At 38.3% G+C, this 288,358-nt stretch overlaps 5 protein-coding genes and 1 non-coding gene across 12 annotated transcripts; 2 read left to right on the top strand and 4 right to left on the bottom strand.

The window, feature by feature from the left end:
• Nucleotides 1–14,130: 14,130 nt before the first annotated feature.
• LOC118709335 (SNRPN upstream reading frame protein-like) lies at nt 14,131–16,955 on the bottom strand. Its single transcript, XM_036421323.2, is given in 3 exon segments — nt 14,131–14,210; nt 14,213–14,364; nt 16,921–16,955. Coding segments are annotated over 3 exon segments (267 nt in total).
• A 16,632-nt stretch (nt 16,956–33,587) lies between these two features.
• Nucleotides 33,588–45,839, bottom strand: SIX4 (SIX homeobox 4). The gene is made up of 3 exons (XM_036434869.2): nt 44,902–45,839; nt 41,556–42,241; nt 33,588–38,019 (listed from the first exon to the last, which is right to left on the bottom strand). Exons 1-3 carry the CDS (start codon nt 45,765–45,767, stop codon nt 37,229–37,231), a joined length of 2,343 nt encoding a protein of 780 aa, XP_036290762.1. The 5' UTR covers nt 45,768–45,839; the 3' UTR covers nt 33,588–37,228.
• Nucleotides 45,840–53,924: 8,085 nt separating this feature from the next.
• On the top strand, nt 53,925–208,170 carry MNAT1 (MNAT1 component of CDK activating kinase). Of its 3 annotated transcripts, none has more exons than XM_036434833.2 (8): nt 53,925–54,143; nt 99,129–99,281; nt 101,452–101,525; nt 112,299–112,402; nt 118,636–118,776; nt 125,280–125,405; nt 147,948–148,069; nt 195,552–195,648. In XM_036434833.2, exons 1-8 carry the CDS (start codon nt 54,055–54,057, stop codon nt 195,631–195,633), a joined length of 891 nt encoding a protein of 296 aa, XP_036290726.1. In that variant the 5' UTR covers nt 53,925–54,054; the 3' UTR covers nt 195,634–195,648. The 3 variants fall into 3 exon arrangements, with proteins under 3 accessions (XP_036290726.1, XP_036290717.1, XP_045435959.1); XM_036434824.2 differs by lacking the exon at nt 195,552–195,648 and adding an exon at nt 207,720–208,170 and having other exon boundaries at nt 53,926–54,143; XM_045580003.1 differs by lacking the exon at nt 195,552–195,648 and adding an exon at nt 177,529–177,579 and having other exon boundaries at nt 53,926–54,143.
• Nucleotides 170,905–171,010, bottom strand: LOC118709805. Its single transcript, XR_004985143.1, has one exon. It is a non-coding gene; the product is annotated as a U6 spliceosomal RNA (small nuclear RNA).
• A 3,696-nt stretch (nt 208,171–211,866) lies between the features above and the next one.
• Nucleotides 211,867–220,222, bottom strand: TRMT5 (tRNA methyltransferase 5). 2 transcript variants are annotated; one of them, XM_045579978.1, is made up of 5 exons: nt 220,082–220,222; nt 218,163–218,812; nt 216,089–216,213; nt 212,467–213,146; nt 211,867–212,146 (listed from the first exon to the last, which is right to left on the bottom strand). In XM_045579978.1, exons 1-4 carry the CDS (start codon nt 220,084–220,086, stop codon nt 212,469–212,471), a joined length of 1,458 nt encoding a protein of 485 aa, XP_045435934.1. In that variant the 5' UTR covers nt 220,087–220,222; the 3' UTR covers nt 211,867–212,146; nt 212,467–212,468. The 2 variants fall into 2 exon arrangements, with proteins under 2 accessions (XP_045435934.1, XP_036290678.1); XM_036434785.2 differs by having other exon boundaries at nt 212,492–213,146; nt 220,082–220,220.
• Nucleotides 220,223–220,252: 30 nt separating this feature from the next.
• Nucleotides 220,253–281,986, top strand: SLC38A6 (solute carrier family 38 member 6). 4 transcript variants are annotated; one of them, XM_045579989.1, is made up of 16 exons: nt 220,253–220,371; nt 221,738–221,868; nt 224,273–224,346; nt 237,826–237,878; nt 242,388–242,427; nt 257,113–257,191; nt 267,853–267,935; nt 268,403–268,461; nt 271,953–272,018; nt 272,264–272,317; nt 274,107–274,186; nt 274,519–274,619; nt 279,511–279,635; nt 280,791–280,935; nt 281,042–281,136; nt 281,320–281,986. In XM_045579989.1, the coding sequence occupies exons 2-16, from the start codon at nt 221,795–221,797 to the stop codon at nt 281,401–281,403; spliced, it is 1,212 nt and encodes a 403-aa protein (XP_045435945.1). In that variant the 5' UTR covers nt 220,253–220,371; nt 221,738–221,794; the 3' UTR covers nt 281,404–281,986. The 4 variants fall into 4 exon arrangements, with proteins under 4 accessions (XP_045435945.1, XP_036290692.1, XP_045435943.1 ...); XM_036434799.2 differs by having other exon boundaries at nt 220,310–220,447; XM_036434809.2 differs by lacking the exon at nt 220,253–220,371 and adding an exon at nt 220,871–221,027.
• The last annotated feature ends 6,372 nt before the right edge of the window (nt 281,987–288,358 follow it).

Genomic DNA, 288,358 nt, shown 5'->3' with positions numbered 1-288,358 from the left:
ACTGCCCGCCCCCTTCCCCCCTCCCCCCAAAAAATCAGGCTTCATGAAATTTTAGATGCAATTAGATTTATTGCTTTCGTGATTCACTGACTATCCGGTTTCTTCAGGTAAGCCTTGCACTTACATATAAATCCTAGTAACTTAAAACGCCTCCCTCCCCACTTTGCTTCCCCCCTCCCTCCCCCCTTCCCTCCCTCCCGCCCCCACCGCGCCACATACTGATATTAATAATCCCCGGCTGCCCCTCTTTCCGGGTCATTACGGTACTGCTGGTCTCTAATCAATCCTAATGCGATGGCAATTGGAGTCCCTGATGACTGCGGCTCGGGTTTCTTGTAATGGCTCTACCACATTTTCCTGGACTTCTTTCTTTAACCTGAGATGCCAGGGGGACGAGTCCCTTCTCTGCTGTTGATTACTTCAAGATGTGGGGGCTGCTCCGAGCAGGAGGGGAGAGAGACACACACGCACCGCTCGGCTACCATTGCGGGCTGGGCGGCTGGGGAGAGCGCCCGCACCCCAACGTCTCTCGCTCCTTCTCGTTTCTTTCCTCCCCATTTTCCAGGCCCAACCCCAGGCCCGCAGACCGAGATGAAGATTCTGAGCGCACTTTGCCCCCGCCCCCTCCTCCCTCGGTGCAGAGATGCCTCGTGGTCCCTTGGCCTCTCCAGTTCTCTCGGGTTCCAACCCTGAGGCATCCACCCGCCCGGGCCCCCAGACCTAGGCCTCTCCCCACTCCTCCGAGCCGACTCCCCTTTTGGGTTAGTTTCTCCCAGGACCACCCACCCTCCCCAATGCCAGTGCAGTTGTCACCGCGTTCCCCTCGCAGTGCTGGATGCTCCCAACTAATTCCTGACCCAACGCCGGGGGCCCAAGCGTGGCCGGGTCGTATCTGGATGTGACCACGTCTTGCCCGGCCTTTAGGGACAAAAGCCCGCGCTCCTTTCTGCCATGGCCTCCGGGAGAGGGGACTGGGAGTGGGAACCCCCCGCCGCGATCTTCTCGCTTCCCAGCCCGGGGTGCAGGCCCGCGGCGAGGCGGGCGGCTGTTCGCGGCATCGGTGTCGTTGCGCGTCTCAGGCCAACGCCATTTAGCGTAACCCGAGCCCGGGATAATTGCCACGTTTCTGCCGCGATACTTAAAAAAAAAAAAAAATACACAAAAAACAAGATAATGCGTCTGAATTGCGGAAGAAAGTGCTTCAGACAAATTGGGCGAAGAGCTGACGGGATGGATCGCTTTGTTCGGGGCTGGCGGGCGGTTTGTGACTCAATTAGCCAGTTTCTGGGAGCCGCCAGCGCTGCGCAGCCGGGTCGGCGGGAGGCGAACTCCCCCCTGGCGCTCCGAGGCAGCGGGAGGGGCTGGGGTTGGGGTTGGGGTTGCGGATGGCTGGGAACACTTCAGGCCTGCACCTATGTCGAGGCAAATCCACGCTATGGGGGATGTTTTCCATTCCCATTGGAGCACATTGGGTTCTAAAGGACCCAGGTTTTGTGGATCCCCTGCATCCGACTGGGCCACGCGGCGTTTGTCGGAAGCAGCAGCCCTCGGAGCTGCGGGGAAAGGCGCCCTGGGTGGGCCGTGCTGGGGAGGTGCCCACTCACCCATGCCTCTCCGCACGTCTGGCCAGTTACTGAAATTTTGCAACCGCGTCCCCAACGCCGCCGCCGTGCTGGGCGCAGCCCTCCTGCAAGCCGGACCGCGAGGGGCGCTTCGGGGGCTGCTCAAGGCCTTACCAGATTTCCCGGCCTCTCCCGCAGCCCGCCCGCCACCCCCACCTATCCACCCACCCGCATGCAAGCCCGGGACCACCTTTTGCAGGTCCGTCCCGCGGTCCCGGGTGCGTCGCTGTGCCAGGTGCGCGCGGGGCCGGAGCCGGGGTGGGGAGCTCGCCCCCCGCGTGCACCGGCCCCGCCCCCCGCGGGCTGTGCGGGGCCCCGGGCCGCCAGGCCTCGCCCCGCGCCCGGCCGCCCGCACCGGGAACCCCTCCCGGGGGCCGCGCTGAGCTCTCCGGGGCCGAGGACGGCTCCGCCCCACCCCGCAGCCGGCAGTCCGCGTCCCCGCCGGCCCGGCCCGGCCCAGCCCAGGGGTCGGGCTAGAGCAGGCTGCGGGCCCCGCCGCGCTCCCGGCCGGTCCCCCGGGCTGTTCTTGGGGCGCCAGTAAGGAGGGGACGGGGCGGGGGCGGGCGGAGGCGAGAGCGCGGCTCTGAGAGGTCCGCGGAGGCGGGAGGGGAGACGCAGGCCCGCGGCTGGAGCGGCTGGAGGAGAGAGGGCGCTGTCCTCCTGGACAAGGATTCCGACCGGCTGGAACTGAAACGAAACAAAAGGAAAAGGAGAGGAGATCTGCCCGGGAGAGCCTCCGGGGTGAGGGGCGCGCGGCGGCGAGGGGCCAGGATGGCCAGCGGGTCCTCAGCCCGCAGCCCGGGGAACGCCTGCCCCGCCGCGGCCCTGCCGGCCCGGGCAGCCCCGCGTGGGGAGCCTCCTTTCTCTCTCCGCACAGTTACTGCCTTCTGCAGGGCCGTCCCTCCCTCGCTCTCCCCCTCGGAGAATTGGAGGCCCAGCGGGGAGGTGGGCGACGCGCCCCGGGCGGTGGAGGTGCTCCCGTTTGCCCGAGGCCAGCGGGAGGGGACTTGGAACCCCAACGCCCTTTCCGGGAGCGAAGCCCTCTTCTTTTTCAGTTTCCTGCGGAAGGAAACGGCGACGCCAGCCAGCGTTGTTTTGTGTGGTTTGTGTGTGTGTGTGTGTGTGTGTGTGTGTGTGTGTGTGTGTGTGTGTTTCCTCACATCCAAGCACCGAAGCAGGTGGCCTCACCTGGGTTGGCGGCACTTTGCCCAGGAACCACGAAGGGATAGAAAACCCTCTTAGTTACTGTCACCAATTGGCCGGACCAGAGGGTCCCGAAGACGATCACCTAGTCCACATCCAAACAAACCAATCTAAAAACGGAATTTATATTAATTCCGGAGATACTGCTATCTCCCTCCATTCCAAAAGCACATACTCATCTGTCATCTACAAAGAGTGATGAGTTTTTGTCTTCCCATGCTTATACTAAACCAGGCAAACAAAACAAAAGGAGCCCAAACTCACTCCTGGTCCGCCTGGAAAGGTCCCTCTGTGTTAACGCAGGTAGTTAAAGGGCCTCCTGATTTGTAAATAGATACTGGACCCCATCCTCTCATCACAGGTCGGCCACCTGAGAGCCTCAAGCTCCAGCCTCTTTCCCTGGGAATTTCCTGGAGAGTCGTGCCTCTTCCCGGCCCTTTCAGCAGAATCCAGGTGGCCCCGCAGTTCCGCCTTTGGCAAGGGAGCTATTTCCTAGGAGTAACTGGGTGGGCTTCCATCGGCCTGCCTTTTCACGTGGAGAACCGCTCCTCTTGTGGGAACGTCTGTTTCTATTCATCCGATTTTGTAATTTCTTTGATCAGCCTAAATATTTTCTTGGCAAACGGAAATTGACCATGCCATGAATATGATAACAACCTGCTTGGAGGGGAAAAAAAAAAAAAAAAAAAAAGCTATTTTGTTTCCAAGCAGCAGAAAAGAAAGGGGTGGGGGCGGGGAGGAGCTGGCTGGTAGGAATGCCTGGTAACAGATTCCCTGCATACATCGTTTTGCAAGTCTCTAAAGCAGCTTTTGCAGTCTCTAAAGCTGCCTTCCCCACCTAATACGGTTTCTTCCCTTTCTTCTCTCCTCCCCTCAGATAAACACACACCTGGTTTCCTAAAAGTCTTTGATTCTCTTTATAAAAAAAATAAAAAAAAAATAGAACTTCAATGGATGCCCCTGGAGAATTTCCCTTTAAAACATAGATGAAAGGCAAGGTTAATACAATGTTCTCTTAATCCCTTTGCCTTCTGAGTCAAAATAAATATTTTCTTCTGCATGTGATTGTACATCCTGCCATTTGGCGGTGGCTATAAGCAAGTTGACTGGTAATAAAAGCGTTTTGAGGCTGCGTATTAAAGGCAGTTCTCTTGGAATAGAGGCGGGTGGGGGGAGTGAGGGGGGAGTCTTACTTCACAGGCAAGAGTTGGTGGGTTTCTGAAAAAGCTGCAAGAAAAGGACCTTTCACCTCTCATTAGTGATGCCATCGGTGCTCCGGCAGAGTGGAGCTGAGGTCATGTTACATATGGCACACAGTCTGCTCAGCACTTGAAACGTCAGCTTTGAAATTTTAGAGAGGGGAAAGGTCATCTTTAATAAGCTAAAGTCTGGGGCTCCCATTGCCCTCCTTGCAAACTGGGTGGGTGTCCATATGCTTCAAACCTTCTGGGTAGGTTTTTTTTTTTTTTTTTAATTTGCAGTTTTAAGCTGATTTTTGTTTCACATCTTCATTGTAGCTGTAATGTTTTCAGCTGTTAATACTCCAAAGGCCTTTCATTTTTTATAGCAATTCTGTCATCTTTCCTTTTTTTTTTTTTTTTTTCATGAATCGTAAAATGGTCTGTTCTGAGTGATAGCTTTTTAGAACTCTGCTTCCCAGGAGAAATGAAGTGTATCTGTCCATCTGCATACATGGATCCAGACATGTGGGCTATAAGGTTACCCTTCTGAGTGGGTAATTTAGACCTCACTCTTGTACACTACATAATTTACTGATCTTTCAAAACATGAAAATTTTCATATTATGTAAAAGCTCTAGTTTCTGAAAACTTCCTGAGTACTACTAACATTTTTTTCATGCCAGTTACTGAAATTTCAAATTTTATTTTTACCACGTGGGGGGGAACTCTCAAATCAAAATACATTGCTTCTTTCATCAGGCTTCAAGGTAAGGCTAACTGACAATGCTATCATGGTAGCTACAACACTGGTGTGTGTGTGTGTGTGTGTGTGTGTGTGTGTGTGTATGGGTGCTAATATCTCACTTCCTTGTTCACAAAATATTAGGGAGATTTGTAAATGTTTACTCCTCAAATTTGTTCAAGAATTGAAGTCAACCAAACCCATGCTGCTAGACCTATTTTTAGCCACTGTCAAGATGGACATAATATTTTTCTTTCATGAAACTCTGCAAGAAAATTCTCAATAGTTGCCGAAACCGGTTTGCTCAGTGGATAGAGCATCGGTCTGCGGGTTGAAAGGTCCCAGGTTCTATTCCGGTCAAGGGCCTGTACATTGGTTGTGGGCATATCTCCGGTAGGGGGTGTGCAGGAGGCAGCTGGTCGATGTTTCTCTCTCATCGATGGTTCTAGCTCCCTATCCCTCTCCCTTTCTCCCTGTAAAAAATTATATATATATATATATATATATATATATATATATATATATATATATATATCTCAATAGTGGTTTGTCATTTACTCAGTTCCAGAAACTTTTTTTTTATATGGATCTACTGTACAAGAGAGGCAGCCTCGCCAAACTTGACATGCATCCCTCCCTTATTTTTCTCTATATCTGTCAACCCATCTTATCTCTTTATCGTATATCCCAGATTTTAATTGTTCCTTCTTTTACATAAAAGTTACACGTTTTGTCCCTGTAAAATAAACTTTAGAAAACAAGGCAATTGTGTATGTAGTCATATTCAAGCAGTAAACTCAATGATATTTAAAAACTCCCTTCTCCTCCTGCAAATGGAACAATCTTCAAACATCCTCTGGAGCCAAGTAGGGGTTCCTCATACTAAAGAACTTAATGATTGTAATATGCAGATAGGTGTTGGTTTTATTTCTAGTCAGAGTCTCAAAAAATTCTTAATTTGAGATGAGCAAAAATGTAAAACAGTCTGCACAATAGCACTGGAGCTATAAATAGATGGATGATTTCACAACCAAAAATGGCATCAAGTAAATGATTTATTCTAATCATTTTCCTACATTAGGGCTTACTGCTCATAAGCTAGTGGACTTTATGATATTTTACCTAACCCAAAGACTCGAGGCTTGGATGTCTCAAATGGTTTAGTAAGTCCAATCAATCTAGTCAATACAAAGTGAGATAAAGATGCAGACACTCTCGTCTTAGGAGTGCATGTATGCTTGGGGGGAAACTAGTGTTGCTTTATTTTTGTTTTTTGACTAAATTTTAAAGCTCCCCAAAATATTCCAGGAAAATTTAAGAGCAGATCGTGTCATTCCAGTAAGTCTGAAAAACAGGAGGTGGAATATTTCAAGAGGCAGGTTCATCATTGACAGGTCGATAATTCATTGAAGGCCTATAAAAGGAATACCAATAATTTACACGTTTTATAGGATCCCTCACTCAAGAACCTTTAACATTTTACAAGGCTGATCGCATTCATCTTCTTGCAACTTTGGGAGGCATTATCCTTATTATAGAGTGGTTACCCCTATTACAAAAATATGGCAAAGAGATTGTATAATTTGCCCATGAAATTATAAGTCAGAAGCAGCTTGCAGATAAGAGCTATTTATCCAAGATCCTTCCCAATTTATCTAAAAAGCAATTTTCCATAAAGAAATCAATGATTAAAGTGATTTGGATTCCGTGAGCCCTCGTAAAATGTTGTTCTCCTTAATTTAGAGTCTGTAATTCAAGTCCAAGATTGTGAGAAATGTCATAAATATCTTCAAATTACCAAGAAAAAAAGAAAACGTAACATAAAGTGCCTCAGTCCACAAAGCTGGTAGTTCTTCCATCCTGGAAATAAGCCATAGGCTTAGTTGGTGCAAATGTCATGTGGGAGGAGACACACAGATTACAGAACCCTGAGGTAATTACTACAGCTTAACTGTCCCATGGAGAAGCTGCTCTGTGTTCATAAACAGGGTTACCATAGAGTACAGATTCTACGACAAGGTTTGGCCTGTACCTTCAATGCTTACAATTCTCTCTTTGGCTTATTTAGAAGAAGAAATACTAGACATTCCAGAAAATTAAGATTTGTTTAATCCTGAGGGCAGTGCTTCACAAATTTTAAGGGGCACGCAAATGACCTGGGGCACTTGTAAAAATGCAGCTAACTGGGCCCTGCACCTAGGTTTGGATTCCCTAGGTTCAAAGTGGTACCCAGGCATCTGCATTTTAACAAGCACCCCAGATGATTTTATTGCACTCTGTCACTGGGCTACTCTTTGAGAACAATCGGTCACTTTGCATGAGGTAGAAGCATAAAAAAAAAAAAAAAAAGGTTCTATCAGCAAGAATAAAGTTTAGCTCCAAACATTGACCTAACCAGAATTTACTTTGCTTTATATGATTATTGAAAAAGGACTTTTAGGTTAGGTTTTTACTAAGAAGGAGGCTGTTGGATTTCTGAAGAATTTTATGGGAATTATAGTGTTTCTAGCTTGTAATTAGGTAGGAAATTATTTGTCCTCCTTAAGTAATTAAATAGGAAATTATTTGTCCTCCTGAATGGCTTAGCAGGGAAGTGACACCAGACCAGGGAAATTAAACAAGAAAGGAAAATCTCTGAAGAAAATCCAAGCACCAGTCAAAAAAATTAAGCCTATGAACCAGGATGTCCCGGTTTGATTCCTGATCAGGGCACATGCTGGATCTCCAGTAGGGGGTGTGCAGGAGGCAGCCGATCAATGATTTTCATCATTGATGTTTCTACCTCTCTCTTCCTCTTCCTTCCTCTCTAAAATCAATATATATATATATATATATATATATATATATATATATATATATATATATATATATATATATTTTTTTAAGTAAGTAAAGCTCGTTGGCCAAACAACAGTGAATAGGAACATGAGGGAAAACAAGGATCCAGTATTGCCTTCTGAATGCCACTTAAACAACCAAACAATTTTTAAACATCTCTCAATGTACATGACCCCTTTAGAAGAGTGTAACCAAGTTTAGTTATCTTTCCCCAAGATTTGCAAGAAATGAAAATGCTCTGGAGAGTTGCCAATATATGATAAAAGGAGTAGAATATAAAGTCTAAGAGGAAGTTACAAGTGATTTTCTATGCTACAAATATGCTTATAAAGGTATAGAAAGGGTTTTTATAATAACGCAACCACATAAATCACAGCTCCTTGCTTTTAAGAGGGAGATTAAACAACGGAAAGGTTCATAATCATAATTTATTCTTTTCTTCTCCCTTTAAAAAAAAATGCCATTTGAAAATGAGATCATGGGAATATAGACACCAGACTCTTTGCTGTTGGAAGAGGCCAAGAAGTTATTAGTTGAACCTGCCACTCTAAGTAGAATCCCTCAGAAAACATTCTTGATGAGACAGCCCCCAGCTCTGCTTGAACACACATGCATTGGAGAACTCACTACTTCACATCTGTTTTGCATGTTCGCCAAAACAAGAAAGATATTCCTGGTGGTAACAAAATCACATGAAATCCATGATCCTGTACAAACTAGATAAAATGTGAGAGAAACATGTTGGGAATCTTCTAATTACCTGTTGGTCAAGTTAGGAAGTTAGAGTAAACTACTAGCTAAACTGCTTTCTCAAGTTTCCATTTTAGGCATGTCTACTGTTTGCCCACTGCTTGTAGGCTGCTGGAGTTCACTATAGGAGAAGTAAATATTGTCATTTCAAATAAAGAGCTGTTTATTATATAACAGAACAGAAGTTGCCTTCTATTTTTGAGACTCTGGTAAGTTAATTGGGGACAGTAGCCAAAGCAGCTGCCCAGGAGATGGTGTTTTCCAACAGCTACAGTCCTTGAGCTAAACTGGGTTCATGTTTGTCTACAAAACTGGCAATCACATTGTTCTTTTCATTGAATGTTCTTTGGCTCCAGTTGGGGTTGAGTAAGTGGGGACATCCTTTGTACTGCTTTACCAGCCCATTTGTCTCCTGCAGTGAGGGGAAACCATAAGCCAAGACAGATCAAAGCCAAATCTGATGGCCTGCTACCATTAATGGGATTCAGCCCACACTTTTCCCCATGAAAGGGGAAATGTTGACTTAATACCTATTTCTATCTGAATCAGGGGTTCCAAACTTTTGATTGGTTGGGGACTGAGCTTAGTGAGGAAGGAAGAAGGAGAGAGAGAGAAACATCAATGAGGAGAGAAAATCATTGATTGGCTGCCCCCTGCATGAACCTAGTGGGGATTGAGCATGCAACCTGGGCATGTGCCTTCAACTGGAATCGAACCCAGGACCCTTCAGTCCACAGGCCAATGCTCTATCCACTGATCCAAACCAGCTAGAGCTTCAACTGGTTTCTTACATTTGATTCTCACTTTTGAGATGAGTGAGGAGGAATAATATTATTAACTCCATTTTACTAATAAAGAAACAGTGCTAAAGAGTGTATAAGTGATTGGATATGTGATAGAATGGAGGCCATAAGCCTGAGCTTGCCTATCTCTGTTTACCCAGTTCTTAGTCTCATTTCTAGTAGATGAAAATACATCATGTACCTCAAGCTTTTTAATAGCTATAAAATATTTCATGGATTTAAAAAAAATTATCTAGCCGAAACCAGTTTGGCTCAGTGGATAGAGCGTTGGCCTGCTGACTGAAAGGTCCCAGGTTCGATTCCAGTCAAGGGCACGTACCTTGGTTGCAGGCACATCCCCAGTAGGGAGTGTGCAGGAAGCAGCTGATCAATGTTTCTAACTCTCTATCTCTCTCCCTTCCTCTCTGTAAAAAAAAATCAATAAAATATATACATTTTAAAATTATCTAACTATTCTCTTATTGATGAACATGTCTTTCCCCCCCCAATCTTTTTCTTTTATAATGATTCTTTGACTGTCTTCCACATATATCTCTGAGTACTCATGTGACTATTCTAATTGGGTAAGTTGCTAAGAGTTAAATTACTGAGTCAAAGTATATGTATCTTAAGATTCTGATCAATGTTGTCAAATTGTCCTTCAAAATTTGTACTGTTTTCCATTCCACTATCTTTCCCTAAATGTCTATCTATGTTATTTAATCTTTGCCAGTCTGATTAGGAAAATATGGCTAATTAAAATTTTTTTTTAAAGTTTAGCATCATATCTCTAAAATAGGTATGAGGAAAACATATAAATTTGGTGTACAGTTCAATGATTTTTACAAATGTACTGCTATACATCTGAGTAACCATCATCCAGATCAAGGTATAAAACATTTTCATTTCCTCAGAAAGTTCTTTCTTACCACTTTACCCACCCATCCCAGGGGTCATCACTCTGACTTCTGTCAACATTAATTAATTTAGTCTATTCTTGAATGTAGTGTAAGTGAAATCAAACTATTTATGTCTTTCTTTGCTTAACCTAATATCTGCATTCATTCATATTGTTGTGCATATCAGTTAATTCTTTTTTATTATTGCTTTGAATTACATTACATGAATATGCAACAGATTATAGTCCATTCTCCTGTTGATGGACATTAATCTTTCTAGTTATTTTACAGCAATGAATAACATTGCTATAACATTCTTGTATATGTCTTTCATTGGGCATACATACTCATTTCTTTTGGTCATACACCTAGAGAATTGCTGAGTCATAGAGTAGGTATATGTTTAGCTTTCATAGATACTGCTTAATAGTTTTCTAAAGTTGCACTCCCACCAGCAATTGCATGAGAGTTCTACCTGCTTCCCATCCTTCCCAATACTCAGTGCTTTTAGTCTTTTACATTTTAGACTTTTTGGTAGATAATGATAGTTTCTTGTGGTTTTAATTTTTGTTTTCCAGATGAATAATGATATTGACCATCTTTATTTTCCTGATAAATAATGATATTGACCATCTTTATTTTCCTGATGAATAATGATATTGACCATCCATATGCTTATTAGCTATTTGGATATTGTCTTTTGTGTGATACTTGTCAAGCCTTTTGCCCGATCTTTAAATTGTTTCTGTGTGGTTTTTTATTTTATCTGATTTGCATGAGTTCTTTATACATTCTTTACCTATCTTTGTCATAGATAGATAGATAAAATATTTCCTAGTCTGTGACTTGTCTGTTTATTTTAAAAGATTTTTAATAAAAGTTCTTAATTTAAATTAAATCCAATTATATTTTTATTCTTTTATGGTTATTATTTTTCTGTTCTAGTTAAGAAATCTTTATCCTAAGATCAGGAAGGTGTTCCCCTATGTTTTCTTCTAGAAATTAAAATATTTCAATTTAACATTTACACTTAAGAGCCACCTTCAATTAATTTTTTAATACGTTGTCAAGGTAGGAAATCAACTTTTTGAGGATTTTTTTTTCTATATGGATATACAATAGTCCTACACTCATAGGTTGGGGGGGAAAAAACAACTTTCTTCCACAGAGTTGCAGTGGCACCATAGGGGGCAAGTATTCAGTATTTCACCATTAAATATGCCAGCTATAGGCATATTTAATGTTCTTTTTTTTTTAGATACCTTTTGTAAGATTAATAAAGTTTCCTTCTATTTTAAATTTGTTGAGAATTTTTTGAATGCATGTTATGTTTTATTAAATGCATTTTATGTGTCTATTAAGATTATTATATGGTTTTTCTCTCCCCCCCCCCCTTTTCATGTACTGAATTACATTGATTATTTTAGAATGTTAAAACAAACTTGCATTCCTGGTATAAACCATAATGTATTTTTATCTCTATATTCAATTTGCTAGTGTTTTATTTTGAAATTTTGTCTCCATATACAGACAGGACTTTGTCTTGGGCTCAGATTTATGCTAACCTCATAAAACAAGTAGGTAAGTGTTCCCTTTTTTGCTAATTTCTGAAAGTATTTGAGAGAGAATATCATTATTTAATATTTGTCAGAATTTCCCTTGGAAGGCACCTAGTCCTGGATTATTATTATTGTAGGGCAGCTTTCTCCCAGACAAAAGTGCTGGCAGAGGCTATTGTATCTATGCTGAGTCCTCCCCTCATTGCAGAGCTCACTGGTAACCATATCTGAGTTTCCATCAGCCTGTCTCAAACTATTGGCTCCACCTTGGTGATTTCCTGAGATCCCAGCCCAGCCCAATTTGCAGCCCCATCCAAGCTGTTTCCATGTTTGACTCAGGCTTTAAACTTTCCTGAAATCTCTCAGAACAAGCAGCAGCTGGCATCAGTGTGCCCCATTCCTCTCAATAGGGCCAAGGCCTGGCAATAGCAGTAGCTTGCCTTGTTTCACATCTTGGCTTCTCCTGGGTGCTTCCAAGCTCAACACAAGTAGCAACCATCTGCAAATCGCTCTGTAACAGGTGGTCCCAAGAAGGGCACAGGCAATGGCTGACTTTGGCCTCCTAGGAGGCCCCAACTATTGGTATTTTACTGTAAAACTTCAGACCACACCAAATTACACTGTACACTTCCATGAGTGCCATACTAACACCAAAGCCAAGTCCAGCTGCATAGGAATATTTTCTGCATAGCAATTAATCCACTGTAGTTACAGCTGGTTTTCCCAGCCAATTGGCCTGGAGGTCAATTCCTCCCAGTGACACCAACAGCAATCAAGGCTCAACTACAAGACACAGCCCACACAAGGATGCACCTAGAGTGCCCAGCTCAAGTGATTGGGAAAACTAAGTCACTGGACCCTACAGGACACCTATTGTATAAGGCCGTTCTACCAATTCCAGGAGACATAGCATCTCTATCTAATTCATTAAACACACACACACACACACACACACACACACACACAACCTACAGCCAAATGTGGAGACAATGAAACATGTCACAAATGAAAGAACAGAAGAAATCTCCAGAAAAAGAACTAAATGAAGTAGAAGCAAAGCAAACTACTAGATACAGAGTTCAAAACAATAGATATAAGGATGCTCAAAGATCTTAATGAGAGCTTTGAGGGACTTAGTGAGACTTTCAAAGATCTTGGTGAGAATTTCAAGGAAATTAGTGAGAACATCAAAGACATGAAAAAGGACCAGTCAAGAATGAAGAATACAATAACTGAAATGAAGAATAAGTTACAGGGAATCAACAGTAGAGTAAATGATGCTAAGAGTCAAATCAGTGATTTGGAATATGAGGAAGCAAAAAATACCCAATCAGGAGAGCTAAAAGCAAAAAGAATCCAAAAATATGAAGATAGTATAAAGAGCCTCTAAGACAACTTCAAAAGTACCAATATTCACATTATGGGGGTGGGTGCAAGAAGGAGAAGAGAGAGAGAAAGCAAGATATTGAAAACCTATTTGAAGAAATAATGACAGGAAAATTTTCCCACCTGGTGAAAGTAGACTTACAAGTCCAGGAAGCACAGAGAGTCCCAAGCAAGAGGAACTCAAAAAGGCTCACACCAAGACACATCATAATTAAAAGGTAAAAGCCAAAGGTAAAAGACAATGAGAGAATCTTAAAACAAGCAAGAAAAAAGCAAATAGTTACCTACTATGGAGTACCCATAGGACTGCGAGCTGATTTCTCAACAGAAATTTTGCAGGCCAGAAGGGAATGACAAGAAATATTCAAAATGATGAACAGCAAGGACTTATAACCAAGATTACTGAACCCAGCAAAGCTATCATTTAGAATTGAAGGTCAGATAAAGAGCTTCACAGACAAGAAAAAGCTAAAGGAGTTCAAAAATATGAACAACAAAATGGCAATAAATACATAGCTATCAACAATTAAATATAAAAATAAACTAGCAAGGAACTTAATGAACAAAATAAACTGATGAATAAAATAGAACCAGCGGCATGGAAACATGGAACAGTCTGACGAATCTCAGAGGGAATGGGAAATGGGTGGGAAGAGATTAACCAAAGAACATAGCATATATGCATTACCTATGGACACAAAAGATACAGTGGTGAAGGCCTGGGGCAGGATGGGAACCAGGTGGAGGGAGAAGAAAAGGTGGGGGAGGGGAACATCTTAAATACTCTTGACAATAAATATTTAAATATATTTTTTAAAAAGAGAAAGAAAAAGGAGCGAGAGAGAGAGAGAGAGAGAGAGAGAAGAGAGAGAGGAGAGAGAGAGAGAGAGAGAGAGAGAGAGAGAGAGGAGAGAGAGAGAGAGAGAGAGAGAGAGAGAGAGAGAGAGAGAGATACATCAGTTTGTTGTTCCACTTATTGATGCATTCATTGGTTGATTCTTATATGTGCCTGACCTAAGACTGAACTTGCAATTTTGGTCTCTTGGGACAATGCTGTAACTAACTAAAGCATTCAGTTTGCAGTGAATTATTAGAGCAGCCTTGGAAAACTAAGACAAAGCTCTTTAGAAACATTGATGTTTCAATACTTCTTTATCTTGATACTGCTTTAACCACCTCTTGGTGTCTCAGCTAAGCATGCCTGTCCCAGTTCCACCTGAAAATTCTCCACATGTATTTGCAAATGCTAGACTACCTCGGGTACAACTGACACTCTTCATAGTTCAGTGAGGCTGTCCTTCTGTCCGTCTGTGTTTGACCTGGATTTCCACCTCTGATGTGCTGTTCTGCAGTCTGTCTCAGGTGTAAGCGGTCCCTGGCTGCTCCATTGCACCACTGGCCACTTCTCCGGCCAGAACGTCAGACATTTTCCACAGCTGCTTTGCTCTACCCCATTGCTTTCTTACATTCCAGGTGGCAATGGATCCCTAAAATTGTAATTTGTTTGTAGTAACCTGTTCCTCCTAGCCCCTCCTCCCAAAAGCTTTTAGTGTGTTGTCTTTATCCATGTGTGTTCTGAAATTTCACAATGTGTCTAGGTATGAATCTTTTTTAATCCTGTTTTGTATTTAACAGGTTCTTTCAGTCTGAAATTTTATATCTCATATCAACTCTGGGGGATGTTCTTCTAATATTTTTATGTTTTTTTCCATCAGTTCTCTATTCCTGGGTGTCCTGTTGGACAGATATAGGTTCTTTTGGTTGGTTCTATCTCTCTTGAAATTTTTCTCTTGTGTTTTTCATTTTTTGCTCTATGTGCCAAGAGATTCCCTTAGATTTCTTAGATTTTATTATTTTTATTTTGTTATTTTTAATCTCCATTAACTCTTCATTGTATTCCTTTGCTCCTTTTTAAAATATATTTCATTGATTTTTTACAGAGAGGAAGGGAGAAAGATAGAGAGCTAGAAACAATGATGAGAGAGAAACATCAACCAGTGCCTCTTGCACATCCCTCACCAGGGATGTGCCTGCAACCAATGTACATGCCCTTGACTGGAATTGAACATGGAATCCTTCAGTCTGCAGACCAATGCTCTATCCACTGAGCCAAACCTGTTTTCGGCTCTTTTTTCATTAGTAGTCTCTTCTCAGATACAATATTTTCTCTTTTTGGACACAAAATGGGACTTCTTTGTAGTTTCTTATGTTTTATTTTTAATAGATTTTATTGATTTTTTTTACAGAGCGGGATAGAGAGTTAGAAACATCGATGAGAGAGAATCATCGATCAGCTGCCTCTTGCACACCCCCTACTGGGGATGTGCCCGAAACCAAGGTACATGCCCTTGACTAGAATCGAATCTGGGACCTTTCAGTCCGTAGGCCGATGCTCTATCCACTGAGCCTAACCGGTTTCAGCAGTTTCTTATGTTTTATGAATCATCTTTATTTCTGCTGTTTGTGCCAGTTTTTTTTTTCTTAAATATTTGTTTTGGTGATGTTCACTTTAGCTACAGAATTTCCTCTCGGTCTATGTTTTTTTTAATATATCGAAGTCAAATTTGATTGATATACGTAGCTTGGATGGGGTTTTCTTTGTTCGGATCCTGACTTAGAGCTAGGTTTTGCGTTTGGGGGTGAGAATGTGAGTGATAGGATTCACATTAAAATGCTGGGGCAGGTGTTCAGGTTGAGCTTGTCCTCAAATACCTCAACAAAGTGGGTCCTCTCTGGTGCTCCAGACCTGTACTCTGAGTTGTTATTGCATGAATACAATACATATACCACCCAAATTTCTTTGGAGATAATATTTCCAACTTGGCTTAGTGCAAAAGTCATTGCCGTATAGTATGATAGGAGCAGGGATCAAAGACCAAGGGCAGCAGGACTCCATGCTTTGGCTCCCTCAGTCATGATCCATGTACCCATCTTTAGAGTTGAGGCTGAGGGCAACAGCATTTATGGGTTGAGTAGGGAAACTGTAGTCCTTAGAGGTGATTCAAATGCTTTTATCTGAAGATTAAGATGAAAGCCATAACTGTCCACCATAATAGGCAAATGTGATTAATCCCATTTTATGAGTGCATTCGGTGAAATATTATGAAGGAATCATGGAGATTAGGAATGGGGAGCAATATGATTTACTAAATCAATCTAATATAAATACCACCATTGTTGAACATTGTGTTGATCATTGTACGAAAAGCTAGAGGAAATGGTTAAGCATTTCCATCAATGTAATCTTGGTCCAGTTCACACCAGTTGGGGGTGGAAAGGAAGCTGTCTGAGGAGGGAGAAGCTCTAAAAATCACTAACATTATAACAAATATGCTGTAGGCTTCACTAGAGACCAACTTCCAGTTTCTGATTTACTGAATATCTTTCCACTAAAGTGAGTATAGAGTAATCATGGGAGGAGAATGTAGCTGTGGAAAAGACATTTGGAATTTCACAGAATGTTTTGGGCCTGTTTTACAACCCACTTGTATTCCGTTCCTATCCATTTCAAAGGCTTTTCTGAGTGCTGACAAGGAAGAAAGTTCTGCTAAATTTGAACCTTTTAAATAGATCAAGATTTTCAAACATGGTCAGATTTGATGCAGATAAATCTCCACCACAACGCAATGTTGATGGGATCATTCATTTACTTTTTTTTTTTAAAAGCAGAGTAACTGACAATTCCAAATATGGATCAGGCATTTAGCCTTAACAAATGTAGTAATCAACATAGAGAGTGATCAGCTTATCCAGTTTCCCATCTATGTTTTAGCTGAGATGTTTAATTTTCATTTTCTCCTTTCCACTGACATTCTAACCTAGTGAGGGAGGTCTGATAGCCCTTTCCAGGGATGTTGTTACTTCCTCTTTCTTACATAAGAACCGGAATTCCATTTGGAAAAGGAAATTACATTGGGCTTGATCAATAACCTCAAAGAACTAAAAGAAAAAAAAGTACCTGTTATTTGATTTTAATATGTACTTGATGTCCATGATTTGTGTTCATGTGTTAATTGTTGGGTCACTAGCAATTAGATTAGCCATTGTTAACGTCTAAAATGGATTTAAATGCAAAGAGAATCGATACTTGAGCTAAATGTTTAAATATCACAATACTAACAAGAGAGGAGTCTTCCCAATTGAACTACTTTTTCGTTTTCTGCATTTTACAACACTGAGCGTATCTAGGAGAGGTGAAATTTACCACTTTGTAAAGGACAATATAAACATCTTGCTGTGGTAATAGAAACGATGAAAGTGGCACGTGCATGAGCAGTAAGTAGTAAGTACAGCTTGTGAAACTAAAATATCTTAGCATTTAATTAGACAAGAGATTATAGTAATTACTATGGCTGATGTTTTTAAGCACTTGCTGGGTGCTTGACGCTGTTTTGTTTTGTTTTTCATTTAAACTTCACAACGATTTTATGAAGCATGTGCTAAGTGAGTCTGGGAGGATCCACCTCCATGAAGTTACAAATAGGGTTGAAGCTTAGTTCTGCTGACTACGGATCCAAAAACCCATATAACCTATCTGCTATTTTTAGCCAATTGTGATTCTAGATATTTTAAACAAATGGAGCTTTAAAGGTAGAAAGTCCAAAGGACTGATATATTCAGAAAGATATTGGAGTTTACCATTACTTGCTCCTATAGTCCACTAAATAAGGTCTCAGAAACTATCTTGTTAGATTTTGATACCCCCATAACCCTAAATTTTGTTTGTTGAATTAGATTCTACAATTGTAATAGTGAAATTCACACAAAAATGTAACTACTTAAAAAATTTTTTTAATTTAAAAATTTTAAATGTTCAAATATTCTTTTGACTTTGGCAAATTCTGTAAGAACTATTAGAGTGTATACAATCATAGAACATAGAAACTTTCTGAGACTTTATTTAGTGGACTATAGGAGCAAGTAATGGTAAACTCCAATATCTTTCTGAATATATCAGTCTTTTGGACTTTCTACATTTATGGATTTGAATTGGGGAACTAAACCTGTGTGTGTGTGTGTGTGTGTGTGTGTGTGTGTGTGTGTGTACCCACATATGTGTATGTATATACACCTATGTGAATACCTGACCGGTGTTAGTGGTGAATTTCCCTAATTAGAAATAATTTTAGTCAAATACATTAGCCATTGTTTAAATTGCATTTAAATATTGGCTCTGTTTAAAAACAGCAAGACCCTTTGGTGCAGATTCTCCTAGTTTTTTGTTCTCCAGTATTACTTGAGAAGCTAAACATAGTTATGTAAATGTATGTCAAGTAGGCCCCCTGGGATTTGGGGAAAAGATATAACAGGATCTTTTGTGGCTCCACAAAGGCTATTTATATGGAGCCCTTGGTTTGCAGAGTTGGACCCTGGAGAGGGGAGGTAGGGGTGAGATGAGTAAATGTGCCCAAATTATGAAGAACCAACATGTTCTTTTTTTGTGGTTCAATATTATTAGAACATCTCTGAAGGACTGACATAAATGTTTAAAAATATTTTTTTAGCCGAAACCGGTTTGGCTCAGTGGATAGAGCGTCGGCCTAAGGACTGAAGGATCCTAGTTTCGATTCCAGTCAAGGGCATGTACCTTGGTTGCGGGCACATTCCCCCAGTGGGGGTTGTGCAAGAGGCAGCTGATCGATGACTCTCTCTCATCGATATTTCTAACTCTCTGTCCCTGTCTCTTCCTCTCTGTAAAAAAATCAATAAAATATATTTTTAAAAAATATATTTTTAAAATTTATTTCAGAGAAGAAGGCAGAGGGATAGGTAGAAACATCAATGATGACAGAAAATTATTGATTGGCTGCCTCCTGCATGTCCCCTTTTGGGGATCAAGCCCATAACCCAGGCATGTGTCTTGACCAGGAATGGAACCTGACCTCCTGGTTCATAGGTCGATGCTATCACTGAGCCACACATAATCTTGAGGGCAACAAATCAGTATGTAAGGACACCAACAGCCTCCAGATGTAAGTTACCTCAAGGCAAGGAAAGTCTTGGCCTGGTGACCTGGTACTCAGAGGGTCTGGGTGGTCCTGGTACAGTGTTGGTGAGGTTGGATGTCCCTCCTGACATTGTCACCTCAGCATAGAAGGTGTGCCTTAGAAGCAAATGATTTGAGCATGTGAAGTGATAGCAACACAATTGATACCCCAAGCCTGCAATGTTCTGGGCTGAATTCAGCATTGGAAGGAGTGGTTCATTCTTTCTTGGTTCAATGATTTTAAAATGAGGTAAGTTAGCTATACTCCAACCTATTGAAGTGTAAATTACAGCAATATTTTAACATACTCCAATTTTACCAAATCTGATATTCAACCTCAAAACTTCAGGTTTTGACTACATTGACAATTATATTTTGAATAAGTTTTACGTTAGATAAACGTATGCTTTATTTGAGAATGTATATTTAAAAAAAATTATTGATTGGTTTTTTTTAGAAAGAGAAAGGGATGGAGAGAGAGAGAGAGAGGTCCATTTGTTGTTCCACTTCTTTATGAATTCATTGGTTGAATGTGTCCTGACTGGGGATTAAACCCACAACCTTTTCGTGTTGGGATGATTCCCTAATCAACTGAGCTACCCAGCCAGGACTATTTGGAAATATATGAATAGTCTGAACATATCTTTCTTTTAAACTCAATTTGCTTTGGAAAATACTATTTCAAATTTGGACCACTAATTCCCACTATTTTGTCAAAACTGTTTGTGTTGGATCTGTGAAGGACCTCAAACAGTTCTGTTTCTATCTCTGCTGCCATGGGAAAGGAGTTTTTGCAGAAGCATGTCTGTAGAAGTGTTTGGGTTGTACGAATCACACTTTGAGGTAAACAGGACATGGACCACTCCTCCAATTTCTGGTTGAGAAAAATGAGATAGGTTGTGTGAGTTGAGGATCTCACAGCCGGCTAGCAGCAGCCCTGGGATATGCATGGGCTATTACTGACTTTTAAAGCAACAGGCCCTCTCCACTCACTGTTATGTGCTAATGATCCTTATGAATAGTTTTCTAGCCTAAAAAGTGCTTTTTAAAAAGGAGGCAGATTTGACTTCAAATCCAAAAGCTTCCACTTCTCATCTTTGGTTGGGCAAGGTACCTAAACTTTGAGCCCTAGTGTCCTCATGTAGAGAATGGGAAAAATAATATAAACTTAGCAGGGTTGTTATTTAATGAACTACAGATTTTAAGTGCCTGGTACTGTAGTATTAATAAAAGAAATACTACACAGTGAATTGAGTCATAAGAGAATAGAGCAGATTATATAAATTTTTTCAAACCATTGAAATAATAAATTAAGAAAGGCATTTAGTGATGTATACAGAAAGAGCAAAGTGGATTTCAAGTTCTAATGAGAAGATGGATATAATTCCCCCCCCTCCCCCCCAAGTAATCAGAAGGCCTGTAAGGAAGTATTCCAGAGGCATTACTAAACCTCAGTAAAGAGGGAGAAAGAAATGATGTTATTTTTTTTACTTTACAACTTTTTCCCCCCTGATTATCCAAGATAACACACTCATTGCAATTCTCAGTGCAATGGGCAGTTGCTATTTTGATGGCTCAGCATCTAGCTTTCTTCCAGGTATATCACATGCCTCATCACTCTATCTAGCCAGAGTGGGTGCTGCTATTTTGCTTTGTTTTTAAATTCTTGTACAGCATGAGGAATGTGAGAGACCCCGAGACTAGCCACAAACATAAGCAGAACAGATCCTGTGACCTCCCCTTGGTGCTGTCTTCTTTCATAAGTCTACTTCCCTCTTCACAGTGATTGGTTTAAGAATAGATACCTGACCCACGTTGACCAATCACAGTGTCTCACTACCGCCCTGTTACCGTGATTGGGTAATGGTTGGGCATGTGATCTAAAATGAGCCAGTAAGCCTGGTTGGTGTGGTTCTGCGGTTGAAGCTCAACCTGTGAACCAGGAAGTCAGGGTTTGATTCCTAGTCAGGGCACATGTCCAGGTTGAGGGCTTGGTCCCCAGTAGGGGGCATGCAGGAAGCAACCAATCTATGATTCCCTCTCATCATTGATATTCCTATCTCTCTCTCCCTTTCCCTTCCTCTCTGAAATCAATAAAACTTTATTTTAATAGAATGGGCCAATGAGAATTTTTCATTTGGATTATTTTAGCTGGATCTGCCCCTAGCCTGTCCAAAAGAATGGAGAACATTTTTTTGCTTCTTTAGTGGCAAAACCCTAACGGGCAAATCCAGGAGCTACTGACAACAGAGTTACAATGCACGTGGAGGTCTACCACAGCAGACACTGACCCCAATGTGCAGTTCTAGTAACTGATTCACTGAGCCAATAAACATCCTTTTAATTAAACTAGTTTGATTTGGATTTCTGTCACTTATAATCAGAAACCTTGACTGATATTAAACAAAGAAATATAAAGAAGCAGAATAATACACATTCATAGTGCTACTCCCCAGTGGCAACAACTATTATGTGTACTTGTTGCCTTTTTACTAAGTTTATTTTGTTGTTGTTTGTTTTTCATTATATCAATTTCTGGTACAATTGAAGGTATTAATAATTATAGTTTCCACAATTGTTTCCATAATAGAGGGCATTTAGGTTATATCCAAGTTTTTGATGCATTATGGGCATATATTTTTGTTTGTCTCTCAGGTTATTTCTTTGGGATATATTGCTAGAAAGATAAGTACAGAATCATAGAGTATTAATAGTGATTTTTAAAGTTTTTCAGTTTTGTTGAAAAAGTGATATATGTGCCCTAACCGATTTGGCTCAGTGGATAGAGCGTCAGCCTTCGCCTGTGGAAGGGTCCTGGGTTCGATTCTGGTCAAGGGCATGTACCTTGGTTGTGGGCACATTCCCAGTGGGAGGTGTGCAGGAGGCAGCTGATCGATGTTTCCCTCTCATCAATGTTTCTGACTATTCCTCTCCCTCCTCTCTGTAAAAAATCAATGAAATATATTTTTTTAAAAAGAAAAGAAAAAGTGATATATGATAAAAAGAATTAAACAATTTAAAAGGATATAAAAGGGCCCTAACCGGTTTGGCTCAATGGGTAGAGCATAGGTTTGTAGCCTGAAGGGTCCCAGATTCAATTCTGGTCAAGGGCACATGCTGGGGTTGTGGGCTTCACTCCCAGTAGGGGGTGTGCAGGACACACCTGACCAATGTTCTCTTATCATTGATGTTTCTCTCTCTCCCTCTCCCTTCCTTTCTGAAATCAATAAAAAATATTTTTTTAAATAAAAGGATATAAAAGGGAACAAGTTATCCTTCTTTCTTCAATCATGTTTCATCATGTAGCTTCTTCCCCAGACTCTCTGTGCATGTGTGTGTGTATCTGTGTATCTTTTTGTCACCTATAAAGAAACCCATTAAATTATGGTTTTGTAGCAATAAATCTTGTGTACTTTGATTTTCAGAATTTTAACAATATATTCATTTAGTTGCCACCTTCCAAAGATAAACATCTAAGCCCTTTCCAATCTTTTGCCACTACAAACAAGTCTGCATTGAATACTCTTCTGTGTAGAAATATCACAGATGTGCACTTTTATAGGGATGGGCTAAAGTGGGTTTGGAGTTCTTCGTAGGGAAAATAATATAATAATTAATAAATAATAATACAAGAGTAAACTGTGTTTTGCATACTCATAACTATAAACCTACTTTTGTCCACCCCATATATGTAAGACAGATCTCTAGAGAGAAATACTGAGTCAGAGTATGTGCATTTTTGTGTGTGTGTGTGTGTGTGTGCTAGGCATTCCCCACACTGCTTATTACAATTATACTCCCACCAATAATATATGAAAGAACATGCTTTCTGATATCTCACTAAGATAATGTACTAACAAATTTTTACATTTTTGCCCAGGCAATCAATAAAAGTTTGTTGTTGTTGTTGTTGTTGTTGTATTTGTAATTTGGCAATTTGTCCTCTGGAAAGGTTATATGAATTTATATTTAATCTGTAATATGTGAAATGGTCTGCCTTATTGCATCTTCATCAGCATTTAGCATCATCATTAATTTTATTTTATTATTATTTTTTAAATTTAGTAAAGCTTTATTGTTCAGATTATTACAATTGTTCCTCTTTCCCCCCCCATAGCTCCCCCACCCTCTGCCCTTACCTCCCCACCCAACTGTCCTCATTCATAGGTGTACGATTTTTGTCCAATCTCTTCCCGCACCCCACACCCCTTTTCCCTTGAGAATTGTCATTCCACTCCCTTGCTGTGCCCCTGATTCTATTATATTCACTAGTTTATTCTGTTCATCAGATTTTTTTACTCACTTGATTTTTAGACTCACTTGTTGATAGATATATATTTATTGTTCATAATTTTTATTTTTACCTTTTTCTTCTTCCTCTTCTTAAAGAATACCTTTCAGCATTTCATATAGTACTGGTTTGGTGGTGATGAACTTCTTTAGCTTTTTCTTATCTGTGAAGCTCTTTTTTTTAAAAAAAAATATATTTTATTGATTTTTTACAGAGAGGAAGGAAGAGAGATAGAGAGCTAGAAATGTCGATGAGAGAGAAACATCGACCAGCTGCCCTCTGCACACCGCCTTACCGGGGATGTGCCCACAACCAAGGTACATGCCCTTGACCAGAATCGAACCCGGGACCTTTCAGTCCGCAGACTGATGCTCTACCACTGAGCCAAACTGGTTTCAGCAATCTGTGAAGCTCTTTATCTGCCCTTCAATTCTGAATGATAGCTTTGCTGGGTAGAATAATATTGGTTGTAGGTTCTTGCTATTCATCACTTTGAATATTTCTTGCCACTCCCTTCTGGCCTGCATAGTTTCTGTTGAGAAATTAGCTGACAGTCGTATGGGTACTCCCTTGTAGGTAATTAACTGTTTTTCTCTTGCTGCTTTTAATATTCTCTCTTTGTCTTTTGCTCTTGGCATTTTAATTATGATGTGTCTTGGTGTGTTCCTCTTTGGATTCCTCCTGTTTGGGGTCCTGTGTGCTTCCTGAACTTGTAGGTCTTTTTCTTTCACCAGGTAGGGGAAGTTTTCTGTCATTACTTCTTCAAATAGGTTTCAGTGTTTTGCTCTCTCTTTTCTTCTGTCACCCCCATAATTCTGATATTGGTACGCTTGAAGTTGTCCCAGAGCCTCCTTACACTATCTTCATATTTTTGGATTCTTTTTTTCTTTTTGCTTTTCCGGTTGTGTTTTTTACTTCTTTGTATTTCAAATCTTTGACTTGATTCTTGCGATCATCTAGTCTGCTTTTGGATCTCTGTATATTATTCTTTATTTCAGTCAATGTTTACTTAATTTCTAGTTGGTTCTTTTTTCTTTTTTTCTTTTTTTTTTAAAAATATGTTTTTTATTGATTTTATACAGAGAGGAAGGGAGAGAGATAGAAAGTTAGAAACATCGATGAGAGAGAGTCATTGATCAGCTGCCTCTTGCACACCCCCTACTGGGGATATGCCCGCAACCAAGGTACATGCCCTTGACCGGAATCGAACCTGGGACCTTTCAGTCCCCAAGCCGACACTCTATCCATTGAGCCAAACCGGTTTCGGAGATAGAGTGGCTTTGTGTGCTAGGTGTCCTATATGGCCTTGTGGGTCAGCCTCCCCAGTTACCTGAGGTGGACACTCGTGGTGCACCCCTTTGTGGGCTGTGTGCACAGTCTTGTTGTAGTTAAGCTTGACTGTTGTTATCACTGGGAGGAATTGACCTCCAGGCCAAATGGATGCGAGTATCAGCTGTGTCTACACCAGGATACCTTCTGTATTGAAGACAGTCTTATAGGATCAGACTTGTGAAATTGCAAAAACCTCTACTCAGCTTGGATGGGGCGGAGTTTCAGGGTGGAGCCTACAGTCGCCCCCAACTGCTCCCCTTGCCAGCCTGGTCACCCCCAACTGCCCCTCTGCAAGCCTGGTTACCCCAACACCCAACTGCCCCCCTGCCGGCTTGGTTGCTTCATGCAGCCTGCTGTTCAGTCGTTTGATCATCCCTCACCAACCCCCCCGTCTGCCTGGTTGTCCCATGCAGCCTGCTATTTGGTTGTCCATCTGGTTGTTTCGGTCAAGACAGCCCCTGGCTTTTTATATATTAGAATAAGTTTGAACATCACAAAATGAGCAGTTTCTATTATTACCAATAGACCTTACATTTCTTATATTACTAATTAGAGGCCCGGTGCATAAATTTGTGCATGGATGGGGTCCAGTCGCCCCGGATTGGAACCCACTGAGCCAGGCCTGTTGCGGGGGAGGGGCCATGGGCGATTGGGATGCTGGGAGCTGATCAGGGGCCAGGTCAGCCAGGGATAGGGTAGTTGATCAGGACCTGGATCAGGCTAGTTGGCTGCTGCAGTGCATGTCATAGCCACCAGTCATTCTGGTCATTCTGATCATTCTACCATTCCAGTCACTGGGCTTTTATATGTTTAGACTAGGGGCCCAGTGGACAAATTCATGCACCTTGAAAGGAACTGTGGACCGCAAGGCTGCGGTAGGCACAGGGATGAGTCTTGGCTCATCCTCCATGCCCCCGCCTGTCCCCTCCCACCATGGTCCCCAGTTCCATGTCTGCCAGCAGCCCCAACTCCTTCTGCTCCTGCTCCCACATGCTGACAGTGCCAGCCCCGCTTGCACCCACTGATGGCACAGAGTGATTGGGGCCAGCACCAGCAGTGGGTACAAGTGATGGCGGCTGCCCTGATCGCCCCTCAGGAGCAGGGGGACGTGGAGAAGCCCTCAGAGGCAATCAGGGCCAGCAGCCACCACATGCACCCAATGATGGCGCCAAATAATTGGGACTGACATGGGGCACTGACATCGGGTGTGAGCAGCAGCTCTGGCTGCGGGTGCGAATGAGACTGGCACTGGCAGTAGGTGTGATCAGGGGCTCTGGCATCAATAGTGGGTGTGAGAGACAGCTTCCAGCCTTGATTTCCCCTCAGGAACAGGGGGAGGTGGAGAAGCTTTCAGGGGCAATCAGGGCTGGCGCTGGGTGCCAGGAGTAGGTGTGAGCAGCAGCTTTGGCGCCTGCAGCAGGTGCGAGCAGGGCTGGTGCCAGTAGTAGGTACAAGCACTGGGTGGGGCTATGGCATGCAGGAGCAAAGAATTTTTAGTAACCACCAGAGGTTTGCCTCAGATGACAGCAACCAGTGCCCTGCCTTGGTCTGGTGCCCCTGCTCACCTGCTCCACCCTCCTGCCACGGCCAACTGTTGGTCATGTTCCATGCATGCTGCCTGGTGGTCAGTGCATGTCATAGCAACCGGTTGTTCAATTTTTCAGCCATTCGGTCTATTTGCATATTAGGCTTTTATTATATAGGATAAGTTTGAACATTACAAAATAAGCTATCGTCTATAATGCTGGTATGAACATAGGATGCATATATTCTTTCTGACTGGTGTTTCAGGATTCTTAGGATATACTAGATGAATGAATTTGTGCATGGGTGGGGTCCCTTGGCCTTACCAGCAATTGGGGCCAATTGGAGCTGGCTAGCTTTGGGAAGGGACCACGGGAGGTTGGCCACTAGCCCTGCCCCTAATCAGGCCCATTGGATGTGGGACCAGGTTGTTCAGAGGGAGGGGCCTTGAAACATAAAGTGACTGGCTGGTCCCCCATCGGCTCAATGGGGGTGGGGGGGGAAGGCACGTTGGCTGGTTGAGGGAAGGGACCAGGGGATATTGGCTGGCTGTGAAAGGTCGGCTGTGGGAGCACACTGAACACCAGGGGGTAGCTCCTGCATTAAATGTCTGCCCCCTTGTGGTCAGTGCACATCATAGTAATTGGTCAACTGGTTGTTTGATTGTAAAAGTCCCTTAGGCTTTTATATATATAGGTTCCTGGAAGTGAGATGGCTGAGTCAAACGGCAGTTCCATAATTAATTTTTTGAGGAAACTCCATACTGGTTTCCACAGTGGCTGTACCAGTCTGCATTCCCAGCCTTTCTACAGTATGGATGGACATGGAGATTATTTTGCTAAGCAAAATAAGCCAGCTAGAGAAAGACAAATATCACATGATCTCACTTATAAGTAGAACCTAATGAACAAAATAAATTGACAAGCAAAGTAAGTCTAGAAGCATGGATTCGTGGAAGAGATGGACACACCTCAGAGGGGAAAGGTGAGGGGGGACGGGAAGAGATTAACCAAAGAACATGGACATAACCAAAGAACATAGCCCATGGACACAGACAATAATGTGGTGAAGGCCTAGGGTGGGACAGGAGCTGGATGAGGGGAGGGGGAATAGGGACATCTGTAATGTTGTCAACAATTTAAAAAAATTTATATATTTTTTTTATATATATTTCAAGTTGTATTTTAAACTAGAAATTATGCATTGCCTCAAAGTTTTCTTTTTAATCCTCACCCAAAAATATCATTTCATTGATCTTAGAGAGAGAGAGAAAGAGAGGAAGGCAGGTGGGAATGAGAAAAAGAGAACAAGAGAGAGAGAGTGAGAGAGAGAAACATTGATGTGAGAGATAAACATTGATCAATTGCCTCCCATATGCACACTGACCAGGGATCAAACCTGCAACCTAGTTATGTCCCCTGAGTAGGATCTGAACCTGCAACACTCCAGTCAACTGAACCACCTGGCCAGGGCTATTGCCTCAAACTTTTTAAGGAGACAGGAGATTATAGTAATTTAAAGATGATGTTTATCATTCTAATGGGAAAGTGAATCTTTAGATCTGTAGTGGGAAAATGGCACTTTCTGACCCCTTTATATGACTACTTTCAATCTGTTATCTAGAAGGGATAGTCCAGTGATTGGCAAACCACATGCAGCTCTTTGGCCCCTTGAGTGTGGCTCTTCCACAAAATACTGCCTGGCAATTCTATTTTGAAGAAATGTCGTTAGAAGAAGTTTAAGTTTAAAAAATTTGGCTCTCAAAAGAAATTTCAATCATTGTACTGTTGATATTTGGCTCTGTTGACTAATGAGTTTGCCGACCACTGGGATAGTTCGTAGGCTTCAAGAAAGTAGGCAGATACCACTAATTGACCCCCAGTGTATATTGTCCCCTTCTTCCTTTTAGGAATAGAATTATTCTGCCTTGTAGCAGGGCGTATGGCCATTCAGATAAAGGCTATAGTTCTCTTAGAGCCAATAGAAGGACATCCATTGTTTAAATTACACAGTAAAAGGTACTTATTAAATAAATAAAAAGAAATACAAAAAGGTGTTATATTTCCTAATTTTCAATCAAATGTATACTTTGGGTTTCTCTTTGGCACATCTCCTATGTGATGCACATCTTAAAAAGCAAAGCAAAACAAAGCAAAATCCCAGAACAACCTTTGTTTTTCTATAGATAATTCTTTTTTTTTTTATTTTTATAAATTTAACTCTTAATTGTCATTACTTTTTTTAAAAATATATTTTAATAATTTTTTACAGAGAGGAAGGGAGATGTATAGAGAGCTAGAAACATTGATGAGAGAGAAACATCGACCAGCAGCCTCCTACACACCCACTACCGGGGATGTGCCCACAACCAAGGTACATGCCTTTGACAGATATCAAACCTGGGACCTTTCAGTACGCAGGCTGATGCTCTATCCACTGAGCTAAACTGGTTTCAGCTATAGCTAATTTTTATGGTTTTATTATAGCTAATGATTTTTCAACTCAGGAATCCTCTTGAAGGAAAATTTGCAGGCTCTGGATAAGATGGGTGTGGGGAAAGCTACACTGTTTATTGTTTTCAGAGGATCCAACAGCTCAGATTCCATTGGCTGATCCTTGATATCCAGCAGGAAAGGGGGGCACACCAAGAAGGGGAAAATGAAGACATTCTCTCTTTTTCTCTGCTCATACACACACACACACACACACACACACACACACACACACACACACACTACTTGCTGCACTTAGAAATAGGGAACACTTTGCTTAGTTTAATTCATCTGTAACTTATCATCCACGATTACAGCTTCATACTTTTGAGTCTTCAAAGGTGTTCCCTGATATGCCAGTTCCCCAGGATAAAGGGCTGAGCTCATTATACCTTAAGCTATTAACCACCAACATCATGATTATCAGCTAAGGCTCTTAGGGCAGTAGGGCATTGCCTGAGAGAAAGGCAGACCAATGAGGGAGCAAAGTAGATACGTGTAAGAAGGCGAAAGAGTACAAAGCTAGACCTGCCTCACCTAGGTCTACATCTCTAAATAATTTGAGAGTACAGGTTGTTGACTCATTATCAGTTATTTTATCTTTTATATTTGTAGCTCTTGGTAGGTCATAGCGTCCTTTCACTCTGTAATTGATCTGATCTTCTTAATCTGTGGGTAGGGAGAGGGAATGCATTTTATTAACTCCTTTTTTTCCTTTTTTAAAATAACTGAATAGATCTCAAGTATAATAATATCCAACATACCCATTTGAATGGGGGGAAAAATTAGGCCCAGAGAAGTACATTGATATTTTCCATATCTAAAGACTAATTAGAATCCAGATTTCCTGATGCTGAAACTCTACGTCCCATTTTCAATTCCTCATAGACGCTTTAGACATCTGCTCAGTTCAAATAATATCTCCACAGAGAGAATATTTTTAGAAAGCATATCTATATATATAATTATAAATAACTTTTCTGTACACCACCGCTATTTTAAAACATTGATCTAAAAAAGCTTAATGAGTACATTTCTGCTTATGAAATTGTCTGGCAAACTTATGCCAATCTCTATCAACTGGAACCATTTGGAAGTAAGTGGAAGAAAACCTTGGAGCAGTAAGGAAAAGAATTATTATAAAGACCATCCAATAATGCTATAAGATTCACATAACCACTTTCTGGCCTTACCCCCAGAAGTATTTACTTTTGTCTTTTAATATATTTTATTGGTTTTTTACAGAGAGGAAGGGAGAGAGAGATCGACCAGCTGCCTCTTGCACACCCCCTACTGGGGATGTGCCCGCAACCAACGTACATGCCCTTGACCGGAATCGAACCTGGGACCTTTCAGTCCGCAGACGGACGCTCTACCGCTGAGCCAAACCGGTTTCGGCTGCTTTTGTCTTTTAAATAGGGATAATACTTGAACCAGTTTAGCCATACAGATCCCTAATCCATAGCAAGTGAAATGATTTAAAGGGATAAATGACTGTTAAAGTTACTATGCATTTAACAAATAATTTTTAAGACCCTACTATGCTCTACTACAGCGTTTTTCAACCGCTGTTCCGCGGCACACTAGTGTGCCGCGAGATGTTGCCTGGTGTGCCGTAGGTGCAGACAAGACAAGAATTTTATAATTTTTCACTATTTTGTTTACTTAATATTTCATAATAAAGTAATTATAAAATACTTTCTTCGTGTTTATTTGATTCCTATTCAAGAGAATTACTTTATATATAGTCAATATAGGCACAGAGTTAAATTTTTTAACATTTTCTAATGGTGGTGTGCCTCGTGATTTTTTTCATGAAACAAGTGTGCCTTTGCCCAAAAAAGGTTGAAAAACACTGCTCTACTATACTAAATGTCAGAGAAACAAAGATGAAAGTGTAGCAAGGCAGACATATTAATATAATGACAGTGATATGATAAGCACCACACTAAAGAAGGATATTAATCCCCACCTATTCACAGACTGGGCCATGGCTATGAGGGTGAACTTCCTGAAGTATTACATGTAGTGAGTCTTGAAGATTGGGTGGTAAGAAAAGACCTGGTCCTTTTGGGACATAGTTTCATATGGTTACAGATGTGACTAATCATAGGTAGGGCCTGGGCTTTGTATGTTAGGGAGTTTAAATGGTATTTCATAGGCAATGGAGGGCCATTAAAGTTTTAAACTGGAAAGCAAGGCTCAGATAATAAGTCTTGAATTCTGAAAGTTCCATCTGAATATACTTATAATGTAGCCTGAAATGAGGAGCAGACATCAAAATACCAGATAGGAGGTAGTGTGATCGTATAGCTGAGAAGTTGTAAGTGCCAAACCTATAGCAGTAACCTTAGAAATAGAGGGGAAGGAATTGATTCAAGAGACAATGAAAGAGAAGATATGGATACACGTAGTGATCTGATGGAGGTGAGACGAAAGAGAAGACTCCAGAGAGAATCCCAGATTTTTAAAAATATATATTTTTTATTGATTTCAGATAAGAAGGAAGCAGGAGAGAGAGATAGAAACATCAATGATGAGAAAGAATCATTGATCAGCTGCCTTCCGCATGCCCCACACTGGGAATTGAGACCACAACCTGGGCATCGATCCGTGACCTCCTGGTTCATAGGTTGACATTCAACCACTGAGCCCCTCTGGCTGGGCATGAATCCCAGATTTTATATATATACATATATAATCTTTATTGATTTCAGAGAGGAAGGGAGGAGAGATAGAAACATCAATGATGAGAGAGAATCATTGATTGGCTGCCTCCTGCAACTCCCCCCCTCCCTCCCCCCTCAACACACACACTGGGGATCAAGCCCACAATCTGGGCATATGCCCTTGGCTGGAATCGAACCAGGGACCCTTCAGTCTACAGGCTGACACACCATCCACTGAGCCAAACTGGCTAGGGTAAATCCCAGATTTTTATGTGGCCAATTGGTTAATGAATGCTATGAAAATGAGAAACAGAGATTGGGGAATAGACTTAAGAGCAAAGACAACAGTTTAAAAATTCCTATATGGAATCAAGGTTGACTGGGACATTCTGAAAATATCCACTAGGGAACTGGATCTACCAGCCTGGAGTTCAGGGAACCGGTTCAGGCTGGGACAATCCCAGCAGGAAGCTGGCAGCTTTGGTTAGCTGCAGGAGGCAGAGTAGACAGTAAGCTTGGAGAGCTCCAAATTCTGGATCCACTTGGGGATAAACTGCTATACATGCTTCAAGTATTTCCTGTCCAACAGCTTAGGACAACCTGTCATAGTTTAGAAATTCCTGCCTTCACTCTTGCCTCCTACAATTCCATTCTCCAAGGAATAGGCCTGGTGATATTTTAGTGTAAATCATGTTATATCGTTCTCTTGCTTCTCAGAGGCAAATCCAAACTATTTGGTACAGAATAATGAAGCACTACCTGTGATGAGACTTGCCTATCTCTCTGACTGGATCTCCTATCACACGACTCCGAGAATTAACACTGTGATCTGGCCGTTCTGCTCCCGCCTCCGGCCCTGCTGTTCCCTACATCTGGAATGCTCTTTTCTAGGTCTGGCTGGCTGGCTTCCTTTCATCATTCATGCTTCTCTGCTGAAATATTACTTCCTCAGAGGCTTTCCTTGACCAATCTAATGTGTAGTCCACCTCTTACCATTTTCCATTCTTAACCCCATTACACCCTGTTGTTGACTTTGTAGCACTGACCATTATCTGAATGTATCTTATTTACTTTACTAGCTCTTGTATTGGCAATGGTGAGGTCCAAAGGTAAATTTCCACATTTATTATTTCTTAAGAGAAACTGGAAAAGTGAGATACAATCATACAGCTGAAAGTCTTGAATTCCCATTGAGGGATTTTATTTGACTTGCCAGTTAGTTTTCCAGGAGCCAAAAAATGTTTGAAGGTCAGTGACCTTGTCAAATGTTTTGAAATACTTGTTTGGTTAAGATGTTATAAAATGTAATCACTTCACAATACTCTGACCCTGTACTCACTTACTGAGACACTATTCACTTTAACTGGATTAACTACATAGAAAATTGCTGAACTAAATAAATGAACTGAATGGCAAGAATATAAAAAAAAAAAAATCTAGGCATAATATCTGAAATTAACTTGATGGCTTGAACTATTTTTGTAATTGAATTTTACAGTTCTACTTATTAGTCTCCTCTTCATTTCAGTGTGGGAGGCACACACAATCAGATACCACATAATTTTAAAATTAGGACCAAACTGTACCAAGGCTGGGCTTCTATACACTCAGAAACACAGTTATCTCCATAACTATGTCAAACCACTGGTGGACCCAACCATGGTATAAGCAGACTTTGGAGTGCTGTAAAAGGTGGGTTATAGCCCAGCTATAACCAAGAGGTCAGGGTTCAATTCTGGTCAAGGGGATATGCCTGGATTATGGCTCAATCCCCAGTGGGGAGCATGCAGGAGGCAGCCAATCAATGACTCCTTCATCATTGATTGTTTCCAACTCCCTCTCTGAAATTAATGTATCATATATATAGTTTATATATATAACTATATATATATATATAGTTATATATATAGTTATATGTAGTTACATATATAATTATATATATAGTTATATGTATAGTTATATATATAATTATATATATAGTTTTATTGAGCCCTTTCAATAGGATTGGGAATGGAACGATCTTTGGACCTTTCAACTTAATTTCATTAAACCTTCTATAGTGCCAGATTCAGGTTTTGGGAACCCAAATGAGTAAGAAACATTCCTTTCCTTAAAGGAAAGAAGACATATAACCATTTAATTCTGAGTATGCAGTATTGTTAAGTAAATTGCATAATTTTGTAGAGATCAACAAATTCTGTTTTTCCAAAATGACATCGTTTGTTCTTCTATTTGCCAGCCTATGAAATGTTTGTGTGGGCTCTTTTTTATTTTCTTATTTCCTTCTTTGCTTTATCAGGGAAAAATAACTTTCAACATATGGTATGTATAAATATAAAGTTTATTTAGCATAGTGTTTAGAAAAATAAGTTCACATCATTTCAGAAAACAAATAAAACACTTAATTGTCCAGGCATAAACCCCTATTACAGTACAACATACATACTTTAGAGCTCTTTGGTTGGGTAATTAAGCACAGAAATGTTCCGGGCCATGCTCTGTGTGCCATCACCTAACAGTGCAGTAAAGACTCAGTTACCCCATCCCATGATATACATTCTGTGTAGATTTTCTCTTTGTGTAAGGCACAGGAAAACCATATCGAGTATATAACTGGTTGCCTCTAAACATACAGTACATGCAACTAAAGAATAAATTTCTTTTTGATAACCCTGAAAGCCAAGAGTCACATGCTATATAATTCTGAGTAATAATAAATTGTATGGTGGTAATATTAAATCAACAATGATGTATCCGTTAGATACAAAACAAATGTTAGGCTCTAATCATCTAAGTTCTAGGAAGGCTTTGAAACATCTTTTTTTTTGTAAAATGTAAAAGTCTTTCCCCCAGTTTTCCTGAATTATTTATATTTGTATGAGATGATCTGTCAAGAACATTTTAAAGAATGAACCTCTGGCGATGTACTAATGCACACTTGTCTAAGATGTAAGCAGGGCAGGCTGCAACACATGCCCAATAATCCAACGTTTACCATGCAAGATGTAACGGCATATACAAGGTGATTTAAGGTCAGTGTGCATTTTAACTACAGATATTTATCTATGGCTATGATGTCTACCTGCCTTTCGTAACACAAGAAAGGCACTGAAACGTGTACAATTCAGTCTTTTCATTGCTATAAATATACACGAGCTATAAAGCAGTACAACACAGGTGCTCTTGCTTGATTGAGGAACAAATGCACCTTCTCTTTAAACAATAGACTGTCCTTTACTGGACAACAGACTGTCCTTTACTAGATGTAACTAAGAGCTATAACGCCAAGTTCTGGCTGATAAGAGTGCATAGTTAGGCTCACATCAAAAATCCCACAGCCAGCCGCAGGGGTTGGGGTTTGCAGGGAGAGTTATTTACCCCTATTCTGATTCCTCCGTGGGGATCATTAGAGGGTCATTTGCAGCATCTTCAAGCATTGGTTTATGTAGGAAAGAAATTCTGCCACATGAACTCCAAGGGTTCTGAGGTCTGGCCCTTGGCATTGCAAAAGACATTTGCAATTCTGTGCGTGGAGATCATGGGATTTATCTTATTTCATTCACATATACACGGGCTACATACCAGCCGGCCCATAATTTACTGAAAGAACAGAAAAGAACAGTACGCTCTTTATAATGTGCATTGATTCTTACCTGGTATATTGTGTAGCTACCTGGAGTAATTGTAGGGTTATAATTACATCACGTTGGGAGTATGAACGGGTTTCTTAGGTAAGTCTTAAGTTTTGTGCTATCTTTTCTTTTTCTTATGGGAAAAAAAGAGGAAGAACTATGAATAAAAGAGGCTTGTTACATTTTTGGAAGACAGAGAATCTTTCCAGTTATATATATAACATATACAACTTTTAAAACCTTCCCATCTCCCTTATTGGATGGTGATTTTTAAATAATTAATAAACTCTTGATATCTGCAGCAATCAAGTGGAAAACATCATTTTCATGTAAACTACACCATGTAATTAATCTCAGTAACATGATCAGCGCACACCCAAAGAAGAAACAAGCTGTACAAGTAGTGGTGGAGTGGAAGAGAACTCTAAATCACCTGACTTTGTAAAAAACAAAATGAAAAACGTGTAAGTTCCAACAGTTTAGAAACATTAATCCGTTTTATAAAAAAAAAAAAAAAAAAAAAAGGGATCTAAGTTCTTTATCAAAATGATGGAAGAGGAATTCTTCCTAGGGCTCTTCGTCTATGCCTGCCAAGTTCCACTTGCAGTAACTTCCAATTGTCAGAAGTTAAGTCCTCTATGGCCCTTATTCAACACGCTGGGCCTGCAATGATCTGGAGTGGACCCTTTGTTCTGATCTTAAAGAAAGCGAGTTGCGGTGACATGTTTATATGTTCAACAACGTTAAGTCGTCTCTGAAGAGATCATTTTCCCACTTTTGTTGCTTTTCAGAGATCAGAGATTACTCACTACAGAAAGGTTATTTGCATTATTACAACTTGTGTTCAGAGTCCTGATAAAAACTGTACCCACAGCTCACATTATCAAACAAGCTTCTGATAGAAACGCCAAAAGGTTTACTTTTAAAGAAGACGTGACAATATAGTGCAAACAACAGTCATATGTCATAAGTCATAATGTAAGATCTGATTCAAAACAGTCAGAACTAAGTTTCAACAGGATAGAATTTTGCTCAATAGGATCTACATATTCTCTCTTTACTTTAAAATGGTTGTTTTCATAGCCTACAGAATTGATTCTACATGGTAGTCTAAACTGTTATTTTCATTGAAATGAAAAGCATTAACAGTAATTGATTGTTCACCCATTTGCATCATAAACATTATACATTATAATAAAAGCAAAACTTAAGTTCTTCGATTTAAAGCAATTCTGTGGTGAAATTATCCCTGTTAGAATAGTAGAAAAGAGCCATCAGTGCTTCCGTTGACACTTCCGTACCTTAGTAAGAATAATAAAAAGGCCACAAGGTAAAAAGGCACATAGAATTCTATATAAAACATATTTAAATGAACCAGAGAGCTGCTAAATAAAGAACAAGGATGTGAAAAAAAGTACCAAATTCCAAAATTGGGAGTTGGATTTCCTGTTTCAGTGTTATTAATATTGACCTTAATAGATTCCTGATAAAAATCATTACTTTTAAAATTCTACAAAAAGTAAAACTTTGTTGGAAATAACTATGTTCACTTCCTGTTCAAACAATAAAAATAAATTAAACAGTAAGAAAACATCTTTTTTAGTTCATAGTGTCTGAAGTATCAGAGAAACATATACAGCATAAATAAAATTCACTGTACTTACTCAAATCCTTGCTTATAGGACTAATATATTTACACTCATACTGAAATTTGTTTCAGAGTTTTTAGTGGAGTTGCAAACTTTCTCAGCCACACAGAACTATTAGCAATCACATTTGGAAACATGTAGAGACAAACCAAGACTTTCACAAAAATGTTGAAAAACAGAAATGCATATATTCAAAAATATACCCTTCGAATAGTGGAGTACCGTTTATGCTACTTAAACCTTATCAATGCCCATGGAGTAAAAGTAAACAAAAAAATTGTATTGTTTCTAATGCTCTGTAGTGACATTTAATTTTGTTAGGTGCATACATTTTTAATTTAAAAAACTATCAAGTTCCATTTGACCTCAGAATTATATTGAGTCAACCAAATGATACACTTTGACTTGATATATTCCATCTTGTTCCTTTGTCTCCATCTATTTAAAAGAGAACATATGTGAAGAAAAAGACTGCAGTAATGCAGTCCTACTTCTGTGTATTTAACTGTGATCTTCAGGCAGATCAATCCAGTCTTTTGAATGCATTTACTTGCAAAACTAGTGTTTCCCTTTAAATGGGAAAATGCTTTATGTCCTCAGGGCTTTGTGAAAAGATTTGCTGTCTGATGCCAGGAGAAAAAAAAAAAAAAAGAAAAGAAAAGGGTGGGGGGTGGGGAAAGGGAGATAAAGTTTATAAGTCTTGCATATCTTCATCCAATTGGACAGTTTGGAGCTTGGCAAGCTCTTTTTTGTCTGTTTCCAGGTCTTCACAGACAGTCTCAACCATGCCCTCTAGGACATACTTGGATTTGGAGTCCAGCATCATTAAGTTGCTTGTGGCTTTGCTCTCTGAATTTGTTAAGAAATTCTCTTTTATGTTAGCTACTGATTGCAGAACCAACCGATGTTCTCTGACAAAATCCTGGTGCACTGTGGGGGATGGGTGACCCACCTGATCTTCAGGAACTATTTCCCCAAGGGCAGCCTGGGTCATGGGGACGGACAATAGATCTTGACCAGTAATAAGGGAGCAGTTCTGAAGAGTTGCATAGTTAGTGTTGCTGACAGACGTCACAGTAGATTTGCTTGCCACAGGTGCAGACATTGGCTGGCTCTCAGCAATGTCAGGGTTTAGTTCAGTGGGATTGAGTAGGGTAGGGGGAGTCAGGGAAAAACTGTGAGTTGGGGATACATTAACTAGTGAGGAGGCCAGTGGGTGGAGGCCACTCCCCGAGATATTTTCAGAAGAAATACTTGCATTTACTTGTGCATTCTGATTGACAGGCATCAACTGAGAAAACACCAGGCTCCTCTCCAAGCCCTCTTGTTTAACAGACCCTATAGTCTGGCCTGAATTAGGAACAGTGTATACCACGGCACTGGGAGCAAGAGAGCTCAAGAAAACCTTTCCTTGCTGGACTGTGGTAGACTCACTTGTAAATGTGCTCCCATCTGAAGTGCTTGAATTTACTGAAACATTACCTAAAAAAAAAACAAACAAAAAACAGTACAGATGATCACTGATTAAACTGATAAGGGGGGAAAAGTTACCTTTTTACATGCATGATTTTCCTCGAGTTCAGTAGAATCACCCTGAGCACTTCAAACTACAGAGTCACAGGCTCCACTCCTAAGAATCTGGCTCAGTAAGTTCTAGAACAGGTGTATTTTTAACTCCCCGAGGAATTCTGATGACCAAGTGGGAGTGAGAACGACTGGTTTAGAAACCAAATGTGAAAACCAATCTTTTCCAAGTTCTAATTTTAGTCAAGTTTTTTGGTTCAGAAAAAAAATATTCATTACTTTCCATATAGATCCCAACTTGTTATCTTTCATTTAGCTGATAGTTATTGCTAACTGTGTCAGTCAGAACTAGAAAACACAAATGCAAAATAAAATGCCTTTGTTCAGGACAAGCTCAGTAACTCACATAACATATAAATGGAAGTGGAGAAAATGCCACATAAAATGAGTTACCCTGGGGCTTAATGTTAACCATGTAAACCTGTACAGACAAGTTGCAGACTTTCACTAAACTAGCCATAAAATAATGTCAAGTCAACAAAACATTCAGTAAGATATGTTTTTCTTTTCTTGTGTCAGTTCGGAATTTTCGGTGTTGCAGTGGTAGGAAAAATTAATGATAATAATGAAATGGAATGTAAAAAATATAGATTAATATAAAGAACTAGAGCTTATGCTTCTATTTTCAGTTTGAATCTTTTGAGACTCTTGTTATGATAGTCTGCAGAGACCAGAAGTAGAAAAAAGAAATGTAAGTAGAAAGCTGAGGAAATGTTCAAATCAGGTAACTCAGATAATGTAGATGAATCAGATCTTTGCCCCACTCCGTCAAATAAAACTTTTCTTTCTGACTCTTTACATAGGCCTAGTGAAATGATGGCAATGATCTTGCCACAGAAGGAAAGGTAGACGTGGGGGAGTTTTGTGACAGAATAGTTTCAGAAGGGCCATTTACCCTGATCTTCAATTAGATGTTCAGTAAACTTTTTATCATTTTGAGAAAACAGTAATTCAAGTAAAACATTTGTCTTCTTGAATTACTACAATAATTTTGTGATTATCAAAATTATTAATCACTACTTCTATTGATAAATCAATGCCACAGAGCTATGTATGTCTACCAAACATTTTAAATTATCCTAAATGCAAAGGAATGTCTTTAAAATGAAGAAAAAAAAGAAAGAAAAAGAAAACAAACACACTATATTTGAACTTAAAAAATTAACCACTTGAAAATATTCATCATGGAAATACTTGTGTTAAGAAAAACATTTCTATGTATGTTTGGGCTCTTTCCTAATGTTAATGTTTGTTCTAGGCTGAATGAATAAAAAAGGTTTTTTATTTGAAAAAGTTTAACTTCAACTTAAGTATGCCTTAAAATTCCTGTTGGCTGCTAAACTGTAGCAAAAAATACCTGAAATAGATGTTTATTTTCTTGTGTTATGTGGTTGTGAAATTGATTGCCAGTGCATATGTGAACAAAATAATCAGTTACTTTTGATAGTGCCATAAATAATATAATAAATGTGACATTTCTCCAACTGCTATCAAATAAAAATAATGTTTTTGAATGCATATAAATTATAACGTATCAATGAAGGGGGAAAAGCAGATGTAATCTAAAACTTGACATTTAATATAACTGCAATTAAATGATAAATTGAACAATATTTTCAAAATCAGCTAAAGAAATCCAATTGAAAAATGATACAGGTACAAAGTATAACTTTGTAATGATGGTAAAATAAGAAAAAAAACAAAACAAAAACCAACCCTTATTTTCTCAGAATATAAAGCGAGAAAAATATGTAGATATTCTGCTTTCCCATATAAATGCCAACCATAGAAAGATTATCTACCTTGTCCAGGTATTTTTAAGAAAGGCTCAGGTAACTCTTTTTGAGAAAGGCTGAATCCCCAAATGCTTTACTAAGAACTGCAATACAGAACTACAATGAAGAAACATTGCTTCCTGGCCCCATCTGGTTAAACGTAAGCCTTCCAATCACCCAGACAGCCTAAGGATTGACAGCTCTGTCATTTGAGTTTAACTTTTTAGACTGAAAGTGCTATTTTTATTCATATTAAAGACCCCATTAAAAAATTAGTCATTAGTTTGCAATACTTTTCTATGGTAGCATTTTACCAGATTTACATGTGAAAAGTATTTCTGTTTTTTCTCCTCGCTCAATCTATATATACCAAGCTTTTTGGCCAAATATGTTCTCTAAAATGTTACAGACGGTTTGGAAATTTCCTAAAGTGAGACAAGGGATTAGATCCACATTAAAATATTATAAAACTAAGCACTTTGGCTTTCCCTGTGGTTTTCATATTTCTGCCCTCTGTTGGATAGTGACTTAGCGTAATCCTTTCCATAACCTGGAACAATGAAAAAATAAATAATATGCTGCAGGTCTGTTGTGTTTTACTACCATTTTACCTAAAGAGAAACAAATGTACCAAAAGGAATTTTTTTCCAATAATGCCTCAAATAAGCTGAAGTAGATCACAGTTGTTATAAATAGATCTTTTTTTTTTTTTTTGATAAAGCCATTTTATAGGAAGCTGACCTTTAAGGCAAACAATTACTTATTTTGTGTTGATAAAACAATTTGGACTTTCAGACTTGCTTGTAGGAAGGCAACCATGCATTAATATCATGCTGTCCTGAATGCAATGGGATTTGCAACCTTCACGGCCATTCTGACCATTCCTGTTTCTATATTAAAAAAAAAAAAAAAAAAAAAAAAAAAAAAAAAAAAGACATAGAGCCATCCAGAATTGGTTAAAATCAGTGAAGAATTGGCATATCAACTTCTAGTTTCCCCAATTTTAGATCAGTGCTTCCTTTAGCAGATTGTTAGTAAAGCCACAAACGTATAAAATAAGGCTTATAGTTGCCCTCACTAATAAACTGCACTTTGGAGGTGAGTACACGTGCAGAGCAATAGACAGCCAATCACATGTTCTTCCGGTTTTCCTTTAGATCTGTTAGTCTTATTTAAAGGAGGAACAGGAATCAAACACAATTGATCCAATCTTGCTCTTCTAAAAACACTTTATAGTCGAATAAATAATGCTTAGGTAAAGTGTACACATTCTTATCAACTGCTTCACTAACTAGTGCTCTTGGCGGTGTTATTAATTTTTAATCTTAAAATGTCAAACAATGGGTTGTTTTGTAAGCACCGATTGACTTATCATATTTCTATCATCGTAGACCTGACAAGACTTGCTATGAACTGTATTTTTCCATTCAGTGGTGAGGAAAATAAAAGCCCATCTCCATGATGCCAGGGACGCAGGCAAGCTGCAGATTACACGGGTATTGTGAAGAAGGAGAAACAAATCAGGGCTATATCCTGCAGCTGTGGCTGCCAATAGGGTACCTGAACAGTCACATCAATCCATAGCTCTCACCACATGTGTCACTTACAGCAGCTGGCTAAACACGCCGGGCACATTATCAGACCAAATGAGCATTTTACCTTGTGAAGCTGCCCCTGAAACAGGAGGCAGCTGCAGTGGAGAGAATCCAATGCTTCCATTAAGAAACTGGCTGTTGGCTCCGGAATTGGGGATCTGGACGATGCCGTACTGGTTAATCTGCACGGGTGTGGTAAAAGTCATGACAGAGCCTCCGTCCTGGGAAGCCACGGTCTGAATGCCTTCTCTTTTCACCTCCGTGCTGGGGATCAGCCCCGGGAAGGACACGGGGGCGCTGGGGCTGTAGGAGCTGGTGGCTGCCGAGTTAGCCGGAGAACTCTGGAGGACTTTGAATTCCTTCACATCCTGGGAGGCGGAGCCCAGGATGTCACCCATGGACATGCCATTGCTCACAATGTTGGATGCCATTTTGGACGGGTTCAACGACACTGTCTGCGTATTCCCCACATTTAATCCGTTTAGGATAACTCCGTTGGGTCCCTGAAGGAAAGAATTACCATTGAGGAAGACCGGTGAAGTACTTGCGGGTACCAAGCTTCCATTCAACAAGACTCCAGAGGAGCTTAGGATCTTAGCATTTCCGAGTTGTTGCATGTATACTGGCTCCATGTGACCGGAAAGGCTGAGGTTGGTGACACCGTCAGAGGAACCGGAGAGTGGATGAGGAGACAGATCCTCATGACCCTTGCTGGATTCATCTTCAGTGCTGGGATTGCCATCCGACTCACTGCATGGAGAGGGAAACCAAGGCATGAAGGAGGTCAGAGCTGGCATTCCACAGAGTGCCGTTTGTTTGGAGAACCAGCTTCTAACCCCATTAATGGTAGCATTCAAGGGAAGCACAGCAGGAAATCTTTTAGTGCTGCTTCAACTAGGAGGCCTCTCAGACTAGACAGAAAACCTGGGAAGATGTCAATGCAACTAACAGAATTTACAGGAGAATTATGTGTATAGCATTAAAGTTTTTCCTTTCTGTTAAATATGCTACTATCTACACCATAGAAAAAACTCATTCATTAACCTGGTCAGTCTCCCCTTCAAGCCAATTCAGATGAGTGTAAATGTTGAAGGTAAATGAAAGTGCAAAAGGAGCAGGAGGTGGGAGGGGTCCTGTTTTGCTTGTCAGGTAGTTAACAAGATATCGTTTTTTTCTCACCTGCTCCCAAAGTTCTACTCCACCAGACTGACAACTCTTTCATTCAACAAAGTGGCTGGCCTTGTGGCAAAGGCACTTTCAACCCAAGAACTGTTATGTGTGGTCGCCCTTGAATCCAAAGGAAGCCATAGGGGCCTAGTTACACACACCATCCAGTGCCCTGGTGAGGTGGGAGGGAAAGGGTGGGTCACTCAGCTGCCTGGCAGCTACCAGGCCCCTCCCCAGCCAGCACTCTTGGTCCTTCTGTTCCAGACAGGACTGTTTCTCAACTCCCCAATTTGGGGGTAGGGGGAGAGAAAAGAAATCCAGGGAAGGGTAATAGTGAGGGTTCCCCACTTGGTCCGAGGGTAGGTAGGTGGCGAGTAGGACATGGCTCGGTGGGACTCGGCCCATAAGAAGATCTGACATCCCTGCAGTGGCCAGCGGCCTGTCCGCTTTCATGCCCAGGGAGGGGATTACTGTGGCTTTGGGCTGCGGGGCCAGGAGCGCAGAAAGCGCTTTGATTTACGAGCTGAGGCTGAGCCGCCGTCGCCGTCTGCGAGGGTGACTCACCGGGGGTGCGGGTGGGAGGTAGATCCGGAGAGGGGCCTAAACCAGGCAACTGGGCCCGGGACGGGGGTGTAGGATTGTGGAGGGTGGGGGAGTGGGGGAAGCAGGTAGAATGTGGTGGAGGAGACCCGGAGGACGCGCCCCGCCCCGGGAGCGGAGGCTGCAGGGCAGCTGGCCTGCGCCCGGCACCCGCTCTCCACCCTCGGCCTCCAGCTCCCGGGATTCTGTCGGGGCTGGAGCCACGGGACCCGTGGCCTCAAACGGGTGTGGGAGCAGGTTCTGGGCCTCCGGCAGGCTGGAGGGTGCAGGCCGGTGTCAGGGAGCGTTTTGTTTTGGTTACCGCGGGCCGGCCCCGGGCCAGCGCCCCCTCCCCGCGGGGGCGAGGAGCTCGGGCCGTCGGGCAGGGCGGGCGCTGCGGGCTCCGGAATGCGCCGGGCGGTCACCTTTGCCCGGCCGGGCGGGCTCCGGGGCCCCCAGATTCCTTCCCGGAGCATAGCCTGGGGGCTAGAGACACCGTCTCTCCAGGCCACCTTATTACTTTACTTCGCTACACACACACACACACACACACACACACACACACTCACACACCCCAGGTGTCTGACTCTCAAAAGAGGTGGGAACCCATTACAGCCTACCAGTCGAAGGGGGAAAAAAAAACAACACAAAAAACCCCAGCTAGTCCAAAAATTCAAACCCGCCAGGGTGGGCTCTTGGGAGGTGCGGCGTGGAGAGCACCCCCACTCCTCCCTGCGCCCCTCCTTAAGCCAGCCATTAACCTGGCCAGTCTCTCCTGCCCAGGGACCAGGCGGGAGCCACGCCGCGTCCCGGGGCCCAGCAGGCAGCCCTCGGCCCCACCGCCCCAGCCAGGCGGCGCTGAAACCCGAGCCGCAGGAGCTCAGAATCAGGTTTCAAAACACCGCAGCGCCGGGGCGCACCGGCACCCCGCGTTGGCGCGGCCGCGGAGGGGACCAGGCGGGTGGGGTGAATGATTAACTCTGTCATATAAAAACCTCGACGGCCCGGGACCCCCTTCTGCGCAGCCAGCCCTCACCACCAGCACCCTTCTCCCCCAGCAGCCGCCGCCGCCGCCGCCGCTACCCCCGGCGCGCGGGGCAGGCGGGTGGGGCGCGCCGTGGGCAGGGGCTCCCGGGGGTCCGGGAGCGCGCGCGGTGCGCCCCCCGGAGGCGCGGACCCCGCCGGCGCTGGTCACCTCCCCTCCGCCGCCTCGGGCAGCAGGAGCGACCTCTCGGGCGCCTACACCCGCTCCTGCGCCCCGCCAGACGCGGGGAGAGAGTGGTAACTTCAAAGCCACAGGGAGGGAAGGGGGTGGGAAGCCGGGGCAGCAGTGACCAGCCGGGTGGGGGCGGGGACTGAGCCCCAGGCGGGCGACGAGAAACTTCTGGGGGTTGGGGGGGGGGGGGGAGGGAAAGGAGAGAGGTTCTCCCGCCCCTCGTCACCGCCGCGCGCCCCCCTCCCCTTTCTCGGTCCGGTGGGGGAGCGGAGGGGGGCGGGGAGAGGTGGGCAGCCGGACCAGGCTGGTGGGGAAGGTAAGCGCCATGTTTGCGAGCGCCAGGAGGAAAAGAAAGCTGGGAAGGGGGTGGGGGAGAGGAAGGGGGAGGAGGACGAGGAGGACGAGGAGGAGGAGAAGGAGGAGGAGGGGGAGGAAAGTTGGCGCTCACCTTTTGGACTGGGTCTCCGAGGGGTTCCGATCGCGCTGCCGGCGGTTCTTGAACCAGTTGCTGACCTGGGTGAGGGACAGGCCGGTGATCTTGGCCAGGTGCCGCTTCTCGGCGGGCGACGGGTAGCGATTCTGCTTGTAGAGCTCCTTGAGCGCGTTGCGCGACTTCTCCTTGAAACAATACACCGTCTCCTCGCCGTCCCAGATGGTGCGGGGCAGCGGGAACTTCCTGCGCAGCCGGTACTTGTCCACGGCGCCCAGCGGCCGGCCGCGGGCGCGCTCGGCCTCGGTGTAGCGCGCCTTGTACCAGAGCTGCTGCAGCAGCGGGTGGTTGGCCGACTCGAAGCTGTGGCTCTCGAGGATGCTGTAGAGCTCGGGGTAGACGCCCTGGTGGAAGGCCACCAGCGCCCGCGCCTTCAGCAGGCTCTCGTTGCCACGTAGCAGGTCGCTCTGGGGCAGCGACCACAGGAAGCGGGCCAGGCGGTCCAGGTTGCCCCCCTGCTGCAGCGCCTCGCACACGCAGGCGACATGGTCGGGCGAGAAGGCCAGGGTGGTGTGCGCCGCGGCGGCGTGGTGGTGCCTGCCCACAAGTTCCGAGTGGAGTTGTACCTGATCCGCCGCCGCTGCCCCTTCCTCTCCGCTCACCCCGGCGGCTGCAGCGGCGGCGGCGGCGGCGGCGGCCCCGGGCTCCAGGGGAAAAGGGGCTGGAGCCGGGGGGCTCAGCCCCGCCGCCGCCGCCGCCGCCGCCGCCGCGCCCCCCGCCACTTCGCCAGGCGCCTCCTGCCCTTCCGAGGCGCTTTCCATCCCATCCTCCTGCTTGATGTCCGCCGCACTTGCGATCTGCCCGGTGGGGGAGGAAGAGGACATTTTTTTGGTGGTGTTTATTTCCCTCCCTCGCACTCTTCTCCCCTCTTTCTTTCCCCCCCTCTTACTCCTCCTCCTCCTCCTCCTCCTCCTCCTGCTCCTGCTGCGTCTCCCTCCCCCCTCCCTTCCCCCCCTCCGGAAAGCCCACTCCCTCCCTCCCGGTTTCGGCTGGATCTGGCCGATCAGGTTTCCCCCCCGACCACGCAGTCACCATGAAGATAGCTGCGAGAGAGCAAAGTGGTGTAAAAGGATAGCCGCCTGCCCGCCGCCGCTCCCCCAACGGGACTCCGCGGGCTGCTGCACGCTATATGGCACCGGCGGCCCGGCCGGCCGGGCGGCGCCGCCTCATTGGCTCCTGCGCGCTCCGCTCCGAGGGGGGAGGAGACACCGCTCCTATCCCCGCCGATCACCCGCCTCCCACTCCACCCCTCGCCGTTCCCTCTCCCCCTGACCCCCGGGCACCTACCTATACCTGGAGGAAAACACCGGCATTCTTGGCAGGCCACGTTCCCCCCGGGTGGGAAGTTACCGAAGGTGGCCTGAGAACTGGACAACAGACTCTTTGCAAAGACAAGTCTTCACGGTTCCAGAGGGGAATAATAATGGTGTGTGTGGCCTAAAGGTCCGGATGAGAAACTCTTTAACAAAGAGATACACCCCCCGCCCCTCTCCGCCCCGGCCTCCCCTTCTCAGCATATTCAGATGACAGAATTTCAAAGAGGACAAACTCAGAAACTTCCCTAGCGGTTACTCTCTTTGACCCCGCTTTCTGACCTCTTTATTATGAAGGGTATTCAAAAGGGTCAATAATGGGATGGCACTAGGGAATGTTCTAAGGGGGAAAGCATTTACAGTAAGTTAAAATTCCAAAGAGAAAAATGCTTGGAACCTTAACGTAAGGAGTATAAGAAGCCCAATGAGAAGACAAAAAAACAAAACAAAACAAACAAAACAAAACAAAACAAAAAAACAAAACAAAACAAAAAGCCTTAAAAATGTGTTCAATGTTAAATCATCTGAAGGGCTGGCAATCCAACTGAGTTTAACGTGAGCATATAGAATATTTAACCATGTTTATTCAGGGTGAGTAGATTTATCTAAATCTAAGTCCAAGCTTTAGATTTAGATAACAGTAGGTAAACTTAAGTCTTCTGTATGAACATTTAAAAAAAATGTAAGTGTATGAATAGCTCTTAAAGATGACATTCCTGGCAGAAACATCATCTCTGTGTGCAGGTGTCTTGAGGAGATCAGTGCAGGATCAGCAGCTCTTCCCACAACACAGACAGATGGGAGACTGCCCTCTGGTTTGAGGTGAAGTGCCTAGGGGTGGAGTCTGCTGCTCTTTGCAGTTATGTGTCTTTCCTTCATGGCTTTGTGTAAGGTCGTAAGTCAAAAGAGGATGACCCCATCTCTGATTCTCTGATTTTTGTGAGTCAGTTGGGTCCATTTGTTGATGCTTTTTCTTAAAATCCTGCATTTTAATGACGTCATCTTAACCTTTATGTCAGGGTGGCCTTATGCTGTTTCTGCTTCCCAATTACCCATAACTGCCTACTTCAGCATATCATAGAGCAGCTGTGTAGGTCACCTGCTGTCAGGATGAACTTGGTGAAGTTTTCTTTTTCATTGGACAGCCTGCACTTTATGGATGGTCAACCAAGATGTCATTTGATTTTGTACTTAATTTTCTTTTGTACAACCCTAAGGAAGCCAGCACTGATCTCTCCGGTAGATTTAAAATTCATAATCAAGGAAAAGACCATGTGTTTCTACCCCATTGTAAGTGCCTAGTTAGATATTGAGCTTCAGGACAATATCTGAAATCAATATCTTCCTTGATTTTTTAAGAAAAAAAAAAATTAGAATAAATTATTACAAAAAGAGTACAGAGGACCTGGCCGGGTAGCTCAGTTGGCTAGAGAGTTATCCCAATACGCCAACATTGCAAGTTTGATGTCCATCTCTGGTCAGGAGACATACAAGAAGCAACCAATGAATGCATAAATTAGTAGAAAAACAAATCTATGTGTCTGTCTCTATCTCTGTAAAAAAAAAAAAAAAAAGTACAGAGAGTTCCCATATACTTTCTTCATAATGTTAACATTTTACATTGTAATAATACATTTATCCAGCCCTAACTGGTTTGGCTCAGTGGATAGAGCATCAGCCTGAGGACTGAAAGGTCCCTGGTTCGATTCTGGTCAAAGGCGTGTACCTTGGATGTTGGCATATCTCCGGTAGGAGGTGTGCAAGAGGCAGCAGATCGATGTTTCTCTCTCATCGATGTTTCTAACTCTCCATCCCTCTGCCTTCCTTCCTATATAAAAAAAAAAATCAATAAAAATCTATTTTAAAAATACATTTACCCAAACAAATTAACATTGGTGCAATACTATTAACTACTTAAACTCTACACTTTATTTATTTATTTATTTATTTTTAAATATTATATATTTTATTGATTTTTTTACAGAGAGGAAGGGAGAGAGAGAGAGCTAGAAACGTCGATGAGAGAGAAACATCGACCAGCTGCCTCTTGCACACCCCCTACCCGGGATGTGCCCGCAACCAACGTACATGCCCCAGACCGGAATCGAACCTGGGACCTTTCAGTCCTCAGACCGACGCTCTACCACTGAGCCAAACCGGTTTCAGCATAACTCTACACTTTATTTAGATTTACCAGTTACTCCACTGATGTCTGTCTCCTGAACCATGATCCAATGCAGGATACCACATTGCATTTAGTTACTTGAATTTTAAAAGCATACTTATCAAAGCAAAGTAGACAGGAGATAATGTGGTTTAGTGGAAAGGATGTGGATTTGGGGATCAGCTAGCTAGACATAGGATTAATCCTAGCTCTGCCGTTTATTAGCTATTTAACTATAAAAAGTGGACAGCATTGTTGTGAGGATTAAATGAGATAAGATGTGCCAAAAAGCACCTGGCACACAATTAATCTTTGTTAAATGTTTGCTCTCTTCCTCCTGATAGTACAAAGTAGGAAACTTTTCAGTTGTATATGCCTAAGAGAAATTAATTTGTTGATATTACGGGGCTATCCAAGTTTAGGTCCCAGAAGTCTTATTCAGGTGAATTATCTATCAAATATAATGCAGTGACATGGAAAACCATGTATTGGGTTTCTCTGGATGTCTTCTGTACGGCGCCTCCAGAGCACCAAGTTCAACATGATATAGAAACAAGTGACCTTTTGCTGATGTGAGTAGCCTGAGCTACACTGGTATTCTATAGCTCCAGGAGGAGATTCCTGTAGGACCAGAATGAAATCCAACACCAGCCTTTGGATTCCTTTAGCTGGCTTATTCTGGCAGCAATTTAAAGTAGACTGGAAGTCCTCGACTCCAACATGGTCAGTTACAATGGGACACCAGACTTGAGGGTGTGTAGGGTTCACCTTAGAGCACTAGTTTTGCCAAAATGATTTGTAAAATTGATGAATACTTTTGCCTCTCCTTTTATGCCTGCCATGCTGTGAACATTGAGTCTGCTGTGCTGCCATAGAGTCTAAAGCTGTGTTGCAATTTGGGAAAACAAAGTTGAGGCTGGGATTGTGTGAGAGTGAAAATCAAGCTTCTTGTTTCTGTATCTTTTCCTTCCTGCCTGAAGAGAGTGATGCGAGTGCCTGGAAATGTTTTGCCACTTTAGTGTTCAAGAAAATCTGGTCCAGCACAGAATGCTACACTTTGCTTGACTATATTTAATGGTTTTGCTACCAAGAGTGGAGATTTCTTTCTCAAGGCTGACTTTGCAGGTCTGAAAGATAGAGGAAAGGCCAGATAACCATATCTTGGCACACTCTTACTATTTCAGAAAGCTTATGTACTTGAACCATTAAGAAAGCTAGGTTCGCCCAGCCAGGTATAGCTCAACAGTTGAGCGTTGATGAGCGTTGACCCAGGAACCGAGAGGTCACCTGTTTGATTCCTGGTCAGGGCACATACCCAGGTTGCAGGCTCAATCCCCAGTGCAGGGGTGGGGGGTGGGGCGCAACCTGCAAGAAGCCAATCAATATTCTCTCTCATCATCTATGTTTCTATCTCTCTCTCCCTTTCCCTTTCTCTCTGAAATCAATATATATATACATATATATATATATATATATATATATATATATATATATATATAAAAGAAAAGAAATGTAGGTTCTAAAGTTATCTTCCAGGCAGAGGAGGTGTTCTATTGGGTTGATGATATGCATTTCTAAAGGATCATTTATTTGCCAAACACTTATTGAGTTCTCATTAAGTACAAAGTGTTGCATCAGGTACTGAAAGACAGAAAGATGAATAGATTGGGGTCTCTGATCCTGAGTATAAAAGCCAGTGGGAGAGACAAAACATTCATAAGTAAATACAGGGTGTGGGAGTGGTCAGGGTAAAGAGACTAATTTTGAATGCAGGAAGGGCAACGAGGAGTGGCTCTTACTTTGAATTTTGAGAAAAAGGAGAGAGCTCATTAGAAGTAGAGGGAACAGAATGAGTAAAAGCACAGAGCCATGAAGTTATGTAAAAATACTGAGTATTCCAGTGTGTCTGAAATGTGTTTTACGTAAGTGTGTGGTGGGAGATTAGCTTAGAAGGCATGCTGGGGAAAAATGATGAAGGACTGTGATTGAAATGCTCAGTTTGCTGTGGTGTAGTGGACAGAGAAGTCCTTGTACAATGGTTAAATCTACATAATATCATGGCCATAGTGGATAGGTGCAGGGATGGCCACTTGCCCCAAACTAGAACAGTCAGAATATTTTCCTGGGGTTTTAAAAACTTGCATGAGGAGATTCGTTAAGACTGATAGAGGGAGCCTTGCATGTATTGCCTGAGAGTTCTCAGTGACCAAGCGACCAGCCTGTGGCATGGGAAAGAGGAGGATGACTTAGTGGAATTCATGGGTAATAATAGTGGAGGAAGAAGATCCGGGCAGAGAGGGAATGAGTGTCAGGTTCTAGTGGTCTCGTAGGGAGAGCAGCTTTCTTGTGGTGATATGAATTTTCCCAGGGGCTGGGGAAACCCTACTTGAACTGGCCTCCGACAAAATATGAATTTATTGGATCCTGATACCAAACAATGTGAAGAGGAGGTCAGTGAAATGAAGACCCATGGTGTCATTTCACTCGTCTTCGCCTTTCTCAAATTAGTTTTAATCTTCCAAAGGGCGTTCCCCAGAAGGTGTAGAACCAGGGCTCTCAGTAGTTGTTCCTGGCTCACATTCTCTCACTTCATTAAAGAGGCGGTGCTGTTTTTCCCTTCCTGCCAATTTGAAAAATTCTAGGGAAGATTTATATTGGTCCATTAAGGGTTTATGTCAACCCGTAGGCCAGCGGATCAGCAATGCGTTAACAGGCACTTTGAAACTCCAGAGGCCTGTGGGAGAGGATCTGTTTTCCGTAAGCTGTTGGTTGGGGGGAGAGGAGGATGATATCTAAATATGCTCTTCAGATGAAGAAAACCCAGCCTGGAGTCCTGGGATTGAAAAGGAGAGTCTGCATTTGAGAAAAACACTGCCCCAGAGAGGTAGAATCTACTCTTAACTGAGAGAGGAATGCTAGAGGGTGAGCAGACTTGGGAAGAGTGGTCCAGGTGCATGTCTCTTCAAAAATGGAGGAAACTTGATAATTTGGTGGTTTTAACATACACTGAGGCTCTGTTTGATTCAGCAATCTGTTGCTATTAGTGCTTTCCTTCTCAAAGTTTTCTGACTATTCTGTGTTAATAACCCCTACCAGTAATAATGGTGTACATTTCAGAGTTTCTATTATGCATGAGGCATTGTAGTAGGGCCTTTGTATATATACATGTCACGAAATTTAATCATTATAGCACTCCTGTGCAGTATATTATATAGAGGAAGGAAACAGGTAAGGGATAATAATAAATTTGGTTCAAATACAGGTCTGTCTGGCATGGTGAAGGCCTGGGGTAGGAGGTAGGGGGTAGCGGGCAGGATAGAAGTACTCAATGGAGATTAAAAGGGGACATATGTAATACTTTTAACAATAAAGATTTAGAAAAAATAGATCTGTCTGATTTCAAAGTATAGGCTCCTCCCCATTACATTGCCTCTTTTAGAGACTATTGCTAATAATACTTATACTACTTTATTATTATTATTATTATTATTTTTAATAATCTTATGGCACTTTTTAAAAAATATATTTTATTGATTTTTTACAGAGAGGAAGGGAGAGAGAGAGTTAGAAACATCAATGAGAGAGAGTCATCGATCAGCTGCCTCATGCACACCCCCTACTGGGGATATGCCCACAACCAAGGTACATGCCCTTGACCGGAATCGAACCCGGGACCCTTCAGTTCCCAAGCTGACGCTCTATCCATTGAGCCAAACCGGTCTCAGCAATATTTATACTACTTTAATAATGGCTAACAGTTATTGAGCTCTTACTCTGTGTTAAGCACTTAAAATGAAATATCTCATTTAATCTTTACAAGTGTTATCCTCAACTTATAGTTGGGAAAACTGAGGCTGAGGTCATATAGCCACTGAGTGATGAAGCTCACATTTGAATTCAGCCAAATCTGTTTCTACTGTCTCTAGCTCTATGATGGTTGTAGCAATGGCTAAAAGTTGTATTTGCTCACTGATCATATTCACCCTTTCACCAGAAGTTTCCTGCTCTGTTAAAATATAAAGACCCTAAAGTTGCCTTTATTCTTAGAGAGCTTCACTGAGTCAGGTAACTGGTTTGGATGTGTTCTCTTTCAGTAAGACAATAGCAGCATAATAAGCCTCCAGGTTAGCACAGCATTTGGTATTGTCTAACAAACAATATTATGATCAAGCAGATGACAGGACTTATTTATGTCTATATACCAATATAAAAGCCCTGTGCTGTCATGGTCAGCTTTGATCTGCTGTTTCCCAGATGTGGTATTCAGTTGTTTGTTAGGTTTTCTCTTCATATCCTGTGGTAATCTAAACTGTATTTCCACCCTTTGGGTTGCCTACTGGGTTCACTGTTAAAAAATGTGGGAGTTGGAATATCCCTTTTAATGTAAAAGTGCAAAAACTGCTATGAAAAATTTATTTACTGATTTTTCTTTAAAGAAAAAGGAAAGGGAGGGAGAGAGGGAGGGAGGAAGGGAGAGAGGGAGGGAGATATATTTGTTGTTCTACTTATTTATGCATTCATTGGTTAATTCTTGTATGTGCCCTGACCAGGAATTGAACCTGCAATCTTGGTGTATTCCAGATGATGCTCTAACCAACTGAGCTACCTGGTGGCCAGGGCAAAAACTTTAAATTACTTCGAGTGTATAAAGCTAGTATTCATTGTATGGGTTATGAAAAGTTTTGTATTATTGTCCATTTCTCCTGATGGAATTTGGGTCCGAGTACAAAATAATGCTTGGCATAACATTTTTTTCACATTACACTACTGATAGTCATTCCCTCATTTTTCATTTACTCTACATATTGAGGAAATATCAGCACATCCTTGTTATGGAGATAAGATGTGTCCATTACAATGGGAGGAGTTTATTTTCTCATAGAGCTGTTTACAGACTTCCCTTTGCAGCTTTTGTAAATGCAGTGAACATGGCTTACAATTTCCAAAGAGATTTAGGTTCTCAAATCTTAAAATTGCTGATAAAAGTGTATATTCTTTTGTGACCCCTCTCTCGTTCAATATGGGGGGGGGGATATATATATATATTTGAGAACCTGTAATATTTAGGATCGGTGCAGAGACTTTCATCCTAAAATTTCCAAACTTTCTATCTGCAAATGCATAGTATTTCTGTGCTTTCATGAATGTGCAGGCATAAGGAATATAAAGCACAACCCATCAAATCGTAAAAAAAAAAAAAAAATAAAACAAAATACTACTCTGAATGTTCTGTATACCAGCCATACATCTTTCAAAACATGAGAATGTTTTCAGACAGAACAAGATGGCATACATGTTTCTAATTGTGAAACAGTTCCTTGAAAAAAGTTCAGTTAGGTGCACAATGAATAGGCTTTGTGTACCATTTACCTTGTTAAGAGCCCTCCCCCGAAATCCAAGGTATTGCTGTCTCACGGAAGCTAAGACCCACCGAGGCTCCTGGCAGGACCGGAAAACTCGCAGCCGGAACCTTTGTGCCGCGGTGCCTCTTCCCGGCCGGCGCTCATTCGCAAAGGGACCGTCTCGGCCAAGTGCTTGTTGGTGGGAACCTGTTCGGTGTCGGTTCTTAGGGGCCAGGGAGGTGACTGGCCGTGGCGAAGCCGGCGTCGGGGAGTCCCTACGAAAGAGGGCACCATGGACGATCAGGGTTGCCCACGGTGTAAGACCACCAAGTACCGGAACCCTTCCTTAAAGCTGATGGTGAATGTGTGCGGACACACGCTGTGAGTCGGGGACAGTGGCTATGGTGGGGGTGGATCACACGCGCAGGGCTGGAGGAGAGAGCCCAAAGATGCTTGGCCTCGGTTTCAGGGAGAGAAAAGGCGTCATTCGTTTTGACACCCGGGGAGGGAGAGGGGGAAAAGGGCCGTCGTTTCTGTGAGCCGGCGTCGCCGCTGGCCTGCCCGGGGCTGCCGCCTCCGGGGGGGCCGCCGTGTGTCAGCGGCCCCTCTCGGAGCCGGAGCATCTGGACTCCATTTCCAGGCTGCGCTGTCTCCTGGGGTCCAGACACATCGCCGGGTAAAAACATGGGGGGGTCGGAGTGTTTACTTTCACGAAAAAACAATTGTATTGAAACGAGCGAAAGCGCTCTGAAAACAATCCCTGTGAGAATATACCGCCCCCGTCTATATGCCCAGTTGTCATGATGGAGTTTGGGTAGAGTCTCATCCCTGAAAGGGATGAAAAATCCAGACTCCAGGCCGTTCATTCTGGAGACATCATAATAATAATGGTTGGCGTTTACAGAGTGTCCGTCCTAAGCGCTTAATCGTGAGTTATCTTACTTCGTTCCTGCCACAGCTTCCTGAAGTCGGTGCCAGTGTTCCCATTTCACAGGGAGGGAGGTCGGGACTGCCCCGGGGCCTTCATCAGCGGGGCCTGCCCGGATTGGAATGCTGGAGGTTTCACTCTGGAATGCTCGGCTTTTTTTTTTTTTTTTTTTTTTTTTTTTAAGGGGCTGGGCTGGGAGAAGGAGGGAGGTTGGGTTTGTGCACTAGTGTTTTGAAGAATGAACACAGGGATTGGTTAACGTATTTTTTATGGTTAGATGTGGTTCACTAAAGGCGGTTCACTAAAGCCTGTAATGTTCGGTGCTCCATTAGGGTGAGCGTCTATTGCATTCTTGTAGTTCCTCTGTTTCTTGGAGATTAAAAAAAAGGGTGGCTAACCACAGTGTGGTAGACAGAGTCTTTGGGTAAGCATACATTGCATGATTAGTTGTAGTTAGATTTTTTTAAAAAATTATATTATATTGATTTTGTACAGAGAGGAGGGGAGAGAGATAGAGTTAGAAATATCGATGAGAGAGAGTCATCGATCAGCTGTCTTGCACACCCCCTACTGGGGATATGCCCGCAACCAAGGTACATGCCCTTGACCGGAATCGAACCCGGGACCCTTCAGTCCCCAATCCGACGCTCTATCCATTGAGCCAAACCGGTCTCGGCTGTAGTTAGAATTTGACGGGACTTATTAACTTGGTCTTTTTACATATCTTAAACTAATCTTAATTTTTATTCTTTATCCATGCGTGAATGGGTTAAGATTGAAAATAAGGTAAAAGTAATTAAGGAGAATGCACAGAAAGGGGAAGAGAGGCAAACACTATATATACACTATTAGGTTTATATATATATAAAAAAGTAGTTTTCCTTTTTAAGATAATTACTTATTGATAGATTTGTAGAGAGAGAGAGGAAAAAAAAAAAAGGAAGGAGGGATGGTGAGAGCGTGAGAGAGTGAGAAACATCAATTTCTGAATTCATTAGTTGCTTCCTGTATGTGCCCTGACGGGACCAAACACGAAACCTTGGCCTATGGGAGGATTCTCTAACCAATTGAGCTACCTGGCTTGGGCAGCCTCTTAGGTTTTTATAGAGATTTTGTTCAGTTTCTCTTCATTTTCCAGTAACACATTTATTACAGTGATGCACCAAGAAAGGGAATTTGCTTTTTTTTGACAAATACTAAATGTAATTGACTGGAAGAAATTTCTGCCTAATAGAATTAACCAAGCAGGGAAGATTCTGTGATTTCAGTAAAATAAGTGGCATTTTTTAGACAATTATAAAATACCCATTTTTAATTAAAAATTACTTTTGTTCTATCCTTAGTCTCTTTTCGATTTCTCATAAGAGTTAAGAATCATCCCGACAGACATTCCAGGGTTGCAGTTGTTTTGGTTTATTTGCTAAGCTGTTAGATGTAGAACACACTAGTCTCCCCCCCCCCCCCCCCCTTGAACTTTGAGTAAGTGAGTAAAAGACTAGAGGGCATTGGCTAAGAGAACAAACTTCTGACTTTGAATTCTTTACTCTTGTAGACTCTGTGGCTTTACTATTAGGTCTAGTAATAATTAATGTCGTTTTCTAATACTTTTTAAAATCGAATTTATTTAAACAATACAACAAAACTTAATCAACAATATAGTTGCCGTTGTTTTCTACTAGTGCCCAACGCTCAGGAAGCATTTTAATCCCTCTGTTGTAAAATTCTTGTGATTTTGATGCAAAAAATTCTATCAATGCATTTTTGAGGTATTCTTCATTATTAAATTTTTTTCCAAGAAGAAAGTTTTGCAAAGAACGAAACAAATGGTAATCGGAAGGGGCAATATCAGGAGAATATGCAAGTTGAGGGAGAACTTCCCATTCCAACTGGCGCAGTTTTTCAGCAGTGATTCTTGCAGTATGCGGTCATGCGTTATCGTGGTGAAGAATTACGCCCTTCCGATTAATCAGTGCGGGTTCTTTTTCTCTTAAAGCTTGGGCTAACCTTTCCAATTGGGCACTATACACTGCACTTGTAATGGTTTGGGTAGATGGTAAAAGTTCATAATGAAGAATTCCTTTAAAATTCCACCAAACACACAACATCACTTTTTTCGCATGCAAGTCAGGTTTTGGCGTGGGCTGCGGAGCCTCATTTTTGTCCAACCATTGAGGCCGCCTTTTCAAATTAACATACAGCACCCATTGTTCATCTCTGGTAACAATTTGCTCTAAAAACGGCAAACAGTTTTGACGAGAGAGGAACGAACTGCAAATTGTGACTCTTTGATTACGGTTGCTGTCGGTCAACTCATGAGGAACCCATTTTCCAAACTTTTGGACTTTGCCAAGTGCACGCAATTGATTGGAAATTGTTTTTTGTGAACAATTTCAAGTTGTCGCAAGCTCTTGTCGGGTAATTTGAGGATTTTGCACCAAAAGAGCTTGAAGAGCTTCTTGATCAAAATTGGACACACGGCCTCGACCACTCTTGTCATCTAACGAAAAATTTCCCTCGCGAAATTTCTCAAACCAACGCTGGCATTTTCTGGCGCTAACTGCATCTTGACCAAGAGCACTACAGATGTTTTTTGCAGCCTCACTTGCTTTTCTTCCTAATTGGAACTCGTAAAGCATGCAGTGCCGAATATGCTCTTCATCCGCCATCTTCTTAGCCCTAGTTTTGCAACAAAAACCAAACCAAACACAAACTTTTTCAAGCAAAACTTGTTAATTGCACTTCACACGTTCTGTAGATACCACGTGTTTGAAGGTTATGTCAATACAAATCAACGCCAAGCAAGATTTTAAATGAATGTTTAAAAACGACATTAATTATTACTAGACCCGATAATTTCTTGTGTTTTATTTAAAAAAAATTGTACAGTAAAGATAATAGTGTTACTTATATTACATTACTTGAGGATTACATGATATGTGTAAACTATTTGGAGGTGATTAATAGTTTCTATCATGTAGTATTTGTTCAATATGACTATCATTATTATTTGTGGATAGTATAGGTGCTAAGCAAAAATGAAGTTAAAATAGGGTTTATTTAGCTTGCTATGGAAAATTTGCACAAAAATGATTACCTTTAAATGAATGAGACTATAAAATGTGAAAATGTGGCTTGAATTATGATAATCCTAATATAATTTTCTTAAAATGAGCTCATTATCATGTTCTCTTATGGAAATGGGATTATACATATCTTCTTAATTTTTTCTTTATGTATATCTTAGGTATCTTTTCTAAATCAGTCTGTATATGTTTTCTTTATTTCTGTAAGGGTGGATCATAGTCCACCCTTCATTTGTACATGTTATTATAATTGATTTAACAGGTTTTTAAAATGAATATTTAGATTTCCAGTTTTTCACGAGTTAATTATCTATATCTTTTTATCTGTATCTTTGAGCACTTAGGCAAGTATATCACGAGATATAACAGGGTAAACTATAGGGCAAATGCCTAAATAGTGGAATTGTATGACTTTTAATAGGTATTGCTCCATTATTCTCAAAAAAGACTGTATTGATTATGCCCCAAGCAACTATGTGTGAACATTTCTATTGCCATTCACCTTTGCTAATATTGGGCATTAATAATTTTTTTTAATCTCACTATTCTGGTAGGTAATAAAGCATAAATTTGATGTGAAATACTTTTGATTTGATAGTGTGTGGACTTTGTACAGCATGTATTTCACAGGATTGAACTTGGGCATTTTTATAATACACATGTTAGTCTGACAGGAGCAGGAATGTGTTATTATTTAGCATTACTATTTGTATTAGTTACCACTTGCTGTCTGATGAGTTACTCCAAAACTTAGCTTAAAACAGCAAACATTGATCTTACACAGTTTCTGAGGAAGCTGAGAATGGCTTAGCTGAATGCTTCTGGCTCAGGGTCTCATAAGGTCTCTCAAGCTATTGTCTGAGACTAGAGAATTTGTTTCCCAGGTCACTCTGTGGTTCTTGGCAGGAGGCTTCAGTTCTTCCTGTGGACCTTCCATAGGGCTACTCATGACATGACTTTTCTCAGGATTAATGATGAGAGAGAACCAGAAGCCGCAGAGCCTTCATAATCTAATCACAGAAGTGACATCATCATCACTTCTGCCATATTGTGTTAACACTGAACAGTGCTGTTGCAACGTGGGCGGGTATTTACACACAAGAGTGTGAATACCATAAGGCAGGGATCACTGGGCCATCTTGCTGCTGGCAATCACAGGGTTGTACTCACTTTGATTTTTGTTTGTGTCCTCTAGTAGCAAAGCCATTTGGGCATGTAGCAAAGCCATTTTAGGAGGCAAGTGATGGAGTAGTAGTATTTCCCAAAAGATAAGGCATATTGGATTGTGGGAAGATGAATTAGGAGTACTACTTGTGGGAGAAAATACAGGAGTAGCAACGAGAAAAGAGGTAAAATATGAAAATACTTGTCTCCCTTTACTGCTAGCAACTGAGGAAGCATATTCCCTTATGTATCAATTCAGTCCAGCAAGCAGCTAAATGACTTGATTGCAGCATATCAGAGAAGATTGGATTCCATTTTTGTTTTTATTTCCTTTTTAAATTTATTGATTTTTTACAGAGAGGAAGGGAGAGGGATAATTAGAAACATTGATGAGAAAGATTGATCAGCTGCCTCCTGCACACCCCCTGCTGGGGATGTGCCTGCAACCAAGGTGCATGCCCTTGACAGGAATCAAACCTGGGACCCTTCAGTCCACAGGCTGATGCTCTATCCACTGAGCCAACCAGTTAGGGTTTGTTTGTTTTTTTCAATTCAAGCATGAATGTTATCTTAATTACAGAAAAAGGTAATTTTTTGTTTTGTTTATCAGGACCACCTATTTTAAGAAATAGGACTTTCATGGAGTTTTTTCATAGAATTCTGAAGGCATATTGCGTTAGATAGAGTCAGTTATACCTAACTAGAGGCCCAAGGCACGAAATTCATCCCATAACCTGGCCTTAACCCTCTCGCAGTCCTCCCCACTCCTTCCCCCATAGCTTGCTGCCCTGCCCCCTCCTGTAGCTCTCTGCTGACCACCTGTAGCCAGTAGCTCACTGCTGCCTTCCTATCGCTCTCTACCTGCTGTCCTGCCCCCTCCTGTAGCTCTCCACCTCCTGCTTGTAGTTCACAGCCCCATCATCCTGCAGATCTGTGATCTGGTTGGTCGTTAAGCCTCATGGAGTTAACAGATAATTAGCATATTTCTCTCATTATATAGGATTTTTTTGTAATTAATGAATGAAAATGGGCTCTATGCAGTGTGTGAAACAAACTATTTGTTAGCCCTATCTGGTTTGGCTCAGTGGATAGAATGTTAGCCTTTGGACTGCAAGGTCCAGGGGTCGATTCCAGTCCAGGGCACATGCCCAGGTCCCGGGTTCGATCCCCAGTGGGGGGTGTGAGGGAGGCAGCTTATTAATGATTCTCTCTTATAATTGATGTTTCTATCTCTCTTTCTCTCCTTTCCTCTCTGAAATCAATTAAAAAATGTATGTATATCTATATACATAAAAGCCTACGTGACCATCCAACCATCCGACCATCTGACTGGTTTTTGTGGTGCACACTGACTATTGGGGGCAGACGCTGAACACAGGAGCTGCCAAGCTGTGGTGATGTGGCAGCTGCGGTTCTCGGATGATGCACCTGGAACCAAAGAGGAGGCCGATTCCGGGGTGTGTCACCTGAGAACTGCCCTCTCAAAATCTGGGACCCCTCCCTCGGGGGATGTCGGAGAGCCGGTTTTGGCCTGATCCCTGCAGCCAGGCTGAGGAACCCCACCGGTGCATGAATCCATGCACCATGCATCTAGTGTAAAAAAAAAAAAAAAAGTGCTATTAGCCCTGGTCAGTGTGGCTCAGTTGGTTACAGCATCAAACCTACACTGAAAGGTCCCAGGTTCTATTCTCAGTCAGGGATGTAACTTGTCGATGTTTCTCTTCTGCATTCATATGTCCCTCCCTCTCCCTTTCTCTCCCTCTCAAATAAATAAAAACATATCCTCCAGTGAGGATTTAAAAAAAAGAAAGAAAATGTTAAAAAAAAAAAAAAAGTATTACTAAAGAAACAGAAATCTGAAATTCTGAAACCTAATTGTAACCATTCTCCTGATTTGTGAAAAAGGGCCTTTGGGGAAGCAAATAATTTTGGTGGGTATACTCTAAACTTCACAATTAGCATCAAGGGAACAAAAATGTGTAGATGGTTCCAAATGCATAAATGTTTTTGTGGAGCAGCCACTGAAGAATATCTAAATACTAGAGGCCTGGTGCACGACATTCGTCCCCTGGGGTGGGGGTGCCTCTCAGCCCGGCCTGGGCCCTCTCATAGTCTGGGACCCTTTGGGAGATGTCCGCCTGCCAGGGAGTGGGCCTAAGCCAGCAGTTGGACATCCCCTGAGGGGTCCTTAGTGCTGCTGCAAAGGCAGGAGAGGCTCCCGCCACCGCCCTGAGCCCAGCTTCTGGCTGAGCGGCACTCCCCCTGTGGGAGCGCACTGACCACCTGGGGTAACTCCTCGGTCGAGCGTCAGCCTCCTGGTGGTCACTGCATGTCATAGCGACTGGTCATTCCATCGTTTGGGTTTTATTATATAGGATTAGAACCTTTAGGAAAGTGGATAGTGATGTCTGATTTGGCTGTCAGGCTGAGGATGGAAGTCTGTGCAAAAGTACATGCTAAAGAACTTTGTTTTGTCAAAAGGATTGATAGGAAGCTGGCAGACTCAGTTAATTTAAAATATTATAGGAAGGAGTTTAGCAATTACCTTTTTAGTTCTATTCTACACCTGTCCTCCCTTTCTTAATAATGGGGCAACTAAAGCCTAAGAAAGGTTGTATGATTGTATTGCCCACCTGCCAGTTCCATTTTTTTCTTTCTGTGTAAATCCCAGATAGGAATTATGCAATTAAAATATGATCACATTTGTTAAATGAAATTCTTGTCAATGTAAGGCAATGAGTTTGTAACTTAAGCCCATTTTAACTAAAAAATGAAAAATACTACAATATTATCAAAATCAGTTTAATATGCTTAGAACGATTTTCTCTTTACATTTTAGTTTCCAAGATACTAGCTTAAAATAAAAAAACCCTTTAAATGTTATAATGATTTTTCCATCAATCCTGTATTTTGCCATATCTTTTTCTCTGATAATATATAAACATTGTCATAGTATTTTGTTCTTGAGGTATAGTTATATACAAAGTAGGAAGCCCAACTATGAAGTATTGATTATGTAATAAAATGATTTGGAGGATAACTTTCTTTTTAGTTAAATTAGAAGCAAAGTTTATTTCCCTTTTTTGGAGAGCAAAAGATCTCACAATATCTCTGAAAAATCTACAATTTAGACTTTACTTTGTGTTACTATATTTAATTGTCTAGAAAGATTATATCAACTACCTCATAAAGATAAGTTAGTTATTTTGTAGTATTTTATTTTGCATATTTCAGTTTTTGTATTGTATATCAAGAAATATATACTATATACATTTATAGATAAACATATAATCTAAAAAGATAAAATATAAAATTTAATGAACTTCATTAGAAATGTTTTGGATTATTAGGTTTCCTTTCATTTACTAAGTTAAAACATGTAAAAAACAGAGTTTTCAAGTGAAGAGAAATGCTTGTATACCTCACTCAATTTTTTTAGAACACAAATATGACAGTGGCTATATCATTGAAAATTAATGAGGGCTCCATCAATATGGTGCAGTGCCCCTGCATCACTGATTTATATATATTTAATGAGCCTGCTATTCTGATTTCAGGTAGCTGAAGCAAACTGCATCTCGCATTAACTCTGATTTACTTTGAAACAGTTCATTTTATTAAAATATAAATGTCTTGAAATTTACCAATGTTAGTATAATTTCTTCATAAATATTTCTATAATGTTTACTTTCTAGATATAATTAATTTGTAAATAAACAAAGTATCCGTTCTGTTTCAAATAATGTTTCCAAAACAAGTTGTTTTATTTGATCTTATTTTTGGGTACTGATCTGTGGAGTTAGAGTAGAAAATATGAGGGAAAATAATTAAAAAAGTAATAGGATTGTGAAGTGTGATGTTATCTTTTTGAGATCTATTGGAGCATATATGAGAACCATTTGAAGCATGTATTTCTATATTCTTTGGCATTAAAAATATAATTTTAATATTTTTTATTTTTATTTTTACTTTAAAATACTTTAATTTAAGGTATATATTTTGTTTTATTGAAAACATATTAAATATTTTTGACAACAGAAAAGATTATGCATAATATTTTTACTGATCATTTTAATTTTTGCCTTTTGATTCTTGTGTTGCCCTTACATGCAAAGAAAGAATTAGGTAGAAATTAATATTATATAATGTGCAGTTTTTATGGAACAGGAATTTGCTGAGCTACCTAGTTCTTTATTTTCTAAAAATGCTAATGTTGCCAGTCAAATGAGTACATAATTTATATCTTAAAATTTAATAAAATATGTTGTTAGTAGATAATAATTCCTTATTCATATTTGTTCTAATCCCAGTCAATTGATAGCAAAGGGAGTGAGTTTCTTTGGGAAGTTGAGGTTTATAAGCAAAAATTTAAAGACAAAAACTTACTCTTAAAGTAGTTTAAATGTATTTTTTAAGATCTAAAGTATAATATGTTATAATGGATGTTTCTACATTGTTCAGATTATGAATATCTTATTTCTCATAATTGTAACTGGCACATTTATTAATATTTAATTTCTTGTGGAGGTTAATTGCAAAAAGCAATCTCTGTAATGTGCTACAACTAAATGCAAAAACATACAATTTATAGTAGGAATGGTGTCAATAATAATAAATTACCACAGCTAGTGTAAGTTTAGTGCTCATAATCCCCCCTTGGGAAATATATTATTTGTGTCTCCTTTGGCTTTATGTATTTTGGACTTATATAATTTGGAATTAGAATAGAAACTAACATTTATATATTATATGTAGAAGTAAGAATGTAACAAATTAAGAAATTATTAAAAACATATGGTCAAAGTAGATTGATTAATAAAATACCTAACAGAGGACAATTATATACATATGTAAATACCCGTTTTTTCCTACCAAAACATAGAAACAGAAATTAAAACTGTGTTTTTGATTATATTCTTTTTACACTATGGTCCCAATTGCTGTACTCAATTATGGGATGTTGGTTTCCAGATTATGCTTACAGAGAGACATTTTGGTGCGGTGGTTAAAAGCATCAGCTTTGGAATAAAAGAAACAAGTTAAATTCTTGTGCTACCACTTACTAGTTCTGTGATCTTTAAAAGAGTTTTTGAAACCCCCTACTCCCAGATTCCTAAATCTCTAAAATGATGATAAAAAGAATATTACTGCCCTGGCTGGTTTGGCTCAGTAGATAGAACATCGGCCTATAGTTCGATTCTGGTCAAGGGCACATGCCTGGGTTGCGGGCTCGATCCCCAGTGAAGGGCGTTTAGGAGGTAGCTGATAAATGATTCTCTCTCATCAATGATGTTTCTATCTCTCTCTTCCTCTTCCTTCCTCTCTAAAATCAATAAAAATATATATTTTTAAAAATAGAATATTACTACTTTACAGGTGTGTTGTGGAGATTAAATAAGTGGCAAGTTGTACAAAGTGCTTGGGATGATGTTATGCCTGGCATGTAGCAGCTAATATTTTATTGGGCACTTATTATTATTAAGAGTGGTGGTGTCAATCTTAACTATTATGTAGTGTTTCTTCGTGAAAAATTATAAAATATTTGTACTAGTAGAGACTTTTAAGTATGCTAAGGGTGCTGTTCAACCATATGTAACCACAGCTAGCAATTTCTATACACATGCATTTCTTTTTTTGTAAAAATTAAACACAATGAGGATTGTGCTATATGACTTTTTCTGCAATTTAGTTCATTCATTTATCAATATACTAGAGGCCTGATGCATGAAATTTGTGCACTGTGTGGCAGGGGGATGGGGGTAGTGTCCTCAGCCTGGCCTGTACCCTCTCCCAGTTGGGATCCTTTGGGGGATGTCCACCTGCTGGCTTAGGCCTGATCCCCGGTATCAGCCAGCAGTCAGACATCCCCCTCGCAGTCCAGGGCTCTCGCAGTCTGGGACCCCTCGCTCCTTACTGCCTGCCTGCAGTGGAGACTGGAGAGGCTCCCGCTACCTCCGCTGCACTTGCCATCTGTAAGCCTGGCTTCTGGCTGAGAGGCGCTCCCCCTGTGGGAGTGCACTGACCACCAGGGGGCAGCTCCTGTGTGGAGCATCTTCCCCCTGGTGTTCAGTGTGCATCATAGCGACCAATTGTTCCACTGTCTGGTTGATTTGCATAATAGGATATTATTATATAGGATTGTGGATAACTTTTCATGTTTGAGAGTACAGATGTATGTCATTCTTTTTTCTCTCTCTCTCTTTTTTTTTTTTTTTTTTTTTAACATTTTCAATTACAGTTTACTTTCAATATTATTTTGTATTGGTTTCTGGTATATAGTATAGTGGTTAGATAATCATATACTTCACATAGTAGCCACCCACCCCAGATATTTCAAGTACCCAACTGACACCATACATAGTTATTGCAATATTATTGACTACCTTCCTATGCTGTACTTGCAGAGCATTTCAGCTTTTGCAAATGTATTACTATTGACCCTTGAAAAATGTAGGGGGTGAGGGGTGCTGACTCCCAAGCAGTTAAAAATTCTCATATAATTTGACTCTCACCAAACTTAATAGCCACTGTTGATCAGAAACCTTACTGAAAACATAGTTGATTAATTCATATTTTGTATGTTATATGTATTATATACTGTATTCTTATAATAAAGCAAGTTAAAGAAAAAATATTACTAAGAAAATTATAAGGAAGAGAAAAATACATTTACAGTGTTTATTGAAAAAAAAATCTGTGTATAAATGGACCCACACAATTCAAACCTGAGTTGTTCAAGGGTCAAGTGTAATTTATGTAACCTGTCATATATTAATGGAAGTTTTGGTTGTTTCCAGATGTTTAATATCACAACTTTTCAGTCCACATTCTTATCTGTGTGTATATATGTGAGTATATAAGAGAAATTTCTAACAGCAGAGTACTTAAAATTTTAGTAGGTATTACCAATATTTTTTCTTTTTATTTGCTTTGCTTTTTCAACTTTATTGAAATAGAATTAACATTCACCAAAGTGTACATATTTAAAGCATATAATTTAATAAGTTTTGACATATTTACTCACTTGTGAAACTGTCACCCCAATTAAGATAATGTATATTTTTATCACTCCCTTCCAAAAGTTTCTAATGCCCTTTTGTAATCCATTTTCCCTCCACTTTAATCTCTAGATTATAACTGAGTTGCTTTATCTTATAGTTTGCTTTTGCTATAATTTTACATGGAATTATATAGTCTGTATTCTTTGTCTTTTTTCACTCAACTTAATTATTTTGAGAATCATCTATGTTTTTGTGTGTATGAGTGGTTCATCTTTTTCAATGTATGGCTTTTATTGCATCTTTAAAATATCGAAAATAAGTCTGAGGAGTCATTCTGCATTTTGCTGTTTCTATAGCTGAACAATTTAGATCTTATTCATCAGCCTGTTGAACTATTTCCTTTTCAGAAACATAGATACCATCAGCAGTTAGTGCTATGGCCGGTTCCTTTCTATTTCCCCACCATTTGTCAACCTGGAGCCTCTTCTTTTTCTTTCCAAGGAGACTGAGTTCTGCGTTGATGTGATAACTGTGCATCTCTTCAGAGGGATGTCCACATTTTCTGGGATGTTAACAGCCTGATTGCTATGAATTATCTTCATCCTCACAGTAGATGTGGCTAAGTGCAGTGGTTCATTCTTTATTGCTGAGTAGTATTCCATTGTATAGATATATACTATTTTTTATCCATTTACCAGTTGGTGGACAATTGACTTGTTTCCAGTTGTTAGCATTATAAAAGAGCTGCTATAAACTTTCATGTATTGATAAAAGACTTTGTGTAAACATAAGTTTTTGTTTCTCATGGATCAATAGGAGAGTCTTTAAATTTCACTGTTTAATATTTTACATTTAGATCTGTGATTCATTTTAAGTTAATTTTCATGTGTGCTATGAATTTATTATTGTTTTCCTCTACAATAGGGGTGTCGAACTCAATCAGAGAAGGGGCCAAAATCTAAAATCCAGCCTAAATCGCGGGCCGAATGGTTTACTGAACAGTCATAAACTGTCATTGTGATGGAAACGCAGCGGAGTGCAGTGATGACAGCGCGGTGCGGGCCACATTGCAAGGCCTGGTGGGACGGATTTGGCCCGAGGGCCTTGTGTTTGACACATGTGCTCTACAAGGATATCTAATTGATCAGCACCATTTGTTGAATTGTCTCTCTTTGTTCCCTTTGGGTTGCTTTAGTGTTTTTGTTAATAATCAATTGACTAGCCTGGCTGGTGTGGTTCAGTGGTTGAGTGTCGACCTATGAACCAGGAGGTCACAGTTTGATCCTTAGTCAGGGCACATTCCCGGGTTGAGGGCTCGGTCTCCAGTGTGGGGCGAGCGGGAGGCAGCTGATCAATGATTTGTTCTTATCATTGACATTTCTATCTTTCTCTCCCTCTTCCTTCCTCTCTAGAATCAGTTTTAAAAAATATTTTAAAGAATCAATTGACTAAAAAGGTTTGAGTCTATTTCTGAACTATCTGTTCTCTTATATTGATTTATATGTATCTTTGCCCATGCAACTGAACTGTTTTAATTTTGCAGTTTTATGATAAGTCTTAAAATTTGGTAGTGCAAGTTCTTTAACCTTGTTTTACATTTTAAAAATTGCTTTGGTCATTGTAGATCCTTTTATATATTTGTGTCAATTTTAGAATGAGTTTGTCAACTTTTATAAAAAATGCCTGCTAGAATATTGATTGGATTACTTTAAATTTGGGGAGAATTGCCATCTTGTCAATATTGACCATTCCAATCAATGAAGTTGATATATCTTTTGATTTATTTAAGTCTTTAATATCATTCAGACAGGTTGTATAGTTTCCAATATAGAGGTCTTGGTCAACTTTTATTATATTTGTTTTTGTATTTTTTGGTTCTATATATAGTCTTAAAATTTCACTTTCCAATTGGTGCTAGTATTATAGAAGAATACAATTGATTTTTTTATATGAACTATATACCGTATTTTTCGGACCATAAGACGCACCGGACCATAAGACGCACCAGTTTTTAGAGAAGGGAAATGAAGAAAAAAAGATTCTGAAACAAATAGTGTCCTAAAATATTTTATGTGCATTAAAACCCAACATCACAGTCATAAACACATGTAATCAACCCTGTAAAGTGAACAGCAGCATTTAGAACCATTTTAGAGCCGGGCAAGCACACAGAGACCACACAGAGCCGGGCAAGTAAAAAAAACTTTTTTTTAAAGTATATGTGTAGGCTATATTTGGACCATAAGATGCAGGGACTTTTCCCCCCCACTTCTGGGGGAAAAAAAGTGCGTCTTATGGTCCGAAAAATACGGTATATCCTGCAATTTTGCTAAATTCATTTATTCTTGTAGATGGTTTCTAGATTCCCTAGGATTTTCTATAAAAACTAGAGGCCTGGTACATAAAATTCATGCACGGGGGGCAGGGCAGAGGAGTAGGTTCCTCAGCCTGGCCCGTGTTCTCTCACAATCTGGGACCCTTCGGGGGGGTGTCGGACATCCCTCCCACAATCTGGGATGCTGTATGCACCAGTGACCATGCTTTTCCTACTGGTAAAAGGCATCTTGCTGTTGTATGGACAGCTACAGTTTTTTGCCCTGATAATAAAAAATAGTACATAACATGATCCTTTTGAGGCAGTAGTACCATTTCCCCCATCTTATGGGTGGAAAAACTGAAACGGAGAGAAGTAATTGGCTTTGCCACACAGTTATAAGTATCAGAATCAGGGCTAACTACAAAATGTGCAAGCCAGAGTCCATGCATATCATTGGTGCATCACTCTATTTTTTCAGTGTTTGAGTAGCCTTACCAGGTTTTAATTTTTAAATCTAAGAGAATGTAGGGTAGGTTCCCTAGGCCTGGCTGGCAATCAGGGCAGCTGCCATGCGAGTAAGTCGTGTTAGGTTTTCTAGCCCCAGTCATGTCTTCAGATGACAGTCCTGTCTGACATCTTGACAAATAAACTGCTACTGGATTCCTGACACTCAGAAACTATTGTATATGAGATAATAAATGTTTATTGTTTTAAGCTGCTAGATTTGGGAGTATTTTGTTATGCAATGATAGATAACTAATATGATCACTTCATCTTTATTTAAACAAAAAAAGAGCCCTATTGGTTTGGCTCAGTGGATAGAGTGTCGGCCCACTGACTGAAGGGTCCCAGGTTTGATTCCAGTCAAGTGCATGTACCTCAGTTTGAGGCTTAATACCTGCCCTGGTAGGGTGGGTGTGGGAGGCAACCAATCCATGTATCTCTCTTAGATCGATGTTTCTCTCTCTGTATCTCTCCCCCTCCCTTCCACTCTCTACAAATCAATGGAATAATATCCTTGGGTAAGGATTAACAACAACAATAAAAAAACACATATTACCAAAACAATGTATATTATTAGGGATTATTTTTTTGTGATAATTGGGAGATATTTCCAGGGGCTTGTGTCAAATAAGCTATTGTCATTATGTAGAGAAATGGTTTTGTCCAGAGATGTATAAATTATTTTAAGAAGTAAAGTAATCTAGAGGAATCCAGTAATGTTGTTTTGCTATAACTGTAAATTGCAAAGGTAAATCTTATATCATGTAAACTTTGATGATAATTTGGTGTTTTTTAGTGAGAACCTTGTAACTTTTCTATTATTGACTAAGGTCTTGATTAAATTTTTTGATAATGCACTAATTTTATGATAATAGTAATTTGAGGAGTTAATTCTTAATAAAAACACGTTAGCTTATATATAGATTTGTTTTTATGAGTTATAAGTACAATAGTATTGAATTTTATTTGGAATTTATATTGTGAAGTTGTGTAAGGTAGAAATCATACATAGTGAATGAATTACCCTTGATAAGATCAGAAGTTGTCAGTATGGAGTTGATGATGCAAAGTTGAATGAGAGGTAATCTTTGCCCTGAGGTCTTAACACAGAACAGTAATGATATGATAAATGTTGGAGTCATCTGAGGAACGTATTATAATTCAGATGGTGGAAGGTAGTGGCACCAACAAATATACTAGAAGATCCAAGTCAGAATTGTGGGAGTCATTCATTGTTTATATATTCTTGGCTTATATCCAAAAATCACCACATCCTGCCCATACTGTCTCCTAAATAAATTTAAAATCTCAGAGTTTATAATTATTTTGTGACTTAAAAATGATTTTTAAACTTATAAGAGCAATTTCTTCTTATTTAGAATTTTTTTTTGTTCTGTAGAAGTCTTTTAATTAGATTTTATTTAAATGATAGCAGAAAAATGAAGCCAGTTTGAATAGGGAAAAGATCCTATATAATAAAAGGGTAATATGCAGATCAACCAAATGGTGCAATGACCAGTCACTATGATATGCACTGACCACCAGGGACAGATGCTCAACACAGGAGCTGCCCCATGATGGTCAGTGTGCTCCCACAGGGGGAGTATTACTCAGCCAGAAGTCAGGCTGATGGCTGTTGAGCACAGTGACAATGACAGGAGCCTCTCCTGCCTCCATGGCAACACTACAGATGTTAGGACGGGCCTAAGCTGTCAGTCAGACATCCCCTGAGGGCTTCTGAACTGCGAAAGGGCTCAGGCCGGGCTGAAGCCCTCTTTCCCCCCTAGTGCACAAATGTTGTGCACTGGGCCTCTAGTATACATGTAACTAGCCCTAGCTGGTTTGGCTCAGTGGATAGAGCATCAATCTGCAAACCAAAGGGTTCTGGGTTTGATTCCAGTCAAGGACAAGTACCTTGGTTGCAGGCTTCTGCTTGGCCCAGGCCCTGGTTGGGGCTCATGCAGGAGGCAACCAATTGTGTTTCTCTCAATGTCGATATTTTTCTCTGTCTTTCCCTCTCTCTTCCACTCTCTTTAAAAAAAACCAATGGAAAAATATCCTCGGGTGAGGATTAAATAAACACACACACACACACACACACACACACACACACACACACACAGAAACTGAATGTGAAAGACTAAAGTTACATACAGTTTTTGTGCAATTAAATAATATATTCCAAGTGGATAATATATTATCCACTTATACCTTAATGAAATGGTATGGTCATACTAATTTGAAATTTGCACAAGTTGAGTCATAGTACACTTTTACCTTGCTTTTTCAATTAGTGGGAGGTCTTGAGTATTAGCATATACCACTTTGCCTCCTTTGTAACACTTAATATTTCTTTGTATGGATGTTTCTCCTTTTGATGAAAATTGAAAAATATGAAATGTTGAGTTTTCTAAATTACTATTTAATAAAGTACAACAGTTAATTACCTGCAACAGTGTATAAAAGTGCCTGTTTCTTCACACACTTTTGCAGCACTGAGGATTTCATTAAAGGCTATGTTGGTTTTAATCCATTGTGATCAATTATACCTGTTGTGTTTCATATTGGTATTTAACAGCAAATCTCCAATATGATTGTAAGAATACAGACATAAGGCATTTTTTCCCTTGATATTTGTGCTTTAAGCAAAATACAGGTTGAAGTTTCAGTTTAAAATTATTTAACTTTCTGATTAATTAAAATCTTGAAAGAACATTTAGAAATACAATTGTATGAAATAACTATTGTTTGTAAGCATTTTATCCACCTTTTATTTCTGTAAAAGAGTCGTATTACAGTTAGTATGAAATCTATTCTTTGGGCAGCTGGAAAGCAGAACAAGGAAAAATAATTCTCCTCTTGTCCAGTAAAAAGTACATAGTGCCCTCTAGTACCAGACTTGGGCTTTTTTTTCAAAGGATAATGGATTCCACACAAGTGAGTCAGTCTTTTGTGTCCTTACCAGGTGCATTATTGATTTTCATGATGGCAGTCTAGGTGCTATCATTTAACAGTAGTTTTAGCAAATTCTCCGAAGAGCGCAAAAGAAACAACTAGAGATTTTTGTATTTTGAGTGCAAGAAAATGAATTTCCTCAACATTTTGGACATTGTACTTTTTCTTGCTAGATGCTTATGAACTGTGACTCCTTTAAAAATCGTATATAATGTATGTAGTTTTTTTTTTTTTGCGTGGACTGTGTCATAGGATTACCAATCATTTGATGTTCACTTGGCCCTTAAATCCCATTACTAAAATAAAATACATATTTGTTTTTAATTAAGGCAAACATTTCAGAGTAATCTTAAAGTAAGAAATCTTTGAACAGATTTATGAGTGAAAACTATATGTGAGATCTCTTAGTAATTGGGGAAAAGAAAGTACCTCCTCTTTTAAAGTTAGAGATGATCTTTTTTCATTTTTTTTTTTAAATTGTTAGCTCTGAGGTAGTAGTTTAAACTGTCATAGTACTGCAAGTTTATTTTATTGTTCACATTTAGTATTTCAAACAGTTGTAGTGAAACATTCATTTAGCTTATATTTCCTTTTTTGATATTTATAGGGTTATATTTTCCTTTTAAAGTTTTCATCACTTCTTTAACAAATACTGAGTTCTACTATGTGCAAAGCATATTCATAGTTTATAGAATATTAGCTTTTGCCCTGGTTACTAGTTTTTTTTGTTATCAAATATAAGCTAATTAAAGGTTTTATGGGTTGCTTTTTTTCCTGTCTTAAATCATGTTTTGTAAATAATACTCTAGTTTAAATGTGATATTTAAGCTTTTTTTTGTGTGTGTGGGTTGATAATTTTTAGCATATATAAATGTCCTGGCTAATCATGGAATCAAACTATCTAGATCTGTGTAATCCTTGTACTTTATATGTTTCAGCATTTGGTAGTGTGTTCTTTTTCAAATCATATATTTATATTTTGTTTTCCCTCCATTTTCTATTATACAAACCATCTGCTCTCTTATCTCATGGGAAATTGCTGCTTCAATTTGAGTCAGTAGCTTTAAGTTTATAGCAATCAACTGGGAGATCATCATTTTATCTCTTTGCTAGAAATCTCATGTGTAATTCTCAGAAGGAAAACCCCATAGAACTCTTGGATATAATTATTTACTTTCTGGGCAAGTCTCATCTTCATGAGAAAATTTTTAGTTTTTTACTTCAGTACCTTATAATGCACTGTAATTGGTTTCAAATGGATTTTTAAGAGAGTGAATGTTGGAAAGTATTTTAAGATTTTCTGTAGTAAAATAATTCTACATTATGGAATTCTTTAAGTGAGTTTTATGTATGCTTCACCAAAAAATAATTTGTGGCTAGAAACTTTTTCTGAGCTGTGTTATTTGTATATATAAGCAAAATACATAAAGAAAACTAAACATATTTCTTCTAGCCCAGTTTGTAGTTCAGACTGTTAGTTGATGTATAGAGACAGATTATTCTCATGTATAGACTTTTTAAAGCCAAAGGAACCTTCTAGAGCAAATAATCAGCTAGTTCAATTTCTTGATTTTAGTGGATGACAGGTTTTTTTTTTTGTTTTTTTTTTAGAAAGCTGTTCTGGCATTGAAACTTTGAAAGTTCAGTTTGGCCTCTTCCTCAGTTAAACTCAATGAGTGAAGTTAAAAAACCAACAACACCCCAATCCCCAATTCCCATTGGTACTAATGAAAATTTCTTACTGAGGGTTAAATGAGCACAGTTATCTTTATTTATCATTCATCTTTAATTGTTAATTTATAGATGAAATGGCCATTGCTGCATTGCTTAATTAGTACTTTATTTTTTTTTGCAACTTTATAGTAATGTATAATTTTCAATGAACAATTAAACAGGAATTGCTTATTATTTCTCCAACACGTACCTATAGTATGTTAATTCCTTAGAATCATAAACTTTTTATGTTGGAAGAGATCTCAGAACATCTACTTCATGTCCTTATTTTTTAAATGAATAAACTAGGGTACAAAGTGGTTGAGTGATTTGTCTACTAGTCTCCCATGGCTGTAAAGCATTTTGTATGCTAGCCTCCATAGAGCCCTTAATGTTGTCTGACTTTAACTTTCACTTGGTTAAATTCCAGTGTATGAATGTGTTTTATTATCTGCTTTCCTACTTAGTGTAAGTTATCAAGCAATGAAAATTCAGAATTTATGCGAATAGTAATTGAGCACAATCATTTCTCTAAACCTATCATTATCTATAATTTAGAATTACAATGACCAGGAAGCAGTGTTAGTATAAGCATAGTTCAATACATCCATATTAATCTACCTGGCAGAATATAACATTTTAACATACCTTTTAGATCCACAGTGATGGAAAAATGATTAAATTACTTATTGTCAAAACAAAGAACTACTTTAAATATGGTCATTGAATAAGCTATTTTGCTTCATGTAAACTAGCTTTGCCTAAGCCCCAGAGATATAGTCACATGGATTTATCTTTCAGTGACAATTGTTTACTGTCTAGGTTTATGTTTAATGCAGGTGCTGGTGATTGAGATTCTTGACTTCCTGCCCAGCATGGAAAATGATTGGTTTTGCTAGCTATACACAGTACTGTCTTTTAAGGTTCACTTTCTAATGCAGTTAAATCTAACTTAATTATTCCGTCTTAACAGTGTTTTTGAAAGAGTTGTTAGGGGTCTGATATATCTGTTGGACTAGTGTGTATATGTAAACTTCTGAATAAATATAAAATGAAAAATTTATGTGTGCATGGCACTTATTGCAGTAATGTAAGGTTCAAAAAAAATAAACATTAGGTTTATACATTTATACATTTAACTTGTACAATATTTTCATAGCCCTGTTTTTTTCTGGAGAGTCTGTTTATGCTCAGTACTGTTTTCCTTTTTCCTTATTTATGACTTTATATTTATTTCTGAAATAACAGTGACAGAATGCTAAGGAAGCCTTTCTGTTTATCAGATAGTAAAGCCAATTTAATTGTTTTTTGATTTTTGTATTGCTTACTAGCTGTCAAATAGTCTAATAAGCAGATAAAGCTTATCACAAATGGTTACAAGTTACTGGGTTATTTGGTTTTAGAACTCGTACTTTTAGCCTCTTTTATGTTGAATTAATGTGTGAAAATGACATTCACTAAGGCATTGAAGAAAGTAGGAAAGATTTGAGACAGAATTAGGCAGTAAATTGAAAAGATTTGGCGATTTTGTTGGCTATGAAGGTAAGTAGGAGTAGTCTAAAACAATTCTTATATTTGAGATTTTGATGATTAGGTGAATGGCATTTATTGATTGACTTACTTATTACTTTCAGAGAAGAAGGGAGAGGGAGAGAGAGAGAGAAACATTAATGATGAGAGAGAATCATTGATCAGCTCGGCCTCCTGCATGCTCTCTACTGGGGATTGAACCTGCATGTGCTCTTGATCAGAATCCAATCCAAGACCCTTCAGTCCACAGGCTGATGCTCTATCCACTGAGCCAAACAAACTAGGGCATTTGAATGGAATTTTAAAGTTTCGGTGAAATTTTTTTCTGAAGCAAGATAGGAAATGTATCAGTAAACAAACAGGCAAATCAATAAGCAAGTGATAATAGCGAAATGGAGGGTCCTAGAGTCTGAGTTGATTATAAAAGGTAGTGAAATTAGGAGTAAGCTGTATTTATGAGAAAAAGGAAATATCAGATATTTTGGAGATCTGGAGGATGAGAACAAGGAGGTAATGAGAGATTGAGAGCTGGTATTTCAGAAGGTTGTGGCCAGAGTTTGGAATATAACTAAATAGGCTGATGCTGTGTCCAGTGCTGGAGAAGCTAGTGGCAAGAAATCTAAATAACAGACAAGAAATGTCTAAAAGATTTAAAAAATAGAGCATTCATAAAATTAAGATTCATTGGAAAACAGAGGCATAACCAGAATAGTTTATTGCTAATTGCTTCTATTCACAGTTAAATTGAATATAAGAATCTTATCTTACTTGCCAACCTAAGACATATTGTGTTGTGTTAAAAATTTAACTTTGTTATATAACTGTGATTTTATCAGAGGTTGGCTATAACTTTCTTTTAAGTGTAGAAGCCTTTTCTGCCTCCATACAATCATACAATTAAAAACCATAATCTTAGAACATGCATGTGTGTGTGTGTGTGTATTTTTAAATGTTAAATCTTGACATACAAAGGTATAAATATAACTTGAAAATGGTTATTTTAATAATCTATTAACTTTGCAATATTTGCTTTTGCTCATGTTCTAAGATGGTGATTCAGTTAATGTAAAAGGATTGCATTTGTTAAATACAAACTATTCTCTCCCCGTTTTTGTTTTTTATTGTTGTCTTTGTTTTTTTAAATATATCGGGTCTAGTAATAATTAATGTTGTTTTTAAACATTCGTTTAAAATCTTGCTTGGCGTTGACTTGTATTGACATAACCTTCAAACACGTGGTATCTACAGAACGTGTGAAGTGCAATTAACAAGTTTTGCTTGAAAAAGTTTGTGTTTGGTTTGGTTTTTGTTGCAAAACTAGGGCTAAGAAGATGGCGGATGAAGAGCATATTCGGCACTGCATGCTTTACCAGTTCCAATTAGGAAGAAAAGCAAGTGAGGCTGCAAAAAACATCTGTAGTGCTCTTGGTCAAGATGCAGTTAGCGCCAGAAAATGCCAGCGTTGGTTTGAGAAATTTCGCGAGGGAAATTTTTCGTTAGATGACAAGAGTGGTTGAGGCCGTGTGTCCAATTTTGATCAAGAAGCTCTTCAAGCTCTTTTGGTGCAAAATCCTCAAATTACCCAACAAGAGCTTGCGACAACTTGAAATTGTTCACAAAAAACAATTTCCAATCAATTGCGTGCACTTGGCAAAGTCCAAAAGTTTGGAAATGGGTTCCTCATGAGTTGACGGACAGCAACCGTAATCAAAGAGTCACAATTTGCAGTTCGCTCCTCTCTCGTCAAAACCGTTTGCCGTTTTTAGAGCAAATTGTTACCGGAGATGAACAATGGGTGCTGTATGTTAATTTGAAAAGGCGGCCTCAATGGTTGGACAAAAATGAGGCTCCGCAGCCCACGCCAAAACCTGACTTGCATGCGAAAAAAGTGATGTTGTGTGTTTGGTAGAATTTTAAAGGAATTCTTCATTATGAACTTTTACCATCTAACCTAGGGGTGTCGAACTCAATCAGAGAAGGGGCCAAAATCTAAAGTCCAGCCTAAATCGCGGGCCGAATGATTTACTGAACAGTCATAAACTGTCATTGTGATGGAAACGCAGCGGAGTGCAGTGATGACAGCGCGGTGCGGGCCACATTGCAAGGCCTGGTGGTACGGATTTGGCCCGCGGGCCTTGTGTTTGACACATGTGATCTACCCAAACCATTACAAGTGCAGTGTATAGTGCCCAATTGGAAAGGTTAGCCCAAGCTTTAAGAGAAAAAGAACCTGCGCTGATTAATCGGAAGGGCGTAATTCTTCACCACGATAACGCACGACCGTATACTGCAAGAATCACTGCTGAAAAACTGCACCAGTTGGAATGGGAAGTTCTCCCTCAACCTGCATATTCTCCTGATATTGCCCCTTCCAATTACCATTTGTTTCGTTCTTTGCAAAACTCTTCTTGGAAAAAAATTTAATAATGAAGAATGCCTCAAAAATGCATTGACCGAATTTTTTGCATCAAAATCACAAGAATTTTACAACAGAGGGATTAAAATGCTTCCTGAGCGTTGGGCACAAGTAGTAGAAAACAACGGCAACTATATTGTTGATTAAATTTTGTTGTATTGTTTAAATAAATTCGATTAAAAAAAAGTATTAGAAAACGACATTAATTATTACTAGACCTAATATTTTATTGATTTTTCATGGAAGAGAGGGGGATAGAGAGTTAGAAACATCGATGAGAGAGAATCATCAACTGCTGCCTTTTGCACACCCCCTACTGGGGATGTGCCCGCAACCAAGGCACATGCCACTGACCAGAATTGAACCCAGGACCCCTTAGGCTGATGCTCTATCCACTGAGCCAAATCAGTTTCGGCAATCCTCCCCCTGCTTTGGGGTACCAATTTTGATTTTCAGAAATTTTTTTTGAGAAGCTTTCAGATATAGGACAAATAATAAATTAATGAATAATTAATACCATTCATTATATGATTGCTTAGATTTCATTTTGAGGAGGTTCATTAACATAATTTGATAATTTATTTTTTAAAAACCAAATGTATTGGTTGGTACTTATTAGAACCTCATATGTATTACAGTTGAATTTGAAACAATGAAAAATGAGAATAAATGATTTTTAAGAAATAGGAAATGTTTTCAGATAACATGGAGAAAGTGTTGGGAATTACAGTTTAATAATAAAAACTAATGTCTGTACCTAAATCAAATTTGAGAGAGTCTGTTTTAATAAGTAGTTAAGGTTTGGGTTCTGAGATCTGTTTCTCTTATAGTAAACATTTTTAATATAGGAACAGATCAGGGAAATGGTTTCCATATGCTTCTTGAGGTGTTAACAATGCACTTTTGGATTGGGAATGCAATATAAAACTGAACTGCATTCTGAAAGGTGAGTGGAGGAGTATTTCAGTGTAATATGTACAAGAAACCCTTATGCTTGTGGATTTGTGACTTATGGTTTTGTGAGTTTCTGGTTCATGCAAATTACTCCCTCACAAACCTGGAGTATAACACACCTTGTTCTGTCTGGCCAGCTTACAGTCTTAGTCTGCCTAATATTTCTTTTCACTACAGTTCATCCCTCTGGGATCTTTCTTGGATACCCTCACTATTTACTATTGGGAGAATTGAGGCCAATTTTGGGGCCTAGTCTAAGGGACTTAAGATCTATAAAACAAAGAGGATGGCTAGGGGAAGAAAAAAATAGTAATCCAAATGGTAGTTATGTCTTGTCAGACTTTTCTGGGTTTTCTAATGATCTTAGAGGCAAGAATGATTCCGTCTTTTTTTTTTCTATGTTAATCCTCACCTAAGGATATTTTTTCCATATATATATATATATATATATATATATATATATATATATATATATATATATATATTTTTTTTTTTTTTAGAGAGAGAGAGAGAGAGAGAGAGAGAGAGATATATCAACATCGATGTGAGAGAGACACATCAGTTGGTTGCCTCCCACACATACCCCTACCAGGGCTGCCAACCTGCAACCCAGGTATGGTGCTCCTGACCAGGAATTGAAACCTGACACCCTTTGGTTCCTAGGCCATGCTCTAAGCACTGAGCACACCAGCCAGGGCAAGAATGATTCAGTTTTTAATTAAGGCTAATTTTATTCCTGCTTGAGGTTGAATATGTAGTATTATTATATTACTTACTTACTAAGAATTCCAGAACATATCCATTTAAAAATAGAACGGTTGTCCTTGATGGTATTTGTAATTTTGAAGAGTTGCATGTTTAATAACTTTACTCCTAGTTGACTTTTAAAAGTCGTGGAAGACCTTAAAGGTTTTTTTTTCCTTTGGTCTATGTAAGTGATATGGCCCACAGAAACACAAGGAAAAATTCTAATGGATTTTAGAATCATATCATATCTCTGAACAGGAATTTTCTAACCTTTTAGGATAACAAAGTATTTCAAATGAAGGTAGGACAAGAGGAGGGTTAGAGCAACCTAGAAATGTTTTTAAAAAGTACTACTAGTCCTGGCCAGTTTGGCTCACTGATTAGAGTGTCAGCCTATGGATCAAAGGGTCATGGGTTCAATTCCTGGTTAAGGACATGTACCTCTGTTTCAGGTTACTCAGCCCTGGCAGTGGGGTAGTGGTGCATGTGGGAGGCAACTAATCAACGTGTCTCTTTCAGGGTGTCTCTCTCTCTCTCTCTCTCTCTCTCTCTCTCTCTCTCTCTCTCTCTCTCTCTCCCTCCCTCCCTCCCTCCCTCCCTCCCTCCCTCCCTCCCTCTCTCCCTCCCTCCCTCCCTCCCTCCTCCCTCTCCCTCCATTCCACTCTCTCTAGCAATCAATAGGAAAAAATATCCTTTGAGAATTAAAAAAGAAGTATTACTACTTTTATAGAAATGCTTACTGTGTCTTAGTCATAATATTGAATGCTCTTTATTCATTATCTCTTTTAATCTTTATAGTACCTCTAATTGGTAGGTACTGTTAATATCCTCTTTTTATGGATGTGGAAATTGAGGCTGAGAGATTTTAAGTAATTTGCCTAAGGTAAGAAAACTAGTAAATGGTTCAATCTGGATTCACCAGGTCTACTTGATGACAAATTTCTACTTCTAAATTACCATGTTAAAATTCACTTTCCACAAACCCTTTTTGTCTTTCTCCTTAGATCAGAATGGGTGTGATGCCAAGGCTATGTATATTTCAAAAGTTACCCTAGTCTCCAAGATTATAATGTTTAGTTTACATTTTAAAATTATTTTTGCATATAATATATATGTAACATATGTAGCTTAATAAATAATAATAAATAAAACACCTGTGTACTTAAACACTTAGATTAAAAAATAGAATATTACCAATCACTTTGAAGCCTCTATCCTTTCTCTATTGTATTTCCTCCTTCCATAGAGATGACTACTACCCTGAATTTTGTGTTAATCATTCTTTTTCCTCCTTTATAGATTTGTTACACATTGCTGGTTCTTTAAGCGGTATATTATTTAGTTTTGAGTTTTATGCAAGTGTATAAATTACATATGAGTTTTTTTTAAGTGTACAATTCAATAGTGTTAAGTATATTCACATTGTTGTGCAAAAGATTTGTAAAACTTTTTATCTTGCAAAACTGAAACTCAGTACTCATTAATACCCATTCCCACTTTTCCTATGCTTAGCCCTTAAAAACACCTTTCTATTTTCTGTTTCTCTGATTTTAACTACTTTTGATACTTCATATAAGTGGAATCATGCAGAATTTGTTCTTTAGCGACTAGCTTGTTTCATTTAGCATAATATCCTCAAGATTCACTCATTTTGTTGCATGGGGCAGAATTTCCTTCTTTTTTTAAGGCTGAATTTCGTAGGGTTTATATACCACATTTTGTTTATCCATTCAGCCATTGATGGCCATTTAGGTTATTTTCATATTTTGGCTATTGTGAATAACGTTATGGTGAACTTGGGAGTGCAGATATTCTTTTAAGATTCTGATATAAGGCCCAGGATCTTGGATATATACCCAGAATGTGATTGCTGGCTCATATGATATTTTTTAATTTTTGGAGGAACCTCCATACTACTTTCCATAATGGCTTCACTATTTGACATTCCCACAAGCAGTTATAAAGGATACTAATTTATATATGTGTCCTTTTTCAACTTGTTCATTCAACATTATGTTTTTGAGTTACAATTTTACATATAGTTGTAATTCTTTTCTACTACTATATATTCTTTGTCAACATTTGGTATTGCTAGACTTAAAAAAAATTCAAATGTCAAATGGTATTTTACTCTGGTTATATATTTCCTTGAATGTTCATCTTTTCGTGCTTCTTGGTAGTTTCTGGTTCCTCTTCTATTAATGTCTCTATATGCTGAGAATCTGACCACTTTTCACTCTATCTTCATTGCTTTCACCTTGGTTTGAGTACCTTCATTTATGATAATAGCCAATGATTAGTTTACTAGTTTTGCTCATGCCCCTATATCTGTTTTCCACACAGCAGCCAGAACAACCTATTAACCTATAGTAATTTATATCACGTTACTCCTCTGCTCTAAACCCTGCAGTAACTTCCATTTCTTGTACAGTAAAAGCCAGACTTCTCACAGTGTTCTTTTCTGTTCTAAACGATCTTTCTAGAGCCTCTCTGATAGGCTGAATGTGGACAAGGATCTTTGTTTTGCTCACGGAGTCATCCCAGTGCCTCCAAAAGTGTCTGTCACATTGTGGGCACTTAATATTTATTAATTAAATTTGAATTTGGTAACTGAATAAGTGCCCATTTTCTATGGTGTGTAGATTTTCCTCAAAATATTTTAGTACTCTAAATAAGTACTGATTTTCTGTAAAACTAAATAATAATAGACAACACTTTTATACTTTTTTTCAGTTTTAGTGGAAGGTTTAATTTTCCCTTGTTGAACACTTGTTCAGATGAATTAAAGAATACATGTTTAAAGGATCTAATTACTTTTGATTATGAGTTTTATAACAGAATAATCACTAGGCAATTTTAAGATCAAAACTAGAATTTAAATCAGTAACTCAGATTGCATTTTTGGTTTCATCAGAGATAACCTCATCTCTTGTTAATCACAGATGGACAATCTAACGCATCAAAAAGTGAAAAACTGACTTGAGAGTTCTTGATTGTAATCTCGTGCAGGATACCAGGGTGCTGGGTAGAAATGAAGAGTGATTCCAAGCCTCTGAGATGGCTGAATAAGCAAATGAGAGGGAAGGCAAAGTCTAAAAGCTGTTTTTTTTTGATGAATTGAAATTGTGGTAGATGGTAGAGAAGCTTTGAGAGTTGGAACTGTGAAGTTTGATGTAGTGAGTGGAACTATACTAAGGTGTTATATTCATTCGACTAATATTTGTCCTGAAATACAGGACTTGGGATACTAATGAGCATAACAAATGTGATTCCTGTGCTTGTTGGATAATCTAGTAGGAGAGACAGATATTAAATACAAAAATTAACATAAAATTATTTGTTTTGATAAGTGGTTGATGGAGAGCAGAATGTGTATCAGTTGGGATTTAGACAAGAAAACAAAAACCACCCTACGTTTTTTAAGCCATTAGGAATTTAATACAGGCAATTACTGACTTGCAAACCTCCTAGAAAGACTATAACAGTAAGGGAAGGGAAACTGCAACATTCAGGAAGTCAGGAAGAGCAAAATTGTAGAAAAACTGCTGCTGCTGATTTCAGTTATTTTTGATCACTGCAGTTGTTGATTCATAGGAGAAAACCTAAAAGCTGTAGGTGAAACCTCATATGGCATATGCTTATACCCACATGCCTGTCCATTGCTGAAGGGGCAATAATATTTCTACTGTCCTTTAGTCTTCCCAATCTTTTGCAGATGTTTATCAAGAGGTAGAAGCAAAACTGGAGCCTTGGTGCTAGATATTTTGGAAAATATAATTCCCAGATTTCCCAGAGGCCTTGGGAGAACAATAGTTCAGTATGAGAGAAGATAACAGGGCTATCAACTTTAGATTGGATGATAAAGAAGCCATCTCTAAAGAGGAGACTTCTGTTGGATAAGATCTTTTAAAAAGTGGAGAGGTCAGTTTCTGTTAAGAATATTGGCTATTTTATGGCACAAATGGAGGGCAACCTTAAATAGTTAAATAGACAACTTTTCAGTAACTGCCTTTTCTGAACAGATGACATTTGGTTTGAGACTTATTATAATTTAGAAGACAGCTGTAGGAAGATTGGGGAGAAGGGAGTTTCTGTCAGAAAAGATAAATACAGTGCATGAAAGTTGAATGACTTTGTCATGTTAGAAGGACAGAAAGAAGAAGGAGTATATTGATTGATAGGACATGTTGATGAAGAATGAGATAGAGGTCAGATCATCTAGTATCTTCAAAAATCTGATAACACATTTGGATTGTATGCAATTTAGCATGAGATCCCATTGGATCATGAACAAGGAAGTATAATGAGCTGATTTCCAATTGAAAGAGATTATTCTGGTTGTTCTATAAAGAATAAATTTGGGGGAAGGAGATGAGAGAGTTGGAGCAATTGTGGAAGCAAGGACAGTTGAGAGGCTTTAGCAGTATGTCAGTTAATAAGTGACAGTGACTTATAACAATAGAAATTGCCAAAAATTGTGCATTTTAGCAAGTATTTTAGATGTTATGTCAATTGGTCTTTTTATAAGTTAGATATGAGGAACTAGGAAGAGAGAAATTAAGGAACTTTTAGATTTTTGGATTGAGCAACTGGGTGGATGGTGGTGACATTTACTGAAAGAGGAATACTTGGGTGAGGAGCAGGTAGAGCAGGATGAAAGAATCAAGAATTCTGTTTGAACTTGTTATGTTTGAGATAACCCTAGATATCTAAGCGGAATTCTTGTTTAGGTAGTTAGCTGGAATCTAGAGCTCAGGAATGAGATCAGGTCTGTAGTCTAGTTAAAACCATTTATACTAGATGTGATTATTTATGGAGGAAGAAGAATGCCCAGGAAATAACTGTAGGCACTTCAACTTTTAGATGTCTTACAGAGGGGAAGAAGTCAGCAAAAGAAATGGAAAAAGCAGGCAGACAATAGGAAAACCAGATAACTGTGAGGTTACAAAAGTATAGAGAATATAGTATTCTCAGATGGAGGAAGTGGTCAATGTATTAATGCTGCTAAAAGTTTAAATGAGGACAGATTCTCTGATTACTGGCTTTGGCAAGATTGAGGACATCAGTGAAATTCTCAAGAATTGTTTCAATGGAAAGTCAGGAATAAAAGATGGATTGAAATGAGTTAAAGAGAAAATGGAAGGTGAAACAGTGAAGATAGAATTAAAGACAATTCTTGCTTCAGGAATTACATTGTGAATGGGAGCAGAGAAATTGGGTGATAGCTGGAAAGGAATGTAGAGTCAAACTTGCAGTATTGCGCACACACACACACACACACACACACACACACAGTGTGTGTGTGTGTGTTTTTAAGATGGTTGTTTTTACAAAGGCTTTCCCATAATCTATAGAAAAGATTTAGTAGAGGAAGAAATTGACAAAGCAGGAGAAGGGGGGGGTGGAATTGATGAATTAAAGTACTTGAGTAGAGAGTAGGGAATGGGATGCAGAGCGTAAGTGAAGCGGATAGGTTGGCCTTAGGTAAGGGCAGGGATATGTATATATTTTTCATTTTAACCTAAAGAAATGCAGATTAATATGGTTATGGAAGCAATTAGATTGATGTCATTGGTGTTCAGAAATGTGATTATTTTTGTCTGACCACATGCTATATTAATTTAGTTTGAGGCTAGGTTGCCAGCTATGATTGAGATGAGAATAGGAAGTGTTGGAAGTCTGAGGAGAGAAGAGAAAGTTCTCTCAGGGATTAGGAAAATGAATTTACTTAGGAAGTGTAGAAGGAATGCATGACAGTACTGACAGCTCATTTGAGATTTCTGGTGGTGGTTTTAAAGTAAATTCTGTTCATAAAGTTGTGAGATGCTTTCTTTAGCAAGAATGAACAGCTCACATACAAGCATGGACTGCTGAATAGATGGATTCAATCACAGATGATCATGAAGTATAATTGTGGAGAGACTGCAAGCGAGTTAAGTATACTTGCAAAGGATTGGTTATGATACTAGATGCTGAAATGTAAGCTTATTTAAGTTAGAACTTTGAGGGCGTTATCAATGAGGAAGAGTAATAGGGTCAGTGGATGGGATGTCCTTGTGGGGTCAGAGGATAGAGTGATGATACCCATTGCAAGTCAACTGAAAGGAGAGGAAGAGTATTTTAGAGATTAGGGTGCTAGAAATAGAGAATCCAGAGATCTATCTACTGATAATGACAAGGTGGAGAGTTGAGGATATGAGAGTGGGTGATTAAAGTGAGATGGAGCAAGAGATTTTGGAGGTGAAGGAAGCCAGGAAGTAAGTGCCTAGGACTAATGAGAATGTTTAAGTTGCAAGAAATGAAGATAGGTATAGTGGTGAACAGGAAGACCATGAGCAAAGTATAGAAAACTGTATTAGGGAGAGAGAAGTGGATACTATTAAGGAAGTTCATAATGGAGGGTAAAGATGATGGGATTCACAGCTGGTATGGCATTAGTTGAAATGTTTGGACAATATAAATATACTGTATTGGTAGTACTGTGGAACGTATTTACCACTAGTGGGTATAAAGGCTACTAATAATGTGGAGGATATAGGAATAGAATGAGTGTAATCATGACGGGGGAAAAAGGTGTAGTATATTTGAGATAGTTTAGGAGTTGTATAGTGTTTTAAGAAATTAATTTGAGTAGTTGAGGAAGTAGAATGTGCTTATATAGCTTTAGGGCATTAGCTATCTTTGTAAGGTATGTATTCTTTCCCTCTTTATATAACTCCTCTTTGACACTTTATTACATACTATGGATAGATGCCCAGGACACAAATTCATATTCAAGTGGGGCCCAGCCGGCCCAGCCCTAATTGGGGTGGATCGGGGTTGGACCTGTTGGGAGGAGAGGGGTAGGGGCCAAGGGGCTGAGGGCGATTGGCCGGCAGGCTCTGCCCCCAATTGGGGTGGGGAGCTGATTGGGGGTGGGACTGGCTATGGGGAGGGGCTGTGGGAGGTTAGCTGGCCAGCCCCATCCCCCGATTGATGTAGGGGGGATTGGGGCAGAGCTGGCTGGGTGGTGGGTGCTGATTGGGGTAGAGCCAGCAGTGGGGAGGGTCTGTGGGCAGTAGGCTGGTTGGCCCTGCCCCCAAATGGGGTAAGGGGGCTGATCAGGGTTCATCAGCCTGGGGGAGGGGCCATGGATGGTTGGCCGACTGGCCTTGCCCCTGATCGGAGTTGGGGGACCGATGGAGGGTGGGGCTGGCTGGGGGGAGGGGCCATGGGCCAATTGGGGTGGTGTGGGCCCATCAGGGGTGGGGTCAGCTGGGGAGAAGGACTGTAGGCAATTGGTTGGCCAGTCTTGCCCCTAATCAGAGTGGGAGGGCTGATAGAGTGTTTTAATTTTTTAAAACATTATATAACTCCTTAAACTATCTCAAATATACTACACCTTCTTTTCCCCCCTGTCATGATTACACTCATTCTATTTCTTTTGGGGTAGGGGGGCAATCAGAGGCAGGGCCTACCAAGGGGAGGGGCTGCAGGAGGTTGGCCAGCCGGCCCCACCCCCTCGATCAGGCTGGTTCACTGGCAGCAGTGGGCGTCATAGCAATGGGTCATTCCAGTTGTTATGGTATTTCGGTTGCTGGCTTTTTATATATATATAGATAAGATTATGTTTTTCGGGCAATGTATACTAATTGCTTGTAGATAATTTTTGTCTGTTTTTTATTTTGATCTACTACAAGTCAAAGTAAAAGTATTTGTTTTAATTTTATGTATTTTAAAACTTTGTTTTTAGGACTGTTATTCTTTATTTTTATGAGGTAATTTTTATTGCCTGTATGGTTTATAAAATACATGACCTTTGTGTCTGACTCCTTTTACTTAGCATAATGTTTTTAAGGTTTATCTTCATTGTAGCATGTATCAATACTTCATTCTTTTTTATGGTTGAATACTTCTGTTGTATGTATATAGCACAATTTGTTCTCCCATTCATATGTTGGTGGACATCTGGGTTCTTTCCTCCTTTTGATTATTGTGGATAGTGCTGCTATAAACATGTTTGTACTTGTATTTGTTTGAGAACCTGTTTTCAGATCTTTTGACTATATAACTAGGAGTGGAGTTACTGGGTCATATGGTAATTCTATGTTTAACTTTTTGAGGAACCAAAATGTCCACAGTACTACCACATTTTTCACAGTAGTTGGTGATAACATTGCTGGTGGGAACATTTTTCATTCCCACCAGCAATGTATGAAGGTTTTCACATCCTTGCTAATACTTGTTATTATCCATTTGTAAAATAGAGCATTCTAGTGAGTATAAAGTGACACTGCATTGCCATTTTAATTTACACTTTTTTAATTTCTTAATTACTAATGATGATGAGCATCTTGTCATATACTTGATGGTGATATGTATATATTTTTTTGAGAAATTCGATTCATGGCTTTTGCTCAGTTAAAAAATTCAGTTGTTTGTCTTTTTATTGTTGAGTTGCAAGAGTTTCTTATATATTCTAGATACTAGACAGATTTATCAGATATATGTTTTATAAATATTTTTCCCACTTTGTAGAGTATCTTTTAACTTTTTTGATAATCTTTTGATGCACTAAATTTTTATAATTTTATTTTTATTTATCATTTAAAAATTATTTTTATTGATTTCAAATAGGAAGGAAGAGAGAGATTAAAACATCAATGATGAGAGGGAATCCTGCATGTCCCCTACTGGGGATCAAGCCTGCAACCCCAAGCATGTGCCCTTGACCAGAATCGAACCTGGAAACCTTCAGTCCACAGGCCAAGGTTCTGTCCACTGAGCCAAACCAGCTAGGGCTAAATTTTTATAATTTTAATGAAGGACAATACATCTGTTTTGTTTTTTCTTTTAATTGATAAAGAGAAACATTGATGTTAATGAGAAATATCAATTGGTTGCCTCCCATACATACCCCAGGAGTTAAACCCGCCACTTTTTGGTGTATGGGTCAATGCTCCCACCAACACTGGCAAGGACTCTTTGTTTTCTTTTATGGCTCATGCTATTTATGTCACATCTAAGGATCCATTGCCAAACCCAAAGTCATGAAGATTGCCCCTTTTTTTCCTAATAATTTTATAGGTTTAGCTGTTATATTTAGGTCATTGAATAATTTTGAGTTAATTTTCATATATGGTATGAGGTAAAGATTCAACTTCATGTGGATATAGCTTTGGTTTTTAAGCTGGAGCAGTATAATCCCTAAGTAAACCTGCTGGCTGCCTGCTTCCATTTCTCTATGTGGCCTTTCTGACCTGGATGTCCTGTTTAAGCAAACTGTGCCTGCAGTGGCATATACCGTATTTTTCGGACCATAAGACGCTCCGGACCATAAGACGCACCAGTTTTTAGAGAAGGGAAATGAAGAAAAAAAGATTCTGAAACAAATAGTGTCCTAAAATATTTTATGTGCATTAAAACCCAACATCACAGTCATAAACACATGTAATCAACCCTGTAAAGTAAACAGCAGCATTTAGAACCATTTAGAGCCGGGCAAGCACACAGAGACCACACAGAGCCGGGCAAGTAAAAAAACTTTTTTTTTTTAAAGTATATGTGTAGGCTATATTTGGACCATAAGACGCAGGGACTTTCCCCCCCCACTTCTGGGGGAAAAAAAGTGCGTCTTATGGTCCGAAAAATACGGTGTGTGTGTGTGTGTGTGTGTGTGTGTGTGTGTGTGTGTGTGTGTATATATTTACAGCAGTTTTAAAATTAAATTATTATCTGTGTACATATCTTACTATTCCCCCCGCCTCCCATTCATACCCTCCCTTCCCAGAGTTTTGTGTCCATTGGTTGTACTTATATGCATGTATATAAGTCCTTCTGTTGATCTATTATCTCCCCCAGATCTCCCACCACCTGACCTCACTCATTTATAGATAATAAAGAACATTATAAACTGATGAACCAAAAGATAGATATAGAGACAGTAAGGCAACAAGCAGACTGTCAAATTACAGCATGGAGGGTAGGGAGATCTGCAGTGGCTTCTAGATGTCTGTTTACAGATGTCAGTTATCCAGTGAGTTGCTAGTGTTGTTGAGTTCAACTATATTGATATTCTCCCTGTTGGATCTGTTCATTTTGTTTTTCTAAAATATTCTTATTGATTTCAGAGAGGAAGGGAGAGGGAGAGGGAGAGAGAAACATGAGTGATGAGAGAGAATCATTTATCAGCTTCCTCCTGCACACCCCTACTGACTGACAATCAAGACCACATCCTGGGCATGTGCCCTGACCGGAAATCGACCATGACCTGCTGGTTCATAAGTTAATGTTCAACCACTGAGCCACACAGGCCAGGCTAGATCTGTTCATTTTGTAAAATATTATTTTATTTAATTATTTTCAGAGTTATTATTTATTTTTAATCTTTTCCCATCACCATTTATTCCCTCTATGCCCTCTTCCACTTCCACTTATGCCTTCACCCTTACTGTTGTCCATGTTCATGTCCATGAGTTCTCTCTCATTTTTTTTCTTTTTTGCTCCATCATGTCCCTCTCCTCTCAGAGCTGTCTGCCTGGTCTCTATCTATGAGTCTGTCTCTATTATATTTTGCTTGGTAGTTTTTAGTTTGTTCATTAAATTCCACATATGAGTGAAATCATATGGTACTCATCTTTCTCTGACTGGCTTATTTCATTCAGTATAATGTTCTCTGGGTCCAACCATGCTGTTACAAAGGTAAAATTTTCTTCCTTTTTAAGGCATAGTAGTAGTCTAATTTGTAAATTATCACGATTTTTTAAATTATTTTTTATCCACCTATCTACTGATGGACACTTAGGCTGCTTCCACATTTTGGCTATTGTAAATAACTCTGCAACGAACATAGGGCTACAGCTACATATATTCTTTTGAATTAGTGTTTCAAGTTTTTTCAGATAAATTCCCAGAAGTGGAATCACTGGGTCATAAGGCAGTTCCATTTTTAGTTTTTTGAAGTAACTCCATAGTGCTTTCTACAGTGGCTGCACCAATTTGCATTCCCAATTAAAGTTCACTAGGTTCCCTTTTCTCCACATCCTTGCCAATACCTGATACTTTGATGAGTTATTGATGATAACCATTCGACAGATGTGAGGTAATATCTCATTGTGTTTTAATTTGCATGAATCTGATTAGTGACATTGAGCATCTTTTCATATCTCTTGGCCATCTGTATGTCTTCCTTGGAGAAGTGTCTATTCACGTCTTTGCCCATTTTTAAATTGGATTATTTGTTTTCTTGGTGTTAAGTTTTATAAGTTCTATATAAACTTTGGATTTTAACCTCTTATCAGATGTCTCATTGGTGAATATATTCTCTCATTCAGTGGGTTATCTTTTTATTTTGTTGATGGTTTCCTTTACTGTGCAAAAACTCTTTAGTTTGATGTGGTCCCATTTGATTCTTTTTTCTTTTGTTTCTCTTGTCTGAGGATTTATATCAGAAAATTTATTGCTACCAAAAATTTTTGACATTTTGCTGCCTATGCTTTCTTCTAGGATTTTTATGGTTTCTAGTCTTAATATTAATATTTAAATCTTTAATCCATTTTGAGTTTATTCTTTTGTGCAGTGTAAGAAAGTGGTCTAGTTTCATTATTTATGTGCATATCTGTCCAATTTTTCCAACACCACTTATTGTATAGACTGTCTTCAGTTCATTGTGTGTTTTTGCCTTCTTTGTCAAATATTAATTAACTATAAAGGTATGGATTTATTTCTGGGCTTTCTATTCTGTCCCATTGATCTGTATATGTGTTTTTATGCCAGTATCATGCTGTTTTGATTACTGTGGTCTTGTAATATAGTTTGATAAATATAGGGTGATTCCTCCAACTTTGTTCTTCTTTCTCAAGATCACTGTTGCTATTCAGTGTCTTTTGGGGTTCCATATAAAATTTTGAAACATTTGTTTAGTTCTATAAAATGTTCCATTAGTATGTTGATTGGTATTGCTTTGAATCTGTAGATTGCTTTGTGTAGTAGGGACATTTTAAAGATGTTAAATCTTCCTCTCCATGAACATGGTATATGCTTTTACCTATTGGTATCTTCCTCAATTTCTTTCTTCAGTGTCTTCAGGTCTTTTACATACTTGGTTAAATTTATTCCTAGGTACTTGATTCTTTTTAATGCATTTGTAAATGGGATTTTTTAAAGTTTCCTTTTCTGATAATTCATTCTTGGTGTACAAAATTACAACCGATTTCTGGATATTTATTTTGTTTATCCTGCTACCCTACTGAATTAATTTATCAGTCCTAGTCCTACAATTTTTTTTTTTTTGAATCTTTAGGGCTATTTATATACAATGTCATGTCATCTTCAAATAATGATAGTTTTACTTATTATTATTTTTTTTCTATTTGGATGCCTTTTTTTTTCTTGTCTGATATTTGTCGCTAGGCCTTCCACTACTATGTTGAATAAGAGAGGTGAAAGTGAACATCCCTGTCTCGTTCCTGATCTTAAGGGGAACACTTGTAGTTTTTGCCCACTGAATATGATGTTGGCTATGGGTTTTTCGTATATGGCCTTTATTACATTGAAGTATGTTCCCTCTCTTCCCACTATGCTGAGAATTTTTATCATAAATGAGTGTTGGATTTTATTAAATGTTTTTTTTGCATATTTTGATAGGATCATGTGATTTTTACTCTTCAAGATGCCTGGTGCACGAAATTCATGCATAGGTAGAGTCCCTAGGCCTGGCCGGCGATCAGGGCTGATCTGTGGGGTGACCAGCAAAACGATTGGGTGTAGGAAGTGGTTATAGGGTTAAGCCTCGGACTGACCTGTTGGCAAAGCTACAAATAAGTCCCAGCTTAGAGGACACAGCCCTCTTAGCATAATTAAGCTTGACCTATGACACTCCCTAGATCCTTCCTGGGTAGCTAATGGGCTGTGGGAGGTGCAGCTAGTGATGCCAAAACAAGTGAAACTCACAAGAACATTATAACTAGAGTGACCATTATCTTGTTTACCTCTGACTATAAAGGCTCAACTTGCCGTCTTGGTCTGTTCTGTGGTCTCAGCCAGGCCCAGAAGATGCACCTATTCCCAACTTATTCTCTTTGTCTGTTTTTTCTTCATCCTTCACTGGCCCTCCCTCAGGCTCGCTGAACCCTTGGCTGTGCTGCTGCAGCACAACACCAGCACAATTGGGGGCCCCCTGCTGGCACCCGCCTTGTCCAGCCTGGGGCTTGCAAACTGGGGCAAGCTCCTGCATTGAGTGTCTGCCCCCTGGTGGTCAGTGGCATCATAGCGACTGATCATTCCACCTTTTGGTCGATTTGCATATTGGGCTTTTATTATATAGGATTTGTTTATATGGTGTATCACGTTTATTGTTTTGTGGATATGGTATCAATCTTGTATCACCAAAATATATCCCATGTGATCATGTTGTATAATCTTTTGAACATATCATTGGCTTTAGTTTGCTAATATTTTGTTGAGGATTTTAGCATCTTTGTTAATTAGGGGTATTGGCCTATAATTTTCTTTCTTTGTCATGTCTATCTGGTTTAGAATCTTTTGCATTTCTTTGGTGTCAGTTGTTACTTCTCTTTCATTTCTGATTTTATTTACTTTGGTCCTCTCTTTTTTCTTAATGAGTCTGGTTAAAGGTTTGTCAATCTTGTTTATCTTGGTTTCATTGATCTTTTGTATTATTTTTGTAGATTCGATTTCATTTATTTCTGCTCTGATCTTTATTATTTCCTTTCTTCTGCTCACTTTGGGCTTTGTTTTTTTTTTCTCGTTTTTTTTTTCTTCTTCCAAGTTCTGTTAAGTGCCAAGTTAGACTAACTGAGCTTTTTCTTGCTTCTTGAGGTAGGCCTTCCATGCTGTGAATTTCCCTCTTAGGAGTGCTTTCCCTGTATTCTACTAATTTGGGGTGGTTGTGTTGTTATTTTCATTTTTTCAAGTATATTTTTATATATTCCTTGATCTCATTGTTAACCCATTCATTGTTCAGTAACATGTTATTCAGCAGCCATGTGTGCTGCGTCCAGCACGGACAGGTTCAGTGAACCTGAGGAGCAGCAGTGAAGGATTAAAGAAGACAGACAAGAGAATACAGCTAGGGCTCAGTGGGACACTGCTTCTCTGATGGAAAGACAGAGCCACGGCCTGCAAGCCAAGTCTTTTATTTTATAGTCAGAGCACACAAAGCAAAACAAGAATAGTGGTCAACATGTTTACAATGTTCTTGTGAGTTTCACTAGCACTTGCTGCACCTCCCACAGAACATTAGCTACCTAGAAAAAAACTAGGGAGGACTATAAGGTCAAGCTTAATTATGCTAAGAGGACTCTGCTCTCCAAGTTGGGACTTGTTTGTGGCCCTGCCACAGGTCAGTCTGAGGCTTGACTCTAGAGCCTCTCCCTACACACGTGTTTGTTTATTTTTCAGTTTTCTTCTTGGGACTGATTTCAAGTTTCATAGCATTATGTTCAGAGAAGATGCTTGATACGATTTAAATCTTTTAAAATTTACTGAGTCTTGTTTTGTGTACTAATATGTGTTCTATCCTAGAAAATGTTCCATGTGCATTTGAAAATAATGTATATTCTGCTGCCTTGAGGTGGAATGCTCTGAAGATATCAATTAAACTCATTTGATCTAGTGTGTCATTTAAGGCTGCCATCCCATTATTGATTATCTGTCTGGAAAATTTATCCATTGATGTCAATAGGGTGTTTTAAGTCTCCTACTATTACTGTATTTCTGTCAATCTCCCCCTATACCCATCAATATTTACTTTACCTATACTTTATATATTCAAGTGCTCCTATTTTGGGTGCATAAATGTTTATAGGGGTTATATCCTTTTTTTGGATTGCTCCCTTTATCATTATGTAGTGTTCTTCTTTTTTCTTAATATATCCTTCATTTTACAGATTATTTTGTCAGATATAAATATTGCCACCTCATCTTCCCTTTCCAGTTGCTTGGATATCGTTTTCTATCCCTTTACTTTTAGCCTGAGTGTATCTTTTATTGTGTGGTGAGTCTCTTGAAGACAGCATATTCTTGGGTCCTGTTTTCTTATCCATTCAGCTACTTTATGTTTTTTTTTTTTTTTTTTTTTTTTAAATATATTTTATTGGTTTTTGGTACAGAGAGGAAGGGAGAGAGATAGAGAGTCAGAAACATCGGTGAGAGAGAATCATTGATCAGCTGCCTCTTGCACACCCCCTACTGGGGATATGCCTGCAACCAAGGTACATGCCCTTGACCGGAATCGAACCGGGACCCTTCAGTCCCCAAGCCAACGCTCTATCCATTGAGCCAAACCGGTCTTGGATACTTTATGTTTTTTATTGGAGCATTTAAGCTATTTACATTTTAAGTGATTATTGATAGGTTTATGTTTATTGCCATCTTATTTTTTTTAAAATCTATGTTCCTCTGGTGTTTCTTTTATTTCTTTTTCTATTTCTTCTTCAGCTTCTTAAAGGAATCCCTTTAATATTTCTTATAATGCTGGTTTGATGGTAATAAACTCTGTTAGCTTTTCCTTGTCTACAAAGCTCTTTATTTCTCCTTTAATTTTAAATGCTAGTCTTACTGGATAAAGTAGCCTTGGTTGTAGGTGCTTGTTTTTCATCACTTTGAATATTTTGTGCCAATCTTTTCTGTCCTGAAATGTTCCTGTTAAGCAATAAGCTTATAGTCTTATAGTATGGGAGCTTTTCTGTAGGTAACTGACTGCTTTTCTCTTGTAGCTTTTGACAGTGACTTTTTGTGTTTAACTTTTGGCATTTTAATTATGGTGTGTCTTGATGTGGGCCTCTTTGGGTCCATCTTGTTTGGGACTCTCTGTGCTTCCAGGCTTGTATGTCTTTTTCTTCACCAGGTTTGGGTAGTTTTCAGACATTATTTCTTCAAATAGGTTCTTGATCCCTTGCTTTCTCTCTTCTTCTTCTGTTATCCCTTCACATGGATATCCCTTAATGTTGTCTCAGAGATCCCTTAAACCAGTGTTTCCCAAACTGTGGTACGTGTATCCCCGGGGGTACGGGAAGAGTTTGATGGGAGTACACGTTGCACCGGAGTTTGGTGGGGATATGCAGTGCATTGTGCTTAGCTGCGCCTAATTCTACATTCTCATGAGTACAGGGGATACTCAGCGTTAAGAAAATTATAGAAGGGGTACACATATGTCAAAAGTTTGGGAAACATTGCTTAAACTATCCTCATTTTAAGTTTTTTTTCTTTGTGCTGCTCTGATTGGGTGTTTTCCTACTTAGTCTTCTACATTACTGATTCCATCATCTGCTTCATCATCCTCTGCTTTATTTATTCCAGTGTATTCTTTATTTCAGATATGGTATTTATTAATTCTTTTAAAAAATATAGAGAGAGGAATGGAGAAAGATAGAGATATAAAAACAACAATGATGAGAGAGAATCATTGATTGGCTGCCTCTTGCACACCCCTTATGGGATATTGAGTGTGCAATCCAGGCATTGGCCTTACTCAGGAATCTAACTGTGACCTCTTGGTTCATGGGTTGACCCTGAGCCACTGAATCACATTGGCTGGGCACATTATTTCTGATTGGACATTTTTTATGGTTTCTATATCCTTCTACATGCTATTGAGCATCCTTATAATCATTATTCTGAAGTCTATATCTGATAAATTGCTTACCTCTACTTTATTTATCTCTTCTTTTGGATAATCCTCTTATTCCTTCATTTGCGGCTTATTTCTTTGTCTCTTCATTTTGTCTCTTTGTTTGTGTTTGTTTCTGTGTATTAGGTAGATCTGCTACACTTCCCAGTCTTGGTAGGGTGGCCTTATGTAGTAGATGATCTGTGGGACCCGGTGGTGCAGTCTACCTGAACATCAAGACTTTGTAGTCTAAGAATGTCCTTTGCATGCCTTATCTGGGCCCTTCTGTTGTAATTGAGTCTTGATTGCTATTGGCCCATTTATGCATGGGCTCATCTCTTAGGCTGGCTAACAGTGAAGCTCAACCCCAACACAGTGTGTAGGCTTCTGTGCAGGGGCTGATCACACGAAATGGAATTTGCCTCAGCAGGTTTTGGTGCCTGCCAATATCTCCCTGTGGATATTCTGCTTGTGAAACTTATTGGATCCTGCTCTGTTGTTGTCTGAAGCTGGCCAATTGGTGTATTGGTTCTGGGCCTCCTTAGAGGGACTCTGGTGCAGGACAATGTCAGAAACTCTGTGATTGGCCCTGAACAACCTGTTTGGCGATATAAGTGATCCACAGCTTGTAGCTCTCTCTGCTGGGCCTTTGTATATGTGGAAAGGACTAAGCTATGTACCAAGGTGTGCTTTTACTAGCCCCGGGCCCAGGAACAGGTCAGGCAAAGAATCAAAGCACTGAGGGTTCTGCCTCTGCCTTCAGGATGTCTTTTAGTCTCTGTCACTTAATGTCCAGCTGTAGTCTTCAGTAGGGAGTAAGCTCCACAGGGTGGGGCGAGAGGAATTCAGTAGGTGGGGCAATTGCTTCTCCCAGGCTAATGCTGCATGGATGGGAAAGGCCTGAAAAGATGGCTTCTACCATATGAAGCAGTGACTCAGCACAGGGATCTTTGTGGCTGTACCCTCAGCTCTCTCCCTAATGCCACCAAACCAAGACTCTCCTCACACAGCTCTAGTTCACCCTGCCCTCCTTCTGCTGGAGCCCCATGTGAGTGGCTGCAAATGAAATTTTGAGTGATGGCCCTTTAAGTGGGTGCCTGCATTTCCAGCTATCTTTCCCTGGCAGACTGAAATCCTATTGCTTTTCACAGCCAGATGTTATATGGGCACCTTTACCAGTTTGCCTAGTTTGGGTGAACCCCCCACAGATGAGTTATTTTTCTAGAACTTCAGCTGCTGCCTGTGAGCCCCTTTTGTGCCTCCATGCTTCCTGCCAGTTTTTATGTGGCTCCTCTTATTTTCCTTAAAAAAAAAAAAAATTAAAAAAAATTGATTTCAGAAAGGAGGTGGGGGGAGGGAGAGAGAGAAAGAGAGAGAATGAGAATGAGAGAGAACCACTGATCAGCTGCCTCCTGCACACCTCACACTAGGGATTGAGCCCACAACCTTATGCCCCAATCGGAAATCAAACCATGACCTCCTGGTTTATAGGTCAATCCTCAACCACAGCCATGCTGGCTGGGCTGTGGCTTCCTTTTATAAGGTTTCTCTCCAGCTAGTCTTAAGTTGGTTATTCAGGATGATTTTTTTTTGTATTTTAGTTGCAAATCCAGTTTGGCTTCCACCTAATCTGCCACCATCTTGGAATCTGGATCTGTTCATTTCTGATAGAAAAGTGTTAAAGTCTTCAATATAATAGTCAATTAATCTATTTTTCCTTGTACTTATTCCAGTTTTGGCCTCACATATTTCAGTGCTCTGTTATTAGGTACATGCACATTAAGGATTGTTGTGTCTTCTTGAATAATGATCCCTTTATTATTATGTAATGCCCTTCTTTGTTTCTGATAACTTTTTTTTTTGTTTTTAAGTTTGTTCTGTCTGAAATTAATGTTGATAACATTGTTTCTTTTGATTAGTGTTAGCACAGTATATCTTTCTTCATCCATATACTTTTATTCTGTATGTGTTTTTATATTTAAAGTGGGTTTCTTGTAGACAACATATACTTGGGACTTAGTTTTGATCCACTCTGGCAATCTCTGTCTTCAACTTTTCCCTTACCATTAGAATTTTTCTTTTTCTCTGTCATATGTATTTGTTGTTATGTATAGTTTACTGAGTACTTATTAAGTGGCAGGCACTAGGGATAGAGAAGAAGTTAGGCCAAATTCCTGCCCCATTCAGTTTGCATGCTAGGGTGGTTATAGAAAATGAACACATAAAGAAAGACATAATTTCAGAAAATGCTAAGAAAGGAGTAATGTGTGGTTCTAACATATCTTCTTGGGCAAGATTATAACTAACTTGAAGATTGCATTCTAAAAGTTGTAAATATTTAAAAGTTATGAATCAAGGTAAATCTTTGGTGCAGTCTTAGTTTCCACTCTTCATCCTGAGTTCCCTGAAGCCTGCATTCTCAAGACCCAGGGGCTAAAAGAGCTGCTCTCTTCTCTGGCCAGCCTTTCCACTTGCTAGTCTGATTAAGTAGCATGGGTTTGTTGGGGCAGGGCAGGAATAATTGGGTGGTACTTAGATCCATTTTCAACTTCTGTAGTTGGATTTCATTTCCTTTAACTACAAAGATTAAGGGAAATGTATCACTCTCAGTCATCCCAGTCCTGTCCAATCCCCAGAAATATGGTACAGAGAGGTTGACCTCTTCAGTTCCTTGCTCTTCTAACTCAGGACTTCTAAGTTCTTTCCCATATTGCACTACCCAGAAGAGAGCAGAGAGGGGATGCAGGTATCTGGGAAACCAGTGTAGGCAATCACTTTGGTGGATTTGGGCAGCCACCTTTAACTGGTTAAAGTTTTTATAAGTAGTCACTCTTTGTAGTAGTTCTTGGGCACGAGTTGTGGTAATTTTCTCCTTTTTCCGCATGTACATATGGGGGCACTCTCAGTTTTTCATCCTTTGGCTTGCACTTCTTCAGCTAGCACTTCTCTTTTATAATTCCCATTTGTGTAATTGCTTACTGAACTTTCAAGCTTTCTTACAAGGCTGAAAGGGGAAAAAGTCTTGGTCTTAGTGATTGTAACAGAGGTTTTTCTTGTCCAGGTTTAAGGGTGATACTGGATTGAGAATGGAGGTGACCATAGACTACTCTTTTACATGCCTCTTTGACACTCCTTAACCTGCTACTTCTGAATCCTCCTAGTCCCCAACTCTATTTGTTTTAATTTGTAAATTTGTTTAATTTGGTAAACCAAATTGGTATTCCTTGGAATACCTACATCTGAAAAGTAACTTCAAAATGAAAATGAACATTTTCCCAAGACTTTTTGTAAGATTTTAAGTAGCAATGAGTAATCTTCCAAGCCTTAAAAAGCTTACCCAAACACCCTCCCTACACCAAAACATAAAAAGGAAAACTATATATTAATACAATCTTGTACATTTGAATACTAGCTTAAAAGTTATATTCTATTTTTCTCTGAACAGGTGTGAAAGTTGTGTGGATTTACTATTTGTGAGAGGAGCTGGAAACTGTCCTGAATGTGGCATTCCTCTTAGAAAGAGCAATTTTAGGGTACAACTCTTTGAAGATCCAACTGTTGACAAGGAGGTTGAGATTCGAAAAAAAGTTCTAAAAATGTAAGTATTAGTGCTTGAATGATCCGTTCCACAAAGAGGATTTTTAAAATAATTATTTCAGTAATTGAGATAATTATTTCCAGATAGAAATGTGGACAGTTTGGCAAGTATAAATCCATTAATGTATTTGTTCAACAAACATTAAGTTTTTAGAGAACTCAAATATTAATTATCTAGCCTTTAATAGAGAAGAGTAGATTCTCTTGATTGATGGCTTCACAATTCATTTATCTGCCATTTTTACTTTAATTTAGTTAACAAAATATATATTGAGTATCTACTATGTGCAAACACTGCATTCTACATATTAGGCTCTAGGTATAGAATGAGTAAGATAGCTCCTCTCAAAAGCATGGTAACATAGGATAATATAGAAGTAGACAATTTAAAATAGGTAAACAAAAAAATTGAATTATAAATTGAGGAAAATGCTGTGAAGTTAATGGCTGAGTGTTGATGTGGGTCAGTGATATCATATAAGGCCTGAGGGGGTAACATTTAAATTGAGGTCTGAAGGCCATTAGAAAAAATCATATGCTAGCTATGATTTATTTTGATATATAGGATGTCCCCCAAAATATATACACACTTTGAATTATTATAAAGTCACTGTTTATTAACATATAGATTTTCAAAATTTAAAACAACCTATATAAATGAATAATTTTTTTTGTCAATGCCTGTTTTCAAATTGATGACCGTTCTGGTTCAGGCACTGCTGATAATATGAAGCAATGAAATCATTTCGTTTGGTATTAGTGCGCTCTCATTTCATCAACTTTTGCCAGTTTTGACCTGTAAACATTATCTTTTATGCATTTCTATGAAAAAGTCTAATGGATAAATTTTCTTGTTCAAAGCTTAGTCTAGCTTCACCCATTATTTCAAATCAGTTAAATCGGAAAAGGAGTGAAAATTAAATGAGTTATCCACTATTAAAGTTTGTATATATTTTTTGGGGGATACAGGCTGTCCCCCAAAAATGTATACACACTGAATAATTATAAAGGCAGTGTTTGTACTTAAACTGTGTTTTCAAAGTTCCAGGAGCATTTTAGGATGAATTTTTTTTTGTTCAAAGCTTTGGCTGGTAAAAACAAACAAACATCAATTGAGCTATCAGCTGTTAAAGTGTGTGTACATGTTTTTGGGGCACCCTGTATATTTTTGTATATGTGTATATACCTATATATTCTTTTTCATTTATAGTTTATTTTTTACTCTTTATTAACAGCTTTGGGTTTCATTTTATTACAAGCTACCTTATTGTTTTGGAAGTTTAAAGAGTTAATATATATTTAATCTATTATTGTTTTGTTTTATTTATTTTGGTTTCAACCTTTGTCACCAGTGTTTTAGCAGCATCTTTCTAGGCACCTAACCAGTTTATCAATGCCCCAAGCTGCTCTTTTATTATTTGGATTACTTCTAGGAAATACTCTCTCTTAGATTCTTGTTTTTTTCTTTTTCTTATCATTAATGCCTATGGTTTTCCAATTCTTCAGAGGTATCTATAATAATAAAAGGGTAATATGCTAATTAGACCAGACGTCTTCTGAACGTCATTCCAGATGTCTTTCCTGACAAAGCAAGGGCCAGAGGGAAGCCAGCCCAGGTCCCTGGTGCCTGCTTGTAGGCGGAGGAGGGAAGCCCAGATCCCAAGTGCCAGAGGGAAACCAGTGCCAGAAGCCAGGGGAAGGAAGGCCTTCTCTTGCACAAATTTTCATGCATTGGGCCTCTAGTATTAATATTTACAAAATTCTTCAGGCTATAACTGACATGAAAAATTGGACTGTATTTTTTGAATTAACTTTTAGCTTTCTGGAAATTAATGAATCTATAAGAAGTAAGCAATATGATTTCCAATTATAGGCTTGTTTAAGCTCATTTTCCATTCTTTCATGATTCAAGTTTCTTTTTCTTTCTCATGTAAGAAAGAGTTTGTGTTATAACACTTTCTCCTGATTCTACTTCTCTGTAGTCTAACAAATATAGTAGTAAGAACAACATTCTTGGTCTAGTCACAACCTGGTTATAAGAAAACAGTGTTTTATATAGTAAACAATCCTTTTCTATGTATCATGTATGAATTAAGTAAGAATAAACAAAATAATTAGATAATATTGAAAGCAAGTGATATGTGATATGTTAATTTTTCTTTCTCTTATAGATACAATAAAAGAGAAGAAGACTTTCCTAGTCTAAGAGAATATAATGATTTCCTGGAAGAAGTAGAAGAAATTGGTTAGTTTTTTATTGCTTATACTTTTGGTGTTCTAATGTGTGCATTTATCTTTCGGATGCCAAGGAGAACATTTAAAAACTCTTAACAAGTTTTATTGTGATACCTGATATTTAACTAATTATTCCCTGTTGCACTTAACCATGTTTGTTATGTGAAGGCATACTTAAGTAAAGGATATACTTAAGTAATAAATATTTTATCTTAGGAAAAATATGACAAATACCACTTTTTACCTGGGAAGGAAGGCTGTATCTGTACATGCCATCTATATGTTGGTGATGTATTAGAGTAAACAAAAGGAAAGAATATTCAGATGAAAAAAAAATCCAGGATTTTTAATAACTATGTCCATGGTGACTAAAGCCATATGTTGTTTATCATTTATACTTCTGTGATACAGTAGTTTCAAAACACTTTGAAGTAGTTGACTAAGTGGAATTCTTTTATTTAGTATTATTCTAGAATTAGAGGTTAAAGTAATCTTAGTGCCTTTTATTTCTGTTATGATTAGTTAAAAGGATGTTTTAATTAAAAGAAAATATTATTTTTGTTTTTTTAAATAAGATTTCAGAGGTGTTAAAAAGTCTGTACGTAGTTGTATATCAGTTAAAAACTAATGTTTTGGAGGAACCAAGATGGTGGCCTAAGTAAATGCCTGTACTTGTTGCCTTCCACAACCGTATAAAAATTACAACTAAAATACAGAACTACAATCATCCAGAACTGCGGGAAAGCTGGCTGAGTGGAAGTACTGCAACTAGAGAAGTAAAGAAGAAAGCACACTGAATTGGTAGGAGGTGCAGGTGCACGGAATGGGCTGGGGTGGTCCAGCACCAGGGTGTACCGCTTTTTAAATCAGGAGGGAGATTGCCTCTTTGGAGGCCGCCTGGAGGAACAAGGAGTCCCAGCCCTACACCAGATCCCCAACCCAGGGTTCAGATCTGGGGAAAGAACTCCCTACGGGCAGTAAGAACTACAGACTGTAACAACCAGTGTGGATTGGGCCTGAGTGACACACAGGCTGCTAGAGACCCAGCTCCTCCTCCTAAAAGGCCCGTACCATGAACTGGATTTACCAGCTCCCACTTGCTCTGAGCTCCGGGCCTTCCTTCCCCTGGCTGCCAGCACTGCCTTCAGTCTGGACCGGAGCCACCTTTCCACCTTCCCATGCTGCCCAGAGGCCCGGAGTGGCTGGGGCGGTGTGGAATGCCTGTGTCATTGCTATGGCGATGGCGCAAGCGTCCTGCCCCACCCCTAGTTGCTCCCTGCGTGTGTATGCAAATTAACCTGGCATCTTTGTTGGGTTAGTTTGCATACTCCTGATTGGCTGGTGGGTGTCACGAAGATACGGTCAATTTGCAACTTATTCTGATTAGTGTAGATTTTCTGAACTTCAGTTCAATTTTGCAAATATTAACTGTTCTATGTGAATTGCTTCACTTGCTGGAGTTATGATTTTTTGCCTTCAGTAAATTCAGACTCTAAAGGGGGAGATAATTATGTAAACTAATTACTATAATGTGAAAGTAAGAATTTATAAAGTGTTATGGAATACAGATAAAACAGTTGCACATTTAGGAAATACAGTTATAGTTCGATCTTAAAAGATGAATAGGAGTTTAACAGGTAGAAAGAGGATGGGAGAACCTTTATAGCAAAAACAAAGTCACGGGAGATACAGGGTTTTGAGCATATTGGAGAATAAGCATGTAATCTGCTATAGGTAGCTAGAACTGGTGAATGACTAGAAATGAGGCTTGAAAAACAGACTAGGCTGTCAGCTAAGCTTTCAGGGTAAGAATTTATTCTATGACCAGTAGTGAGCCAATGGGACAGTGTTGTAGTAGTATGGAATAATGACAGGAGATACTCAAGGCTTGGTAATAATTTTTAAAAGACCATTCCAATAATTTGGATGAGAAATCATCAGAGCTTGGAGTAGGTAGCAGGGGTGATAGATAAAGGGGGTGTTTTAGAGATAGAATATTCCAGGGACTAATTTGATGTAAGAATGAGCAGGAAGGGTAAATTAGAATAATCTGACCTTGAGCAGTTGTATGGTATTCATCAGGAAAATAAAAGCTGGAGAATAGGCAGTATTTCTTTTTGTTTTATTTTGTTGGGTGGAAAGTATAGAAATGAAGGATATACTAGTTTAGCCTTTTTAGGGTGTGGCTCCACCATTAGTTGTGTGTCATTCTGATTGTTGTATACATAAACTTCCTTTAAAAATCTTGTTTCAAGGGCTGTTTACATTGTCTTTTATTTTGCTTTCAAAGATGATTAGTTAGGCCTGGCTGGTGTGGCTCTGTGGTTAAGCATCTACCCTCTCCCTCCACCTCTTACTCCCAAATAAAAGTTCACAGGGTTTGATTCCTCCTCAGGGCACTTGCTGGGCTACAGGCTCTATCCTCATTAGGGGGTATGCAGGAGGCAGCTGGTTGATGATGTTTCTCTCTCATTGATGTTTCTATCTCTTTATCCCTTTCCCTTCCTCTCTCTAAAATTCATTAAAAATATATTTTTAAAAAAAAGATGATTAGTTAGATGTTTGCTATATCTGTATTGGCTATCTCTGTGTTAATCAAAAGTATAAAATGTTAATTTTTAAATTGAATTTATTGGGGTGGGTGACATTGATTAATAAAGTTATGTAGGTTTCAAGTGTACTATTCTATAATACATCATCTGAACATTGTATTGTTTGTTCACCACCCAAAGTCAGGTCTCCCTTCGTCACCATTTATCCCTCCTTTACTCTTTTCTACCTCCCTTTCTCCTCTGGTAATCACCATACTTAAAATGTTTATGGGAACTTCTAAGTGCCTGATTGAGCTGTGTTTATACTATTCATATAATAATTTTTATAACTCTAAGAGAAATAGACTTTTTATCTCTATTTTATATATGGAAACAAGGTGGAGAGGGTTTAAGTATTGTGCCCAAGATTACATTGCTAGTAAATAATGGTACCAAAGTTTAAACATAAGTTTTCCTGACTCTCAGAGACCATGAAAGTGCTTGGTAGTATTTGAGAGTAGTTACTAGTGTTGAATCTAAAACATTGATTGTCGATTGGTGGAATAGTGGGAAATAAGAGGGAAAAAAGTATAGATTGTAGCCATATTTTGAAGGCTCTTATGTTTGAACTTGATCTTATAAGTAGAAGGGTTTCCTTTAAGATGCTAAGGCCTAGAGTGAGTAATAGAGTTGTTAGTTTGGCTAAGGAATCAGTGTTTGAGAATTTATAAATGGGGGATTGGTCATTTTATGTAAATTTCATTGTGAAGAAAAAATTTTAAATACTAGAATTTGAATAATTGCGTAAAATTGAAGGGCACACATGAAGATGAACTTTCTTATAGCATTAACAATAGTTTCTTTTCTGTGGTTATGACAATCTAAGCATAAAAATTCTTGTTCTTTTTGGCCCCAGGGATTATCTCAAAGGTTTGTTCTTAGTTTCATAATAAACAGATTATTCTTTTAGTTCAGGGTATTGCTTATTTTGAAAGGGTGAGAAAGTCCTAAGGGCTTTAATTATAAATTTTGGATGTCAAAAAGACTTGAAAATTGTACTTAAATAACATTAAATCTTTCAGAAAATACAATAGGATTTTGTTGGCTTTTAATACTTGACTAAAAGCAGGTCAACATCTGAGCTACACCAGTATTCAGATAAAAGGACAAATGATTGTATAGAAATTTATCTCCTATTTCTTTTTCTTTAAGGCTATTATACCAACCTGATTCATTGTAGCATGAATGAAACTTGCTTCATTTGAAAAGTTTTTAAAATCCACTTTTGTGAAGTTTTTGTTCTTGTTTTTAAAGGAAGAGATTTGTATTATTTATGATTATGATTCACATCTGTTATATTGCTATTAACTTTGCTTTCTAAATTAAAAATGAAATAAATTGGTTATTTTAGTTTATTAGAATTCATCAAAGTTTTTAATAAGCATAAATGAAAGAAATGATATATAAACAGATAATTTAACTTAGAATTTCACTTCACCTATTTCTGGGTTCTACTAAATGAAAAGTTTAAATCATTTGTACACTGTCTAGCTTTCTGGTAAAGTGATTTTTTATCTTTTACTAGAGGCCCAGTGCATGAATTTATGCATGGGTGGGGTCCTTTGTGAGGTCCCTCAGCCTGGCTGGCAATCAGGGCCTATAGCGGGGATGGGGGCTGCTGGCCTGGGGGAGAAACTAAGGGAGGTTGGCTGATGTGGGGGAGGGACTGTGGAAGGGGCCTGGCCAGTTGTAGGAGGTGGGCTGGCTGAGGGAGGTTGGCTGTGGGAGCACACTGACCACCAGGGGGCAGCTCCTGCAATGAGCGTCTGCCCCTGGTGGTCAGTGTGCATTATAGCAACCATTTGACTGGTTGTTTGGTCGCAAAGGCTTTTATATATTCTAGAGGCCTAGTGCACGAATTCGTGCATCAGTGGGGTCCCTTGGCTTGGCCCGCAGGATCCGCCAGTTTTGGCCCTCCGACATCTGGCCTAGGGGATATCCAAGGGCTGAAACTGGCCCTCCAACATCGCCCAAAGGGTCCTGGATTGCGAGAGGGTGCAGGCCAGGCCAAGGGATCCCAGTGGTGCAGGATTGGGGCCGGGGAGCGATTTGAGAGGTTGGCAAGCCTGGGAGGGACCGTGTGAGGGTTCCAGGGCATGTCTGGCAAATCTCGCTCAGTCCTGATCAGCTGGACCTCAGCAGCAAGCTAACCTACTGGTCGATTGTCTGCTCCCTGGTGGTCAATGCACGTCATAGCGAGTGGTTGAGCGGCCTTAGCGTATCATTAGCATATTATGCTTTGATTGGTTGAACGAACAGCCTGATGACTGGACACTTAGCATATTAGGCTTTTATTATACATTCTAGTTGAGTTCAACATAGGATATCGATTTGATTACCTTTTCTTCTCAGTAGATTCATAACATAAGAAACCAAATTTATTTTTGTAATTTTACATCTGCTTATTATGCCAACTGTGTCATTCAATTCTGTAATTATAAAGGTCATTTTAATTTAATCTATAAAAATAATTGTATATGTTTGCATTGGTTTATTTCTTTTTTTCTTTTCATGATAAGTCAACAAATATTTCTTGAGCTCTTAACAAATGGGAAAGTTTTCCCCACCTCCATTTTTAATAGATTTTATTTTTTAGATCAGTTTTACAATAGATTCATAGCAAAATTTAGCAAAGAATACAGAATTCTTACATACACCCAGCTTCACATATGCAGAGACTCCTTCACTGTAAGCATCTCGCACCAGAGTGGTAAATTTATTATAGTTGATGAACCCACATTGATATATAATTATCATCCAAAGTCCATAGTACACATTAGGGTTTATTCTTGGTGGTGTACATTGTATGGGTTTTGTATAATATTTTATGTATAAGAGAGTATATATTCACCAATATAGCCTTAACATTCTCTGTGTTTTTTGCCTTTTGTCCCTCTTTTCCTCCTTCCATCCAATGCCTGGCAAAAACTTTCTTTTACTGTCTCCATAATTTTGTTTTCTTCAGTGTGTCATATAGTTGGAGTCATACTGTATGTAGTTTTCTCAAGTTACCTTCTTTTGCTTAGTAATATATATTTAAGGTTTCCCCATGTCTTTTCATGGATTGATATTCATTTCTTTTTCATGCTTGAATAATATCCCCTTTTCTGTATGTACTACGTCATTTATTCATTCACCTACTGAAGGACACCTTGGTTGCTTCCATGTTTTGGTAATTATGAGTAAAACTGTTGTGAATATTTGTGTGCAGGTTTTTGTGTAGACAAAGTTTTTAATACCATTGGATAAATACCAAAGCATGCAATTATGGGATTGTACTGTCTTCGCAAAGTGGCTATACCATCTTATATTCTCACTGCAATGAATCAGGATTCTTTTTGTTCAGCATCCTTGCCAGCAGTTGTTGTTATTAGTATTTTGGATTTTGGCTATCCTAATGGGTGTGTACTGGAAGTTTTTAATTTAAGTACTGGGAGTGTTAAAGACATATCAGACCTAGTATCTGCCCACAAGTAACACTGTAGGTCAAATAGATGTGTACATTGAAAATAATTATAAGTACAACCAGAATGATGTTAGATAATGTATTGTGGGCATTTGGGGATGGAGAGATTGTACCTGCAAAGTGAATTATAAGGGAGACCTGGGGATTATATTGGGTATAGAAAGATGAGCCAGATATGGATATCCACAATTGTTCTGGGTTAAGATTGGTACTAAGAAGGGCCCTTTGATCGTGGGCATGGAGGTAGGAAAGTGTTGAGCAGAGGAATAGCTGAACTAGACTGAAAGTGGTTTTTAGGCATTGAGAGAAGCAATACAACTAATATTATAGATAAGGTTCAGGCTTTGGAATCAGCATACGTTAAAATCCTGGTTCCAACATTTATTAGCTGTATACGTTGGTCATAGTTAATATATTAATAGCTTATTTGTAAAGTGTACCTATCTCATAAGGTTATTAGGAGGGTTAACATGATGTAATTAGGTAAAATGCTGGATATATTACAATAATAGTACCAGTCATATGTATTGTATTTCATAGATGTTTGATACACACACAAAAACATATACAAGTGTACTACAGAGTGTATTCCTTAAGCAACATTTTGAGAAGGAATTCATTCAAGCAGACAAAAGAAGGAAAGCCACACTGGTTGGAATTCCTGGGTCTCTCCTTTGCTTCTCTCTCCCACCTTGCTTCTTGAAGAGGATATGAGGAATCTGCAGAACTCACAAAGCACAGAGGGAAAAGGAATTTGAGAGATTAAGATTAATTTTTTTTCAAGGCATTATAGATACAGAAGCAACGAGTGAACTTAGTGACTCATGACTGAATAACATAATCATAACTTTATTTTATGATAGAAGGGTTAATTGGTAGTTGATTCCATTAAAAGGAAGGACAGTTTCTTTAATAAGCATTAAAAAAAAAAACTAGCACAGTGCTAAATTTTATTTAATGAATAGCACAAGGATACTTTTTGATTTGCTATTATGACTTGACTAGAGGCCCAGTGCATGAAATTTGTGTGGGGGGGGGGGGGCGGGAAGGAATGGACGGACTCAGCCTGTGCCCTCTCACAATCCAGGACCCCTTTGGTAGGGTCCTTAGGCCTGGCTGGCGATCATGGCCTGTTGGAGCTTTCCTTCCCCTGGCTGCCAGCAGCTGGCCCTGCCCCTGCCACTGCCACTGCCACTGCTTGCCATCTGTGTGGCACTGTCCCATTCTTCCGCACCACTTGTCACCTCCTTCTGCAGGCAACAGGCATGGGGTGCAATCACTTGGTTGACCTGGGCCTCCCTCTGCAGGGTGATCGCTGGCCTGCCCCACACACCCACCACAGTGTTGCTGGCTGGTGGCCTAGGCCTTCCTCTTTGTGACAATTGATCGTAGAGTCCGCCCACCTCACTCCACTAATCGCATCGCACCTGCCTTGGCTGGCCTGGTGTTAGTGCGTGTCATAGCATGGTGGCCCAGAAGGTCGTCCGGACAGTTCTGCTGTTTGGTTGTTAGTCGATTTGCATATTACGCTTTTATTATTATAGATTACATAGTGTTTTGTATTAGTATTCTAATTTCATTTGTGTAGGAGTGACCTCCCTATTAAAACTGTCTTTGAAAACAGGAAATATGCTCACAATGTTTGGAATCTATTATAATAGATAATAATTAAATTATTTTCTCCTTTCCTTCTTTCTCTTATGTCTGGATGATATAGAGATTGTATTAAATATGACCATTGACTGCAAGATGAAGTACAAAGTAATGAATGCTATGTAAACTTCATGGAAAAGTATTTGGGTAGACCCTTAAATATTGAGTATATTTTCAGTAGTAAGGAAGGGTGATCAGGAATGCTAGAAAGAATAGTGTGATGAAAGGAATTGGAGCAGGAAGTGTGGGGACATTTGGGAAATGCAGAGTTTTCTAGTTTCAAGAGTGGCCTTTATAAAGGAGAGATAAAAGAATAGTTATAGCCAGATTGTTAGTTTGGGTTATAGCCAGTAGTCGTAGCCAGAAATGTTCTGAATTCTAAATGTTGTTTTTTTTTCCCTAGTAAAATAAGGGATGGCAGACAATGGTAGAGGTAGGAGGTGATATGAGTATGCTTCAGAAATATAGTGTGGCATAATTGTATATTATGGATGGGATTAGGATATAGGGTAAGATGCAAAGATCCCGGAGAAAGGAAGTTAAGTCAGAGATTATTATAAATTATTCAAGGAGAAATTAGATCCTGTTTTGGTCATCTGTCAGGGCAGTTTTAAAGAGACTTTGGTGACAGAATCTGTAGGATTTGGCAAATGTTGCTTGTAGAATGCAAAGGAGAGTGGATTAATTTAATGAAGTGTTAAGATTTGGCATTTTAGCATGATAGTCCCATCATTAACAGATAAAGAATTTACAAGAAGGAGCAAATTTGAATGTAATTATGTGTTTGGTTTTCTAAAATGTACTTTGAGTTAGTGTCAACAATTCCTGGCATTTATTTGTTTGAAACTGGGAAGTGATGAGATTGCCCAAAGAACATTGAGTGAGGAAAGAGTGCAAAAAACAGAATCATATGGCTTAGAGAACAAGAGCCAGAGATTAAAACAAATGAGTACTTTGAGTAGTAGTAGGAAGATTAGAAGAATATATTAGCAAATCAATCAAGAGAATGAAGTGCCTGAGGGGAAAAAAAAGGGAACAAAGTATTAAGTAGGCATAGATGTTGAGGATGGTGGAGGTTGTGATTTGATGGCTTAGTGGATGGCCGGTTAAGTACAGACAGTATGTTGTGAGTGGTTGGAAAAGGTTATAGAATCAGACCATATCATCTAATGGATCGCAATTGCCTTTGTGAAGGCCAATGCTAGTTTGGAGCCACCTTTTCTGTTTTGTGTTGGGGTCAAAATATGACTTATGGAGAATGCCCTACATTGCATCCTCGCTAGATTCCCAGGTTTACCACAATTATTACTTTTCTACTTTGTGATTAAAAAAAAAAAAAGATGGAAAGGTAGCTAGAGGGCTATTATTTCTCATTTTCTTTGTTTCTCCCAGAGTTATTAAATTGTATATAATAAAATTGAGAATTGCTTTTATTTTTGTACATACCTAAATGAGCCTGAATTTTCAACATTGATTATGATAAATTGATGTTCTGAAGTAAGTTGGCCTTTTGGGGAAATAAAAAAAATGGATGAGATTGGTCTTTTGAGTATGTTTGATGGTCTTAATAAAGTCGGTAGCCTTGTGTTGGGCCTCCAGTATTTTTAAATTTGATAGGACTCTAGAATCCCAAAATCTAGAAACTATATGAGATGATTGTTAGTTAAAAGAAGGAGTGAGATGGGGAAGGAACTTGTAGGAACACAAAATATATTTAGGGCAGATCAAACCTTTTTATAGGATAAACAGCAGGAAGCAGTGGTTAGTAATTGGAGAAGGGGTAGAAAGACTAATAATGGATAGAGAAAGATTACAGAGGAAGCCAAGGGAGATCTGAATTGAATTATGGAACAGGAGAGTCTAAATGATTTGGATCCTTCTTGACAGGTTGGTGCAAATATTGGGGTGGTACTTTATAATGTGAACTTATATATGCCAAAGAGGTGTTCTTCTTATTCAGAGTATTATAGCAACCTTTTGAGATATATATATATATATATATACATATATATATATATACACACACACACACACACACACACACACACACACACACATATATATATATATATATAAACTTTGAAGGTATAAAGGCATTTATAATTCAAATTATTTTGAGTTGGAATTTTAAACAGGCAGATTTAATTAACAGAAAATTTATCAACTATGGTAACATTTCAGCAGCTTCTCTTACCAAATTATTTCAATTTTAAGTTTTGGTGCCAGTTTATCCTTTACATTGTCTATTAAGTTTCAACTCCTGTTTATTTCATATTTTTCCAGAGCTAGAATAGATAGAAAATAATTCAAGTTTGTGACTCTCCATGTTAGAGACCACTAGAATGTCAATAAAACCTGTTTTTTAAAAATATAAATTATATATAAGTATATGATTTTTAAACTCCTTTTGGGTTTTTTTTGTTTTGTTTCTGGACCACAGCTTCTTTTGACTATTGACTCTAACCAGTACAGTAAATTCCAGACTTATTCTTTTTTTCTTTAAAAGTTTTAAGCATTCCGCCGGGACCGGTTTGACTCAGTGGATAGAGCATCGGCCTGCGGACTGAAAGGTCCCTGGTTCGATTCCGATTCCGGTAAAGGGCATGTACCTTGGTTGCGGGCACATCCCCAGTAGGGGGTGTGCAAGAGGCAGCTGGTTGATGTTTCTCTCTCATCAACATTTCTATTATAACTCTCTGTCCCTCTCAATTCCTCTCTGTGTAAAATCAATAAAATATATTAAAAATAAATAAATAAATAAATAAATAAATAAAAGTTTTAAGCATTCTTTTATATGCTTTTAAAGTTAAAGTGGGGACTATAAAAATCAAATTTAATATGGTTATGGCACAAACATATTTTGTGAAGTCTGACACATCCCTTATATTTGGCTCAGAAAACATAATTGCTGAACTATTAGTCTAGTCTTTAAAATAGATAGTAGATAATAAGATATAAACAGAGCTATAAGGAGTGATAACCTGATTGAATTAAGTTACCGTGAAAATTTGTTTTTTACATATGCAAGATATATACTAAAAGTATATTTCATGTCGTTTCCTTTTTGTTGTAGTTTTCAACTTGACCAACAATGTGGATTTGGACAATACCAAAAAGAAAATGGAGATATACCAAAAGGAAAACAAAGATGTCATTCAGAAAAACAAATTAAAGCTGGTTAGTTGCTAAGTATTTTCTTGTTCTTTTATTTTAGAAATGAATGCTTCTACATAATCTTTAAAAAAGCTATTATTCTCTAAAAGTAATATTTGTAAAGAATTTAGCTGAAATTTAGACCAGAAATACTAATAAATGTGTATCTATATCTATAACAATAAAAGTGTAATATGCTAATTAGACCAGATGTCCTTCCGGATGTCCTTCTGGACAAACCATCTGGGGGAAGCTGGGGCTACAAGGGCCAAGGCATGCTGTGGCGGCTGTGAAGGCTGAGCCCCTGGCACGAATTATGTGCATTGGCCCTCTAATAAGCATATACCAGTAAGTAGGAGGCACATTTTACTATAGCAAAAACAATTTTGGTGGGATTATTAAAATATATTCTTTAATGTTAAAAGAATTGTATGCATGCAGAGATTTAATTGTCTAGCTTATGCAGTTTAGTACAACTTGGCTTTCTAGTTTTGGGGGAAAGAGTTAATTATTTTTGAGGTACTTAATTAGGAATTTGTAATTATCGGTAAAACTGGAAAAAGTATATTCAGATCACATAGCTTGTATTTTTATCTTGAGTTAGAGGACTTCCTCCTTATAGATGAAGCCTTCAAGTGGTACCTGGGACATGGACTAACTTACATGGCTAATGTCTTTTTACTAAACTGAGGTAGCAACTTGCCTTTCCTGTTTCTGTGAATGCTGAAGTCTCACTGTTGCAGAAGCAACAGAGTTGTATCAAAGAAGAAAAGAAAAAGGCAATCTCTTGCATGATTAGGCTCATAAAATGACCCATTTCTGCCATAGAGAAACTATTACTGAGTTGTCTGCTAAGGATATCTTATGTTTCATGGAGCTGTTACCTAACATCAATCAATGTGAGTGTGAGAAACTGAATAAAGGAGTTTTAATATTGAAATAGAGTATTAGTGAAGATTAACTTAATTTTTACTTTCACTTTTCTGGATTCTCATGAGCAGGAGAGATTGCAGTGAAGAATGTGTTTCAATTTAGCACAAAAGTATTTAGTTCAATAAACATTTGACCAATATCTGCTAGGCTATGTTGTACAAAGATGAATAAGAACTCTATTTTCTAGGGATCAGGTAATTTCACTATATAATGTCATAAGCACATGGATCCCTAACCGATTCTGGGAAAATTCGGAAAGGTATTCCAGGCAAGGTCATGCTTATGAAGCCTTGAAGGACAAGTAGAATTTAGCAAGATGAAAAAGATGGGACAAGGGTGAGGGAAAGGAGGCTGCCACAAGAAAGTTCCAGGCAGAATGAAGTCATGAGCAAAGGTAAGAAAGCATGGATAATCACGGAGAGTTCTAGGAGTTGTCTATAGTTCTGTATTGCCAAAACTCGAGAGAGAGAGAGAGAGAGAGAGAGAGAGAGAGAGAGAGAGAGAGAGAGAGAGAGAGAGAGAGAGAGGGAGGGGGGGGGGGAGGGGGAGGGGGAGGGGGATGGAGGGGAAGAGGAAGAGGAAGAAGAAGGAGAGAAGAGAGAAGAGAGAGAGAGAGAAAATAGAGTCTACCAGTTCCTCATTACCAAAGCTGATAAACTCTTTATTAGTCTGAATCTCATTTGGCCTGTAGTCAATATTTGTTTCATGACTTGTTTCTTGGTGTTGAAACTTTTCCTTAACTTTTCTGGCGCTTCTAGTCATCTTTCTAAATTCTCCTCCTTATCTTACTGTTCTCACTTTTCTCTTTCATCCTCTTTATAGACTTCTCTTTCCTTCCTGTCTCTTAAACACAGTCTCATTTAGTGCTTCTCTTTATGATTACTCTTTACCCGATTACTCTCAAATGTTTCCGCAGTCCATTAGTTTTCTCCTGAGCTCCTAGGATTATATTATGTAATATGCTCATATATCTATAAATGGTAAATAGACATTTCTTTTTGGATGTATTCTGGGCAGTTGTAATTCAGCATTCCAGAACTGAACATTTTAATCTTCACAGTCACTTATTTCTCCTATTATGTCCTTTTTCCACTTGTTCAAGGCATATCTGCTCAGTCTTCATGTTGGTCTCTCCTTATCATTTTTCTTTAAAAAAAATGTTTTTATAGATTTCAGAGGGGAAGGGAGAGGGAGAAAGAGAGAGAAACATTAATGAGGAAAGATAATCATTGATTGGCTGCCTCCGATAAAACCCCACACTGTGGATCAAGCCTGCAACACAGGCATGTGCCCTGTCCGGGAATTGAACCTGGGACCTCCTGGTTCATAGTTCAATGCTCAACCATTGAACCATGCCTGCCGGGCTCTCCTTATCATTTTTCAAACCTAATTCCCCTTCTGATTTTATCATTATTTAGGGCCCTCATAATTTCTTACCTGGGTTATTGAAATATTTTTTTAATTAGTCTTCCTGTCTTTAGTTTTGAACCCCATTGAGACATCTTTCTAAATTCATTCAAATTTTCTTATCTTACCACTTGCCTTAGTGTGGCACAAATTCCCTTAGTATGGTATGATAGACCTTTCATGTTCTGCTCTCTGCTTGCCTGTCTAGCTTTATCTAGAACTGTTTCCCATTTTCACACCTCATGATTTGGCCATAATAAGCAAACATTTCATCTTTATTCATGACTTTGCAGCTTTGTTTTTCTGTCTAAATGGCTATTCCACTCTCTAATGGGGGTAAATACCTATTGTCTGAAGTCTTAGCTCATCTTACATATAATAGTTTTTTAGGACTGTTGGAACAAATTACCACAAACAGGGCGGCTTATAGCAACAGGAATTTATTCCCTCACAATTTAGGAGGCTAGAAGTCTGGAATGAAGGTGTCATCAGGGCCATGTTCTTTCTGAAACCTCAGGGAAGTGTCCTTTTTTGCCTCTTCTAGTTTTTGGTGGTTGCCAGCAACCTTGGGCACCACTCTGATCTCTTCCTCTGTCTTCCCAAGACCTTCTCTTCTGCATGTACGTGTCCAGATTTCCAGTTGACCTTAACTTATTTACATCTGCAATGACCCTGTGTTGAAATAAGATCACATTTGCAGATACCAGGGATAAGGCTTCAATGTAAGGGAACCCTAGTGCACTGTTGGTGGGAATGCAGATTGGTGCAACCACTATGGAAAATAGTGAGAAGTTTCCTCAAAAAGCTAAAAATGGAACTATCTTATGACCCAGTGATTCCACTTCTGGGAATATATTTGAAGAAACCTGAAACACTAATTTGAAAGAATATATGCAACCCTGTATTCATTACATCATTAATTACAATAGCAAAGATATGGAAGCAACCCAATTGCCCAGCAGTAGATGAGTGGATAAAAGAGCTGTTAACCATATATACAATGGAATACTATTTGGCCATAAAAAGGAATGAAAACCTTTTTTTTTTTTTTTTTGCGACAGCATAGATGGACCTAGTAGGGTGTTATACTCAGTAAAATGAGTCAGAGAAGACAAATACCATATGGTTTCACTAATATGTGGACTCTAAAGAACAAAGCAAACAAGAAATCATGATTTCAGTAGTAGGAATTGCCAGAGGGAGTTTTCAGCTTTCTTCCTGGGGGAAACATTATGATGTTGAACCTCAAAGTGATTGAAATTTGATGCAGGGGAGCCCTTAAATATGGATGCTTCTCTTCTTAACTTTCCTAGGCCTCTCTGAACCCACTGATTTATATATCGGGATGCTTTTTTGGAATGCCATTGAACCACTGGACTCATTGTTCTAATTACTCTCCACACCATTTCTAATCTACTCCTGAGGTGCTTTCACACAGTATATTTCTGTGACTTTTTTATCTGCCAAAAGTCTGCAGCCATTCAAAAAGCAAGGAAGGAAGATATACTAATGGCCCAGGAGAGAGGCCACATGCCTTTCAGAAGTCCCAGAAGTATAAAATTTCAGCTAGTCTTTTGAAATGCTTGTCCTGGCAGGACCTGATAACTAGAGTGGGTATTTGAAGAAGATGGTTTGATTTCCACTGTGAGACACTATGAAAAAAAACACACAGATATTTAAAACGGGGGGAAAAAAAGACTTCAATGTATATTTTTTGGGGAAGTTTATTTTATGCATGAAATAAAAAAATCCAATATTGTTTTAAATTTTATCAATATATAAAAAAACCTAAGCGACCATCCGACCAATAGCCATGATGTGCAATGACCACTAGTGACTTGGCAGATGCTCAATGCAGGAGCTGCCAACCTGCAGTGACTTGGCAGCTGTGGTTCTTGGGTAACTCACTCGGAACCAGAGAGGAGGGAGCCTGATTCCAGGGTGCGACACCCAAGAACTGCTCTCTTGTAATCCAGGACCCCTTGGGGGATGTCTGAGAGCCAGTTTAGGCCTGATCCCAGCAGACTAGGCCAAGGGACATGAACTGGCCTCTAGTTTTACATAAAAGTATACTCTTGTTTGAGGTCTCTGTTAATTTTGATATTATGTTGGTGATCCCCAAACTTATAATGCTCCCTCTCCCCATTCTATATCTTGTGACTCAATGGTTGAGCATCAGCCTATGAACCAGGAGGTCTAAGTTCGATTCCCAGTTAGGGCACATGCCTGGGTTGTAGGCTCGATTTCCAATGAGGGGCTTGCAGGAGGCAGTGATCAATGATTCTCAAGATTGATGTTTCTATCACTATCTCCCTCTCCCTTCCTCTCTGAAATCAATAAAAATAAATTTAAAAGCACACACAACAAAACAAAACAAAACAACAAAAAACACTACAACATTTTAAAGAGTTAGAGTCAAAGTTTTAAAATAAAGCCATTGAGATTTGTCCTTTTATTTTTTATTCATAAGACTTAAAGAGGAAAGACTCGGTGTAATGCTGCATTAGGTATAGTATGAGTTAGGTTTGGGATAGATTTCAGAGCCTGTAAGTAATTAATACTTCTAAAGAACATTATAAAAGGTGAAGGAGTAGACCTGGAGTTAATTCTATGTAGATATTAGCTTTGAAATTAGAATTTTTCAGTCCATAAAGAGAACTCTTGACATTTACATGCCTTTATTAGAAAATAAATGCATTAAAAAAAACTTACCTTAATGAGTGGTGTTTTTTTGTTTGTTTGTTTGTTTTTTGTTTTTTTCTAGCATCAAAAAGTCTTATTTTAGCTTGGGAAAAACAGGCTAAGTGCTATGATAAGTTTTCATTATCTTTTATGTTTGAGAAATTGTTGCTATTAAATAAGCTAATCTTAAATAGAGTATGTCAGTTCATAGTTCTGTATAGAGATTGTCTGTTTGTTGTTTTATTTTTTATTTTGTTTTGTTTTTCTTGTTAAATCCCGTAAAATGAATGCTTGAAACTGTCTCTAATCATTATAAATAAATTAACCAATTATTAAGTACAGTTCCTGCAATTCTGCAACTTGCCTCAATGTACTTTGTTTAGGTGTTTGTTTAGCGAAGAAATAGTAATACATCCATATGAAATAAAATGAATTTTAGTTCCTTTAAAGTGGAATTGCTACACTATCTATATATATATATAAAGAGCTAGGATTGTAACATCCCAAATGACTGAAGGCTTGACTGAACGCCAGGCTGTGTGCATAGTAGGCAAGAGGGCTGAACTGCTGACCTCTCGGAGAGAAAGAGAGGTGGGGCTGATGAGCAGTGGCATTGGCTGCTGACAAGCCGGAAGAGAGAAGTAGAGTGATCAGATCCTGCTTCTGTCTTGGGGCCTTGCCAGCAACAAAGCCTCTCTGTCTCTCCCAGAGATCATCAGTTCAGCCCACTTGCCAGCAGCCTGGGGTGGCTGCTGATCAGCCCTGCCTTTATGATCAGGCAATGAGGCAGGTTGGGGGGAAAGGTAGGGGTAGTCAGGCTGGCAGAGGGGCAAGGTAGGGTGATTAGGCTGGCAGGGGGCAAGGTAGGGGCAATCAGGGCAGGAGGGGGGCAGGGTAGGGGTGATCAGGCCAGCAGGTAGAGGGGTTAGGAGTGATCAGGCAGGCAGGCATATGAGTGTTTAGGAGCCTGTTGTCCCAGATTGCAAGAGGGATGTCTAACTGCCGGTTTATGCCCGATCCCACTGGCAATCAGACATCCCCGGTTGGGTCCCAGATTGGAGAGGGTGCAGGCCAGGGTGAGGAACCCCCCTCCGTGCGCGAATTATGTGTACCATACCTCTAATTAAACAATGAGTGGCTACTGTGTTTTATGCTTCTAAAAAACCAAATCAGAATGTGGTATAGGATCGATTTTGGTTACTAAATTTATTCTATACCAAATGTTTCTGTTTTAGACTCAGGAACAGGAGGAACTGGAAGAAGCGTTAGAGGTAGAACGACAGGAAAATGAACAAAAAAGACTGTTTATACAAAAAGAAGAACAACTACAGCAAATTCTAAAAAGGAAGAATAAGCAGGCTCTTTTAGATGAACTGGTATGTATTAACACTAATTATAATAAAAAAATCGTTAGTCTTCGGGTTCGTGTTTCTTATTTATTATGCTGGATAATGGCATCTTAATGGCATTTCTGTAGTTTGTGCTGGTGTATTAAACTTTGATTTCTTTTAATTGCTCTAACCTTTAGTTGAGATATTGTTAGTTGAAGCAGCCTCCACCTTGTTTATCCCATGTAAGTTTCTGTTATTTCCTGCCTAAGGGCTACATGTAAATTTCTGTTTATATTGCCTAAGATGTTTTCTCCAAAGCCTTAATAAAAGGGGATGGCAGGGCCGGAGCAGTAGTAGTTCTCGACTACTGCCTGGCCCCCCATATCGCCAAGTTGAATTTCAAAAACAAAACAAAACAAAAACACTTTGATTTCTTTATTAAAAATTTTTTTTTACAATACCCATTTTATTTAAAAAGCGACAGTAATATAACTGACATAGTAATTCAACAACCTGTTAATAGATTGTTTGCATGTTTCTAAGCTTACTGTCTAAAACACTTTGTTTTCCAAGCATTTTTTTCTATATTAATACTGGTTTTCTAATAACTGGCTCATTTTAAATTGTTTCGGCTCCGGGCTGAGTTTCCTCCAGTTATTCTGTGAGAATTATATTTAATATTTTTGTGTGAAAAAGAATGAGAAGAAATAGTGATGTTTTGCAAGTTATTGATGTTTTCCTGCAATTAGTCCCTCTAGTTGTTGATATTGGTAGATAACAGCCATAATAATAACTAAATTTTATGAACTGTTTCATAGACTTCATATATTATTTGATGCTTTTTAATCCAGTGATATTGATAAACTCACAACTAGAAAATCATACGCTCTAGGAATGTCTTTTGTATTCTTCTCTTTCTTTTTTTAATCCACATAATTTTCATGAGGTCCTCAGTTTAGCTGATATACTGCTTGTTATTTTGTGATTGGGTAAATGTGTATGTGCCTATTTTCTACTGAGCTTTTTTGCCCAAAAGCACATAAGCCAGCTAACCAGGAATAAAAAGAAAAAGCAAGATTATTTAAATTAGAGAAAGGTAGGAAAGTAAAGGATAAGTAAGGATAAAGGCATTTTAATGAGGCTTAGAAAATGCTTATCATAAACCCTGTGTACTTTGAGTGCAATGTAAATTGGTTTTAAAAGTAAGGACAGAGGCATATTAATAGAATATGCATCCTAGCCAATTTGGTCCAGTGGAGAGAGCATTAGCCTACGGACTGACGGGTCCTGGGTTTGATTCCGTTCAAGGGCACATGCCCAGGTTTTTGTGCTCGATGCCTGGTAGGGAGCATCTCATCATTGATGTTTCTGTCTTTCCCTTTCCCTTCCTCTCTGAAATCAGTTAAGTTTTTTTTTTTTTAAATATAGCATTTTCCTTAGCAATTTCCATTAATTTTTCTTGAAACTATCATGTGGCAGATAAAGCTTTAACATGTGAAATGATACGGGTTGTGTTTTATAGTTTTTTGAGCCATATATTTTGTGAGAAATTAAAACCTTTAGTAAATCAACTAGTAAATATTGATGTTATAATTATTTATTGAAATATTCTTTCCCTCATCATTTTATTTTATTTATTTTTTAAACCTTTTTAAAAAACATATTTTATTGATTTTTTAGAGAGGAAGGGAGAGGGATAGAGAGTTAGAAACATCGATGAGAATCATCGATCAGCTGCCTCTTGCACACCCCCTACTGGGGATGTGCCCACAACCAAGGTACATGCCCTTGACCAGAATCGAACCTGGAACCTTTCAGTCTGCAGACTGATGCTCTATCCACTGAGCCAAACTGGTTTCGGCATCCCTTATCATTTTATTCAAAGAGGGACATACTTATCTTTGGTAATGCTGCTGCTGTATACACTTAATTGAATTAATAAATACAGAACTTAGACATAGGATGAAAATACACTTTAACTCCTATATATATAGATGTCTAACTGCCGGTATATATATATATATATATATATATATATAATTTAAATTCTTTATTGTTTAAAGTATTACATAAAACTCCCTTTCCTCCATTGACCTCTCCCCGACCTCAGCACATGTTCTCACCCCCTACTGTCTGTCCATTGGTCTTGCTCATATGCATGCATACAAGTCTTTGGTTGATCTCTTACCCCTTTACTCCCCAGCTTCTCTCATAGGTTGGATAGTCTGTTTGATGCTTCTATGACACTGATTCTATTTTTGTTCATCAATTTTTGTTCATTGTATTTCACAAATGGGTGAGATCATGTGATATTTATCTTTTCTCTGACTGGCTTATTTTGCTTAGCATAATGCCCTCTAGCTGTTGCAAATGGTAAGAATTCCTTCTCGTTTGCAGTAGTGTAGTATTCCATTGTGTAGATGTACCAAAGTTTTCTAATCCACTTGTCTGCTGAGGGGCACTTAGGCCGTCTCCAAATCTTAGCTAATGTAAATTGTGCTGCTCTGAACATAGGGGTGTATATATACTTACTGACTGGTGTTTCTGTTTTCTTGGGATATACTCCTAGAAGTGGAATTACTGGGTCAAATGGAAGTTCCATTTTTAATTTTTTGAGGAAAGGCCATACTGTTTTTGTTTTCCACTGTAGCTACACCAGTATGCATTCCCACCAGCAGGGCAAGAGTGTTCCTTTTGCTCTGCATCAGGCTCCAACACTTGTTTGTTGATCTGTTGATGATAGTCATTCTGACAGGGGTGAGATACCTCATTGTTGTTTTGATTTGCATCTCTCAGATGATTAGTGACTTTGAGCATGTTTCCATATGTCTCTTGGCCTTTTCTATGTCCTCTTTTGAAAAGTGTCTATTTAGATCCTTTGCCCAGTTTTTGATTGGATTGTTTATCTTCCTTTTGTTAAGTTGTATGAGTTCCCTGTAAATGTTGGAGATTAAACCCTTATCAGAGATAATGTTAGCAAATTATGTTTTCCCATGCAGTGGGCTTTCTTGTTGTTTTGTTGATGGTTTCTTTTGCTGTGCAGAAGTTTTTTATTTTGATGTAGCTTCATTTGTTTATTTTCTTCTTAGTTTCCATTGCTTTAGGAGCAGTATCGATAAAGATATTGCTATGGCAAATGTCTGCTATTTTGCTGCCTAGGGCTTCTTCTAGGATTTTTTTTTTTTTATGTTTTCCTGTCTTAACGTTTAACTCCTTTATCCATTTTGATTTTATTTTTGTGTATGGTGTAAGTTGGTGATCTAGTTTCATTTTTTTGCATGTAATTAAAGAGTTTTTAGATTTTATTTTGAGGTTATCTTACTTTGCATAGCAATTTCAACTTACATATTTTTTAAGTATCAAAGTACTAAGTTTGGCTGCCTCACTGAGCTGCTATTGGCACGAAGCTTCCGTTTAATTCCCTGGAGCAGGAAGCATGATGTGAAACTGCAAGTGCTGTACATTGTGTATAATCTGGAGTTAATATTGGTTTTTGTGAGAACCCGCCCCCCCTCACTTCCTGTTTTCTTCACCTGCAAGTCATTACTGCACATACTTTCTTCACCGTTTGGATCATATAACATGGTGGTTAAATAATCCTTAGCAATTTACTATATTCATTAGAACAATTAATTACATTACATTGGTTTGGAATACCAATGAAGTTTGGGTTTCTAGGTTCCATTTTAAAATTTATTTGTAAAGATTTGTTGTTACTTTAATTTTTAAATATTAATTTTTTTGATTCAAGTGTTGACATACATTTAGTTCTTATTGACAAAAGAATTCATTAAATTTCTTTTTATCCTAAATTCTTATTAAGTAAAACACTACATTATAATTCTATTTCTATGTATATTAGTGAATTACATTTTATAAAAAAAAATAGCATTGGCACTTGTAAATATGTGTAGAAGCTTAAATTTTAGGGTTATTTTCTGGATCCAATTTAGGCAGTAAGTATTATTTATAAGAATTTCTCCTCCTTATTTTGGGTTTGGTCCTTGTTCTAAAAGTCACTTTTTAACCTTTTATAAAGCATTGGCATTATATTATACTGTAGATGATAGGATTTTAATGTTATGGTATTAATGTTTATGGCTTAGTATTTACTATAATTTTGCCTAAAAAGTCCATTTATTTAATTCTAACTGTAAATTCAGGGTGGTTTTTTTTTTTTTTTTTTTTTTTTTACACTTTGGAAAAAGATTTTAAAACAGGTCCTGATTTAGTTAATCTTTTTATATTCCTGTTTGAAAATTCTCTTGACTTTATGTCTGAAATTTTGTATGGGCTAATATTGCTGTCAAATGTAGTAGCTGATTTTTATTAGAAATATTGTTTGCCAGATGGCTTGCTTAAAGTCAGTTAAAATAATGTTTTAAAAATGGTCATTATAAAGCTTTTAATGAGTATTACAGGCAGTCTTATTAAAATTTCTTTAAGTATTAAACAAGGTACCTTCAGGCAATTAATGTAGGTTAGGGAACCTTTCAAGGTAAAATGGAAAGCATAGAAGAATGGGATAATTTGAAAGGCTGAATCTGCATTTTATGTATTCCCAATAGGATGTGAATTCCTCATAGTTTATTTTACTCGGTAGATTTTGTTGTTAGAGCTCCTGCTTAATTCTAGGTTAACATTCACAAAGATTGTCAGCCTCCAAAGTTTTGAGTGCTAGAGTGGAATAAAGCAGATTTGAGGTAAATTGTATGCCAGAGTAGCAAAATTAATTTTAGATTCCTAGAATGTTTATTTTTATTAAATTTTGGCTGTTTTATGAATATATTTTAATAGTTAGATTCTTTTATGTGACATTGAAACCAGGCCAAAGTATTGATTAGCAGGTTTTTTGAAGTGAATACATTGTCTTGATTTTACACAAGAATTTTAAGTTTTTAAGAGTAAGTACCAGGTATGCAAGAACATTTGAGTTCACTTGGAGTATAAATTGGGAAGCAATGTTTTAACTTTTTAGTCAATTTTTTTTTCTTTCAGTTAGAGTTTTTGCATATGAAAAGATAGTAGTAGCTTTTAAGAGATTTTGGGCCACACAGCCTATTTAAAATGTCCTGTAATTTTATTATAATATTCTTAGTAGAAATCTAGAATAGCTACAGAGATTCATAGCAGTGCTGTTACTAATGCATTACTGATGCCTTGTAGTAGAATATGAATAAAATATATATTCATTCTCCATTATTGATAAAGCTAGTTCACAAGGAGTTTGCTCTTTAATATGGTTCTATTTTATAAATAAAATGTGTTCTTCCACTTACTTTTAAAAGATTTAATCTTTGTAATGTTGCTCTTGCAGAGAACTTCTATTATAATTCTTGAGGTACAGATTTATTCTAGGACAATTCTGTTGAAGTAAATTGGCTTGTTTTTTGAATTAGTTTTGTACTAGGACTTTACGTCCTTTAACTATATTAATTAACCATATTTGTGCCTAAAATATTATTAAGTTATTAGATTTGGGAAGAAAATTAGATTCTGCTCTATGTTTACTTCATACTGTGAAATGTTAGCATGATAGAGTTTTTTTTTTAATATTAAATTATGGATGTTTCTATTTAAAAAATTTATTGGCCACTTGCAGAATATGTTTATTTTTGTAAATAACCTAGATTTGCAAACTAGGAACTAGAAATGCACTGTTGCCCTTTATTTTTTCCCATAGATATAGGAAGTACTCTGTGTGTGCATGTGTGTTTGTGTGTATCTGTGTGTGATCTTCCCTCCTGGCTCTCCTCTGCATGTTTCTGTGTTCTTATTCAGGAAGGAAAAGTCTGGATATCATTTAGTTTAGACTTTAGCTCCATAGCACTTTAAACATGTAAGAGGACTTCATGTTAAAAAGGATAAATAGCTACATATAAGAATTAGTAATTTGCTTGTTATTATTATTAATATGTGCGTATATAGATTTATATAAATAGTGATCCTGATTTAGTATCAACATAGATATTAAAAATGTTTACTATTATTTTGTTAATTAAAATTTAGACTTATTTTCTAAAAATAAGTCAGTAAAAGAGAAAATAAATGTACTTTTGGTTGTACTTAACAATCGTTCCATTGTGCAAACAGAACAAGGATCATTTCCAAACGGCCTCAGGTGAAATCTAATGGGAAACAATTTCAAACTAGTCTGAATTCACTGGTAAAAAGAATGTGTCTTAGATAAACATCTGATCCAAGTTATAGTACTTTGTACTACTCTTTTTGTGATTAGTTTCTAATTTTTTTTATTTTAATAAATATGGTTGGCATTGCTTGATGAAATAAGACCCTATTATATTTTCTTTAATGTGGATTTAAAAAAATATTTTTTTGCAGGTTTTGATTTATGAGTATAAAACAGCCTTTTCTTATTATGGAATGTTAATTTTTTTTTTTTTTTTTTTTTTGTTAAGTGTTCTCCATAAAGTGAATATTTAGGTTGACATCAAATACTTATGAAAAGGCATAATTTAAAATAATAGACCTGTTGCTCTTAAGTTTTTCTTTTTAACTATTATATTGCACATTAACTTTTCTTACAGGAAAGTTCTGATCTCCCTGTTGCTCTACTTTTGGCTCAGCATAAAAATAGGTCTAACCAATTGGAAATGCAGCTTGAGAAACCCAAACCTATAAAACCAGTGACATTTTCTACAGGCATCAAAATGGTAAGCCATATTTTAATTGCTTGTTGGAAAGATATATTTCAAGGATTATACTTTATAATTTTATATTGACTTCTACAGGTAAATGGAAAGGTTTATATGTTTAAGAACAGTGTATAATCTTGGCTAATTGTCTGAAGATATGAATATATCAGTGTATGAGGAAAGGAAAAATTATTTTGTCATACATAATAATGGTTTGTATGTGTTTTCTTATTCTACATAAAATTTTAAGCTTATAGTGTAGGAAAGCATTCTTAAAAGAAAATGCACACTTCTGGTTTCTGGTATCGCATGTAAGAAGCTTGGAAGTTGTCACTACCTCTCACAGATAAAGCTTGGAAATTGCCACTGCATCCTCAGACTGAAAAACAACAACTTTTTTTAGAGTCATAAGTGAAGAGAGGTCACAAGGCTAATTACTAACCTTAAAATTGGAGAGACTGGCTGAGAATACAGAGAATCACAACTGACTAGAGCAGTTTGCATTCCCACCAACATTGTATGAATGTTCCAGTTGCTCTGCATTCTTGACGATTCTCAGTATTATGAGTTTTAAATTTTTTAGGCATTTTAACAGGTGTGTAGTGGCATCTCATTATCATTTTAATTTGCATTTCCCTGGTGACGAATGTTGAGCATCTTTTCATGAGCTTGCTTATTTGCCATCAGTATTTCATTTGACCTAAACATTTAACTTAATACATTAAATACCTTACTAGAAAGTTTTGTGACATTATTTTCTTCCTTCTCTCTCTTATAACCTTTTGTTTTATGAAATGTAGTGTGTGTGTGTGTGTGTGTGTGTGTGTGTGTGTATATATACACACACACACACACACACACACACACACAAAAGTGCAAGTCAGGTAAAAGAAGACAAGTATTCTCAGTGCTCTAGAAACCCTCCTCATAACCCCGCTTACCTAATCAGCAACTTCTTTTTCCCCGAAGTAGTCACAATTTTTTTTAATTGATATTTTTTTTCTGGCTCTTTAAATAGCATTAACATCTAAGCATATATACCTTAACTTGATAAATGTTTGCTTGTTCATGTTATATTTGTGAGATTCATTCAGGTTTTTGCATATTGGTACAGGCCATTTATATGCAAAAGTCTCTGCACACAGCTTGGATGGGGCAGAGTCTCAGGGTGGAGCAAACAGCAATGGCTTCCCATCAGCCCTTCTTAAGAAGCCCCCAGGGTCTCAGTATCCCTTGGTAATAACTGCAAGCATCTCTGATAGAAAACCGCCCTCGAGTTTCGCCGGCTGCCAGACAGTCCAGTTTCTCCCTGTATGAGTCTGGGTCCCCAGAGTCTGGCCCGTAAGTGGAGTTCAGAGCAGTTGGGAGCTTGTGTCTCCTTGCGGATTGAAAAAGCCAGCCACATACTCAGTTACCAGCCCTCTCCTTGTGCGCCTTCATACCTCTGCACTTTACTTCTGTAGCTCCTCTGAGTCTCAATGTGCTTTTCTCTTCCCTTCTAGTTGTAGAATTTCCATTTAGTCAGCCTTCCTGTGGTCCTGGATGATTTCCATTTGTCTTTTAGTTGTAGTTTTGAAGTGCTTGTGCAAGGCAGCAGTTCAGGTGTTTACCTATGCCTCCATCTTGGTTTCACCTTCCATGTTTTTTCTCTATATTTTGAACATATAATTGCTATTTATAGTAGCTGTTTTGACCTTGTCTGCTAATTTCATCACCTTTGCCATTTCTCTGTCTGCTTCTATTGACTGATTTGTTTTTCCCTGGTGTGGCTCATATATTTCTGCCTTGTTTTTTAATATCTTACAATTTATGGTATACCATTAAATATTTTCAGACTTTGGGAGCAATTAAGTCACCTATCATCTGTTAGATTTTTGCAAGGATTGCTTTTTAAAAATATATATTTTATTAATTTTTTACAGAGAGGAAGGGAGAAAGATAGAGAGTTAGAAAACTGATAAGAGAGAAACATGATCAGCTGCCTCCTGCACACTCCCTAATGGAGATGTGCCCGCAACCAAGGTATATGCCGTTGATCGATATTGAGCCTGGGGCCCTTCAGTCTGCAGGCTGGTGCTCTATCCACTGAGCCAAACCGGTTAGAACACAAGGATTGCTTTTAAGTTTTGTTAGAGCATAAAAGAGAAGACTTTTATGTCAGGCTATAATTTAGCTTCACTTTCAAGGTGATATCTTTTTGAGGACTATACCTGATACCCCATGGATTGAGAGACCTTTTTACCTTGTTTATTGAGAATATGAATTATTCTGGTCTTGCATGGGAATTGCTTGATCTATTGGTTTCCAGGTTATTTACTTGGCCCTGAGTAGTTTACATTCCCTCGTGTGCAGATCATTACCCAGGCAAAAGTTAAGGACATTACTCTAGCATTTCTAGAAAGCAGAGGTAAGCAAATTACATCTCAAAGGCCAAGTCCCACCCACCACCTGTTGTTGTAACTAAAGTTTTATTGGAACATAGCCATACTCATTCATTTATGTATTGTCTTTGTAAGCTTTCATGTTTTAATTGCAGAGTTGAGTATTTATGACAGATATCATATGGCCTGCAAAGCCTACAATATTTATCTGTCCTTTACAGAAAATGTTTTCTGAAACTTGCTTTATAGTTTTCTTTGTGTAGCATTTTCTTTTCTGATAATCTGCCCTGCAAATTATCCTGACAGCCCAGGCTTATTTTGGGTTACCCTTCCATGTATCATGGCCTGGAAGCAGCCTCCATGGATTCAGCCATGGTGATATAGAGCTAACCTTATTTGTTTCCCTTCCCTTGGAGATCTCAGGCCTGAATTGACTGATATTCAGTTTCTGAAAACTATTGGTTATAATATTTTTTTCAGTTTTCTAAATACTTAATGTGGAGATTGGTTTATCTAGTTCTCTCTCTCTCTCTCTCTCTCTCTCTCTCTCTCTCTCTCTTTTGAGAAGAATATGTTTAATATAATTCAACATTTATTCAAAACAAAATATTTTAGAAAATTAAAAACAGAGTAGCACTACCTAAACTTGATAATGTAAACATACCAACACCTATAGCTAATCTAATATTCTATATAATAAAACCCTAATATGCAAATCGACCAAATGGTGGAACTACCAAATGGTAGGAGCTGCCCCCTGGTGGTCAGTGCACTCCCACAGGAGGAGTGACAGTCAGCCAGAAGCTGGGGTCATGACTGGCGAGCACAGTGCAGTGGTGGGAGTCTCTCCTGCCTCTGCTGCAGGCGGGCGGTAAGGAGCGAGGGGGTCTCAGATGGCAAGAGCCCCAGACTTCAAGAGTGATGTCTGACTGCTTAATTCAAATGTTTAAATATGAAAATGACCATTTGTAATGATAGAACCAAGATGTTGGCATAGGTAAACACCTATACTTGCTGCCTTTCACAACCACATCAAAATTATTACTAAAAGGCAGAACAACTATCACCCAGAACCGCAGGAAAGTGGCTGAGTGGAAGTTCCACAACTAGAGAGGTGAAGGAAGTGCATTGGGACTGGTAAGAAATGCGGAGGCGCAGAAAGTGCTGGCACTTGGATGCTCTGCTCTTTTAATTGGGAAGGAGATACAAGCTCCCAATTGTTCTGAACTCCAGTTCCGGGGAAGACTCTGAGGGACACAGACACATACGGGCAGAAACTGGACTTACTCGCATTGGGACAGGAATGTGAGGGTGGCTTTCTCTCAGAGGTGTTCATAGTGATCATTGTTCCTTAACGGGGCCGTGGGATGCAGAGACCCGGGGACTTCTCCATTGCAGTGCTTACTGGCAGCTATGGCTGTTTGCTCTACCCTGGTGAGCAAAGACCCCGCCATACCCAATTTACAACCCCAAACAGCTGTGAACATCGGCTTTTGCATATGAATGGCCTGTCCTTTCTCCTCTTAAAACCTGTCAAACTGCATCTGGGTCAGAGAGCCCCAGAGCTTCCAAAAGAAGGCCCAAGGCCCAGCAGCAGCAGCCTACCTTGCTTCACAGATGGACCTCGTCTGTCCACTTCCAAACCACTTACAAAGAAGAGGAATCTGCAGATGTCTCTGTAGCTCCTGCTGGGCGGCCCCAGACAGTGGCTGACCTTGCACCTCTTTGGAGATCCAAGAGCTAGTGTACCCAATGGTCAGAGTGAGACCATACCAGATTACAGCTCTTCACATCCATAAGAGACACAATCAAGGGGCAGACAGAGTGAGCACAAAGTCCCACTGAAGCAAGTCCTGCCCCATAAGGGTGTCTCCTGTGCAACAGGTCTTCCAGTGTAGACATAGCTGGTCATCACAGCCAATTGGCCTGGAGGTCAATTCCTCCCAGTGATACCAATAGTAATCAAAGGTTAACTACAACTAGACTGTGCACACAGCCCACAAAGGAGTGCACCAAGAGCGTCCACCTCAGGTGACTGGGGAGGCTGAGCCACTAGACCCTATAGGACACCTACCACACAAGGCCACTCTACCAACTCAAGGAGACTTAGCAGCTACCCAGTACATAGAAACAAACACAGGGAAGTAGTCAAAATTCGGAGACAAAGAAACAAGTCACAAATGAAAGAAATGGATGAAAGCAAAATACTGGATATAGAGTTCAAAACCATGGTTATAAGGTTACTCAAGAATCATTTAGAAACCTCTAGGAAATTTAGTGAGATCCTCAAGGATATGAAAAAGGACCAGTCAGAAATAAAGTATACACTGATTGAAATAAAGAATAATATACAGAGATCCAAACACAGACTAGAGGATCCCAAGAATCAAGTCAAGGATTTGAAATACGAAGAAGAAAAAAAAGGAAAAGCAAAAAGAAAAAGGAACCCAAAAATATGAAGATAATGTAAAGAGCCTCTGGGACACCTTCAAGCATACCAACATCAGAATTATGGGGGTGCCAAAGAAGAGAGAAAGCAAGATATTGAAAATCTATTTGAAGAAACAATGACAGAAAACTTCCCTCACCTGATGAAAGAAATATTTAGACTTATAACTCCAGGAAGTGCAGAGAACCCCAAACAAGAGGAATCCAAAGAGGACCACATCAAGACACATCATAATTAAAATGCAAAGGGCAAAAGACAAAGAGAGAATCTTAAAAGCAGCAAAAGAAAAACAGTTACCTACAAGGTAGTACCCATACGCCTGTCAGCTGATTTCTCAACAGAAACTATGCATGCCAGATGGGAGTGGCAAGTAATGTACAAAGTGATGCATTGCAAGAACTTACAACCAAGAATACTCTACCCAGCAAAGCTGTCATTTATAGTTGAAGGTCAAATAAAGAGCTTTACAGACAAGAAAAAACTAAAGAGTTCACCACCAACAACCAGTATTATATGAAATGCTGAAGATTATTCTCTAAGAAGAGGAAGAAAGAGAAAAAGATAAAGATAAAAAATATGAACAACAAAGAACAACAAATACATATATATCAACAAGTGAATCTAAAAATCAAATGAATAAAAAAACCTGATGAACAGAACAGACTGGTGAATGTAATAGAATCAAGGGCATGGAAAGGGAGCAGATTGACAATTCTCAGGGGAAGGGGTTGTGGGGGGGTGCAGGAAGATATTGGACAAAGCTTACACTTACGGACAAGGTCAGTGGGGTCAGGGGGGAAGGCCTGGAGTGGGATGGGAACTGGGTGGAGAGGAGCTATGGGGGGAAAAAAGGGGAACATCTGTAATAATCTGAACAATAAAGATTAAAAAAAGAATTACCATTTGTAATAGCATCAAAACATGAACTACTTAGGTGTAAGTCTAATAAAATATGTATAAGAACTGTATACAAAAAAGTGTATGCAACAAAATTGTGATGAGAAAAACTTAAAATATATATAAATGGATATAGATAGATACCCTGTTTCCCCGAAAATAAGACAGTGTCTTATATTAATTTTTGCTCCCAAAGATGCGCTAGGTCTTATTTTCAGGGGATGTCTTATTTTTCCACGAAGAATATGGTACACATTTATTGTTAAATGAAAATAAAGGAAATTTATTACCTGTATATGGTACGGTAGAATGGTAGTTGTCAACACAAACCAGACAAACTGTGAATCCTACAGAATCAAGAATTTACTCATTTATTCAATGACAATCATGTCATCATCTTCTGGAACATCATCATAACAATCCAATTTCTGAATTTCCTGGTGAATTTCTTGTGACTCCATTTCTTTCAGAATCAGTGGACCAAATCTCTCATGTTTAGCCTAGGGGGGCCTTATTTTCAGGGGATGCCTTATATTTCACTCAGAAGGAAACCTGTAAGTAGTTATTATTTTCGGAGGATGTCTTATTTTTGGGGAAACACGGTAGATATAAATATATATTAGAGGCCAAATGCACGAAATTCATGCACGGGCGAAGGTGTTGTCCCTCAGCCCAGCCTGCACCCTCTCCAATCTGGGACATTCCTCTCACAATCCCAGGACTGCTGGCTCCCAACTGCTCACCTGTCTGCCTTCCTGATTGCTCCTAACCACTCCTGTCTGCCATCCTGATCACCCCCTAACCACTCCCCTGCCAGTCTGATTGATGTCTTACTGCTCCCCTGCCAGCCTGTTTGCCTCCAGCTTCCCTTCTCTGCTGGCCTGGTCATTCATAACCACCCTCCCCTGCAGGTTTGATTGTCCCCAACTGCTCTCCCTTGCAGGCCTGGTCCTTCCCAATGCCCTCTCCTGCTGGCCATCTAGTGGTGGGCCATCTTGTGTCCACATGGGGGTAGGATCTTTGGCCACATGGGGGCAGCCATTTGTGTGTTGTTGTGATGGTCAATCTGCATATTACTCTTTTATTAGATAAGATAGAGGCCTGGTGCATGGGTTGGGGCCAGCTGGTTTGCCCTGAAGGGTGTCCCAGATCAGGGCGGGGGTTCCCTTGGGACATATGGTGGCCTGTGGTCATTTGCAGGCCGGCCATGCCCTTTGGCGACTCAAGTGGAGGTCCTTGTATCTGGGATTTATTGTATTTATCTTCTAAAATTGAAACTTTGTAGCCTGGAGCAGTATCAAGCCTTCTGCTTGCTCCATGGCAGCAGCCATTTTTGTTGTGATTTATTTATCTTCTATAATTGAAACTTTGTAGCCTTAAGCAGAGGCCTGGGCTGGCCAGGGCTGCAGAAGCTTGACTTCCTCCATTGTTGGGGGAAACCCTAGCCTCCTGCTCTCTCCAGCTCTGTGGCTGCTGTCATTTTCTTGGGATTTATTTGACTTCTATAATTGAAGCTTTTTAGACTTAAGCAGAGGCCTGGGCAGGCCAGGGTATGTGGAAAGTTTGGTTTCCTCCATGCTAGTGAAACCCAAGTCTCCCTCCTGCTCTCTTCATGGCCGAAGCCATCTTGATTGGGTTAATTTATATACTTGCTCCTGATTGGCTGGTGAATGTGGCTTGTGGGTGTAGCGGAGTGATAGTTAATTTGCATATTACTCTTTTATTTGATAGGACACACACAAACACACACACACACACACACACACACACACACACACACACACATTATGTACTAGAGCTGTGGTCAGCAAACTGTGGCTCACGAGCCACAAGTGACTCTTTGGCCCCTTGAGTGTGGCTCTTCTACAAAATACCATGACCTGGGTGAGTCTATTCTGAAGTAGTGGCATTAGAAGTTTAAGTTTAAAAAATTTGGCTCTCAAAAGAAATTTCAATGATTGTACTGTTGATATTTGGGTCTGTTGACTAATGAGTTTGCTGACTACTGGGAAAACAATTTTTGGTTGATAGTATTTTCCTTATAGCACATTGAATATATCTTCCCACTATATTCTGACTTTTGTGGTTTCTGATGAGATTTCAGTTATTAATCTTACTGGACTTTCCTTGTGTATCAGGAGCCATTTCTTTTTGTTACTTTCAAGATTGTCTCTTTGGCCTGGCTAGCGTGGCTCAGTGAGTGACATCAACCCATGAACCAGAAGATTATGGTTCGATTCTTGGTGAGGGCATATGCGTGGATTGTGGGTTGGATTCCTGGTGTGGGGCATGCAGGAGGCAGCCAATCAGTGATTCTCTCTCAATATTGATGTTTCTATCTCTATTCCTTTTTCCCTTCCTCTTTGTTTAAAAATTTTTTTTCTCTTTGTCCTTTTGTACTTTAATTAAGGGCTTTAATTTCTCTATTTTATCAACATTTATTGCTTTATTATAGAGAGATAAATTTTAAAGGAAAATTTCATAGATATTGTGTTTTAAAATACTTTTAGAGTATATGTATTTTTTATATGTTTGCCTTTTTTTGTTTTGTTTTGGTAGTCCTGTAATTCAATAATATCTATTTGAGGAGGAGCTACTTTAAGCATCTTTGTTAGTGTGAAATGTTAATAGTGTTTTAGTTTTATATTTTATTTCATGTGTGGCGTTATGTACCATTGCCTTCAATTTTTTTTTCTGCCTCATGAGATCTTATACACATACATATATACCTTTTCCTATATATTTGGCAGGTAAAAACTTCTGGATGAAAATAAGGCTTATGGGAATAAAAATATTGATTTTTCTTAAAGAATATATAATCTTATATTTTTTGATGAATATTGAATGATAATCCTTAGGACTAAGTAAAACAAACTGTAGTATATTTAGTGTTTGCATTGAGGCATTTATTAGTTTCTTTAGGAGTATATGTCCATAAATATTTAGCTCTGTATTGTATCATTGTCAAGTAACATCTGGGACTAAAATTCCCACCTGGGTATCTAATTTTGCTGTTTATTCTTTTGCAAGTGTTACTGTGAGCAATAGGCAGGCAACAGAAAGAAAGAAGGTGATTGAGACCAAGGGGGAAAAAAAGACTAAAACAGATGGTAGGGAAATAAAATTTTGTTAAGCATTGTTTGTTTAGGGTAGTTTTCTTGCTAAGCACATGGAAATACTTTGCACGTTTGCAAATTACTGACTTTCTACATGCTATTTTTGAGAAACAGCAAATCATTCATATAATATAAATATAATTATAGATTATTTTACTGTAACTTTTCATTTCTGGGTCTTATTTTTGATAAATATCAGTGCCTTCTTTCAAATCATAGTGCGACTATATTTTAGGAGAGCATAAACATAAATTTCAATTGAGTGGTGCTAATGCAAATAAATGAGAAGCATTAATTTAAAACTTTTCAAGTATTTATAGTCTTGTTGAGTTATATTCTGCTTTAAAAATAAATGTTATTATTGGTATAGGAGTTTTTAGAATACTCCTAAAGTCAATATAGTGAGTTGCTTGGAAATGTCTGTGAGGTTAGATTTCTGTGTCTTTAATCATATATATAAAATATTGTGATTGAAGAGAATTTTATGACGTTGAATGAACTTGCATGTATATATGCAGCAAGGATATTACTAATCATATATCCCCCTTTTAAAAATAAGATATTTTTATTGATTTCAGAGAGGAAGGGAGAGGGAGAGAGAGATAGAAACATCAGTGATGAGAGAGAATCATTGATTGGCTGCCTCCTGCATGCCCCCACTGGGGATTGAGTCTGCAACTCAGGCATGTGCCCTTAGCTGGAATTGAACGCAGGACCCTTCAGTCCTCAGGCCAATGCTTTATTCACTGAGCCAAGCCAGCTAGGGTCCGCTTTCTCTTTTACTGATATTTCCCTAAAGCCCAGCAGGAAAATGGAAGTCAGGGTGACAGTATAAGCCTTTACATTCTTAGTTCAGTTTTGTTGTTGTTGTTGTTGTTGTTTTGTTTTCATTATACCACAGTGGCTCTTGAGTTGAATATGAAAAGTAGCATAAATAAAGACAAATGAAAGGAGAAAAAATAATTTAATATAGGAAGTAATGTTATACTTTGAACCAATCATATCATCAGTGGTAGTAGCTCTCTTTTCTTGAGTGAGGATTATTGATAATTAGAGACCTAGTGCAAAAAATAATGTGTTTTGTATATTGTTAGCTTAGAGGACTGTACCATCATTCAAAACTTTTCAGGTAGATGTATTGAGTTCTAACTTTCTTTTTAAAATATGTTTTTATTGATTTTTAGAGAGAGAGGAGTGGAGAGGGAGAGAGAGATTGAAACATCAATGAGAGAAACATGGATAGGCTGCCTCCTGCATGCCCCCTACTGGGGATCGATCCCGCAACCTAGGCATGTGCCATTACCAGGAATTGAACTGATGACTTCTTAGTGCAGTGGTCAGCAAACTCATTAGTCAACAGAGCCAAATATCAATAGTACAGTGATTGAAGTTTCCTTTGAGAGCCAAATTTTTTAAACTTAAACTAACGCCACTTCTTCAAAATAGACTCGCCCAGGCCATGGCATTTTGTGGAAGAGCCACACTCAAGGGGGCAAAGAGCCGCATGTGGCTTGTGAGCCACAGTTTGCTGAACATGGTCTTAGTGCATGGGATGATGCTCAATCCACTGAGCCACATGGCCTGGCCTTATTTTGAAGCAGACTTTTGAAAGGTTATTGTTCATATGGTGGTGATCGCGTGTGGTAATTTTATCTGGTGGAAGTGACTAACAGACTGTGGAGATGGGGCAAAATATCTCCTCTTCTTGTTCCTGATGAAGTTGATGATACAAAAAATAATAATCATTATTGGTAGCATGTTGTGGACACTTGATTCTGCTATATTTTTTATTTTATTTGATCCTTTAAAATAATTTTACAGGTGAAACTAAGGATTGTTAAAAAAAAAAAAAAGTTGCTCAAAGTAAAATTGGGATTTGACTACTTGAACTCCAAGGCCCATGTTTTTGACATTGTATTATTCAAAGGGGTTATATAATACAGGGACTTTAAAAAAATAGAGTGAATCCTTGCATTCTTGATAGAAGGAAGAGATATAGATGGGAAAGCTGTTGTGGTGTAGAGAACCAAAATAAATGGAGACTGGGAATGTTCTTGCAGCTGCTTTAAGTTATTTGGAGGTTAATCTGGGTTAACCTGCTTGACATTGCAACTATGGGTTCTTTGGATGTTATTTTTAATTATATGACTTCAACAAGAGTAGTTTTGGATATTATGGAAATCTTAAAGCACATGCATTTCAAAACAAATAGAGGCTTTAGTCATTTAAAACATAGCAGCAGCATTGGCATAATAATAGAACGTGGTGTAAGGTCAGGTCTTTAGGCATTTTTTAAAATATATTTGATCCATGTTTTATAGTTATCCTCAATTTTTATATTGCCTCATATTGTATAAATTAATATTATGAATAAAACTGGTTAGTAATATTCTGCACGCTAATTATATCTATTTTAATATGTAATGACAAAACATTTCAATTGAATATATTTAGTTTTTTCTGAAAGAAGACTACATATGTGAAAAAAAATGTTTTTTGTTTTGATAATGAATTAAAAAAATGTCCAAACTCATAACTTCTACTTGTATTCCCTAGTCACACGGAGAAAGTATTAGGGATATAAATTGTTTAAAACATCTTTTCTTAGGAAAAATATGAATAGGTTGCTTAAAATGTTAAACTTTAATGAAATAGATTTTTATTTAACTCTTCAGTTATTTTGTCTTCACAAAATACATTTGGTGCCATCTGTGAACATGTCTGTTTTGCTTACTGCTAAACCCCTCATTCCTAAATATGTATCATTAAATTTTTTCACCATTTAAAAAGTTAGTTCAATAGTACACATAACATAAAACCTACCATCTCCACCATTTTTAAGTTTACAGTTCAGTGGTATTAAATACATTCATATTGTGCAACCATTTCTACCATCAGTTTCCATAAATCTTCGTTTTAAAATGAAACTCTATATCCATTAAAAAATATTCCCTTCCACCATAGGTCTACAGTTTTTACATTTAATAGTAAAGAAAAAAAAATTAGAACAATTTAGAGCAATGAAATATTCACCTAAATCAACATATTTCAGTTTCCTTTATGTTGAGCAATTAGCTGATAAGCCAGTTTGAACCTGACTTTCAGGGTAGCATACTTTTGTGGTTATATTCTTTTTTTCATTTCAACAAGGCAAGTCTTGATGATAGATCAATTAGCAAATCCTGAAGAATTAATGTAAATAGTGTGGTAACTCAGAAAATCCTCCTTTCCTCAGGGTATCAGATTTACTGTTGGGTTGAGGAAGTAGCGTGGCAGTAGTCTTGTATATCAGTTCAAAATTGTTTAGAATAGGAAATGTTTATATGTATGTATTTTTCAGTTATAGTTTACATTCAGTATTATTTTATGTTAGTTTCAGGTGTACAGCCTTGTGGTGTGACAGTCATATACTTTATAAAGTGATTTGCCCCAAAATTTCAAATACCCACCTGGTACTATACATAGTTATTACAATATTATTGACTGTACTCCTTATTGTATAAGGCTTATACTGTACTTTATATGCCTGTGACTATTTTATAACAACCATTTGTGCTTACCCCTTCACCTTTTTCATCCCGACCCCACACCTTCTCTTCCTCTTCCTCTCCCTCTCCCTCTCCCCCCTAAACTCTATTCTTTGCATCTATGGGAAGTGTTTTTAAAACATTATGGAAAATTAATTAAAACTGAGCTTTGAAATTTAAAAGAAATAATAAAACTGTAAAAGTAAAGGCTAATGTTTTCTCTGAAATGTTTTTGAAATATCAATAAGAACACTATAGGAAGATTTTTTTTTTAAACCCATTTTATTCAAGTATAGATTCTTGAAGACAGGTGTTTATTAATTACTTTATTGCATTGACCTGGCTAAGGGGACAATAAGGCAGATAATTATCCTTAGGTCTGTGTATTAGAAGTATTATTTTTGAATAAATATTAAGAGATCAACTTTAACAACTCTTAGTATAAATGATTTCTGTGCTAACTTTTTACTCATGTAAAATGAATCTCAATATGCCATACAATTGGTGACAAATAAGAAACTGTGCAATTAAGAGGAGATCTGTTTGTTTAAGGGCTCTCAAAAGTTGTAGAAGATTATACTTGGCTATATGTGAAGGATAAATGTTGCAGAATAATGCTCCTTAGTTTTCCTTTTATTATAAATCTCAGCTATGTGTTCAGCCCAAGGGCTCAGTGCCAAAAAGAACAGGTTCAACTTGTCTGTGAGGATTTGCACCACAGTAAAGTGCACAACTGCTTTTTGTAGAGGTCGTGGTGGAGGTCATAGGCATGTACAGTTGAATGAAAGCAACTTTAAAAACAGAATGGATAGTATTAAGATTCAAGAATCCATGTTAACTTAAAACATAAAAGGATGGAAAATCCTGAACAGCACTCTCATATACAGTATTCACTTTTTATATGTTTATACCAGTATGTTTTCAAATGAATTTAAAATGAGTTCTTTGGCATGTTGTGCCAGCATATTTTTAAAAGAACTTCAGAATCCCTTTTATAATAATTGCCTAGACTTGGAAACATTGACTCTTTTAATGTTAAATTCTGAGCAGTGCTCTGAGCAGATTTCGGATATTAAAGGTAGGCTATGATGGTGGTAGGACAAAGTATACAGGTGTGTGTGTGTGTGTGTGTGTGTGTGTGTGTGCTGAGTGAGGTCAGAGGTGTATGCGTGTGTGTGGGGGTTAAGTTCTAATGAAAAGGTAGAAGTGATCTGAAGGAGAATGCCTACCTGAATCATATTTCTCTTGAGCTTATGATCGAACTGTTCAAAGTCAATAACAAATAAAATACTATCTTATATAATACTAGTAGCGCTGTGCACGAATCAGTGCGCCAGTAACTTATCATTGGCTCGCTGCCACCATCCAGTAGCTCTCCGCCCACTGCCCTGCCCTCCTGTAGCTCCCCCCCACCCCCACCCCCTCTCATAGCTTGCTGCCCTGCCCCCTCCTGCAGCTCTCCACCGACCATAGCATGCTGCCCCACCCTCCTGTTGATCGGTGATCCGGTCATTATGCAGTCGGTCATTACCTTTCACAGCATAAGGACCATTTGCATATTACAACTTTATTATATAGGATGACTTTCCCCAAGTATCTTCACAAACACTTTAAATTTTTTTTTTTTTTTTTTTTTTTTTTACAGTAAGTAGAAGTAACTCAGAAATAGGTGGAGAGACTCTAAGTCTCATGACTCCAGACAGTAGTATCTTTGGGTTTAGTATAAACCACACCAGAAAATGATGCAATTAACTAATTAAGCAGGTGCAGAGCTTACCTAGACTTGTGTTTTATCTAGTTGTATTTGGTCATAGAATGACTGTTTCTTTTTCTTTTTAAAAATGGTCATCAAAATGGTAGGCAGCCATTATTTTCAGTGTAGAGATTAATTAGTAATCTTTAGAATATGCTTCAGCAAATGCAGCTGATTGGCAGTGTCACCTGTCTCAGCAACCGGTAGAATGTTAGTGATTTTATTAAGCCTGTAATTTCCAGAAGTGCTTCAAAGCTGTATTTATTAAAGTCTCCCATATAATTACTTTCTTTGTTCTCTAGGGCACTACTTTACTAAATGTGTCTCTCTACTTTTTGTGTTTTACTTATGAATGTTATAAAATAAAATAAATTTTTTTTTTTAGCTAAAACTGTGTATACTTGTGTTTATGGAATCACCATTTATGCTAAGTAAACATATACTTTTCGCAGACAAGACACTTAACAAGTGATTTTGCTTTTGTAATTTGTATCATAAACATAAAACATATCTGTTAATTTTGAAAACTGATGTGTTAAGGTATAGTAAAATATAATTTAGCTCGGCCTGCGTGGTTCAGTGATTGAGTGCTGACCTGTGAACCAGGAGGTCAGGGTTCGATCCCGGTCAGGGCACATGCCTGGGCTGCAAGCTTAGTCCCTAGTGGGGGATGTGCATGAGATAGACAATCCATGATTCTTTCTCATCATTGATGTTTCTCTCCTTCCTCTCTGAAATCAATAACAATAATAATAATAATAAAATACATATATAATTTAAAGAATTGGTCATTATAGCCAACTTTCTAGGAAGGTAGTTCTACATTGTTAGGAATTATTCTTGTTGAAATAGTCTTACTAGTTTATATTTCAAAGTATATTAATTTACATAGATTAATAGACAAACCATCAATTTGTATATTATTTGAGGAAATAATATTTTGTTTATTATGAAAAGAAGACTTAATTTCTATTATTTCTAAGAGAGCATCTAAAAATAATGAAGCACAGCTCTGGCCGAGTGGCTCAGTTGATTGGCAACAGATTGATACTTCTCTCTCTTTCCATACCACTCTATAAAACCAATAAAAAGTGAGGATTTAAAAAAAAAAAAAAAAAGATGAACCACATATCTCAGTACAGGTGAAATTTGCACCAATTTAAATGTATTATGAAAAAATCAAGTGTGAATATTTTCTAAAAAATGTCATGTTTTAATGTACTAGTACTTCTATACTAATTTAAAAAGCACTCATACTAATATTTTAAAATGAACACTTTCTAATAAATATAAATATAAATATATATTATTAAAAGCTTGAAAATAGAATCAGTTCTTGTGGTGGCATATCCTTTCTATCATACCTTCACAGTGTCTTGTATCTACTAAATGTTAGATAAATGATTTTTCATACTGTAATTCTGTTATAAAAAAGTGTTTGGTGCATTTGGCAGAATAGAATTTAAAACCTGGGTAGATTACTTGGCCTTGAAAAACTTCACTTTCTTTTCCTATAAAATGGCAAAATAATAATTATCTATAATGTATATATGATACCTACCATGGCATATAGTAAATATTCAATAATTATTCCTGTGTTCTTTCCATGGAATTCCACTGTTAATAATTACATTCCATATGTGCATGACAATTTATGTGGAATTGCAAGTGAAAGAGGATTAGTGAATCCTAAATATTCTATTCTGAATTGACAGTCCAGATTTAATTGCACGATGGTTTTGTGAAGACGGCAGCAGCAGTGGTGGTGGTGATGTGTGAGGAAGGCAGTTTAGAATGGTTAGGGTATCTATAACAATAAAAGAGTAATGTGCTGTTAGATTGGATGTCCTTCCATACATTTTTCTGGGATGAAGCTGGGGCTGCAGCTGCAGCTGTGAGGGAAGGATCAAGGCAGCTTCTGGGGTTGTGAGGAAGGGATCAAGGCAGCCACTGCAGCTGTGCAGGCCTACTCTTGCACGAATTTCATGTATCGGGCCTCTAGTCCTATATAATTAAAGGCTAATATGCAAATCGACCGAATGGCTGAATGACTGGTTGCACTGACCACCAGGGGGCATACACTCAATCCAGGTACTATCTCCCTGGTGGTCAGTGTGCTACCACAAGGGGAGCACCGCTTAGCCAGAACCTGGTGTCAAAGCTGGTTGAGCGCAGTGGTGGGGCGGGAGCCTCTCTTGCCTCCACGGCATTGCTAAGGATGTCCGACTGCAGGCTTAGGCCCATTTCCCACCAGTCGACACCCTTGGAGGGCTCCCAGACTGCGAGAGGGTGCAGGCTGGGCTGAGGGGCCCTCCCCCCACCCAAGTGCACGAATTTTGTGTACCAGGCTTCTAGTTTATAATATTTGCTGTGTCCTTTTAAGACAGAAGAAGGAAAAAGGCATTTACAGGTTGGCTTAGTTGTCTACTTATTTTCTACAATGGGAATGGCACAATAATGACCCAATCTGTAGTTAAATGATCTCAAATAGGATCAGGAGATTTGTTATGTAATTTTTTGGGGGGATGGCCTGGAGTAGGGGATTGGAGAGAGTTGGATACTGTTGTATCCTTACAAAACATTTGTTCATTTATGAAACAAACATTCGTAGGCACTGTAGTAGGCACAGAGTTTAGATCCTAAGCTTTTTGCTAACTTTTCACTGAAAAATATTTTTGCGTTAGAAGATTACTAATTTTATGATGTGCTATTTTTTGTTTTGTTAATATAAAAAAACAAAACAAAAACAAAAACAAAATCAATAAAATATATTTTAAAAATAAAATAAAATAAAAAATAAAAAATTTAAAAATATAATAATAGTAATACTTTTAGAGAATTTTATATAAATTTTCATATTTTATCACATTTAGAAATTTAAATTTATGTATAAGTTGTCATTGCAGTTGGTTAGAGAAAGATTCACTTAAAGTGCCAAGATAAGAATTCTTTCTTGGAAGCTATTTTTTTTGTAATTACTAAAAATAAGCTAAAATGCTATATGCCTGAAAAGTTGTTTTTAAATTTTTGGCAAGTACTGTTTTTCTTAAAATTAATGTAGACTCTTTTAAGGAGACAGGTTTTTGTCTCACCAAATAGACTCCTTGATGTTTTTCTTTTCTGATCTTTTTATAGAAACAGATACGATTTGCTGGACACGATTTTTATAGAAACAGATACGATTTTCTTGGCAACAAATAGTGGTTCAGTAGCAAGACAAGCATCAGAGAAAGAATGTAAAAATAATAACTTATTTTCAACACTACCTCATTTATCAGTGCTCAGGGAAAAATAAAACCTAGAGCAACAAAAACAAACAAAATAAACACAATCTCCTCTTTGGACTCTACCTTTTCTTAAGGTTCTGCTGTCTCCCTATTTTTATTTTGCCTTATGATTTGATGAAAAGAGTAATCAAGTTCACTCAGTGTTTCCTATTTCTTCTAACATTGATATTCTGGCTCCTATTTTCATTCCTATGCTGAAGTTACTCTTGGTATTGAAATTCCCTTCACTGCAAATGCTATTACTTCTTTCTTTCCCCTCCCCCCTCAATATTTCAGCCCCATTCAGTCTTTATAGCCCATCTCAAATGTCATTTTTTTCTCTATAAACTTAATTGAATGAACATTCAAATACTTGTCATGTTCAGCACTCATATCATTTGTACATTTAACTTATTTGAATTCAACTAAAGTTGAAAAAAAAACCACACCAAACTAGGGAGAAAAAATAGCAAAGAATTCTTCTCTTCCCCTATAAAGTGTTTTCAAAATAACATCATTGCCAAAAGGAAGCCAACTATTTTATCTGGTTTTCCACAGAACAGTAAATTCCAATGCTAGAGGAAAATCTAGCTGAATTGGATTTATACAAAGATATTACGGTTTGCACAGAACAATGTACTATACTTTATGGGTTTATGTTAAGGATTTTTGAGGGGTTATTTTGAACAGTTTTTACCTTACTCTAACTTTAGAACGTAATCTTTGTGTAAAATGTGACTTTACTACTACAGCTCTGTTGAACTTGAGTCAGTCACATCACTTAGGACCCTTCTGGATAACATTTGGATCTCTTTTGAATGCTGGTATAGAACTATCTGAGGCAGAGATAACTAGTTTAATTCATTTTTGTCTTTATTTTTGCATTTTGGGGGGAGATAAATCTGTATGAATGCAATAATGGTCACAATAGGTAAAAGCAGGCGAAAATGCTATGGCTTTTTATTTCATGTTCATCTATCTAGTTTGAGATGCTTGGCTTTTTTCTTTTTAATGTACAGACCTTAGTCCATTAAAAATATTTTTAATGACTCTAGAGAGAAGAAAAGGGAGAGGGGGAGAAAGATAGAAAAAAATAGATGAGAGAATTATCAACTGGCCCCCTCCTGCATGGCCCCTACTGGGGATCAAGTCTGCAATCCGGACATGTGCCCCAACTGGGAATCGAACTGGTGACTTCTTGGCGCATGGGCCATTGTTCAACTATTGAGCCACACCAAGCCAGGCAAACACTTGGCTTTTTTAAAATCAATTGTATGTGACCACAAAGATGTTGTTGCATTTAGTTTCCATATGAGCTGTAATAGTTCTACTCCAATGCAAAGGAATTTATAGAAATCTTTTTTTAAACATGCAGAGTTAGGTTGTAATTATATTTGAGATGCTTTAATGATAGTAATATTTTAAAATATATATTATTTCCTCATTTTCCTCTAACATATTAAATTTCTAAATGTGTTACATTTTGTTTTTGAAGTTTTCTCTCTCTCAAGAAATAGTTTATATTGCTGTAACAATAAGAATTGCAAAACAGAATTGATGTATTATTATTATTACTTTAAATGTTTTTATTGACTCCTGAGAGAGGAAGGGAGAGGGAGAGATAGAAACATTAATGATGAGATAGAATCATTGATCGGCTGCTTCCTGCATGCCCCTTACTGGGGATCAAGCCTGCAACCCTGGCATGTTCCCTGACTGGGAATGAAACTGTGACCTCCTGGTTCTTGGGTTGACACTCAACTACTGAGCCATACCGGCTTGGCAAGTGGATATATTATTAAAGAGCTTTTTTTTTTTTCTTTCCCTGTGGTAATTTGAAGATTAAATGGTATATGTTGTAGAGATGGGATTGCAAATATATTTATTTAATAAAGCCTTAAAGTAACTTCAGTGCAGTCAAACAATTTGATGACATCAGAAACAATTGATAGAAATAGTTTTGGAGACTTGACTTGGGCAAGTGAGAGTACAGTTCTTTTAGGGCTATTTGACTTTTAATTTATTTAACAAGAAGCTTAAGCCCAACTAAGTGGTTATATAAATTATTCTTTGATGTTTTAAAGCATAACTTACATATTTGAATGGAACTGATCATTATTGAAGAGCTAGAAAAATATAGTGCTGTTTTTAGTGCATTCAGGATGAAACCTTGAATTCTGGAAAAGCTTGTTTTCTTTGAGAAATAACATTTTTGGGGAAAGTTGGTAACCTAACTATTGGGCACCATATTTTAAAAGACAAGAAATGCTGGATTCCAAAATGGTGGCAAAGTAGAAGCTATATTGACACTCTCCCAGGACCAAACTGGAAATACAACAAAAATACAGAAGAAACACCCTGATAAATCAGCTGAGGGCTAGCTGGAGAGAACATTGATAACGAAGGACAGAAAGTGGAGACTGCGTAGAGACTGGTAGGAAGGGCAGAAGCATGAAAGGGCTGGCTGGGCTCCCACAGGCAGCAGCTGAAGTCCCAGAGAGATATCTCCACTGTGGAAGAGTTCCCACTGAGAACTCTGGTGTCTAAACCCCAAGCTGGGCCCCCCAGCCCAGAGCACCAGAACTGAGAAAGGTGCCTACGTAACATCTGGCTTTGAAAAGCAGCAGTGTTGCTGTCTGCCAGCAAGAGATAGCTGGAAATGCAGGTACCCTCTTAGTTATCAGTGGGAACCCCCCCACACCTGAGATATCTCTCCAGAACTTCAGCTACGGTCTGAGGGAGCCCAGCCAGCCCTTTTGCAACTCCGCACTTCTTACCAGTCTCTGTGTGGTCTCCACTTTACATCCTTGGTTATCAGGGTTCTCTCCAGCTGGTCTTTGGTTGATTTTTCACGGTGGTTTTTCTGTATTTTAGTTATATTTCCAGTTTGGTTCTGGGAAAGTGTCAGTGTAGCTTCCACTTACTCCATCACCATTTTGGAATCAAGCATCTTTCCATGTTCTCATTTGCCATTTGTATATTTCCTTTGATAGTCTATTAAAATCTTTTTAACTCTAGAAAAAAAATTTTGGGCTTAAAAATTTTTCTTCAGTTATAACGTTACTTTGTATATATTTTAGATACAAATTCTTTTGTCTCTTCTTTTTAATCCTCACCTGAGGATATGTTTATTGATTTTTTGTGGGGATAGGGAGTGTAGGAGGGGGAGAGAGAGGAGAAATCAGTTAACTGCCCTCTAGTTTGTGCTTCGACTTGGGATTTAACCTACAACCTAGGTATATGCCCTGACTGGGAATTGAAGCTGCAACCAGTTGGTATACAGAGCAATGCAAACAAACAAATAGTCCAATTAAAAAATAGGCAGGAGTCCAGCTGGTGTGGCTCAGTGGTTGAGTGTTATCCTATGAACCAGGTTGTCACGGGTTCAATTCCCTGTCAGGGCATGTACTCTGATTGCAGACTTGATTCCCAGTGTGGAATGTATATAAGATAGCTGATCAATGATTCTCTCTCATCATTGATGTTTCTATCTCTCCTTTCCTTTCTGAAATCAATAAAAATATATTTTAAAAAATAGACAGGAGACCTGAACAGACACTTCTCCCAAGAAGACATACAGATGGCCCACAGATACATGAAAAGATGTTCAACTTCATTTGCTATTAGGGAAATGCAAATCAAATCTGTGATATACCACCTCTCACCTGTTAGAATGACTATTATCAACAAGAGAGGCAGGCCTCTTCTTAACCTGTTTAGTGCACTATAGATATTTTTTTTAGAAATTGGATTACTGTGATATAGTGTAAGATTTATCTTGCCACTTTCATGTTTATTTAATTAAAAAGGCTGGAAACATATGAAGGTTAATTGTTAAAATAATGTTAATGGCTAACCCGTTTGACTCAGTGAATAGAGCGTCAGCCTGCAGACTCAAGGGTCCCAGGTTTGAATTCTGTCAAGGGCATGTACCTTGGTTGCAGGCACATACCTAGTAGGGAGTGTGCAGGAGGCAGCTGATTGATGTTTCTAACTCTCTATCCCTCTCCCTTCTTCTCTGTAAAAAATAAAATAAAATAAATCAATTATATATATATATATAACAATGTTAATGAAGTTTACCAGGTATTTTACCTTTTTCTGTTTTCCGTATATTATTCCAGTAAGATAAATGAGTAAATCAGAACATTCAAAACTCACCTTTAAAAATTGTGGCAAAATATATATAATATAAAGTTTACAATTTTAATAATTTCTGAGTATATAGTTCTTAGCATTAAAAGCATTCACATTGTTGTGCATTCATCACCATTATTCATCTCCAGAGTTTTTTTTTTAATCTTTTCCAACTAAAACTCTTGCACCCATTAAATACTAACACCTCATTTCTTGGCTCCCCCTAGCCTCTGGCAACCATCATTCTACTTTCTGGCTCGATGAATTTTACTATGTTAGAATCTCCACAGAATTGGAATTATACAATATTTATCCTTTTGTCACTGGCTTATTTTACTTAGCCTCATGTCTTCAAGCTTCATTCATGTTTTAGCATGCTTCAAAAAAAATTTTTTAAGGCTGATAAATAATAAGCTTTTTTTTTAATTGATTAAAGTATTATATATGTGTCTTTATCTCCCCATTTCCCCCCAACGCTCCCACTCATGCCCTCACCATCCTGTTGTCTGTGTCCATTGGTTAGGCTCATATGCATGCATACAAGTCCTTTGATTGATTTCTCCCTCTTACCCCCAACATCGCCTACCTTCCCTCTGAAGTTTGACTGTCTGAAGGATGCTTCTCTGTCTCTGATTCTGTTTTTGTTCATCAGTTTATGTTGTTCATTATTTTCCATAAACGAGTGAGATCTTGGGATATTTATTTTTCTCTGACTGACTTATTTCGCTTAGCATATTGCTCTCCAGTCCCATCCATGCTGTTGCAAATGGTAAGAATTCCTTCTTTTTGTGTAGATGTACCAGTTTTTTTAAGCTGATGGGCACTTAGGCATGGTAAATTGTGCAGCTATGAACATAGGGGTACATATATCCTTTCTGATTGGTATTTCTAGTTTCTTGAGACATATTCTTAGAAGTGGGATCACTGCATCAAATGAGAGTTCCATTGGTTAGTCCATTTTTTAAAATGATCCAATTAAGTGTTAATGTGAAAGTAATATTAAGAGGTATTGCTTTCCTTCATTTTTCTAACAGAGTCAGCATATTCCATTAGCACCTATTCAAAAGCTTGAAGAAGCTCTATATGAATACCAACCACTGCAAATAGAGACATGCGGACCACAAGTTCCTGAGTTTGAGATGCTAGGAAGACTTGGGTAAGTGCCCCAAAGAACTTCTCATTGAGTAGCTGATGTTTAGTGCTTTGTTTTTACCATTTTGAGCTGACACACTAATGTTATTAAATTTGAGTTTATGGAATTTTATACTTTTTTATAAAAAAAGAATGGTGCTTTGCCCAGCTGGTGTGGCGTGAAGGAGGCAGCAGATCAATGGTTCTCTCTCATCATAGATGTTTATATCTCTATCTCCCTTCCTCTCTGAAAGCTATAATAAAAAGGAATCATGCTTAATACTAAGTTAATAGTTTTTTGTTTTTTTTAAAAACTATTTCCGTTAGTATTTTTTGGGATTGAAATTGGATTGTATTAGTTCCCTTTAAAGGCTTTCCTTGGCAACCTTATTGAAGTAGCTGTTCATTTTCAACTCACTGCATATTTTTTAGAAAGAGGGCATTAATTTAGTCTGTAGTAAGCCAGTAAAAATATGAGAGTTGAGCTCCTTATCATGAAAAAGAGTAGATTTACTTACTGTCTGCTGTATACAATGAAATAGTATTATGAGAAATGAGTCACAAAATACATTTTGTGAAAAGAAATATTGTAGAGCTGGCCAATGATTCAAAAGTTATATGCATCCATTTTGAAAATGAATGTGGGATTGTGTCTTTTGTGAGGTATAGAGATGATCATAGTCTTTCTCAGGAGTATAGGTAGGTGTTTGTATACAGGCACAGACTTTGTTGGATGGAGCAAATCTATTTTGTTGTGGTGTTTCAACATAGATTATTGAATGAAAAGATCCAGTATTGGTTGTTTTCTAACAAAATAAAATGTGAAGTTGTAATGTGCATAGAAAATAATTACTATGAAACCAAGTAATTAAAAAAAAGATCCTAACAGCAAAAACAAGACAGATGAAAAAATAGATAAAATCAATATGAGTCTTCAAAATAAAAATCAAAGTCTTGAAGATGATACATGGTATTTTGCATATGACCATGGAGGCTCCAAGGGCAAATTACTATTAAAATGATAGATAATTTACTTATTTGCAATTTGGTAGATCTTATGATTTTCTTTAGTTCTGTGCTCTTAATGTCCTGCAATCTCCAAGCATGAAGCCAAGGGAATGTGAAACAAAATCTAAAATGCCATTTGAGTCTGAGATAACAAATTCATAAAAAAATTGCCCTAAATACTAAAACTGTAGCTTGAGAAGACAGTCAATATAAGGTTGTATGATGTAAAAAGTTATAAGTGAAATAGACATTGACATCTTATCTCTTAAAATATTTACTTTTAAGTATTTAAAATAGTACTCCTCTGTTACATACTGATTTTCCAATAATTTTGTTATCAAAATTACATTTGAAAGATCATAGAAATAGCCTTGCATAATAACAATGCACAAGTAAAATGTATGAAAATAATACAAAGGGGTAAAACTCTGCTATTGAAATGTTCTTATACTATGTGTGGAGTGGTATAATAGTATCTGGAGATAGACTATAATAAGTTAAAGATGTTTAATATAAACCTTAGAACAACTACTAAAAATGTAAAACCAAGTGGGATAGTCAATAATTCAGTATCAGAGAAAATAATAAGATCATAGAAATACTCGGTTAATGAAATGGAGGGCAGGAAAGGGAGGTGGGGAGGAAATATATGGGACAATTAAGAAACAAATAGTATGGTGGCAGATTTAATATTAATTATATCAGTAATTACATTAAATGCAAAAGTTCTGAACAAACACCATCCAATAAAACTTTCTGAAATGGTGGAAATATTATGTCAATGCTATTGAAGATAGTAGCCATGTATAAAATGTTTCTACAGAGCACTTGAATGTGTCTAGTGCAATAGAATTGAATTTTAAGTTGAATTCTATGGAGAGCAGCAACAGCATTCAGACAGGATCAAGCCTCGACTGACTTGTGGCAAAGCCACATACAAGTTCCAGCTTGGAGGGCAAAACCCACTCAGCATGGTTATAGCCAAAGGATGTATGTAAGCTTGACCTTATCTAGTAGTCCGACCCTGTAGTCCTAGGTAGCTGAGGGATGTGGGCTGTAAGGGGTGCAGTAAGTGCTTGATCGAGTTCAGAGATGGCAACAACAGGAAAGAAGCAGATTTGGAATTTGCAAGAACATTGTAAACATCTTGCCCTTTTTTGCTTTGTGTGATCTGTTTACAATATAAAGCTTTAGCTTACAGGCTGGGTCATTGTTTCCTCATCTAGGCACAATGATCCACCTGGTCCCAACTGTATTCTCTTGTCTGTTTTCTTTAATCCTTCACTGCCCCTGTTTAGGTTCACCCCTGGCCGTGCTGTTAATTTCCAATATGATTTAATAAACACATATGGCTGTGGCTATCATATTGGATAGCACGGGATCTAAATACTCCAAATAATAAGCTGAGTTTATCAGATTAGATTTTTAAAAGTGATATTATTTGAAGCCATAGACTTTCTTACTTTTTTTCTTACTATTCTAGATGTAATTTAGAAATTATAATTTTGTTATAATTTTCAGAAATATTTATAGAGAGACTGGAAAAGTTGCCCTATGAAATGACTTTTCAGAGAATGATTTGTCATCCTCAAAGGTGCTGCTCTTAAGGTACCAGGAATATTAACTTAAGATGCCTAAAGGTGTAATTATTACATACCTGTCCCAAGAGTTGGTCCACATCTTTGCTAGAAGATTATATCTAATAAGTTCCAGTTATCCCTTTATAGCAGGTTTTCCTCCTCTAGCTTCTATCCTCTTTCTTTTTATTCTATATTATGTTATTCTACAGAGGGAACAAGTTTAATTTTCTGTAGAGGCAAATAGAAAAAAAATTAACTACCTCATTTTCATTTTCTTATCTCTGCTCTGAAATCTTTATGTTGTGAAGTTAAGAATAGTACACTTGTACTTTCACTTTAGTTGGTGCAAAACCATGGATGCAAGCACTTTCAAAATAATTTTAATTATATAATTTTTAGGGTGGGTGACATAAGGTATTGGGAGAATGTCTCCTAAAAACTATGTTTTTGTCCTCATGTTTAACTTTGACAAAGGATAAAATCAAAAGTATATTGCTATGAGGTTTTAGGTGGTTTTCACTGAGATCTTTCCTAAAGTTAGTTAAACTTGAGCAGTAGATGAAGACTAAATGAGAATCTCTCATTCAGGAGGGTATTATGAATATATAGTTATAGTTAAGATTGCACTGACAATACTTTTTGGATTTGCTGAAGGTAATATATAAACATGCTTTATTAATTCTGTGCCAGTGGGAGCAAGCATTGGGGAAACTTAACTGCTAATTGAAATTCCCCAGACTATGACTTTAGTGGTTAGTAAAGTCTCATTGATTGGCACTGTGAGACTGTCTTTGTAATCATCAACTGGCTTTCTAGTGAATATTTTACTACCTTCCACCCAAAGAAGAATTATTCACTTAACTGATATAAGTTATAAGAATTGTATGGGAGGGGGTGGGCAACGGTAAGATATGTACACATATAATACTTTAATAAAAAAGAAAAAGAAAAAAAAGTTATAAGCATTTATCAACTTCATTCATCAATTTCAAAATTATTTAATCAACTATCACTACTGTTTTAAATAGATATGTGCTTTATTTTACATGAGCTGTTCATTTGTGAGCATATTATAGAACTATGGAAAATTTTGTTTTATAAGATAAAATGTAATCTTCAATCAGGATATATATTTTTCAGTTATCTTTTTAAAAAAATCTTTATTGTTGAAAGTATTACAGATGTCCCCATTCTTCCCTATTGCTCCCCTCCACCTGGTTCTCACCCTGCCCCAGGCCTTCACCACCCTATTATCTGTGTCTATGGGTAAGGCATATATGCATATAAGATCTTTGGTTAATCTCTTCCTACCCCCACCTCTTTCCCTCTCGGATTCCTCAGATTCTATTTTATTTATAAGTTTATTTGTTCATTAAATTTTCTGTTCACGTATTTTGATTTAGATTCAATTGTTGATAGATACGTATTTATTGCCATTTTATTGTTCATATTTTTTAATTTTTTTTCTCTTCCTTCTCCTCCTCCTCTTTTTCTTCCTCCTCTTTCCCCTCTGCTTTTCTTTGCTGCTTTTAAGATTCTCTGTCTTTAACCCTTGGCATTTTGATTATGATGTGACTTGGTGTGGGCTTCTTTGGGTTCCTCTTGTTTGGGACTCTCTGGGTTGCATGGGCTTGTAAGTCTATTTCTTTCACCAGATAGGGGAATTTTTCTGTCATTATTTCTTCAAATAGGTTTTCAATATCTTGCTTTCTCTCTTCTCCTTCTGGCACCCCCATGTTGCAAATGTTGGTACACTTGAAGTTGTCCCAGAGCCTCCTTATACTATCTTCATATTTTTGGATTCTTTTTTCTCTCTTCTGATTGGGTACATTTTTACTTCTTCATATTTCAAATTGCTGACTTGATTTTCAGCATCCTCTACTGTTGATTCCCTGTAAATTATTCTTCATTTTATTTAGTGTATCCTTCATTTCTGGCTGGTACTTTTTCATATCTTTGAAATTCTCACTAAGATCCTTGAAAGTCTAATTAAATTCCTTGAAGCTGTCATTAAGATCATTGAACAACCTAATAATTATTGTTTTGAGCTCTTTGTCTAGTAGTTTGCTTGCTTCCATTTCTTTCATTTGTGACATTTTCTTTGTCTCCTCATTTTGGCTGCTTCCCTGTATTTGTTTCTATGTATTCAGTAGAGCTGCTATGTCTCCTGAAATTGGTAGAGTGGCCTTGTGTAGTGGGTGTCCTGTAAGGCCCAGTGGCTCAGCCTCCCCGGTCACCTGAGCTAGGTCCTCTAGGTGTACTCCTGTGTGGGCTGTGTGCAGTCTTGTTGTAATTGAGCCTTGATTGCTGTTGGCATCACTGGGAGGAATTGACCTCCAGGCCAATTCGCTGTGAAGACCAGCTGTGATTATAGTGGAAGCACTGTTGTGCAGTAAACACCCCTATGAAGCAGGACTTGCTTTAGTGGGGCTTTGGGGCTCACTGAGTCTGCCCCTTCAGTGTGTCGCTTGTGGGTGTGTGGAGTTGTAATCTGGCATGGTCTGAAGCTGTCCATTGGGTGCGGTGGCTCTGGAGTCTCCCCAGAAGCGCAAAGTCAGCCACTGCCTGGGCCACTCCAAAGGAGCTAGAGAGCGATCAGCAGATGGCTATTTGTATTGGGCCAGGAAGTGCTCAGGCGAAGCCCAGGTGTGAGGCAAGGCAGGATGGTTCTAATGCCAGGTCTTGAGATAGGATTGGGACACGCTGACACCAGCTGCTGCTTGTGATGTTGTTACAAAATTTTCATTATGTTTTCTAACTGGTTCTTGCTTAAATATACTTTTATTTTGTGTCAAGCTACTTTACTGAGCTCTAATAATTTTAATTGTTCTATTAGGTGAATATCTGGAGTTTTATTTGAAAGTCAGTCATCTGCAAAAATGAATTTTTTTTAATGCTTTATCTCTAAGTTCAGTTTCATATTTTTATTACATTTGACTAGAGCTTTTTGATCTGGTGTTACATAATTCTGGTAATTGTCTTTTTTTGTTTCTGATTTTGAGTGTATATGAATGCTTTGAGTGTTTCATCATTAAGCATCATGTTGACTGTTAAGTGATGTTTTTTGTTTGTTTCTTTACTCATATTGAAGACATTTCTGTTTTTTTGGTCAAGGTCTTTACCTGTTGACTAATTATAATGGGTTGCCTAAGAAGGAAGAAAAGGTGTTTGCTTTGTTTTATGCTTGTTTTGTTTTGATGCTGTCCAATTAAGTTTAGATCTTAGTTTTAGAAAAATCAAAGAACATGGAAAAATATAAAAATCACAAAAATGATTACAGTTTTTGTGTGTTTATAATATATAACATATACTTTGTTTTAATTATGAGGGCATTACTAAATTAACTCTTTTTTTACTGGCCATGACAGCAGAACGTCTTTAGTATCTTTTTTTTTTTTTGGCATTTGAATTAGAAATCAACTCACACATCTAACATGAACTTCTTGCTTAAAGTTTCAGTTTGGCTCTAGTCTGGTAAGTTTTACATCTTTTTTCTGCAATCATGGAAAAAATTATGTTTCTGCTTGAAGCAGTTGTCAAACAAGCTTCTTTCATCGACAGTCAGACACAGGGCAGCTGAATGAGGCTGTTTAGTCTAGAGTAAATGCTCACGAGATTACAAGGTCACTAAGGAAATGTAATTATGCAGCTGATTCCAGAATAGTCTTTCATAGTAAGGACTTTAAGAGTATTAAATCACAATATTAATTTAAAATATATATATTTTTCAAAAATTAAGCTCAGAAAGAAAAGCAGCACCAAATAATTATCATGAAATATAATTTTAATTCAGATTTTTTAGGGCCCTAAAAAAGCAAGTTCAGTTTGTTATTAGAATTTGGTCAATTCTTTCCAAATCACTATAAAATTCCTTAGCCCCTGTATTTCCATATATATTGGGAAATGAAATCTCATAGTATTTACCTCATGTTATTTGAGAAAACAATTGGTAGTTAGCACTTCCTTTATTTTTGTTATTCATAAGATTATTAGGCACTTCCTGTGCCAGTTTCTTTTCTTCTAGCTGCTGAGAAAATAGCAATGAGCCAAAACAGAGAAAATAAACACCTGCTGTCATTAAGTTTACATTCTACTGAGGTGAAACCAACAATAAAAATACATGAATGAATCTGTTAGATAGTAATTAGTACTTTGAAGACAAATATAGCAGTGTAAAGGGAAATATAGTGATTACAGTAAAGTGCTATTTTTGTAAAGGTAGTGGTGGAAGCTTTTGTAGGATGATTTTTGAACCAAAATTAATTAAGCAAAAAAGCTAATCATGTGATATCACAGGGGCAGTCAGAAGAAACTGGTAAGTGCAAAGACCCTGAAGTGGGAGTGTGTGAGGAAGAGAAAGCAGGATAATGTTAGAAGCAGAATGAACTGGGAAATGACAGGAAAGGAGGTCAGAGGGGTAGCAGGTTTTTATGTAGGAGGCAGGCTGAGCCCAATTAAATCATGTCCAGATTTTTAGATAATGGTCAAGACTTGGGCTTTTAGTTTGATGGGAAGTCATAGGAGAATTTTGGTCTTGAGTATATTACTTAACTTAGAAACATCTGTAATAGGAGAATTGATGGTAGAATGAAAGCAAGAAAAGTTGTAGCAGTCCTGGTTAAGATGGTAGTGACTTCTAATACTAAGCCAGGGCTAAGCAGTAGAGTTGAAGTAAACAGTGATAGCCCAGTGATTGTAAAGGTGAAGAAATAGAACTTAAATTCTTGGAAGATTTAAGTTCTTGAAAGCTTGTGTTTAAAGCTTTCAACTGGAGGACATTTGAAAACTGATAGAATGAATCCTAAAGAAACAAAGATATGAACAGTATTAAAATTTCTGGAATTTATTGTAAATAGATGTTTATCAAACTGTCAAACTCATTTTTATTATTATTAAGATACTAGAGGCCCGGGGTGTCCCTCAGCCTGACCTGTGCCCTCTCGCAATGTGGGAGTCTTCGGGGGATGTCTGACTGATGGCTTACAGTCTTAGCACTGCCATGGAGGTGGGAGAGGCTCCCGCCACCGCCACTGCGCTAGTCAGCTGTGACCCCAGCTTCTGTGACCCCTGTGGGAGTGCATTGACCACCAGGGGGCAGCTCCTGCGTTGAGCATCTGCCTCCTGTTGGTCAGTGCATGTCATAGTGATCTGTCATTTTGTCATTTGGGTGATTTGCATATTCGCCTTTTATTTTTTACTAGAGGCTTGATGCATGAAATTTGCGCAAGAATAGGCCTTCTTTCCCCCTGCTGCTGGCAGGCACCTGGGACCTGGGCTTCCCTCGCATCCCTGGCTTCGTCTGTCCAATTAGCATATTACACTTTTCTTATTATAGATTAAATAGGATTTCCTAGTTGCCCTGGCTGGGAGGCTCACTTGGTTGGGGTGTTGGCTGGTACACCAAAAGGTTGCCAATTCCATTCCTAGGGCACATACCTAGGTTGTGGGTTCAATTCCCCGTCACGGCACCTCTGGAAGGCAACTGATCAATGTTTCTCTCTCACATCAATGTATATGCACCTCATACTGTTTTTTCTTTTTTAAAAATATATTTTATTGATTTTTTTACAGAGAGGAAGGGAAAGAGAGAGAGTTAGAAACGTCGATGAGAGAGAAACATCGACCAGCTGCCTCTTGCACACCCCCTACCGGTGATGTGCCCGCAACCAAGGTACATGCCTTTGACTGGAATCGAACCCGGGACCTTTCAGTCCACAGACCGACGCTCTACTGCTGAGCCAAACCGGTTTCAGCTGCACCTCATACTGTTGCAGCAACCTGGTTATTATTTAACAGGAAAGGAGTGAAAGGGGAGACCAAATAGTATAGGCATACCATTTATGTACTGTGCCAAAAAGTTACATGTAATATTCCCATTTGTAATATTTATGGGGGAAGGGACTAGACAAAGGCAAGTTAGACACATGCCAAAAGGTCTAAGTGACTTGGGAGACTGACTGCTCAACAGTCACTGTTTCTGTTTTTATAATATCTATTTTCCAAGGTATATGCCCTTGCCCGGAATCGAACCCGGGACCTTTCAGTCCGCAGGCCGACGCTCTATCCACTGAGCCAAACTGATCCCGGCACTCCTGTGTCATTTTGATTAACCCCCTCTGATTCTCAGGTGTCATTTTAAATGACCCCCCTTTCCCCACCCCTGTGCCACTGAACACCTTCACCAGACATCCCCCCTACCCCTTTATCAGACATTTACCCCCTGGGGCCTGCCTGGGGACTGTCACTGGGCTTGCTGGGGCCTGGATCTGGGCTGGAGCAGGGTCTGCCACTGTCGTCATGAGGGCAGCGGCGAGCATCAGGTAGTGTCACCAGAGACAGACCAGCACTCACCACCTTGGCTGCGTCCTGTCTGCTCTAATCCTCCTGTTCTTCTACACGCATCTGCGAAAGTCTCCTCCTCTCTTCCGTCCCACGCTCACCGCTCACCGCTCACCGCTCACCGCTCACCGCTCACCGCTCACCGCTCACCGCTCACCGCTCACCGCTCACCGCTCACCGCTCACTCCTACCTCCGCTCCGCCTCCACACAGCAGTGACATCAGGACTCCGCGTAGCGTCACTGGTTGCTAGATGCCAGTCGAGGCGGCCCTAGTGACCAGTTTATGGTAAATTAATTTTCATTCTGAGACAGAGCCTGGCGGGGGGGGTGGGGGGGGCTTATTTTCGGGGGGATGCCTTATATGATATTTCACTCAGAAGGAAACCTGTAAGTAGGTCTTATTTTCAGAGGATGTTTTATTTTCGGGGAAACTCGGTAGGTATAATGCAATATGATATACAGCTCCCATAGTCTCACTGTGCTAAGCATACTGTAAAACGCATAGCTTTTAGTATTAAACATATATGGCTTCAATCCAAGCCATGTTCCTTTGCTATGAGAATTTATCTCCTCTGAACCTAACTTTTCTTATATGTAAAGTGGAGATGATAATAGAATGTATCTTTAAGGATTATTTTGATTATATAAATTTATTTTTCTTGGGGCATAGTACTTTTTATACTCAGAAGAGTTCAGTAACTGTTCATTGTTATTGTTTTAATAGTAAAGAAGGTATTAGAGGTAGCGGTCAAATCTGGCTTTAGAGGCAAGGGAAGGGTTCATAAAGGTGGACATTTGTTGAATGAGTCTAATTTTGGTTGACCAATAATAGGAAGTAGATTAAAGGCTTGCCCTTCAGTAATTGGGATTATATACTGCCTGCACCTGATGAAAAATTAGTGTGATTAATGAATATCACCAGGATGAGAAATTACCAATAGAAATAATGTCATCTATTCCTATTAATTTATCAAACATAATAATACCAAACTATTAAACCATTAAAGTTATCACTTTAACCTTTAAAATATATATATATATATATATATATATATATGTATATATATACATATAATTAATTTTTTTTTTTTTTTTACAGAGAGGATGGGAGAGGGATAGAGAGTCCTGCACACTGCCTACCAGGGATGTGCCTGCAACCAAGGTACATGCCCTTGACCAGAATCTAACCTGGGACCTTTCAGTCTGCAGGCCAACTCTCTACCTACTGAGCCAAACCAGTTAGGACTATCACATTAACCTTTTAATGTAGGGATTAAGAGAACATACTCCGGAGCTTGTCTGCTTAGGCTTGAATATTGGGTTTTTCATTAACTAGTTTTAATACTCTGGGAAGTTTACTACTGTCTCTGTGTCTTAATTCCTCATTTTCAAAGTGTAGATAATATTAGTGTTTATCTCATAGTTATGAGCATTAAAAAATTAATAAATAATATGCCCTTAGAATAATACCTGGCACATGGTAAACACTACATACATGTTAGCTATTTGAGTGACAAATGCTACCATTGGAGTTAACATTTGTTACTGGAAATATGGCCCTGGCTAGTTTGGCTCAGTGGATAGAGTGCCGGCCTGCTGACTGAAGGATTCCGGGTTTGATTCTGTCAAAGGCACATGCCCGGGTTGTGGGCTCTATCCCCAGTAGGGGGTGTGCAGGAGGCAGCGGCCAGTGATTCTCTCATCATTGATGTTTCTCTCTCTCTCTTCCTCTCTGAAATCAATAAAAAATATGTTTAAAAAGGAAATACTGCTAATATGTAGTGAGCTCCATAAATATTGAACTTTAAAGAATTTTTAAAGCTTAATTTCATCTTAAATTTGTTGATTGGTTTTGTTTTATCATTGTGACATCAAAATTTCATAATTTCTCATAATCATAATCTCATCCTAATTTCTTTTTTTTTTTTTTTAAATATATTTTATTGATTTTTTACAGAGAGGAAGGGAGAGAGATAGAGAGCTAGAAACGTCGATGAGAGAGAAACATCGACCAGCTGCCTCCTGCACACCCCCTACCGGGGATGTGCCCGCAACCAACGTACATGCCCTTGACCGGAATCGAACCCAGGACCTTTCAGTCCGCAGGCCGATGCTCTACCCCTGAGCCAAACCGGCTTCGGCTCATCCTAATTTCTTATTAAGTTTCATTTTCAGGTCAAAATTACTTTATTATAAAAACTATGTCTAATTATGGGTCATTTAATTGTCCTAAAGTGATTGGTATTAGTTTGATTCTTTTTCAAAATTGTTTTATTTTTAACCTAGGTACTGTTTCTGTTTATATAATCTCTATTTTCATTAAATGTTATGATTTTTAAAAAGCCTATTAAGAATAATAATACCCTATAGTTTGTTTTCTATCCAAATATCAACATACATAATTTACACATATTATACCAAGCAGAATTATTTTCTAGTCAGTGTTCTGTAACATAAATAGTAATTAAGGAATGCTTGTTAAATGCTTAAACACATAAGGAAGAAGTGAGATGAGTATGCTTGTAGTCTTCATCATTTATCTTTTGCTTATAATTGTTTTAAAGAACGCTTAGTGGAAAATGTTAAGTGTTTTAGAGGCAGTTTAGAGTCTTGTAAATAATGATTTTAGTAATAAAATGTAGAACAGAAATTAATCATATAAAGATTTGTATTCTCATTGTGGGTAATATGTTCATGCTTGCAAGAAGTGAGGTTCTTTAAAAACATCAGCAAGAAGAGTCTCTCTTTTAATTAAATATTGGCTAGCCTGCCAATTGAAGGTACTGTAAAGTGTATAATCACTAACTAATTCTTGATTTTTTGGCCAAGAACTCAGGAATCACAGGCTAGGTTTCTGATAATTATTTGGAGGTATACAATGAAAGATTCTTGTTCTCTTAAAAACCACTTGCAAGTAGAGATAACTTTATTTTCTTTAGGTATATAGAAATTTTATTTCCATTTAAAGAGACTAAAGTTTTTTTAAAAAAGAAAAACAATCTGCATATTGAGCTGTTAGGAAATTATTAGAGGCTAGGTGCATGAATTCTTGCACTGGTGAAGTCCCTCGGCCTGATCTGTGACCTCTCGCAATGATGTTGGAGATGTTGGAAGCCTGGTTCATGGGTTTGGCCTGATCCCTGCAGGCCAGGCTGGAGTACTCCACTGATGCACGAATCCATGCAGTGGGCCTCTAGTCTATCTATATAAAAGGCTAATATGCAAATTGTCCCTGCAGGAGTTTGACCAGGAGACTGGGAGTTTAATCGCTCACTATGATGTGCACTGATAACTAGGGGTGGTGTGGAATGAAGGAAGGCCCCAGCCAGCAGCTGGAAGGCTCTGATTGGCTCTGATTGCTGGCTAGGCCTAGGGACCCTACCTGTGCACAAATTTCATGCACTGGGCCTCTAGTATGCATTTAAGATATTCGGTTAATCTCTTCCTTCCCTCCCACCACCCCCCTTCCTTCTGAGATTCATCAGTCTCTTCCATGCTTTCATGCCTGTGTGTTGAGCGTCTTCCCCCTGGTGGTCACTATGCATCATAGCTACTGGTCAAACAGTCGAACTGTCGAATGGTCGCTTAGGCCAGGGGTCGGCAAACTCATTAGTCAACAGAGCCAAATATCAATATTACAACAATTGAAATTTCTTTTGAGAGCCACATTTTTTAAACTTCTAATGCCACTTCTTCAAAATAGTCTTGCCTCTGCCATAGTATTTTTTTTTTATAAATATATTTTCTTGATTTTTTACAGAGAGGAAGGGAGATAGATAGAGAGCTAGAAACATCAATGAGAGAGAAACATCGACCAGCTGCCTCTTGCACACCCCCTACCGGGGATGTGCCCGCAACCAACATACATGTCCTTGACCGGAATCGAACCTGGGACCTTTCAGTCCGCAGACCAACGCTCTACCACTGAGAGGCCATAGTATTTTGTGGAAGAGCCACACTCAAGGGGCCAAAGAGCCACATGTATACATATAGATGGGTAGCTTGGTGACTCTCTTAACCTTTCATATTTAAAACATGTTGGCTCTTGGGTTAAAGAATCCTGCTAATTTGTAATTATCATGTTCTATGATTTTAAGTTAGGCCTGTTTTCTTTTTCTGTCTCTTTATTAACTAACATATAATTCATGCTTTTAATTTCTCTTAATTCTTCTATCATGAATTTACCAATTAAATTATCTAGCATGAGAAACATTAGCTTTTATACAATCTATTGAAACAATTATTCACTCCTGTTTTCAGAAAGAATAGAGATTATAACAATTTAGAGTTGAAAGAAGATGCAATATAATACAGGGTGGGGCAAAAGTCGGTTTAGAGTTGTGAGTACATAAAACAGTTTATTCTTGAATTATTTATTAATTATTGTATTATTTTCCATATGAACAACTGTAAACCTGCTTTTGCTCCACCCTCTATACAATGTGTTAAGACAAGTATGCCTTTCTTTTTCTAAGTTTTCCCCAATTATTGGCGTCACAAGTATGTAACTTTCTTAAGAGCCTCTATGAAATAAATATGTTCATTGAGTTTTCCCCATTATAAAGGCAATACATGTTCATTACATAAAAACTTTGAAAATATAAGTAAACAAAAGAAAAATCACCCATGTTTCAATTATTGAGTTATTTTTTTCAATGTGCAAAATCATAAGCCATTAGTGGTCTCTACTTTCAGGAAATAATTACCTATGCTTTTTTTTCTTCTTAGTATTTTATTATCTAAATGTCAACCCCCTTCTTCCTGGTTTGGAAGAATCCAGTGTCACTACTCCTCAAACAAAAATCCAGCAATGAAAAACCAGATAGTTGGTTCTGCTGGTACAGAATCAAAATATATTTAAGCTTTGCTTTTAATAATTTTCAATTATTTTAACATGATAAGAATGCCCAAAGTAGTCATTATTTTGATTTGAAGGTAATGTTACCATGTTTTTTTTTTGTTTTTTTTTTCGTTTCTCTGTGTAACTGGTTTTAAATGTAAAAACATAAATCGTAAAGAGTGGGAGTGGAAAAATGGGGATGGTTTTCATTTGCTACAATTTCCTGTGAAACATAGCTCTAAACAAGGCCCATATTTACAGAAGACAATATAGTTTTATGTACAGTGGTATATTCAGTACAGTTTGAAATTCTTTAACCAGTCATCTGTATTTAATACTTTAATAGTAAATGTGTTTAATAATGCTAGGTGAAATTTAAAATAATTTTATAATAATTTTACAGTAGAAACACCAGTTAAATCAACCTTTTGGTAATAAATGTCGGAAAAAAATGAATCATTTTTGCTGCCACTGCAAAATCAATTGTGTAACTGTTCTTTTTAAACTGACTTTTACATTACTAAATTCTAAACACTACACTCCTGTAACTTGTCAGAAGCAGGTTTTGGTTAATAGATATTTTTGGTGATGTAATGGGAACTTTTGGCAGCGAGTCAGAATATAATGGACTGTGATTAATGTTTTAATAAGTACTTTTCTATTGCTCATGATGTAGAGGAGAAATGGTTTCCTGCTTGGATTGATAGGAGAATAGCAGGTGTGCATATAGTGTTTTTAAAAAAGCATTTGAATATTTTTCTTAGAATAACTAATGTTTTTATATGATTCAAATTTCTTATCATAGGAAATGCATGTTATACAGAAACCTGCAGTTGATATGGAAAAATAAAATTAAGAGATAATAACCGAATGCCTATTTATTTTTTAGTCTTTTCCCCTTATTGAAGTCTCTGTAGTTTGATATTAGTTCTTACTATAAGCTGAAAGGAATTCAGGGATCTGCTTAAATTCTAGGGTATGTGAGTTCTGTGTCTCATTGTTTTAAAACATTCACAGTTCAGAATTTTAAAAACGTGTTTTGTTTTTTAACTTTTCTAAAAAGTTTTTGTCTTAAGGCCAGAAAGAACAGGTTGATAGTCAAATGGAAAAGTGATCATGTGAGAATTCTCTATTGCAAAGGCCACTAGTCCAACCTATAAATAGTAAAGTTCAGAATTTTAGAAAGTTAAATCCAAATAGGAGATTTTATGTGAGCCTTGGAAGACAAATCAGAAAGGGTTTTGATTTGATGGGTTCATTTACAGTTTTCTGGTTCTTTCATTTTTCTCAATTTAATTTTGGTAACTTATACATAAGAAGTATGCATTATTTATTGTTAAGTAAGAGTCCTAGGACTCAGTATAGAATATGATATATTTGGGAATAGTATTGTACTACTGTAGATACCCTCTGCTTTATGTTTGTCTTTGAAATATGTGTAAAATGGAGCATTTTTCTTAATGAACTCTTTTTTGGAGAAAAATTAATAGTTTTCATCAGTTTCAATGGGATCTTGATCCCAATAAAGGATCTAGAGTAACTTTGGCATACATCAGAATCACTTGGAATTTACTTAAACACAGATTGCTTGGGCCTGCCTCCAGGATTTCTGATACAGTGAGATGAGAGTGGGGCCCCAGAATTTTCATTTTGAACAAGTTTCCAAATGATACTGATGTTGATTGGGGATACACTTTGAGAACTACTGGTATAGCCTTGGAAAATAGCCTCCTAGACCTTTTCCTATTTTCTTATATAATGTATACAGTGGTGCCTCACACAACGAACTTAATTCGTTCCAGGAGCAAGTTTGTTATGCGAAAAGTTCGTTATGTGAAACGCGTTTTCCCATAACAATATATGTTAAAAAAAATAATTCGTTCTGTAGCATAAAATATGCTAAGATGACATAAAAAAAGATAAATTTTTTGTTATTATTTTTATTTATATACATCATGATATAAAAAAAATATTGAGTTTAACTTAAAAGGACGACTGCCGTGATACGTGCGTGATTTAATTCGTAATGAAGAACGATTGCCGCGATACGTGCGTAAGTTAAGCGCAGTGACTAACGACCGCCTGCAGTGCCTGCGTGGAAGGATACATCGGCAGCGATGTGGCAGCTCGGGCGAAGCGGTTGTGGAAGCTCGGGCGACTTCCTTGTGTGAAACGAAGTTCGTTGTATGAATCATGAAATGAAGTTCGTTGTGTGCAGCGTTCGCTGTGCGAGGCGTTCTTTATGCGAGGCACCACTGTATTTTACAAAAATACTTATGATATATTAATTTGTTACTTCTTTGCACTTACTGTAATTTTCCATATTTATCCATAGTATCACTTAAAATATTTCATATCATAATTTATTTAACCAGTTCTATATTAGACATTTAAGTCACTTTTTGTTTGTGGTTTTTATAAATAGATGGTTGCTAAATTTTTGTGTAATTTTTCAATTATTTTATTTGCAAAATCCCTGGATTGAAGGATAAACATGTTTTAAGGCCCATTTGAGGCCAAATGACTTTTAACATCTGGTAAACACCTGAACAGTAATACATGTAATGACCACCACTTTAAAAGAGAAGAAATTTAAAAAATAAAACAAAAAAAATTCTGTGTTTTGGTTCAGCAGTTTCATCTTTTTAATGATGAAAACTTGTTTGATCAGTAAGTTAATAACATTTATTGTTAAAAACATTTATTTCAACCTTTGTAACCATAATTAAATTTCTGGGGAGTAATAATAGCTTTAAAAAATAATTGTGAGATATTTGCCTTGTTTCACTGTGTTGGTATGTTACTTAAACATAGAATTTACAGTTTACTCAAAACATATATAAATAAATTTGTGCCAACATTAAAGACCTATTCAAATTCAGTGCCTGTGTTTAAAAAAATATTGTACTCCATGTTTCCTTCTATCACAGCAAAATTGTCATGTAGATTAATGTAGGGATTTTTTTTTTCTATCGAGAGCTTGAGTAAGAAAAATTAAATCAAGAGACATTGTTTTTGGATTTGAAAAAAATGAAATATTCTTTCAGCCAATTTTAAAATTAAGAGATAAGACCTGGTCCGACCTGTGTGGTTCAGTTGGTTGAGCATCATCCCATGCACCAAGAGGTGACCTGTGAGATTCCCTGTCAGAGCATTGCCCATGTTGCTCTCTTGGTCCCCAGTAGGGGGCAGCTGATCAATCTTTCTCTCTCATCATTGATGTTTTTATCTTCCTCTCCTTCTCCCTTCCTCTCTCTGAAATCAATAAAAACATAAAAAAAAATAAAAAAAAGCCTTAGGCAGCTCAGTTGGTTAGTATCTTCCTGATAAGCCAAGATTGTGGGTTTAATCCCCAATCAGGGCACATACAAGAATCAACCAAAAGAATGCGTATATGGGTGGAACAACAAATATATATATATATATATTTTTTTTTTCAATTAAAAATGCAAAAATTAAGAAATAGAAATATATTAAATTTCTCTGTTGTGTTATAAGACCATCTTGATAAATAGCACCCTTTTCCTCTACTCTCAAAGTACTAAACCTCTACGGAGATAAATAATCTCAGAGAGTGACACAAATGTGATCACTGACAGGTGTCCAGCATTGGAGGTCTGTGTAAAGCAAGCCAGGGAGTGGGTGAGGAAGAATTGACAACTGGTGCACAGATTGAATGATTTTTTTCCAGCATGTAAATGTGTTCCACTATGGAGCTGAACTCAGACATAAAGATACATTAACATAGCTGAGTGCAACAAGTCATAGAAAAATGAATAAAGTACTATACAGGATGTTCATTCTCATTTACTTTATTCGGACTTTAACCAACTTAAAAAAATAATATGTTTTTATTGATTTTAAAGAAAGAGGAAGGGAAAGGGAGAGAAGGAAACATCGATGTGAGAAAGAAACATCTTCTGGCTGCCTTCTACATGACTCCTACTGGGGTTTGAGCCCACAACCCTGGAATCAAACTGGTGACCTGTCAGTGCGTGGGAGGATGTTCAACCAACTGAGCGACACTGGCATAAACTATGCTAATACTTTTGGGAGGATTGTTAATGTTTTTGTTAGTGCTCTGATTATGAAGTTTGCATAGGTGTTGTGTGCACTTTCTAAATTCAGTTTTACCCATAATTTTAATGTATATTTTAACAGAATGTGAGATCTTTCAAGAACAATATCATGTTATTACAGATATGCCAGTATAGAGGTAAAGGCCTCTGGTTCACTAAGTCAGAGTAGGCTCAGTCAGAAATAATTTAGCAATGAAGATCTTTTGATGCAGCTTCAGTCTTGATTGTGACTTTAATCACAATGCTGTTTATTTGGTCCCACTCTCTGTTTAGAAACCTTAGCATTTAAAAGGTCTTTTCCAGATATGAGGTGAATTCATTATCTTAGGAATCACCCTTATCTATAATAATAGAAGTATAATATGCTAATTAGACTGGACAGCTGAATGACCTACTGGACATCATTCCGGATGAAGCCGTTGCAGTGGGGAGCTGAGGTAGAGGTGGTTAGGGGCAATCAGGCAGGCAGGCAGAGGTGATTAGGGGCAATCAGGCAGGTGAGCAGTTGGGGGCAGTCAGGTAGGCAGGTGAGTGGTTAAGGGCGATCAGGCAGGCAGGCAGCAGGCCGGCGAGCAGTTAGGGGCAATCATGCAGGCAAGCGAGCAGTTAGGAGCCAACGGTCCTGGATTCTGAGAGGGATGTCTGACTGCCAGTTTGGGCCTGAGATCAGGCCCAAACTGCCAGTCAGACATACCCTAAGGGGTCCCAGATTGTGAGAGGGTGCAGGCTGAGTTGAGGACACCCCCCCCCCCCCAAGCCTCTAGTTTTTTCTATAAAGAGTGTTGATTTACATATTCAAAAGGAGAAACAAGTTTTCTAATGTTGTGGCTTTCAAAGATACAATTCCTTCCCTGAGGGGACCTTTTCTTTATTTGCCTCTGGAAATGACCCTCAAGTTGGGATACTCACTTAAGCCTAGACAGAAAACACAGGCACATGCGTTACCCATTTGGTAAATTTTATTATTCTCTGTCAAAAAAAAAAAAAAAATGTGGTAAAGGAAGAGTTGGATGGGCTTTTGAAAAGTTGCAAAATGTTTTTAATCCCCAAAATAGAATACATTTCTGAGAAGCTATTGCCGTTTGCCCAGGTGTGTGCATGGTCCAATTATAGTATTACTTGTCATTTTGATTTTAACCATTCTAGTGAGTGAAAGTGGTAACCCATTGCAGATTTAATTTGTACTTCTCTAATGACTAATGATGTTGAGCAACTTTTTATATTCCTATTAACCGTTTAACATCATCTTTGTTGGAATGTTTATTTAAATCTTTTACTTGCTTTAAAATTTGGTCATTTGTCTTATTAAGTTATAAGCGTTCTTTATATGTTCTAGATACCAATTTGTTATTAGATATGTAACTTGTCGGTATTTTCTCCCCAAGTGTAGTGTATCTTCATTTTTTGATGGTGTCCATTAGAGTATAAATTGAATTTTGATGAAGTTCACCTTATCAATTCTTTTCTTTCATTGTGTGTCCTATCTAACACACCTTTGCCTAACTGAAGGCCATGAAGATTTCCTGCTGTTTTCCTTTATAAGTTTTAACTCCTATATTTAGGTATCTGATCTATGTCTAGTTAATTTTTGTGTATTGTGTGATTTATAGATCCAAGTTCATCTTTTTTGCACATAGATACCCAACTATTCCAATACTATTTATTGAAAATAATATCCTCTTGAAACCAAAATATGGTGGTTGAGTTTGTTGTCTCGCAGACAAAAATTTGCAGACAAAAACGGTGAGCTGAAGCAAAGTTTATTGAGAGAAGCCAGTCCTGGAAAAGCTGCACCTGGGGTTCCAATGGCAGGCCAGTGTCTAGAATCGGTTCCATGTTGCAGCCGGGTGCAATTCAGTATCCAAGCTAATTATGAAGTCCATTAGTCCATGTGTGGAGTCCCACATAGTCATAAACCATGTAGGTGCAAGGGAGCATATCTGCTGCCATAGGAGAGCCAGGAACCCAGTGCACCAGAGAGAGAAGGGGAGAGCATGCTTTTTTGTCTAGGGATGGATATATGCTTTGCTGGCTCCTGATTGGTCATTTAAAAGAATTCTGGCTTAGCAACATTTTTGGGATTGATTATATGCCTCACTGCCTTGTGATTGGTTATCTGCAAACTGCCTGTCTTAACAACATCCATACATTTTATTTATTTGTGTACTAATTTATTTAATTTTTTAGTTATTTAAAATATTTTTATTGATTTCAGAGAGGAAGGGAGAGGGAGAGAGAGATAGAAACATCAATGGTGAGAGAGAATCATTGATTGGATGCCTCTGTATATCACATTCTGGGTATCAAGCCATAACCTGGGCATGTGCCCTGACCAGAAGTCAAACTGTGATCTTGTGGTCAAAGGTCGATGTTCAATTAGTGAGCCATGCTGGCTGGCAGCATCCATGCATTTTAAAGCTGATGCCTCCTGTGTGCACCCTTCTTTCTCCCCAGCTGGGTCGCCTTCTCCCGGTTAGTAAGGTTCCCTTGTTCTTTACCCCCCCACCCCACCCCCCACTGCTGGTCCCAGTCTCTGACTACCTAGCCCTCTTCTTCTATCTCCTCACTTTCTTGTTTGAATTCCCTTTAAAAAGCCAGGTGTTTTACATATTATCCCCAGTAATTCTCACTATAAGCAAAGTTATGTGATTATTGAGTCCCTGAATTTTCCTTTGATCTGAGGAATGTTGTCTTTTCTTTTTCTGAATTACATTTTTAGCTTTGGACCTACCTGGAATAGTGAGTGTTAGACAGTGGTGTGTATTATGTTTGAGGAATGTTTAATTTTAAATGTGGTAACTATAAGGTAACATATCACATCTTTTCTGTCAATTTATAATTAAATCTTTAAAAATATTTATTAGTACTGTTTTAGTTCCAAGATCCTTAGCAAGGAAACATTTTGACAGGAACCACCCTCTTTCAACCTCAAAGTAAGCAAACACCTAAATTTCCAATGTCAAGAAGTCTAAACTTTGTTTCGATCTTCAAACCCAAAATCTTTGTATCCAAAGGTCAGAAAAATATAACATGCCTTGGTAAAGCAAAACTGGCTCCCTTAATTACTTTTCCAGGTCAAAAATTAGAGGTCATTGATGCAGTGTTTAGTTTTGGCTGTGTTACAAAGACTGTCATCAATTAATTCCAGAGTATTTGCTTAAGAAGACATCCTCCTTCAAAATCCTTGTTACTAAAGACTTATCTTTCTTCCTTATATTTTTTAGTCCATTTTCCCCTGTAGACTGTAAATTATTCTAAACATGGAAACATCTCTTATTCATTTTAAGTTTTTCCATTCAATGTATCATATCCCATCTCATCCCAAAGTGTCTTGAAAGCACAGATGTTCTGAAATGACCTTTTAAACAGAAGACCACTTAGGCATAGCAGAAAGAGGTATGAGAGTGCCAAATGCCAAGATTCTTCTTCCTCCTAAAGTATATTAAATGTAATCCTGCTGGGTACTAAAGTTATGAACATCAGTCACCCATGGTTCCTCCTTCAAGAGCTGACATCTGGAAAAGGAGCCTCTTATGTAAGCAAGCATACCAATATATGGGAGACTGTCAAGGAAGGCTTTGTGGAGATGATGGAATTCCATCTCTATTTTAAAGGACAAATTTGAACCTGTAGTGCATACATAGACAAGAAGGAGAGAGATTTGAAAGAGCATGGTGGAAATATAAGTAGTTCAGTCTGGCTAGTCCAAAGGGGTTGTAACAGAGGGACAAGAAGCTAGTTGGAGTCCATATAATAGGGTCTTATTTGCCATATTAACTATTTGGGATGAAACACGTTTTTCCTTTTATTTCTGTGTGTCTTAAATCATGGTAGCAAAACCACTTTTCCTTATAGCTTTAGCTGGTCTCTGGACCATGCATTTTTAGTTACAGGGAGCTGTTGAAGAATTTTTAATAGGTGACATACTCAGATTTACATTTTAGAAAAATACTTCTGAAGGCAGCAATGTGAGGATGTATTTGAGTAGGCTGGGGGGGGGGGGGGGGGCATAGAGAGCCAAAAACAGAAACATCTGAAAAGTGAGGATGGAATTAAGAGAGTGAATTTGAGACTTAAGGGATAGAATTAGTAGGATTTGACAGCTAACTTCACATGCAAGTGAAGAATAGTCTAGGAAAATGCTATGTTTTTTGGCTTGAATGTCTGGACAATTATGATGACTTTCAGAGGGAGAAGGCCTCCTTTAAAAGTTTTGCATGGCCTGCAGAATATGACAGTGGGACATAAGACTGTGTGTGAGAGCTGCAGAAGCATCTGAATGATTAAGGCAGCTGCTTCAGGCTTTCTTTCTCCCTGCTCACTCTTGTTGTCTACTATGTGGGGGCAGGAAGAGAAGTCAGTGGGGGACAAGGACCACATTTATTCTGCTGCCAGAGAATATGTGCAGCTGCCACTTCCTTCTGATTCACCACCACCATTTGCCACAGCTGCTGGGTGTGACCAAAGTAGGTAGAAAGTAAAAACTTCTGTCATAATAAAGCCCATTGCAGCATTGCGAAGAGTAGGGGGGTGGCAACTTAATGCTGTTCATGATATTTGTGTTCATGATATTTCTCCAATTTTTGGCTTAGTGTCCTTTTTATTTTAGAAATCTGTCTATAGATAAATATCTTAGACCTAACTTGTTCATTTAATATGCAGAAACCCTTAATGTTCATGATAGTTGTGCAGTTGGTGCCAGAGAAGAATTGCATAGTTGTCTAGGTAAAATATTTTTAAACACTCTCAAAATCAGTTTTTTAAAAAAAGGTGAATTAATTATTTTTATTAAACAGCTAAGTATCTAAATGTTTTATTTATTTACTAGAGGCCCGAAGCATGAAATTCGGCTGCCACCACTGGCAGGTACCCTGGACCCGGGCTTCCCTCCGGCCTCGTCTGGCACCATAGATCTGGGTTTCCCTCCCTCCCTTGTAGCCCCGGTTTCATTCGGAAGGATGTCTGGTCTAATTAGCATATTATGCTTTTATTATTATGGATTTATTTATTTTTTAAAATATGGAATGCTTCATAAATTTGCGTGTCATCTTTGTGCAGGGGCCATGCTAATCTTCTTTGTGTTGTTCCAATTTTAGTATATGTGCTGCGAAGTGAGCACTATCTAAATGTTTTGTTTAATGATTTTAGGAATTAAGCATGCTATTTGTTCATAGGATAGTTTGTATTTAAATATTTTCCATTTCTAGAATGTTCAAACTTATTTTTACTACAAACTTCAAATTATAAGGTCATTAGTTTTCACCCATTTTATATTTAACTATAGGCCTGGTGCATGAATTTGTGCATGGTGGGGTCCTGTCAGCCTGCCCCAATTGATCAGACCAGCGGGAGGGGACACAGGAGGTTGACAGGCTGGCCCCACCTTCTGGTTGAACCCCTAGTTGAACTCCCGGTCGAGGGGACAATTTACATATTAGCCTTTTATTATATAGGATTGTCAATTTTCTACCCCCATGTAGTATGTCTTTATTTTTGGTTTGTATTTTGGACTTTCCTGTCTAGACAAGCAAAGTTTTTTTTTCTTTTTTTCTTTATTTTGTTCTTCATTCTGCAGCTGGTGATCTGTCCCAGGAGACCAAAAACTCTTTCAAAGACCATGTTTGGGTTTGTCATTTTACTCAGTTATGCTTGTTGATAATCTGAGATTATAAATATGTAAATTTTGTAAGAAATACAGTCAGTGACACAAAATATATTACTGTATCAAGTTGACATTCCATACCTGCTCATTTTCCTTTTGTTTTTGTTTTCTTAATTGGGTTGGGGGGGGCAGTATCATCTTCACTGAGTGTCCAGAGCCATTCTCCATCATGTTTAAAAATGGCAAAATCTGGCCCTACCCAGTGTGGCTTAGTTGGTTGAGGGTCATCTGGTACACCAAAGGGTTGCTGGTTCAATTGCTGGTAGGGGCACATGCCCATGTTACGGGCTCAATTTCTGGTGGGTGGCAGCCATTCCATGTGTTGTTCTGGCATTGATGTTTCTCTCTATTCCTCTCTTTCTGAAAATCAATTAAAAAAAATTTTTTTTAATGGCAAAATCTCTTTTAATCATTTGGTGTATTTCTACTTGTATAAATTTGCTTTAATGTTTAAAAATCACAGCTTTATTTTTTTAAAACAAGTTGAACCTCTTAATATTAGTTATTATTATGTTAATTTTACTTTTCTGATGATCAGTAGATTTTTTAAATTGACATTTGTTTTTTATTTTATTTTCCGTAATTTATTTGATTTAGGATATCCAACAGGAAAAAAAATGACAGGATCCCTTTCATTTTATGGACACAACTGCATTTTTCATTTCTACTTCCTGCTTTGTAGCTTTATAAAAGACAGTTACTTTCAAATTGGCATGATATTGGTTCCAGTTGCAGATGGGAAAAATGAAGTTTTCTTACCAAAGCATGCAGTCACTTTCTTTTAGTACTAATACTTTAGCACCCAACGACAGCAGGAATTTATTATTACTTAATTTTGGCAAGTGATTCTCTCAAACAAGTTTTATTTAAGTTCCATTACCTTTTTTCTTATGTTAAGTGCAGCCTAAAATTAGACTGATAAATTAGTTTATTTTTATTTCTTAAAATGTGTTTCATTTAAAAATATTTTTCTAAGAGAATTATATTTAGTGTTTTTGTTTGTTTGTTTGTTTTTTCTTGCAAAACTACAACAATCTTAGTATGCCATGAGTGTTCAGTGTTGCTTCATCATAAATTTAATTGCATTTCAGAACTGTTAATTTCACTTCGTTTAGCATTTTATTTTGTGTTTAGGAAGGAGTTACCATTTTTAGAAATTTTGGGCTTCCCCCCCTTTCCTTAGAGATCTAATAATAATTATGTGGCTCAAGGAAATACTACAGGTGGAATATTCATGTATTTTAGCTATTTGTTTTTTACTTTGTATTCTCTTATGTGTTAGATGCCTTTTAGTTTATCCTTTTAGGACATTACTTTTAAAGAGTTAAATGCTATAAGTGTAATACCCATGTTTAATGTCACTTATTTAAGAATCTTAGTCTGCACCATTGACATTAATTCCTAAGACAGTTAAGCATACCATAGAGTTGTTGTTTAACTGTTTCTTATCTGTAATGCTCAGCATTTGCCATTTAAAAAATGCAACCCTGGTATATTGGGATAACTCTCTAACCAACTAAGCTACCTTGCCAGGGCTAGCATTTATCATTTTTAAAGCCATATGTCAGAGGTTATGCTCGTTTCTAAATAGCTAAATATTAGTGATTTTGCACCATAATTTCATGTGCTATATTATAATTTATTTTCAGAAAATTTGATTTGATAAGTAATCTTTTAAAAATATATGTTTATTGATTTCAGAGAGAAATACATGTATATCAATGATGACCAGCTGCCTCCTGCAAGCCCCTGATGGGGATTGAGCCTGTTCCCTGACCGAAATCGAACTGTGACCTCCTGGTTCATAGGTTGATGCTCAACCACAGAGCCATGCAGCTGGGCTATATCAGTAATCTTAAAAACAAATCTTTAAGACATGTAAATTACTTTGTAAATAATAAGTTATAGCACAGTACAGCTGTTGTGAGGAGGGTTTTTGGAGTTAGATTGCTGAGGTTTAAATCCTAACTGTCCTTGCTTGATTATAATCCTAAGTAAGTTACTTAATCATTCAGTGTCAGTTTCTTCTTTATAAAATAGACATAATAGCACCTATCTTCTAAGGTTGTTTTGAGTACCACATGAGGTATTATATGTAAAACCCTAGAATATTGACTGGTAGAATATAAAAGTGCTATGTGGAAAGTCTATTCCCTTAGAATTTATTAATATTATACTGTTTTTAGGTCTATTGAGTTTTCTTACCTTTTCTTTCTTTCCCCATCCCCAATCTGATCAACTATGTATATTAATTCAATGATAAATGGTTGTATTGCCATTTTTTCCTCATAGTTTTGGCATTTAGTTAAGTGTAAGCATTTGCTTTCTAATTACTTAAATAAAGATTTAGTTTATCTTTGAGGAAAACTACTATGGTGTCCTAATAATTGAGCAGATAGGAAGTTTTCAGTTATTACATTGAGACTCTTAATGAAACCATGGCAAAATTACAGGTAAGAATTTAAGGAAAAATGTAAGGATAAAGGGGAAGGGACATGAATGACTAATTCCCCATTTTTTTATTTAATGACAGTTTTAGTTGTCTGTCATAGGAGGAAAAGATATGTCCTTCTTTGTTACTTAATAAAAAGAATGGGAGAACCAAGATGGCGGCATAGGTAAACACCTGTACTTGCTGCCTCTCATAATCAAAATTACAACTAAAAGGCAGAACAACTATCACCCAGAACCGCAGGAAAGCTGGCTGGGTGGAAGTTCCACAACTAGAGAGGTGAAGGAAGTGCATTGGGACTGGTAAGAGGTGGGGAGGTATGGAATGTGCTGGCACCTGGATGCTCTGCTCTTTTAATTGGGAAAGAGACACAAGCTCCCGATTGTTCTGAACTCCAGTTCCGGGGGAGACTCTGGGGTAGAAACTGGACTTCCTCGCATTGGGACAGGAATGTGAGGGTGGCTTTCTCTCAGAGGTGTTCATAGTGATCATTGTTCCTTAACGGGGCCGCGGGATGCAGAGACCCGGGGACTTCTCCATTGCAGTGCTTACTGGCAGCTATGGCTGTTTGCTCTACCCTGGTGATTCCCAGAGACCCCACTACACCCAATTTACAACCCTACCCAAGCTGTACACATTGGCTTTTGCATATGAATGGCCTGTCCTTTCTCCTCTTAAAACCTGTCAAACTGCAGCTGGGTCAGAGAGCCCCAGAGCTTCCAAAAGAAAGCCCAAGGCCCAGCAGCAGTAGCCTGCCTTGCTTCACAGCTGGGCCTCGTCTGGGCACTTCCAAACCCCATACAAAGAGGAGGAATCTGCAGATGTTTCTATAGTTCCTGTTGGGCGGCCCTAGACAGTGGCTGTCCTTGCACCTCCTTGGAGATCCAAGAGCCAGTGTACCCAGTGGTCAGAGTGAGACCATACCAGATTACAGCTCTTCACATCTATGAGACATACTCAAGGGGCAGACTCATTGAGCACCAAATCCCCACTGAAGCAAGTCCTGCCCCATAAGGGTATCTCCTGTGCAAAAGATCTTTCAGGGTTGACACAACTGGTCATCACAGCCAATTGGTCTGGAGGTCAGTTCCTCCCAGTAATACCAATAGCAATCAAGGGTTAACTACAAGACTGTGCAAACAACCCATGAGGTGAACTATAGGACACCCACCACAAGGCCACTCTGTCAACTCAAAGAGACTTAGCAGCTACACAGTACATAGAAACAAACACAGGGAAGCAGCCAAAATGCAGAGACAAAGAAACAAGTCACAAATGAAAGAAATGGAAGAAATAAAAATACTGGATATAGAGTTCAAAACCATGGTTATAAGGTTACTCAAGAATCTTCTGGAAACCTCCAAGAAATTTAGTGAGACCCTCAGGATATGAAAAAGGACCAGTCAGAAATTAAGTATACACTGACTGAAATAAAGAATAATATACAGAAATCCAACAGCAGACTAGAGGATCTGAAGAATCAAGTCAAAGATTTGAAATACCAAAAAGCAAAAAACACCCAACCAGAAAAGCAAAAAGAAAAATGAATCAAAATATATGAAGATAGTCTAAGGAGCCTCTGGGATAACTTCAGGCATACCAAAATCAGAATGATGGGGGTGCCAGAAGAAGAGAGAAAGCAAGATACTGAAAACTTATTTGAAGAAATAATGACAGAAAACTTCCCCTACCTGGTGAAAGAAAGAAACTTACAAATCCAGGAAGCGCAGAGAATTCCAAACAAGAGGAATCCAAAGAGGACCACACCAAGACACATCATAATTAAAATGCCAAGGGCAAAAGACAAAGAGAGAATATTGAAAGCAGCAAAAGAAAAACGGTTACCTACAAGGGAGTATCCATATGACTGTTAGCTGATTTCTCAACAGAAACTATGCAGGCCAGAAAGGAGTGACAAGAAATATACAGAGTGATGAATACCAAGAACCTACAACCAAGATTACTCTACCCAGCAAAGCTGTCATTTAGAATTGAAGCTTAGATAAAGAGCTTCACAGACAAGAAAAAGCTAAAGGAGTTCATCACTTCCAAACCAGTATTATATGAAGTGCTGGAGGGTATTTCTTAAGAAGACGAAGAAGAAAATGGTAAAGATAAAAAATTATGAACAACAATGTGACAACAAATACATTTTTATCAACAAGTGAACCTAAAAATCAAATGAATAAAAAAACCTGATGAACAGAACAGACTGTTGAATGTAATAGAATCAGGGGCAGATTGACAATTCTCTGGGGGAAGTGGTTGTGGGGGGTGTTGGAAGAGATTGGACAAATAGTTTATACCTATGTGCAAGGTCAGTGGGGTTGGGGGGAATGCCTGTAGTGGCATGGGAACCAGGTGGAGGGGACCTATGGGGAGAAAAAGATGAACATCTGTAATAATCTGAACAATAAAGATTTTTTTTAAAAATTGGCACCTACAGTCCTCCTCATAATTTAGTTGCTTTCTCTTGTTTACCTCTCTGCTCTAACTCTGTGATGTGGTATTCCTTTAAGAGGTTCTCTCTCACCCTGTAGATATAGAACTTTTTCATACCCTTAGATATACAACTTTGTCTTTTTGTGGACTCTCCAGAAGTCTGCTCACATTTTCCCGAAGATTTAAGGGTTACAAAAGGAGGGATCATATCACCTACCTGCAACTACAATATTGTGTCACTTTGTTTGCATTTCACCTCTTCTCTCTCCCATCTCTCTCCCCTTTTCTTTCCTCTTTTTAGTAACTTAAAGAAATTTCTTTCCTTATCTCATGGAGGCCAATTTCTCCCACATTTAAGTGTTATTAGGAGGGCAAGGTATTTCACCTTCCCCACATTATCAAGGGTTTCCTTTGAGACAAATAAAGAGTACAAACAAATAGTGCTTTTCCTGAAAGGGATTCTGGAAAGTAGAATTATCTGTACCTGAGTACATTTCTATTTGTTGATTATTTATTTATTTATTTATTTATTTATTTATTTATTTATTTATCTGCATTGTAGATGGTAAAATTAAGGCATAAATGTGAGGGAAGATATGGAGTTGTCATGCTTAGTAGGTTCTAAAACTTACTCCATCACATTTCACAAATGGCATAACCTCTGTAAGCTTTAGTTTCCTCACATCTTAAATTGGGAAATGTAATACCTACTTTGTAGGGTTGTTGTGTGGAACAATGAGATAAAATATTAAGGGGCTTAGGATAATATTGGGCATATAATAAGCCCTTAATCAATGGTAACTGTTGTCCTCACCACTGCCGCCACCACCACCACCACTACCAAGTTCTACTTCCACACCCACTGCAGTTAGATAGGAATCTTAAAAAGGAAAAGCATCTGGTAAATGTTTTAACCATGTACTCATTGATACCAGCAAAAAATGTATGTGTTAAATAATACTAGGGTATGATTTAAAGAGAATGGGTAGTTCTGATTTGGAAAAACCAACTTGTATACGGTTCTTCTGGTTTGTAACTTGGGTGTTTATTAAATCTTAATAATTCATCTTGTATATTGTAGAAAATTTAACTGAGTTTTAAATGAACCCCAGAAATCATCTAGGTAAATTGTTTTCTTTTTCCTTCTTCCTTCCTCTCTCCCCTCCCCTCCTTCCTCCCTCCCCTCCCCTCCCCTCCCCTCCCCTCCCCTCCCCTCCCCTCCCCTCCCCTCCCCTCCCCTCCCCTCCCCTCCCTCCCTCCCTCCCTCCCTCCCTCCCTCCCTCCCTCCCTCCCTCCCTCCCTCCCTCCCTCCTTCCTTCCTTCCTTCCTTCCTTCCTTCCTTCCTTCCTTCCTTCCTTCCTTCCATTTATATTACATTAATTCATTGCACAACAACCCTCTGATTGGTAAATTGTCATGATTTTATAGATAAGGAGACAGGGCTTTAAAAGAGGCTAAATAACTTTCCAAAGCCACAGAGTTTTGGAAAAAAAAGATTTAAACAAAGAACTTCAAAGTGTATATTCTTTCTACTTTGGAACAGATTCACACAGGCTTAAAGTTCCACAGGAATTTCAGTTGGGGATAGGAGTTGGGGCATCATGGAATTATAAAGTGTTATCCATACAGTTTATGCACATAGAATGATCTCTAGCTAGGACTGCAGTGTCCTTGCTTTCCCTGCAACTATTAAAATGCTTACTTACAGTTATTTCTTGCATTTCTATGATTAGCTCATAATTTATCACATCTGGTGATTTGGACCTAGAAATATGAGTGAAGCAGAATGTATTAACTATTGAAGGAGGTAGAATGTTTTCTGTATTGTAGTGTTGAGAAGGTAGACAGTTAACTGGCTCAGAAAATGACAAATGGTCAGCCAGGTGCCCTTGCTCATCAAAGACTTTTAGTTTATACAGTCCTGTAGTATGGAAGTGATTTGTAGATAAAAGGACTTACTGTGTTGTAGATTTCTTAGAAATAAGAACTTTGTAATTTTTAAGAATTAATTTTACATTTCTGATTATATTGTATGAGAAATCTACTGCCATATAGGTTATGAAGAATCCCTTTTGCTTCTGATATTTTTTAAAAAGGCATTGGAAGTTATTTTCTTATTGCATAATAAGGTATCTATGTTATTTTCCTAATTATGCTTGAATCCACTTGAAATTGATTAGCAAAGGGTTCCCGTTTATCAGAAGGTGTATATTTTAAATGTTCTAAAGTGCTAGCGTGTAAAAAGTAGACTACTAGTATCTGAGGAAACATTTATTCATTAAAAAAGGGTCAGATTATTAATATAAAAAGTATTTAGTTTTACTTTTTTTGTTCACTCAGTATATAAAGCTCTCCTAGTTCTTATTTCTATTAAAGTATGTTGTCACTATTTAATAAGTATTCCACATTAGAATTGTTTTCATTGTATCCAGTCTTGAAACTGTTTTTGTGACCCCTTTATTTATTTTCCCTTTTCTTGTCATTTTTTTTATAACTATAGCAAGTCTTAAACATTTTATATTAGGATAGAAATAAAAACTATAAACTGACATAAGGATTTTCCAATCTAAAGCTTATTTTACAAACCTTTTAAAATATAAAAAATGCAGAATAGAATTATGTTAAAAGTGGGATAAAATTCAGAAATAGCATACAAGAGGCAGTCATTATGTTTATTTTGGAGGGAGAGTGGAAATTTGATCTGAGAAAACTTTTGCAAAAAGTGGTGTCTGTAGGGTGCAAAGGATGACTAGCTATTTGCCAGACTGTTAGAAGGAGAAAAACATTCTAAGTAGAAAGAAAAGTTTATAAGGCTCCGAAGCCTGATCCAATAGACTGTGGATGCTAGGATAGAAAATATTGGTGGGGGAGGGATTAGGGAGAAGAGATCCTGGGAAATGAGAATGGAGAAATAGATAAGCTGAAGAATTTGGATTTTATTATACTATAGATTGTGGGAGACTAATTAAAAAGTGTTAAGTAGGGAGGTGACTATGAAACATTCTTGTAGAAGGGTAGTTAGTATAGCACTTTATAGATGTCATGGATCAGGGTTGTATACTAGGTAGCAAAGCTGAAGGCAAGGGAGGCTAGTTTATTGATCATGAACATTTTTGGGAAGTTAATTTCAAATATATTTAGAAGGTAATATCATGAGTTATAAGAAAAAGAGATTGTCTTTTTTTTTCTACTCTAAAAGTAAATTTAAAACATTACTATTTTATAATTTTCATTAAAATGTCACATTTTATAAGTGACAGGTTATTCAAAAGAAATTATCTGACTCACTATAAAAAACTAATATAGAAAGATACAGTTATTTTTCTTCATATGCTTTGGGGCTACTTGTTAGGTGCATGCAAATTTATTAAATCTTTTTAGAGGATTACTCCTTTATTATTGTATAGGTTTCTTTTATATTCCTATTAAAAGTGGCTTATTTTAAACTTATAAACAAACTATAGCAATATGTTCAATTAGCCTTCTTATTAGTATTTGCCATGTATGTGGTCTTTTTTAACCTGGGGTTAGGGAGATTTGGTAGGGTGAGTGAGTAGGGGTTAGAACTAAACTTGTTTCTTTAGCTTAGAGTAGCAGTGTTTCTGCTGCTCTGGGTAACTGAACTATCCCTTTATTTCTCTACATCTTCACTTCTATAAATAGTCCTTTTGTAAATAAACCCTCCTCAGGTTATCCTAAGGAGAGTGTGTCATCTGTTTTTAGTTGGAATCCTAACTGTTACTCACTCCAAAACTCAAGACAGTATAGTCAGAGCATTCTGGCCTGGTCAGTAGGGCTTTCTTAACTTATCCATGGTTTTCAGTGGGATTTAGCTAATTATAACCATCAGTTTTTTTCCTACCATCCCCCAACCTTCCACCCTTTTTTATTTTGTTTTGTTATTGCTGTACAGTGCCCTGAGATGGTGAATTTCTTAAGCTTTACTTAAAGGTTTTTGTTTTCATGGCCATAGTAATGACTTTTTAAAAAATATATATATATATATTATTGATTTTGTACAGATAGGAAGAGAGAGAGATAGAGAGTTAGAAACATCAATGAGAGAGAGTCATTGATTAGCTGCCTCTTGCACACCCCCCCTGGGGATATGCCCGCAATCAAGGTACATGCCCTTGACCGGAATCAAACCCAGGACCCTTCAGTCCCCAAGCCGATGCTCTATCCATTGAGCCAAACCGGTTTCGGCCATAGTAATGACTTTTAAAAGCAAATGTGTAGTTTCCAGTCTTAAGTTCTGGTATGTGTTGAGGGTATCCTGAACTCCTTATTTGGGCTGAAAATGGACTGCCGTTCACTTTTTCTTTTTCTAATAATTTATTGAGGTGAAATTTACATAACAAAATTAACCATTTCACAGTGGAAAAATGCAGTGGCATTTAGTACATTCAAAATGTCTAGTTCCACACATTTCCATCATTCCAAAGTAAAACTTTTAAACAACAACAAAAAAACAAACAAAAAACCCCACCTCTTACCATTAAGTAGGTTACCACCATTCTACCTTATGTCTCTTTGGGTTTATCTCTCAGACAATTTGTGACCTTTTATGTCTGGCTTCTTTTTTTGATATTTTTTATGTTCATCCACATAATATCAGTACTTCATTCCTTTCCATGGACAATAATATTATATCATATGGATAGACAACAATTCATATATACATTCATTTATTGATGGATGTTTGGGCTGTTCCTGTCTTTTGGATATTATGAAAAGTGCTGCTGTAAACCTACCTCTACATGTATTTATTTCAGTACTTTTTAGTTCTTTGGAGTTTATACTGAGAAGTGGAATTTCAGGATCATGTGGTATATTTAACTTTTTGAGGAACAACCAAACTTTTCCATAGCAGCTGAATCATTTTTCATTCCTACTCACAATGTACAAGGGTTCTAATCTTTCCACATCCTCACCAAGACTTATTTTCCTTTTTAAAATTTATTATAATTATCTTATTGAGTGTGTGAAATGGAATCTCGTATTTAGTTTTGATTTGCATTTTCCTAGTGCCTAATTATGTTGAGCATCTTATATGTTGGTTGGCCATTTATTTGCATGTCTATTTTGGAGAAATAGCTATTCAATCCTTTGCTCACTTTTTTAGTTAGGTTGTTTGTCTTTTTGTTGTGAGTTGTAAGAGTTCCTTATATATTTTGAATACTACACCCTTATCAGATATATAATATGCAAGATTTTCTCTCATCTAGGTTGTCTTTTCACTTTTTTTGATAATGTATTTTTTTATACACAAATATTTTAGTTTTGATGAAGTCCAATTTACCTATTTTTTTTGTTTCTTACATTCCTGGGATAAATTTTACTTGGTCACAAATATGCTGTTGAATTTGGTTTGCTAGTGTTTTGTTGAGAATTTTTATCTTAATGATAAGAAATATTGGTCTGTAATTTTCTTTTCTTGTGAACCTTTATTTAGCTTTGATATTGGTAATACTGGTCTTACAGAATAAGCTAGGAAGTGTTTCCTGCTCCCCCCTTTTATTTTTTCAAAGAGTGTGAAAAGGATTAATACTAATTCTTTAAAGGTTTGGTGGACTTCACCAATGAAGCAACTTGATCCTGGACTTATATTTTCTGAAAAGTTTAAAAAAAAAATTTTATTGAGTTTTTATAGAGAGGAAGGAAGAGGAGAGAGAGAGAGAGAGAGCTAGAAACATTGATGAGAGAGAGACATCAATCAGCTGCCTCCTGTACCCCCCCCCCACACCAGGGATGTGCCCCCAACCAATGTACATGCCCTTGACTGGAATCTAACCTGGGACCTTCCAGTCCGCAGACCAACGCTCTACCACTGAGCCAAACCGGTTTTGGTTGAAAAGTTTTTGATTACTGATGTAATATCTTAGTTTTTATAGGTCTGTTGAGATTTTCTGTTTCTACTTGAATCAGTTCAGATAAATTGTGTGTTCCTAGGAATTGTCCATATTATCTAGGTATCTACTTTGTTGGCATATAATGATTTATAGACTAGAGACCAGTGTACAAATTTTGCAGAGGTCGCCTGGGTCTGGCCTGCGCTCTTTCTGGCCTGTGAGAGCCCTTGGGGGATGTCCAACTGCCGCAAAGGTGGTGGGAGAGGCTCCCGCCACCACCACTGCGCTCACCAGCCATGAGCCTGCCTTCTGGCTGAGCAGCGCTCGCCCTGTGGAAGTGCGCTGACCACCAGAGGGCAGCCCCTTGATCTCTTATTTGACCCACGGCTAGTTTAATTGTACAATATATTATTTAATTTCCACATATTCATGAATTTTCTATTTTCCTTCTTTTTAAAAAAAATTTCTAGTTTCATTTCATTGTGCTCAGAGAGGATGCTTTGTCTGATTTCTATTTTGTGGCCTATCCTGTGCTTTGTCCAAGAGAGTGTTACATTTACATTTTTAAAAACTATGTATTCTCCCCACAGCATTTCCTCCCAGGCTTTAGGCGTTTTATTATATCTCTCCACCGCATCTTTTCCCCCAGGTAGTGATGAGTGTCTTGTGCCATTTCTTCAGGTAGCCTCCAGACAAAATAGAACAGCTAAGCACAATAATTTGCTTATAATATCTGCTCTGTTTCCTCTGGAATGGGTCCTGGTCCAACACAGGGATGATGGGCTGCCGAGCTGGGGAGGGTTTGGGGAAAGGACCAGTAACAATTCCTCAAAAGTATCCTTCTATTTTTAAAAGTATCCTACAGCTTTGTTTCTTTATTCAGCCTTCCCCTTGGTCGCTATAAACCTTCAACTGTTTTTCAGAGTTTGACAAAGTTGTTTCTGACAGTTTTTACATATTTTCAATGTTTCTGTGGAGGGATGGAAGTTTGGAGCTACTTTCTCTACCGTTTTCCTAATTTCCTGGTCCCTCATTCATATCTATAATTCATTTTTGTCTTGACCACCATATGTAATCACTTTTAGATAGTCTTACTCATGATTCTGTTACTCTCTCCTGGTAAGTGGAGGTGACATTACTTTGGCCATATTTAACTTCTCTGAGCCGTGACTTGCTCTTTAGAAATTGAGGTTAATCTTCTTTCCTCCTTCAATGAGTTTTTATGAAAACCAATTAATAGAAACATGAAAAATATTTGTATACAGTTTATATAATCTGTTGACCTGAACCTTATCAATGGCTTATTTTCTTTTATCATTGAAATATGACTCATCAAAACCATGGAGTAGAAATAAGTTAAACTGCAAGCTCTGAACCTATTCTCTGTTCTACATATTTTGTCAGCAAATTATGGTTATAGCAGAACATGCATATTTTTTGCATCACTGCAGACTAAAATGCTTGCCCTTGAGCAAAGAAAAAAAAAAGGAAGCAAACTAGGGGAAAACTCACATTGTCAAATTCCTTTCACTCTTTTTTAATCAGATCTGAGTTTGAACATTGCCAATTACCTAGAGTATTAAAGTATAAATTGATTAAAATGCTGTGTATCAGTTTTCTACGTGTTAGAGATCATTCTTAATTTTCTCTTTTCTTTATGCTAAGCATTGAATATGAGATCTTTAGTTTCTTGTTTTTAGGTAGTATCTAAAATGTTTGCCCAAATTAGCCAATGTAAGTTTGCAAATATATTGGTTTATACCAGCATAAAAGCTAATTTCCTCCTAATGCCTTAAGAATTATAAAATTCATAAGAATTATAAAACTACAAATTATCCAAGTTCTGATAATCCAGGCATTTCAATTTTGGTTTCTAGAACTAATAATTTTCTATGAGAAATTATCTCTGTTTTTCTGGCTAGTAATGAGAACCATTTTATTGTCTTAACTATTCATAGGAAAATAAATAATGAGAATTCAAGGAGTTTTCATGCAAACAAAGCTATTAAGAAGTGTAAAGTCTTTGTTCACTGTGAGGAAATAAATGTTTAGAAAATTCTTACTGTAAATATGACTTTAACAATTTTCCAAAGTCAATAAAATAGCTATTTGGCCATCTAATGAAAAATTCAGTCAGTGCAATTAAGCAGGGAATATGAAGACATTAATCAGAATTTCAAAGTTACTAAGAACCATTTACTATCATCTTGTGGGCCCAAGTGCTTTTCACTCAAGTCTCAGCAGTGCTTTCTTGTACAAGGTAAACTTCTTTAGGTATAAGGATATTTCCAAAACTATAGTCTCCTATTGTGTTCAGAAATGTTTTCTAGAGACACAGGTAGCATTTCCTTTTTAAAAAATCCATCTTCTGAGTCATGGAAAAAACTTATTTAAGAGAGAAGCCACGTGCTTGCTTCGGCAGCACATATACTAAGAGAGAAGCCAGGTACAGTAAGTACGTTGGCCTCTATCCAGAACTTTTTGTCAGGAAAAAGATGGAGTCTCCTTATGAAGGAATTCTAACATTATGTGTATTCTTTGTTTTTATTTGGAGTAAACTTGAATGCAAAATGGATTTCTTATAAGAAACACTTTACAATATGTGCCCAGAACTAGGTTGAATAAATCTTTTGTCTTTCTCTGTAACCACAAGACAAGAAGGGCATTAAGGCATTGGGGTATTTTGTAAAATCCTATCTTATAAAAGAGTAATATGCAAATTGACATCACTCCAACACACAAGATGGCTGCCCCCATGTGGTCAAACATGGCTGCCCCCATGTGGACACAAGATTGCTAGTAGGGGAGGGCAGTTGGGAGGAATCAGGCCACCAAGGGAGGGCAGTTGTGGGCAATCAGCCAGCAGAGAAGGGCAGTTGGGAGGGACCAGGCCTGCAAGGGAAGGCAGTTGGGGGTGATCAAGCCTGCAGGGGAGAGCAGTTAGGGGTGACCAGGCCTGCAGGGGAGGGCAGTTAGGGGCAATCAGGCTGGCAGGGAGCAGTTAGGCATCAATCAGGCTGATAGGGGAGTTGTTAGGAGGTGATCGGCTGGCAGGCAGAAGCGGTTAGGGGCAATCAGGAAGGCAGGCAGGCAAGCATTTGGGAGCCAGCAGTCCTGGATTGTGAGAGGGCAGTCAGACATCCCTCCAGGGGTCCCAGATTAGAGAAGGCGCAGGCTGAACCTGAGGGACCCCCCTCACCCCCGTGCATGAATTTCATGTACCAGGCCTCTAGTTCTTTTATAAGCACACTAGTAGCCCTGCACATGGATCCATGTGCCATTAGCTTACCAGTAGCTCACTGCCACCCTCCAGTAGTTCTTCGCTCACTGCCCTGTCCTTCTTTAGCTCCCTTTGCCCCTCCCCCCCACTCATAGCTTGCTGCTCTGCCCCCTCCTATAGCTTTCCACCACCTGCTCATAGCTCGCTCCTCCATCCTCCTGTTGATCTATGATCCGGTATTACATGGTTGGTCATTACGCTTCATGGCATAAAGGCCATTTGCATATTATATCTTTATTTTATAAAACACATTATATTTTATGAATTAGGATCACATGAGTAATTTTAGTACTTTAATTGTATTGTGCTAGTACTTTAATTATATGACACTTACAAAGAATAATTGGAAATATATATATATATATATATATATATTTTAAATAAATTTTATTGTTTTTTTACAGAAAGGAAGAGAGAGGGATAGAGAGTTAAAAACATCGATGAGAGAGAATCGTTGATCAGCAGCTTCTTGCACACCCCCTCCTGGGGATGTGCCCACAACCAAGGTACATGCCCTTGACCAGAATCAAACCTGGGACCTTTCATTCCGCAGGCTGATGCTCTATCCACTGAGCCAAACTGATTTTGGCTGGAAATATTTTTTAACTGTATGAATTGTTATATGGTTTTTGCTGAGTACTGTTGGAGAAAATAATATAACTGAGTATATTTGGTGCCACTCAGCAATCATTTTGCACAAACCCATGGTTGGTTTAACTCTTTTCCCACAATGGCTTTCTCAAATTTCTACATTCCCTCTTTCAGATTCAGCAGCCAACTGATTAACCTACTGCACAAAGAAAATATAAGTATGAATGTATTCCCTCAAAAGTCAGCCCCAACTATAAACTTGTCTGTTTGTATATATTGTTAGATCCTCTGTTCATCCTTAGATGCAGAAGGGCTTATCTTTTATCTGAAGCTACTCCTGCAATCTTTCTTCTGTGGTCTACTTTGACCTTCAACTCAGGGATATTATACCATCAAGTTGATCTCCACCTTTTTTTCAGAACTTCTCTGTTAGAGAAGAGGAGGTAATCAGGATTTAACACCATATCTGTTTGATTCTAAAACTATATTATAATAGTTTTAAAACTTTTAAAAGAAACAGGCTATTTAAAAAAAATATTTCTAGGACCCCAAAAGGTAAAAGCACAACTATTCTGATTCAGTGGGGGGTGATAGGTTTAGTTTGCCTCCCTTTCCTTTCTGCCCTCATAATGCCCTAAAGGCATTTACTTAGAACTCAGAAAGGCAATTTAAAAGGTAAAGTGATTTATATTAAATCCCAAGCCTGTATTTATTTGTTTTAAACTCATATTTCCAACTGGATCCTGAAAATTTTTATTTTTCTACCTGTGTGTCTGACAAGTACCTCTGTTCCTTCTTTATGGAAACTTTTCTAACTACTGAACATTCTATTGTGGTGAAACTTCCTAATCCAGCCAATCTTCTGTGTCCCAGACTTGGGAGTTGTTAAATACTTTTTTTCTTGTTGGTATCTTACACATAATTAGACCATTAAGATCCTAGGGTCATAACCCCTAGACGCATTCATAATCATTTTCTTTGCCTCTCTTTTCACCCTCTCTTTCTCCAATCTGTCTTTCATAGAAAGATTTATAAAATTCAGGTCAGATTGCATTACTCACCCACTAACATTTTTCATGAGTCTCAATTATTTATTTTAAAAAATATTCATGGCATACAGAGGGCCCTTCAAATTTGACACTCAGAATGCACCATGTTCTCTCAGGTCTCCAGACATTTTGTGCTTTTCCCTTTCTTGGATACCCTCTTTGCCTCTTTATCTATCTGAAAATTATTGTTCTTCCTTCATATACCAATTTATGACCTATGTTTTCTGCAAGTACTCTCCTGACTTCTCCAGTGTCCGGTTATCTTATGTTTAAAAATTCTTTATCTTCATGTCTTCTTTTACACTTGACTTTGAGCTCCTTTGGAACAAGGACTATTTTCTCATTTAGCACCTAGCACAGTACTGGTATACTATAGTAAGTGTTTCATATGTGTTAATTGAATAAATGGATTCTTTCCAAGAAGATAAAAAATTTTAACTTATCTGGGTGTCAGCTGCATTATCTGTTTATGAGGTGGTGGGATAAGATTATTTTTTTCATATTAAAGAAGTCCTTCTAACATTTCTTGTAATCCTGGTTTGGTGGTGATGAACCCCGTTAGCTTTTTCTTATTTGGGAAGTTCTTTATTTTTCCTTCAATTTTAAATGATAGGCTTGCTAAAATAGTCTCGGTAGGTCCTTGCTTTTCATCACTGAATATTTCATGCAAATTTCTTCTGCCCTTAAAAGTTTCTGTTGAGAAATTGGCTGACTGTCTTATGGGAAGCTCCCCTGTAGGTAACTTTCTTGCTCTTCCTGCTTTTAAGACTCTCTTTTTGTCTTTAACCTTTGCCATTTTAATTATGATATGAGGGTCTGGGATAAGATAATTTTATTATAATATCCTCTCAAGTTTTAGATTTCTGAATTACTTCCATTATTGTATTGTGTATACTGTCTTTACCTACTGTTCTCATTTATTTTATAAAACACTTAAAATTTATTTTCAGTAATTACCTGTAGGATTAATCTGAAGTGTATCTTTTAAGGATGTGATTTATCTCCTTGGTATTTATTTTATATCATTTCAAGCAAATCCTATTTTTGTTCCATAAAACATCAGTGTTTACAAATGGAGGCCAATTAGGAACAAAATATATCAAAGTAATCTTAGTATGGATTAAAAATTTTGTTTTTTACTTTTGTTAATTCACTGTGGCAGATTCAACCCAAGCATGATATATAAATAAGAACACTGTGTCAGTCTGGTGTGGCCCAGTGGTGAGCGTTGACCCATGAGCCAGGAAGTCATGGTTGGATTTTATTTATTGGCTTATTTTAATTATTTTGGAAATAATTTTTCTACCATAACATGGAATTCAAGAAAATAGGATTTTTTCTTTCCTTTATCCTTTAAAAGTAATGAAATAAGAAACATAGGTTTAAATTAAACCTTTTAAAAAATTGAATTAAACTTTTAAAACTTCTGATTCTCAAAAATAAGTCATATGTAAATGATTAGAATGTGTTTTTAATTAAAATATTTTACCAACATATGCAGAGTCATAATGCATTGCCAGAAAATGCAGTTGGGAAGCAAAAGAGAATACTGAAAATGATGCTATAATTTTTTAAGTAAGAGGAAAATATTTTCTTTACATATAAAGTTTTTGGTTCAGATGGTATGTAACCAACTAACTGACTAGTCTATTAAAGCATTCTGTTCCAGAAAAGCTACATTTTTAAAAATAAAATTGATTGCATTAGCACATTACTTAATGATAATGGGCATAGATTTTTCTTTCCCCCAAAGTGAGGCTGTGGTTTTGCTCTTGGAAGAGAATGCAAGTTTTCTGTGGGCTTAAGTATTACAAATGCTTTTTAAAAAACTTGAAATTGTTATGCATTAAACCAGAATACTTGGAGCTTTTTCATATTTTATTGCTTATGGTCACTCGTCCCCTGAGTAGATATTTTATGAACTTGTTTCTACTTGCAGGAAAGTAGAATTTTCCATAATTAAGAAAAAAAACATCAGTTATTTTATCCACTTGATTTTGTCTTTGCTTGTTATTGTTTGCTTTAGAGATTTATATAAGTTATTGACATGATTCAGATTCCAATGTGTGAAATAGAGCTTTTGAGAAAGTGCTTTGAATGGAAAAATAAATATCTTACAAAACATCTAGCTTTGGGTGTGCCCAGTTCTGTTTGAATTTCTTGTTTTTCTTTGCATTAACAGCTATATTCCATTATAGTTTGTCTTTTTGAGTATAAAATGGGTTAACACACAAAGTTCAGCTTATGAGATAGGATAAAATCTCAAAGCAAATTTTAAATATATCTATTAAATAAAATGCTAATACTTATAATTTAAATAAAGTAATACCCCATCTCTCTGTCATTTTTATAGGCATCTTCTAATTTCCAGGAAACTTTCCCATTGTCTTCAATGACTGATGTACAACTTGTGTTACCTTCAATTCTCTGCCATAGCTTAATAATTCGTGGTGATAATTCTTCATATCCTCTGTGCTTTTATTTGCCATCTATTATCCTGGCCATTCGGAATTTTTATTTACTTTTAAAATTCTATACTCTTTGCTTCAAGTTAGAATGATTTATTATTTTTTAATGGGATGGCTATTAGTGAATAGATATTTATCTTGCTATTACGAAACTTATCTGTCAGGAAATGTATAACATTTAGTCATAGTACTTAAAACTTTAGAAGTAGAGATAAAGTACTGTGCAAATTCAGAGGAGGAAAGAAATAATTCTGCCTGGGCAATCCAGAGAAAGTGGCATCTAAAATATTGTTAAATATTTCAAATATAGAGGAATACAGAGAGTAGAATATAGAAACTATAATTCTGCCTCTCAGAATTAACAAATATTATTTTCAAAAGTCAAAAGGTCACATCTCTCTTCCTTCTGAATAAAACAAAGTATGGAATGCTTAACCTTAGATTTCCTCATTCTTTATTTTTCTTGTTGTTTTTGTTACCAGTGTATGGTGATGGTGGTGGTTTTGGCTCATCTTTGTTTCTTGTATTCTGTTTTTGCTTTATGGCACCTATTTTTTTTCTGCATAACTTTTGACTCCCTCAAACTGAACTACAGTCCTTCGATATCCACAAGGGATAGTTCTATGATTTCTTTTCTACCCATACCCCTAGACTTTCTTGTGACTATTCCTGAGCAAGTGAGCAAAATTTCTTACAAGTTTTTTTTACAGATGGGACAGCATTTTGTAGATTTAGGTAAATATGCAGGGGCCAAGCCCAGTTCCTACTTCTGACAGGACTGAGACCATTTTCTGTCCCTCATAGGGGTGTTGAATCACTGGTAACCAGTACCTTTCTGAACTTTAGCCTCTGCTCATGCTCTGATTTTGAGTTCCCATATAATTTCTGACACATGAAAGTTTTCTTGCTTTTAAGGTTAGCTGTTTATTTTATTGTTTTTGTTTGTTGTAATATATATTATACATAATTCACATATCACATTTTGTGTTGCATATGGAAGGTTCTCATGTTTCTATTTAATTATTTATTACTGATTTTTAGAGAGAGAGAAAGGGAGAAGGATAGAGAGAGAGAAACATCAATGAAAGAGAAACGTCATCGATTGGCTTCCTCCTGCATGCCCCCCACTGGGGATTGAGCCAGCAATCCAGGCATGTGCCCTGACTGGGAATCAAACAGGCACCTCTTGGTTCATGGGCCAGTGCTCAAGCACTGAGTCATACCAGCTGGGTTCATGTGTCTGTTTAGAGCTCAGGGGTTGACATTTGAACCAAAGTTTTGGAAGATAGGTAATGGTGAGAGCATTCCAAGATAATGAAACACTGTAAGCAAAGATATGGAATGTATTTATAATGTTTTCATAGGAAATAATTGAAAAACTGATGATTGACTTTGGCTTAAGTTTAGTGTACATGGAAACGACTAATGGGAAATATGTTTGGAAAGGTGGTTTAGAATAAAATACAATAGGCCTTGAATGATAGGCTGAGGAATTTGGACTTTATCCTACATACTGCAGGAAGCCAATGGATGTCTACTAATATTTGTGTGAGAATGATGCAGTGCTTTGCACTAAGATTAATTTAGTAACTATGACTAGGTTGGAATAGTAAGAATATACTGTACATAGGGGATCAGTTAAGAGACAGTTAACAGTGATCTAAGAATAGACAACAATAGTGGCAAAGGAGATAATGTGAATTAGATACCTGTAGAGAGATAGTGTGATGTAGGTTTCTCATTGGTGTGCAGGAGAAAGAGGATTCCAAGATGACCCTAGAAGTACATTGAAACTATTAAAAGAAATTAAGAGATACACAGAGAGGATAGGTTTGTAAAGGGAGATGGGTTGAGTTATGAAAATAATAAATTTGCAGTACCATTGGAACACACAAGCAGATAAAAAAAATATTGAGCTATAACTAAGATGGGAAAAGGGACAAAAGATAGTGATAAATGAAGCCATACATTTCAGAGACAGAGTCAAGAGTAGGAGATGAGGAGGTAAGCCAAAAGGAAAACTAAGAATTAAGAAGCAGGTGGAAAAAGAGAAATTTGGAAAATCATTTCTCAAAATGTAGAAGTGTGGCGCAAATTATAGGCATGTTATAGTAGCCAGAGGCTAAGAGCATTTTACAGCTGTTGGGTGTCTCCAGATTTTAGAGAAGTAGAGGAGAGTGAGTACAGAAAAATGGCCATTTAATGGTGAAGGGAATTAAAATACTGGTTATAAAGAATAAGAGGAAAGATAGTCAGTGAGACAGGAAATAATATAGCATTTTAACTTTTGAAATAAAATATATTAGGCTCTGGGCCCAGCTGGCATGGTTCAGTAGTTGAGCACAGACCTATGAACCAGGAAGTCACAATTTGATTCCCGGCTAGGTCATGTGCCCAGTGTTGGGCATGCAGGAGACAGACAGTCAATGATTCTCTCTCATCATTGATGTTTCTAACTCTTTCTCCCTCTCCCTTCCTCTCTGAAATCAATAAAAAAATACTTTTAAAAGAAAAAAAATATACCAAGCTATGCATAGGATTGTGAAATATTGGTATGCACATATATGCTTGTGTATATATAAATGTGTTATATATGTAAATATGTAAAAATTTTCCCTTTTGTTTTTTAATAAGTAGGTGTTGGTGTCCTTGGATTGCTCTGTTACCCTATGATAAAAGAATAACAAGCAGGTCTACTCCATTTGTCTAATTAAAAATATAACACAGAAACTCTCTCTACTTAGATCTTCATATTTGGGGTACAGTAAAAGACACAAGAGAGAGGGCAACATTATTAGTGTTGGAATAGATGTAAGTATAGATAGGAAAGTCACAGAATTGAGAAGAGAGGTGCATATTACCAGAAGGTAAAATATTTTGGAAATTTGGCCCTTGAAAATCCTACTTATCATGAAAGCATACTTTGTATAAATAGTATTATCAAAGAGAATACATAAGGTGGACAGGGACACTACACTTTATAGAATGTCTGTTCTATGCCAGACGCTTTACATATCTTTTTTTGTTTAATCTTCTAAAAAATACTATGAGGTATTATTGTCTTATTTTTACAGATAAGGAAACTGAGGCTTGAAAATAAAAAGCACTGTTCAAATCATCCTACCTAATAAAAGAGTAGTATGCAAATTAATCATCACTCTGTTCAAGCCACACCCACCAGCCAATCAAAGAGAGTATGCAAATTAACCCAGCCAAGATGGCTGCAGCCACAGAGAGCAGTTGAGAGGCTTGGGTTTCCCTGGCAATAGTGGAAGCCAAGCTTTCCACACACCCTGGCAGACCCAGGCCTCCACTCAAGGATACAAAGTTTCAATTATAGAAGGTAAACAAATCCAAACAGAAATGACTGCAGCCATGGAGCAAACAGGAGGCTTGGCTCTGCTCCAGGCTACAAAATTTCGACTGTAGAAGGTAAATCAATTCCAGATATCAGGGCCTCTGCTTGGGTCTCTAGGGGGTGTGGCTGGCCTGCAAACCACCACAGGCCGCTGGCCCAGGCGGCCCCACACCTCAAGGGAACACACACCCTGATCCAGGACACCCTTCAGTGCAAACCAGATGGCCCCCACCCATGCACCAGGCCTCTATCCTATCTAATAAAAGAATAATATGCAGATTGATCATCACTCCAACGCACAAGATGGTTGCCCCCATGTAGTCAAAGATCCTGCCCCTATGTGGACACAAGATGGCCACCACAAGATGGCCAGCAGGGGAAGGCAGTTGGGAGGCACCAGTCTTGCAAGGGAGGGCAGTTGGAGGCAATCAACCCAGTAGGGGAGGGCAGTTAGGGGTGACCAAGCTGGCAGAGGAGGGAAGTTGGGGGCAAATGGGCTGGCAGGGGAGCAGTTAGACATCAATCAGGCTGGCATGGGAGTGGCTAGGGTGATCAGGCTGGCAGGCAGAAGTGGTTGGGGCAATCAGGAAGGCAGACAGGCAAGCAGTTGGGAGCCAGCAGTCCTGGATTGTGAGAGGCTTCCCTTTGGCACCTGGGACCCCGGCCTCCCTCTGGGACGTGGGCTTCCCTCGCAGCCCCGGCTTTGTCTAGAAGGTCGTCCAGACGTCTGATTTAATTAGCATATTATGCTTTTATTATTATAGATTTTACTTTATTTTTTTAAAAATCAATCTTTATTGTTCATATTATTACAAAGGTTTCTCATTTCTTCCCCCCTCCACCAGGTTCCCACCCCACCCTCTGCCCTTTCCCCACCCCCCATTGTCCTCATCCATAGGTGCAGTTTATGTTCCGTCTCTTCCCGCATCCTCCACTCCCCTTTTCCCTGAGATATAGATTTGATTTTGTTGTTAATCCTCAACCACGGAGAGTTTTTCCGCTATTTAGAGAGAGCGGAAAGGAAGGAGGGATGGTGGTGGAAGAGAAGTGAGATGGGGAGAGCGAAATATCAATGTGAGAGAGACATCATTGATTGGTTGCTCCTCTCTCCCCTTACATGCACCTGGGTGGGGATTGAACCTGCAACCTAGGCACATGCCCTTGACTAGGAATCAAACCCAAGACCCTTTGGTCCACAGGTTGATGCTCCAACCACTGAACCACGCTGGCCAGGGTGGTAGGTCACATTTTAAGTCATAGTGGCTATAAGTAATAATATTAGCTGAAACCAAAGAATGGTTCAAACAGTATTTTTATGCCAATATTGACTGGATTAATGACAGCTGCAGTTGTGACTATGCTCTGTGCACTACTTGACTATTTATTTATAGTCAGGGCACTAACCTCTTACCTTAGATTGCCAAGTTAAAAAAAAAATGACAACAGCTACTACAATAGCTGTTTGGTGTTAATGAATCCAAATTATACCTATTTTTTGGTCAGATTGGAAAAATACATTTTTTGGTGTGCTGTTGAATTTTAGTAATTGATTTATGTGTGCCACAATATGAAAATAGGTTGAAAATCACTGTCATAAGGAGTCTCTATAATCAACTGCTTTTCTCCAGTCCATGATGCAGACAAGTACTTAGCTTATTTAAATGTTCAGGTTCCTAACAATAACTTTTCAATGGCTCTCCATTGCCCTGTGAATAATTTCCACAGTTCTTAAACAAAATTGGATTTATTGGGGTGACATTGATTGTTTAGGCTTTCTTTTGGATTCTATCTGCCTACATCTCTAGCTTCATCCTTAGATGGAGACACCTTTCTCACATGTCTCAGTACATGCGATGGCTTGCTGCTTCATCTGTGTGCTCTTTCTTCTGCTGGATCACTGCTGCACTCCTCTGGCTCTTCCTTATCTTTTGGGTCTAAATTTACCTATCATTTTCTTGGGGAGACTTTTTCTAAACTTGTTCATGTTGGCTTTCCTTTTTATCCAAAACCATAGAGCCCTGACTTTCTCATTGTATTAATTATTTAACATATTTTTTCCCCCTTGCTGAATTATAAGGTCCATGGAAAACAAGGTCCATGGAATCTTTGCTGTTTTATTCTCAGGATTGCTTCAATACCTGGCCTACATTAGGTACTCAGTAATTTTATGTTTTGAAGAATGAATGAGCTGCATACATATGAATTCCTGCATTTTCCCTGTCTCACCCTCAGGGAAAAATTACTCATCTTGCCTTTATAAAGATGTGATGAAACTTTTGGCACACATCTGTTAGCATGCACTTACTTCATAGTAAAAAATTACATTAGACAAACCAGAATTGGGCACTAGATTTTTAAAGGAACTTTAAGAAATTCAGAAACTAGGATATTTATTTTTATAATACCTATTTTATTTCCACCTCAGAAGTGGCCCTTGTCCCTCACTGGGATATACAATATCTACATATGGTTATTTTTATATGACTCTAATGTGATTTATTTTTAGATTTTTCATGAAACTTAGCCTTCTCTCTCCCCTGGTTATTATCTTCAATAAATTAATAGGAATAAGTATCATAATGTTTTAAGATTCAGTAAATAAAAACATTATATACCATTTTTTTTGCTTAATCTCATCTAACTGGTATAAGAACAATACTAAATTAGCCAAATGTAATTGTTGCTGAGATAAACATCTGATTTTGAGAGTTTATTTAAGATTCATAAAATTTTTTTTAATCTAATGGCTACTCTTTTCATGGCTCTATTCAGATTTACATCATCACACCTGATTCCTGAGATATTCCTATATTTGACGATATTAAATTGATGAAATCTGTTCTTATAGGTCTGTCATTGAGATACCCAATACTACCAACTGCCAGTTGTTCATAGAATATATTACAGCTCTATTTTCTATGTGTTTGATAGTTCACTCTCAAGTCAAGGAAGTATTCCTTCTGCTGTATAGTTCCATTAACTTTCAGTAATAGCTACCTCTCCTAAAGTACCTAGTGAGTTCTTTGATAGCAATAAATCTCACAGATTATTTACTTCAGTTATAGTTCAGAAAGACTTATGTGAGCATCATGTGGCTTTTAATTTCCATATCTGAGCTTTGGTGTTCTGATGGTCTGAATGTCTGAAATAATTGGTCACTTGATTACTAAGTGTAGTAGTATAAATCTGAAGCAGCTTTAATAATTAGTTTATTAAAGTGTGTCCTCACTTGATGACTAGATAATAAAGCCAAGAGAAACATCCTGACTGTTTGTGGAAGTTTGTTATATTTTTGCTTGTAATTCATGAAGCCATTTGTTTTTATAACCAAACAGCCCTCAGAATTATGGACATTTCTGACATGTAGTGCTTTCTTCCTTTGTTTAGATTATATGATGATCAATTTCCCTCTGTAGATAGCTCATTATTCTGACCTCATGATTAAATTAGGATACCTGAGCACTAACCTTCGGAATGTTTCTGCTCTGTAGTGTTAATTGTCTGAGCACACTATTGCTCTGATTGTTTTTAAATCTCATTGAGATAGACTCCAGGTTGTTAATGTAAATTTTTTATAGTTTTGGCTGAATTTCTTACAAGAGCTCTTGATCTTGACAACTGAGATCAGATGGCTGATCTCTCTTAATGGCACTTATATTTAAATTTTGTAGGCTGGAAGGCAAAACTACTTGGAACTGGTCTGTTTAATGCATGATGGCTTTAAATGCAGACTTTAAAAAATGGGCCACCTTGTAAAAATAAAATCTTAGTCTCTAGAGTTCACTCCCTTTCTTGGTTTAAACCAGTCCAAGTTTTTAACTCTGTTTTTTCTTTTTCTTTTAACTCTCCATAGGGCCTGGTAATTTGCGGTAGAGGGAACTAATATGAACTTCACATTTTCATTTCAATTTAAATTCCAAGATTCTTTGATTCTCTGGAGCCAAAGTTTTTCAAGGGTTTTCATGAGGAGGTTATGACTGGAGGGGAAGAGTACTGCCTCTTGGTCTTGAGTGACGACCCTGCCCTCTGCCCCTCGCTCAGAACTCAAAGCATTGTTGAATGGCACTAAAATGAGCCGCGTCCAGGACTTCAGCCAGATGGTCAAATAGGGCTTTTAAAGGAAGGGAAATGTTAAAAGAGTAATCTCGGAGGAACTCTCTTATGTTAAAGAACAGAGAAAACGAAGTCTTTCTGAAGCTAAGTGTAAATTATACCACCTTCTTTGGGAGCAAAAGCTGCTAAATGTAACAGAAGAAAATGACAGTGTAGGAAATCAAAGTTCAGGAACAAACTTCAATGTGGTTTTCTAAGGCTTACTCCCCTCTAAGGATCCATTGCCTCCTTTCTTCCTCCTTCTCCCAAGTTTGTTTGAAAGGGATTTTGATGGGTAATGGCAAAGGAAGGCAACTTTAGACGGAGTGTAAGTTTAGGGCATAAGATGCCCTTTGTACAGGAATTATCTTAGACATGCTTTTGAAAACATACTTTTTTTTTTAGCCTTATTAAGAAAATAATCAAAGGTATGATTTTTAAATCTTTGAGTTTAGTCTGCTTTTAGTAAAAATAAGGTATAATAAGGTATAGGTACCAAAATAAGCAAACTTCTTTTTCCCCTTCTTGGTTTCTGCTTATAAGATTTACAGGTATTTAAAATAAACCCATGAAAAACAGAAATACTGCCCTGGGATTGGCTAAATATTCAGAGCAATTACCTCTGATCTCCAAAATCCAACTGAGCTTGACTTTTGGAAATAAATTTGGCTAAGACTTCTTCCTCATTCGGTTGTATAAAGGTGTACATGAAATGACACTGACCTCTGCCAGAAACCCCAGGAATCTTATTCAGTGATGTACTTGTAACGGTCATGAAAGAATTAAAATAACACAGATGTGGATTAATGTGAAAAAGTAGGCAAAATACAAAATTCTCTTTGTGTGGTTTCAATGTGGCAGATCCTTTAAAATACTTCGGTGTACCACAATAATTAAAGTGTTTAAGAACATTAAGTTAAGATACCTAGAAAATAAAGCCCACAGTTGAGTAACAGAATGAACTATGTTTTGTTTTTTTAAATATTGGAATTAAAGTGGGTTGCCATGGTGAAAATAGGTTGAAATATTTAACAGTAACTGTTTTGTGCAGCCCTAGAGATCAAAAACAGCAATGTAAATAGGCAGATCTTTAAAGAATCGTTCTCACAGACATGTTTTATGTAAATGATTGCTAGAAAGGAAATGCATTTTCTTCAGTGCTGTGCAGAGAAATTTTAATTGACTTGGTTTGGGCAGTGAGAATCTACAACTTAGCATTAATAACTCAAATATAAAAATATTTGCTCATTGCGCTGGATTATGACTGTTCAAGAAACACTATTTTCAAACACTAATTAATCATTTTAAATAAACTTTTTTTACACATTTATGGCATTACCGAGTATGACTGTTTATTACATTTTACCTATAAAAAGTTGAAACTGTTTTATATACTTTTTATGGAAACAGTGCACAGTCATAAATTAAAAGATGCAACTGTTTTGGATATTTTACTGGTGGTCCTGTGTTTTCCTGCCAGCAGTGCAGCTGTTTCAAGTTTCTCAGGATAACATATAAAAAGCTGTATGTACACTGCAGGTTTATGCTTGAATTGCCAAGCCAGAGATGGTATGACTCAACTTTCCCAGAAGCAAGTTGTACCAAAATGTGATGAATCAAAACAGCTAGTTGCATAGTGGTTTGCGTTACCACGATGAAAACCAGTTCTCATTTATGATAGTTGGCTTGTGAAAGTTGACAGACATTCCTCTGTGGTACTTGAATTTTGCCGTGAGTGAACAGCCATTGGAGCCAAGACTATGCTTTTCTTTTGAGAGTCTGAGGAAAGGATAAAGTCTGATACATTATCTAGAGTAATGATTAAAAAAACTAGCTGGAAACATATAACAGGAATGAAACATCGCATTTCCAAGATACTTGTAAAAACTATTATTCACTTATTACTTGTGTGATAGTTATTTAGTTCCCAGTGATTTTATACTTTGCCAGCTTGATTTTTAGATTTTCTAAGGTGATTTAACACTTACCTCATTTCTCATGCATGAGTCTTGACAGTTTCCCATTTTATTGTGTTCTGGGAGTTAATAAACAGATATTTTTATTACTGTGCAGTAGATTTGGTGAATTCTTATTTAAATTCTGTGGGACCTAAAGTTCTATCAAGAGTTTGAAAATGACTATTTAATAACAGTAGTTTCCAAAGTGGGATGCATTCCACCGGGATATGAAAGATAGGATATAGGGAGGAATTATTGGAACTTTTATTAAGTATCTTTATCTCATCCTTTAATTAGTTATAGTATATATTTTATAATATACTTATTACATTAGTATATTATATGTATAATTATGTATTATATACTACTAGATGTATATAATTTATAAGTATATACATTTTAAGATGCATGGTCAAGTATTTTTTACTGCTATAAACATCAAAAAAGTTTGGAGGTCATTATTCAATAAATATTAATTTCTCTTTTCCTTCCCCTTTCCCCTCTTCCCCTTGGCAGAGAAGCAAAGAATTGAGTTAACACCTTGACTTGTGGCAATGTGAATAAATTACAGCCAATTCCAGGAGCTTACACCGTGTCTTACTCTGACCACTTTTTCTATTTGGCTTCTTATATCGCCATATATTTTTTTAATCACACAAGCTTATTAAACATGGATACAAATGAAAAACAGACTTGTTATTATGTTAGAAATAATAAGTTGCTCATGCATCAAAACTTTGACACACAGGAAGTTTGAAGGAATGAGTAGAAAAGTTTCCAAGTTATTAAAATGTTCTGGTGCCTGATTTATTCATTTGCCCTACCCGTAATTCTGAGGTGGGTGAAGCTCCTCTACTTCCTGAGGCCTGAAGTAACAATGTGGTTTCTTAAACTAGGCATTAACACAAAGCTGGAAATATTTGTTTTCCAACAGCGCTGGTAGTCATGCTAACAAGTTGCCCTTCTTTGGATAGGATTCTCCAATTTTCTTAGGCCTATTTATCTGTCTTTATCAAGGTAGAAAGTTTGAATTGCTAAATAATTATGTGTGATTGAAGAAAAATAGTGTCTTTTACACTGTCTTTTGAGATCAGTTCAAAAGATTCTTCTGTATTTACCAATGGGGACATTCTTTTGAACTCAGGTTCTGTCTCAGAGATTCCTTTACATGAAAATTTTTTTTAAGGTTTCCTTTCCTCTAAAGAAGGAGACAATATATTTTGTAATTTTGAAACTACTAGTAGGTTCTCTTCCTTCTCTCAGTTGTTTATGTATTGGTTTCAGAACATACAGGGTTGGCAAAAGTAGGTTTACAGTTGTGAGTACACAAAACAGTTTATTCTTGTATTATTATTATTATTAACTATTGTGTTATTTATTTGTATTATAACTAGAATTAAACTTACTTTTGCCCACCCCTGTAAATACTGAATAGATAAGCTTTCCCCATCTATAATTCCTTAATAACAGGAATAGAGTTCTATGTGCAGATGCCTGTGGCACAACAATCTTCCAAGGTCGTTCTCTATTCTGATATCCTTTTGACAGTGACCACAACTTTTTATTGATGTATGTACACTTACTCTTCCCTTACAATTTTATTTTAATGTAATCGGTTTGGGAAATTTTAATTATAGGAAGGATAGAAAATAGAGATCAAAGCCCAAAACTTGGAGGGTTTAAAAAAAAAGTAATGAATGATAAAGGATTAGATTAGTTGCATGGTTACTTAAGTGTTATGTAATAGATAGTAGTAAAACGTACTAAGACAGTGACAGGCAGTGGGTCTATTTTCATCCAAGCAGTTCCCACAAATCACCTCTAAGAATGCTTTCAAATCAATTTGAACAAAAGTAACCTTTTAAAAAGAAAACAAAAGTATAAATTATCATAGGGTAGTAGGCAATTATCACACTATTATAAAGCAAATGAAAGAATGAAGAAAAAGAGTATGGTGAGCAGAACTCAGCAGAGTGTTCATAAAAGAAGACTTAAATAAATGTGTCTTCACCCAAATAAACAATCAGTCAAACCAAAGATCCTTGGTTTTGTAATGGAGATAGAAACAAGCTTTAATTGTCCCAAGCTCTGTGCTTTAGGGGTTCATCATTATAAATAAATCCTCTATAAATTAAATATAGGTCTGCCTATATTTATATTTGGCAATGTAAATATTGCCAAAAATGATGCCACAAATGGTGCGACCCATTTTCCTGGACTGGTTGGTTCCTTTGAGCAGCTATGGGCTCTTGCAGGGCTGCAAGAAGAAAGAAAGCACTGCGGATTGGGGCTGGCCCCTGGGCCAGGGGTGCCGTGTGCAGTGCTCAACTGGGCTGCATGGTAGCTGAAGCTAAAGTAGCCTTCAAAATATTTCAAACGAATGAAGAACTTAAGATAGCCATAAGATGCTTTGAAATTCTCAAATTCCAGAAAGCCAAAAACAGCTTTTACAAGAAGCTGAAGAATGGAAAAAATGAGTGAACATAATAAACAAAAAATAACATTGAAGACTCCAAAGTATATGCAAAACAAATTCTATGTGATAATGAAAATCAGTTCAAGTCTCTGATGGAATGAATGCTTACAGCAAGAGTGGGCTGCTGTGCTAGGAGAAGACTTACGGGATAACTTGGAATCGGAAATGAAGAGTGATTCATAAAATGGTGCATTCTTGGATAACCAACTAAAAGGAGCTTTTTAGAAGCTGATTCATCCTGCTAAGCTAAAGACTTCTTTAAAAACTCTTGAAGGAGAAAGAAACCAAATATACACTCAATTAACTGAAGTAGATAAAACAAAGGAAAAGCTTATAGAGTGCACTGAAAATCTCCAGAATGAAGAAGCATCTTTACAGTCAGAAAATGAACAGCTTGAAAATGAGACTCAAAGGCTTCAGCACAAACTTAAAGTAATGGCTAAACTGTATCAAATAAGTGTAATCATACTTCTTAGGAAAGTAACAGAATAAAATTACCTATTAGAGAAAAAGGAAAAATTGTCTAAAGCAGGTGGAAAAGATCAGCATTGTAGCTGAAGCATTGGAGACCTATAGAAAACGAGCCAAAGATCTTGAAGAATTGGAGAAAACCATTCATTCTTACCAAGGGCAGATTATTTCCCCTGAGAGGAAAGCACATGATAATTGGTTGGCAGCTCAGACTGCTGAAAGAAATTTCATTGATTTAAGGAAAGAATATTCCTCCCTCAGACAAAAATTAACTGGGACTTATATTGAACTTTTAGAAAAAGATCTTTATGCACTTGATGTTCCAAATACTGTACAGCATTTGGCAGAGAGCATTCCCCATATGGTCCCTCACCGTGGGGTTGACCTTCATCTGAAAGGAGAGCTTTTCTTTCATCAGATGTACATTTCAAATCTGAATTCCTCTTTAAAATTTGAATCTGCTTGTCAACATAGGAAATGTCCAAACCTGTAAGAATTTTTATGAGTTTATTTGAGCCAAACTGACAATTGCTGGGAAGCAAAAATCTCAAGTGATTGAGAAAATGCTCCAGAGAATAATAGCAGTTTTGCACCTTATTTTATACACTACAATCAGAGAAGGAGTTAAGCCTAAAGGGAATTACATAAAATCCGTTGGTGGTAGATTAGGGAAGGTGGTGGTGGTGGTGGTGGGGGAGCAAAGCCAGTGATATCTCAGATTGGATAAAAATGACTCAAAATAAACACAGACTTCTTTTACATTGGTGGGTATAAGATAGTTAAGAGTTGACAATTAACAGGATAACAATAACAATGAGGGGATCTTGTGATCTCTGCTCTGAGCTCTGATGGGAAATTGTGCCCCTAGGAATATGGAAAAAAGGAAATTACCCTGAGAGAGAAACCAAGATGGCGGCATAGATAAACACCTAACTGCAGCCTCACACAACCGTTTCAAAAAATACAACTAAAATATAAAGTGGACATCATCCAGAACTACAGGAAAGTTGACTGACTGGAAATTCTACAACTAGAAGGAAAGAGAAAACCAGAAGGAAAATCAGAGGAGCTGTAAAAGCCTAAGGTACAGAGACACGATGCGCACGTGTGGAGAAGACAGAGCCGGAGAGGAGGGGCAGCCGAGTGCCTGGTTGGCGTTCCCTAGTGGGAAGGAGATAAAAGCTCTGGACTGTGCTGAGCCCCAATTCCAACTGCACTGAATCCCAGTTCTGGGCGAGATCATGGGGACCCAGGCTCATACAGAGGGATTCTAAGCTGTAAGGCAGAAACTCAGGGAAGCGGCGAAAAGCAGAGCTCCGGAGGCGTGCACATTGTGAGCAGAGGACGTACTGTTGACTGTGCCTCTGGATTGCCCTAGCAGGAAGGAGACAAAAGCTCCAAACTGTGCTGAGCTCCAGTTCCAACTGCACTGAACCCCAATTCTAGACCAGACCCTGGGGACCCAAGCTCATATGGAGGGAATCTGGGCTGTAAGGTGGAAACTCAGAGGAGCGGTGAAAGTCAGAGCCCCAGAGTCGCGCACGTTGCGCACAGAGGACTAACTGTTGACTGTGCTGCTGGATTGCCCCTAGCGGGAAGGAGACAAAAGCTCCGGACTGCACTGAACCCCACTTCCAACTGCATTGAACCCCAGTTCCGGGCTCATTGGGGGAGAGACTAGACTGTCTGGTAGTGGGCGAAACTCAAGGACACCTTTCACTCATAGGTGCTTGCAGTGAGAACCAAACGACACTGAGGAACACTTAGACTCAGGAACCTCATAGGGTGGGGCTGACAGGAAGCCAAAGCTGTAGGTTCCACCCTGAAACTCCTCCCCATCCAAGCTGAGCACAGAGGCTTTTGAATAAGGCTGTCTCCCTGCATAGACACAGCTGATCCTCACAGCCAATTGGCCTGGAGGTCAATTCTTCCCAGTGATACCAACAACAATCAAGACTTAACTACAACAAGGCTGTACACAGAGCCCACAAAAGGGGGCACCAAGAGTGTCCACCTCAGGTAACTGGGAGACTGACCCACTGAACCATATAGGACACCTTAGCACACAAAGCCACCCTACCAACTCAGAAAAGCAGCAAAAATGCCGAGACAAGGAAACAGATCACAAACGAAAGAAATGGAAGACAAAAAGCGACTGGATATAGAGTTCAAAATCATGCTTATAAGGTTTTTCAAGAATTTCCTAGAAAAGGCCAATAAAATAAATGAGGCCTATGAGGTTATGAAAAGGGATCAACTACCGTGTTTCCCCGAAAATAAAACATCCTCCGAAAAAAAAGACCTACTTACAGGTTTCCTTCTGAGTGAAATATAAGGCTTCCCCCGAAAATAAGGCCCCCCCGCCAGGCTCCATCTCAGAATGAAAATTAATTTATCATAAACTGGTCGCTAGGGCTGCCCTGACTGGCGTCTAGCAACCAGTGACGTTACGCGGAGTCCTGACGTCACTGCTGTGTGGAAGCAGAGTGGACAGTTGCATTGCAAATGCACTGGAGCAGGCTACCTTGACAAGAAGTACTTATTTAAAGACAGTGCTATTATAATACTAACCATGAGAGATTTGGTCCACTGATTCTGAAAGAAATGGAGTCACGAGAAATTCACCAGGAAATTTAGGAATTGGATTGTTATGGTGATGTTTCAGAAGATGATGATATGATTGTCATTGAATAAATGAGAAAATTCTTGATATTGTAGGATTCACAGTTTGTCTGGTTTGTGTTGACAACTACCGTACTACCGTACCGTATACAGGTAATAAATTTCCTTTATTTTCATTTAAGAATAAATGTGTACCGTATTCTTCTTCAAGGAAAAATAAGACATCCCTGAAAATAAGACATAGCACATATTTGGGAGCAAAAATTAATATAAGACACTGTCTTTTTTATTTTATTGATTTTTTACAGAGAGGAAGGGAGAGAGAGAGAGAGCTAGAAACGTCGATGAGAGAGAAATATCGACCAGCTGCCTCTTGCACACCCCCCACCAGGGATGCACCCGCAACCAAGGTACATGCCCTTGACCGGAATTGAACCCTGGACCTTTCAGTCCGCAGGCCGACGCTCTATCACTGAGCCAAACCGGTTTTGGCAATATAAGACACTGTCTTATTTTCGGGGAAACGGTAGAAATAAAGCATACATTGTCTGAAATAAAAAATATTATACAGAATCCTAAAAACAGAATGGAAGATCACAAGAATCAAGTCAAAGATTTGGAGCATAAAGAGCCAGAGGACACTCCTCTGCAGAAGCAAGAAGACAAAAGAGAATCCAGAAAGTTGATAGTGTAAGAAACCTCTGGGACAACTTCAAGCAAACCAACATCAGAATTATAGGGGTCCCAGAAGAAGAGCGAGAGCAAGATACCGAAAACATATTGAAAGAAATAGTGAAAGAAAACTTCCCCCACCTGGTGAAAGGAATAGACTTACAAGTCCAAGAAGTGCACAGAACCCCAAACAAAAGGAATAGACTTACAAGTCCAAGAAGTGCACAGAACCCCAAACAAAAGGAATCCAAAGAGGACCACACCAAGACACATCACAGTTAAAATTCCAAGAGCAAAAGACAAAGAGAGAATATTGAAAGCAGCAAGAGAAAAGCAGGTAGTTACCTATAAAGGAGCACCCATACAATTGCCAGCTGATTTCTCAACAGAAACCATGCAGGCCAGACGGGAATGGCAAGAAATATTCAAGGTGATGAATAACAAGAACCTACAGCCAAAAATAATCTACCCAGCAAAGCTATCACTCAGAATCGAAGGCCAGATAAAGAGCTTCACTAATAAAAAAAAAAATAAAAAGAAAAGCTAAAGGAGTTCATCATCACCAAACCAGAATTATTTAAATTGCTGAAGAGGGTTCTCTGGGAAGAGGAAGAAAATAAAGATAAAATTATGAACAACCAATATGTAACTATCAAGTGAATCTAAAAACCAAGGGAATTAAAAAACCTGATGAACAATATTAACTGTTGAATATAATAGAATCAGAGGTGTGGAAGGGGAGTGGACTGACGATTCTTGGGGAAAAGAGGAGTGGAGGGTGAGGGAAGAGACTGAACATAAACTGCACCTATGGATGAGGACAATGGGGGGTGGGGAAAGGGCAGAGGGTGGGTGGGAACCTAGTGAAGGGAGAAAAAAATGAGGAACTTTTGTAATAATATGAACAATATTTATTTTTTTTCAAAAAAAGGAAATTACCCTGACATTTCCATCTTACCTAATAATAGAGAAACATGTAAATTGACTGCACCTCCGATACGCCCACAGCCAACAGAATGCAAATTAACCCAACAAAGATGGCAGTTAATTTGCATACATACCTGGGTCTTGGGAATCTCCTCAGCACTCAGGTCACTCCCAGCCATCCATCAGAGGGGCAGGAGACAGGGGAGAGGGGAGGCCCTTCCAAAGCCTAAAGCCTAAAGCCTGGGCAGCCCGAGCCCGTGATGGGAGGGATGGTGGCTGAGCCTAGGGTCGGAGGGAAGGGGGAAAATAAATGGAAACATATCCTCAGGGGAGGATAAAACGAAAAATAAAGAAATGTTATATCCTATGAAAGACACACTAAGTTGTGTCTTTCATAGGATATGAAAAGAAAGTTGTCATTTTTTCTTGGTGAAGGGACTGGAGTCCGTGTTGATGAAAATACCTTGTGACTGCAGTGACTGGCGTGGCTGCAGCAGTGGAGTGATGGGGCTGATGCCTTCCCCTGATCAGCCCGGTCACCTCCTGCAAAGGGAGGCCAGACTTTGGCTTAGGTCCGCTCTCAACAGAGAGCAGTCCTAAGCCTTCAAAAGACATCTCCTGAGGGCTCCCAGTATGTGAGAGGGGGCAGGCTGGGCCGAGGGACCCCTCCCCAGTGCATGAATTTTGTGCATGGGGCCCCTAATCTATCTATCTATCTATCTATCTATCTATATAAAATATATATATAAAAATATATATATAATATACACTGTAATATGCAAATTTGACCATACAGTGGGACGACCAGTCGCTATGACATGCACTGACCACCAGGGGGCAAACAATGCAGGAGCTGTCCCCAGCCCTGATCATATCTTGCTGGCCAAACTCTTGGTCCTTCCCCCTGGTCAGCAGGCCCCGATCGCCTGATGGGGAATGGGAACTGGGGGTGGGTGGTAACAGACGTAGGCGACGCCAGGCCAAAGTGCGTGCGAGCAAATAGGGCCCCGACTAGTCACCCCACAAATGGAAGGCAACCGGCAGCATCGGTAGTGGGGGGCAGGGCCAGCTGCCAGCAGCCACATAAGATGGGCCCTGATTGCAGGCCAGGCCTAGAGACCGTACCTGTGCACAAATTTCATGCACCAGGCCTCTCTAGTGTTATCATAAATGCAAAAGGTTTAGGCAAGGTAAAGATTGACCTTTGTCAAGGAAGATACCTGCCTAGGACAGGACTACACACCATGCCTTGCTTTTAGTTATGAAGTTCTAATTTCAGACTAGCCTGTGTGGTTACTTTAGATATCTGAGTATGAGGCTTGCCATGCAGTCCTCCCTGAACTTGTTAGGTTTAGTATGTGACCCCTTTTTCATCCACAGCTTTACCATTGCTTTTTAAAATGTTTCCAATTGTATGTGCTTTCTATTTCAATGCTACATTTTTGTTTTGTTTTAGGTATTTAAACCACGTCAGAGCTGCCTCTCCACAGGACCTTGCTGGAGGCTATACTTCTTCTCTCGCTTGTCACAGAGCACTACAGGATGCATTCAGTGGGCTTTTCTGGCAGGCCAGTTAATCTTTATTCCTCCTTTATAAGATCTGGACCTGGGAGCAGAGCTAGGGAGCTGACTAAAGTAACGCAGACTTGTAAAATTGTAGCCATATGCAGTTGCACAACAACAGTACCAGCATAGCAGCTGTGCTAAAGTATTTATAAAGAGAACATTGCAGAACTAAGCTGAGCCATATAGTGCATACATATTTGTGGGAAAAGATCTTTTTACTTGTATTTTTTGAGAGGGATTGAAACCTCATCTGATGAAAGATATGAATAATTTACCTATGTATATTTGAAATTGACAGACTTGTAAAATCTTTTTGAAAATAAAGCTAGACTTTATGCTAAGTTTTGTGGTTTTTCTCTTATTACAGTGTTTTACTTGAACACTTTATAAAATGCCATTTGAATACAACATTTAGTGTTAATATCCAAGTCTATTATTTCTCCTCATAAAATGTTCCTTATTTTCCCAGTATCTTTTTAATGCTAGTCCAGACAAGTGGATATATTTCCTTCTACCAAAAAGTTATGGCAAGTAAAACCTGACCTGTGATAAAGTAACTGTTTTAATATTAAGGACTCAGTGCCTGTTTGGAGCAGTGGAAAGTGAGACAAACCTTGATCAAGGTGTTACAGTTCCCAGCTGTGAGCCATACTTAGGATAAACTACAGGAGAGTATTAACCTGCTTTAATGACAAATTCAAAGAAGTAAGTCAATAAAACTTAATACTTAAATGGCACCTTTCACCTCCAAAGTTAACTCATTTTATGATGAAACTTTGGAGACTGGCACATTTTAAATGAAATTTCCTTATGAGACTCTGCTGTAGTTTCTGTTGACATTTCAAAGATTTTTAGTATACCCAGGATTTTGCTTTAAAAGTTTGGATGTGGATAGGATGGATATTTGTTGGATCTCAACCATTTATGATTATTATATAGACCACTGGGTATGGGATGTAGTTTCTCAAGCAAATTAAGGGATTTCCTATCAAATCCCCAAAATAGCAGATGTTAATTTTATGAGTGGAAAGTTGTGTGAAATATCCTTATGTAACGACTCCCATCTTATTTGACTAAGCAGGTATTAATTTCAGGAGTACATCTTCATTTTTATTGTACTTCTAACCATCTTTGATACTGGAGAACACCAAGGCATCAAATAATTGAGTAGGGCAAGATCATATACACAAGTTAGTAAAAACCCAGAATTAGAAAACAGGTTTTTTGTTTTACAGTCTAGTTTTATTTATACCCTATGAGGCTGCATCCTGTTTCTCATATCTATTAGTATTCCCCAACTGAGAATTGGCATCCTATATAATAAAAGAGTAATATGCAAATTAACCATCACTTTGCTTCACTCATAAGCCATGCCCACAAGCCATGCCCACCATCCAATCAGGAGCAAATATGCAAATAAATCCAACCAAGATGGCTACGGCCACAGAGAGCAGGAGGGAGGCTTGGGTTTCCCTGGCAATGAAGGAAGCCAAGCTTTCCGCCTGCCCACCAGTCTAGGCCTCCACTCAAGGCTTTGTGGACTAAACAAAATTGAGGACATGTACTTATATAAGAATAGATAAATTGGCACAATCTTTTAATTAAGAAAATTCCAGATATAATTGAATGTTTTTTGTAATGCCCCCTTTTTTTTTTTTTAGAAGGAATAACATTTCCTTTAATTGGGATCCCTATGTTTTTCCTATCATTAAAATTAATTGTAAATGTAATTAAAATAACTGCTAATGGTTATCTGTAATGAGATTTTACACATTTCACCTTTAAGAAAATGTCTTTTTGTTATAGAATAGTAAAAAGCTAGGAAAACTCCAGGACAAATGGAATAGGGAAACTAAAAGAGATAGTTAAAACAGCAGTTTGTAGCCACCTAGTAAGTCTTATCTTACCCAAACTAAAGCTACTACCGGTAAGAGTAAGTGATTGCACTTCTCTCCAACCAGAAGGTTAAGAGCTTAAATCACCCTACTCAGGGAGACAGATAACAGAAATCTAATTAAGTGCCATTTGCCAACAACACCCAAGGACAGACAGTAAGAGAATAAATATCATTTTTGTACATCAGCATAAAGTTGATGAATATTCTATTGATCTGCTCCTAAGACCTCCTCCCCTAAGTACCCAGCCTTTAAAAACCCTTATAAATGAAGGGCCCAGTGCACTCTCTCTCCAGGGAGTATGCCTGTGCCATTCCCTTTTCCCACGAGCATGTATCCCTCAACCTCTAAGAGAGCCCTTGAGACTTCCAACGTGGGGAGCAATGGGCAGTTTTAACCTCATCCCAGGATAACCCCTTGAATCTGTCTCCAAGGTTCCCTTTTCTCTGACTTCTGAGAGAGCCAAAGCAGTCCAACCTAGGCTTTCCTGATGCTTCTTCTAAACCCTTCCTTGTTTCACTGCCCTAAGTATGTTTTTGCTGCAGTCAATAAATTCTTGCTTGCTTTTCTACACTTTGTCTCTTGATTAAAATCTTTCCCTCAAGAAGAGCTGAGGTCTCCTTATCCTCTTGGTAACATTTTCACACAGATAGACGCTGCCTAGTACAAATATCAATCCAGAAGCATATGATTATGAGCATATTCATCACTTGGAAGGCATTTGTAAAGACTCTTACTAGATTCTTCCCTTGATATCTGCCTTTTAGTATGTCATTACACAGCACATTATTCACGTTCAATTGAAGATTAGGTGGAAGCTCAATTGTAGTTAAATGGATTTTGAAAGACAGAAATTTCCCTTGCATTTGCACCAAGGAGTAAAAAATGCTGAACTCTGAAAGTATGCGTACTTCTAATTTGTGTGAGAAGGGAAATCTTCTCGTTCTAATTTTTTAAATACATGTTTCCTTTTATTATTCAACTAGAGGCCCAATGCACAAAATTCGTGCACAGTGGGGAAAAGGTGGGGTGGGACGTCCCTCAGCCTGGCCTTCACCCTCTCCAATCTGGGACCCCTCAGGGGATGTCCTACTGCCAGTTTAGGCCCAATCCCCAGGGGATGTCCTACTGCCAGTTTAGGCCCAATCCCACAGTCGAACATCTCACAATCCGGGACTGCTGGTTCCTAACCACTTGCCTGCCTGCCAGCCTGATTGACGCCTAACCACTCCCCTGCTAGCCTGATTGCCCCCAACTGCCCTCCCCTGCTAGCTTGTTTGGCCCCAACTGCCCTCCCTTGCTGGCCATCTTGTGATGATATGAGGGCACCTCGCACGAGGGTGAGGACCACCTAGACCTTTATTAGTGTAGATTCTTTTTTTTTTAGAGAGAGGAAGGGGAAAACATCAATTTGTTGTTCTATTTATGTATGCATTCATTGGTTGATTCTTCTATGTGCCACTCCACTCCACATGTGTTCCCCCAAATCTTATTATTTTGATTATTAACCATTTTAAAATGTAAGAACCATTCTCAAACTACCTGTCCTATGAAAACAGGTGGCAGGCCAGATTTGGCTTCCAGGCATGATTTGCATATTCCTGATCTAAATAATCTAATTTTTCTACTTTTAAGTGGTAGTATAAGAGTATGATATAAAACTTAGTAACAGTCTTTGGCTAAGGGTGTCTGCAAAGTGATATTAGTGCTTTCCTAGTTAGTATACAAGAGATACGTATTTAAATAATCTATATAATAAAAAGGTAATATGCTAATTAGACTGGGTCAACTGGCCATCTTCTGGACTTCCGATTTCTTTCTGGACAAAGCCATGATGGTGGGGGCTGAGGCAGAGGCAGTTAGGGGCGACCAGGCCATCAAGGGAAGGCAGTTGGGGGTGAGAACAGGTTGGCAGGGGAGGACAATTGGGGCGACAGGTTAGCAGGGGAGGGCAGTTGGGGGCATTAGGCAGGCAGACAGGCAGGTGAGTGGTTAGGAGCCTGTGGTCCTGGGTTGTAAGAGGGCAGTTGGACATTCCCTGAGGAGTCCTAGATTGGAGAGGGTGCAGGCCAGGCTAAGGGACCCTCCTCACCCCCGTGCACGAATTTCATGCACTGGGTCTCTAGATGATAAACTTAATAGATGATTTAGATAATAAAATGTTTAATAAACATTTCATTTAAACTTTTTGATAATCCTTAATTTACAAGACAGCATGGGCAAAATATAACAGTTCAATTCTAAAGTAACTAAATGCCAAAATTTTATGAAATCATACAAATTATATTTCACTATGTAACAATCTAGTAGGGGGATGGAGAAAATAGTTCCAATTAAGTCATTTAAGCAATTGTTGTTTTTTCTTCTGAAAAGGCTTTATCAGTCCTCTGGCGTTTAAAAGGTGGAGGATCTTCCTGATTCTCTGTAACAGATCCAGAAAACTTAGATAAGATATTTAATATTTGCAAATGTTTAAAAGGCAAATAATATAGGCATTTTAAAGATTTTTAATCTATTCAACTTATATGAATTCCTGTGGAGTTATTATTTAATGAAATAGGCTTCTACTAGATTGAACAGTGTAACTTACTAAAATTTGTTAAATTGGGAGAAACCAGTCACAAATGACAAGAGGTCTTAAACTGAAATATATAACTAGAATTAGGTTAACCCACTCCAAATTTAATAAATAATATGAAATATATAGCCTCAGAAAACTACATGAAAAATATTATAGCTTACATTTAATTTCCCAGAAATTGCTCACCTAGATCTAGGGCCTGGTTCTTGTAGAGGATAGAAGCAGGAATCCGAAAGGTGATGCATAACATTTCCTTGTTAGGGGCCACATTTCTTACTAGGTGAACTGAACTGCATGGATCCAAGGAAATGCCTAACACAGCTTCAACTTGTTGCTGAACATCCTTAGCAGGATTAGCATCTTTGGAAAAGCTGTAACAGTGTACTATGGGAAGGAGCTCACTGCCACGTGGCTGCCCATCCAAAAGAGATTTGAAAACACTGAGAAACTCAATTGCCTTTGCTGGTAAGTTCATGACAATGTGCACAGAGTGTTTTCTTTCTTTTGACAGTGGTCCCAGCTGCTGCATTAACTCTTCTCTGACCGGTCCTTGGAGGAAGTCTTTCCCATCCAAGTTAAAGACTTTGACTTTATTGTCCACTTTATTTAATTTACAGTTGTGCAATAGCCATTTATAGGATTCAGGATTGAGATCATTGGCAAATACAGTGCAGTTTTTCTTTGCTGCTGGAATGGCAAAGGGCCCAACCCCAGCAAAAACATCAAATAGAACATCTCCAGGTTTGAGAAGTTCTGTGATACGGCTGTGTTCTGTAGAGAGACGGGGATTCCAATAGACTTTTGAAAAATCAAATTCATAGGTATAGTTGTTTTCCCGAACCTGAAAAAGGTATTAAGTTTTTGGTTAATTTGCTTAGTCTTCAATTTCAGCCATTGATATGGATAGATGTACCCATGCACATAATAACAGTGCATTTAAAGGCATTTTGATTAGAATTCTGGTGTTCATGAATACTTGAGATCAGTAAAATCCTGCTTTAGACTTTTTCATGAAAAGTCATCTTTTTGAAGTCAAATGGCTCCCTATCTCATCTATCATAAAGGGCCATAAAATGGTTCCCAAATCACATGAGGAATTTTTCAGATAGATCAACTGACTGGCTGATCTGATGGAAGGAAAAAAAGACATATATTTCTAAACAACACACTACCTGTATCTTCATGGTGAGTAGCTAAGTTGCAAACAGCACTTCCACATAGCACTTCCCTCCTTACTTAGTTTTCAGTTTGTAGGAGGAAGGCATGATAGATAAGTCATATGTCATTCAATTTTCAAGTATTTTGCTATGTTTGTAGAGTTACTTGGACTTTGCAAGTTTCATATTTATAAATTAGAACCAATGTATAGAACAAATCATTCTCCTATTTTCTTCTTTCCCAATTTGAACTCATAAAGAATCAAAGGCCAGAAAGTTCTATAAATCTGATATATATCTTTTATATTCTGCTTTCATGGACTTTACTTTCAAATTTGTACATATTTTTCCCCCTCTCAACCACATCAAATGCTCTGGCTATATTAGTTAGGTTCCAGAATTGGAAATGTTTCTTCATGCTTCTGCCAATTAAAAGTCTTTCTGGGTGTATAACCTGGAAGGTTTAAATATGTCTTGTGACTACTTTTCCTGAAATCTCCTTTCTAACTCCCCCCTTTCAGTTCCTTAATGTGAGGCACAGATCTAAATATCCCTCTGGTTTTATTCATGCTGCCTTTGATACCTCATTCCCTTAGTCAGCATTAATTTCAGCCAAATTCACTCTCAGGAATTTTTTACTTAAAATATACACGCATAGTACTTAAATGTTGTATGAGCTCCTAACGTTTATTTTAAATGTGACTCTTTGGAACGCAAAAATTATACTGACTTTTAACATATATTTTATGTCAAAAGTATTATGTATAAAATATGTCCTAAGAACAAACTTCATGGATTAGGAAATCAATTACAAAGCATTTATTAAATTACAGAAGTTTCTTAGAACACTTAGATCTCTTGAGAAGGATGATGATGTTATCTGTTAGCCTAAGAGTCAGTACCAAGTGAAGAACATGCACAATGTTCAATCAGCATATGACTAAAGTGAATGCCTTAATGTCGACTGAAATAAACATTGCTATTATCAAAGGATTCACATTGAAATTTTACTTGCCATAAGAGACCTCATACATTATACACAGGTAGTAAACAGTGGAGGTTTGCTATACAGGGAAAGACCATGCATGGACTCTGGAGTCAGAAGCCTGGCTCCAAACACCCTGCTCAGTCATTCCTTGTTACTTTACCTGCATAAAGAGCATATTAGTAACAGCCATCATTATCTTGTGGGCTTCTTAGGATATGCTACATTTCAAGCATTTTTAGCTCAGGGCCCAACAGTAATTGTGTAGTAAATGGTATTTTAATATTCTGATATTAAATTATGGAGAAATAATATACTTAAAATAATACTCACCTAAGGTTACGTGTCCCAGAATCTTAAAAAAATAATTACTTTGCATAAATTCTGTCCTGAGTTTTATAAAGTCCTGTTTGAAGGATATGTTTAACATTTTAAGAGTGGCCTTTGTTATTAAAATTTTTGTCAACTTAGCCCAAACCGGTTTGGCTCAGTGGATAGAGCGTTGGCTTGGGGACTGAAGGGACCCGGGTTCGATTCTGGTCAAGGGCATGTACCTTGGTTGCGGGCATATCCCCAGTAGGGGGTGTAAAAGAGGCAGCTGATCGATGACTCTCTCTCATCGATGTTTCTAGCTCTCTATCTCTCTCCCTTCCTCTCTGTACAAAATCAATAAAATATATTTAAAAATAAAATAAAATAAAATTTTTGTCAACTTAGAGAGTTTAGCCTATTTTCTAGCTTGGGTACAAATGTCATGTTAACATATCATACTCTAAGACTTTTGGCCAAAAAATAGTTTATTCTACCCAGCACTCCTGAAGATTTTGGAGGTGGAGAATTATAACTTGTTTTATATCAGGAATCTGTTCCTGCATATTTTAAATTATGTTTTTCTTTGAAATAGATTTTTCTTATAAAAATATTTGGTTAGTAGAAAAGTATAAGGATGATAACAAAGGTTACCAACAACACATAAAAAATATGCCCACTGCTAAACATTCTGATACATGTGCATATTTACATAGATATTTAGTTAAAATTAACTATGTTATTATATACTTCCTTCACTTGTCAGTGGGCAATTTATTTTAATAAGTATGGAGCTAAATAATCTCTAATAATGGAATATTCCATTGTATTATTACACCAGAATTTAATTAGTGCTCTACTGATGAACATTCAGGTTGTTTCCATTCGTTTACTTATTTTGTTACTATAAAATAACAACAAAGAACCTAGTGCAAACATCATTATAATTTTGTTTACTTATACCCTTGGGATAACTTCCTATAAATGGAATGCTAGGTCAAAAGACATACCTATTCACAATTGCTATACAGGGTGAGGCAAAAGTAGGTTTACAATTGTGAGTATGTGAAGCAGTTTATTCTTGTATTTTATTAATTACTGTATTATTTTCCATATAAACAACTGTAATTCTACTTTTGCCCCATCCTGTGTATTATCATACACTTGTCCTGAATGTATCAAATTTGGACTCCCATCAATAGTATATGTAGATGCTCACATTCTTACATACTCATACTGGGTATTAAAAATATTTTAATCTTTGTCATCTCCTCTCATTCTAAACATCAAATTTTATATAACACCACACTAAGAGACAAAAATACTTTATACCTTGGTCATCATGTTTTCCTCTCCATATAGCACTTCCATTTGGAAATTTCGGTAAGTGTTATCTATATTGTTGATTTTATTTACTGCTAAGGTGATTCCTGGATTTTTGTCAATCATAACTTGGCCTAAAAGAAAAAATTAAAATTCATAACAAATGTTGCCTATTGAATTAAAAAAACAAAAACTGCATGAAATGGAAATGAAATTATTTTCTTTTGTTTCACAGATAAAAACTGCATCTAATGTGTGAAAAGTGACATGCAATTCTAAAAAGTCAACTGATTGATAATAATTATCACCTAACAGCCTCCAATATAAATACACAATAAATGTATGGGTACATTTTTAAGGGAATAGTTTTGAGGAGTTTGGGTCTACCTACTATTTTTCTATGCTTTTTGCTAAATCTCAAATGTACCAATACTACAATAACTAAAAAGGATCATATGAATTTGTAAAGAATAGAAAAAAGAGATGTAAGGCCCGAGGCAACATCTCAGAAAACACCAGCCCTGTAGCCACTGGCCTCAAATCAAATGTTTGTTTTACTGGATATTTGAAATACATGCCCCCACTTTGGAAATGTATACCAGTAAAATAATGTTTTCAAATAAAGGAAACACATTCTTCAGTCTTAGCTAAATAGAATTTTCATTTAAATTGTTCTTTTTGTCAAATATCTGCTACAGCAGAAAAAGCTACAAAAATAATACATAAAATTCACCAGAAATGATATAGTGATACCCTTTAATCAAAGCCTACTTTTTTTGGTCAGGAGTTAAGAAAGAAATTTGTAAGAATCTGCATTCTATCTCATTGTATAAGGAAAAATAATTTGATTTTTAAGTTAGTAAAAAGTACTCAATAATACAAATATGCTGAAATACAACAAGAATTTATCCAGTTTTTCTCTGATCTAGTTATCAGATTCTAAATATGATCATATCAATAAACTCTAGTCAATCATTGTTCTTATCCTGTTCTGGATCAGGTATCAGAACTCAATCATAGAAAAGCCTAAATTTGACATTTGCACCTAGTCATAATTACAAGGGTCTGCTTAAGTATTTATTATGCTATTATTATGCATTATCAGCCCCTTTCATCAGTAAAACAAAGGAAGTGCATCAGTAAAAAAAGGTAGCATATTTCTGAAATCATAGCCATGCAAAATACCAAGCACTATATTTTAAAGATGAAAATAATTCCCAGAAGTTCTGACTATTATTATACATTAAAATAATCTGGAGTAAAATAATCTGGAGAATGCACGGGCATCGAATACTCATAAAAACAAGTGCAATTTTGATTAGTTTTTTTACTCTTCTTTTATACCAAAGAATAAAGGATCCAGGTTCAAATTTGGTGCTATAAAGGTACAACATACACAAGTATCATTTCTATTTTTTATTTTTTATTTTTGAGAAGTAGAAGGGGCGGTAGGATGGGATGGGAGGGGAGGGGAGGGAAGGGGAGGGAGGAGGCCAGCGCTTCACGTGAAGCCAGTGGGCATGGGAGCTGGCCAGCCGTCGTCATCGTCCCCCCCTCTCCCCCTCCAGTTCCCATCCCAGTCCTGGCCCGTCTCCAGCTTCCTGCCCCACAAGCATCACTTCTAAAAGACTAGGTGCACTAAAAACCAAAGTATGGTGCTGACATACAGAAGAGGCTCTATTAGTTGAATCCATGAAAAGTATGAGTAAATAGTGTTTTGCAATTGTGACTATAAAAAAAACTCAATTTTATGAAACTTAGCATACAACATAGTCCTGAGGCCTACTAAAGCCTGGGTACCAAAGTGACGAGTCGCCAAAGAATTCTGCCAAAGCAAGTGATTTAAGCATTATCTAAACTTATGTACCATGTACACAAAAGCTTGAACTGATATCTAAAGCTTGGGATGACTCTGGAATGGGTATTCCAAAATGGCCCACAAAAGAAAATGTAGCTTAAGATCCAGCTGAAAATTAAAAAGACAAAATGGCTTGCTTCTGCAATTTGGCATTTAAAAAATAACTTATAAATTAGAACTTTGTAACTGATTTCTAGCACAGAAATATCACTAAAACATACCTACCAATTAAATGCTTGAAAGGCAGTTGATGATCTCGAAGGTTCAGGTGCGCAATATGTCCAACTCTGCTAAACCCTGAAGTCACATCTTGACCTTCAGGTAGCACAGCTCTCAGGATTTCTTCTGACTTGAAGTTCTCATAAGTTAGTTCCAAATTATATTTAGATATCTGTGGACTGACATTAAGCTGCTTTAAAATACTGAGTTCTGCTTCCTCAAAGGAATCGTTAGTAAATATTTTATAGGGATCCAACATAATTAGTCTACTTTCTTCATCTTCTGGATCTTCAATCACACGTTTTATGCCCGGTCGCTGCAGTGCTGCCCTTTTAAGGGATCGCATCAATTTATTGACGATTTCTTTCCTCACTTTAAGCGTCGGGATGGTGACTGTCTTGTTAAAAGCTGTTCTATCCAGTGTTGTCATTCCTCGGACATCAGAGGGTGGTGAAAATAATTCTGAGTCTCTTTGATCTCTTTCTATTTCAGGCATGGTTGAGAATCTTTTTCTTTGATCCAACAAGAAAATGTCAGGTGCTTTGCTATGTTTCAGTGATGTCCAAGCTAATGGGATCAATGATTCTGATTTAGTTACGCTACAGCTTTCCACTTTGAAAAGTCTTCTTAAGAATCCAAATGGCCTCCAGAAGATCCTAAAAAAGTATTCATTTAAAAACCATAAAGCTACAAACTAACATGTTCACAATAGGTTTTGAGAATGAAAATCTAAATTGTTTTACATACCCTGCTAAATGCTATTAATTAAAACTTTTAGTGGTGTGTGAGTATTCATATTGTCTTTTTCAGGGCAGAATGACTTTTAAAAAAAATTTTTATTGATTTTTTACAGAGAGGAAGGGAGAGGGATAGAGTTAGAAACATCCATGAGAAACACCGACCAGCTGCCTCCTGCACACCCCCTACTGGGGATGTGCCTGCAACCAAGGTACATGCTCTAGATCTGAATCGCACCTGGGACCCTTCAGTGCAGGCCAACGCTCTATCCACCCGAGACAAACCGGTTAGGGTTCACATTTTCATCTTAAAAATGAGTAAACTAAAGCTCATTGATAGGTTAACTCACCCAGTTTCCTTGTTTGTAAATGGCTAAGCAAGGATTAAAACCCAGGTCTGATTTCAGTGCCTGTGTTATTAATATACTGCAATGTTACCTTTGATGTTTATTGCCCCAAGCAAGTCTTGCCTATAACGAGATTTCAGTATTTGAGGACAGAGTTCTTTACTGAGTATTATATACACATGCCATTAAGGGTATTGATTACTGTCCTGCGCCTAGTGGCTCAGAGCTGACCAATGAATCAGGTCACACAGTTGGCCCTATCCTCAGTAGGGCATGCCTGAGGCAGCTGATCAATGACTCATCATTGATGTTTCCATCTCTTTCTCCCTCTCCCTTCCTCTCTCTAAAATCATACATATAATTTGCCTTCTTGAACACTAAAGAAGTAACTTGAAGAGGAACGGGTCCTGCCCGCACCAACCCTGTAGAGCTAATGTCAGACTTCACAGCCAGGGTTCAAATTGGGTCCATTAGTTAGCCAGCTGTGTGGTCCTGGGCCAATTCCGTAATAAGACGGGCTTCCCCTATATTAAATGTGGCTACAGGGGCTATCAGAAAGCTTTTGGAAGGAAGAAACCGTTCCTCACTACCCAGCACTCGAGCCTGGGCTCAGCACCGGGGCTGATACTGGGTGACCTCGCGACGTGTAGGCGCCTGGGCTGCGCGGAGGACCGCAGCGCGGAGGGCAGCAGCCCCGGGCAGGCCGGCGCCGCAGGCGGAGCCGCAGCCCCTGCGAACTGAAACAGGCCCCGAGGCGGCGGCGGCGGCGGCCACCTCCCCAAGGTCGCCACCTCCTTCGTGGTGTCGCTTCGCATCTGGCTCCGCGACTCCGATCCCTCACCTCATGCTCCGCTGCAGCTCGGAAATGGGTCGCCGGTGGATGGATTGGGTCTGGATGACGTCATCACTGCTCGCCGCCTAGGAGAGACGTCATCAGATCGCGTCTATCCCCTCCTTTCTCCGGGCCTCGTGGAGGTACGGAAACCCGGGAGGGCGGGCCGGGCCTAAAGCCCCGCCTCTGGCGCGGCTGACGATGCGAGGACTGGGGTAGTAGCTCGCAGATGGACCTGGTCGTTGGCCAGCGAGCAGCATGGAGGCGCCCTGGGGAGTCCGCAGCATCCAGCAGGGCTGGTACGTCTCTTCCCTGCAGCCCGAGGAGGCGGAGGCGGAGGCGCAGGAGGAAGAGTTGAGCCCGTTGCTAAGCAACGTAAGTTGGCTCCGCTACCCTCCGGGCGCTGACTGCCGCCCGGCTCCCCTGCCTGCCTGCCTGCTGAGACCGGGAAAAGCAGGGGGGTGGCACGGGGAGAGGGGCGTGGGCCGTAGGGACTCGGAGTCGGCGGTGTGCATCGGTGTGAGAGCCCCCTGAGGTGCCCTCGGGAGGAAAGGCGGAGCAGGTGCAGCGGATACGGGACCGGAGGAGCAGCCCTGGGGCTAGGGGGCTCACTGCTGTCCTCGGATATCTTTGTCTGCTTCCCCTTTCCTCCACCAGCCTCGTGAGATGTTTGCAAGAGTCACAAGATTTTTCTTTCCTCGACTTAGTCATGGGTGCCCCGTAAACATCTCAATACAGAGATCCTTCACTTGTAAAGTAGTGGAGGTGGGCCGGTAATAAGTACATCACACGCTCCTCACCCTGAAACCTGGGCAATGGGTACTCGGCTTTTTAACTCAAGTCCCCGAGTTAACAGATTCTAGGACCTTGTTCCCAAATGCTATTTTGGGGGAAGGTTATTTTCAGAAATATCCTCAAGAGTAAAATGAATTGCTGATTCTACCGTCATTGCAAGGTCCAGTTGGGTGGACTTAATTCATTACCGGTAAGTAATATAAAAACCAGCCCTAGCCGGTTTGGCTCACTGGATAAAACGTCAGCCTGCGAACTGAAGGAAGTGTCGCAGGTCAGATTAGGGTCAAGGGATGGTATCTGGGTTGGAGACTCGATCCCCAACTCTGTTCAGGATGCATGCAGGAGGCAACCAAGCGATGTGTCTCTGATGTTTCTTCTCCCTCCCACTCTCTCTAAAAAAATAAATAAAAATCAATGGAAAATATCCTCGTGTGAGGATTAACAACAACAACAACAACAAAAGAACACACCAAAAAAACCCCAAAACTTAGTGTTGCCCTACTAGCAATCGGGGAGCATTGGTATACAGCAGCCTCACGGTGAGCCAGGAATTCTTCAGTAATGAGCTGAGGCCATCAGCCTGATCTCCCTCCCCACTCCATTCCAATCCTATCTTAATCTTTTGCAGTCACAGAGGTCTTCCTGAAGCCTACCTGGCTTCTGAGAGTGGTGGAGATGATTTTCCTGGGAAACTAGATTTCTGGAGCTGCTAGCAGGGAGTGAAAAGGGAAGGAAAGCAGCTAGTCCTGACTGAGCAGCTAGTGTGTCACACAATGCGTGTGGTCCTGCAAATAACCTGTAGGTCATTTCTGGATGAAACTTGAATTCACCATGCAAACATTTAACACTATTAAATTTGTGTGCTTCCAGGAACTTCACAGACAAGGATCCCCAGGTGTTTCATATTTTCTCTCAGTGTTTAATTTGATGAAGGCCATCATGGGAAGTGGCACCCTTGGCTTAGCTTTTGTTATGGCTAATACTGGTATCCTTGGATTTAGGTGAGTTTTTTTTCTTATTTTACCATAACTTCTCCCCCATCCCCTCTTCATTTTGATAGTTCAGTAAGACAGATGAGACTCCAGAAGCTGGTGTTATCCAATTTCTAATTAAGTTATTCCTGGGATTTTAGCATTTTTTTATTGTTATTGTTGCAGTCTGTAGCTTGGAGGAATGCTATATAATTTGCGTTTTTTTAAATCCAAAAGTGTGGCTAATTTTAAAAATGGGAGACTTGGTCTAACTAGTTTATGACCTTAAGACATGACTTATTTGTTGTGTCAAGTTGGCCAAAGTGAATCAAAATTTATCAGCCATACAGATTACTTATAAGTAGCAATTTTGTGAGTGTAAGTAAAGCACATAATCTTTTCATTGCTGTCTAACTCCTCCTCTCCTCCCACTGTTAAGTAGTCTTTTTCCTTTCCAAGGCCAGATGTGGTCTCTGCCTATTTCTTTTCATCTTTCAAGACTCTGCTCATACACCAGTTTGTCCAAAATAAAAGACATTCCTAGCTTTTCTGTGCTCCCATAGTTCTTTGTATATTCATTTTGTTATCATATAATATCAATATAATATAATGATTTGTTTGCAAATCAATTTCCCTACTAAACTCAGAAATTCTTTAGAACTGAACCTTATCTTTAGCATCTAGCACCATGGTCAGTAGACTGAACATACTTGTTTTGTCAGAAAAAGATCTATTTTACTAGTAAGTTTAAAGTATACAGAGTGTCATTTAGGCGATTTAAATTATTTTTTATTTAATTTTTATTTTTTAAATAATAAGAGAAAGTTTATTTATCCCAGCCAGTGTAGCTCAGTGTTTGAGCATTGACCTATGAACCAGGAAATCATGGTTCGATTCTTGGTTGGGTCACATGCAGGAGGTGTGCAGGAGGCAGCTGATCAATGATTCTCTCTCATTAATGCTTCTATCCCTCCCTTCCTCTCTGAAGTCAATAAATTTATTTTTTTTTTTTTAAAAGAAAGTTACAGAGGAAGAAGCAGTGAGCCAACTGGGCTGTGTAGGCTCAGGAAACAAGTTACAGAGACAAAAGTGGGCCCCTTAGAGCTTAGGAGAGAGAAAGGCAAAGGTAATGCACCTGGGGGAAAAAGGGGGAAGAAAACCCCTCCTCCCCCAAGTTCCCTAGCTTATTTTTATTTTGAATTTCTTGATAAGCAAACCAACTTTTAAGTAACTCGTTTTTATTATGGGATATGTTCATCACAAACTTCATAACTTTAAAACTTCAAAACTATAGGATACTCCCCCAAAACACACACACACACACACACACACACACACACACACACATATATTTCTTGATAGCTCAATTGATGTTTCTTTCTTTTCAGACTTAACCCATTGGCATTAATAATTCAAAGTGTGTATACATTTTTGGGGGACACCCTGTATATGTGACACCTTAGGCAAGACATAATCATAGAACTTAATTTTTGTTGTTGTTATCCTCATCCAAGGATATTTTTTTCTTTTTTTTTTTTTTTTTTTAGAAAGAGTGGGAAGGAGAGGAGGAGGGAGTTGGAGAGAGAAACATCGATGTGAGAAAGATTTGCCTTCCACGTGTGCCCTAATCAGGGCCTGGGTTCAAACCTGCAACCCTTCTATGTATGGGCCAATATTTTAACCACTGGGTACACTGTCCAGGCAGGTTTTATTTTTGGTTCCCTTTGAAAATTCGTGTTTTATAATTCATGTTTTATACATGCAGACATATACCACTGAATGTGTGTATGAGCCTGAGAATAAGTAGGGGAGTATACATGTTATTGTTTTTCACATTGTGGCAGGACCCCGATTGCTATATTGTTTGTACATTTTTCAAGTTGTGTTATTAGTTGTGTGTTAGTGCATTTTGTGGGATGGGAAAGTTGGTTTGCTGAGTGTGTGTGTGTGTGTGTGTATGTATGTGTTTAATAGATGGTAGGAATTTCAGTCTTAATTTAACATAATAAAGATATGATACGGTGGTACACATCATTCAGAGGGGAGGAATGGAGGGAAATAGGAGAGGACAATGAGATCTCACAACTAAAGCTTTTGTTTCAACTTAAAATAGGAAAAATAGTCATAAAAGGGAATATTACAAGATTATTGAGTAGCTGAACCATCAGTCAGTAGACAAGAGTGCTAAAATAGGAAATTAGTTTTTATTTAGATAAAGCTTGTTTCTTTCTGATTTTTGTTTGTTTGTTTAAAAGCAGTATATTTTCACTTAAATAAAATTTGGTAAATACAGAAAAATACCTTCTTACTTTTTTTAGTGACCATATTCCAACTACTCAAAGATAGTCTCTATGAGACTTTAAAAAAATTTATTTTTGTAAGAGATATGGTAAGAAAAAACAAAAAACTTTCTTTGTACCCTTTTGTATTTTAGTTTTTTGCTGCTGATAATTGCTCTTCTGGCTTCTTTCTCAGTTCATCTCCTGCTTACTATGTGTATTCAGACAGGTGAGTAAAAACATTATGCTGATTCATTTGATGAAGCATCCCCTAGAGCAGTGTTTCCCAAAACTTTTGACATATGTGTACCCCTTCTCTAATTTCATAACGCTGAGTACCCCTCGTACTCATGAGAACATAGAATTAGGTGCAGCTAAGCACGGTGCAGTGCATATCCCCACCAAACTCTGGTGCAACATGTACCCCACCAAACTCTTCCCGTACCCTTGGGGGTACGCATACCACACTTTGGGAAACAGTGCCCTAGAGATTGTATTAATGTATAAGATTGGATATTTCACATCTAATTTCCACTGGGCACACATTATTACCAGGTAGTGTGGTTGAAATGGAGAATTTCAAAAGGCCAGGATATATAGAGGCAATTCTGTTGGGCAATATCTAATGACAGGATGGGAGGAGGAAACTAGCATTCTTACCTGCCTTTCTCCACAACACAACCTAGTTTTCTGGCTGTTAACAGTATTCTAACCTCAACTCCCACTCCTCCCAAACTCCTGAAACCTTTCCACTTTGCTCTCTAGAATTCATGGTCAGTCAGTAGCAAAACTGTGGCTTCAGTTTTTCTCTGAACATTTCCTTCATTTTCTTACTCTGAGAGGACCTTAGTCTTTTCTGAGGACACTGTAGTGCTCTCAGATAGCCTCTCTTTTCTCTCCCATGTCCCTCAAACTAGTCTGGAGATGACCTTCAAAAATCTTGGGGAGCCAAAACCGGTTTGGCTCTGGATAGAGCGGCGGCCTGCGGACTGAAAGGTCCCCGGTTCGATTCCAGTCAAGGGCATGTACCTTGGTTGTGGGTACATCCCCAGCGGGGGGGTGTGCAGGAGGCAGATGGTTGATGATTCTCTCTCATCGATGTTTCTAACTCTCCATCCCTCTCTCTTCCTCTCTCTAAAAAATCAATAAAATATGTTAAAAAAAAAAATCTTGGGGAAATTATTTCATTATAGAATTCTATACCCAGCCAAATTATCATTTAAATGTGATGATAGAATGATGACATTTTTTTTGTACATGCAAGGACTAAAGAATTACCACACATCCTTACTTGGTGAGAAATGAAACACGCCATTTACCAAAGTTAGGGAACAAGGAATCTTGCATAGGAGAGAAGTAAAGGTAATTTCCAGGACAATAATTGAACAGCACATCTAAGAGCCACCTCCAAAGGGGAGTAGTCCTTTTTACATAGGCATAGTCAGCCCTCCAGGCTTGCCCTCAGGAGGTGTTCAGGATAAAAACCCTTTTCTTCTTCTTCTTCCTGAAGGGAATGCCTTTCTTATTTATCTTTCTAGCTCCAATTTGTGATAACAGTACCCGAGCAAGTTATCTTCAGGCCTGACTATTTCAAAGGAGTAAGAATCACATAGTGGGAGATAGATGCAAGGTATCAAGGGGAATAAAAGAAAGAAACAGACTAAGCTAGAATTGAGTTAGAATTGAGAGGAGCTGAAGTTTGACTGAATGTGGAAAGTAATGGAGAAAGAGATCTCTAAGGATATCTCTTATATTTCTGGCATGGGCCACTGGGTCATTTGAACTTGGCAGGAGGTATTGGTTCAGAATAAAAATGAATTCCATTTTGGATATGTGGACTTTGAAGTATATCTAGATGGACAGGTCCTAGAACATAAGCCCAGAATACAGGTTAATGCATCCATTCAATACTCTTATCTTCAGAGATAAATAAGACTCAATTCCCTGTAAAAGCTTATCCTATATAATAAAAGGCTAATATGCAAGTAGACTGAACGGTGGAACAACTGGAACAACCCATCGCTATGACATGTGCTGACCATCAGGGGGCATATGTGGAACATGGCGAGTGTTGGGTGTGGTGGGATGGTAAAGCAGGTGAACAGGGGTGCCAGACCAAGGCAGGGCACCAGTCGCTGTCATCAGGGCAAGTCTCTGGTGGTTACAGAAAATTCTTTGCTCCTGTGTGCCATGGTCCTGTCCACTGCTTGCATCCATTGCCAGTGACAGCCCTGCTCGCACTTGCAGCTGGCACCAGAGCCACCACTAGCACTTGCTGCCAGTGCCCTATGTCAATCCTGATCGCTCAATGCCATTAGCAGATGCGAGTAATGGCTGCCGGCTCTGATCACCCACAAGGACTTCACCTCCCCCTGTTCCTGAGGGGTGATTGGGGCAGCAGCCGCTGCTTGTGCCACTGATGGCACTAGCCCCAATCACTCCGCACCATCAGTGGGTGTGAGTGGGCCCAGCACCATCAGCATGTGGGAGCGGAGGGAGTGGGGCTGACAGAGGACCAGGGGTCATGGCGGGAAGGGCCGAGACCTGCCCTGTGCCTACCGCAGCCTCTTGGCCCACAGTTCTTTTCAAGGTGCACAAATTCGTGCACTGGGCCCCTAGTCTATAATGATAAAAGTGTAATATGCTAATTAGACTGGACGTCCTTTTAGACAAAGCCAGGGCTGCAAGAGCCAAGGCAAGCCGCCAAGGCTGCCAGGGCCAAGCCCCTTGCACAAAATTCGTGCATCGGGCCTCTAGTAGTCTAATAATAGGGGAGACAAATGCTTATAGTCTAATAAAAGGGGAACAAATAATTTATAATGTAGTATGATAAGTGTAACAATTCAAATATGTGCAAGGTGCAGTGATAACTCAGAGGAGGGAATGATCTGCCTTGTCTAGAGTGGGGAGTGATGGTCAGTATGTATTATTGAAGGACTGAGCTAACAAGGAATTTAACTAGCAGACAAGGCAAGAGAGAATACAAATGTACAAAAGCATATACTGCATATTTTACTTATGGTACAAAAAATAGCTTATTATTCATGCATAAAGTACATGGAAGAAAATGAAACTGAAGAGACAGGCAAGTGTCAGTTCGTAAAGAATTTGGAGTTGTGCTTGAGGCAGTGAGAAGGCACTGAGGTGTTTGAAAAGGGTCAGGGTTGCCCTGCTCGTGTGGCTCAGTGGTTGAGTGTTGACCTATGAACCAAGAGGTCATGGCTTGATTCCTGGTTGGGACACATGCCGGGTTATATAAATTAAAAAAGGAGTCAAAGAATAAAATGATCCCTTATGCTCTGGATATGTTATTTCTACTTACCCCCTGAGTTATTATTGAGACAGTAATTCTCAATACCATCCGTTACACTCACCCTCCCTTTTATATATAAAAAAATTCTAGATGCTCCATTTACTATCCTAGAGGTACTGTGATGGGCTGCATAATGGTTCCCTCTCTCCTCCCCACCCCACCCCCGCCCCAAATACATCCATATCCTAATCCTTAGAACCTGCGAATGTTAATTTAAATAGCAAAAAAGGACTTTGCAGGTATAATTAACTTAAGAATATTGAGATGGTGGACTCCAAATGTGTCAAGGAGGGAGACCACAGACAGAGGAGAAGAAGGCATTGTGACCACAGAGGCAGAGATGTGGCCATAGATCCAGGCAGGCTAGCAATCACCGGGACCTGGAAAAGGCAAGGAATGGGTTCTCCCTGGACCCTCTGAAAGACCGTGGCCCTGTTGGCACCTTGATTTTGACCCACTGAAATCGGGCCTACAGAACGGTTAATTTAAAAAATATATATATTTTATTGATTTTTTCACAGAGAGGAAGGGAGAGGGATAGATACAGTTAGAAACATCGATGAGAGAGAATCATCGACCAGCTGTACAAGCCCTTGACCGGAATCGAACCTGGGACCCTTCAGTCCACAGACCAACGCTCTGTCCACTGAGCCAAACCCGTTTCGGCCAGAACTGTTAATAAATTTCTGTTGTTTTAGGCCACCAAGTTTGTGACAATATGTTCCAGCTGTCCTGGGAAACTAAATACTACTTATACATAAATAATATTGTTCAGTAGAATAAAGGAGACCCAAAACCAAAGTAAATGCTGTTGGTTATATGATTTTCCTAAATGGTGAACAATTTTTGACAAAGTTCCAAACAAAACAAAATATACATTTACATGGTAGTTACATTCCTTGAAAGGAATAATAGTGTATATTTAAACAACCATTGTTTTCTTAGCATCTATCAAACCATGCTTGACACACAGAGGGTATTTAATAAAAGCTGGTTGCATGGGCTATGAATGGATGGATATATTATAGCTACAGAGAGATTCTGTTTTAAAAGTTCCAAAATAAATAAAAGTTCCAAAATCAACACACAAGGCAAAAATTATGTATAGTCAAAATTACCTTTGAAAATTTCTTATATAGGCCCTGGCTGGTTGTTCAGTGGTTAGAACTTTGGCCTGAGGACCAAAGGGTCACAAGTTCGATTCCTGGTCAAGGGCATATACCTTGGTTGCAGGTTCCACAGCCCCAGTAAGAGCTGGTGCAGAAAGCAACCAGTTGATCTGTCTCTCTCACATTGATGTTTCTCTCGCTCTCTTTCCCCCTCCTACTTTCCCTTCTACTCTCTTTAGAAATCAATGGAAAATATATCCTCGGCTGAGGATTAAAATTTTTTTTTCCCTTGTATAGTTTATAAAATAGTGTTCAACATTTACATGACCTGATGGATGTCACTAACATACCATTTCTCAATGAAGCTGAGAGACTTTTTTGTCAAGCCTTGATCTGGGCACCATAAAAAGGATATGGATTGCTCCATGGTCATGATGAATCTCCTTCAGTCCTGCAAGATGCTCTCACTGAGAGGAACTGATCAAAAGAGTATAGAATCCTTTTTAAAAAAATATATATTTTATTGATTTTTCACAGAGAGGAAGAGAAAGGGATAGAGTTAGAAACTTCAATGAGAATCATCAACCAGCTGCCTCTTGCACACCCCCTATTGGACTAGAAAGGAAGGGTGAGTGTGAATCTCTATAGGTTAAACATATTTTTTAAATTAACCTGCTATTTTATTTTAATTAAAAGTAATCTCTAGTCACACACGTGTGCATGAATGTGTATGTGCGTGCACTTGTGCAGGAGGGTGTGGAGCATTTCCCATCTGTTCTCTCACTTTTAGTCTCATTTCCCAGAGCTAGCAACATATAAAGTTTTTGTTTTTAATTCTTTCGGTGTTATCTTCCTAAGTCTAAAAAATATTCTTCTATTTTTGTTTATTGATTTAACAGATGATCTGTTGACACTTCATTACTAAAGGTCAGGATTTAGCTTGGGTATACTAATTCTCCTTTCCCCTTCCTAATTTTCATTCGTCTGTATTTAATTTCACTGATTATTTTGTAATTCTAAATAATGCAACTAAACCTTTATTTTTCTTCCATGTTCTTGAGATAGTACCTCTCAACACTCTGCTATATGTGGTTATCAGTGCTCGATCATTTCTCTCACCTGTATTCCTATTTTCCACAATATTTCTGCTGTACTCTTATACTGACAAGGTCACTGTTATGTAATCTTATGTTAGTTGTTCTTGCTTTATCTATAAGTTGAGTCTGAAAGTTGAAAACTAATGAATAGTATTTATAGGATATGATTATATAAATATTGTTCACTTTAGAGCCAAGCAGTAGATTGGGATTCCAGAACTCCTTATGTAGGAGACATCATGGCCTCTGTGCCATTTGAAAGGAGAATATTCCCAGTAGTCCAGTGTTCTTTTTCTTTTTTCTACATTGAGTTCTCTAAAATATGTCACATTTAGTTGATAAACTGACATTTAAGTACCTATTAAGAAAGATGAAAAGTGGCAATATAATTGTATAATAGACATTCAATAAATGAATGACCTGCATGAACTCTTGGGGAGAAAAAAGGTGAGAGGAAAATGATGGAAAACACAAGAAAGAAAATAATTTCGAAAAAATAAGAGTGCATTCCAAATGGCCAACTTTCTGAGAGTTGAACTGTATTTGAATAACTCATGCCCCTCAATCCAGATCCAAAGATAATATTGCTGCTTGCTGAAGCTTGGGCTTTGTACTGTAACCACAGTTTATTAATTGTACTGTTTCATTGAGGGGAAAATGCAAAGCAGACAGAACACTGGAATAACTAGCTGGAAATATTCCACTACTTCATGGGAAGCAGCTTTCCAAACGATTCCTGTGGAGGCCAAAGTCTTGGTCTAGCCAAAATAGCACTAAAGTGTACCTTGATGGTACATTACAGAAGAAATTTCCCCCCAATTTACTTCATTAGGATTTACAGCCTTTCTGCCGCCTCAAAAGCATAACATTGATTTCTTAAGTATAAAAAAAATTATTTCCTAAAATAGATCGCTATGACTGCTTTCAGTAATTTATTTAAGGGGAATCGTGCCAAGTATTGCTTATATGAATTCCTGTAAAAGACTGAATTCATTTCATAATTTTCATAATTAATGTTATTCCTATTCTGTAGGAATATACTATTAATGCGATTGGTCCTCACCACATCTTATTCTGATATCTCTCAAAACATCTTTCACTTTAAGAATTGAAAACATTGATCATGTGAAGGAGCAGCAAAAGTTATCCTTTATTAGTAGTTAAATTGATCCTTAAATTACTAAACACCAGAGAATCTAAAAACTGCAGCTTAAATAAGCCCTATCGGATATTTGATGGAGGAAACAGAACTGTTCAAGTGATACTGTTTTTTAAAAGTAAAGTTTTACCACTCCGTTATACTCATTATATAATATTTGAATCCCCCCCCCAAAAAAAAAGGATGACAAAGACTACACACTTGTTTGTTTATAATTTATAACACTCTTTTTGTGTTTTGCTTTATAAATCATATTTGAATCCTATTTCTTTACTTTATATTGACATTTTTATGTTATTATAAACATAGTTTTTAATAACTACATATTAATCAGATATACCTATCATAATTTACTTAACTACCTTACCGTTGTTTAGTACTTACGTAGTTTTTTATTGTCAATATAATAATGCATGATGAGCATCTTTGCATGTAATGATCTCTCTGGCTTTTGTTTTGTTTCCTCAGATGCAAGCTCCTAGTGGTCAAATGTTATAAATATTTTAAAGGCTCCTTGTTCAAATTGAAGTCCAAACGTCAGTACCAATTTATACTGTTTATTCAGCATCTTGAGTGTCCAAATGACAGAATTTTAAAAGTATTTCACTGGTGTTGATTTGATTTATACTGGTATGTTGAGATGATTCAGAAAACCATGAAAAAGTTAATATGTAGAAATAAAGCATTTGATTGATTGTACATATTTTAGTTCAGCCTCAATGTTAAACCAGAAGCCATTGTTCATATTCATGATGTCTCAGATGTGGAAAAGGGCTTCTGATTTTTGCAACGTAGAATATGATGCCAGTGACAGAACTAAATGACTAGCCAGACATGCTGACTTGAAAGATAGAGTTAGGATTTAATCATTGTTCTCACTCTCCACTTTCTAGTCTCAGCCCTTTTCACTGTAAATTTGGGAGTGTGCTGCATTTAGAGATATTTCCATAAAACTAGAAAATAAGAGAAATTTGAGATTGCTAAAATGTATGCCACTATTGTCAGAAGTTGCAGTTACAGCTGTCTTATTATGCTACTGTTTTGATGATATTTTCTGCAATAATAAAGGTTGTGTTCTAATTAAAAAATTAAGAATAAACTAATTTGCTTAATTTTTGATAGCTGAAATACAAGTTCTTTTGGAAATTTTTAATATGATTTTTGCTTTTGGGAACGTTATTTGCTTTTTATGTTTATTAAATATGTCATCTATACTTGTTTATGCTGTTTAAAAATAAACCCTAGTTAAACTTTTTGATGAGTATTAGCTTTTAAAAAAAATATGTTTTTATTGCTTTCAGAGAGAGAGAAAGGGAGAGAGAGAGACAAAGACATCCATGAGAGAGAAACATTCCGTGCCTCCTGCTGGGTATCCAGCCTGCAACTGACCGGGAATCGAACCCAGGACCTCCTCATGCCTGGGTCAGTGCTCAACTACTGAGCAACAGGCTGGGCACAGTGAGTGTTATGATAACATATTCACCAGCTGAGAAACTGATGCAAAATAGGTCATCTTAAAAGCAAGTTATTTGAACAAGACAGAAATAGACTCATAGATACAAATAACAGATTGGTGGTTGCCAGAGAAATGGAGAATAGTAGGAGGGTAAAACAGGTGAAGGGGAGAATAAGAGGGAGAAACTTCAGTTATAAAATAAATAAGTTATGGGGATGTAACATACAGCATGAGAAATGTGGACAATAATATTTAATAACATTATATGGTGATAGATGGTAACTAGACATACTTTAGTGATTATTTTGTAATGTACAAAAATAGTGAATCACTGCACTATATGCCTGAAACTAATATAATAGTGGATGTCAACAATAATTCAATAAAAATAAATTGCATTAAATATAAAAATAAAACTAAGTTATTTGATATTACACTGAAAATTCTTCTTGCTTAAAATTCTTGGAAAGTTTTTCTTTAGAAAGACTGTATTTAATCTATGTGTATAAAAGCGTAAGTGATAGTCACAACCGAAACAACTAAACAGACAACCCAACAGGCTACTTGGGGCAATCAGGCCAGCAGGGGGGTTAGTGAGGGATAACCAAACGACTGAGCAGCGGGCTGTGTGGGGTGATCAGGTCAGCAGGGGGGGGGGGGGGGGGCGCGGAGAGCAGTGAGGGGTGACCAAATGACCGAACAGTGGGCTGCGTGGGGTGACCAGGCCAGCAGGGAGGGAAGTTAGGGGTGTCCAGGCTAGTGGGGGGGGGGAGGGCCAATGAGGGGTGACTAGGCCAGCAGATGGGGGCAGTGAGGGGCACAAGGCTGGCAGGGGAGACTGTTGGGGGCAACCAAGCTGGCAGGGGGTAGGGGACCAGTAAGGGGTGACCAGGCTGGCAGGGGTGGAGTTAGGGGCGACCAGGCCAGTGGGAGGGCAGATGGGGCAACCACGCTGGTGGGGAGGGGACAGTTGGGGGTGACAAGGCCATGGGGGGGGGGCAGTTAGTGGTGATCAGGCAGGCAGGCAGGTGAGCAGTTAAGAGCCAGTGGTCTTGGATTGTGAGTTTAGTGGGATTGGGCCTAAACTGGCAGTCAAATATCCCCCCGAGAGGTCCCAGATTGGAGAGGGTGCAGGCTGGGATGAGGGCCCCATGCACGAATTTTGTGCACCAGGCCTCTAGTTATAATACAAAAGAGGGATGTTACCCTGGCTAGGTGGTGCAATTTGTCGGAGAGTCTTTTGGTATACACCAAAAGGTTGTGGGTTCGATTCCCTGTCAGGGCATGTATGGAAGGAAACAGATTAATGTTTTTCTCTCACATCAATCTCTCTCTCTCTCTCTCCATCCTCCTTCACCACTTCCTCTCTTTAAAAAAAACAAACAATAAAACATCCTTAGGTGAGGATTTTTAAAAAAGGATGTAAAAAACAAACAATGATGTTTCTTTAATCTCATTGCTTGTAGCGACAGATCAGTGACCTGCTGGAGACTTGGGTCACATACACATATTATATAATAAAACTAGAGGCCCAGTGCATGACATTTATACACTCGGGGATGGAGGGGACCCCTCAGCCCGGCCTGCACCCTCTCACAGTCCAGGAACCCTCAGGGGATGTTTGACTGATGGCTTAGGCCCACAGAGAGAGTGCCTAAGCTGCCAGTTGGACATCCTTAGCATTGCTGTGGAGTCTGGAGAGGCTCCCGCCACTGCCACTGCACTCCCCAATCATGAGCCCAGCTCCTGGCTGAGCAGCATTCCCCCTGTCGGAGCTCACTGACCACCAGGGAACAGCTCCTGCACTGAACATCTGCCCCCTGGTGGTAAGTGCGTGTCACAGAGACCTTTCATTCCACTGTTCAGTCAATTTGCATATTAGCCTTTTATTATATAATATTACCTTCCCAGTGCCAAATTAGATAGAAGCTAACATTTAGAAATGTTCTGATTTTATAAATGAATACCAAAGTTTTAGAATCCTATATAATAAAAGGCTAATATGAAAATAGACCGAATGGTGGAACAACAGAGCAACCCAACAACAGAACAACCAGTTGCTATGACATGCACTGACCACCAGAGGGCATGTGCAGAACATGGCGGGCATTGGTCGTGGCAGGATGTTGGAGCAGGTGAGTGGGGGTGCCAGACCAAGGCGGGGTGACAGTCACTGTCATCAGGGCGAGTCTCTGGTGGTTACTGAAAATTCTTTGCTCCCATGCATTGCAGTCCCACCTGGTGCTGTGTTTGGAAAAAAAGAATATCAGCATTTTTCCATAGGAGGAAAAAATTTCAGTTCTTAGTTTTGTAATTCTGCTCCTTATACTATCTTTGTATTTTTGGATTCTTTTTTTCTTTTTGCTTTTCCAGTTGGGTGTTTTTTGCTTCTTTGTATTTCAAATTTTTGACTTGATTCTTGCAATCTTCTAGTCTGCTGTTAGATCTCTGTATATTATTTTTCTATTTCAGTCAGTGTATGTTTAATTTCTATTTGTTCCTTTTTCATATCCTTGAGGGTTTTACTAAATTTATCGGCCTTTTCTAGAAAGTTCTTGAAAAACCTTATAACCGTGATTTTGAACTCTATATTCAGTCATTTGCTTTCCTCCTTTTCTTTCATTTGTGACCTGTTTCTTTGTCTCCGCAGTTTGGCTGCTTCTCTGAGTTGATAGAGTGGCTTTGTGTGCGAGGTGTCCTATAGGGAGAAGTGGCTCAGCCTCCCCAGTTACCTGACGTGTACGTTCTTGATGCACCCCTTTGTGGGCTCTGTGCACAGTCTTGTTGAAGTTAAGCCTTAATTGGTATCACTGGGAGGAATTAATCTCCAGGCCAATTGGCTGTGAGGATCAGCTGTGTCTACAATGGGAGAACTTCTGTGTTGGAGGCACCCTTATGAGGCAAGACTTGCTTCAGTGGGGCTTTGGTGCTCACTGAGTCTGCCCCCTGAGTGTGTCCCTTATGGATCTGAAGAGTTGTAATTTGGATGGTCCCACTCTGACCCTGGGTACACTGGCTCTTGGATTTTCAAGGAGGTGCTACTTTAGCCTCTGCCTGAGGCCACCCAGAAGCAGCTAATGAAAGATCTGCAGATTCCTCTTCTTTGTTTGGGTTTTGGAGGTGCCCAGATGAGGCCCAGCTGTGAAGCAATGCAGGCTGCTGTGTGGCCTTGGGCCTTCTTTTGGATGTTCTGGGTCTCACTGACTCAGCTGCAGTTTGTTAGGTAAGTTTAGAATTCAAGGGACCAGGCTAATCATAAGCAAAAGCCTCTGTGCTCAGCTTGGATGGGGTGAAGTCTGAGGGCCGAGCAAGCAGCAATGTTTTCATGGGATGGGATCTCAGGGAAAAGTAAACAGCAATGGCTTCCCATCAGCCCTGCCCTAAGAGGCCCTGGGTCTCAGTGTCCCACAGTAATCGCTGCAAGCACCTCTGAGAGAAAGCTGCCCTCGAGTTTCACCCGCTGCCAGACAGTCCAATTTCTCCCCATGTGAGTCTGGGTCCCAGAGTCTTGCCCGGAACTGGAGTTTGAGCAGTTGGGATCTTTTGTCTCCCTACCGATTGGGAAAGCCAGTTGCGCACTCAGTTGCCAATCCTCTCTGTGCACGTGCCTCTGTACCTCTGCCTTCCACAGCCCTATGAGTCTCAGTGTGCTTTTCTTTTTCCTTCTAGTTGTAGAATTTCCACTCAGCCAGCCTTCCTGTGGTTCTGGATGATATATGTTTTGTCTTTTAGTTGTAGTTTTGAAATTGTTGTGTGAGGCAGCAGTTCAGGTGTTTACCTATTCTGCCATTTTGTTTTCCAACTGTATGCAGATTTTTTCAATAACTATGTTGGAAAATTTTTGGAGATTTTTCTTACTACTGTGAAGCAATTGTGTCAGTTAGGGTAGGCTACCATAAAGCAATCATATTGCTGGTGCTTTATTATCATTGCAGGAACTTATATCTGTAAATTAATAGGAATTTCTTTTTCACACTATCTTTTCATTTTTGGTACCTAGAGTTATTAATACATTAACATCTACAGTGTTTTGCATCATATAAGACAGTATTGATGTAGATACTGACAGATGATGTATCTTATAAACAGATGATTTGAACTTACAATATCAATATAGTACTATAAATATATTTATTTTTCCTTATGATTTTCTTAATAATACTTTTTCTCTATTGTAAGAACACAATATATAATACATACACAGTATGTAATACATTTACAAAGTGGACTTTCTTTACCGGTAAGATTTATGGTCAACAGTAGGCTATTAGCAGTTAAGTTATTGGGGAGTCAAAAGTTATACACAGATTTTTGACTGCCTGGGAGTTGGCGCCCTTAACCATGGTGTTGTTCAAGAGCTAACTGTATAGTACTTAAAATCAACTCCTGTATAATTATTACTGAAGTCTTTCCTTGTTAAAGCATGAAGCTTCCTATCAAATCAACTTATATATCTCCAATTCAAAACTAATTTGTCTTTGCCTGTTATGTTTGGTAGGATGTATATATATGTATCATCCGAAAAGTTTGTAAATTTTTTGATCAACCCTGATAATAAAGTTAAAAATCTTAAATCTATACATGGCAAGAAAAGTTAGTATTTTTGTTCTTAATTATTAAAACTTTTTTTTCCAGCATTTCACTGTTCTCTTTTAGATCACATAGTCATAACATCTAAAGGCCATAGATGGTATTTAAATCCTTATGTTTACATACCTAGAAGTCTTGCTTATGAAATAATAGATTTTTTTTGTTTGTTAATTTAGTGGCAATTTAAAGAAAATCCATACATAGTTTGAGGTGATATATAAAAACTTGCTTTAAGTATTGATGAGCCATATCTCTGTTTCAGTAGGAGATGTGTGTTCCTATACCAGCCTTGGGATTTGCTAGTGTGCTTCTTTTTTAGTGTAATAAGTTTGAGATTAAGCACTTGTCCACACTGTGGGATTATACAAATGTTTTTACTTTTCTTATTTTTACCATTGGTGTCACTAGTTAGTGCATGAAGCTATATGGGTTGAGGAAAAATGTAGTGCTTTTATGAACCATTGAATTTTCATCTGTGTCCTCATTTTTTGGACATATGAAATGGGAATGTAATTTTATACTCTTTTATGATGAAAAAAGAAAATGTATGCCCTACTAATTGTGGGATAAGTAAGGGTATTTTTTCTGTCATGAACACAGTGTCATTATCCTAGGTAGCTGGAAAAGTAAATGTTTTTGAAAGTATGATACAACTTTTCATACTTTAACTTTATTTACATATGCAGTTTTCAGAAACTTGCCAACAAAAACTTACATTTGGAGAGTGTGGTAGGCAAGTACTGTTTAGTGAGAAATGAGGTTTGTTCTTGAGTAATTATTCCATATGGATTAATGCAGCCTGGGTGGTGGTTAGAGAACCTTGGGGTTTGTTAAGCTCTATTTCTTCTAAGAGGACTCTTCTATCCTTGCAGACCACAAGTCTTCAAAAGTGTCCCAAAAGTGGTTATTTCTACTTTCTTCCCTTTAAGACTTGGCACACAAAGAGTTTTGTGTAAAAATGAAAAGTACAATTTCTCTTAACAGCTGTGACATCTTATGAAGATCTTGGACTCTTTGCATTTGGATTATGTGGAAAGGTAATTTTTTTTTTCCTTCTTGCTATTTCCAAAATTCAGAGAGGCATATTTTCCTTCACTTTCCAGTTAAAAAAGACAAGTATATATTAGGAGAAGACATTAGAGAAATAAAAGGAAATTAAAGTAAAGACAAAATGATGGGAACAGGAAGTGAAAGAGAAGAAATCTCTATATGCCCTTCCTAAAAATGCATCAATAAACTTAATTTAACACTTAAATATTTTAGTACTTTTCACCCTAATGAAGGAGAGCAATGACTTGGATAATTTTAAAATAGTAGCAGTGGTCTATTTTAGGTTTTCCGTATTAATTTTTATTATATTCTCTGAGTATATACCCATAAAGACAGGAGAAGAAGCATAGGATTAAAATGATACGATGACTAGCCCTAGCCAGTTTGGCTCAATGGATAGAGTGTCAACCTGTGGAATGAAGGATCCTGTGCTCGATTCTGGTCAAGGGCACATGCCCGGGTTGCAGGCTCGATCCCCAGTAGGGGAGTGCAGGAGGCAGTGGTCAATGATTCTCATCATTGAGGTTTCTATCTTTCTCTCCCTCTCCTTTCCTCTCTAAAATCAATAAAATATATATTTTTAAAAATTATATCATGACTGTATACAAAACAGCTAATTAGAAGATCATATTATTTAAGAGCTTATCAATGCTGAAAGATTTTGTAGCTATCTCATTTATAGGTGAGGAAATAAATGCCCAGAGAAATAGAGGGGCCTATTTGTCCCCAGTCACTTAAAGGACTCTAGACTAACTGCTTTTTCCTCCTCAGAATAAGAGAACTAACAGCAATATTTGTTGGGCATTAATTTGTGATAGATATACTAAACTAATTTAATAGGTAGGGGAAACACTGTCTTCCATAGGTGATCAGAAGGTAAATATTGTTAGTGCCGTAGTACTTTTTTTTTTTTTTTTTTTTAATTTCTCAAGAGCTAACATACTTCTAAAACCTATTTTCATGTTGGTTCCAAATAGGCCTTTTTATTTTTAGTTGTAAATCTTTTTTTTTTATGGTTTTGTATGTTTATTTTGTTTTTAATCTAAAAGAATACTATATATTTTTAGATGGCTGAACTAATTTATAAGAAGCAAGTCTAGAAGGAAAAAGATTTATGTAATAGGGAGAACACCTATATTTATATTCATATTTACTTGGTTGTTAAAGTGTTAAAGGAATAAAGTACAAAAGTGCAAAATGGAGAATACAATAATTACTTAGTACTCGAGGATAAAGGGTTTTGTTAATACTCTAGTAACAGTTTCTCTTTCCTAAAGGTCAGAATGTTTGCTAGAATCATGATCAGTTTCCTGCATTCAGTTTAACCAAGGAAGAAGAAAAGGTTATAAGAAAACTCCAATAAATTGAATAAGTTCTATAACATGACTCTAAGTATCATCAGTGTTATTTCCCAATGAAGAACATGGATTGTTGAGTCCCTTTCCCAGAACTCTAGAATATTTGCATTATTTTAATGTTTGCATCTGGTATGAAGTAGGCAGGTATACAGATAGAGGGCACTCCAAATAAGGAGTTGTTTGTCTGCCTTTTAATATTTCCTCTTCATTTTCACAATTGGGTTGAAACTTTCCTGTTACCTTCTTTCCAGATATAATATGGATAGTGATATTATATATGATAGGATAACATTGTTCTGAGAATTAAAGAATATTTTTGAAATGTTTTTTTGAAATTTTTAAGGAAGATATTTTGAATTGTCTCTAAATTGATTTATTTATTAATCAAACAAATGTTTTGAGCAAATGCCGTATGTCATGCACTGTGGTGGACAAGAAGATAGATAGATAGCCTTTGTAGATCTTAAATGCTAAAAAAAAAGAAGAAGAAGAAAACAACAGAAAAAATAATCACCAATAAGTTGATATTACTTTTTGCACAATATTAATAGAAAAGAAATTCCATCCTACCTAATAAAAGAGTAATATGCAAATTAACCATCACTCAACTCACAAGCCATGCCCAATAGCCACGCCCAATAGCCACGCCCAATAGCCAATCAGAGTGAGTATGCAAATAAACACAATCAAGATGGCTACAGCCACAGAGAGCAGGAAGGAGGCATTTCCCCAGCAATGGAAGAAGCCAAGCTTTCCACCTGCCCTTGCTGGCCTAAGCCTCCACTCAAGGCTACAAAGTTTCAGTTATAGAAGGTAAATCCAAACAGAAACAGGTGCCGCCACAGAGGGAACAGGAAGCTTGGCTCCAATCCAGGCAACAAAGTTTTAATTATAGAAACTAAATATATTACAGATACCAGGGCCTCCGCTTGGGTCACTGGGGGGCATAGCTGGCTTGCAAACCACCACAGGCCCCTTGCTCAGGCCTCCGCACGGCCCAAGGGAACCCCCACCCTGATTCAGGACACGCTTCAGGGCAAACCAGCTGGCCCCCACCCATGCACCAGGCCTCTATCCTATCTAATAAAAGAGTAATATGCAGACTGACCATCACTCCAACACACAATATGGCTGCCCCCCTGTGGTCAAAGATCCTGCCCCTATGTGGACACAAGATGGCCACCACAAGATGGCCAGCAGGGGAGGGCAGTTGGAAGGGACTAGGCCTGCAAGAGAGGGCAGTTGAAGGCGATCAACCCTGCAGGGGAGGGCAGTTAGGTGTGACCAGGCCGGCATAGGAGGGAAGGTGGGGGCAAACAGGCTGGCAGGAGAGCAGTTAGAAATCAATCAGGCTGGCATGGGAGTGGCTAGGGGTTGATCAGGTTGGCAGGCAGAAGCAGTTAGGGGCAATCAGGAAGGCAGGCAGGCGAGCAATTGGGAGCCAGCAGTCCTGGATTGTGAAAGGATTTTAAACGGACAGTCGGATATCCCTCAGGGAGTCCCAGATTGGAGAGGATGCAGGCTGGGCTGAGGGACTACCCCCCTTGCCCCCGTGCATGAATTTTGTGCACCGGGCCTCTAGTTATTATCTATGACTGAATGAAAGGTAGTGTTAAAAAATAGTTTTTTTCACAAATAACTTAATTTTGGAACTAATTTTTAAATGGGTTTATATGCAAAGTTTTTTTATTTTTATTTTCTGAAAAATGCGAGAAAGGCAATGACCACATCTTCAAAGACATGTCTCTAAATTTTCCTGTCATTAGTCCTGCTCTGCAGACTCCAAGGCCTCTAGGCCTCAGTAACTTAGATTGTTCCCAGGATAGGAACAGGCTGTGCCACTGATGGGATTCCTAGAAGGGTGATCTGTTTTCAATCGTGCAGGACTGCATGACCCTAGATAGATAGCCAGCTCCAAACATACATTGGGGGTGAGGTCCACCAAGATTTGTTTGAGCGATGGAAAGGCCCAAGTGGAGGCAGGATGTTTCTTCTGAGTACATCTGATTACCAAGAATGGATGAACTGCTGTCTTGAGTTTCCCAGGAGTCTCATCAATGATCACAAGCTAGCAGCCTACAGGTTGAACTTAGTCCTCAAGCATATTTTTGTTGTGTTGTTGTTCAGATCCTTTTTATTTTAACTGATTGCTAACTAAAAGTTACAAAATTTTAAAGAATTCAATTTTTTGACTTTTAGAAATAGGAAGATTTAGCTGCATTGGATCCACAGGCCCATATGCCAGCAACTAACCAGAGCTAAGTAGCAGCTGTCCATTTTGAGAGGGGAGTAGTTCACCAATTCTATATATTACTGATTTCAGAGGGGAAGGGAGAGAGAGAAAGACAGACAGAAACATCAAAGATCAGAGAGAAAAAAAAAAAAGATCAGAGAATCATTGATTCTCTTGTAAACCCCCCACTGGAGATCGAGCCTGCAACCCAGGCCGGACCAGAATCTCACCCTGGACCCTTCAGTCCACAGGCCAACATACTATATTCACTGTGTCAAACCAGCTAGGACAGATACTACAGACTTTATAGCCTCCTATTGTCTTACACTCAGCCCACTGCGTATTATTGAGTTTGACACGTTGCTAAATTTTCAGATGTGAGAATATATGGGCTCTAATGTTTTCTGCTCTAGATTATTATTCCCTGCGACAAGAGCTGTGGAAAGCCTTGATGTATGCCAGGATGATATATTCAGAAGACTGTATCGTTTCCTTTTAGGTAGTACAGCATTGGCAGAGCACACCTCAAGCTGTCTCAGTCTACCTACTAAAGCAATCTGGTAAACCAGTAAAAATGGAGAATGAGACCAGATAGATTCAATTTAAACTTTTTGGTACTTTGATAACCACTGATTACCAGCTTTTTAACACTTTTAACTGTTTAAAAATGACTGCCAAGAAAACTTTCAAAAGTATTCTTTTATAGTAACCATGGACCTATTAAAGAAAGGCTTTTTATGTAATGATTATTAGTTTTATGTATTACAAATGACTGGCAAAATTTATTTCAATTTCTCTGGATTTCTGCCTCTGTTTTTTAGTAATGATTATTGGATTTTAATAAAATACCAATCCTTTTGTATTATTTCCCCTTTCATCTTCTAAATACATTTGTTTTTGTATAGGTGGTGGTGGCAGGCACCATAATAATCCAGAATATTGGAGGTAAGCAGTTGAAAGTGCATGGCTTATGCATAGATGTGATGGAAATGATTTCCTCTTTTGGTTTCTTGCCTTACCACAGGACTAGCTGGGAACCTGAACCCCTGTAGTCACAGGGAGCCTTAGAAACCTTGCGTGTTGTCCTCATTACTCTCTTTTTGTGGGTTTTTAAGCAGCCTGCCTGCACAATAACTTCTAAATCAGTTCCAGGTAAACCCTTAATTTCAGTCTTGCTATTAGGCCTGCAACACACCTCTAAAACATTCACTTTCTGTAGTTGTGATAGTGGTGATGTACTATTTAGATACAGCAACCGGTGGTCTGTGAGGTCCGAAAGGCTGGTGACTGCTGGTTTAGAAAACTCTCCAGGTGATTCTGAAATCCTTCCCCTCCGCTTTTGTCCTAATCACCCCCATTAGCGGGGACTGCTTTGGTGGGAGTGGTGTTTTATGAGCTGTGAACATTCAGGCGTAGACAAACAGTGTCCTCTTACAGCAGAGAAAAATGACCAAATGGTTTAAAAAATAGACCTGAGAAAAACATTGTCATATTTATCTGTTATCTTGTTCCATTAAAAAAATCCCAATATCAAGAATGAAAAATTAGTGTTAATTAGAGATAGCTACACATTTAAATACAAAATATGGGAATTATATTTATATGTGTTGTAAAGAAGTTACATAGTGCTGAACATGTTTTCAGCATTGACTGGAGTTCTAAGTAAATGCTATTAGTTTAAAAGTAGCAATTTTCAACCTGTGCGCTGCATTTAAATTCTTGAATTTAAAAAATTCAAGAATTTTTAAAGCATGCAATACCTGGCTATTTAGTCAGGGTACTGACCTCTTTTCCCTTAGAATGTCAAATTAAAACAAACAAAAAACAAAACAAAACAACAACGGTGAACACAATCTGGTGTGAATGAATCAAAATTATACCTAATTTTTTGTCAGATCAGCAAAAAAATATTTTTTTTGATGTGCCTCAGAATTTTAATAATTACAATAGTTTACATGTGCCATGAGAAAATTGTTGGTTTAAAGGAATATACACAGAGAAGGTTGACATGCACTTTACGTCTTACAGAGGATGTATGGTCAGAGGAAATTTTAATCTTATTTCTTATATGTAACAGTTCAAAATAACTGAAAGATGACAGTTTTAATAAAATTCAACTCTGATACTTGAGATCTGAGCTATTTCACTTTAAGTATTATTCACCTGAAGTCTATCTTTAATGGGTTTCTTGATCAGGGAAAATATTAACATTCCCTTGGCTACATTTAGTGAGAGCTAAGCAAATTACCCAGGCTATCTTACCCTCCACCAAACACTTTATCATTCCATGTTACTGATGTGGTAACTAAGAAAAGAGATGAACCAAAGAAATTAAGTACTTACTAGAGGACCGGTGGGGTCCCTCAGCCTGGCCCGCACCCTCTCGCAATCCAGGACCCCTCGGGGGATGTAGTAGTGCGCAAGGTGGCAGGCTGCCAGGGAGGAGCTGGACCCTGGTCCTTGCACCTAGCTGCTCCCACTCATCCCAGCCCTGCTGCTCCTGCTGCAGCCGCTGCATTAGCGCTGAGGTGGAGACAGGAGAGGCTCGCACTCCCTCAGCTGCACTTGCCGGCCGTGAGCCTGGGATCTGGCGTCCATCAGTCAGGAGAATAGCGCTCCCACTGTGGGAGTGCACTGACCACAAGCTCCTGCGTTGAGCATCTGCCCCCTGGTGGTCAGTGCACATCATAGCGACCTTCGGCCGGTTGTTTGGCCGTTTGGTCACTTAGGCTTTTATATATAGAGAGAGGCATAACCCATAGACCCAGTAGTGTGGTGAAGACCTGGCAGCGGTTAGAGGAGTGGGGAGGGATAGGGGTTGAGCATAGAGGGTAAAAGGGTAAAGGGAGGGGGGGGGGAACATCTGTGATATTGTCAACAATAAAAACATATTTTTTTAAAAAACAGTGAGTGGCATAAAGAGCTTGCTCATGATCCACATAGCTAAGTTGTAAAGCTAAAGATTTGAATTGAGCTTAAGAGCCAAATATTTCATCTCAGCTCTGTATGATCAGGAGCCTTGCTTCTACTTATCCTTTGTAACTAATTTTAAGTCATTCCTTGAGGCAGATTATTTTTTCACTCCAAACCTTAGTTTCCCCACCCATTCAAAAGGAGGCTTGGTCCATTGAGTTCCAAGATTCTCTTGGAGGGAATCTAGCCTTATGAAGACTAGGCATTTGGGTATGTTGGAAGAATTGCCTTTTCCAATGTAATTTTGTATTTGTGGCTTATTTTTGTGACTGATTGGATCAGATAGTGACTCTCTATTGCCCCATAAATAAAATACTTCACCATGGCTTAAAAAAATAATAATAACATTCCAACAATAAATTGTAGTTACCATTGCTCTGGAAATCCTAAACATTCATGTTTTTATTCTTTCAATGTTCATGGAAACGCATATTATTGAATGAGAGGAACACTTTCTTGGATGGCATACAAAATAATTTCTGTCTGACAAACAATACTTTACTCTTCAGACCAGAATTCAGTAAATCAAGTCTCTCTTTTTTTTTTAGGAATCTATATAATGTCATTGATTTTAAGAAATCTTTGGAATATTTTATTTTAGCAAATATGTATTGCTTAACTATACACTTGATCTCTAATATGAATATACTAGAGGCTTGGTGCACGAAATTCGTGCATGGAGTGGAGGTTCCCTCAGCCCAGCCTGCACCCACTCCAATTGGGGACTCTTTGGGGGATGTCCACTGGCTTCTAACTGCTCACCTGCCTGCCTGCCTGCCTGCCTGATCACCCCTAACTGCCCTCCCCTGCTGGCATGGTTGCCCCCAACTGCCTCTGCCTGCCTGCCTGATCACCCCTAACTGACCTACCCTGCCGACTCCTTTGCCCCCAACTGCCCTCCCCTGCTGGCCTGACCTCGCCCCCAATGGCCCTCCCCTGCCGGCCTGATCTCACCCTCAACTGCCTTCCCCTGACGGACTGATCTTGCCCCCAACTTCCCTCCCTGCCGGCCTGATCTTGCCCTGAACTGCCTTCCCCAGCCTGCCTGGTTGCCCCCAACTGCCCTCCCCTGCCAGCCTGATCTTTTGCCCAAATGCCCTCCTCTGCTAACCTGATTGCCTCTAACCCCCTGCCACCCTGATCTCACCCCAACTGCCCTCCCCTGCTGGCCTGATCACCCCTAACTGCCTCTGCCTTGGCTCCCACCACCATGGCTTTGTCCAGAAGGAAGTCAGACATTTGGAAGATGGCAGGCCAACCTGGTCTAATTAGCATATTACCCTTTTATTAGTATAGATAGATTATATAGAATAGGATTGCTTAAATGGGGGAGGGAGCCTTTTTCAGCAGGAGGAGATTCTCTTTGCAGACAAAAACACATAATTCCTATATCTGGACTGATAGCCAGCCATATGCACTATACTGCCAAATTGGTCATTAAAAACTTGAACCACTTTCTTACACCTTGCACCAAACACCTGTTGCCTTTAAAACCCATTCTCAGCCCCCAACTTAGGTTCTGCCTTCACAGTTCACCCAGATTAGGTTCTGATTGGTTGATTTCTATGCTGGTCAGCATCAAAAGTTCCAGCTCCTAGGCAGCCATTGGCTCCTCGCACTTCATCCAGATTTAGTTCTGATTGGTTGGTTTCTATGCCAGTTTGCATCTCCTGGCCTATCTCTGGGCCTGATCAGAGAGGCGGGGCTGATCAGCAGCCCTGAGGAGGCCTGGAGAGAAACAGAGGCACTGCTGCTGGCAAAGCCCAGAGAGAAAGGCAAAGGCTAATCAACAGCTGCCATGGAGGCTGCAGCTCAGAACCTGCCTCTCTCTGAGCCTGATCCTTAGCCCCCTGGGCAGACACTGCTGGGTCACCACACCCGCAGCAGTGGCAGTCAGGACTGATTTCTGGTCGGTCAAGCCTTCAGTGGTTTCGGACCCTGGGTTTTTATATATTAGGATATTTTGTTATTTTCAGTCCATTTTACTCTCAATGTAGCTAGTAAGTGCCATCAATTTATTTTATTTTATTTTATTAGATTAGATTGAACTATTTTTTTGAAATCATTTTATGTAAAATTTTCATTCTAGGAATTTGGATACAGTTTTGTACCCTGGCACAATGCCTGCCTGCTGTTGTATTGTCTATATCTTTCACCCTAATCCCTTGTTCTCTAATCTTGTATGTTACTGTTATTGAACATGATTATATGTTAGCACTTGTTATTAAAGTTATCTCTGTATATGCTTTTCTCCCCACTGTATTGTAAGCTCCTCCAGGGCAAGGATTATGTCTCATTTCTCTTTGTACTCCCAGAACCTGGCACAATACCTGAGACTTGATGAACATTTGTTGAACTGATTGGAGCTGGATATGAATTGTATGGACTATTTCCAAGTTCTTTTAAGTGCTATAGGTATATTTATCAAGAAGAGGAAAGGGGCCTGGCTGGTGTTGCTCAGTGGTTGAGTATCAGCCTATGAACCAGGAGGTCATTGATCCATTCCCACTCAGGGCACATACTTGGGTTGCGGGCTTGATCCTCAGTATGAGATGTGCAGGAGGCAGCCGATCAATGATTCTCTTTCAAATCATTGATGTTTCTCTTTCTTTCCCTTCCTTTTTGAAATCAGTAAAAAATATGTATTTAAAAAAGAAAAGGGGATTGCTAGACTGATTGCTATTGCTAGTTTTAAATATATGAAAAGCTGAACAACAACAAAAAAAAAAGATGCTAAACTAATTCAATATTGTCCCAGAAAGCAGAGCTGGTTCTGATGGGTCCACAGCTAGTTTGGGTGCATTTGGAATACCTTTGTAACTAAGCTGTGTAATAATGGGAACGACCCACACTCTTTGAAAATGCTCCTTATCCCTGAAAACATTCAAACAGAGCTGGTTGATTAAATCTCAGAATGTCCTAGGAAGAATTCCTGCATTGGTGGCAGATAAATAATCAGTTCTCCTGTCTCTGAGTTTGTTGATTTGCTTGCTTGCTTTGCTTTAGGACCTTTAAAAAAAATGACTTAGAAGCAGTCACAGCAATTTTTAAAGTCCCTCAAATTCAGGAAAGCAGGTGAGGCTTATTTAGTTCTAAAAGAATGTCTCCATGATTTTCTTTACATTGGTTAAAAGTTTATTTATTGACAGTTCACTAAGTAATAATTGAAACACATTATAGAGGTTTCTGTCTTAGCCAGGTATACACAAATCATTCCCTAATTTCAATTGAATTGGAAGCTTCTTGTGAGCAGAACACTGGACTGGAAGTTACATAGCTTGAATTCTTTCTACTCCAGTCTCTGTCATTGGGTAGCCATGTGTCTTAGGGAAGTCCCTCCCTCACTCTCTTCACCTCAGTTTTCTCTTTGCTAAATTGCTGGGGATAGGATGGGAGGCAGGGAGCTTAAGATCCCTTCTTATCTCAAAATTCAAATTCCAATTTGGTACCTTGAGAGACATTAATTCTTTCAGAACATTAAAATATTTTTATTTCAGGAAAGTTCAGTGGGAGGGTTATTCTTGGTTCAAAGATGATTTGGTGTCCTAGCCAGTTTGGCTCAGTGGATAGAACGTCAGCCTGGGGACTGAAGCACCTGAGTTCGATTTTGGTCAAGGTCACATGCCTGGGTTGTGGGCTTAATCCTCAATTCGGGGTGTGCAGGAGACAGCCGATCAGTGATTCTGTCTCAGCATGGATGTTTCTATCTCTCTCTCTCCCTCTCCCTTTCTCTCTGAAATCAATAATATATATTTAGAAAAAAAAGTAATTTGGTGTTTTGTTAGGAATCTTTAGCAAATCAGCAACTATTGGTCTAAAAGCTTTCTTAGATGTTATTTCTTGTCAGAAAATAGGAATCTCGGTTCTTGGAACTTTAGTGGAGCCATTGTGCCTCTGAGGTTAATGACTAGGAGCCTTAAGAGGTAGTTCCTTGATGATATACTCTGGGTTTGTGTAAGTCTAAGCAGCTAGACCATGTATGGGTGAGAAAAAACACTTATTTAGGAGGATCTTTAATATGTTGTGCATATGACTTATTTAATGTTATTTCTACTACTACCCTGTTTCCCTGAAAATAAGACAGTGTCTTATATTAAGTTTTGCTCCCAAAGATGCGCTAGGTCTTATTTTCAGGGGATGTCTTATTTTTCCATGAAGAAGAATACGGTATACATTTATTGTTAAATGAAAATAAAGGAAATTTTTTACCTGTATATGGTATGGTAGTATGGTAGTTGTCAACACAAACCAGACAAACTGTGAATCCTACAGTATCAAGAATTTACTCATTTATTCAATGACAATCATATCATCATCTTCTGGGAACATCATCTTAACAATCCAATTCCTGAATTTCCTGGTGAATTTCTTGTGACTCCATTTCTTTCAGAATCAGTGGACCAAATCTCTCATGTTTAGCCTGGGGGGGGGGACTTATTTTCGGGGGGATGCCTTATATTTCACTCAGAAGGAAACCTGTAAGTAGGTCTTATTTTCGGAGGATGTCTTATTTTTGGGGAAACACGGTAAGTGGATTTTTTTTTTTATTAATTAGAAATTCATTGGATATTTATAAAGTGTTTAGCATCAGATTGAATTTTGATACTTCTTCCATGCCTATCTGCACATAATATAATTCAGATAGCATTTTTCGAAAGATAGGATGTTCTGTTACAGTCTGTTAGCATAAATGGTCTGAGTTTTTGCAGTGATTGTTTAGAACTGAAAAATAATATAATAGTTTCTACCTAGGTCAAGCATTCCACTAGTCACTTTAATTATTAATAAATAATACTTACCACAACTCTTCAAGGTAAATGATAAGACCCTCTTTTTATAGAGGCAGAGATCAGTGCTCAGGGGGTATAAGTAACCTGCTTACCTTTACCCCTTAATCAAGCAGGACTCAAACCCCACTCTGTCTGTCTACTTCTAAAGCCTTAATTCTTTCTGCTATGATATAGTAAATGTTAGAAAAGCTGTGAAAAGATTAAATGCTGAGGATTTTAAAATCTCCTTGGGGACAGGAACTATGTGTTTTCATAACCTGACCTACTTTCTGGTAAGAGAACTCAATAAATAGTATTTGTTGAGTGAATGAGACAGTTAAAAAAGTCCTACTTAAAAGCCTAAGATTTTGTCTCAAAGAGACAATTTTATATATTATATAAATGATATAAAGAGACTGAAAGCCCATTGAATGATTTGTAATTTAGAATTATTTAAACATTAAAAGGTCAAAGGTATTGAGGAGAGTTAGATCTTATGTAAAATAGAAAATAAGGTATTTTGTAATCTGTTTTCAGATTAGGTAATTATGTATTAGATTAATGCTGCCTGACTCTTTTTTTCTTTGCAACATTTAAACATGTCTCGATTTTCTTCGGTTTCTATGCCCCTGATGAATCTTTGAGGAAAATGGAACAGAGAGACCCTTACCAGCAAAACAAAGACCCAGTTTATTCCCTATGTTTCCATATTCCTTAACTCTAGGTAACTTGCTCATTGACTTGCATCCTTAGTATCTAGTACATAGTTGGCATTTAGTGAGACTCATTATAGGAAGAAAGGAAGGCATTAGACATGGAGGACAAGAAGGGAAAGTCATTGACTTGGTGTGATATTCCTTTAGGAGAAAAAGAAAGTTAATCAACTGGGAAGAGAAGACCACAGAATATGTAAGTGAACATATAGTTTCTTTAGGAAAGAATCTACTGTCAGAACATCTGAAAATCTTGTTTTCCCCAAGACCAATCCGGCACCAAGTATGTTACTGGGCACTAATGTGTCCTAACAAATTTTGAGGAAATAAGTCTGTTTTTGAATCTCTAAACTTTATGATAGAAAAAAATGTGACTCACTAAACAGTGCTTTTATTCTAAGGTTATTTGGAACCCTTGCCTTTGGAAAATGGAGAGCCATATAGTAAAATACTACCGAAAAGCATTTCCTGATCTCTTCCCAACAGTAATGCATTAGGGGCCTGACATAGGCTAGAGCCAGACATAGTCCCCAGCTGCCCGTTTCCTCAGGAGCCTGAGTGGTGTTTGCCCAGAGTCGTTGCTGCTGCGACACAAAGTCAGGAAAGCATCTGCAAGTTTTGGTATTTAATGCTGTCACGGGCAAGAGCTTGAATTTAGTATACTACTAGTAAAAGGATTAAAAACTGTAATAGCAAGTAAGAATAGGTACTTTCCACATAGTTCCTCTGTGTTGCATAGTGAAGTTCTTTTCTGAAGAACCAAGGTAAGTAGTTACATGGTTTCAATTCATTTGAACTCCTGAGATAGACCACCCAGTAGGCTAAAATATCCCTGCAAATCAAACGGTACACCCCAAATCATCGTCAGTCAAACTAGAGAAAGTTTATTAACTACGAACTCTTACAAGTACGTGATAAAAGATTAATTGATGTTATTACTGGTTTCATATCTTGCCCAACTCAATACATGGAAAGGTGAGTGGCTCCTAGGAGCATGTTAAATTCTTATTTTGCTCTTAAAAATATGAAGGACCACTATGGATAGCATATTCTTTTCTTAGTTCCCTAAAGCCCCAAACCTTTAAAGGTTGAATTACTGCTGCATATTGTGAAAGGAAAACCCTAAGCATGTGTAGTCTTACTGAGACCTCCTGAAATAGGTAGAATGTCCCAGTTTCTCTAGTCTGGCACGACTCCCACTAACCTTATTCTAACAGCCTCAGTTAACACCTCAGTTTAAGAATCTAAGTTTTTAGAGAAACTCAGCAGCCCTTTTGTTCCTCAGGCAGCCTAGTTACTAAATCTCATTCATAAACAGAAAGGTATAAATAAGTTTTCAGTTGGGAACTATAGATCTTTTAAATTCTCAGTATTTTTCAAATTTATGATTTAATATTAGATAATTCTGAAACTATTTGGTCTTTCCCCCCCCCCCCCTTTTTTTTCTTTTGGTTAGGATAGTGAAGTTTTTTAGATGTACTAGTTTGTATTGTCTCCTGGGAAATAAGGATTGGGTGCGCTGTTATAATGCCATCTGCTGGTAACATCATCTGTAGTCAAACTGCAGCTTTATTGAGCCTCAATGTTGTTAAGAAATTCTAGGAAGCACTTAGAGGAGAGAGAGGAAATTTGGAAGGAGTCTTTTTCACAAGTACTTCCTGTAGCAATATTTACTGGTAACATGTCACTTTAAAAAGGTTTAGATAATAATGCATTTCTTAGTACTAATTTTTATTTACAGGGGTGTTAGAATAGTGAATATTCTGGTCACTTTTTATTCAAATTTAAGATCTTGATAATGGTAAAACAAAGTTACATTTTTTTTAGGGTTATGGGGGGAAAAGTTCTTCCATATATTGTGATTTTCATTTGTACACAATTTAGGGAAATGACATTGTTGATCGGGTGTTTTGTTTTGTTTTTGTTTGTTTTTTTAAATCCTTGCCTTGGCCCATATGGCTCAGTTGGTTGAGCATCAGGAGGCTCGTGCACTGAAGGGTCGCCAATCTGTCTCCCAGTCAGGGCACATACCAGGTTCCATCCCCATCAGGGTGCATGTGCAGAAGGCAATTGATTGATATTTCTCTCTTACATAGATGTTTCTCTCTCCTCCTCTCCCTTCTCTCTAAAATCAATTAAAATATATTTAAAAAAAAAAACAATTGAGGAAAGATACTATTAGCATTTTTTAAAAGTCCTTTTTTAAAAAAGGGAAAGGTTGTGTTTGTGTACTGTTTTGAGTCGGGATAGATTTTCAGTGGTGTTTGAACATTTAATACAAATGCCAGGTTAATAAGAGAGACATCCTATATTATAAAGAGCTGATAAGCAAATGGTCGGCATGGCCTCATGCCCTGGCGCTTGGACCGGGGACCTGAGGCTGTGCATTCCCCCACCTACCCCCCACTCCCACCCCGACCCGACCCCAACCCCACTGCCAAGGCCTGGGGAACTGAGGCCAGGCCAGGGGACCTGAGGCTGCACCCCCTGCCCTGCAGGGCTTGATGGGGGGTGGGGCCAGCCAGGTCTGGGTCTCAGGCGGTTTAGAGGATGGCATATGGGTGGGCGGGGACTTGACTCGGGGTCCTACAGTGAATCCCAGACTCTGACAGGAGGGAGATTTTCATATACATTTTACTAATTTTCTTCCGTTTCTGACACTTCTATTATAGAGAAAGGGCAAATAGCAATATTAAAATATTTCCTCTAATTAACTACCTTTTAATGTGCATGAATTTCATGCCACTAGTGTTGAATATAATAGACTAGTTGCAATCTGTGACTAAAAACATGTTTGAAGTAAAACTGAACCTCTTTTAGACATAAGCAAAGTTATTATTTTCTCCCATAGTACATCTGTTTAGGGCTGGCTGACTAATCCTTTAAGAAGTTGCTGAACTTCCTCCAAGTGCTGAAAACCTAATTCTGTTTTAAAAATAGCTGTGTGTAATTTTATCTTCGTATGTGTATTTCAAGTGTTTAACAAAAAGGTAATTATTTTTGTAAACTAATGATTTCTTAGACCCAGCTCCAATTGAGGCCGTGTGTGTGTGTGTGTGTGTGTGTGTGTGTGTGTATTTAAAGGAGTCCTGGGAAAAATAGTCCAAAAGAGTACAAAGTTTGTGGGAGGAAGGGTTGGTTTTCATTTTAAGTTTTTTATTTGAAAAGTGTTAATAGTGTTAATATCTCAGCCATGTGAAAATAGGAAACTTCCTTTTCTGAACTACAACACTAGTTGTTGACACAGTAGAATCATAGTGGCAGAGTCCTAACCATAGTGTCCTATTAGGTAGAGTCCTACCATGAAACTCCTCAGTTTGTCAGAAGAATCATGTACTAATTAAGTACTTCACTAAACCAGCTCACAAAAATGAAATGAATTATGCTGAAAATACATTTCAATGAGAAATGAACATTATAAGTGCTCTTACTAGTAAAGCTTCTAACTAATGTTCTATGTTGTTTAAATTCTTTAATTTCTTTGAACCCAAATGTTAAACACAACATTCAGACACAATTTATTGTTTAAATGCTGATGGTAAAAAAAGAACAACCCTGGGGGGTGGTTCTCTTGATAGCCTTGCTTTTTCTTTGTGTGTGGAATTTCTTCACCTTGTGCCACACTTTCCCATAGCAGAGTAGTTAAATGCAAGTTTCTCAAGCCAGCCTGGCTGCTTCCGCCATTGCTAGCTTGGGCAAGTTACTCCTTTGTGCCTCCATTTCTTTTTTTTTTCTTTTTTCTTTTTTTTCTTTTTATTTATTTATTTATTTATTTTTTTTACATATTTTAATGATTTTTTTTGCCCCCCTCCCTCCCTCCCCCTAGCCCCTCCCTCCCCATAGTTTTATGTCCATTGGTTGTACTTATATTGTGCCTCCATTTCTTCATCTGTGAAATAAATCACATCTGCCTTACAGGTCTGTTGTGAAGGTGAAGCGAGCAAATAACTTACAGATCTCTTAGAGTAGGCACCCCAAACCAAAAATGTTTGCTCTTCTCATACTTCTCCCCTTCCCCTTCCCTCTGTTTCTGCCCTCGCTCCCCTCAACCCCCATGCTGCCAACTCATGTGTTTCTCTTTATGATTAGACAACCAATATTAATACCTTTCCTCTTGCTATTGCCTAATCAAATTTTACCCTGTTTTAGTCATTTCTTAATGTGAGTTGCTTTTCCCACATGGTTTTTAAAGAATACTTTCAACTTCTGTGTTTTGATTAGGCTCACAGGTTTTTTGAATTTTCTTCCCAGGACAGTTTCCATGAAATGAATTCTGTTAGTTATGTTTAAAATGAATGAGAAAAGAATACCTATTTAGTCAGTGTGGTGAAACAAAATGATTTATAATGGTTGAATACCTGTCATCAAGGTATGTCTTCTAGCACTAATTCTGGCTTTGGTAGTGTGTAGGCCAGAACCACTTAACTATAACCATGGCATTTATGGATGGCCCTGTTACAGCTATTAATTTAGATTACAATATTGGTATGTCTTGTATTAGGAGTGAATGCTATGTATCAATGTCAGCAAATATCATTTACAAATTCTTGCTTATGACCTGTCTCTAACATGTCTTTAAACACTTCCTTATGCCATTAATAGAAGACATGGGACAAAAGGTGTGACAGGCAGCTTTTTGATCTAGTGAACCATTTGGTTAAAAATCAATGAATATGTGAACTTTCTTATTGATATCATATCTTTACTAGTAAAACTTTTCTAGTTTATTTTACTGAGCTGATTGTGTGAATCTTTTTCATGTGAATCTAATAAAGATGTATTTCCTAACTTAATGTATAGTCTTGTTTTCTTTCTGTATTATATATAATATGTTAAGGTGATAGTCCTTGCATGAAACTTTACTTGCAGTTAAGAAAAAAATAAGTTAGTGGAAAGTATAGTGTCTTTCTTTGTTTTACTTGCTTAGTCATGAGTTCTGTGGTTCTGTAGCTCATAATACAAGCATCAGCAATCTCTAAAAAGCGTATTTTTCTGTCTTATCATATATTTATATCTTGTATGCTGAAATCTTTTTTGAGAGAGAAATGTTTATATTTCTTGAAATATACATGATTCTTCAGACTGGAATCTAATGAAATAGGACACCCATTTGAAAACCAGAGGATAAAAGTGATCAAATGATTAGCCAGAGGCTAATAGAAATTCTGGGAAGAATGACAGATTGTATATTAGAAAGAAATATGATCTCATATTCATTGAAGCTTTTTACAGCTAAAGATCTAAAATAAATAATAGAAAATTACTGAAAGAGATGAATGTCTGAAACTTTAGAAATCCGTGGAGTGTTGGATTAATCCAAGCAAGAAAGACTGATGGGCAGATAATAAATTACATTGTGTAGGAAGTCTGCATTCCTTGTTTTCAAAGTATTTTTGTCTTTTTTTTTTTTTCCTGGCAAGATATATTTAAGTAGCTCTAGGCCAATTTCAGAAAATTCCTTTTATGATTTTTATTATCACACCATATGTGTGTGATTCTTTGAAATAGATAAAGTATTATAAACAGAGACTTCAAATCCTTGAGTGGAAGAAATTAAATCTTCCTTCTGTACCAAATTAATAGCAAGTGTTTCCTTATGAGAGTGTAAGCAATATAGAATACCTTTTCTCATACAAGCCCACAAGTAAAGGAGAGTTTGAAGAAATGTACTGTACCGCTGCCTGGAAAAAGCTGTACTTCAACAGCTATCCTTCTGTTGGGAAAACAAATAGTCATAAACTGGAAAATGTGTATATGTTCATTTTCATGACAAGGAAGTGGTTTACTTACTTAACTGTTCCAAATTTTACTTTGCTACAGGTACATTTTTTTTTACTTAAAAAATTGAATGTATGTTTGTGTGTGTAATTATTGCCTATTTCATATAAATTTATACACAAAGTGATATAGAGTCTTTTCTCTCTCTCCAGGGTTAAGTGATCACACAGCATTATAATAATTGTTTAAGAGTTCAGCTACTTTTAAGTATGTTGATTGAGAAATATGCATACTAATTCTTAGACTATTTGAAACTTTTAATCAATTTTCCCCCAGATTTTTGCCATTAAGGCTTGGCATTCATTTGTGTTCTTAGTTTTTGTAGGATTAGGGAGAAAGTGAAGTGTTTCCTGGAAAAAAAAAAAAAAATATATATATATATATATACACACACACACACACACACACACACACACACACACACATATATATATATAAAACTTAATGTACACTCTTTATTCTTCGTGGATATATTCTTGTTGGCTCTTCTTTTTCTTTTTTTCCTCATTAATCCTCACCTATAGATATTTTTTCCTGTATTAAAAATAAATTTTTATGAGCAAGTGGAAGAGAGGGAGGGAAGAAGAGAAAGAGAGAAAAACATCAATGTGAGGGAGACACATGGATTGGTTGCCTCCTGCATACCCAGCCAGGGCTGTGAACCTGCAATCCAGGTACGTGCCCTTGACTTGGAATAGAACCACTGAGCCACACTGGTCAGGGCTTTCCCAATATATACTTCACCTATGGGGGAAAGAGATGATTATATTACTCTGTGAAACTGAAATTCTGACTCCAGATCACCTGGGTTTCTGTGTACTTAAGCATTTAACTTAATGATTTGCCTTGAACTTGAAATGTAAGCAAAGGATACTTAATGAACTTACAATTATTCTTCTCTACAGAGTTATTTTTTAAAAATATATTTTTATTGATTTCAGAAAGGAAGGTAGGGAGAGAGAGAAACATCAGTGATAAAAGAGAATCATTGATTGGCTGCCTCTTACACGCCCCTACTGGGGATTGAGCCTGCAACCCGGGCCTGTGCCTTGACTGGAATTGAACCCAGGACCCTCAGTCCGCAGGCCAACGCTCTATCCACTGAGCCAAACCATCTAGGGCTCTACAGAGTTATTTATCTGCATCCCCGGTATATAGATTTCTCTCTCTCTCTCTCTCTCTCTCTCTCTCTCTCTCTCTCTCTCTCTCTCTCTCTCTCTCTCTCTCTCTCTCTTTGTGTGTGTGTGTGTGTGTGTGTGTATACTAGTATCTTTGAGGACAGTGCACTATCTATTTAGCCCTAATAGATACCTGTGTTTCTGGATAAATTGTTCTTTAAGTGGTTAAAGATGATAGAATTCTAACAGGAATTCTTTTTATTTTTTTTATTTTTGCAGCTATGTCATCTTATCTTTTAATTATTAAGATAGAACTTCCTACAACTATTTCAGAATTTTTGTCTGGAGACCATAGTGGGTAAGAAAAAGAACTTTACATGTGTTCACTTATTTATTAATTCAACAAATATTTATTAAGCTAGTGGGTTGTAAAACAAATGTAGTCCCTGCCCACAAGACACTTACATATTAGGCAGCGGCAGAGTAGTCAGAGAGAAGAAATGCTCAGCAGATGTTTATCGATGATCCATTATGTAGGAAGCACTGTGCCTTGAGCTCTTTGGAAGGGCTTAACCCTTAGAGTCTGTGAGAGTGTGATAGGGCCGGATAGGTGTGAGCTAGATCTGGAGAAGGTAAAGGTGGAAGATTGGGATGGGGGAGTAGAGAAAGACTAAAAGTACTGATAGTAAAGGTCAGCAAAGGATGGAGTAGATGAAACTACTATCACTTTTCAGCCAACTATCGTAATAAAGATAAATCATATTGATAAAGTTATAGCCACACTTATTGTGAGATTCCTTGTATAAAGCATGATTTAAAAATTATTTTCAGCTTGTTTTTTTTTTTAACAGTGTTATAAACAGTACTAAACCACATCATACCCTGTTTCTCCTTATTTTAAAAGCACTGTGTTCTAAAGACTGTTGACTCATCTCTCTTTTTTTAAAAAAAAAATATATATATTTTATTGATTTTCGTACAGAGTGGAAGGGAGAGAGATAGAGAGTTCGAAACATCAATGAGAGAGAGTCATCGATCAGCTGCCTCTTGCACACCCCCTACTGGGGATATGCCCGCAACCAAGATACATGCCCTTGACTGGAATCAAACCCGGGGCCCTTCAGTTCCCAAGCCGACGCTCTATCCATTGAGCCAAACCGGTCCCGGCTGACTCATCTCTTTTTATGGGGGGAAAAACAAATTAATTATACTTTTCCTTTCACTGCATAGAACAAGAAATTTTGAGAAAAATAAACTTAAAAAGACAAAATACATTGTTTTGTCATCAAGTTATTTTACATATTTATAAACAATAACAAAAACAACCTATCAGACTTTTAGGTTTAAGTATTTGGTTGTTTTGCTCTAATATTTGGACTTGGTCTGGATTGAAGAACAAGTTTTCAAAATGTATTTAGCTTTTACAATGTGGCTTATACCAGTATGAAAGAATTCTACTTAGATAACTGTAAATACATATTTATAAAGAAAGTATATATACTTTATTTTTTCATCAAATTTATTGGGGTGACATTGGTTAATAAAAAGTATGGTATACTTTATTTAGATCTAACTAAGAACTGTTAAGAAAATGTGGTTGAGAAAAGTTCTTAATGATGTTTCATTATCAGAAATATTGTGCCTTAATATACAATAGTACTTTATTAGTTCACAAGGTTTCCTCATTCATTATCACATTTGATGCTCACCAGTACCTTTCTTATCTACAGCTTTATATAGTTAATTTTAATTTTTATGCTCTTAGTTTGATAAGTAATTCCTATAAGAAATAGCTATGTGAAAATCACTTTTGTATTTGTAGTAAAAATATTGCAGACAACTTTTTATTACTCAAAAAGTTCTATGTGATAAATTTTTTTTATAAAGTAGGGCTAAGAACTCTACGCAGTATGAGGTAAAATGAATATCAAACAAAGAGTAAGGAGGTGTGTGTCCTATCCATTTCATATTCAGAAACCTCAGGAAATTAATTTTACTTTTTTTCACCATAAAAGCCTTAGGTTTCTTCATCTGCTGTAATACTGGCAGTACTATATTGTCTTCTTAAAAAATTTGTTGGGATCATCAATATTGACTGTATTAAAGATGATTTTTTCTCATTTTCTCTGCTTGCCCGGAAGGTCAGAGTCAAATTTGAATGTTTTGCATTAACTCTGTTAATCCTGATAGTTGTCATACGTGTGTGTGAGTGTGGTTTGTTTTTTTTCCTTGGTCCTGAATTGAGTCACTTCTATTCACATTTTAAAAAATGTTTTCTATTGATTTCAGAGAAAGAGAGCTAGAAATATCAATGATGAGAGAGAATTATTGACCGGCTGCCTCCTGCATGCCCCCTTCTGGGGACTGAGCCTGCAACCCTGGCATGTGCCCTGCCTAGAAATTGAACTGGGGCCTCCTGGTTCATAGGTTGAAGCTCAACCACTGAGCCTCATCAGCTGGGCATATTCACAATTTTTAATTTTTTTTTCTTTTTGATTAAGGTTTTACCAATATTATTTCCCCAATAACCCCCAACCCCCTACTCATGCCCTCACCCCCCTGTTGTCTGTGTCCCTTGTTTAGACTCATATGCATGCATACAAGTTTCTTGGTTGATTTCTCCCCCTTACCCCCAACCTCCCTTACCTTCCCTCTAAGGTTTGACGGTCTGATCAATGCTTCTCTGTCTCTGGATCTGTTTTTGTTCATCAGTTTGTATTGTTCATTATATTCCATAAATGAGTGAGATCATGTGATATTTATCTTTCTCTGACTGGCTTATTTTGCTTAGCATAATGCTCTCCAGTTCCATCCATGTTGTTGCAAATGGTAAGAATTCCTTCTTTTTTACCGCAACATAGTATTCCGTTGTGTAGATGTACCACAGTATTTTAATCCACTCTGGGCACTTAGGCTGTGTCCAAATCTTAGCTATGGTAAATTGTGCTGCTATGAATTTAGGGGTGCATATATCCTTTCTTATTGGTGTTATTCACAGTTTTTTGTTGTTATATGTGTTTGTGCAAAGAGGAAGAATAAAAATACATATAAAATTTTAGAAATGATTAAGGTAGTATGTCAGAACTGCTGTTAAAACTCAGGTCTTCTTTCTCTAACAGTGGTACTTTTACCATAGCTTCAGTTTAAATCAGTTGTCATTTAATTTTTTTTTTCCTAGCTTGTTTAAAAAAAAAATTAATTCCCATCTCACTTATATTAATAGAAAATTGATAAAAATGTTATTTTTACATGTCACACATTAACTTTTAAAATTACATACTTCAAAATACTGTGTCCAATTTGCATAATTTCTATTATGATGTTTTAAAACTGCATATTTAACAGTTTTAATGTTTAAAATATATTTGCTTATTTTGAATTTCAAATTTTTGAAAAAAATTAATATGATTAATTATATTGGTTAGCATGTCAATAAATTATTAGTCTTTAAAGTTTAATGCTGTAAAATAATTAAGAAACAAATGATATGGTAATTTATTTAACTATCTAGGGTAGTTTATTTCTGGATAGAGTTACATAGCACTATTTTTTCTATGAGATCAATATGATATTGATATGCTTTTATTTTAGAGTTTGACTTATAGTGACTTGCAGTTAAGATCTTTTAAGTGAGCTTATTTTCTGGGTTGTCTGTGAGATTTGATGTACCTTTGTGAAACATAAACCTTTACAGGGATGTGATTAAAAAGAAACTTTATGTTCATAATATTCCACTTTCAAAAATTACTATTAGAAGTCAGAAGCTATAATATTTATACCAAACTATTATGAGACATCTATATTTTTCATAGAATAGTTTCTATTTTAAAAATCTATGTCTGTTAAAATGTGGAAGCTCTCTGTTAACATTTAATGATCTTGTCAGGGGAATATGATTGACACAATTAAGTTGTCTTGCATTTGAGTTACAAAATTGATATGGGATGTGAGTCAGATCCTAATTCAGAACATATGATACTCTTGTTCCATTCCATTCGAGAATGAAATTAAAGCAACTTATAAATAAATCTGGTTTTCATTAAAATATGGAAAAAAATGTCTGTATGCCGAAGCATTTGAAATATAGTTTAGGATTTATACTCTATATTTCATACTTGGAACATTTTTATCATACAGGATTAAATCCACAGATCAAACAAGTTTTCTAGGAGGTATAAAACTTTTTACTCTAATTCTGTAAGCTTAAAGGGAAAGTATATTTATATCACAGTAGGAAAACAGGAGTTCTGTTAGATAATTTTTTTTCTCCCTCTCAAATTTAAGATTAGGGTAAATCTAAAATTTTGACTTATAAAATATACTTATTTAATGTGTGCTTTTTGAGGTTTCTTTTTACTGGGTTTGTATTTTGTAAGTTTAATCACTTCTGTTCTTTAGAAATATCTCTTGGAAAGAAAATTCAGTTGACTGACGTGCATGTGAAATGTAAACTAACTTTACTGAGTATTACTGTGTTGCCTTTATTGTCAGCGTTATTAATCTAACTAAATAAGGGTAAGAAACAATTAATAATAACCAGCAGCCAAGCAGGGATAGAGAAATTATATCTTGAATACAGTTTTTTACATTAGGAATTTATAGTCAATCTGATAAAGAGGTGAATAAAGGAAGCACAATGTTGAGAAAAATAAAGCAATATCTGGAAAATACAGTAAACTCAAAATCACTCTTCAAGACTAGTGAATATTTCCATTGCTCTATCCCTAAGGTCAGCATCGACCTTTTGCTGATTCTGCTGACATATGAAATGAAGTTTTTGAGCCAGATGATCTGTGAGGTGCCATGACTCTGATTCTGAGTTACTGCTGGGAGGGGTGAAGTTATCTCAGACCCACAGTTCAGTGCTTTGGGCAGTCATGTGGCTTCTATGATGATTGAAATTGTGATTTGAAATAGTATAACATTGTAAAATATAATATAATGGTATCCTATATAATAAAGAGGTGATATGCAAATTAACCCTCATGCCCTCACAAGATGGCTGCCTACCACCAGGCCAGCAGGGGCGTTAGTGAGGGACCACCAAACAACTGAACAGCAAGCTGCATGGGGCAACCAGTTCTGTGGGGAAGCTGTGAGGGTGACCAAGCCGGAAGGGGGGCAGTAAGGCAACCAGGCTGTCATGGGGGGCGGTTGGGAGCAACCAGGCTGGCGGGGGCGGGAGGGCAGTTAGGAGTGACCAGACTGGCAGTTAGGGGACAGTTGGGGGTGACCTGGCTGGAAGCGGGGAGCAGTGGGGGCGACCAGATCAGCAGGGGTGGCATTAAGGGGTGACCAGGCTGGCAGGGGGGGGGGCGGACAGTTAAGAGCGACCAGGCCAGTGGGAGGGGACAGTTGGGAGTGACCTGGCCGGCTGCCAGGGGAAGTTAGGGGTGACCAGGCATGCAGGCAGATGAGCAGTTAGGAGCCAGAGGTCCAGGACTGTGAGAGGGATGTCCGATTCACTGCCAGTTTAGGCACAACATCTCCAAGGGGTTCTGGATTGTAGAGGGTGCAGGCTGGGCTGAGGGAACCCCTCCCTCGTGCATGAATTTCATGCACCAGGCCTCTAGTGAATTATAAAGTTCAGGATTTTGAAGTGCTCCTTTATTTTTATGCAAAAGAAAAGAGTCTGGTCCTGAGGATTAAGGTGCTCTCTTCACTGTTCTGCAGCAGGAACTGCAGGACTAACTGCAAGATCTGCCTTGGTGCTTCTCTGGCCTCTTCTCCCAGCTCTGCCACTGTCCGAGTCTGATTGAGTCCCAGAGGACGGAGATTTCAGGCCCAGAGCCCTGGGCTTTTCGCCAGCTTAAGAAGTTTAGTTGCCAGGTGTTCTTCAGTGAGGGGTATTTTGAAGTTTCCACTCTAGTTCTACCTATTTAAGAGTGGCTAGAAGATGGACTTGCCAAGTGTCATTTGTATTGTTAATATGTGTCCTCTCTTAGGACCTCCTGCATACCAGGAATTGGGCATGTGAATGAAAATGTAGAGAGCACAGCTTCAAGTCCATTAGACCTAGAAATACTTGTACATAGGCTTTAGTTTCTGGCACATTTATTTTCTAAAGACATGAATTAGGGTGGAGAAGGGAAAGTTATGTTCACAGTGCTATTTATTTTTTATTTTTATTGATTTCAGAAAGGCAGGGAGAGGGAGAGAGATAGAAACATAAATGATGAGACAGAATCATCTATTGGCTGCTTCCTACACACCTCACCTCCCCACTCTCCCCCCCCCACACACACACACTGGGGATTGAGCCTGGGAATCAAACTGGGACCTACTGGTTCATAGGTCGACAGTCAACCACAGAGCCACACTGGCCAGGCTTCACAGTGCTATTTCTGCTATTGCTCCTTTTCCAGTCCTGTTAAAGAGGAAATTGTCAGCACCCAACAGTACCCATTAAAAATACATCGAGAGGACTTCCTTATAAATCAGAGTGTAAAAAGAGACACAGTGAATGAATCATGAAGTCCACGTTAAGTCCAGGGGTTGAAAACATGCAGAGGAACACCTTTTCTCCTATTTTCTTTCTTTTATTCATTCTTTCTTAATTGAGATATAATTGACATATAACACTGAGTAAGTTTAAAGCATATAGTGTATTGTTTTGATAGAATTATTTATTGCAACTAGAGGCCCAGTGCACGAATTCGTGCACATGTGGGGTTCCTCTGGGTGGCCTGCAGTCCAACACCACGTGCAGCTCCTGCTGATGCTCCCACTCGTCCCCGCCCCACTGTGCCTGCCACTGTGCCTGCCGTGGGCTTGTGCCCAATCAGTCCCGATCGGGAAAGGCTCATGTTGCCACAGCAGCGCTCACCAGCATGAGCCCTGCATACATCTGGCGCCCTCTCAAGTGGAGTGGCCTGCGGGATTGGGGTGAAACTGGCTCTCCAACATCCCCTGAGGGGTCCTGGATTACAAGAGGGTGCAAGCCAGGCTGAGGGACCCCACTGGTGCATGATCGGGCTGGGGAGGGACTGTGGGAGGGAACCACGGCATGTCCGGCCCATCTCACTCAGTCCCGATTGGCCGGACCCTAGGAGCAAGCTAACCTACTGGTCATAGTGTATGGCTCCTGAGAAGCTGGTGGTCAGTGCACATCATAGCGACTAGTTGACCAGTTAACTGTTCCCAGGTGGTCAGTGCACATCATAGCGAGTGGTTGAGCAGCCTTAGCATATCATTAGCATATTGGTTTGGTTGTTCACTTGTTCTGCTGTTCAGTATATTTGCATATTACCCTTTTATTTTATAGGATATGATTACCACAGTGGTGTTATTTAACGCTTCTGTCATGTCATATAATTGTCATTCTGTTTTGTGGTGAGAGCATTTAAGAGTTAGTCTCTTAGCAGCTTTCAAGTACATAAATGCAGTACTATTAACTGTAATCAAAGTGTTGTGCATTAGACCTCAGACTGGCCAACACTTAGTCATCTCTAACTGCAAGTTTGTACCCTTTACCAACACCTTCTTGGTTCTCTTAACCCCCGACTTCTAGAAATCACCATTCTTCTCTGTTTCTATCAGTTAGGATATCTTAGATTCCACATATAAGTGATATACAATATTTGTCTTTTTCTTTCTTACTCATACTATCTAATAAAAGAGTAATATGCAAATTGACCATATCTCTGCTATATCCACAACCCACGCCCACCATCCAATCAGGAACAAGTATGCAAATTAACCCAACCAAGATGGCTCGACCACGGAGAGAGCAGGAGGCTTGGGTTTCCCTGGCAATGGAGGAAGCCAAGCTTTTCGCCTGCCCTGGCCTGCCTTGGCCTCCACTTAAGGCCAAAAAGTTTCAATTATAGAAGATAAATAAATCCCAGATACCAGGACCTCCACTTGGGTCACTGGGGGGCGTGGCCAGCTTGCAAACCACCACAGGCCCCTCTCCCAGGCTGTCCCACACTCCAAGGGAACCTCCACCCTGATCTGAACACCCTTTAGGGCAAACAAGCCAGCCCCACCTGTGCACCAGGCCTCTATCCTATCTAATCTTATCTAATAAAAGAATAATATGCAAATTGACCATCATTCCAACACACAAGATGGCTGCCTCCATGTGGACACAAGATGGCCATCACAAGATGGCCAGCAGGGGAGGGTAATTGGGAGGGACTAGACCTCCAAGGGAGGGCAGTTGGGGGCGATCAAGCCTTCAGGGGAGGGTTGTTAGGGGTGACCAGGTTGGCAGGGGAGCAATTAGGTATCAATCAGGCTGATAGGGGAGTGGTTAAGGGGGTAATCAGGCTGGCAGGCAGAAGTGATTAGGGGCAATTAGAAAGGCAGGCAGGCGAGCAGTTGGGAGCCAGCAGTCCTGGATTGTGAGACGGATGTCCAACTGCTTGTTTAGGCCCCATCCTGGTAGGATATTGAGAGGTCCCAGATTGGAGAAGGTGCAGACTGGGCTGAAGGACACCCCACCCCCGCCATGCACGAATTTCATGCACTGGGCCTCTAGTCTTAGTATAATGCCCCTAAGGTCCATCCATTTTGTAACAAATAATAAGATTTCCTTTCTCCTGGCTCAATAATATTTTATTATATATATATCACATCTTCTCTTTATCCATCATCCATTGACGACACTTAGGCTGTTTCCATACTAGTATCTTGGCTATTGTGAATAAAGCTGCAATAACATGGAAGTACAGATATCTTTTCGATATCCTGTTTTCATTTCCTTTGGATATATGCCCAGAAGTGGGATTGCTGGATCATATGGTAGTTCAATTTTTAGTTTTTTTAGGAGCCTCCATATTATTTTCCACAGAGGCTGAACCAATTTACATTCCCACCAACAGTACACAAGGGTCCCTTTTCTCTACATCCTGGCCAACACTTACCTCTTGTCTTTTTGTTGATTCCTATTCTAAAAGATGTGAAGTGTTATCTTATGTGTTTTGATTCTTATTTTCCTGGTTCGTGATGTTGAACATCTTTTCATATACTCATTGGCTATTGGTATGTCTTCTTTGAAAAAACGTTAATTTTTTTTTCTGCCCATATTTAAGTCAGATTGTTTTTTAATTTTTATTTTTTTGCTATTAAATTGAATGAGTTCTTTATATATTTTGGATATTAACTCCTTGTCAGATATGTGGTTTGCAAATATTTTCTTCCATTCTGTAGATTGCTCTTCATTTTGTTGTTTCTTCTGCTATGAAGGTTTTTAGTTTGATGAACTCACACTTAATTTTGCTTTTGTTGCTTGTGCTTCTGGTGTCATATCCAAAAAATTGTTGCTAAGACATCAAAGAGCTGTCTTCTCTATGTTTTCTTCTAGAAGTTTTATGGTTTCAGATCTTACACTTAAGTCATTAATCTATTTTGAGTTATTTTTTGTGAGTGAGAATTGTACTGTGACCTCCTGATTGTCGATGCCCAACCATTGAGCAGTCACATCAGCTGAGCTACTAAATTGTCTTTTTTTAAAAGCTGCTTAATATCCTAATAAAGTATGCTGTAATCCATATTTTTCTATTGCTGGATATATATAGGATTTCCCTCAGCTTTTTAATAATGTATTTATTGCTGCATGTACATAGAATTCTTTATATTTCAGATAATTTTTTAAATTACCACATTTGCTACATTTTATCAATGTTTTTCCTACATATTATCAATGTTTTTCCAAGAGATAGTACTATCTAGTACTAGATTGACAAAGTCTCTAGCAACATATGAAGCATCACTTATGCTACATCCTCAAATATTATGTTTAAAATAATTTTACTGCCCAGCTGGCTCAGTGGTAGAGCATTCACCTATGAACCAGGAGGTCACGGTTAGATTCCTGGCCAGGCCACATGCCCGCGTGGTGGGTTCATTCCCAGTGTGGGGCATGCAGGAGACAGCCAATCAATGATTTTCTCTCTTTATTGATGTTTCTCTGTCTCTCTCTCTCTTTCTCTGTCCCCCCTTTCCTTCCTGAAATCAATAAAAATACATTTTAAAAAAGTAAATAATAAATTTACTAGTTTAATTTCAACAGCCTAATTATTTCTTTAATTGCATTGGATTTTTCTTCATGTGTATTTACTAGGTGTACTTATTTCATGAATTGTTTGTCCTTTACATAATAAAATAAAATAAAAGTATAAAATAAAAGTCTAGTATAAAATAAAATATAATAGTTTAAAATAAAAGTCTTGGGAAATTCGTTCTAACTTTTTAAAACTTCTATACAGATATTTTATCAATATATTGAAAAATTAAAATAATATATATGCAAACAAGGAGAAAATAAAAGTGCTTATATTGTTGCCACACAGAAATATCTACTTTTTGTGTTTTAAATATATCCTTCTGATTTAAAAAAAAATGTACATCCATTTTTTAAAATAATTACATACACCATCATACTTTTTAACCTGCCTTTTCTAATTCAACATTCTAATGACTTAATATGAAAATTTTAATACTTTTTTTCTGGTAATATATGTCCTTTCCTGAAAAATATAAACTATAAAGAAGAAAAATTACCTATTATTCTACCGCCTAGAGATAATTGCTATTGATTTATTGCAATTCCTCTCCATTTTTAATGAATCTGTATTCTTCCTCAAAATTATAATCATGCTGTAAATATTTATTATGTTTACTGAATATTCATTATACAATATTATTATATCTATGAAATATCTATTTATGATTATCCCATAGTTCCATAATTTATTTTTAAATTGTCATGGTGTTAGATGTTTGCTTCCAATATTTATTATTATTTTTACCAGTTTTGTGCACTCATTACTCCTCCCCAGCATTGCCTATCTTATTTTTTAAAAATTATTTGCTAATTTGTTACTTAAATGGCATCTCATATTTTGATACATTTTTTAAATGTAAATTCATTAATAACTAGGATCCCACAAGAACATATTTTAACAAAAGGAAGTAGGCTTTTTGTAAATGTGTGTATGTGTGTGTGTTTGTGTGTGTGTGTGAACATAAACAGTGGATCCTGCGCCTAAAATAGAACTATTTTTTTTATAATAGGTCTTGGTATCTTCATGAACACACACTACTAATAATCATTTGTGTTATCATTGTGTTTCCTCTTGCTCTTCTTCCTAAAATAGGTAAGTCTTTGTTGAAGAGAACATTATTTTTTAAAGTTAAGAAAAAAGAAAGAAGATAATATTAAGGAGCTTTGGAAGTTCACAGTACCACATTTTTAGCAGAAGGGTGGTGGTTGCGCATAGTTTTGAACTTGGACTTACTGTAGGTTGTTCAGCCCTGTCTAGTTAACCTATTACTTGTTTTGCAGTAGTATTTTGTCTGCCCCACTAAAATAAAATCTTTACAGCGGAACATTAAAGAGCAGCCTTCCCTTACAGTGTACCATTAGTGGTAAGCCAGTTCCAATTCTGCCGTACAGAGCTACATAAATGATCTGTGACAGATAGTTGGAATGTTGTTATTCTCAGCCCTAAGCCCCAGATACCAAGCCCTGTAATAGAAAACATGCCCAAGATGTATAGCTTTAGCTGTACATTAGGATTATTTTCCTTATAAATTGTTTTTTTATTTTACTGTTATTTTACAGGCTTTCTTGGCTACACAAGTAGTTTATCATTTTTCTTTATGGCATTCTTTGCTCTTGTGGTAAGTTTAAAATATAGCATGTTGCTTATCTCCTCACTAAAATGGAACTCATTGTCTTAATGCCTTTTTTTCTTTTAACTCTGTTTTGTTTTGGGGAGGTATCCCACTTTATTTCAGTGTGTTACCCAAAGGACTTCTGTTTCACAAAATTATTTCCTCCATTTTATCTATATTGAAGAGGCTTGGCTGGACCAGCATTTCAAGTTCAGTATCACTTGTGGTTAATTAGAAAGGAGAGCACACCATTCTGTTAAAACCTTAGATGGAGTGTAATTTTTTGTGTAGGTTGTATGATCACTTTATTTCTGAACAGTATTGTGTGTGTGTGTATGTGTGTCAGGGGTACTCAATTATGAGGATCAGGCTGGTTCATATCTGTAAAATAGTTTGATATTATCTTAATTATGAAACTTTGTTCCATTAAAGACACAGGCCTTAACTATTGCAATCTAGTAAGAACTGGGGTGTCTGAATTGTATCTGGTCTGGTTTATTCAGCATAGTTAAGGTCTCATAAAAATACTACTGCAAAGAAATGTTTTTTTCACATGTGTAATACTTTTTTTCTTATATTTAAAAATTAGCAGGAAAAATATCAGATGTAAACTTACTATTTATAAAATAATCTTTTAAAAAGACACATGTTTAAATGATTTGATTAAACTTTTAAAATCATAAGCTTCATGAAACTCTCCCTTAATAATGAGAAATGAATAAAAGAAAAATGCCACCCAAAAGAGCAAGATAATACATCAGTAGTTAAGTTATTTATATTACATAGCCAGATTTCTGTGCTGTCAAAACAATCTAAGATGCATTTAACTTAGTCTAACGTGATCTTCTGGGATACAAAGATAAAACAATTTCAGATTATTTTAAAGAGTGGAAGTGACGCTAGCTTCTGTGTACAGAAACAGTTATACTTTAATGAATGCTCTTAAAACTAAAAATGCTTAACAGTGTTTACATTTAATCATTTGTTGAACTTATCAACGTTGTCTTCCCCCTCGAATTGTATGATTTATATCTTACAAGTAAGTGAATCGAACATACACTTTCTTTTAGACTTTTTCTTTCAGTTATAATAAGATATAGTAAGTTTAAGTTATCCAGCATAATGTCTTGACTTATATATTCAATATATTGTAAAATGATTGCCATATAAGTTCAGTTAGCATCCATGAACATACACTCTTTAGACCCCACAATGAAGAGGGAAACAATCAATCAAAATAGTGAACTATTTGAATGGATTTTAGTCAGATGCTTTCCTTCTACTGAGTGCTGTTAGGCATGTGGGAGTTTAACCTGGACACAGCTCTAAGGGTCAGTCAGTTGTGTAGATGAGATAAGATAAATCTATTAGAAAACAAGTAGATAGAGAACAATATAGGCAATACATAAGTATGGACTTATTTGCTTCAGAGTAAGAATTGCAAGAGTTAAAGATCACTGAGAGCTAGAGTAAAGAAGGATGTGGAAGGAAATAAATAAGCTGAACATTGAAAGATGGGGAAGACTGGGAGAAGAGTGAAAGAAGGCCTTCTGTGCAATGGAAAGACTTTTACATACTTAGTCATCTTTCCCCTGTCTTTCTAACTCCTGGAATTATCTTCTGACCATGATCTATCTTCACCCTGAGTAAGGACTGCCTGTCACTCTTGGCTGTTGGGTATTGCCCCATTCCTGCCCGTACTTCCGGTGCATAAGATATCACTTCTGACAACCTCAGCCCAGTGTGCGGGCCTGGGGTTAGGAGGGATCTCTGTTGAGAGATTAGCTCTAGTAACTAATTTTATATTAATATAAAATCAGGTTGCTAATGATATTTTCTAATTCATGAAAAAAATGATGATATTGCATTTTGGATCATTGCATTCAATATTTTGAATTGCAAGCCTCATGATAGCAGCTGATAAAATAAATGAGGTGGCTCACACACCAATTTATTGCAGTGCCTGGTACACAACAAATGCACCGTAAATGGTTGTTGCTGCCACCACCACCACTGGAGCAGGGCTGAAGAGACTAGCTTCTGCCCCACCCATTCTTACCCCCCCCCCTTTTTTTTTAATTTTAAAAAAATATATTTTATTGATTATTTTTTTTACAGAGTGGAAGAGAGAGGATAGAGAGATAGAAACATTGATGAGAGAATCATCGATCAGCTGCCTCTTGCACACCCTCTATAGGGGTTGTGCTCACAACCAAGGTACAGGCCCTTGACTGGAATCGAACCTGGGACCTTTCAGTCCGCAGGCCGACGCTCTATCCACTGAGCCAAACCAGTTTCAGTTTCTCTCTTTCTTTTTTTTGAACATACCAATAAAAAGATGGTGAGATTATTGCTTTTGATTTTTTTTCTTCTCTCATGGTAAGTTGACCATTTATTTTCATTACATATGGAAAACATATCTAGAAATGTCAAAGCAATTTTCCTAGTTTATCCTTATAATTGTCCCCCTCTTGCCCTCTTGGGGAGGGTTTTAATTAAGAGTCATTCTTTAGTTTACTCATTAACTTAATCCTAAAGGTATATGTTTTCCTTAGATTTGTTTTATCGCTATATAAAATCTTGGCTGAATTAGTTTAAATCCAAAGCTAGATAAATACCAAATAGGAATAGGAATAGGAGCAGTATTTACTTATTGGTCTCCTGCAAAGGACAAACGCTTCCTTTATTCTCCCTTCCCCTTTGTATGCTGGGTTTCAGCCTAGAGCAAATATTTACAGAGTAATTATGTGCCCCGAAACAAGGGCAACAATGGCAATGTTGACACAACCACAACCTTAGGTCTAGGAACAGGATGGCCACAATTAAGAGTAAAATCCTGAAGAAGAAAAAAAGAAAATAAATAAAATTATGAAACATTTTTATGGATTATTTCTGGGAATTGACATCCCTCTGGATTTTTTTATTTTTTAAATTTTTTATTTTTAACAACTAGAATTCCCTAGCTATGTGCTTTTATTCTTAGCCAGTTTTTTTTCTACTTTCACTGAAAGTAACATAAGTTTGAAAAAAGCAAGAAGGGATAGTACTTCTATATCAGAAATCTCCAAGCTCACCCTTTGCATAAGGTCTTTACTCACTTCTGCCTGTGGCCATTTCCAAAACAGCTGTTACTATTTCTCCATCTGCCTCTGATGCCAGGTCCACAAATAACCATATTCTTGTACCATTGTCACTAAAACATTGTGTTCCCATTTTAAGTTGCACATTTTTTTTAATGCCTTGATGCTGTTGGAATTTTGGAAGTTGACTTGAGAGTACTCTCAGTCTTTAATGGGGGAGATTTCCACTAACCAGATAGGCAGCGTCCAACCTCACCCCACCATAGGGAAAGTTATACAGTCAAAGAATCTGTTAGCTAGCATATGGTTTGGCATGGTGTTAGGTTAATTGAAATAATGCCGTCCTATTTGAAATAACTTCTTTTCATGAAGTTTAGAAGAAATAATCTGGTTTGTTGATTCTTCTTCTTCTTACAGACAGTAATTAAAAAGTGGTCTATCCTTTGTCCTCTGACATTAAATTCTATAGAGCAGCATTTCCAGGTAATACTTTATATTTTCTTTTCAGTTTCTTCCTTTTTATTTTAAGCTAAAAAGAAAAAAAAAATCAGGCTAATATATATTTTTTCTAATAAATGGAAAAGTAATGACTAGTTTGCATTTTGGAACTTTATTTTGAAGTGTTTTTATTTGAAAGCCTAGTTATAATAAAGTCATCATGTTTGTTGATGCTTTCTGACTTTTAATGACTATTGGTTTCTCTTTTTCCCCTCAATCCTCTTAAACAGATTTCAAATGCTACAGATGATTGTAAACCAAAGCTCTTTCATTTCTCCAAAGAGGTGTGTAAGTTATTAACAGATACTTTTGGTTGATTTTTCACATTTCAAGTTTTAAGAGATTTGTGTAACAGGGTCTCTTAGGTCTTTGTACCTGTAACTAATTAATTTTCATGAAAGTGCTAAGTATAGGGTTGCCTACCAGAAGAATAATATTATTTAACACAGGGTGGCCCATTATGAAACAGCCACCTTTTTTTGGCATGCCTTTAAATGGAGCCTGTTTTAAATGGGCAACTGCCTAAAAGAACAGATTTACTAAATGTCTGGTCTGGCCAATAAGGTCCTCTGTGGATACAGACTTCCTGTTGCCCTCTGGACTTGTAAAGCTAAATAGCCAATTATATAAAAACCTCCTCCCTTGTGAGTAGAACCTTGGTCTGCAGCTAAACAGCCTCATCATTGGACCAGCAATTGAGCACTGCCAGTATGTCTTCTGGCAGACATTCCACAGTTCAGATTTATGATGCCTTCAGTGGAGACTGGAAAACCGGGTCCCTTTGCATTCCCGGAGAGCCCTCAGATACTGACAGTGCCTGCAAGAGCCCTTGGCATCTACAGGGGAGACCGGGTGACCTCTAGCATTCTGGAAGAGCTTAATCTTCCTGTGGCTTTAAGGTTTTTTTTTGTCTACACTTTTAGATTCTGCTGAAATGCAGGTTCCAGATGCTAGAATCCCTCCACTCAGGTACAACTCTGTCAGTGTACTATTTCAGTGCCACTACTCCTCCATGCAGAACTTTCCATTTTATCCGCAATTTTTACACAACATATGTCCCTCTGGCCCCCCAAGGGGGGTTACCACATCGTATGTGGAAAAGGCCTCCGTGTGCCTTAAAGATCTAGGTAGGGTAATTGACAAGCCAGGAAATTGAGCAATATATGAAAGAGAATTTGTGAATTAAAGTCCCATTCCCGTAATCCAGTCTCAGGAAACACTACAGCTTTCCTTCCTCTCAATTCCCTTCAAATATTTGAGGAGGCATTATGTCCCAAGATAGGTCTTCAGTCATCTGGAACTTCTTTTGCTGAAGAGCCTGAAGTTAGTCAGGGGAAAATTATTTTAGAGTAGAGTCAGTATTTTCATTTAGTTGGTAACTTTTGTTTGCTTTGTAATGACCTCTGGCTCTTACATATTCTAACTTTAAAAAAAAAAAGTTAGTTCATGTATTCCATTGGATCTCCAAAAACTTGCCTGTCTAGAATAAATCATGTTCATTCCCATTGAAAGAGAACATAGGCAAAGATGCTAATATGTGATTAATATTTGTAATATTCCATTAGATTAAATCAGTGATATTACCTTTGATTGAGTTGATAAAAGCAGATTCAAAAGCATTAACGATTATTTCTGCTTATAGAAGTAAGTTGTATTTAAATTTTCTAAAGTATACATTAGAATTAAATTATTTCTAGAATGTTATTTTGAATCTTAACCTAAATATTATTTATTCCACATAAGTTATTTTTATTTCACCCAAATAATATACGAGCAACAGCAGTTGTAGTAAAAGTAACATGGTATAGAAGCCAGCCAAGGAATATCTGGCTAGTACAGGCATTCCATCTACCAGAGGAAAGATTCGCTGATGATCATGGTTGTGTCTCTCTAAAACAAAACAAAACAAAACAAAACAAAAACAACACAATCTTATTTTATAGAGACAGTTTATGAAAAATGAAGTGAATGTAACCAAATTGATTTTTTTTAAAGAACTAAGCTCATTGTTAAACGAAGTAGTGGTTTCAACAGAGTAGCATTTAGTAATTTTGTCTTTTTTTTTCTTTTCAGAGTGCTTATGCGATACCAACCGTGGCTTTTTCATTTCTCTGCCATACCTCAATATTGCCCATTTACTCTGAACTTCAAAGGTACCATAGAATCCTGGATTATTTTAAATGTATTAAATATGACCTTTTACTTCTAGGCCTTTCAGGTTGAATAAAATTCTCCTTTATGAATTCTTTCCTCCCATCACTGGATTCTAAGTGTTAGTTTAAAACAAAATGGAACAACCGAGAGTTAGTTCTGTTTAAATTGAGGATGCTTCCTGGAAGCATAATCTTTGTGCAGTAATTTTAAATCAGCAATTAATGAACTAGGTCTTGAATGATTAAGGAACCCTTTTGTTTAGCTTGGGAGATATGTTTCTATAGATATAAATAATTTCCCTGATTCTACTTTTGCCATTTTTGTCTTTTAGCCCTTCAAAGAAAAGAATGCAGGATGTAAGCAATACCGCAATTGCTTTAAGTTTCCTTGTTTATTTTGTATCAGCGCTCTTTGGGTACCTCACTTTTTATGGTAAGTATATCATTTAATTGTAGATGAAAAAATAGATTGTTCTCTCATTCAGTGGTTGCCAACCAGTGGTCTGTGAAATCCAAAAGGTGGGTGACCCCTGGTCTAAAGGAGCCTTTGGAGCAGTGGTCGCCAGCCGGTGGCCTGTGGACCACTGGTGTCCATGAGGTCCTAAAGGTTGGTGGCCGCTGCTCTGTTTGATCTCACACTTGACTCTGAACTTGGTTTCTGCCTTTCATTAGTAAACTAATGAGTCCCAGGATTCACTGCAATACTGTAGTGGCTCTACGGGGGCCCTAAAGAATTGACTTTCTTTCAGGTTGAATAACATCTCCTTTGTGAATGTTAAGGAAACACCTGAATAAAACCTCGGGATTAATATCTTTCTACAAGAAAAAAATGTACAATACTGATTTATTTTATTTTATTTTTAAACATTTTATTGATTTTTTTTTTTTTTTTTTTTTTTTTTTACAGAGAGGAAGAGATAGGAATAGAGAGTTAGAAACATCAATGGGAGAGAAACATCGATCAGCTGCCTCTTGCACAGCCCACTACTGGGGATGTGCCCACAACCGAGGTATATGCCCTTGATCAGAATCAAACCTGGGACCTTTTAGTCTGCAGGCCGACACTCTATCCACCAAGCCAAACTGGTTTTGGCAATACTGATTTATTTTAAAAATATTTTAGAATCTTATTTTCAATACATTAGGCTTTAGTTCAGAAGTTTGGAAGAATCAGCCATTTTAACTGCAGAAGAACCAATTGAGAAAGGGAAGGGTTTTACACTGAACTATAGTTGTATGCTTACATGTCAGACATTTCTGCCTTCAGCCTCAATTCATATGATTCAAGACATTCATAATTTTTAAAAAGGATTTTTTTAAATTCATAAATTAACATTAAATGTTTCTTATGTTTATTTTTGAAAAATTGCCTGTTTTTTTTTCTCTTCTAATAAGAACCTCAAGGAAAAGTAAAACTTAAAAGTCTAGAATAAGATTTTAAAAATTATAAGCTCTCTAATTTGCAAGTATGCTTGTTTAATTTGCAAACAATCACATTATGACAAATTACACCCAGTTTGTCAGACACTTCAGTACACTTGTCAGTTTATGAATGCTTTTATAACAACTCTCCAAGTAAGTGGCTGTTATTACTTTGGTGATAGTTAGCTGTTATGACTCTGATTTCACAGTTGATAGCCTTGTGTGCATGCTTCAGGTTTTAGCCATCCATGAGGACTTGTAATGGGCTTTTGCTTATCTCTCAGAGTTTGTCCACATCTGATAAGTTTTTGGACAACATTTACTTGCATAGCTTCCTTTCCTAAGCCCAGTGGAAAGAGTATGGATTTCTAAATTGAACAAATATGGTTCAAATGACTGCTCTGCTCTAAGTAGGTATGTGACCTTGAGCAGGGTACTTCATCTTAGAGTATCTTATCTCCTAATCTGTTACAAGGGATAATTGCAAAGAGTGCTTAGTACCATGTCTGGCATATAGCAGTCTTCTACAAAGAGAAGCTGCTGCTCATGGTGTGTTGTTATCATTACTAGTGTAATTATTGCATGATTACAGGGCTCTGTTTTTCAACATGGTACTTCTTATTGTCTTTAATGACATTAAATGTAAATATGGTAGCTTTTCAGTATATGTTGTGAGTATTATCTTGGAGATGGCCTACACATCTCTAGGATAGCTTGAGAAGAAGTTACATAAATTACCATGAGATGCTTAGGAGCTGTATGATCATCATGTAAGTGTAATGTTTACTACAATACATAGGGGTTTTCCTGATTATCAAGTAACACTGTTATGTTGTCTTGGACTTAATCCTTCTCCACCAATGCAGATTCTTCAGAGTATCCACATTTTATATTATGGAGAAATTCACATTTAAGAAAAATAACATGGTATGTAGGTAGGTAGGTATATAAGTAGGTGATGGATGGATGGAAGGAAGGAAGGAAGGATGGATTGACAGAGGAAGATTCAAATATGATTTGCTAGTCATTGTTTTGTTTGGGGGTTTTTAATCATAACCAGGGGAAATCTTGTATATTTCTAACAACAATAGCCTTCAGTCTTATGGAAATAAATTGCTAATAGAGTCTGAGGCCTTAATCAAAAGGGCTTATTGAAAGTTAAGGCTTCAACTCATTTTATAGATGAGCATCTAAAGCCCAAAGAGGTGCCCTAACCAGTTTGGCTCAGTGGATAGAGTATTAGCCTGTAGACTGGAAGGTCCCAGGTTTGATTCAGGTCAAGGGCATGTACCTTGGTTGTGGGTACATCCCCAGTAGGAGATGAGCAGGAGGCAGCTGATCGATGTTTCTCTCTTATCAATGTTTCTAACTCTATCCCTTTCCCTTCCTCTCTGTAAAAAGACATCAATAAAAATAAATAAAGCCCAAAGAGGTGACCTGTCACACGATTAGTGATTAGTGGCAGGCCTCCTGAATACTGATCCGTGGTCTTTCTGCTGCTCTGTAGTGATCTTTAGAAACTTCATACCAGTTTGACAATTTGCATTAAACAGGACAGCCTCCTGACTTCAGTAGCATACACCACCCATCCTTACTGAGATTTGTAGAGATTTGCCTGTATCCAGAGAAGCGTGTCATGCTTTATTCCTTACATATGGTAAGGCTCAGCTAAGAACACAGAACTGACTGGCTCAGAAGAAAGGGTTTCGTCCTCAGAAAGTAGAAAGTGAACATTAACCGCTATTTTGAATATATAATAAATCTACCCTGTTTCCCTGAAAATAAGACAGTGCTTTATATTAATTTTTTCTCCCAAAGTTGCACTGGGTCTTATTTTCCGGGGATGTCTTATCTTTCCATGCACAAGGTCTTATTTTCAGAGAATGTCTTATTTTCGGGGAAATACGGTAGTTCTTCAGGCTCCTGGAGCTGCTTGGGGTCTTGTCACAGTGCTTCCCAGGCCTAGTTAATATTTAAATTTTGTCAGATTAAAAAGACCTATATGTATGTTCCTAGATGACTAACATTGGCTCTGACTGCAGGTGTTAAGGCATTTTAAGTTGAGGGGGGAAAGTGTCTCTTTGGTAGGCCAGGCCAGTGCCCAAATGTTGCATAATAACCAGATCATGTAAAAAGTCTATGAGGTTGTTAAGCAATAAGTGTTAATAGCTCTTTTTTTATGATTCAGAAAGCGGGGGGCAGTTTGCCATATTTCTCCAAAACTCACAAGTATCTCACAGATTTGGGAATAGAATTTAACTTTAATCTCCTCTTTAGTCCATAGTTCCACCCTACATAAAGTACAGCTTTGATAAGTTAGACAATTGGTTCGTCTCCCCTTTCCATTATCACTAGTCTAGTCCAGTCTTCATTCCCTCTCAGTGATTATGACTGTTGCCTTCCGTTATCCCTGTTTCGGGTCTCTTTTCCTCCCAATCTGTCCTCCTTCTTAGTTTAGATCAGAATTCACTATTTTTCGTAGTAAGTCATGGCATCTCTGTGTTCTACCAGAGTGAGCCCAAACCTTCAACAAAGAATTCCTCTGTTGAGTCTTAAATGTGTTTCCAGCCTTACCACCCTCTGCTCTTGTGCTGCGGCCCCCTCCAGGTCAGCCGCTGTGCTCCTCTGGAATCTCAGTTTCTCAGCTGCCTATTCCCTCTGCTTTCTCAGGACTTCTGCTCTGCTGGTCCTTGCTCCGAGGATCTCTTCCCCACACACATGCATTAACTCATTTAATGCTGTAACGCTACAGGTGAACGTATCATTGTCTCCATTTTATAGATGTAAGAACCAAGTTATAAAAGTTAATTTGCTATTAAGTAGTGGGACTTGAACATTAGTCTGTGTGGTTCCAGATTTCAAGCCCCCCTCCACCATCCTGCCCCCCAGTATATCATGGTGACTCTCCCCAAGCCTTCCCTGGTTTCTGAATTGCTCATTCCAAGGCCATAGTTATCGTTCTCTATTCAGGATCACCATAGCTGTTTGTTTGGACCTTCTTCTGTCACTTATGTATGTATCTGTGCTTAGACGCTATCATATATGTATGTGTATTCACCGTATCTGTCCTTTAAATTTTAATATTCTTGAAAATGGAGGTATGTTTGATTTGTCTCTTATTTCTTCCAAAGCACCTTTCCAAAACATACCCTCAAATTAAAAAGCACTATTCTTTCATAAGTACAAATCAATCTTTCCCTACAAGGCAGTGATATGCAATGTTCTGAATACCTCACTTGGATACACCTTGTCTGTCTTGAGGTGCGGAAAACGTGGGAGTGGAAGAACACCATGGAGCAAGACATGGTTAGCATGTACAAATTCTGTCACTGACTACCACACTGGCTGGCTAAGTAAGCCAGTTCCCTAAAACTTTTATGAAAGATTATCTACAGATGAGATGTCGAGGAAGCTGGTAAGATGTGTGGAACTCAATGAGACTCTAGAAAAATTGCAATGTCAAGGAAAAGGTATTGGTTTTGGTATCAAAAAAAAAAAAAAAGTGTACAGCTGTGCCAGCTCTGCCCCAATGAGCTACCAATCTTATATTGTTATCGCACGGATCAAATTCATGTGAAAGCACTTTACAAAGCAAACAACATAAAAACTTTCAGACAATGGGAACGTTCTAACAAGATATTTTTACATATATTTTATTGTCATAATTTAAGTTCTGCCTGTGCTGATTTGTAGTGTCATTAAAAGAAGAGGCTGTGGGCTTCAAGAAGATATTTAGCTAATGTCTCTGTGTTTCCTAGGAGAGAAAAAGGCCAGAGATGGGTTGGGGAGTAGGAATCTAAAATCTGTTAAGATTCCTTTGTGCAAAGGAAAACAATTTTGATGTTATTGACATTTTGGTAGTTTTTATTGTAATTCTTATTGTTATTTTTTAAAATTTACAGACAAAGTGGCGTCTGATATACTCCAAGATTATAATAAATACTTGCCTCATGATGTTGTTATCAGGACTATGAAGTTATGTGTACTGTTTGCTGTGCTTTTGACAGTCCCTCTAATCCACTTCCCTGTAAGTACTCTTAAAGGTTTTGTTGCTTGGTGTAGCAGCTCCCTAATGTGGCAACACTAATTCTTTGCAGACTAGAATGTTTGAATCACATCTAGTCTTGTATATCTTGCTCATTTGTTAAGTAATTGATCAAAGACCTCATTCTTGCGTATAACCCATGAATGCACAAAAATAACAGTGAGCCCCTAAGCTAATTTGTGCCTTTTGAGATTTAGTTTAGATTTATGCTTTCCCACAGCATTGTTTCCAATTTAGAGACTATAGTTCGTCTAAGGTTTTGGTGTGTGTGTTTTTCCTTTTTAATTCTGTATTCTGTTTTTCTCCCCAAAAGAATGCATGAAGAGGAAAAAGTCAAGTCAGCAAAAATAAGCTCCTTCTGGTTTATTGTAAATTTATCTTTATGTAGACATTCTAGTTTAATCTATGTCAAACTACTTTATTTGCTCTAGAATTATAGTTTAAGGGCAGAACAGATTTTCATTCTGCATTTAGTTGCCGTACTTAAGAATCTTAAGAATTTCTGAGAAAATGGATAAAAGGCTTTGGATATAAATGCTTCTGCATGGAAGTCTGAATTCCTAAACAGTGAGTTCCTTAAGAGCTGGGCCTTCAGGAGTCTTGCCCCCTCCCTGTGCAGTCTGCAGGGCCAGGAGTGCAGCAGGGGCTGTGTAAACATTTGTGGACGTGACCGCCTGCTGCCTGCCTGAACAGTGGGAAGTGTCATGAATTAGTTTTCATATTTACATGCTGTGAAACAGATAATATAAAATAAAATAGTAAATGGTGTTTCTTCCACATGGCATGATTTCTTTCCTCGTTTTAAACCTTTTGTTCTTTTGTTGAAATTAATGACAATGATTCTTCGAGATTTCATCACACAGGGTTTATTGTTGATACTTTTGAAAATTGTGCAACTTAAAGAAATTGTATGTGGAAATTTTTTAAGAATTAAAGCAAAATGATTTTTATGAAGATTACACAGAAATATGTATTTCTTAGTTTGTGAATAATAAACACGATAATGGTTTATGTTATACTTTTGTAAACTAAATGGTGTTGGGGACAGGAATATCATGATTACGGTACTGTACAAGCGAGTATTTTGGCTTTCACACTTTCTCCTTGCTTAAATTTGTTTCTCTTTATGTTATACAGGCAAGGAAAGCTTTAATGATGATGTTTTTCTCCAATTTTCCATTCTCATGGGTTCGCCATTTTTTGATCACGCTAGCACTCAATATTATCATTGTCTTACTGGCAATATTTGTCCCTGACATTAAGACTATATTTGGTGTAGTTGGTAAGTTTTATATTTCAAAAAGATCCACATAATAAAATGGGTAAACTTGTTACCCAGCCGAACATCTGAATCTGGCAGTCATCCTCTCTTTTCCTCCCGCCTAAAGGTTCCAGCACATCCACGTGTTTGATTTTTGTGTTCCCAGGACTTTTTTACCTGAAACTTAGCAGAGAGGATTTCCTCTCATGGAAAAAGCTTGCGGTAGGTTGGTTTTTGTTTTGTTTCTTTTAAGAATCCTATTTTAAGAAATGATTTGTCATTTTCTAATTATTTTATCTACATAAAAAATAATGTATTTTGAGCTATTCCATACATTATTGGGAAGGGTGGAGATTTTTTTAAAAAATACCCTAATTGTTATTATCTTTTTTCTTATTTCCACAGGCCTTTGCTTTTCTCATCTTTGGAATTTTGATTGGGACTTTTACTTTTGCCCTCATCGTTTTTAATTGGATTAATAATAAATGAAAGATAACTTTTCCCATTTCTTGTGAAGAATTCTTTACCTCCATATGCAAAAAGGGGCAATTCTGGAAGGCACCTTGGATGAATGCTGTATATGGGTTAACATTTTTGTAAGCATTCTTAACAGAAAAGTGAAACAGCATGGAAGTGGGCAAGGAAAAGTGAGCTCATAGCAGTTTTAATCAAAATAAGAAACAAACTCAGAATACTCTTAAATGTATTAGGTCAGTCTTTTCTTTGTCACTTTGTGGGTCTGATGCTTTTTTTTTTTTTTTTTGATAAATAGACTTAATTTTTTAGGGTAGTTTTAATTTTCACAGAAATATTGAGCAGAAAGAAGAGTCCCATATGTGGCTTCACCCCCAAAACATCCATAGTTTCCCATATTATTAACATCTTGAATTAGTGTGGTATATTTATTATACTTGTTGAGCCAAATATTATTATTAACTTAAGTCCATAGTTTACATTGGGGTGCACTCTTGATGTAAGCATTGGCAATCACTAATTACTTTACTATCTTCCTAAAAACTCTGAGCCTTTTCTAGCATGTCATATAGTTGCAATTAAATGGTATCCAACCTTTCAGACTGGCTTCTTTTTTTTTTAATAAATATATTTTATTGATTTTTTTACAGAGAGGAAGGGAGAGAGATAGAGAGCTAGAAACATGGATGAGAGAGAAACATTGACCAGCTGCCTCTTGCACACCCCCCACCGGGGATGTGCCCACAACCAATGTACATGCCCTTGACCGGAATCGAACCTGGGACCTTTCAGTCTGCAGACCGACGCTCTACCGTTGAGCCAAACCAGTTTCGGCAGACTGGCTTCTTTCACTGAGCAATATGCAATAAAGTTTCCTACTTGTCTTGTCATGGCTTGGTAGCTCATTTATATACACCATTGTCTGGATGAACAACCGCAGTTTTGTTTTCTGTTCACCTGTTGAAGGACCTCTTGGTTGCTTCCAAATGTTGGCAGTTTTGAATAAAACTGTGCAGATTTTTGTGTGGACATAAGTTTTCAGCTTATTTGACTTAATACCAAAGGACATAATTGCCACATCGTGTGGTAAGAATATGTTTAGTCCTGCAAACAACTGCCAAACTGCCTTCCAAAGTGGCTGTAACATTTTTCATTCCCACCAGCAATGAATTGAGAATTCCTGTAATTCTACATTCTCGCTTGGTGTTGGCAGTATTTTGTATTTTTTCGATCCTAATGGGTGTGTAGTTGTTTCTCTGTTGTTTTAATTTGTATTTCCCTAATGACATACGATGTTGATCCTCTTTTCATGTGTTTATTTGTCATTTGTGTATTTTCTTTGGTAAGGTGCAGATCTTATGCCTGTTTTTTAAATTAGGTTGTTTTCTCATTGTTGAGTTTTAAGCATTTGTATACCTGTTCTTTATCAGACATGTGTTTTGCAAAGATTTTCTCCCAGTATGTTCCTTTTTTCATCCTCTTTAACAGTGTATTTCACGGAGCAGAAGTGTTTAATGTTATTAAATATATTAAGTCAATCTTTTGTTTATTTTTTAAAGAAATCAATGTAAGTTTACATACAAAATTGAATCTTAGCTTGTGGGCTAATGTCACCGTCCATCACTAATATCAAAACTGTGGGATTATTCCATTTGGTATTTTGCCCTGACTCCAAATCCTCTCCGAGAAACTTTTGTGATTTTTCTCTGTTGTGCATTAGAAGATAGAACTGTGATGATTGGCTGTGGACTTGAAAGTTCTCTGAGCTTTCTTGTTTGTCACTAAAACATGTGACTTTCTACTTGGCAATATGACAGATATTGGTGCTTTATGTCATACTTTGTTTGGAGGTTATAAATTATTCCAATCTTCCCAGTGATGTGGCTTGTTTCTGGTTGGAAACCAGAAATTGGGTCTCTCCTGCCTGTGAGTATTCTATGTAAAGGACCCCTTAGCAGCCTACCGAAGCCAGGGTGTATCAGTGAAAATGTAATCCCATCCCCGTGCACATGTAAAGTAGGGAATTACATGCAAAGTGCCAATTTACATGTATGGAAATCCACACTTTTGCAGGTGCCTCTTACTTCCCTCTTAGGAAATTGGCTGAAAATTTGACAACTGAGCTTTTCTTTTGAGTTAAGATACTTCTTTGGCAAATCTGAGATTAGCATGGTGTAATGGAAAAAGTCCAAGTTTGGGGGTTAGAAAGACTTAGATTCAAATCTCAGTGAGTTTAGGGAAACTACTTAACCTCTCTAAGCCTCCACTTTCACATAGGTATTAGATGGAGTTAATACCAATTATACAGGGTTGTGCTGAGAGGATTAAGTGACCTTGTATAAATTAGGTACAGTTTGAAACAGGCTTTCTGCATAGATTAGCTATTTATCCCCTTTCTTCCACCCCTTTATCTGGAGCAATAAAATAAATTTGCTTTCAGTCAGGGACATGGAATTTCTTCATCTCCCATCTTGCACAACTAGTATGTTTAGAATCCCGCTCTTTCCTTCACTCCCAGGGGAGCCGGCCCCATGTCTGTAGTGCTTTCCCACAGTTCTACCCCAGCTGCACTCCTACTGATGCCTTCCTGAAACTGGGCACTTAGCCTGGTCCCAGGGGCACCCCCTGGCATGGCCTTCCATGTGGCTTCGGGTCAGCCAGATTCTATCAACCTGGTGAGCTCACTCTTGTACCCTCTTTTTCTGTTTATGAAATTATAGATTCACATACAAATAGGGGTTCAGCTGCTTAAATAAATCTAACTGCAGTAATACCAAAATAACCCCAAATCTGCAACAGATGCAAGGATGCCCCCTGGGGCAAATGTTAAGTGCGATGACAGCTGGGCATCAATTATTACATTTGTCACCCGCTCATGGGATAGGATCATGGGAGGTTTGGCAAAGGGACAAGTAACCTATTGAACACTCTGCACAAAACTCAGTTAATATCAAGAGAAATGATTTGTGGAGATGTTTGTTTTTATTTTACATTAATATGCTGCCTTATCTAGCTGCCTGGGTAGAGTCACAGCTTTCCCTCTGAGTTTGGAAGAAGCTAAGAGGGCTGGTAAGAGCAGTGCCCCCTTCACCAGCATTACCCAGAACCTTCAAGTACTCCTCAGCGTTTTTCCTGCGAAATATAGGCCTTCTCGTTATGGGCTTAATGTTCATAATTTATTAGGTAATAACTATTTAAAATAAAACGAAGTTAAGCACAAAATATATACTTCTCCAACACTTGGAGACTTGTTTGCCAAATTAAAAGACGAAGTGCTGAGAATATAAAATTACTTTCATATGTTGAGGGTGAATGTTTAAATTGTACTTTTTTGAACGGAATGTTTACTCATGAGCTTAGCATTTAAATGGTTAAAACAAGCCTTTGAAGTTAACACTCCATTAAGATGAATGGGGGTAATTCACACCTCTGCTGGTGCTGTATTATTTCAGTCTGGCTGCGGAGAAAACAAGACAGCAGTGGGTTGATTTACTGTGTGAAGGCCCTTTAAACACCCAAGGTCTGGAAATCTTTGTTGTTGTTTTTTTTTCTTTTTCACCTAAAACCAGAATCTGAAATTCAGCACAATTTAGGTATAGAATTGAAGTCTTGAAAGTACCATAGATTCTCTGTTATCTGCAAATTCCTACCTGCCTTTATTTGTTCCTGTACTCTAGCCTTTCTTCCTACCCTGGCACCATTTGTATTAAAGTTCCGCTAGTAATTCACCAGTGGAAAAGCAGAAAGGAACCATCCATTTTCGGGTATACTTTACACGTGCCTTTAAATGAGTTATGAAATAATCCTCGCTTTATCATCTTCGCAACTCTCAAGTTCTGCCTTTTCCTAACATAAAGTATCCATCTTTAACGACTGTTTTCTTCCCCATTTGGGGGTATGGGATGTGGTTGAAGAGAGCAAAGATCAGTGGGAGAGGCGTGTGTCAGTGTGTTCTTTGTGGTAGTCATGTATATTTGAAATGTGCATTCCCCCCATTGATGGAAGTTTTCTAGCCAATTGATCCTGAAATAATTAGTTTCAGAGGCTAGGAATAAGGCTGTATGAGCATTTTATGAGATGTCAATGAATTTGGAAGATCTTTTTAAGGTAAACAGATTTTTCTTGTGTCATCTCTGCCCGTGTATTTGCAGGATCAAGTTACTAGATACTCTGTGGGTAGGTGGGTGTGGACAGTATTTCCATTTGGGCTGCCTCTCATGTTGACATTGCCAGTACAGCACATAGAAATGGAAAGTAGATGCTAGTAACACAGAGGCCCAACCAGTTCATTTAAATCTGTGTTGGGCTGTGTTAGAATTAGCCCAATTGAAAACAGTTTGTTTCCTGCAAATTACTCTGCCTAAATTTTAGGTGTTAAAATTTTTGGTCTTAGAACGTCTCAGAACCTTCTGTAGCACTGAGATTTGTTTTTCTAATTTAAACACAAAATTTAACTTTTTTTTTCCTTCCTGTCGTAATACTTCGATAGTCTTTCTGTATGAAGTAGGAAATATAGGAAAACAAAGTTTTGATAAAGGATGACTAAAGATATTGTGTGAGTGTTTTCCTCATTGCAGTCAGAATTCTTTCTGTCTCTCGCCCTTCCCAAACAATGTGATAAATGTTTTACTATCATCATGATCCACTGTCCTAGTTTGCCAGCCTGTCAGTTATGGTGAGCAAGTATGAGGTGCAGGGAGACTCATCTTGGCTGATGGACAGCCAGTTGGACAGGAGGTTCATTCACCTATAGCACAAAGTAAATAGGTGCAAAGAGAAATTGAGTTGCCAGGAAAAAAAACAGATGGATTAAAAGACATTCTAATATGGGATGGGGCCTAGGCACTGATACATTTTTTTTAAAGCTTCCAGATGTCTGTAATGGGCAACCACTGGGTTGCTACATCAGCCTTCTCACAGGTGTCTGTCTGCCAGTCCATTTTGCCTGTTGCTGTCCACTTGGAATCCTGCTTTCATAGGATGACTTTCCTGCTCAAGAGTCTCAGGTGGCTCTCTACTTCTTTGAAGGTTTGGTCTTTTGTTAATTTTATGTCACATCACATAACAACTTAATTCCACATTCCACATTCTCCTGTCTCATCTACTAAATTGTATTTTATCCTTTCCTTACCTACATTCTACAATACACTGAAGTTGTTTCACTGTTTGGTACTTGATTTGCCTTTGATTATCATGTTTCAACATTTTTACTTCCACTATCCTCCTTTCCCCATTCCAAGTTCCACATACACACCCACAATGTCCTCACTGCTTTCTTCAGCCTTGCCACACACTTCCCAATCTCCAGGAACCAGCTCAAATACCACCTTGTAAAATAAACGCTTCATTCTCCACTCCACCTTACCCCTTAAGATCTACCTGGTTCTTTTGGTACATGCCATTAGTACCTTGTAATATATTTTCTGTTTCTTCATAAATTGCTTTTGCATTTCATTTTTAATAGTTAATAAACATGTGGTACAAATTCAAAATTTACAGAATTGCTTCTCTCCCACTTCTGCCCCAAGCACCTAGTTTCCTCTCTGGAAGCAACCACTCTTGCAACTTTCTGTATCTTTGCAAATATATTCTAAGCCTAGCTAACTGTAGAGTTCTACAGAATAAACACACACACACACACACACACACACACACACATGAATGTTAGCATACTACATAAATCCTCTGCACTTAGACTTCTTTTCTCTGAGAAGCTATACTAATAAATATATTTAAAGATATAGATAAGTTATTTTTGAATTCTGGTGAAAAGTACCTAATAGGAAATCTGCCCTCTTAAACTTTTAAGTGTATAATACTGTTGTTAGTTATATGTACACTAGTGGCCTGTTCCACAAAATTCATGCACAGGAGGGGGGTGGTCCCTCAGCCTGGCCTACACCTTCTCCAATCAGGGACATCCCTCTCACAATCTGGGACCTCTGGCTCCTAACTCTCACCTGCCTGCCTGCCTGATCATCCCTGATTGCCTCTGCCTGCCTGCCTGATATCCCCTAACTGCCTCTGCCTGCCTGCCTAATTGCCCCTAACTGCCTCTGTCTGCCTACCTGCCTGATCACCCCTATCTGCCCTCCCCTATAGGCCTGATCTTGCCCCCTGCAGGCCTGATCTTCTGGCCTGATCTCTCTCCCAATGGCCCTCCCCTGCCGGCCTGTTCTCACTCCCAACTGCCTTAAAACCCCTCTTCAGCCCTGACCTTAGGTTCTGCCTTTGCAGTTCACACAGATAAGGTTCTGATTGGTCAGTTTGTATGCCAGTCAGCATCAAAAGCTCTGCCTCTTAGGCATCCATTGGCTCCTCACAGTTCACCCAGATTTGGTTCTGATTGATTGGTTTCTATGCCAGTCAGCATCTCCAGACCTATTTCAAGGCCTGCTCCGAGAAGTGGAGCTGATCAGCAGCCCCTGTGGAGGCCTGAAGAGAGAGATGTGCTGTTGGCCAGGCCCAGAGAGAAAAAGAGAGGCAAGGGCTGCTCTACAGCTGCCACAGAAGCTACGGATCAGAGCCTGCTTCTCTCTCCAGGCCTGATCCACAGTCCCCTCAGCAGTCAGTGCTGGGTTACTGTGCCTGCAGTGGCAGCAGTCAGTGCTAGGTCATTATGGCAACCCAGCATTGACTGCAGGACTGCCAGTGTTTGGTGGAACCTCTGGTCTTTACGGTCACTGCTTTTCTTTATACCCTGTATAATAAAAGGCTAATATGTAAATCGACCAAACAGCAGAACAACCAGTCGCTATGACACACACTGACCACCAGGGGACAGATGCTTAATGCAGGTTAGTGTGCTCCCACAGGAGAAGCACCACTCAACCAGAAGCTCATGGCTGGCTAGCACACCAGTGGTGGTGGGAGCCTCTCCCACCTCCGCGGCAGTGCTAAGGATGTCCAACTGATGGCTTAGGCCCATTCCCTATAGGAGCCATCGTTGGACATTCCCTGAGTGCTCCTG

This window comes from Pipistrellus kuhlii, unplaced genomic scaffold (genome assembly GCF_014108245.1).
Source record: "Pipistrellus kuhlii isolate mPipKuh1 unplaced genomic scaffold, mPipKuh1.p scaffold_m20_p_1, whole genome shotgun sequence".
Taxonomy (NCBI): domain Eukaryota; kingdom Metazoa; phylum Chordata; class Mammalia; order Chiroptera; family Vespertilionidae; genus Pipistrellus; species Pipistrellus kuhlii.
The sequence above is the reverse complement of the archived record's forward strand: the minus strand, read 5'-3'. Positions and strand labels throughout refer to the sequence as shown.

What these genes read in the sequence shown, in the direction of transcription:
- TRMT5 (XM_036434785.2), bottom strand. An exon ending in AGGAAAACATGATGACCAAG is followed by an intron (nt 213,147 to 216,088) that starts GTATAAAGTATT and finishes TACCTTTTTCAG; the next exon opens with GTTCGGGAAAACAACTATAC. An exon ending in GAACCAGGCCCTAGATCTAG is followed by an intron (nt 212,147 to 212,491) that starts GTGAGCAATTTC and finishes GATCTGTTACAG; the next exon opens with AGAATCAGGAAGATCCTCCA.
- SLC38A6 (XM_036434799.2), top strand. Translation starts at nt 220,331, where the DNA reads ATGGAGGCGCCCTGGGGAGTCCGCAGCATCCAGCAGGGCTGGTACGTC. An exon ending in CTATAGAGCAGCATTTCCAG is followed by an intron (nt 272,019 to 272,263) that starts GTAATACTTTAT and finishes CCTCTTAAACAG; the next exon opens with ATTTCAAATGCTACAGATGA. An exon ending in ATTTACTCTGAACTTCAAAG is followed by an intron (nt 274,187 to 274,518) that starts GTACCATAGAAT and finishes TTTGTCTTTTAG; the next exon opens with CCCTTCAAAGAAAAGAATGC.
- SIX4 (XM_036434869.2), bottom strand. Translation starts at nt 45,767, where the DNA reads ATGTCCTCTTCCTCCCCCACCGGGCAGATCGCAAGTGCGGCGGACATC. An exon ending in TCGGAGACCCAGTCCAAAAG is followed by an intron (nt 42,242 to 44,901) that starts GTGAGCGCCAAC and finishes CTCTCCATGCAG; the next exon opens with TGAGTCGGATGGCAATCCCA. An exon ending in TTCAGGGGCAGCTTCACAAG is followed by an intron (nt 38,020 to 41,555) that starts GTAAAATGCTCA and finishes TTTTTTTTTTAG; the next exon opens with GTAATGTTTCAGTAAATTCA.
- MNAT1 (XM_036434824.2), top strand. Translation starts at nt 54,055, where the DNA reads ATGGACGATCAGGGTTGCCCACGGTGTAAGACCACCAAGTACCGGAAC. An exon ending in GGAAGAAGTAGAAGAAATTG is followed by an intron (nt 101,526 to 112,298) that starts GTTAGTTTTTTA and finishes TTTTTGTTGTAG; the next exon opens with TTTTCAACTTGACCAACAAT. An exon ending in AGAAAAACAAATTAAAGCTG is followed by an intron (nt 112,403 to 118,635) that starts GTTAGTTGCTAA and finishes TTTCTGTTTTAG; the next exon opens with ACTCAGGAACAGGAGGAACT.